The sequence below is a fragment of the Thunnus maccoyii genome, chromosome 23 (genome assembly GCF_910596095.1).
Source record: "Thunnus maccoyii chromosome 23, fThuMac1.1, whole genome shotgun sequence".
Taxonomy (NCBI): domain Eukaryota; kingdom Metazoa; phylum Chordata; class Actinopteri; order Scombriformes; family Scombridae; genus Thunnus; species Thunnus maccoyii.
The window spans coordinates 24,029,348-24,287,804 of record NC_056555.1 but is presented as its reverse complement, the minus strand read 5'-3'; the positions used below and the strand labels follow the sequence as shown (position 1 = coordinate 24,287,804).

The window sequence follows — 258,457 nt, the reverse complement described above, 5'->3', positions numbered from 1 at the left end:
CGTGTTTACTCTTTGGTAGAGGAGGTATGACGCCATCGACAGGCGACCAAATGAAACGGTCCGTTACTTTGATTAAATTACAGATTTCTCTGAGTTTGAACATTGTTGGAAACATTTGGGATAATGTAAGTACACAACTCAACAACATATATAACATAGGTCTAGTTGTTTTTACACATTTTAATGTGGAATAATTACATATTATAGCTTTAAATCCAACAAAGCATGATGGGAAATGTAGTAGCCAAACTTATAATGCAGAAGGCTCAATCTATTCACGTACAGCAGTAGTGAAACTAAAAGTGAATGAATCTGATTCATTTGGAAACAGAGTGCTGTGATGTTAGCAGGCTGTTAACATTCAGGTTGTTAGAAAATGACACGTAAAGTACAAAGTGGACAAAGTTTTCACAGAGAAGAAGAAGAAGAAGAAGATTTCTTGCTTTGTGTCTAAAAACGATACTGAAAAAGGAATCTGTAGATCATGTTGTTACTCATTTTCATAATATAGTTACCACTTGTTTTATATTCACATTGAAGAAACTTAAACTAGTATTTATTTTTTTGAACACTATTAAAATAGTTGGTGAATTTTCTTCATGGTGTGAAGTAATTTTACTGTATTTTAGCTCTAGTGGAAGCATTTCAGGAAAGTTTGATGATTATTGTGATAAAACTGTTTAACATGGTAATAAACAACCAGTAGGACTGTGTGATATGACCAATATATCATATCCTGATAACGATAAATGTCACAATATAGAACATTTTCTGTCAATTCAATGAATAAATAGTTAAATAACCACATGGAAAGGCCTACTTCTAATTACATAGCAGCAGAAGTATCCAACCAAACGACGAAAAATATATATATAGAGAGAGATTGATTTACGACACAACAAAATAAACAATAGAGGATAATATAGAACGATAGATGTTTTTCTGTCACCACATGATATATTATTGTCATATTGCTCAGCCCTACTATTTGGAACAACTAATACAGATATAATTATATTGGATGTGTTTAAAACTTGAGGATATACAACCAAAATCAAAATATTTCATGTATGTACAGTATAGTGCCATTTTAAATACCAAATGAGTTTTCTGAGTATCCCAACTTCCACTGAAAATAATAATATATGAAATGCTTTGCAGTGACTCCTGTAAATTAAGGAAATGATTGAAATCAGCTGGAAGTAAACCTGCGGTAAAACGTTAAAGTGGTCAATCGCGGCCTCCCGGTCGCTGGGCCGATCGAGTTGATGCTGCCGGTGTAATGAAGCGTGACTTGATGCTTTTTCACTCCATTTAAACACAAACTACTGCGCCAACACCTCGTTTTATAGGTCAGCTGGAGGGAGAAACACCAGATCAGAGATTTCCCTCATGGGGAGGAAATCAATGAACGTTTTTTTTTGCTTACTGTGTACTCAGTCAAGCATCTCAACAATCGTTCTGTGTGTGTGTTTCTGTTTTTACGGTCAAATGACCTCACAAACAGAGAAAACGGGGGCCTTATTTAGGGTTCGGGAACTGGGAACATGACTAGTTTCAGGGTGAAGGTGTGTGTTTGTGTTGTTTGTGCAGGTGTTCAGTGATATGACGGTGGGCGAGGGGGAGATGGTGTGCGTGGAGCTGGTGGCGAGCGACAAGAGCAACACGTTCCAGGGCGTCATCTTCCAGGGCTCCATCCGCTACGAGGCGCTGAAGAAAGTCTACGACAACCGGGTGAGAAACTGTAGCCAAAATGCAAAATGCAAACATCAAATGTTAACATGATAACAACTAATGATTATTTTCATTATTGATTAATTGTTTGATCTATAAAATGTCTAAAAATAGAACTTTTACTCAAGTTTAAAGCCTTTTGTATCACAAATTAAAGCCCAAGAAACTTCCAATTTCATCTTTACTTTGTTCCCACCAAAAACAAATGCTTTGTCAGTTCAGTTCAGATTTTTATTGTCGAAAAAAAAAAAGTGAAACATAAACACAATAAGAACACAACTCGAGGACATTAAAAGTGCCGGAACTATGCAGCATGCTAACTGTAACTGCAAGCAGCTGAACATGCTAACGTTATCAAGCACCGTCATAGTTATAATTATAACTCTGGTTCTTCTGAAAGCTTCATTATCAATATCTGACCTTCTGCTAACTAGTGTCTGTCTGCCATTCAAGATAATTAAGTACAGATTTCATATATTTTAACCCTCACACAAACCAACTCAAACAAAAAAAACAACTCAAAAATGGTAAACATGGGAATCCTCATTATCTTACTTCCTATCTTGCATGATGTGAAAGTCCAGATAATTGATTAATCGTTCAAATTACTGTAAAAATACCAAACATTTGCTGGTTCCAGGTTTTCAGATGCAATAATTTGCTGCTTTTCTTGGACTTACATGGTAGTAAATTTTATATTTTTGGGTTTTTGACTAACCTGTGCACTAGGATCATATGATCAGTATTTTTCATTGTTTCTGATGTGTTATAGACGGGATGATTTATCAGAATACAAAACCGTGTTCATCTCGTGTGGGAATAAAGCTTTTACTACATATTGATGACTGAGGTTCTGCTTGTAGGTCAGTGTTGCTGCTAAAATGGCCCAGCGGATGTCTTTTGGCTTTTACAAGTACAACAACATGGAGTTTGTGAGGATGAAGGGTCCACAGGGAAAAGGTCACGCCGAGATGGCTGTCAGCCGGGTGCCGACAGGTGACACCTCCCCCTGCGGCACCGAGGAGGACCAGGTGTCACCCATGCACGAGAGGGTGAGGACAGCACACACACACACACACACACACATAAATCACAAGACCACAAGTTCTTACCTCAGGTTAGCGACAAAACAAACAAGAACCTTCTATGCCTTTGAAATAAAGTGTTGATTTCATTTTTAAGGCATAAACAAATCAAATAAACAAAAATACCCTCACCTCTTGATGTAAAGATCCATAACATGGTGTCACTGATGTCACTTGTGATGTTGGTGTACCACAGGGCTCTATTGTAGGTCCTCTCAATTTATTTAACCAACGAAGTCTATTGAAGTACGTTACCTCTTTTACAAAGGTGACTTTGCCAACATGGCAGCATAAAATAGGCGTCATTTTATTCTCATTGCACAAAAACACGTCATTAATATACAACTGTCACATCTAACATATCAAAATAGGAACATGAGAAACACGAGAAAGATACAACTTGAAAATTTAAAACATTCGTCATGAAGCATTTTACACCATTAAACTCAGCAAAGTTAACATGGCGTTCAGTTTGTCAAAAATGCAATTATATTGATATCCAGTGATGATAGTACACCTTAAGAAGGGTTTACTAAATTAAATATTGGCATAAATAACATCAAAATCATCTTAAGCTGCTCAGTGTTGTAAAAATTTATGAAATGTCTGAAAATCATCAAAAGTGTGTTAATTTTATTTGAACACAATCATGCATTGCATCGCAAAACTGTTGTTTACCAAACACAAATAGGTTATATTTCCCTGAAAACCTGAAGTTCTTTTCTTATTTATTATGTAAGTTGAATTAAAAGAAGAATTTCTATTTTAAATTCTCAGTTTTTTTTTTTTAAATTGGTTTCAAATCTAATCCCAGTTACGCCTGTTATTCTGCAGCCTTCAGATGTCCTGATTTCACCGAACAGGAACTCTGCAGTTCCTATTTGTTCAGTCTCAGCAGTATTTTTAAGCCAGGAACCAAAGTGTGTAGGAGTCTGGTTTCAGTTCCTCCTGTTTGTCTGTTGAGCTGAAAAAAAAAAAACAGAACAGAAAAACCCCCGAAAACCTTCAGCTCACCAGGCAGAAACTGAGCAGCAGAAAGCTTCAATGAGCTCCGTACAAAAGGGAGGAAATCAGGTCACGATCAATAATAAATGCTGCTGGACTGAAATATGCATCATTTAATAGTCTGTCCTCCAGATGTGTCTCCCGGATGTGTGACGGACTCTCTGAGTTCAGGATGAAATGACACTTTTGATTGTTGATCTTAAAAGGTAACATATAAAAACACGGAACAAGCCGAGTATGTTTTTGTTTTCGTGAAATCAGGATCTGTTACTGATAATATTAAAGAAACAGTTCAACATTTGCAAGAGTGAGATGAAAAGATCAACATTTATGAGGCGTTTTTAACAGAAAAGTTTGAAAACCGTTCACACGTCTCCAATTTTAATCATCTGTTTAAAGAAACACTTCAATATTTTGGGGAAAGTGCTTATTGTCTTTTGTTCTGCGGATGATTGATATCATTCTTTAACACGTAAAGAATAAATCTGTACTGGTTTTATTTTTCCTCTTGTCAACAAATCTCACATTTCATCTTATTACATCTCATGTCACCAAACATTTATTTCACAAAATCTGTTGTAGTAACATGAAAAATATCTAATAATATAATGTGAAAAAGTTTTTACGTTCGAACCAGAAATTGAGCAAATATTTTTTTTGTTATGGTGGCAACAATACGCTGCCATTTTTGTTACATTTTGATTGTTTTTTTATGTACAAACACACCTGATGAATTGATCTATTAACAAGTATTGTGATACATCTCACTTAAGTCTATATAAACCAACATCCTGAAGATAGAATAACTACTGTAGTAAGAACGTAAAGCAAAAATTCACGGCCAGAAACATTATTATATTAAATTCTCAAGCAGGAGCTTCATTAGAGACTGTAAACGAGGTGATTTTGTTCTCGCTGTTATTAATTTACACATAATTTTTACCATTAAGTGAAAAATAACAACTCACAGGAAACGTCCAGAACTCTCAGATTTACACAAGAAACGATCACAAAGACAAAAAAACTTAAAGAAAATGTTGATATTTTTACTGACACATTATTTAAAAAGATGAATTAATCACCAAACAGTCCTTAATTTTCTGTCTCTAACCTGCCAGAACAACAACAACAACAAACGTCTCCGTCAGCGTGTCATGAATGTTACTTCCTGTGTTTACGCGTCTGACTCTTCTTCAGGTGACGTCCTTCAGCACGCCTCCGACCCCCGAGAGGAACCGACCCTCCTTCTTCTCTCCGTCTCTGAGGCGTAAGATGCCCCGAAACCGAATCGCCGAGATGAAGAAGTCTCACTCTGCCAACGACAGCGAGGAGTTCTTCAGGGAGGAGGAAGACGAAGGTAAAACCGGAGCTCAGACTGGTTAGACTGGTTAGACTGGTCTTTTACTGCAGGAGGAACATGTGTCTAATTTTAGCTCCATGTTTACTACCACAGAGTATTAAAATCTCCCAACCTAATCAATATTATTACTGTCTTTCATAAGCATTTTTTTAGTTTTCTTGTACATTTACTAGGACTTTTTCTTAAAGTATTGCCTTAATTTTTCCAGAATCTCTAATTATAGTTTTTTAACAGTGGCTCTAACACTCTGAATCCAGACAATCAGTGTTAATAAGAGTCAGATTTGATGTATTTGTGATGTTTTTTTTTTTTGTGCATCAGATCTTCACACGGCCACCAACCTGCGCTCTCGCTCTCTGTCGGGGACGGGTCGCTCTCTGGTCGGCTCGTGGCTCAAACTGAACCGAACTGAAGACTACTTCCTGCTCTACTCACACCTGACCTACGTCACGCTGCCGCTGCACCGCATCACCGCAGGTATCACTGCACGCTTGTCGAGTCTTTACACGCAGATATCGACATTTAAGGCTCAGAACGAGGCTTCAAATGTGTCGACTGAGACAAACTGGTGCATGTATGTCGGCTTTAATTTAGAGTCTGTTTATTGACTCATTAAACGATTTAATGTTAAAATGTTTAAAGCAAAAAAAAGCCAAATAGCCGCTTCAGGTTTCAGCTCCTCAAATGTGACAGTAAAGTTAATATATTTGAGTTTTTGACTGTTGGTTGGACAAAATAAGACATTTAAAGACATGACCTTTGACTCTGGAGGATTATAATTTCCTATAGGACTATATTTTCCAATGTTTTTGACATTTTGTGGATGAAATTGATTAATTGATACCTTTTTGAGACCTTTTTTTTTAAGTAGTAGCTCAGTAAGATGTTGATGGGTAATTGTTTAAATTACTGTAAAAATACCAAACATTTGCTGGTTCCAGGTTTTCAGATGCAAGAATTTGCTGCTTTTCTTGGACTTACATGATAGTAGATTTTATATTTTTGGGTTTTTGACTGTTGTTCGGATGAAACGAGACATTTGAAGTTGACGTTAACCTGTGCACTAGGATATTATGATCAGTATTTTTCATTGTTTCTGATGTGTCATAGACTGGATGATTAATCAGAATACAAAATCATGTATATCTTGTGTGGGAACAAAGCTTTTACTACATATTGATGACTGAGGTTCTGCTTGTAGGTCAGTGTTGCTGCTAAAATGGCCCAGCAGATGTCAAAAATAACAAAATGTGATTTTGTTCTTGATTATTGTGTCTAAATAAGAGACTGATCACAGCAGTCTCGTATCAGGCAGTCTGTGACCTTTCGCTGGTGGTTTCCACAATGTATAAATCCTTCAGGTCTGCTGTAACAACTAACTCAGGGTTCATATTGACAAAACACTCAGCTGGAGGGTCCATGTTGAAAATCTCTGCTCTAGACTTAAACAGCGGATGTATTTTTTATGTAGCCTTCAGGTCTGTGGAGTCCAGCAGAAGTTTGTTACTATTTCACCATGCAGTATTAGAGAGTATTACAAGATACTGTGTTACAGCCTGGTCTGGTGACTTGATGGTACAGTTGAAATCACAGATCGCTCATCTGGTACAGACTGCTATGAAAGTTATGGGGGTTAAAAAAAAAAGCACTCGTCCCTCTGAACAAGTTATGAGCAGTCTGTTATCAGACAGAAAGTTCTCCACCCAGAGTTCCAGCTCTTACCTTCTGTAGAAGACTCAGGGATAGGGATGCAAGATATTATCGGCACGTCATCGGTATCGGCTGAAATGCCGATTATGAGAGGCCGATTTGTTGCCTTCTCCTCCGCCGCATAACTGTTTCCCTCCACGGACTGTTTCATCCTGACGGTCCCGGTGCTTCATCCGCAGGCTGCACTTCACTCAGCTGCCCGTCAGACCCGCTGCTTCTTCTAGCTGTGCTAACGCTCTGCTAGCCTCTCAGCTAACGTTAGCCTCGGCTCTCCGTCTGGATCCAACCGGAGCACCGAGCCTCGGTTTGTTATTCAGGTTAAAGTGGGAAGAAGCAGCGGGTCTGACGGGCAGCTGAGTGAAGTGGAGCCTGCGGAGGAAACACCGGGACCGTCAGGGTGAAACAGTCCGCAGAGGAGCTGCTGTGTTCGGCTGCACAGATAGGAAACACCTCGGCTGACAGGATGTACCACTCTGTTTGGGGGGAAAAAAAAAATCCTCTTCTTTTTGGTTTATAACGGCGGTTGTCAACCAGCGTATCAGGTGCATTACCGCCACCTTCTGCTCCAGAGTGTAGACCAGAGATTAAATCCTGCACATTAATCCTGTCTGTCTAATAAACTCAAAGAAAACTACTGCTGCTCCCACTTGGCAGGTTCATTAAAGTTTTAATGCTGAGCTCCTGAACTCCAGTCTTCCTAAGTTCTTCCTTCATATATATATTGTCTTTCTTGATCATACTTAGTACAATCTATGATTGTACTAAGTATGATCAAGCCACAATGAGTTGGAAATATCGGCAAATCGGATATCGGCAAAAAATCCAATATCGTGCATCCCTACTCAGGGCTCCATTATAAACATTCATTCCTGTCTGTGTCCATTTAGCTTCTCAACACTAACATGTAATGTAGACGTACAGTCTAGACCTGCTCTATGTGAAAAGGGCCCTGAGATGACTTTTGTTGTGATTTAGGGCTATATAAATAAAAATTGATTGATTGATTGATTGATATCGGCCATGAGGGTTGTGCAATATGTCACCATTGTCAGTAGGTGTGTATGTGTATGGAAGCCACGTGCTGTTAAGATGTTGACGTTTTTTCTTTTACTATGCAGTATGTATGATTTTATCTCCTGCAGGACGGAGTCCAGAACAAATTTCCCTTCAGGGACATTAAAGTATATCTCATCTTTTCATGTAAATTACATAGAAATTAGATTCTGCAGGTGGAACAGTGGACGGTAAAAGGTTAAGTAACTCGAGCAAATGTATAAAACCTTAAAAACCTCTTTCTGAAACGTCTGAACTCTGATTTACTTTGTGTGTGTTTGTCTGTCAGACATCCTGGAGGTGAGGCAGAAGCCCATCCTGATGACATAGCAGAGCTCGACTCTCCTCAGAGCATCACTACCAAGTGCCTCCCTGCATCAGGCCACTGAGACGACGGCGCCCCCCGCTGTCCAGCCCGAGACCAACAACCAAACATCTGCTTCACCTGGAGACGGAGGAGAAACGTGTTCAGAGGGGACGACACACAAACCAGCCATCCAAGAAGTGCCTCTTCTTCTTCTTTTAAGTTCCCGCTGTGTCCTGCTGGCGTTATCGCAGGCGGGGGGGGGAGGTTGTCTCCACGGAAACGGGCCCAGTGTCAAGGATCACATGACCTCAGTGTGAAAAAGGCAATTGGCTGAACTCTGACCAGGAAGGATGTGAAGAATGTGTGTTTTTTTTTTTTTTTCTTCTTGTAAATATCCTGCTGCTTTACTCACTGAGACGCCTTGAAAAAAAGGTTCTGCTTTTAATGACGACGCTCCGTTCGACTCGTGGTGGAGTTTGTTTCTTCTTCATTTGTGAATCTACGGCGACGAGAGGTGGAAGGATTCTGCGTCTGACTTGTTTAAAATGAAAAGTGTTTTTGTATGAAAGAGAGAAATGTAGATGGCTTCGTTCTTATTAGCAAACGCTGAGGGGGTCAAATCCATCTCTTCATATTTATGACCGATCAATTAACAGTTATTTTCATTGATTGACTTACATAATATTCTATTTTTAATTAATCATTTAGTTTCAGACAGTAAAATGTTGCTTTTTGTGTCAGAAAAATGCTTCAAATGTGCAAAAGTATCAAAGATACGAAACACATTTGAGACCCTGTAAGTATAAATTTTGTATTTTTGCTTAATTAAATGATATAAATGATTAAATGATCATCAAAATCGTCCCTTTCTGTCACTCAGCTCACTGACAGATTAACTGTTTCAGTCGTGACTGGTCTGTGGATGAAGGTGAATCTGAGAAATAACAAAAAATCTTATCAAAACAACTGTAAACAGAGTGAAAAGGTTAAGTTTAGTAATTTGTGAGAATAGCAGACCATGTCTCCGTATCCTACAGAAAATAAAACTGATAAATCTTTTGCAGTTTTTTTTGGAGAAATAATGAACATAATGATAAACCAAAAGAACTCACAAGAATATAGTCGTACCTTTACGCTCATGAGGAAAAACTATAAACTTGCAACTTTTATCTTGTATTACGGCTTTTTACCCTTTAGAATTACAACTTTTTCTACTGTTTTTTCTCAATATTTTGGCTTTTCTCACATTATTCGTGGACATTTTGTATATATAGAAAACAATTAGTTCCTGCACTGTCAACACTCAACAATAAATTACAGTAAAAAAAAACAGCAGACGACAACAAACAGCCTTTACAGTGAAAATATCGATTGTGCTTTTCAGTGTTGAGACAATTTTCTTTTTTGATACTTAAATTTTACCAGAAAATCTTAATTCAGTCATAAAACGCATCATGACATCTATACAACAAACATTATAAATAATGGACAGTAGCTCAGTATGATTGTATGTATGATTATAATTCATAAGTGTTATCTACATTTTAACATTTTCTCTCACCTTGTATAGATTATTTTCAGTTTTTTCCATCTTTGCCAAATATCTACTGTAAGTAGATCAGTCTCTAACCTGTTACAGTAAATATGTTCACTTTCTCTTGATGTTAGATGTGAACGTTTTTGATTTACTCTGATGGATTTGACCCCTGATCTGACAGAAACAACGTTCACGATCTGATAAATGAGCCGAGCTGTGTGATGATACAAACTGTAGTCACATTTTCTTCTGTGGCTTTTCACCACTGATTTAAAAAAGACAGAAAAAAAGAAGAAAAAAAAAACAAACTAAACCCAACTTTGACTTTTTCACTGCTCTGGCTTTTTGTTTAAAAACTGCAACTCACTGGAAGAGACTTGAAAAACTCCTGAAGTAACAATGACGAAGATGGAGATGATGAAAAAAAAAAAGGGAAACTGGAGGAAAAAAAAAGCTTCAGATCTGTTTGTTTGTATTTGCAAAAACAGGAAATGAAAAAAGGAAACGGGACTAGCTGGATCGGATCCACATGTGGACAGATGTGTTTGAGTTAGTTGATGTTCTCCCTCTGTGCTCCTGAAGCCTTAAATCTGACTCTGTATGTAACTTTAACGTTTCTTCGTGTTCATTTCATCAAACTTTTGATTCTGTCAGAAACAACCAGCGGAGGCTTCCAAAGATCGGTTATTTCTCCCCCGTGCAGGAACAGAAACGGATCACTGCTGCAGCTGTTAGATTGTTTTCAACTTGTTTTCAATGAACTGTCTGTGAAAAGTCGAAAATAACAACAAATATCTTTAAGTTCCCAGAACCCAAAATCACACATTTACATTTTTAAAGCTGTAATCAGCACATTTTAGTTTTCCTTTTCAATAAATAATTTATTTTATATCATTGTAAATTATATTAAATGATTAGTTTGTTTACTGTTTTGTTTCGCTATAAATTTAATAACTTGTTAATCAAAATAATAACATCAAAATAAGATGTTAAGACATCACATCTTGGTATAATGATTAAATTAGGGGGAAGAAAAAATCTGAGATTGAGATTAAATTTGTAAAAATGAATATAGTTGAAGTTTAAAGAAATAATTTGTATTATTAAATTACCATTTTATTTAAACTTTATTCTCAATATTACATTAAGAAAATTGATTTTTACTCATAAAATTGTAACTTTTTTCTTTGTAATATTTTTCTGGAAAAAAAATACGATTTCATGTCTTGATATCCATTTTGAGACATGATGAATCGTATATATTTTGTATCAGCAGCCGTAAGACCATGTGATGTTTGGGGAATAAAGTTGTAATATTTTAGGCATAAAATAGTAACATTAAGAAAGAATTTATAACATTATCTTTATTATATTTATTCAAATAAAAACTCTATTCTCACAATATTACATACAATTTTTACACTTTGTTGTAAAAATGAGCATAAATTGTAATGTTATGAGAAAGTATGTTTTAAGAATTTATTATTAAATTGCAGTTTCATCCACAAAAACTTTATTCTCAATAATACATAAAATTATAACTGTACTCTGTGATATTTTATATATGGACTTTTCTCTCAAAATATCATGACTTTTTTTTTTTGCCCTGCATCAGTGGCTGTAATACAATGTGAAATTTTGGGAATAAAATTGTAATATTTTAAGAAAGAATTTACGACATTATTATTTATAATTATTCACACAAAAACTTTATTCTTGCAATTTTTACACTTTTCTGGGTAAAAATGAGCATAAAATCGTAATGTTATAAGAACATTAAATTACAATTTTATTCACAAAAGCATTATTTTCACATTACAAATTTTTTTCTTGTAAAACTGTAACTTCTCTCATATTATTATTATTTTTTTAAATTACTACTTTTATCTCAAAATACAAGATATCTTCAAGATTTTTTCAGATTTTGTTTCCCCTAATTCTCTGTGATTTCTTTTTTTCTCTTTTCTTCAAGTTATAGAATCAACAATTTATCAATAAAAGAATCCACAGAATAGTCGTATTTTTACTCAGTAAATTAAAGGATTTATTAATCTTTAGGTCTGGAAATTGGTATTGATCTCTCAACTCAGTTACGTACAATTCATTAAGATTAAATTAAATCTGATAAATACTAAAATTGCATGATTATGAAAGTAGTTTTCATATTTATTCTGGGAACTTACATTATTTTTGGTTGAATTGTAAATACATTACACTGTATTTACACAGTATTAATCATTGACAACAAGTAACCACCGCCAAAGATCAATTTTAAGAATTAAAATTAATTGGATGTTTTGGTTTTTTTCTTACTGAGTCCGGATGCAGAAAGATTTGTCACATTTTCATGATTTTACAGTTAAATCATCAGTCAACCTGCGAGGAGAATCGATTGATCTGATGTTAGAAACGGAATCGTTGTCGTTGGTGTTATTGATCAGATATTATCAGTGATTGATTTGCACTCAAGAGATGAAGCCATTCTCGATCAAAGTCAGTCCACAGTGTTCTCCTCCATATTGTGTTTAAATAGTGAAATATCCCACAGGGCACTTTTTCAGTTGGATGAGTTGAACGCTGCTCGTCTCTTCAGTGTTACGATGACGTAGTTTAGTTTCTGCAGCTGAATGTATCCACGCTGTCCAATAGCAAAGACTGCTTTAACTAAGAAACATTTGATATTACAGCAGAATGACAGTTTGCACTGTAAAACGCTTTTAGAACCTTTTTGAAACCTGTTTGTTAAAAACGTTTTTTTTTTTGTTGACGTGTTCTTACATCACAAACGCTCTCATCATGGCTTTTGTACACAGACACAAGTTAATGTGCATGTTGATCAGTTCATACTTCTGTCGCTTAGTTTCCAAACTGTGTGTACATTTTCCTGTATTTATTTATTGAAATACACATTACCAGAAAAACTATAGATTGTTGTTGGGTTTCTTATTTCTATATCACTTGATTTACATAAAATTTGCTGCTCCTCAGAGGAATTCAAACACATTTCCACTTTAACACAAGAAATATCAAAATCTACTCTGTGAATGTTTCTGAATAAATTATTCTTTCTTTTTCTTTTCCTCTCAAAATTGTGATTTTACTCATATTTACTTTTTTCTCAAAACGTCCAGATATCTTCAATCCCCAACACACTGTGATTGCAATTCTTCTAATTTTTTTTTTTTTTTTTTTTTTTTTACAATTTATAGACTCAACAATTTATCACAAACAAAATTGCACTGCATTAGTCATATTTTTACTCAGCAAATTACTTCAAGGATTTATTGATCATTTTAATGGCTGTCAAAAGAAAACTCATCTCCAAATTTAGTGATTCTGAAGTTTTCACATAAACTAAATGAAGTATTTCTTCTCCTTCTTAAGCTATTACATGAATCATTAGAAACCCATTGGATTAGTGGAAAAATGCATCGATACAAAGCTTTTTTTTCTTAGTTCAGGAAAAGTTGAAATTTCAGAGATACCCGGATTTTTAAAATTAAGTAAATAACCGCAATAAAATAACACAAAATACCTTTCATTTTCTTTTTTGTTAGACTTTTTGCTTTGCCTCTTTCCTCCTCACCCTGATCTGCGAGACTGCGACCTAACTGTCAATATAAAAACAATCTGTGATTATAAAGAAGGATGAAGGATCCTTCAATCAGTTACTGGTTTTAGTATGTGAAGATTATGGGTGTGTTACAGGTGCCTTTATTGATCAACCAATTTTCACTCTTGCTGTATCAGGACATGTGAGTGTGGTTTTTCTGGTATTCACACACACACAGGACAAAGTCAGCAAGAGCACATGTCCCTGGCTAAAGCTAGCTCCTCCATAGCAATAATTAGCATGTGGTAACCGCCCTGACTCAGCACTCTGTGACCAGCAGAGGGCAGCATAAGTCTTCCAGTTTCTATATTCAAGAGGCTCCCTCACACACTGGTACAAAAAAAGGTTAAAACCCATAAACTCTGACACAATTAAAACCCTGAAATGAGGACTGCAACTAACAATTATTGTCTCAATCTATTATTTAGTCTATAAGATGTGAGAAAATAGTGAAAAATTCTGTAAATTTCCACAACCCAAGGAGACATCTTTAAAACCTAAATATTCAAATTACATGAAAATACACAAAAGCAATTTGAGAAGCTGGAACCATCAAATATTTGGCATTGTTGGTCAAAAAAAACACTTACATGATTATTTAATTTTGTAAAATAGTTGGTGATTAATTTTCTGTTGATCAACTAATCATTGCAGCTCTGTTTTGAGCTTTATTCTCTTTAGTCTGCAAAATGACAGAAATACCTGTTTTTATTTCTTACAGCTCAAGCTTTCGCCTTCAATGTCTTTTTTTGTCTGATCAACAGTCCAAAAATATTCAGTTCACTGTCATATGACACAGAAAAACTTCAAATCTTCACATTTGAGAAGCAGCAATCAGAAAATGTTTGTTTTTTTTCTCCCTTAAATGACTAAAACGATTGCCGATGAATTTTCTTTCAATCGTTTCTTTTAATGGTTTGCAGCTCCACCTGAAATATTGAGACAAAATTAAGTTACTCTGTGATTTGGTTGGAGCTCCTCTTCAGCTCATTGCTGATGTTTTCAAACTAAAGTTTCCAGATATCAGCAGCGAACGAACGATATTTGTGTGATTTTGAGGACACTGCATGGTTCAACAATAAGGTTTGGCCCAGGTGAAGTAAAGCGTTACTCGCACACGCCGATGGCCAATCAAGAGTGGAGTAGGAAACAAACATCCCTCAGGATGACGTGAGCTCTGTCAAACAGAGGAATCAGTGGAACGTGTAATATTTCATAAATACTCTGGAGAACGAGAGACGTTAAAGGGGGAAATCAGGAAGCTTTGATTGGAAGAAATGAGTCTGAAAATGTATTTACCATCAGGTTCGAGAGTCTATTCCAGTATCTGAAAGCAACTGGGCTGATCAGAAGAGTTTAGTGTTCAATGTAATTTAGGAGATGGGTCATAACGCTTTCAATATGTAAGGATGTTTGTTGCTTGGCATCTATGACACTCTGTGTTCTGTTTCATTTACTTAAATAAAGATTAAACATGACGATTAACTTTAGTCTTTGTCGTTATTTGATAACCACTAATAAAACTATTTGTTATAGGAGCAAGTAAAATCCTTCGTGGAGCTGAAAGTAAAAATAAAACCACAGAAATTAAAAAGCAGCAGCCATGTTCATTTGTTTCCTTTTATTCCCCAATAAATGTCTTTACAAATGTTCTCAGACGATGACAGCAGGCCTCATCTGGAAGGCCGGACTGAAGGCCACACAAAGGACACTTGGAAAAAAAGAACAGAGTCCATGTTTACAGAAAAAATAAAATATAATAACTGGTCTGTTACACACACTTCCCTTCTACACTGTTTTTTAAGAAGCTCTTCAGGGGAAACATTCACACCAGGTTCAATCAGTGAAAGTACAAATCCTGCCGACACAATAAATAGTTTCCAGATCGAAAAAAAAAAAAAAAAACACTCAGCAGACACACTCAGAGGAAGGAAACCTCTTCATCCTCGACACTTTCATTAAAATATTAACTGTTACTGCAAGTATTTAATTTGTAAAACCAAATTGACTGGACTTTTATTTGGAGGTTTCCCCCCTCCAAAAAAAAAAAAAAAACAAAACTCAGTGGTAAGGATCGCAGATGAGAAGCTCCTCGCACAACAACTCGTCTGGATTCACACTCGACTTTCAGTCACTCGACGACCAAATTTTTTAAAAAAAATTAAAAACGCTTGAGACTGATAAGATACATCGTTCTGTTTCTCTAATACAACAGCAGCAGCAGCGTCGAACCAGAGGGAATGTAGCCGAGTCAACGAGCGACCACCTGCTTCTGATATTTGTGATTTAAAAAAAAACAACAAAAATATTTCACAGTATGACGACCAATTTATTATGAGGAACTGAGAGGGAGGCGACAAAACAGCTGAATTATCAGGTGAGTTAAGTACAAATGTGTGTGTGTGTGTGTGTGTTTGTGGGTAAAACCGGCGTGATGAGGTCGATGCGTGGTCAGGTTCGGACCGGTGGACAGCAGAGGATGACCAGGTGAAGTCTGCTAAAAGCTCTGGATTCAGCCTTTCTTCTCTTCCAGGGTCTTGTGGAGCTCGTCGGCGTCCTCTGCGGTCTTGACCCGGATGAGGAGGGGGACGGGGCTGGTGGGGTTCTTGTCGTCGACGGGCGGGTTGGGGACGCAAACCACCATCACGTTGTTCTTACCGACTCTGGAGCACGGCATGGACGCCTGCACGATGATGTTCAGCAGGATGTTTCCTAAAGATGAAGAAGAAAAACAGTTTTAATACGACTGCTTTCCCAGAACCATCATCATCAAAGTTTCTAGTTTCTAAACTCCTTTTGTAGCTTCCAACTTCAAATGAAACTTCCCCTTCAATGTGTTTAAAGGTATACTATAGGGATTCACGATATTACCGGCACGTCATCGGTATCGGCGAATTCTGCCGATTATGAGAGGCTGATATGTCGCCATCTCCTCCGCCGCCTGACTGTGCTTCCCTTGATGGACTGTTTCACCCTGACGGTCCCGGTGTTTCCTCTGCAGGCTGCTCTTCACTCAGCTGCTTCTTCCCACTTTAACCTGAATAACAAACCGGGGCTCGGTGGTCCACATAGAGAACTGGGGCTAACTTTAGCTGGGAGGCTAGCAGAGGCTAGCTGGCTGTGCTTTCCTCCGGTCATGCTGCGACTAACACTCCGCTAGCCTCCCAGCTAACGTTAGCCCCAGTTCTCTATGTGGTTTGTTATTCAGGTTAAAGTGGGAAGAAGCAGCAGGTCTGACGGGGTGAAACAGTCCATTGAGGAGCTGCACAGATAAGAAATCCTTCGGCTGACGGGATGTACCACTCTGTTTGAAAAATAACAAACTTCATCTTCTTCTTTTTGGTTTATAACGGCGGTTGGCAACCAGCGTATGAGGTGCATTACCGCCACCTTCTGCTCCGGAGTGTGGACCAGAGATTAAATCCTGCACATTAATCCTGTCTGTCTAATAAACTCAAAGAAAACTCTACTGCTGCTCCCACTTGGCAGGTTCGTTACAGTTTTAATGCTGAGCTCCTGAATCCAGTCTTCATATATTGTCTTTCTTGATCATACTTATGCTTGCATGCATAATAGTCTCCTCAGCCAGCTGAAAAAAATATGTGCATATATCGGTATCTGCCACAATGAGTTGGAAATATCGGATATCGGCAAAAATCCAATATCGTGCATCTCTAGTATACTATGTAGAGAGAGCAGCGGTGGTCAAGTGAGCTAGAGAGTGAATGAAGAGCGAGCGGCGCTAGCAAGAACAAGGCAGTGAATCAGAGAAATAAAATGTTATTTTGAAGGCTCCGCATTGCCGGATTTAGTGTGAATGCAGAGCTTCTTCCTGTCTGCTGCGGCCTCTCTGCTCTGCTCTGTGTGTAGCTCAGCTCCGCCCTCAGTCAACAGACACACAGACCTGCTGCTCTTCATACATCCATGACACAGAGAGCAGAGAGACCTCGCACCCTGTGCTGTTATTGGATGGAGACGACACACTCAAAAAGGCGCCCAGAAACGCCCCGAACACAGCGAAATAATAAGAAAATACAGGCAGCGACTCTGCAGATAAATACGCACTTCTGGTGGGTCATAAGTGATGATTGAAGGGGATTATTTTTATATGAGTCTATAAATTGTTTTTGTTAGGAAAATGCTGCATATTATAACTTTAAACTTTAGATACAACTTACTTTCCATTTCAGGATTTCCATTTTTGCACTTCAACTCCTTTCATAACTTCCACTGCAACTTCCAGTTTAGCGCTCTCTAAGGTCAGACATGCTAAACTTGCCTTAAGACCTGTGGTGACTGAGCAGCTAAAGACACACCTGTTTAGACCAGCGTATCAGCATTTCATAATGTTCATTGTTATATTGTGTGTTTTGCACTTTTTAATCTTGTGTCTTGGGTCACTTCATCTTCTATGTTTTCTTTCTTTTTAAATGTGTATTACGTCTTTGTTATTTATGTCTATAAGAGCAAAACAAATAAAACTCACTTACAACTTGATCTCATCACTATATTTAAATTGTAACAACACTTCTTATTCTTCAGTTTGACACTTCAACTCCTTTAAACACTTGAACGTCACTCATCCTAACATGACGCTTAAAGTTCAGATAAAACTTACTTTGTTTCTAAATTAATCTTGTAATGAAACTTTCAGCACTTCAACTCCTTTCATAACTTTCACTTTAACTTGACTTAAACCAATACTTCCACTTCCACTTTGTTCAGTGCTTGAAGTTTAGATACAAACAAAATTAACATTGTGATGAAATTTCTCATTTCAGGACTTTAATTTGGCACTTCAGCTCCTTTCAGAGCTTTCATTAAGCTGTTAGAAGCCTCGGCTGTTCCTGCCATAAACAATCTCCCGACATGTCGACACATTTAAACCATTTCAAATGTTTTTTTTATTGTTTTTAAATAACCTCATTTTTCATTTCGCCCATAAAATGTCAGAAACGTACGCCCCCTCTTTCTCTGATTTTCCACCAGACAGTTTTGATAACAAAACTATAAAAAAAAAAAAAAAATTCAAGACTGGTTTAACCTGAGCAGGAGCAGCGTTACCATGGCAACTACATGACTGCATTCCTGCTGGACTGCAGGAAATCTGTTTCCTTTGTTTGGTTTTTTTTTTTTTTGTTTTCCTGTCTTGAGAGACGTCTGGAGGAGAAAAACTCGTGTTTTATGTAACAGGATTGTGGAGATTACAGGTTAGAGAGACATCGAGGTCGAGCGAACACGTTTCAGAAAATATAAAACCTGATTGTTGCAGTTTAACAGCCACTGCTGAGTTAAAATACAGAGATAAACCTCTAATGATACTGGATTCAACACGTTTAAAATACTCTGAAGCCTTTAAATGAGAACCCGTGTGTGTTTGTAGCAGACGTTCAGGAACCAGCAGTTCCTGTGTTTGTCCAGCAGGAGGAGCTGTTCCATCACAGATCAGCTTCATCTGATGGAAAACAGGAAAAGGCCTCCTTTCCTCATTTGTTTTTTTTTTGGAAACGTATTTGACTTTTGAATATTAAGATGTATTTAAATTATTTGTCATCTTTCAGGTTTTCTGGGGTTTAACAAGAGGAGAATGTTTCTAGTTTTTTTATTAACTGTATGTGGGTTTTATCTTGAAGAGCTGCAACGACTAGATGATTAATTTATCAACAGGAAACTATTTTGTTAAAATCGATTTATTGTTTTCATTTTTTAAAGAAGGAAAAAGCAAAATTTCTCTGATTTCAGCTTCTTAAATGTGAATATTAGCTGGTTTCTTTGGTCCTGTGTGACAGTAAACTGAACATTTTTCACCATTTTCTGACAGTTTATAGACTAAAAAAAACGAATCAAGACAGTAATGACGTTGTTTCTGTCAGTGGTGGAGTCACAGATCATGACGACCTCTAAGACATAAAACACTTACTGACCCATCTTCTTCTACCTGATGTCAAGCATTTTACTTTACCCATGATGCCTTTCTGTGGTCCTTTAGTCTGATTGTAGAAAATAATCATCAGATGAATCGATATTCTGATGTGAACATTTACCGTCTTCCTCCAACAAAAACAAATCAAGAAGTAAAACTGTAGAAAAAGAAAAACGTCAGGCTGCAACTATAACTTCCATTATTGATTAATCTGCTGATTATTTTATCAATTAATTAATTAAAGGTTTTACCTATAAAATGTATGAAAATAGTGAGAATGGACTCTAAGTTACATCTTTAAGTGTCTTATTTTGTCCAAAAATATTATAAAGAATATAAAGAGAAGCATTAAATCGTCACATCTGAGAAGCTAAAAGCAACAAAACGTTTGAAACTAAAAAGATTATTCGATAGTTGATGATTAATTTTCTGTCATTCAACTAATTGATTAATTGACTAATCGTTGCAGCTTTAATCTGAAGTTTTCATTGAGGAACTGAGACAGATTTTACCTCCGTAACTGTTCACTGACAGTAAATTTAAGATTAATACCAACAACCAAAATAAAAAGATAAAATTAGCAAACTTTGATGATCAAACTTCAGATTAATAGACGTTTTTTTTTATCTTTTAGCTCTCCTGCATACTCTATCCATCCCTTCATCACTCGACTGTTTAATCACTTTAATTTAAAAATGTGCTTCTGTTGTGTTTTGTTTATAAATGTGCAGACAATGTAAAGCACTTTGTAAACAACCTTCTTTAAAATTGATATTTAAATATCATTATTACTGCTACTATTATTACAAAAGAGGAGTATTATTATTATTATTATTATTATTATTATTATTATTATTATTATAAGAGATTGTTTATTGAAGAATTTTAAAAACCTGTTTGTGTTTTTTTTAAATCAGTGATGATGTTAAAATGAGCCGATAATCAAACAACAAACATGTGGATGTGAAGTGTGTTTGCAGTTTCTACGTGTCCTCAGATGTTTTTACCCAGATTGGTGTCGGCGCGAATGATCATCTGAGTTTTTCCGTCCGCTGTCTGTTTGAGGTGCAGAGTTCCCACTCCTTTCTCTTTGAACTCAGACTCCTTCTTGTAGAACATTTTACACCTGACGGCAACAACAACAAAAACAACAACAACAACAACAACAAACACACAGCAAGTTAGAATATATTAAAAACGCTGAGTCATGATTCACAAACTGAGAAATAAAACGGATCCAGGTTCAGTTTTGTGATGTTTGGACGATGTTACAGCACGGCGGCTAAAATCTCATGTTTATTTAATGTCATCTTGTTAAACAAATCTGAGTTTTATTTCCCTTCAGACTATTCTGTGGTTGAAGACTCCTCTATCATTACAGTCCTCAGTGTTTCACCTCTACGCACACTCGCACACGATGAAACAGACTTTAGGTTGTACTTTACTCCAGTCGACTGCTCGCTGCTGTAAGTGCAACAACATCTGGCTTTAACCCCGGGATTCAACCAGGCGCATGTGCGCTGCGTTCCGGCTGCGACGCGGTTTTGCTCCGTCCTCTGCACGGCGCCCTATTCCACCGGGAGCGCGTCAGAAGCGGAGCGTCTTCACTGCGGGGAAGCCTTCCGCCGTTTAAAGTCAGTTGCACTCCTACTACAGTAATTACAGCAGCCTAGTCAAAGCTGATAAAGTCCCTTAAGGCTACCGTAATTACTGCAGTAGCAGGGCAACTAAACTGTCCAATTTTGTTAACTTGCTCAGCTTTCGTTGATTTGGTCATTTTCCTTGATTATTGTGCTTCTGCTGTGGTTAATTAGGCTACGTAGTTAAAGGATTTCTTTATTCATCTGTTTTAATTGCGTTTATTGTTGATATATGACCAGGAGTCTGCACAGGGTGTTTTATTTTGAAAATGGACCAGATATTCAATGCTGTTTCTGTGTTTGACTTCCTGCCCAGCTCGATCTGCTCTGTGCTGCTTGACGCGGCCTCCGTAAAAAATAGACGAGGCGCCTATCTTTAGCGCAGCAGAGCGGAAAGACGCTTCTGAAACACGCCACGGCGCGCCCGGTGGAATCGGCCACAATCAGCTCCTGCGGCCGCGTCGGAGCCGGAACGCGGTTCACACGAGCCCGGTGGAATTTAGGGGTACGGGAGGCGGTACGAATTATTTATCAAACAAGCAGAACATAAACTTAAATACGACGTCTGCAGCCGCTATGTGTTACAGCTACACGTAGCTCGTTATGCTAATAGTGAACTGTTACAAACACGCTCTGTATGTAACGAATGAGTCTAATTAGCCAACATAAACGACTCAGCCCCACTAGACGGCAGCAAACAACTGTTGGCTATGTAAAGATATAACGGCGTCCTGAGCAGAGAATGAAGTCACGCTCCCTGTTGGAGCTCATCTGTTCCTCGTTTGGACAGCCGGTCCCGCCATGCATGTTAGTGCATGTGAGCGTGCATGTGAGCGTGCATGTGAGCGTGCATGTGAGTCCTCGGCCGCGTCACAAACTTTATCATATCACAGCTAAACACTAAAATATGTTCCTGAAAGGCGACGCAGTAACAGAATCTTGATCCCTCATTGATCAGCGCTGCGTAGTTTAAGAGTTCGGTCTGAGTTTCATGAGCTGTGTGTTCAGATTCTGCTTCTGCTTCCCCCCAAACTTTATTATTTATTATTTATTTATTACGTAAACCAAGAAGTGCTGGGGCTCTAGTGCGACATCTAGCGAGGCTGAATGTTGTATACTGCACCTTTAAAATAAACTGAATTTACCAGTTAATCGTTAAAGACCTGCAGCCTTTCTATCAATAACGACCTCATGTCAGATGTTAATTAGTCTACAGATTAAAAAAAAAGGTAAACTGGTTGCAAGTTAACAATAAATAAATATATCGTTATTGTACGGAGGGTGAAAGCTGTAAACATCGGTGCTGTATTAGAAAAAAAGTCTAAATATATATTAATCATCATCTTCACAACATTTGTAATAATAAAAGTATCAGTTATTGTATCTTATCGGCCACAACAAACACATAAACATCTTGTAGATAATTAAACAAATTAAACAAACTGAAAAGACTTTGGTTGAACTCTGACATAATAAACCTGTGATGAGGTTTTATATATAAATATAGTTTTGTTTTAAGACGACAAAAGCCGGAAAATCAGTTAAAGACTCAAACAACCGACTGATTAAAAAAACCACAAATTAAAGTCAAGATGTTTTCCTGTCTGAACAACAACATGAATCAATAAAAGCTTCCTGCAGCAGGTTCAATATGTTCATTTACTGACTTCAGCTGTTTGAATAAACGTGAATAAACCATCAGACGTACTTCTTTGAGTAAAAGGCGTCGTCCTCTTGAACCTCTTTGATCTCAGGTTTCGGCGGCTCCTCCGAATCTTCGTCTCCGTTCTCGTCTAGTAAAAGAAAAACATTTTCATTGATCGATTGATCAGCTATTATAAAATGGAACAATCCAGATTCCATCTCCTTGAACATTTTCTGTTTTTCTTGTTCTTCTGTGACAGGAAATTAAATATTTTGGGGTTTTAAACTGTTGGTCGGACAAAATAAAGAGATTTTAAGATCATCCCTGAACGATACATCTGTAGATTTATTGATAATGAACGTGGCCGTCAGCTGCAGCCCTACAACGACTCTTTGATTGACAGTTTTAATAACGACACAAGACGATCAGACTCATTAACTGTCTCTGATGTCAGACGGGAAAACCTGCTTTCACCTAATTAGTTATTAATTAGGACAAATTTAAATAAGACTTAAAATCTTAAAACTTTATTATTTAACCATTAAAGGAGACCAGACACACAGTTTCACTGCTTTCATGCTGCAGTTTGTATCTAAATTCTTTCAATCTTATTTATTTAAATGTTATTTTAATCATCTGCACATTAAACCTAATAAAACGTTAATATTCTGCTGTGAAATGATTAGTCGATCGATTATTAATGATTAATTTTTCTTTTATGAAGGTAAACTGAAAATATTTGAGTTCAGTCTGAAACGTTTTAATCTGTTCATAATGAAAACAACAAACAGATTCATCAATGAGGAAAATAATAATCAATTATTTTGTTAATCCAGATTATTTCATCCACTTGTGTCGATTACAAACAGATTCATATAAATAAAATTAAAGCTCAACCTGATCATTCAAACTGATTAAAATCGGAGCTGAAACAATTAGATCAATTAATTAACAGTTGATTTTATTTTCAGAGAAAGCTTCTTGTTTTTCTTTGTCTTATATGATTGTAAACTGTAAACATTTCGGTTTAGAAACTAAACATTTTAAAGCATTTTTTTTACTTCTTTTCTGACATTTTAAGACCAAACAAACAAACAATTTGGGGCTGAAACTGTCAACAAATAAACAAACATCCAACACAACGTGACGTCCTTATAATCCAAAATATTTAATCTATTATCATATATGATAAAAAACAAGCAGCAAATATTTGTCAGTTCATTGATTCTACCTGCGATGACAGAAATGTTTATTAGTAGTTCATCAGAGTTTCTTTCAGCTTCTTGTGCTGCTGATGAAGAATTAATGTCAACTATGAATTAAGGAATGAGAGATTTGAGTCTCTCTGCTCCCTGAGTTTCAGGACATGACTGTGTTTTCTGTCTGCGTACCTGCAGGCTGAGCGTCCTCGGCTTTCTTCCCGCTGAAGGACAGCGGAGCGGCAGAGCCGGCAGCCCCGAACAGGGAGCTCTGGCTGGAGGAGGCGCTGGAGGAGAAGGAGAAGCTGGGAGGCGTCGATTTGGAGCCTAAGGAGCCCAGAGCCGAGCTGTCCACCTTCTGACCGAAGTTAAACGTGACGCCGGCGGGGATCGGAGCGGCGGCGCTTTTGTCCCGGCCTGAGTCTCCCGTCGTATCTTTGCCAAAGGAGAACAAAGCGGCGGCCGGCGCCGGAGCCGCCGAGCTGCTGCTGCTGGACGAGGAAGAAGAGGAGGAAGGAGGAGGAGGGGTGGCTGTGGTTGGCAGCATCCCTCCCTGCTTCTTCTCCTCCGAGCCTCCGTCGGCAGATCCGGCGCCGTACTGCCGCTCGATGCTGGCCAGGTGCCGCTCATAATCCCTGAAGATGGGGTTGAGGTCGCACAGAGGGTTGTCGTTCACGTGCTTGGTGATCCAGTCCCGCACCGAGCAGTTGAGCGCGGTGAGCTGCCGGCTGTACTCCTTGTTGCTGACACTGCTGCTGCTGCTGCTGCTGCTGCAGGAGCTCGAGCTTTGAGTCAGGCTCGGGGTGGAGCCATTGGTCTGCTTGCCGGTGATGTCATCGGTGGGCTTGGCGGAGGCGGGGCCGTTGAACGTCAGACCTGAGACGAGGGGGAGAGATGTTATAGTGTGATGGCAGCTGGATGAGGCTGAGAGGAGGAGAAACGTGAGAGGAGATGAGTCTCAGAGACCCTCCCTCCCCCCTCTGCAGCCCCCCCCCCCTCCTCCCCCCCCCCCTTCCTCCCCGTCCTGCCCTGCGGCGACACGACGACATGAAGGGAAAGAGCAGCCAGACACAAACACACAGACCCCCGCTGATTCAGCTCCATTACACTCTAATAGCAAACCAACAATGGAGATTTCAACTCCGTTACACGTCAACAGCGTCGCTCAGCTTTTATATAACTGAGAATTAAAATAATGTAAATCAGACAAAAGACGACGTGTTGTGAGTCTAAACTACACGTTATTGTTCTAATAAAGCAGAGATGATGCTGGACCAGTGATACCAGGAGCTTTTTATCTCTTTATACTGGTTGCCATGTTGGGGGAGGAGTCGGGTTATTAATTCACACATTTATAATGACATCATTACTTTAGGCCTCATATTGATGTTTAAGTTATATTTTTTATGTTTCTTTGTCTTTAACATCTTTGGACGATGTTTTTGTTATTGTGTCTGTAAACTATAAATAAATCATATCAACAGTCGGTATTTAAATGTTTTTGTAAACAAGAAATTTTTGTTAATAAACAAGAAATGATCTGGCATTAATTAGAAAATTACAATAATTAAATCTCCCTTTATGGACGATGAAGACTAAACGAGGGAAAATAAACTGTAAATACAAAACTTATCCACATTTTTGCAACTGCGAGATTAATAGATTAATAGTAATTATTATTATTATTATTATTATTATTATTATTATTATTATTATTATTATTATTATTATCATTATTATTATTATTATTATCGGCCCTCAAAATCCACATCGGTGCATCTCTGTCTGTCTTTTGTTTGTCATTTCTTTTAAAAGAATTTTAATTTTGGCCAAATAAACAAAATGATTCAAGAATTTTAATCTTCCAAAAAAAAGTACAAAAATAAATCTTTATATTCAATCAGAGTGTTAGTTTATAACGACACCAACAGAAAGGAGAATAATTTATTTTCACTATAAGTGACAAAGTGACAGGATGTTTGATGTTGTTAACGACCTGCTGGTCTAATAACAACCAGCGTTTTACTGGCTGCTCTTCTAACGTCGACTCTGACAGCAGGTAAAAAACTAAAATAAATATTCCAGTAGAGCAACATTTAAAACACGTTTGTTGTTTTTAGCTGATTAAAAAAAAGACTTTTAAACTTGAGATCTTACAAAGAAAAATGTGCATCAGAAACAAACATCTGCTGAATCAACCGTCTTCATATTAAATATCAGTAAATCAATATCTAAATCCATTAATTAAGGTTTTATTATGAATTTTAATATGAATGATCCGATATCGTCTCAGTAAACATCAGCGTTACTGTTGTGTGTCTGCAGTTACTCAGTTAAAGCTGCATATATTACACGGCGGCTGTAAACTGTGAGCTGATTATTGATTATTGTTTCAGTCTGTGTGTGGAAGGTTTGGGAGGAAACAACGTAGACGACAAAATTACCAACAAAGAAGAAGCTGCTGCTACTCAGCAGCTAGTTTAACACACCAGTGATCAGCATCACCATTGATCTCCCTGATCGATTCCACTCCATCGATCGATTAATGATACTTCAGTTACAAAACCGATTCTGCTTTGATATGAAAGAGATTCTCACAGATCTGATGCTGTTAGTTAGAAGCTTCTAACCAGAGCTGGGTATCTTTAAAAACATCATGATACCAGTACCGATACCAGTACGCCTCCCAGTGACACTCATACCAACAGATTATGATTATTAGATAATAGAAATGCCACCAGTCCTCCCAGTCCAAATGATTTTGAGACGGTTTGGGTTGTAGCTGCGGCCAATCACACGTCACATTAAATCAAACAACGCTCGCTCGTGATTGGCTGCGAGCAAAACCAAAAAGGATCAAACGCAGGAACTTTCAATACTATCGTTACTATTTATGTCCATCGATACGCAGCCCTTCATCTAACCTGCTGCATTAATAACAATATTAATCTTTACATTCATTGTATTTTGTATTTCATATGACCGACACACAACAGCAGTCAATACAGTGCACCTCTACACGCTAATGAGCAGATAAATAGTACCGGAGCTTTCTTCTCAACAGGCCAAACCTCCATTTTCAACATCTTTGCTCTTTTCCGTCTTCACAGTCTTTAAATCCGTGATGCGAGCAGACATCTGGCTTCAGGCTGAGGTTGGCGGCGCCTTCAGAGGAGCAGCTCCGCCATGTTTTTTTGATTTAATTGGAGGTTCACTAGTGTCTCACGAGGCCGGATCTCGTTGCACTAAGACTAACATCGTTAAGACTGATCTCAGGATTTTATGAACCGATATCAGATCATTTCAATGAAGATCGATTTGAATCAGAAAATGGATTATTGGCCCCGCCCCACAAGTGACACAGCGAAGGCGTCAAACGAGCGGAGCGACGACCCGGTCTGAACAGTGAGAGACTCTCTGACTGCTGACGGATGGACGTCGGCGGCCAAGTATGACGACAGTCATCACATTACAGTACAGCTGAGTCTGAAGTTATTCAAACTAATTACTGGTTGACTTTTCCAAGTCCTGACTCAGGATGATCAGCTGACTGACTGTCACGTCTACGAGAGGAACAGACTGAAAAAACACTAAACACTAAAGCTGTAGTCAACCAGAGAAAGTCTCGGTCGACTAAAATCGGACATAATCTTTAACTAATCGATCAGTCGCGGGGGGGGGGGGGGGGCATTTCTCTGTTCTGTATTTCTCTGTTTTGCGTCTTCAGGTTATGCTAGCCCATTGTTGCTAACTTTGGAGCTAACTCCCTTTACTTTTACTTTTCCAGCATTTGGGGAAACAACAGACGTGACTTTTTAGCATTTATTAACTGACACACTGTAGTCTGTGCTGTACATTTACTGCCAGACTGACAACTTACTACTAACCTTTTCCTCTGCTCCGCTCGCATCCACCGTCACTTCTCTGCTCCTCGCTCTTTCCCGCTCGCTACGCAAACATACTCCTTAACGGAGCCGCGCGACCAGTGGTTTCCCAGGCAACGACAGAGGTCAACTCACGTACCGGAACAGCGCTGCACAGAGACTCCCAAACGCTGTCGATGAATGGATGTTCATTCAGATATCAAATATTAAAAAATATTTTTTTGGCCTGGCGGTGGTTCTCGTTGTGTCATTATGGAGAAACATAGATTCAGTAAACGTTGAGTACAGTTAGACCCAGCAGTCTCCATCAGGTTGGGCGAGTTCACAGGTAATTTGTTAGTCTGTCCCTCCCACCGCAGGAAATAATGGATTAATCCTGGAAAGCTGCTGATGTAGCACTTTTCTCCTTATGAAAATAACACGGAGATTATTCGACCAACTAATCGACCAGCTGACTACAGCGCTACTGAACACTGATCTACCTCAGACTACGAGACGTGTGGATTCTACTTTATCAGTTTCTCTCTACCTGCCTCTAATGTGGACTTTACACTATTTTATTGTCAAGGAAACAACAGCGTTGCTCACTTGATGAATGTACGAGACTTTTAAGTTGGCGGGATGAACCGAGAAGTGTTTTATGTGATCTAACTGCGTCTCCTCACCAGGTGTAGCGGAGGACGTCGCAGCAGGAGATGAGAAACCTCCGAATGACGGAGGAGCGATGCTGTTTCCGTTGGTCAGACCTCCGAGACCTTTAAAGCCTCCGCCGTTCCCGAAACCAGAAAACAGCGTTGGAGTGGAGGCTCCGCTCGCTGCAGACGCCGGCGTCATAGAAAAGCCTTTAAAACCTTTGAAGGCTGTGCTAACTTCACCCTGAAACACAAGACACAAGACAACCTGTTGGTTTACATTTAGAATCTTTTCACCATTAAAATTATTCTCAAAATTACTTCACATGTGAGTTTTGGAGCTTTTTGTAATCTTTATAAAAGGAGTATTTGTTCAATATTTCATTCACAAGTTGATGTTAAACTATTTCTGCTTTTACCTCTGCTCCAATGTTGCGACGTTTGGCCTTCTTAATCGCCCGGTTCTTCAACACAGAGTCGCTGGCAACTGAAAACGTCCCGGCCTGATGAAGGATAACATTACTGAGTTAAGATTCATTACAGACCTGAACTCTTCAACCACGGCATCAGTTTGAATGTATTTATTTCAGATTTTATTATTATTATTAGTAACTCACCTCCTCTCCCTCCTCCTCCTGATCCCAGTTCCTGTCCGTTAGCTCTTTATCAGCGATCCTCTTCGCCATCCCCCCTGCTCTGTCACCAAAATAAAAGAAGCAGAAGTTAGCAGGCGGCCATTTATGTAGGGCTGATTAGAGGTGTAACGGTACGCGTATTCGTCCTGAACCGTCACAGCACGGATGTTACGGTTTGGTGCGTGAAGTCGTACGAAGAATACGCTTCATGACCCAAATAATTACCGTCAGAATAGTTTAATAATCCTCTAACTAACTGCAGAACCTTTTGGCAGTGCACCACTTAGCTGTAGCATGCTCATGGATGTATGCTAGCCGGCTTAGCCAAGGTATCCTGGTTACCATGGTTACCCTGTAGTGTTGCTGCCGTCAGAATGACAAACACTAACAACCGTTACAGCCTTCTTGTCGATTAATCTGTCGCTTATTTTTCTCAGTTAATTGAATATTTGTTTGGTCTATAAAATGCGACACGTCCTCAAATGTCTCGTTGTGTCCACAGGTGTGTGTGAGAGGTGTTGATGTTTTGTTATTCTGACCGCTCCGTTTATATAAAACGCCTCCAAAATTACCCTAAAGTTGAACCAACACCTCTCCGCTGTTGTATCAGTTTTAATCACGTGGACCCAATTAACTAGAAGATAAATGTGGACGTGTCGTAAAAACATTCTGGAGAGTTCATGTTAGTAGGGTCGATCCCAAAACACGTTTTAATCTATTAAAGCAGTAGGAAGAAGTACTCAAGTAAAATACTTCATTACAAGTAAAAGTCCTGCATGGATACGTAATGCTGATATATTACACAAATATGCAAAATATAAAATTAGGCACATATTGGATCAGTAAGTGAATGGTGTTTAAATGTAGGTTTCTACATATTTTGTGTAAAGTCAGATAGTTTGGAGAACATACGGAGACAAGGAACAGAATTTATGATGATAACATTTCAGCGAGTAGAGATGACCTCGATTATAAACTGTTGTGTTAAGACCGGAGACGACGCTGAGAGATCTGCAGTGATGTATTCGTTAAGACAGAACAGTGAGAGAAAGAACATGTTCGCTCCGAGCTCCTCCCGTCCGCTTCCACGAGTCACCGTCCACTAAACATGGAGCTGAACGAACGAACGAATGAAAAGAGAGCGTCTGTCTCCACAGTGAATCATCTGTTGAGTGTTTGACGGTTGTTTATTTGTGCTTTAGAACGTAAAAGCCGTGAAACAATCAGAAAATAAAGTTTTATTTCTCTCATTCACTGCTTTGTTCTCGCCACCGCCGCTCTCTCTTTTTTTTTTTTAAAAATGAGTCGGGAAGCCTAACTTTACTTTTAACATTATCAAACAAAGAGAAATGTCCTCCTCGTCCTAACGTGGACACCTGTGAGTCTTAACTTCTACTGGCTTCAGGTCATCGACCCTGATTTATGACATCATAGAGCAGCATGTTACTGTTGTAGCTCCTGGAGGTGGAGCTAGTTTACACTACTTTATATACAGTTAGCTAGTTTAGTCCAGTGGTTCCCAACCTAGGGGTCGGGGCCCCTCCAAAGGGTCAGCAGATAAATCTGAGGGGTGGTGAGATGATTAATGGGAGAGGAAAGAAGAAAAAACAAAGTTCTGATACACAAATCTGTTTTCAGTTTTTGGACTTTTTCTCTAATCTTTGATTTTTGCTGAAATATTGGATCATTTGAACATTTATTGAAATGAAAGCATGTGAGAAGTTTAGAGGGAAAAATCACTATTTGGTGGAGCTGTTAACAACTCATAGACATGTGAAATGTGACCCCGACTACACACTGCTTTTTGTAAGACGTCAAAAGCCAAAAAGGTTGGAAACCACTGGTTTCATCTTTAACAATGTGTTGTATTTTAAAAGCTTGTTATATTATCCATTGTGTCAAATCTTCATCTGAAAAGTAACTAAAGCTGTCAAATAAATGTAGTGGAGTAGAAAGTACAATATTTCCCTCTGAAATGTAGAAAGTAGCATCACATGGAAATACTCAAGTAAAGTTGTAAAGTTACTTGAGTAGATGTACTTAGTTACTTTCCAGAACTGTTAAAAGGCAGATTTGAGTTTTGTTTTGTTCATCACAGAAACACCAAACTGTCCTGAGGATCTGAGGTTAGCTAACAGTTGACCTGTCAGACTAACATTAATTTATCAAATCTACGAATATGATGAGAAACGTCCCCGTCAGATTAACAGTTAACCGGTGTAACACTTAACTAACCGAACAGACAATGAAACGGTTGCCATCATGTTCATGTTCCGGCTGTTAGCTGCTGAGCTAACCGGGCCCACACATTAGCAGCTAGCAGCTAACGCCATGTTAAACACCGCCTGGAAGCTAACATTAGCATCTCACACAGATTTCACCCTGTATTACATTTAAAGCTGTAAATGTACCTTTTTCTAGGAATGTAAATTCCAACCTCTCCCTCTGAATGATTCCCAGACAGCTGCAGGTACCGCAGACCGCTTCACTCACGTTACTTTAACACCTTCTCAGGTAAAAGACTGAACTGTGTTTTGAACGAGCCTCTCTCACGCCGCCATTTTACATAGCGGTACATCCGCGTGAGTTTGCGCGCCCCACTTTTTTGCTCATGCGCGCCAGGAAGACTTCCCATGGGAGTTGTAGTCCGTAACAAAATGGGTCAGAGAGACTACATTTATTCATTTATTCTGGTTCGATATCAATACATGTTTTATATATAATAGTAATAAATATTCTGATACAGAGTGTTGAACAGTGCTGGAAAGTAAATAAGTATATTTACTGAAGTACTGCACGTTTCAGAGGGAAATACTGAAATATTTACTGCAATACTTTAACTACATCAAGCTCATAATACTTATGTACTTTTATTGTAGTAGGATTTTCCATGCAGGACTTTTACTTGTAATGGAGTATTTTTACATCCCTGTATTGGTACTTTTACTGCAGTAAAGGATCTGAGTACTTCTTCAACCACTGGTATCCAAGTAGTAACAGTACTGTCACAGTTTTATGCTGCTGTATACTTCTTCTTCACTACATTTCAGAGAGAAATATTGTGAATTTGACTCCACTGCATTTACTTAGATCTAAAACACTGACCTTTGACCAGGAAATAAAATATACAGTTTACTCAACTGTGGAGTGTAATAATGTAATAATGTAATAATGTAATAATGTAATAATGTAATAAAAAAAAAAGTAGTTGTTTTTTTTAAAGATAAAGTGATGAATCAAAATTAATTTATGACACTATACACAAAGTAAAAACAAAAATTGTAAAAGTAAATAAATTTAATAATTATATTCTGTCTTCATATGATTAATTAATTTTTTAAAAATTAAATGTACATTTTTTTGTTCCGTTTCTTTATGTTTCTGCTTATTTATTTGGGTTTTTTTTGCTTTGACATTTTGTTTTCAGGTTGTACTTTAATTTAAAGACATCGGCTCTCTTGTGCAGTTTTGTGTTCCAATACATGTTGGTGTGGCTGTTTTATAATGTTCTACCCCACATCTATTATATATATTTACATTTAATCATCCACATTAATGCCTATAATTGGATTTTTAATTCACTTGAACAGAATTAACATTTACAAACAGTGTTTCTCACCAACATGTATCGTGTGTATCGTCTTTCTATTACCTTCATAAAACATTTGTAGAGATGATTTATTGAATAGTATATATCCCGCATTGTTTACATCCACGCTTGCTAGCTTGCAGTCTTCTTCTTCTTTATCTTTGTGGGCACATTAATGTTCAACACAAACCTGTCGATCAGTGTAATAGCTGGAAACCAGAATATGTGTCACGTTGTGTGTTTTTGTGCACCATAAAACAAACCCACCGGTATAAATATTGCTCCATAGTGCTACTAATGTCCAAAAACTCCGCAGGGCACCTTTAATTTAAAGGTTTAAAACAGTGTGTTAGCTGAAAATTAAACCAAGTCCAACCTGCAGAGCAGCAGCATGAGCTTTCAACACATAACAGCTGGCCAATTAGAGCTCTGACTTATGCTCAGTGGGTCGGATAGTGTAAAAATGTTTAAAAATGTTGTCATTGGACGTTAAAAAAAGTCACGTCTAGGTTAGAAAATGTTGTCAACTAGTAGAGGAAGAGTGTAATCTTAAAAACAGGAGATATGTTTGAGGTTTTTAAACTGTTTTCTACTTCTTAACACAGAATTTTGTGGCCTGAATTCAAACATGTTCCTCAAACGTAAACAGGTCAAACGTTATTTATGGGATAAATAACGCTTCTTAGAGTTTAAAGACGTTGCTGTTATCGTCAAGGTCAGAATAACTTACGTGATTTGACATGAAAAATGACAGTTTATCAGTCACTTCACCTGCATGGGGCAAATGGGCTCCGCTCCACATGTCATGCTTTTGATTTAACCTCCAGCTAAATGGTGATTTTGGGATTTGCCAGCCAATCCATTTCAGCCTTTACTCCACTTTTCAGTACTGCTGTGTGTTTCAGAGCTGAGAAAAAGAGAAAATCAGGATGCATGCAGCGACTCGAGGGATGGGGGGGGGGGGGGGGGGGGTAAAATGGTGCAGAGTTGGGCAGCAGATGGCTCGGCTCCAAGCTTTCAGGATCCCCGGTCGGCCTTGCCAAATAGGAACAGGTGCCGGAGAAAGTAGGAAGTGAGCTGTGGGCCCTAGCGGCAGCAGGAGACCCTTGACCAGCTGGCGAGGAGAAAATGGAAAAACTTGGCAGCAGAAAAAAGAGAAAACCTGTATAATGTGGAGAGAACAGGCCATCCAACATGTGAAGCAGGGGTTCTTTAAAGTCTTAAAATAGAGCGCTCACACGTTGCACTCTGCTTTTCCTCACCGGTTTTATCTCTATTAAGGTTTTTAAAAAAGATTTTCACTTTCCAGCAGAGTTTTATTTTTGATCTGGCAGAGAAAGTTTCTAACTAACGTTCAGAGTTTAAAGTTTATTTTACACAAATTAAAGAAGTACAAACATCGATTAATTGATTCCTCATTTTGTCCATAAAACATCAGAAAACAGTGAAAAATGCCAGTTATAAGTTAAAGTTAAAGCTGACGTCATATATGACAAAGAAAAGCATTAAATCATCACATCTGAGGAGCTGAAACCAGCACATATTTGCTATTTTTGCTTAAAAAAATGACAAAAACGATTGAATTTTCTGTTAATAGACTGATCAGTTAATAGACTGATTGTTTCAAAAGCTCTTTTAACTATTTGTCAATTAATCAATTAGTCGATTGACATTAAATTAACAACAACTTTGACAATCAAATAATCGTTTTATTCATCTTTTGGGGGGTAAATATGTTAAAAGGTTTTTCTCAAATATATTGATTTAATGCTTTTCTTTGTCATACATGTTCATATCAGAATAATGAGACATTTAAAGACCTTTGACTCTGAGACAATATAACCAGCATCTTGTTTTATAGATCAAATGATTCATCAATTAATCCAGAAAATCATTGTTAGTTGGAGCCTTAAAAACTTCAATTAAAGTTTAAACTTTTTAGAATTTATAAACAGTTAATAAACAGTTAATAAACAGTTAATAAACAGTTAATAAACAGTTAATAATCAGTTAATAAACAGTTAATAATCAGTTAATAACTCACTATAATGTCGTTATAAACTGATCTGAGGACATTTGAAGTGTTTATTAATGTTCAGACATATTTCATATTATTACAGCTGTGTTTTACTATGATGTCGTTCATTATCTGTTTATACAGCAGCAACATAACGTTATTTACATTATAACGAGTTATAAACAGTTTATTAACTGTTTACAGACTGATTGTTAATGATAAATAGTGGGACTATAAAATAGACTTGACTTGACTAAATCACTTTTATTGGACTTGTTTTGGGGTTTTTATGACACAAACAGTCGGATTTTAAAACATTTAGACACAAAAACATCAGAATCAGCCTTAAAAGCTCTGAAAACCTTTATTATCTCAGTCAGCGTCACAGTCACAACACACGTCAAGACTTTTACAAGTGAGATTTTCTGTATCTTGTGTTTTGTCTGTGCTCTTCTCACTGGTTTGAAGTGGCGTCGACAGGAAATGAATCATCAATAAATGTGATTATCGACTGAACAAAAACATCGACCGTTCTCTGCTTCCAGATTCTTAAATGTAATTTAAGATTTTCTGCTTTTCTCAGTATTTTTAACGACTGTTCACTGAATATCTTTGAGTTTTGGATTGTTGATAGAAAACAAGACATTTGAAGAACTAATGATTAATCGATTAATTAAAAAAAAAAGACCGTCGTCCTTATTTAACCTGGTAAAAATCTTGTTGAGATTAAAATTTCTCAAGAGCAGCATAAACACTGTCACAACAATAAATACAAACAACACAAACAGACAAACACAACTGTCACACACAACAAACGAGTCAACACAATCATCTGTAAGTATCTATAAAGGTCTGACAGATCAATAACAACAGGCATCAGTGTGAGTGTGAGCAGCTTTTCTCTTCAGCCTGTTGAGGATTTGTGTACCGTCACCATCACAGGCTGCCGGTTCAAACTGAATCATCTCCGTCCTGCTGTGCAGAGTGAATTACAGTGTGTTGATGAGGTGGAGGGGCCCCTCAGCTCATTATGAGGCCCCCCACCTCCCGGCAGGGGTCCTCTGAAGCCCGGAGCAGCCGGCGGGGCTCAGAACGAGTCGGTCGGGGCCCTCGGAGCTCAGCGGGGCCCGCTCGTATGGAGCCAAACTTCAGAGATGTGAGCAGAATCAAAGGTGGCGTCTCCCCGGTGAACAGCTGATAAGCTATTGATCAGCCGACGTGAAGGGATGTCGAACATCAGTGATTACTGCAAATGAGGTGACATGAAGGAGAGCTGACAACAGGTCCACACAGCAGAGGTTATTACATTAATACTAAACAAAGAGTTCTGTTGAATGCATTCATTCATTCATTCATTCACTCATTCATTCATTCACTCATTCATGGTGACATGAAGGAGAGCTGACAACAGGTCCACACAGCAGAGGTTATTACATTAATACTAAACAAAGAGTTCTGTTAAATGCATTCATTCATTCATCCAGTCATTCATTCACTCATTCATTCACTCATTCATTCATTCATTCATTCATTCATTCATTCATTCACTCATTCACTCATTCATTCATTCATTCATTCATTCATTCACTCATTCACTCATTCATTCATTCATTCATTCATTCATTCATGATGACACAAAGGAGAGCTGACAACAGGTCCACACAGCAGAGGTTATTACATTAATACTAAACAAAGAGTTCTGTTGAATGCATTCATTCATTCATCCAGTCATTCATTCACTCATTCATTCACTCATTCATTCATTCATTCATTCATTCATTCATTCATTCACTCATTCACTCATTCATTCATTCATTCATTCATTCATTCATTCATGATGACACAAAGGAGAGCTGACAACAGGTCCACACAGCAGAGGTTATTATATTAATACTAAACAAAGAGTTCTGTTGAATGCATTCATTCATTCATTCATTCACTCATTCATTCATTCATTCACTCACTCATTCATTCATTCATTCATTCAGTCCTGATGACACAAAGGAGAGCTGACAACAGGTCCACATAGCAGAGGTTATTAAATGTATACAGAAACAAAGAGTTCTGTTAAATGCATTCATTCATTCATTCATTCATTCATTCATTCAGTCCTGATGACACAAAGGAGAGCTGACAACAGGTCCACACAGCAGAGTTTATTACATTAATACTAAACAAAGAGTTCTGTTGAATGCATTCATTCATTCATTCATTCATTCATTCACTCATGATGACACGAAGGAGAGCTGACAACAGGTCCACATAGCAGAGTTTATTAAATGTATACAGAAACAAAGAGTTCTGTTAAATGCATTCATTCATTCATTCATTCACTTATCATATATTTTCACCTATATATTTTTAAGCCATTCATCTTTTCATTCATTCATTTATTTGTTTATTAATTTATTCCATACTAATATTCATCCCCTCACTTGTTTACTCATTGATTCATTCATTTACCTGTTTGTTTTTTTCCATATGTTCATTCATTCATCAGTTCATCTACCCATACATTCACTTGTTCATTTACTTTAGGTTATTCTATCCATCCACTCCCTCATTCATTCATTTATTTATTCATCTATTGGCTAATTCATTCATTGGTCCATTCCTCCATTTACATATTCATCCATTCATTCATTAGTTAATTTATCTGCTTCATTGATTCCATGTATTAATCCATTCATTTATTCACTTATCTATTCACTCATAATATAACCCATTCACTTCTATTGACTCATTCATTCATTCATTCATTCACATATTAATTAGTATATTTACCTCATGTATTTATTCATTCAAATCTGTTCACTCAACATATAATCTATAGATTCATTCATTCAGTCATTCATTTTTGATATATTTATAACTTATTCTATTTCTTTCATTCACTCACTCAATTATTTGTTAATTAATTAATTCATTCATTTTTTTTCATTCATTCATCTTATTCATTCGTTAATCCATCCACCTATTGATTCATTCATTCAGTCAGTCTCTCATTCATTTGAAAAACAAATGAGTGAATGAATGACTGAATGATTTATTCATCCTGCTTTATGTTTCTTTTATTAATTTCTATCAGTTTTTATTGATTTTGTTGGTAAATGAAGATAAAATCAAACTTTTCGAGGTGTTTTGAGGCTTTAAGGTCTTTTGTTGTTTACATTTGTGAATGAATGAATAAAAAGAAGAAGAAGAAGAGACACTTCTTCTTCTCTTACAGTAATCATCTCATCTCATTCCTGCCTCTAATTAATTATTATATTTGATTAAATCATTAAGATCTTGCCATCATTTTATTTCATGCATGCAATATTTCATGCGTCTCTCCTCTAATTGGCCGTTCAGCAGACAGGTCTACATGTCAATTAGGCTTTTGCAAATGGAGCTATAATTAGGTTGAATTAATTGACTGGCTATATGGACGGCAATTAGTACAGTGACAAATTAAAAGGAAGCAGAACTGATGTTCTTAATGATCCAAAATCTCGTCTCCATTTAAAGAAAAGTGAGAAGACGTTTTAAGCTTTTAAGCACAAAAAAAAGAGATTCTCTTGTATTTATTTTTAATGTATTTTAATATTTATTATCTTTACGTTTTACAGGAAGTAAAACAATAAAACAAACTATGAGAGAAGAAGAGGAAGAGGAGGAAAGTCTGTATGGACCACTGGGAGGAAAACAAGCTAATGCCTTCTAGTGGCTGATGATGGTACTAAAGGAAGACACATTTACAAGCTTTACTTTGAAAAACTGATTTAATTCTCATAATTTCTTCTGTCCATTAAGAGTTTAAAACAAATCAAAATGATTTTATTGGCTTTGTGTGAAAAATGAAACTCTTGAAATCCAGATTTTAATGCAACTCCTTCATTTTACTCACTGACTTCATCATTGTTAAGTTAGAAGTTAAGAATTTCCACCTCTGTTAACTTTCCACTGATGTTCATTTACTCTTTCATGTTGATGGAAACAGTTTTTATAAACACTGTTGCAGTTTCAAACAGTCAAACAGACAGTTCATCAGTCAAAGGGAACATCCATTCTTATATTTTATGATATTTATTAATTCAACTGGCAGCCTTTGACGGGTCTCGTCGTGTCGACGTGTGTCTTGTTATATTGATGTTTATGAAGTTTCATTCTAACTGTATATTTGCTGTTTTGACGACAATAAACTTGACTTGAACATGAACAGTGACGAGCATCACTGCTACCAAAATAAAACGTCCATTCATTATTTATCATTGATCGAGTCAAAAGTGTGTCATTATGACAAAAGACACTAATAACTGTGTTTCTTCTATATAACAGGAGGCTTCCAGGAGTTCAACTATCGTGATGAGCATCGGTCAGGATGAAGGAGACCATGAAAAGATATTTATTTGATCATGTGGATTGTAGAACAACACACGGGTCTATATCTGAAATAGAAGATATACAAGATTAAATGAACACAGAGAAGGAAATATTGTTTCAACAAAACTAAGGATAAACGCAAAAAATAAACTTCTTACCAAAGAATGAATGATGTGTTTAAACAGGACTAGAGCGCTCAGGGGAAATGATTCAAGATCAGTGAGAAGGAAAAGGGACGGCAGGAAGTCAGGTGATGGAAAAGGAAGTGGAGAAAATAATGCAAAACTAGTGAATCTTTACAACAGTGACAGAAAATCACTGCAACTTACATTGTTTTATTGCTGAATGTCTAAACAAACACTGTTAATATTTTACAGTTGCTGACACACTTTTCACTTCTCCAAAACTCTTCATGCAGCTTTCTTTTACCAAAATGCAGCTCAGCTCAACAGTTAAAGTCCAAACTGCACTAAATCAAACTTCATCCACATCTTCATCACATCTTCATCCCAGCCAGGAAACTTTATCACTTGTTACACACCGACAACAAAACCCAGAAGTTTTTGATTCTGGCCACACAAAAAAGGTGAAAATACCTTTATTATGATATTAATAATGTAAACAAATAACCCTGAAACATGAACATAAACTGAAAAATCGCTGCCACTAAAGCATCCACCATGTAAAAGTTTCTAATTGGAGAATGACGGTTTACTTCGGGCTGCAAATAAAACAAAATGAGATAAATAAAATGAAACGCGGAGGACAGTCAGCAGCCTGCAGTCATCCGCAGCCAGACGGGATGCAGATGCAGCAGCTATATGATGAATTGTGTCTTTGATGCTTCGCTGCTGGATGCAGCATTAACAGCACGTCGTCTGATGTTTTTTTTTGGGGGGAGTTCTCGTTTCCCCGCTGCTGCTCTCCGGATCACAGCTCATAACCGCCTGTGAAGCTGATCCTCCACCTGGGGAAATATCCATCTGATGAATGAATTTGCCCGTCAGACTCTTTAAAGCCGCTTGATTACAAACTGTCTGTTTGGTTTAATATGAAGTGGCTTGGCAAACACTAAAGGGAGTTTAGAACAATCAGACTGAGATGATTGAATTATGCTGATTAATAATTCATTCGTGTTTAATCCTCAAACTTTAGAACAAGTGAGTGGCCCGAGAGCGGCGGCGTCACCGCTGCAGTGATGTGAGATTAGAAAAAGAGGTTTTCAGATGCACTTAAAGGGAAATGAAAGGAAATGTTTAAACCTGTCAGAGCAGCATTTAACACTGAATAAAAAGCTGCCTGACAATAAACGCACTGATTTTTTTTTTTTTGTTTAAAACATAAAGCTGAGGTATAAAAGCCTGAAAAGTCTGTTCACTCACAAAAATCTACATTTTCATCTAAATATTTCATTTATGTATTTATTGGGAGCATGCACAGTGTTCAACATAAACGTTATCAGCTGATGTGCTGCACCAGAGTTAGCTTAATGCTAATTTTCATCTGCAGCCCCTTCAACAGGTCACAATTAAAACATATAAAAGCACAATAACAAACAGTACGAAGCAAAAAAACACACAGGACACATCATACAAAACACAAAACTACACACAATAACACATCACATAAACCCACAATGTCAACGAGAAACGACTAATTGTCCTCTATACACAGTAATTCAGCAATATATTGCTAAAATTTGGTTTGCTGTAAGAGTATATAGATAAAGATGAACAGATTTGCTCTTAAAGGTCCCCTCTAGACATATTTTAAAGGATATATTTCTCCTCATGTCAACAAATCTCATGTTTTGCTCCAAACCATCAATGAACTGATCTACTAACAAGTATTGTGTGTGTATCTAAAGCCTGATATATCTTATTAAAAACACGTCAGTGAGTCACATGTTCCCTCATCATGAAGAGTTTGGTCACGTGACTTGATTAAATGAGTTTTATTGTTCCAGTTTCTGTTGAAAGTAGTTTGAGAAGTCGTAGAAAGAAGCTCTTTATGGCAGCAGATTGTCTTCACTGACGAGCAGCTCTAAGTGAGGATGATAAGCCGGAGGGTCTCAGATTTGGAGGCTTTTTTCATTATTTTTCCTGAATATCTTCTGTTCTTCGCTGCAGTATAATTAAGAGCAGGTAGAAAGGCGCATCGCCTAAGAGATAAATTAACACGAGGGGGGAAAAGTCAGTGTGGCAATTTTCAAATTCAGCCATTAACCTGCTCATTATTTCACCACATTTTCCTGCTGGTAGAGAAACCTGCTTCACAGAGTCTTTTGTATCATTAATATGAACGTGTGTTGTACAAACAGCGGCGGCGAGGTTGACAGTTAAATGTGTCCTAATATCAGCAGAGACACTCCATCACTGGAGTGGTGCACTGACATTTTTATTTGCTCTTCCAAATGGATGGTTGGCAAACTGCGTCGCACCATGCAGACGGCGCAGAAGCCAAGAACGCATCCTTCACCGCTGATGAAAAGATACGCTGACATTTGTAAGGATTGTGTCTTTGGGCTTATGAGAGGTTAACATAAATGTCAGCCAAGTGCAGTCAGAGAGCTTGGCAGCAGAGACAACACAAGCATCCCCCCCCCCACCACCTACCAAACAGCATCTCTATTATTAATCCAGTAACACTTTATAGTAAGAGTGCGTTAATTATCATCACTTCATGCCTGTAACACCTCATCAACTATCAGGAATGTACAAGATTCATTCCTTAAAGGATGGGCTCACAATTCTTCAAGTCTGTCTTAAAACAACGTTCTGTTTTTCTTGCTGTAATCATTCCTCCTGTTCATACTGACCATTAGAAGATCCTTCATAATGACCTTACAATGGAAGTGATGGAGGACAAAATCCACAGTCCTCCTTCTGTGCAAAAAAAAATGTATTTAAAAGTTTATCTGAAGCTAATATGAAGCTTCAGCGTCCAAATGAGTCAAATCAAGTAGATATCTTTCAACGTTACAGTCTTTTTAGTGCCAAAGCTCCTCTTTTTGTTACTTTTGTTACAGATATCCACTTGATATGACTAACTCAGACTACTGAAGCTGAATAGAAGCTTCACACAGACTTTTAAATGACTGTGTGGACACACTGTGGATTTTTCTTCAGTCAACTGAACATCCATGTCCTTGTTTTCAGCAAGAGTGTATTTAAAAGTGTATCTGTCATATAAAGTAATTTAAAGTATATCTTCCTCAATTACAGTCTTTTGTAGTAAAAAATTCCATCTTTGTCAGCTGCGGTGGACGGATCGTAACTAAAAGAGGGAACTTGGCCCTAAAAACTTGACCCTTGACCCTAAATTCACTTGATTGGACTCATTTGGGTGACTGAAGCTCCCTGCGAGTCAAAACCTTCAACCTGCTCTGAACGTTTCGTTTGATGATTTTTTTCTACCTTGCTGACAAGCTGACGTCATCTCGTCACGCATGCCTGTAAATGGACTCGTCGCCTCTGTTGAGCCTGCAAACGTCTAGGACTTATGGGAAACGATGTTCATAAAGCCCATTAAAAAATGTAAATATTGAATAAAAGATATTAGATGGTTTTTCAGAAAACTCCCATCCTTATCTAAACATATGAAGTGAGCCACGCGACATACTGTTGAGAAAGGTTCTGTTCCAAAGCCAGGTTTTTACTAAATTACTGCAAATATAAATGGGATTTTTAGGAGGTTTTAGTACTTCGGCTCTCTATATGGGCCAAAACAACAAACATTTGCCCCTGGACCACACAGGAGATAGATTCTGCCATGAGTGTCTGCTTGGAAGGAAAGAAACACTCCAGCATCCCTAAACTACCGCTGCTGTAGTGAAAGTGTAGTATTACAGATTATTAAAGTGGTACCTGTATTATGTGGCATCTCATTCAGGCAGAGCTGTCAACTCTTTGCCAGCAACACAAACTTGACAGAATTAATTGTTGCTCTGCTGAGCCGGTGACCCAGTTCTCTCAGTCAGAGCTTCTTTCACTTCACCAATAAATAAACACAAGTTCTCCTGCGATTGGTCTCGGCTCGGCTCTGGCTACCAACCGAGCTATTCTGCAGCACAAATAAACAACACCGCTATTGAACGAGTCGTATTTCAGCAAAAATAAGTCGGCGGCAGTCCTATTCTGCTGTTGTGAATGGGAGAGAAATATATTGTTCAGCTGGAAATCGTCATGTGGAGATAATATGCTGACACAATAATGATTCGCTGTGTTTTTGTGTCAGAAACATGCGGCGCAGCAGGGAGGAGGCAGCCAGTACTGAGGGCTATCTCGTGTTTTTAAATGCTTTGTTTTTAGCTTTCTTTAAAGTAGCTGCAAAGAATCACAAAGGCAAAAAGCCTATCACAAAATACAAAATTATCTCTCACATGTAAACAAACATCAAGCAGCTTGCAAAATTTCTACATAATTAACAAACCATTAACAGGCCAACAATTATGTTTGGATTTATGTGTACTTTTACCAGCATGACAGAGAAATATTCAACTAAACAGAAACTTCAAGCTGAAAAAAGAGAGAGGTATTTGGTTTAATAACTTGAGAAACAAATATTGATTGAACAAATATTAGATTTGCAGAGCCCACATGGTGTCCAGCAGTAAACAGCAGACTGACAAAGTTAGCGACTAGCCGATGAAGGAAGTGTAAAATCTAACAACTAAAGAGTCAGATATTTTTCTTGGGAGTTGGTGGAGAACAAAGCAGAGCTCAAAGAGAGCAAGTATTGGACTTATGATCAGAAACATGACTCCAGTGGGACGATCATGCTGCTCTGCTTGATGTAGAAGCAGGCAGCTGTTTGCTACATGTTAGCTGCTTTATAAGATGAAAATGTGTCAGACGTGTTTACCAGCTTTGCTGAAAACAAGTAGACACAAAACATAATTTAAAGAAGCCTTAACCATATCGAAACTGTAAAGGATCAAGAATAGAACCCTGAGGAACCCTACAAGTAATTATTAACATTAGGTAATCATGTTGCTGTGTTTTCTGGATGTGGAAGTAGCTAGCTGTTTGCTAACATGTTAGGCACAACTACTTTTGTGTTTTAAAACTTGTTCTGTTGCATCATTGTATCAAACTTTAAACTATTTTTGTATCTCCAGTCATCAAACTGGTTTATTTCTGGTTAAAATAAACTGGCTTGTTGAAGAAAAGAGAAACTTGCACTATGCTCCAATTTATTGAGTTGCTAACTCATTAGCCAGAAAATCTCAGGGCTGTATACCCATCAACTTATTCTTCAGCTCTTCTGTCCACAAGTGGCCAAAAAATCTAAATAATGGAGCTTTCAGTCAAATCAGTAATGGACCTTAAAGGTGCAGTGTGTAGAATTTACTGGCATCTACTGGAATGGATTTGGCAGAAATGGAATATAATATTCACAAGTATTTTTAAATTAATGTATAATCACCTGAAAATAAGAATCATTGTGTTTTCATTATGCAGAATGAGTCCTTTATATCTACATAGAGAGCAGGCCCCTAAATCCTACACACTGGTCATTTAAGTTGAATCAGTTTGGCGACTTCAGTTAAAATTAAAGTTGAATGGGATGATCATGTTGATCTGTGTCTGCTGGATGTTTTAGCCATTTGCTAACATGTTAGCCATTATAATTTACATGGTGATAATATGTCAAATGTTGTGTTTTTAGCCTGTTGTTAAGCTCCTCCATGCAGCTTTAAGTAACACCCATGTTTAGGTCTAACATGTCCTCCCAGTAAAAAGTTGATGTTTTGTAACTCAGCTATGAACTTTGATGAGTTACAAAACCACATCAGTGACATTTTAGGTGTTATCATAAAACTTTGGATTTATATGGTACTGTACCTTTTGTGTAGTGCTACTTTTAGCCATGCTAACAGCTCGGCTCCATGGACACTAATGTTGGTCAGTCAGTTGGTTCACCGCTTTGGTCTAGATTAAAATATCTATCAGACTCTCAAGCAGCACCAGCAGGTCAAAGTTTCCATTATTCTGTGAAATATCTCAACATCCAGTTGATGAATTGCCAAAAAATTTGGTGCAGACATTCATGTCCCTCAGAGGATGAATCACTCTGACTTTGTTGATCCTCTGAATTTTCCTCTAGTGCCACCATGAGGTTAACCTTTGTGACTTAAAGCAAAGTTTCTGATGGATTCAAAATTTGATGAATTACAGTAAGATTTGGTTCACACATTCATCTTCCCCTCAGGATGAATTATAATAACAGTGGTGATCCTCTGACTTTCCATCTAGCACCACCATCATGTACAACTTTGAATTTCTCTAATATTTTGGTATAAATACCTGCAAAACTGATAACATTCCCACCTGTCTCAGCTATACTTTGTGTTTACGGCTTATTAGCAAATGTTAGCATGCAAACAAGCTAAACTAAGATGGTGAACATGGTGAACATGTTAGCATACTGACATTTTAGCTCAAAGCACTGCTGCAGCCTCACAGAGCTGCTAGCATGGCTGTGGATCTATAGATGGATGTTTTTTAAAAGTTGGTTTTCAATTATCTTAATTGTAAATGCAGTCAGAGGAGGACATGCAGGAACTCAGACAGATTTGATATCAGCTGGACATTAGTTTTATCTTATAGTCTACCTCAGGCCAGGCCTGGACCGGCCATCTGTCAGTACTGGCATAAGCCTCCAAAGCCTGGCCGGTCCTGGACCCAACCTGGGTCGTCACTCACAGGAAATGTTTAACAAGTCATATTTGGAAAACAAATAACGTACTGCAGGCTGCTCAACTGATCACTGAAACTGAATTACTGAACTTTATTTTGGTGGAAGATGAGGTAGGTGTTACTTTGCCCAAAAGTTGACTGAAACAGATGCACTGACACCCAACACCACCAACTGAAGCGAAACATACTATAATTATACTGAATCGTTTCTAATTTAATATAAATGTGTGTCCCCACTGTGACGCTCTGAACCAGAGGTAAGTTCATTATTTCAGCTGTTGGTAAAATCATTTAAGATGAAAGCAAAAACCTTTTTACTGGGAAAGCTTTACATTATTTCTGCTTTATAACACATTTACCCGACACCGGAGCAAGAGCTAACAGCTCTGAGGCAAACTCATGAATACTGATGAAGTCCTTACGTCAGCTTCGGTAGGTGAGATTAGTCTGATGCCTTTTGTGTTTTAAAAGGTGCTGTAATACCAAAAATTCAGCCCTGAAATGTTGCTTCATATTGGTGACTAACATCACCTACGCACAGTGTCCTGGACCAATAGTAAAGAGGCCACAGACAATAAATGGCTGCTGAGGACATGCTGACCTCATGTCCTCTGTATTGTATCTGTAAATTTTGGATGTTTGATGAGCCAAGGAGTGGTTTGTATGGGTTTTATCTTTAAATTTGACAGTTTTTAGGCAATATTATTAAATTGATAAAATATAATAGAGATGTTTAGTATATGTAAATAAGAATTATATGCTCACAGTGTGCAGAAGGTCAGTTAGGAAGCTAGTTAACTTAAAATAAGTTGTTACTCTTTATTTAAGAGACATAGTTGTACCATCAACTCCTGTTTCACAACATCATTGTATATAATATAATTACAAACCAGTGGTGGACAGTAACCAAGTATGTGTATTTAAGTACAGTTTTGAGGTACTTGTACTTTTCTTGAGTATTTCCATGTGATGCTGCTTTCTACATTTCAGAGGGAAATATTGTACTTTCTACTCCACTACATTTATTTGACAGCTTTAGTTACTTTTCAGATGAAGATTTGACACAATGGATAATAGAACAAGCTTTTAAAATACAACACATTGTTAAAGATGAAACCAGTGGTTTCCAACCTTTTTGGCTTTTGACGTCTTACAAAAAGCAGTGTGTAGTCGGGGTCACATTTCACATGTCTATGAGTTGTTAACAGCTCCACCAAATAGTGATTTTTCCCTCTAAACTTCTCACATGCTTTCATTTCAATAAATGTTCAAATGATCCAATATTTCAGCAAAAATCAAAGATTAGAGAAAAAGTCCAAAAACTGAAAACAGATTTGTGTATCAGAACTTTGTTTTTTCTTCTTTCCTCTCCCATTAATCATCTCACCACCCCTCAGATTTATCTGCTGACCCTTTGGAGGGGCCCGACCCCTAGGTTGGGAACCACTGGACTAAACTAGCTAACTGTATATAAAGTAGTGTAAACTAGCTCCACCTCCAGCAGCTACAACAGTAACATGCTGCTCTAACACTGATGCTTCACTATTAATAATCTAATGATGTCATATATAATAATATATCAGTCAGAGGGACCAAACCACTACTTTTACTGCAATACTTTAACTACATCAAGCTCATAATACTTATGTACTTTTACTGCAATACTTTAACTACATCAAGCTCATAATACTTATGTACTTTTACTGTAGTAGGATTTTTCATGCAGGACTTTTACTTGTAATGTATTGAGTAGTTTTACATTGCTGTATTGGTACTTTTACATTTTGCCCCAGGGTACAAGGTTATAGCGGCCATGCATGTGGGATGATATATCTAGAAAATGTGTATAAATACATATGAACTGTGATATCAGTGAATAAAATAATAAAATAAAAAATCTTAGGAGGTTGGCAGAAATGTAATTTCTGGCTGCAGCCCTGAAACACACAAACAAACACCAGCAGCAGTATCTAACTACTGTATATCTAAAGTCTGTGTCCATTCAGAGCGAGTGGAGCTTAAAAACTCGGAGCAGCTTGGAATCGAAAGCCACCACAGAGGAGACTTCAAGAGTTTCACCGCTGAGCCGTGAAATGAAAAGTAGCAGCTGATGTAGCAGCAGACCTGGCCGGGGTGGGGGAGGGTTTCAGCGGGCGGGCGGGAGGGAGGGAGGGAGGGGGCGCCGCGGAGGGACGGAGGAAAGCAGGGAGGGACTACTTTCTGTCAACGCTGCAATGTGCCCACAAACTTTAGTCAAAGGGTTTAATTTAGGCCTGAATGTGTGAACGGTGGTTTATGGAGACTCCGCTGGGTTTGAAGTGTTGTCTTAATAAATCAAATGGAGTGTAGCTGAAGGAAAATGAATAAATACTTCCACTGCGGCGTCGAAAGAACTGTAATGTCCGTTTGAGAGTCTCTCGAGCTGCTGCCTCTGTCCATGGTGCTACTTTCTTTTTCAGCCGTTAAAATAGCGGTTTTTATGCGAACACAAGTCATTCAAAAACACACATGTAATCGTCTTTTTCGTGTTAAAATTGAAGGAATTTGTGCTTAAAACTGTCGTGAAGTTATTCGCTCGCTTGACAATAATTCCAACTGCCATCTCTATTTCACATCAACTCTCCGATCACATACAGCCCGCGTGCAGCCCCGCCCCTCCTGATGTTCTCTTAATGCTCATTGGTTCCTCGCTCTGTCCCTCTGCGTTCGCAACTCCTGATTGGCTAGCTCTTCCCGCCCCCTCTCGCCCCTCACGCGCTGAACCAGCGGCTTTGACCAATCGCAGCCCGGTTTGAGAGTGCAAAGGGCGGGAGGAGGATGAGGAGGAGGAGGAGGAGGAGGAGGAGGAAGAGGGGGGGGGGGGGTGTGGGGGGGGGGGGGGGGGGGGGGGGGTCAGGCTGACAGAAATGGGGGAAGAGAGGCTTGTTTCTGGGAACAAACTGCCACATTTGGCCTCTTTGTGTTTGAAGAGGAAAAAACTACAACTGGGCACATTTGGTTGGAGGCTTTCATTTTACGTCGACACATTTTCTGTTTCCTAATCCTCCACATTTTCCTTTTCTGACTCAGTGAGTTATGATTGTAGCTGTGGATGATGATGCTGCTGCCATTTTTGCTCCTCTTGTTAATGCTGTAATCCAGAGTGGATGAGTAAATGTCTAATCACAACCTCTTTAGGTTATTTAGAGCTAGATTACTTCTTGAATCCTTGAAAGAATGATCTCAACTTTGATATAACTTTGTAGGTTGATAAACTGAGTCACCATCATGACACATTTTAATAATGTATTTTAACAAGCAGCAGCACACAGTAGGCATATAGTCATTACAAACTGTGTCATTACATGCTGTGCAGTTGAACATTATTCAAACCTATAGATCTCTATTTTAAATTACAGTGGTGATTCAAATGGATGAACATTGTCAAAATTGGTCTAAAAGGATGCAGAAGACATAATGTAAAATATTTACATTTGATTGACTGGTGCAACCATGTAAAACGTGGCGTCTGCAGTTTTAATATTTCACACAGTGTAAACTGGAGCAAGCTGGTACAGAACATACTGAACGTGATATCATCAGACAGCTCCCTGCGTCGAACAAAAAGGGGGGAAATCATATGTAAATAATGTTTACATGTAATTCGGTGAACTCGCTGTCGTTGTGAACTGATTAAAACACAAGACAACATCTGAAACATGAGTCAAATATATAAATAACTTACACATAACGTAAAAGTTTTAAACAACCAGCAGCTCCAGAGGTCTGTTGGAGAGTTACAGTCGAATTTTTCATTCCCCTAAAGACTAAAAGCAGATTCTCATCTACACAACAATCACGATGGAGACTGTGCAGACACAAATGCAAATCACACTCATATATTCTGGGAATGTAAGAAAATGAAAAGATTTTGGGGCTGTGTTGAAAGTGATATTAGGTATTGTATTTAGGTAACAGCACAATCTGGGGATCAATAGGCTATCTTAGAGCCCTGATAACAGCAACTAAGAACACAATTAGAAGGCAATGGAACAAAGTGGGTGCTGGAGGTTGTTCTCTTATCTTCTGTTTTTTGATTATGCACCACAACACCACAGCAAATTCTTTGTATGTGCAAACCTACTTGGCAATAAACCTGTTTCTGATTGAAGAGATTGTAAAAGATCACACAAAACCAGAGATATTGTGAGTTGTATCAGTATATTATTTACCTTACTGGCACTATACATGAGGTTCTTTTTGTATTAAAGTTATGAGAAACAACAAAATATAAGTTAAAAATGAAATGTAATGGAACAGAGGTATAAAATAGCATGAAATGGATAAGTAGCCACCTAAAACTACACTTAAGTACTTGAATAATACTTTCCACTATTTGAAAATAGTTGGACTGTTTTCCAGCCTACAGTAGATTAACGAGGGGTCACAGATTAAAAACCTTTGCTGCTCCAACCATTTCTTTCTTCTGGATTTTCTCTAAATGTTTCTGCACTATTTCTCGTGAAAAAATAGATATTATAGTTGTTAGGCCTCTCATGTCTACACTGAGGTCATAACCTGTGATGAAGGGTCATAAGTGTAGAAACTGAATTAGGAGAGACATAAAGTGTTATGGGACAAGTGTTTAAGTTGTACGATTTGAATCCCCATAAATGTGATGCACTTATTATTATTTATTTTCTTTGGGTTTTTTTGCTGTTAAGTTACTAAAGCAGTGTACTTATTGTGAAAGGAAATATGACTATTTCACTGAAAATGATAAATAAAAGGTCAAATTAGAGCTGGTATTCTGCCTCCTCATATTGAAACAAGTTGATTCACTGCTTTAGAAGAAGAAAGTCAAATTTGTTTTTTTTTACTGCCTGTTGTTTCATAAGTTTCATGATATTTTGTTCAATGACATAAAGAATACAAGTGAGTTGCTGGATATCAGTGACTCAGAGACTGAAATGGTTGTTTGAAGAAGAGACATTTAAATTGGCAAAGAAAACCTTGTACCAGTAAGAAGTGGATGATTAATCTGGATGTTTCCTATTGTTGTTATTATTACTAGTAGTGGTATGATTATTATTATTATTATATTTGCTTTGTTATGTTTTTTGTTCTTTTGCTCGTTTTTATTCTGTTGTTTTGTGGATTTAGTGTTATGAAATACTAGTAAAATATACATATATACAAAATAAAAAAGAAATACTCCTCTCTGAGCTCTAAGTAGTTGTGCTCCCCGGGCTCACTGCGCATGCTCAGTCTGTGGGGGGGGTTCTGCTCTCTCTGCTCCATCCGGGAACTTCAGAATTACCATTGACAGCCGAAGCGCAACTTTTCCCCAGGCAAAGTGAAATCAAGCCGCGGACTCGGACAAAATATAGTCCCCGTTTTTCAACTTAAAATTATCGAAAGAAAAGCCAGCCCGCTCCCCCACCGCACCCCTCGACGCTCGGCCGTAATCTGGAGAGGACCCGTCCGGGGCCTGAGCTCTTTCTGCCGGGTTTGGAGCACTTTTTTAAGACGGGCGGAAAGTGGGTGATGAGTCCTAGCCTGTAAAAAGAAGCGAGAACTTGCTTTGCAGCCTGAGTAGTTCTTCTTTCAATTGTTATTGTCGCTTTAAAAAATCTTTAATTCACTTAAACTTCGTCTCGGCCGCGTCGAAAGTGGGAGAAAAGTGCTTTTCTAGTCGGAACATGGAACTACAAGGCCTGCAAGAGGCGTTGAAAGTAGAAATCCAATGTCATCAGGTAAATGAAACATCGTGTTATTCTACGCTTATTGGTGTTGTGAGCAAGTGAGAGCAGGAGGGGAGAAAATGTGAAGGGATGAGAGGTTAAAACACTCCGACAGACAGGGGAGAACTATGCGACATGTCTGCTGGCGACACAACGTCCACTTCTGTCTGATTAAATGCACTTTTCGCTGCACTTTTTGGCTAATTGTCGTCGGTGTTTTCTCTCCGAGCAACAAGAATTTGGAGATAATGCGGCGCTGCTGCTGTGAGGCGAGCAGGACGCGACCTGAATATTTATGAGGTGCAAGAAACTGATCATCATCACCGCTTTGTTCCTCCCTTACACACCAAACTTGAGACACTTTTTTTGTAAAAATCCCATTTCGCTGCTCACATCGTTTACAAACTAGTTGCACAGATGAAGCAGGACCCACAGGTAAAAGCTTAATATTCTCCTCAAAGCTTCTCAGCTACGATCCGGGCTGTGAGGAAACTTTATCAGCATAAATCTTCTTTTTTTTAACATCACAACCAGTCATTTTCCAGCAGCTCATCGTGACTTTGCTTTTAAAAAACCCTGTTTAAATATATGATGTGAAGTTTCATTGTTGTGTCTAAAAAAAAAAAAAGAAAGAAAAGGAAAATGGTGATTTTACACTGCCAATGTTTTGTTCATTTTGTAGGATGGAGAGCTTAAGAGACAGCTGCACGACAGGCAAACAAGAATAACAGCTCTAAGCGATAAACAAGTAAGATCTAATATTAATATGTTTCATCTGTCAGGCTTTATTTAAGGGTTGTTTGGTCATTTCTGTGCCCATTGTGGAAGCTTTTCTCCTGGTACAACTCGCCATAACAACGTGCTTGGTTGAAAAGTGGACTATTATATTAACCCCCCTCCCTCCACCACCCCGGTGTATTGTGTCCTGCCAGGCCGGGCAGCTCGCTCCTTCGCCCGGCTTCACCCCGCTTCTTGTCTCGGCACTCAAAGTTGTGTAATGTTGAAAAATTTTAGCGTCCATTTTGAGTAGGTCGACATGTTTCTGGAGAGTAAACGTTAGAGGCTAATGATGGTAGCAGCTCAGCTAACTACCCGGCTCACACTTTATGAAGTTTGGTCGGTTAATTTAAACGTTAAACGACAGTTTCGAGTCGCTTTTTAACGTCTTTTCCACCCCGGTTTTGTTACTTTATACTTAGTCTGCTGGTATTATTTCTTCTCGGTCACATGACCCTCAGCGGTGCATTTGATTCGCCCACGATTACGCTTTCACTTTTCCACTATCTTCACGGCTCCTATGTGTCTTATATTAACTTTAAAAAACCAGCAGAAGACAGGTGTTTTGTTTTGTTTTGAGGCTGTGGATGTGTAGTCGGTTATCCGGGTAGCAGATGCTGGAGAGCGGCGTCGGCAGCGTTCAGCACCGCGGCCAGCTCCTCCTGCACCGCCCCGCCGGTCGGTCCCAGCCCGACAGCAGCGCACACAACTTCCCCACATTAGCAAAGAAGAAGAAGAATTCAATGAAAATAGGTCGATAATTTATTCAGCCACCCGCTGCTGTTGTGTTTTATTTGAATTGTTAGAGGCCTGTTTTCCCTCTGCTTGACTTTAATCGACCCTTTTTCCTGTGGAATGCAGTTTTTGAAGCACTTGGAGCTTGATTTTTGTTGCAGTTTAAACCGATCAAACTTGCTGTTATACGTGTGTGTGTGTATAAAGCCACATATGAGACATAGCATCATCCTCAATCTGAATCCTTGTTGTTTGTGTGTTTTTTTTTATTTATTTTTTTTTATTTTCCTCTCTCCTTCTTCTTCTTCTTCTTCTCCTGTCAGTTTGGTAGTGGAAGCTTCCATTTTGAGAGAGAAGGGGGTGGTTTCTTCCCCCCTCTAACATGGAGAGGAAAAAAAAGTCTGCAGAGTTTCGTGCAGGAGGAGGAGGAGGAGGAGGAGGAGGAGGAGGAGGGGGGGATGGGCCCCATTCATGCCTAACATTACCATTTTGATTGCTTTGATGCTGTTTTTGGTTGGAGGTTGGAGGGGGGGGAGGGGTGGCAGGGAAGAGAGAGAGAGAGAGAGAGAGAGAGAAAGCCCAGTCAGCACTGCACAGCGATGTTTTTAATCACTACACACCACTGATTTCCTTCTTTTTTAGCTGCAAAATGTGACCTTTACTTTTTCCTCCGCACATATATGAACCGCTGCTCTCCTCCTCCTTAAACGAGCCTTGAATTATATATAAACACAGGAATGATTTAATGATGATCTTAGCTAAAAAAAAAAAAAACTAAGCACACTTTAAGGCTCTGTCAACATTTACAATGCCCCCCGAAATAAACTCGGCTTGAACTTTAAGCCGCTTCAAGGCCGCACAGAGCGAGTATTTATCAGTTGGAGGCAGATATAATTAGATAAACCGCACAAGTATTTATTGAGAATATTTCTCCCTGGCTTGATTAAAGCCTGGAGGTCATTTCATGGTCACAGTTTGAAGGCCTGTAGATGGACTAACCAGCACAAGGATTCAGTTTGGAGTTGGAGCTTCAGCGTCCATGTTGTGTGTGTGTGTGTGTGTGTGTGTGTGTGTGTGTGTGTGTGTGTGAGAACACGTTTTAATAACACCCTGTTTTGCTCCAGAAAACAGCGAGTGTTTATCAGAGGAGGGGAACAGGCTGCTCTCTGGAGTTGACGGATGTAAATGCAAATGAAGAGTGATTAGAAAATAAAAATAACTGGAGAGAACATGCAGAAAAGATGGGATGGATTCTTGAGTTTGACTGCATTTTCATTCCGCTCCTCGTGTGTGTGTGTGTGTATATATATATATATATAGATTCAGTATCAATGTCTCTCCCCTTTTTAAGAAATCTAAATCAACTACCTTTATCCTCGATGGTGTTTTTGGCCCTTGAAGAAGAATGGATTCATTGATTCTTTCTCATTCTGCTCCACTTGCTCTCCGTTGCATCATGGCACCGGTTTTTACTGACTTGTCAGGTAGAGAGAAGTTGTTTTCGTTCCTTTCTAAGACAGCTCTGCTCAATTTACTGTTTCGCATTTATTTCTTACAGCAGATCATCATTGATCAGGGTGTTTTGCAGCTTCTGGACAAGAAGGACAAGTTCTTCAAATGTGTCTTAAACCAACAATCAGGAGCCTAAATGAGCATTAAAGCTGTTTTTCTTGCTGTAATCATTCCTCCTGTTCATACTGACCATTAGAAGATCCCTTCATAATGACCTCACAATGTATTTCAAAGTTTATCTGAAGCTAATATGAAGCTTCAGCGTCCAAATGAGTCAAATCAAGTAGATATCTTTCAACGTTACAGTCTTTTTAGTGCCAAAGTCCCTCTTTTTGTTACTTTTGTTACAGATATCCACTTGATATGACTAACTCAGACTGCTGAAGCTGAATAGAAGCTTCACACAGACTTTTAAATTTTGGCCTCCATCACTTCCATTGAAAGCACATTTGAAGGATCTTTTTAATATCCAGTATGAACAGGAGGAATGATTACAGACACCTGACTGCTGGTTTATAGACACACTCGTCTGCACAATCCTGAAAATGGTTGCGTTTATTTCTTTAATGGTTCGGTTGTTTCTGGTCTTGAGAAGTCTTACGTTCAACTTGAAACAGCTTCATCTACTTGACTTGAAAGGTTTCCAGCGCCAGTAGTAAAGGCAGCATCTGTAACCATGGATACCTCTGCTGCTCACACATTCACAGCGTGTAAAGCTCATTAAGGCTGTATTTAAAGTTTCACATCTAAACACGGACGGTATTATTTTAAGTAAGCGTGCACATGTGATGCGAGCAAGAGGAAGTAGCGCTCACTGATATGAGAGCGGTGATGAAGGAGAGAAGAGGAGGACACAGATGTTAGCTGACGTTAGCCGCCAGCAGCTGCTTTTTTTATGTGGGGGTTTGTTTCACCTGCTACGGCGTCTGTGATTGGATGTTGTGGAGGAAGAGGCGGGCTCAGAGACGGGGTCAGAGTTCAGAGTCTGCTCACTTCTAATGAGGGAATGTTGTGTTTGTGGACGGATCTGTTTTTTAAAGGTCATAAATTACTAATATTGTGACACACAAGAAACGAAAACATCTGTAAGTAGTGACATCACACATCTGACTTGATGATGAGATGTACCGGTTCAGGGTTGATTTATTTTTTTTAAGAAGAAAATGTCCAAATTCTCTGATTCCAGCTTCTTAAATGTGAATATTTTCTGGTTTCTTGACAGTAAACTGACGTCATGTTGGACTTTAGGAAACATCGATCCTCATTTTTCACCATTTTCACCAAACAACTAATCGATTTACAGAGAAAATAACTAACAGATTAATGCTTAATGAAAATAATAGTCAGTTGAACAGAGCGATCTGCAGCTGCTACCGATGATTATTTTCATTATCAGTTAATCTGCAGATTATTTTCTCCATTAATCGTTTATGAAGTGTAGAAGTCGTCTTCAAATGTCTCGTTTTGTGCGACCGACAGTCCAAAAACCCCAAAGATTCGGTTCACAATGATGTAAAACACAGAAACCTGTAAATCTTCTCCTCTGAGACGTTGGAACTTTCACATTTTTTGGGAATTTTTGCTTGAAAAATGTCTGAAACAACCGTTAGATTATCAAAAGTTGATTCATTTTCTGTTGATCGACTGATTAATTGTTACAACTCTAAAGTTTGTTCACGTTTGACCCAAAACAGGATGTGATGTCACGGTCCAGGCGCGGTTATAACTATTTTCACAATTGATTTGTCCTTTTTTTTTTAATAGAAATGTCCAAATTATCTGGTTCCAGCTTCTCAAACGTGAATATTTTCTGGTTTCTTTAGTACTAAAATGTCTAAAAGATATTATTCAACAGCCTTTTGAAAGAAGATACTTGATGGTTTTTTGATGAATCAGCTCGTTGTTAAGTATTTAGGAAGGTAAATACTCGTCTTTGTTTGTTCAGGTGACATTAAAGCTGCTGTAACTGGTGCAGAATCTGTTTCCAGTCCAGTTAAAAACCATTTAAAGTCTTTTTTTTTTTCTGCACTAATTTCCTTTTTTGCACAAACATTAGTCAGTGTGGGTCAACGGTCGGCCCGCGCTGCTAGAACCGCTCTGTGTTATACATCAGCTCTGCTCAGTAATTGGACATTTGAGAGGCTGGAGAAGCTGTTGGACGTCTCTGGTGGGAGGCAGGGAGGCCGGCGCTCCATCCATCCACCCATCCATCTATCCATCCATCCACCCATCCATCCATCCATCCATCCATCCATCCACCCACCCACCGCCCTCCTCCTGCTGGCCCGGGGCTACAGATTTCTGGGAGTGGTGGTCACATTCACCCCTCCGTAGGGTTTTTTTTTTTTTTCCTCACACGGAGACCGAACTTTCCCAGCAACTCCGACCAAACTCGGGCTAATCCCACGATGGCTCATTACAGGCTCCTGCAGCGCTGATTAAACCCGGGGAAGGTTTAGGGATTTCTGCTGGACTAACTCGTGGTTTTAACAGAGCGGACTGGTGTAAAGGACCGAGAGTTCCCTCCAGGCTCAACCACAGCTTCTCCTTTTCTGAGGCCGATCTATACGTTTAAACAGCTTCCTCCTGTTTTATCTTTCTTTTGTCTCTGAACACTGAAGGAAGCCTTAACTAGATAATAACCTGCACGCCGTCAGAGTTCAGCGCCAAACACTTATTCTGACGCTGAAACTATTTATAGAACAATTAATCGTCATTTTTCAAGCAAAAACACCAAATAATCTCTAGTTCCAGCCTCTAAATTGTGAGGTTTTTTTTTGTCTTTTTTTGTCTTATGTGATTGTAAAGTGAATATTTTGGGGTTTTTGAGTGATGAAATGAAGTCTACCTTCAAACTGGAAGGTGTTAAAATGATCTCACAGATCAATGATAAGGTGATCAACTTTGTTTTTCAAGCAAAGATGCCAAACAAATCTCCTTTTCCAGCTTCTAAATTGTGAGTTTTTATTGCTTTTCTTGGTCTTATGTGATTCTAAAGTGTTGGTTGGACAAATTGAGAGATCATCTTGGGCTTTTTTTGGCATTTTTCACTATTTTCTGACATTTTCTTTAGAGCATTATAGAGAAATCGCTGCCAGATTGACCCAGATCGAGATTGATGCCAGTGTTTTTTGAGTTTGTGGTACGTTCACATTGGAAATATGACAAAACAAAACGCACCTTCAACCCTGGAAAAAGTGTTAAAATGATCTCACAGTGCACCGCACAGCAGAAAGTTAAAATACTGTCGGTCTTAGAGGACTGAAACGATCTGTCGAGCAACACAACATTAATCAGCAACTATTAAGCTTCTCAAATGGGAAGCTTGGCTGCTTTTCCTTGTCTTACATCACAGTAAATAAAATATCTTTTGGGTTGTGGATTGTTGCTCAGAACAAACAAGACATTTGAAGACGTCACATTGGACTCTAGATAAAAAACCGACGAATCAACGGGCGGATTAATCGATAGTGAAACTAATCGTTAGTTGCAGCTCTGATCAAGTATAATTGAGGTACTTTTACTTGAGTATTTCCATTTTATACCATTTTATACTTCTAAATATTACAACACTCTCCAGTTGAAGTCCAGAGCTTTCCACCTCATCACATGGTCTTCATCAGCAGATAGATGCTCAGTTATCATAAAGCTGTTGACGTTCAAACTTTTGTTTTTATTCATGTTTGCTCAAAATTCAAAGCCGACACGGACGAGAATAAATGGAAAACACCACCGTTTTCCCCGCATTTGATGATGAAGACCATGCGATGTGGTTTAAAGCCCTGCGACAAGTAAATAAGGGGCCTTGAGTCTGCTGTTTTTACAACGTTGAGAATTAAATGTTAAATAGTATTTTTTTTTTTTTTTTGTGTGTGTGTGTGCTTCACTTCACGCGTCGCACTTTATTTTAAAGATGTCACCACGTAAACACTTCCTGTAGCTCTCTGATTGGTCGAACACACGTCTGACTGTAGATCATCTGCAGACAGACAGAAGTGTGTATGTTGACGCCGACTAAAAGGGCGAACACATATCAGCCTCCGAGGACTATAAATCTGCTCTCTTTTTGTCCTCCTGCACTCGAGGCTGCAGAGAGCCGTCCCGCTTTTTTTATTATTTTTTTATTTTTTTTGTTTGCAGACTGGTTTTAATCATTACTGCGAGGCACGTTCGGCTTTAATTAAGAGCAACATGGCAGGAAACCCTGCGATGACTCTTCCTGAGGGAGGGCAGCGCTGTCTGTCTGCCTGCCAGCCAGCTTCACTTTTTTTACTGTTACCACGTGCCCTCAGATCTGCTTGTTAACACCAGTGAAAATGTGTTTTTTTTTTTTTTTTTTAAAAGTTAAAAAGGTCATTCTGGCTTCAAATGAGGTTAAAACTGTTTCCAGCAGCCATGAGGAGATCACCAGGGTGTCCACATCGATGTTTTCAGTCGTATTATCTTCACTCGGTTTCCTGCAGTTTGTCTGAAAATGCCTGGAAGGAAGGAAAGGAAAGGATGGGGGTTAAAAAAAAGTAGCTTTAAAGGGACAGTCTGACATTTTAGGAAATCCTACAAGTTTGAAAATGTTTGAGGCTACTAGCATAGAGAGCCGAGGTGGAACCAGAACTTAAAGGCTCTGGTCCAGATGAAAGAAAACCTTGTTGACGTTTGTCGTAACTGACACGTGTCTCGCTTCTCGGGGGGGTTTTCTGGAAAAAAAAAAACATCTAATGTTGTTTTTAGCAGCTTCCTTTTTTAATGAACATCATTTCCCATAAGTCCTAGAGGTCTGAGGGCTGAACGTCACGGCTCGACAGAGGAGGAGCGAGTCGAGGGCGGTGGCGGCGAGTCGAGACACGTCTGTAATCATAACAGCAGCACAGATAGAAAGTCTTTCCACAGCTCAGATTACAGCTGCAAACAGCGACGGTGATGCAGGAGGAAGCACAGCGGAGGTTTATGGAAATGGAGGAAACTGAGTTTGTAGTTCTTTTGATGGGAGCTGTAGTTTTTTTGTTGTTGTTTTTTTTTTCCTGTTGTTTAACTTTGTTAAAATGTCTGACAGCGGCTGCTGTAGTGGAGCCGAGCACTCTGAGAACATGGAGAGGAACAATAACACTGCAATCTCTGACCAAACTGTCTGCTGGCTCAAGTTGCATTCTGGGTAATGTAGGTGCCAGGAAGGAACGATATCTCTGGTTCTTTTTTTTTTTTAAAAACTGTCCATCATGAGTCTTATACAGAGATACGTCTGTTAATCTATTTTAATAAGTTCAATAAGTTCCTTTAATAAAACATAATCTCTCCTTCTTCCTGTTTCTTGTCGGCTTTTAAAGTTGTGGAGTTTTAAACAAACAGAACTTGTGATTAAATTCACCAAAAGTCATAGTGTGAAACCTTGTGATCTTGATCATAAAACATCTGCAGAACTATTTTAAATCCTGCATTGTTTACATCCATGTTTACCGGCTTTCAGTCTTCTTCTTCTCTACCTTTTTGTTGGTGCTTTGCTGCGTTTCTCGGTGCGTTAACGCCACCTGTAGCTCAGAGGGACGGTGTGAAAAAACAGCAAAGTAGAAGCGGTTTTGATTCAATCAGTGAATGCCTCCTCCGTGTTTTTAATGTGTTCTTTGAGACTTTGAGACAACATCTTCTGTTATTGTTTCAACTATTTTAGGTTTATAAGACAGGAGCAGATGGCAACTTGAAAAACTGCACGTTTATTTGTTTTTTCAGTATTTTTTGGGCATTTTAAGGCTTTATTAGGGACAATAGAGAGAAAGTCTCAGGCTGGAATTGTCCCATAAGCCAAAGAGGCTCTCAGCACATTTAGTTTTGATCATATGTTTATATGCAGAGCAACTTTTTGGGGTTTTTTCTAAGAAGAACCCTGCGTAGGTGAACAGGTTGCAGAGCTGAAACCTGGCGTTCCTCCTGCTAACCAGGTCCCGGTGGTTTGTATCCTCCCTCCTGCAGTCGTGGATCTGTGTGTGTGTGTGTGTGTGTGTGTGTGTGTGTGTGTGTGACGGCTCCTTATTACCGAACAGCAAACAGCCATTTCCAGGGAGCCACAGAAAAAGTGCTGATGTAGCTCGGCTGGCAGGCAGAGGGACCTGCGATGAATTAACCCGTGTTGACTGCCGCTGCCGCCGCCGCCGCCGCCGCTGCTGTTTCTCTCTCCGAAGCACTCGCTCATCTTTCTTCACGCAGCAACAGGAAGAAAGTCATAATTCAGCTTCGACAGAACGAGTCAGAACATAAATCACACATTTATCAAAAAAAGATTTACATATAATGTCTATTTTTCATATAATTGTGCGTCAGTGTGTCCTCACACTTGTTTAGCACATCCTCTAGTAGCACTGCAACTAATGATTACTCCACTATTGATTAATCTGCTGGTGAAAATAGTGAACGTTACATCTTCTTGACATGTTTTTTATCGCGGAGCAACAGTCTAACTCAAAAAATAAAGTCAATATTTTGAAATAAAGTTGTAATTTTATTGGGAAAAAAAAAGAATAAAGTACTTTCTGAGAAGTTATGACATGAAAATAAATGAAAGTATCTTGAATAAACTTCAACACTGGCTCTAAAAATACAGTCTGAAACTGGACAAACATTTAGATTTGAGAGGAATCAACATTTAATTAACAGACATTTGTAAAGTAAATATGTTGCAGGTGGTGTCTCTTCTTCTCTAATCCCCTGTGGTCACCTGAGTGTGACTGGCAGCTACAGTACAGAAGCCCCGAAGGGACAAAAATAAAGTACAAACTGTACATAAAACACAACAGAGTATCTTCATGTGCTCAGTGTGAACAGTGAGTCTCTGCCGCAGTCACACTACGGATCACTTCCCTCATATCGATTTCACCAACTTTCATTCTTCACTCCACAAAAACCAGTTTTCCCAAAACCAAACTCTCTCGCTCATTATTATTTCCTCTGGGATCAGCTCCAAACTCCACAAATAAAGCGAGTGCTGTTGTGGAACAGGAGGAAGTGATGAAATTTAATGACTTTTCCTTCTTTTTGTGTACCTGCTGCTGTTTGCAGGGACTGTAACTCTGCTGCTGAACGAGCCGGAGGGAAGACTCCTGATTACCTCCCATCTCATGATCTCTGTCATCCATCTGCTTCCAAACAATGAAGCTACAGCTAACAGCGTAGCAGACACACCAACACTGCATGATGGGATACGTAGTTACTGTAGTGACATTAATAAGCATCCATACTTCTGCTCTGGGTGGTAAAATCTGAGCAACTCGTCATCTTAACAAATATTGAATAATTTAGAGTCTGTTTATCTGCATCAAAGGTACAGGAATAAGCCATGACATGTACGATGATGTCATGACATGAAATGTTACAGTAAAAGCAGGTTTTATTAACAGGAGATTAATTAGAAGCTGAAATTCTAAACTGAAAACAGATTTGTGTATCAGAACTTTGTTTTTTCTTCTTTCCTCTCCCATTAATCATCTCACCACCCCTCAGATTTATCTGCTGACCCTTTTAGAGGGGCCCGACCCCTAGGTTGGGAACCACTGGACTAAACTAGCTAACTGTATATAAAGTAGTGTAAACTAGCTCCACCTCCAGCAGCTACAACAGTAACATGCTGCTCTAACACTGATGCTTCACTATTAATAATCTAATGATGTCACTTGTAAAACATTATTCTTATTATTACTTAATATTATTATTCTTATATTATTACATATATTACTTACACTTTATATATCACAACTTAATTCTCTTAAGTGGCTTTTGTCTTGTAATATTTTCATTTGTAAAATTATGTTGTAATTTGACTTTTTTCTAGTAATATAACTTTTTGAAATTACGACTGTATTGACATTGTGACTTTATGATACTACAACTTTTTCTTGTAAAACTCAAAAAATACTACTTTTTTTCTCATATTTACGTTTTTCTCGTAAGTGATTACTGTTTTTTGGTAATATTAATACATATTCTCAATATATTATGACTTAATTCTCATGAATTTTGCTTTTCTGTTGTACAATTATGTCTTTTATCTCGTAATTTGACTGAAATTACGACTGTATTGACATTGTGACTTTATGATATTACAACTTTTTCATGTAAAACTGAAAAAATACTACTTTTTTCCCTTCATATTTCTCACTGTTTTTTGGGAATATTAACACTTATTCTCAATATATTATGACTTAATTCCCATGAATTTTGCTTTTCTATTGTACAATTATGTCTTTTATCTTGTAATTTGACTTTGACTCTATTTTTCTAGAAATTACGACTGTATTACTCTCAAAACCTCAGATGTTTTTTTTCTGTAATACTCCGTCACAGTTGTAGCGATGCTTATTTTTCATACAGTAGTGATTATATGCAGGATAATTATAACAAACATTCTCAGAAGCAGCAGCAGCAGCATGACATCAGGTGTAGAAGTAAAGGCGACGACATGCCCTCCGTGTTTAGGATGTGACTTCATTAGGAACATTTCCTCTTTCTTGTGCTGAGAGTGTCGGAGGTGGCAGGTGGAAACATCCTTCAGCTCAGTCAGACTGTCTTGTTTTCCCTTCAGGGAATGAGAGAGTCATGTACCAGAGTGCTGCAGAGCTCGGATTATCCTACTCAAAAAGCCGTGAAAATTGCTGTAATAATTCAAAAATTGCCTCCCTGCATCTTGCACAGAGCCTCTTCTTCTTCTTCTTCCTCCTCTTCTTTTTTTTTCTGTAAGATTTGTTTGTGTAGCGCAGACAAAGTGCTACTGTGGCTGAGTAATTTGCATGTTTTGTTTGTGAGTGCAATCTCCTGCCCTTTATGGCCATGGTATTTTCAGCACAAGTCCATATCATTGCTCAATTTCACACAGACCTGAAGTTAATTGTCGCAGTTTCACGGACATCAATGTGTTTTCACTGTCAGTAGACGCAGCACCCCGTTTCCTCTTGCACTCAAATACCATCCACACGCTGCTTTAGGGGGAGGAAAGTTGAAGTCAATTATATTGGCAAATTTGGTATTTGCAAAGTTCAACCTGATGCTAGTCTGTGAAAGTATCTCAGTATCACGGATGTATCTTCTGATATTTATTGAGGTGTGAGGTCCACTGGATGTACAGATATAACAGATATCTGAGCTGCAGGCTGTGATGCTAACTGATCAGATCACACAAGACGGTTTAATTTTGACAAAAGTAATGAAACAATCTTCCTCTAATAATTGAAAAGTTGAATTCATGAGCAATTAAACACAGTTTTACTTGGTCTGGTATGACCAGTATCTTTATGGTGGCTAATGTTAGCAACCTTAAAGGGCACATATTCAGCTTTTTGTGGTTTTCTGATTTATATCCTGTTCTGATGTCGGATGTTAAACATGATCAAAGTTCCAAAACTTGAGGTGAACGTACGTAGAAATGCTGCCTGCAAGTCAGAAGTCAGGGCTTCAACCTGCTGTGAACGCTTCGTTTGCAAAGTTACCTCTACTTCCTCCTTGTGATGACGTCAGATTGTTGCACATGCCCACAAACGGCCATCTGTCCTGTAGCCTTGGTTGCTAAGGTGGTTGCTAAGGTGTTTCCATGTGTCGTTCACGTTGTCTAACATGTACGGATGGATTTGAGAAGTTGACATTTGGAGTAAAGTTTGTTTACGTAGCCTCCGGAGCCGGAGGAAGCTTCCTGAAAGCTGACCAATCAGAACAGAGTGGGCTCATCAGGAGGGCGGGGCTTAAAGAGACAGGAGCTAAAACAGCCTGTTTCAGACAGAGGCTGAACTGAGGGGCTGCATAAAGGACCAGTAGAAGATAAATAAGGAGTTTATAACTGGAAATCATGCAAAGATATTCCAGTAGAGCCCCAGAATATGAATATAGAGCTGGAGATGTGCAGAATACTTCCTCTTTAGCAGATAAAGCCAACAACTCCTCTATACTTGTGCCACCGTTACATTACATTTTCATGTTTTTCCATTTATCTCTCTCGTTGCAGCTCTGTGTGCAGCACTTTGTATTGTGGGACGTCATGAATGTTTCGCAATGTGCAAGTAAATCTTCTTCTTTTTAGTTGAATTATGAGGTTTGTATTATTTAATGAAGTCGAGCAGGAGATGAACAAACGTATCTCTCTGTATAAACAGTCAGGAGCAGCAGCAGCACATGGCGGCCTGTGCGAGGTCGCTTCATCTCTGCTGTCACATCTGAATGGCTTCAGTCTGTCGGCTGCACAGCCGGCGGAGTGATGAGCTGGAGGGACAAAAGCTGCTCTGATTCGTTTTCTCAGTCTTCCTCATTCACAAGCCTCACCCTTAATGAACTTCCTCACATTTTGTCACCTCGGTATCGTAGCAACACGTTTTATCACAGTCCAGTCACCTGGCTGTTCATCTTCTTCTATTCTTGTAAGGAGCCAGTCACTGTCTTCCTCTCTGACCTTCAGAGGAACATAACAGGAGAACGTCGGCTTCTGTTGAGGATTCTCTGTTTTTTATCTGATGATATAATGTTTGGGAAAGTTGTGTCGAGGGTTAAAAGATAAATCCAGTAAGACAAATGTGTGTTTGTTGTCATTTATACGGTTCACATTCAGTCATTTCCTGCTTCTTTCCACCCACTCGTATCGTCCACGTCTCCACCGTCCAGCTGACTGACACGATGAGTAAACGTCTTTTCCGACGAGGCGAACGATGAGACACGAGTGAATTCCTTGACACGGAAGCGAGTTGTGTACGCGAGCGCTTTCATGCATAACAGATTACAGTTCGGCTCAGGTGTGAGTCACCACTTATCTGTCAATCAGGAGACAACAGCGGACGGAGCTTTTCCTGTTTTTATCCAAGTCGTTGGGTCTTATTAACCTCTTAAAGTCACATATTTCTGCTTTGTATGTATTTTTTTTAAGGCTGCATCATTTTGGACAGTTTTCCTCCAAAATTCAGCCATATTTAGTATCTTTTAAGTTAGATTAAGGCGTGAATCTGATTTAACAAACAAACAATACAGATAATATTTGATTTGTCCTTCTTCACACAATGTCAGTGAGTATATTTATTGGTAAATTGTGGCTGTAGTTCAAAGTTTTTGAGCAAAATAGTTATAAACATTGCCAATGAGAGTAATAGAACCTGACCTATATTCAATATTCTCTGAATTTTAGGTTAATACAGATATATTGACGTCAGCACATTATGTTGGTTAATAAAAAGAAACTGCAGTTCAAAACCGCTGTAAGAAAACGGATTAAGAATTTAAAATGTAACATTGTGTTAGTCAACGGTAACAGGAAATGTAACTGTCAACGTATCGCTCATAAATCAGGAACACATCACGTTGTTTATGTTTATCATAGTTCTGATTTTTAAACAAAAGTGTAATCGTTTGCATTTTTAGACATTTTTGGTCTTTTTATTTCAGTTTTAGTTTTATAAATTTAATGTGTAGTATTGTTATAGTTGATATTTGCTGTTTACAGTTGTTTTTACAGTATCTGCTGCAATATTTCAATCATAATTTTAATAATCTTTCCTTATCGGTTGATACTAGAGTTGCAATGATTAGTTGATCAACTAATGAAAATGAATCAGCAGCAATTTAGATCATCAGTTGATCATTTAAGACGTTTCCTTTGAATTCACTGGTTCCAGCTTCACAGATGTGAATATGTGTCGGTTTCTTTTATGATGAATAAACTGTTTGCAAGTCGAGACAAAACAAGCAAATTGAAAATATCAGTATTTTGTGACATTTTATGGACCAAACCGTTAATCTGTTCATTGAGATAATACTCTGTGAATTAATCAATGATGTATAATAAACTGTTAAATAGATGTTTTTTTGTATCAAAAATCAAGTATTATCTGGACTATTAATGAGGAGAAATAACTGAAATGGAAACTCTAAACTAAATGTTCTGTTTCAGATTTGACAACCAGCATCTAAATCATAACCATGTTGTTCCTGCAGACGTTTAATAATAAATATCATATTTTGTCACATACATCCACTGAGACCAGCTGGTAGAGTCTTGCAGTTTTGGTCCAGTAAGGCCTCCGTACTTCTTGAAGCAGCAGTTGATCACAAATGTTCTTTCTAAATGTTAAATTCCATCAGTTTTCTTGCTGAATTAAAGAAAAAACCCAGCAGAGGAAGGCTGTAATTTTAAGGACAGTTCAGACTCTGTGCAGAGATTAGAATCAGGTCCTTGTTGAATCATTTTTCTTTCCTGTAAAGGGCGCGGCGTTAGGAAAGGCGGCCGTATTGACTTTTCCTTTGATAAGGTTTTCCAGCTCGTCTCTGTGTTGATAACCGAGTCGAGCGGCCGGCCGGGGCTTCGGTCAGCAGCTTACCGGCTGACAACACCGCTGTGCACAGTCAGCAGCGAGACCCGGCCACAAGACCCACTTTATCATCAAACGCTGAGCCGCAACATCTCAACCCCGCTTTATGGCAGATTATTTTGACAGTTACCATGACAGCAACGTCTGAAATGTCTTCATGTGAGATTTCAAGAAGGAGATGTCCTTAAAACTTAAGATGAGTGACAAAACTTTTCATTTTATGGAAGATTTTTTTACATAAAAATGGAGCCTCTAATCTGCCTGAACTGGAAAATTGGAGATTTATTGTAAGTCATTGATGAATCATTTTATCTTCAAAAATAGTGAAAAATGCCAATTTATAATATCAATTAACCCAAGATAATGTATTCAAATTGGTAATTTTATTCAGCCAACAGTCCAAAACACAGATATTCAGTTTATTATCATATATAAGAAAGAAAATCATAAAATCCTCACATTTAAAATGACATTTTCTGTTGATCGTTGCAGCTCGAATCAAGTATTTTGGATGTTTTTTTTTCCTTTTTTCTGTGGTCAACATGATTCACTTTGTGCATTATATTAATGTCAAGTACAAGTGGAGATTTTGGCCTGATGGTGGCAGATAAAAGTCTAAGATGAGTCACCAAAATGAGAAGGAATCATCCCTTAAAGACGGGAAATATCTACAATAAAACTGATGGAAATCCAGCCAGTAGATGTTGAGATTTATTCCTATTAATGAAGCGTTGGACGGACGCTTTCACACTTTCCTGCGTTATTCACATTTTAATGAGGTGTTTAATGAGGTGAAGTTGAGTGATTTATCGTTTTGTAACCTCATAGTTTGAAGCAGATTATCTAGATTATTTCATGGCTACTTTCCAAATAGTAAATAATTGTAACTCTCATATTTTGAGGTGTATCTTTGGTAACCTTTTTATTTAGGTTTTATTTTGAAATTTTCAACACTAGTCACAATATGATACCTGAGTTTCTTAATGTCACCTTCTTTTAATAACTACAACTACTTTATGGTATTTTTATGCACTTCCAGACAGTCGTTTCTTACTTTAATTAAAAACAAACAAAAACAAAACCCTTCTGTCTTCCTCGTTGCACGTTTACCTGCTCAGCTAATTCAGAATTTGTCTTCTAAATCGTGATCGTCTGACCTCGCTTTGGATAAAAGGTTCAAAATGTAAACTACAAAACATATTAAATGTTTGTAACACAAGCTGACCCAATACAACTTTGGTTTAAATCAGTAAATATCTGATAAAATAAACAAGTTTTAAGTTTTTGTAGTTTTCAGTACTTGTTGCTACGGACACATTTCAGACGGTATTAAAAAAAAAAAAAAAAAGTTTGATACACAAAACTCCAACAAGCTGGAGACAAACTACAACTTTCAACAGACTCGATGCTGATTTCTTCTTTTAAACACACAAACTGTCCAAATTAAATCTACATATTAATCCCAATCTCTTCTGCTTTGCTGTTTTTTCTATCCTGAAACACTTCCTGTGTGAGTCTTTAATGTCTACAGGAAGTGTTTAAGACGTTTCCTTTTTAAACAAAAATGCCCCAAATGAAGTTTTTGTAGTCTTTTATGATGAATAAACTGAATATGTTTGGATGTCTGACATCTGTCAGCAGTTAGTGACTTTTATGAACCAAATGATTAATTGGTTACACACACATACTGTCTAAATTAAATGTATGAATTAATCCCAATCTCTTCTTGCTGAATGCAACACTTCCTGCATATGTTTCAAATTAAAAGTCAGCCAGATAAGGGAGGGATTATGCCATTTTGAGCTGCTGGAGGGATTTTAATTTGAAACATCTCTACAGGAAGTGTTTCATTGACGGATGCTTAACAACGATAGAAAAAACAGCAAAGTAGAAACGACTGGAGATAATTAGTGAATGAGATCAGACATGTTGTACTGATTGAGTTGCTTATGTACATTCAGTATAATAAGTCCAACACATGAATAGAATAAAATAGAACTCAGTGTTTGTACTTGTCACATTAAACCATCACATAATGACTCAACGACGCATTTTAAACTCTAGAAACTTTTAAGATAATCGTCCGACCATCTGAACCCGAGCTTGACCTTCAGTCTTCGTCTCCTCTACGCTTCCCGCCGAGCAAACAGGAAGTGAGGTCGTTGGTGTTTGTGGCGAGCGTCTCTGGTGTTGTGCAGCTCTTTGATCAGTTAAAGGGAAGCGTGTACGGACGGACGGACGGACGGGGGGGGACGGAGGGACGGACGCCCCGCTCACATCTGATTCAATTAACTCACAGACTGACAGGATGATGGGCTGTAGCAGCATGCTGCTCCCGTAACCCACTTCACCTCCATCTGTCAGCCGGAGAGACGGAGAGTTTAATGTACATGCAGCTCTGCCAGAACACAGAAGCTTCACCGCCTCGTCCTGACGGTGTTGCATTGAATTTTCATCATGTTCCTGCAGCCGCTTCTCCAAAACAGAAGCAAGCAGAACGACGCTTCTTACCTCGATGACGTGTCGGGAGGGTTTTACAGGAAGTTTCGCCTGCAGCTTTTTCATCCAACGTTCACACTGTAAATGTGTTTCCCATCCAGCTGTTTTTATTCACGTTTTCACTTAAAAACATCTGAGTGGAAACACTGGAATACCTGAAGAAAAGTCAAACTATTGTAGAATAATAAAGGACAGAACTGGTCGGTCGCAGGAACATATAAGGTGAAAATCAAAATGAACCACCTCCGCACGCTGTAATGACTTTACTGTGACTTTATTAAGAGCGAACAACACGTTCTGCCTGTAGCTTCTTCAGGTTCGCTCAGTACAGCTGCTGAGTACTCACAGCTGTGATTAATACATCTGAGTCACATGACTCATTATCACAGTGAACATTTTACAAAGGGCACGACAATGAAAATATACATATTACAAAAAACATGACGTGATTAATGTTTAAACAAAGTTACAAGAATTACACCGTTTTATATAATTAAACTGCATTACATCCCGTTAATAACTGAACAGGATGAGCAGAATGTCCCTTTACATCACTAAATGGGAAGGGTGAGTTAATATTTAGTTAATATTTACATATCTGAGAGAAAAACTCAAATCCTGTGTAGAATTGTAGAATAGTGTTTGTTGTTCGAAGAGTTTCTCTGTGTTGACGTGTGATTGGTTGGAGGCCTTGAATAACAGTGTATTATTTCTAACTTAGAAAACGGTCCGGGTATCATCGGATAATTCGTAATTCGTTTGTAATTCAAAAACCAAAAAACAGTAAATCTGTTATTTGTTTTCAAAACAAAAAACAAAAAAAATTGATTCATGATTCATCCTGTTTACGCACGCGCGCGGCTGTCGCTGGCGTCTTCACCATAGCAACGGTCGCTGAGGATCATGGGTAGGCTAACGTAGCCGCTTCCGCTATCGTACAAAACTGACTAAAATACTTGACTTCTAAACCAAACTTGAACGGTCTTGAATTTTGGTTTTTTGGATTTTCGTCCGGAAACAAAAAAAGGAATAGATCACGTGATTTTTTGTTTCGCGTTTTTGGTTTAAAATGAAAAAACGAATTGGAAAAAAAGGAATAACGATAAAACGAATCGGCAGAAACCAACAACAGACCGGGTTTGATTGGTTTTTCGTTATTTGATTCTGACACCAAAAACGTTTTTTTTGTTTTGAAACAAATAACAGATTTACTGTTTTTTGGTTTTTGAATTATAAATGAATTAAGAATTATCCGATGATACCCGGACCCAGATGGTTTTTTTTCTTTTTTTCATTTTAAATCAAAAATGAAATCACGTGATCAATTTTTTTTTTTTTTTTTGGTTTAGAAATCAAGTATTTTTGTCAGTTTTGTACGATAGCGGAAGCGGCTACATTAGCCTACCCATGATCCTCAGCAACCGTTGCTATGGTGAAGACGCCAGCGACAGCATATAGTCAGTATAACATTATTATTATCCGATGATACCTGGACCGAAAATGAGCCAAACTGCTCCAAAGAACAAAAAAAAACTTGCTGAAAATAATCGTTAGTTGCAGCAATAATCTTCACCTGAACGACGTCTGATAAACGTGGGAATGATTGTCTGTTTCTGAAAGTTTCAAATAGTCGTTGGAGTCTTTTTGTGGTCAGTTGTTTGATTGTTGGGCATCGTTTAGCTCTCAGACTGCTTTGAAACTACTGAGACAATATTGTTAAGTGTTATAAAATTCGGCTTTATAGCTTCTTCATAACTGTCTTCATCAGCAAATCGAGCGTCGTAACGAGATCAGGAGACGCAGAATCATGAGATCTCTTGTTTTAGTTTGTCCGGTCCGATGAAAAGTGATGAGTTTTAGTATCAGACTGGATCTCGCTGCAGTGCTGAAGTTTCATAAAGCTGTTATTGTCGGCGAGGAGGAGAGTCAACAGCTCCGACTGGCTCTGCAGGCCTGCAGAAGTCGGAGTTGAAAGTGAGTTTCTGAGCTCCCCAGTCTGCTGCTTTTGTATTAACTGGGCTCCGCTTTAATCTTTTATTTATCCTCTGAACTAAAGAGGTCATCCTGATTAAACATTGAGCGGGAGCGCTAGAGTTTGGGGAGTTTACAGCTTCAAAAAAAAAAAAAAGGAAGAAGAAGAAGAAGTGGTGTCAGACTGACAGGAGCAGAAAGTCATTTTGTTGTTGCTGCTGTTTTGACTCCTGTCATCATTTCCTCCGTTTCTCTGGGATCAACTCTGCCGACTCATCACACCATCCCTTTATAAAAAAAACAACAAACCAATAAAGATTTTAAAGTGTTCAGATATTTTACCAGCAGTGGAAGAAATAATCAGATCCTTTAGTGCAGTAAAAGTACTAATACAGCGATGCAAAAATACTCCATTACAAGTAAAAGTCCTGCATGAAAAATCCGTCTACAGTAAAAGTACATAAGTATTATGAGCTTGATGTAGTTAAAGTATTGCAGTAAAAGTACATAAGTATTATGAGCTTGATGTAGTTAAAGTATTGCAGTAAAAGTACATAAGTATTATGAGCTTGATGTAGTTAAAGTATTGCAGTAAAAGTACATAAGTATTATGAGCTTGATGTAGTTAAAGTATTGCAGTAAAAGTACATAAGTATTATGAGCTTGATGTAGTTAAAGTATTGCAGTAAAAGTACATAAGTATTATGAGCTTGATGTAGTTAAAGTATTGCAGTAAAAGTAGTGGTTTGGTCCCTCTGACTGATATATTATTATATATGACATCATTAGATTATTAATAGTGAAGCATCAGTGTTAGAGCAGCATGTTACTGTTGTAGCTGCTGGAGGTGGAGCTAGTTTACACTACTTTATATACAGTTAGCTAGTTTAGTCCAGTGGTTCCCAACCTAGGGGTCGGGCCCCTCCAAAGGGTCAGCAGATAAATCTGAGGGGTGGTGAGATGATTAATGGGAGAGGAAAGAAGAAAAAACAAAGTTCTGATACACAAATCTGTTTTCAGTTTTTGGACTTTTTCTCTAATCTTTGATTTTTGCTGAAATATTGGATCATTTGAACATTTATTGAAATGAAAGCATGTGAGAAGTTTAGAGGGAAAAATCACTATTTGGTGGAGCTGTTAACAACTCATAGACATGTGAAATGTGACCCCGACTACACACTGCTTTTTGTAAGACGTCAAAAGCCAAAAAGGTTGGAAACCACTGGTTTCATCTTTAACAATGTGTTGTATTTTAAAAGCTTGTTATATTATCCATTGTGTCAAATCTTCATCTGAAAAGTAACTAAAGCTGTCAAATAAATGTAGTGGAGTAGAAAGTACAATATTTCCCTCTGAAATGTAGTGGAGTGGAAGTATAAAGTAGTGTTTGAGTAAATGTACTTAGTTACTTTCCACCTCTGGATTTTAGAGAAAACAAACAATGAGAAGAAGAAGAAGAAGAAGAAGAAGAAGAAGGCTGTCGGTGTAATTAAAGCTCAGCTTATTAATACCTCCACCAACACAGGCCTGTCAGCCAGCCAGCGTGGGCTCCGTCTCCGTCTGCAGAGCTGCTGAATCAGCCCCTCCTCAGCATCCTGACCCCCGATTGGCTCAGATGTCTCTGTTAAACGAGTAATAATGGAGAGGCCGGGGTGTGCTGTACCATGAATAATGCTAAATGACCGCTCGCTGCAAATTATTAATTGTTTTTACTTGATCTGCTGAACTCGTGCGGACTGACTCGCAGCGGATCAATTACCGTGTTGTTCTGAGTGTTTGCAGCTCGTACTGTAACATACTTCAGTTCTGGACGTGATGGAGTGACGGCGTTAATATTTTACAGATATTGCGATACTTGAAGCTTCCAGTTCAGCCAGTTTTGCATCATTTAGCTTCATATTATTATATTTATCATTGACTGATTAAAAACCTCCAAGTTTCTCTTGACATCTGCGTCCACAGACCAGTTAAAGATCATAGTTTACTTTCCAGTTTTAAGAAAATGCAACAACAGAACAAAAAAAACAAAAGTTTGAAAAGTTCTGTGATTGTAGATCAATGAAACGTCTGATCAAAGAGGAAATAAACAAGAATCTGATCAGACATTCAGAGCATACATGACACCTCCCAACTCTCGATGCTACAACACACATTTTAATCAGAAAGTGTTTCCTGTATCTGAGCTAAGATGCTAACAAACGTTTTAAATAAACCTCTTTTTTTTTTTTTTTTATTCTGGCACCAAATTTTTACTTCGCTGAGTATAAACATGCAGAGAAGCTGCAGGAAGAAGATGTGAAGATGTGGAGTTTCGGCGTTTTGTCGTCGGAGGTCTTTGTCTCTGTGAGAAAGCGAGCGGAGAGAGAAAAGAAGAGGAATGTTATTGTCTTTCCCACCACAGCAGCTGGTTCCTTCTCAGCCCCTGCTGTCCAGGCCTCATTCACTGCTCTCTGATTAGCTTTTTGTTGCCTTTCCCTCAGTCTCCTGCCTCCACACACACACACATATATATATAAAAATATATATATATATATGTGTATATATGTGTGTGTGTGTGTGTGGGTGAGGAAGGAAGTGGTTCATTCGTCAAGGCTTTTTTTTTTTTTTAAGGAACAAACAATGGACTCACTCAGCCAGCTAAACAGACATCACCAGAAAGAGGTCAATTATCAAAAAAAAAAAAAAAAAGACTAACAAAGAGGAGAAAAAAATCTCAATGTTAGTCTGATTAGTCTTTGTTATGGAAACCATTTCGTACTGCGGCTCGGAGAGAAATTGGACTCCTACTGTCGACATCAGGCCCTGATTGTACGTCTTGACATCTATGAAAATTTGAAATGCAGCAGCTCTTTTCTTTGCACTCTTGCAGCTTCGTGTGATGGAGGAAAAAAAAAAAAAAGAGAGAGAACATTGTGTCCCGTTCTCCTCCAGCAGGGTCCAAACCCCCAAAAAAACTACCAAAAAAAACAAAAAAAAACCCTTGTGAATCTGCTGAAATGTTGTTTTATTTTCTGTTTGTAAGTCAGAAGAGTGTGGGAGTGGCTTGTGTTTTTTGGCCTCCTCTGCCAGCGTTGATTTACATACTCTCTTCTAGGCCAACATCCCACAATGCCCTGCTTTTTTATGCATTATTGAGTCTCCTAGTGGCATCTGTAAAAAGGGGAAAAGAGGCCTCGCCATAAAAGGAAGTAGGACTCCGTATTCAACAAGGGTGACTTCAAAGACCCTTTGAAAAATTGATCAGATGGTTTGTAGCTAAAGTAGATCTCAGGCTGAGGCCTTTTCATCAGGTTAACATCACAAAACACAACCAGCAACAAGATTTATGTGCATGAAAGAGAACTTAAACTCGTAAAAAGGTCAAATATTTCTTGTTTTGTGAGTTTTCTGCTGAAGTAGCTCCAGAGATGTTTATTTTTCATGACCTAGTCTTTATACTTTAAGGATGCGTTCATGGGAATATAGTAAAGTTGCCATGGTGATGCCATTTAAAGCTCAGGTTAATCATCAAATCTTGATTGCTGCTGTTTTTTTTTTTATGGTGCAATCATTTAAAAACGAGAGAGGAAGAAAGGAGCCAAACAGGAGACAAGAAAAGTAAACGTGAGATAAAAAGTTTTCTGTTTCCAAATACTTTGGTACTTTTTGGGGCTTATTAGATATTAAACAATAGTGATGGTTGATACAGACGCATTAAGTGATGTGTTATTTTGTGTCCGTTTCTCGTTATAACTTGTTTAAACAGGATCCTTTTCATGTTATAATGACATTTATTTGTTATCACTAGCAAGAAACATTTCTTGGTTTAGCAACATATCACTTGTTTCACAAAATATGTCATAATAACATGAAAAATACGATGTTATGTGAAAGTTTTCATGTTATAACGAGACTCTGAGCAAATATTTTCTGTCGTGGCAGCAAAATGCTGCACAAATTTAAAATGTGCATAAAAACATAATTTGTAAATTTCTTTTTCTTCAGACATCAGGAAACACTTTTTACAGATATTTCAACTTATTATTATTATTATTATTATTAAATGCACACAAACAAAGGAGAATATTTTCTTTAACTTTAATGCAGCCGTCCGCAGGTGATGAAACACACCTCATATTGTTTTGTAATACACTTAATAGCACCATGGTTCCAGTCCTCGCTGTCTAACCGTCGGCACAGGTATCTGTGACCTTCACATTTTATGGTGGGGCAGCTCAACAAGCGGCAGCAGTCGACTCCTGTAACGCCCAGTCTGAGAGTCTCTTCAGCACCAGTGAAGTCCCAGCTGTGTCATCAGTCCCATTGTTGTCGCCCTCAGCCTCCATGTGTATCTGAGCGACACCCCACGCCCGAGGTCGCGCTGCGTATGGCTCTTCGACGCCTCCTCTCAGACGCTGCCTTTCTCTGTGGAAGGTCACGGGGTCGTTCATCACATTACATCACCCGGATGATAATAAAGACCGCACTAAACGTCACGTGCTGCATCGCAGTAGTGGCCGGGTCCGCCAATAAATAACCTGGAAGCATTGATGTTCCCTGCAGGGATCTGCAGTCACTCCATTATTTACTGATGTGCCCTTCATTATGTCATTATATGTAAAAATGTTCAAAATAATGTTGTGTGACAACAAAATGTTTCAAATCTTAGTTTAAAAAATGCTTTGATGGTTAAAAACAACTTAAAATAACAATTTATGTTAAAATATGATTTAAAAATTCAACAATCTGCCACCAAATCTTAAATTTTGACTTCTTGTGCACAACTGATGTTTAAAACTCACCAGTGTTGGTAGATTTGGGGATTTCTGGGTTCTATTAGGAGTTGTGGATTGTTAGTTGTCTTCATGATGCTAGTCCAGCGAGTTCCTTCATGTCCGTTTTTGTCTTTAAGTTTAGTTTAACCTCGTTAAAGTTTCTGATGTTTTGTCGCTGATGAGTGAAATTGAATTGAAAGAGTCTCCTGATGTGTTTCCAACAGAAATGTCAGGAACTGGGAGGAATCACCCAGAGCGTCACTAAAAAAGAGAAAAGACTTTTCCCAGCAGGACTCGTCTGATAAAATATCTTCAAATAGACTTTTCCCAAAAGTTGCTGTTGGAGAAAGGAGGTCGTTTTTAATTCAGGTTGATACAGACGTTAATTAATGCAGGAATCAGTTAAAGAAGGTTTACCTGATCTCATCCTTTTGTTCTGTTTTTATTCCTTCAATACTTCTATAATCTTTGTAGATTCATTCACATCGTTGCGAGTGTCAGAAAGTTTGTCCTCTTGCTGTATTGCTGTGTAAAGTTTGGTTCTGGTGACCCTGTGAGGTTTTATCTTCCTACAAATTTTCCCTTCGAGTAACACTTTGGTCCATGACAAGATATCTCCAAGACTAATGGCAGCCTGTAGAAGCCCTGTAGCTACAGAACAAGACATGAAGTAGTTTAAACATTCCCAGAGTCCAAAATGGAGCCAGTTCATCCTCTGGAGAGAATGAATGTCATCAGCAATTGTTAATAAATATATATTTTTGGTCTTATTTTGTCCAATCAACAGTCTGAATACCAAAGATTCAGTTTACAGGGAAACAGATGCAGCAAAATAGAGCTGCAATGATACGATTCTGACAGAAAATTAATCTGCAACTATTTTGATAGTTTTTAAGGAAAAATGCCAAATGTTTGCTGCTTTTAATATTTGACACTTTGTCATAAATGATCATTAACTGAATATCTTTGTGTTTTGGACTGTTGATCAGACAAAACAAGACATTTGAAGATATCCCCACCTCTGACATTTTATGAACAAAACAATTAATCAAAAAAATAATTGGCAGATTTATCAATAATGAAAATAATTGTTAGTTGCAGCCCTGCAGCACAACTTAGAATTTTTGCTTAAAAAATGACTGAAATCATTATTCAGTTATCAAAATAGTTGCTGATTAACTTTCTGTTGATCAATTTATCGTTGCAGCTCTTCCTCTGTAAAACTGGACATTTCTACTATTTGTTGAGAGACGATGCTGTTGGGAGGCTTCAAACTCCAAAACCAAAAGCTGACTTTTAGTCAGTAAATCAAACTGGATTCAGGTGTGTTTGAGAGGTCACACAAAACATCTGCTAATGCCGTCGGGGACATACGAGGTCATTTGTATCCCTGATGAACTCCAGATGTGACCCGAGCGATCGGACACGAGCTGAAAAAGTTTCCTGTTTAAAAGTTCAGCATCCTCGCTGGCAGGGTGGATCTGGATCCGCGGTCCACGTATATGGAGGATACAGGCATGCGGGTGCCGTCTTGGGGATCATGCCTCTGTTAAGCTGTGATGAGCTGTCAGGTCTACGCCTCTGTATGTCTAATCCTGCCATCCCTCCCAAATCTGATCTCATCCACAGATCTCCAGCATAGCTCAAGGCATCGCTGCTTTAATACTGATAATGCCTTTCTAGTTTGTGGGGATATAATCTTTGAAAATCCTCTTAATCAAAGCAGCAGCGACACAAACATTGCCTTGGAAAATGGCCGAGTAAAGACTTAATACAGTGGAATACTACGGGGAGTTTCCACTCGTTTCCTGTTGTTCATATGTGACGTTCAGCAGCTAAATTCACTCGTTCTGTTGAGGAAGTGAAACATTTATCACTGAAGGTTCGTGCTGTGAGTAGATATCAGGTATCGGCGAGCATCTTCTGAGTCAACATGATGAAGATTCTCTTGAGTTTTAATTTCAATTCAATCTGGTACTTAACACCCCGATATTATTTACATATCAATTTGAGAAGAGTTAATAAAGCCGTCTGTACAGTACAACTTCTAAACTGTTTGGAAATAATTAGCATTGCCAAAGGCTTATTTAGATATAAAGTGAATCTTCATGAACAGATGTAAACCTCCACAGAGAGGTGAAATAAAAGCCAAAGAATATAAACATGTTTCCTCTCTGATAGTCTGTTGTGTAATCGTTGCTGGAATTTAATCATTTAAAGGATTATTGTTGTGTTTTGAACTTACAGAATGCGTCAAAAAGTCTTTGAAACTTATCAATCTGGATCAAATAAAGTCTATTATTAAACAAACCCAACTCAAGGTCCAGTTTAGAGTTGAAACGGTCTTTTAATTGAACTAATCAACTGCAATAGAGCTGCAACAATTGGTTGATTAATCAATTAATCAGTCTTTTTTTTCTGAGCAAAAATTCTCTGGTTTCAGCTTCCCAAATGTGAATATTTTTTGGGTTTATGAAATTAATAAAAATAATGAAAATAATGTCAATTTTTCAAGCCAAAAAGCTAAAAAAACAACCTAAGTCCAGCTTCTTAGGTGTGAAATTTGCTGCTTTTCTTTTCTTATGTCATCACAAATGGAATATTTTGGGGTTTTTTTGAATATTTGGACAAAATAAGACATTCAACAAAGTTAATTTTTAACATTGGAAACAATATTTTGACCAAACAGTCCCAACTCAAAGCTAGTTTATGGACCTTGAGCTGTTAGAAGCTGCTGGTGTCAGGACATCTTCACCAACTGCTGTTTCTAGAAAAATAATCTTTATAGCCACCAGAATGCGACGTATTGAAACACCTTCAGGAGCAGGTGGTGATTATTAAAGACCTGTCATTGATTACTGAGGATGTGGCAGATAAAGATACATGAGACTTCCTATAACCTGAACTTTTCATGACCTTAAAAGTTCCTTCTTGTGTTTTTCCTGTATTTTACGTCATGTTTATCTGCAAACTATTTGTCTTTTGCAGTTTATAGTCAGTATGAATAAAACTGGATGTTGACACAGCTAAATATTTTCTGTTTGGTCAAAGCTCAACACTGTCGAGACTGTTTCGCCACAGATGACGCAAAAGATTTGGACTGTTTTTCTTTTCAGTCCGGTTGTGCAGAGTTGATTTGGTTGTAGTGGACATTTTGGTCTAATGGTGACACTGAAGGGAAGTTCAGGCTCATGACTTTACAGTTTTTAAGATCTGTCGGGTTAGTTGTCCACATATTTTACTCCATAAGTCAGTTTTTTTTTACCCAGCAGTCTCTGCTGTTGTCATTGTGTCCAGTTTGAACGTGGATGTAAAAAGTGAAATCTCAGATGTAGAAGGCACTGGTTGCACTGCGGCAGCAGAAGCAGTGAAGATAGTGAGTTGCCACCACGGAGGAGCGGCGGTGCTTTGATGTGAAGTGTGTTTTCTTTGTTGCGGTAGTGGAGGAGCCTCTAGGGAGGCTCTCAGCCTTCATCCAGACCCCTCCCACTGTCAGACGCCGCTCGCCAGCCTCCCTGATCAACTTCAAAGTTGGGGACATTTCTGCCTCAAGTCTTTCTGCTTTGAAGTGAATCAGGAATCGGGGCACATTCACAAAGGTACATTCATGTAACTGTAAAACTGACTGCGCTCTGTAATTCTGCGTTGATATCCAGATTTGTTATTGGCGCTCAGGGCCCAGAGGTTTGCCGTAGTAATGAGCCAGAAGATGAACTAACAATGACGGAGTGTCCTGACTGTGAAAATGCTCTCTGAAAGCAAAATGAATCTGCTGGGTGTCTGCAGGCAGTTATAAAGTCAGGTATCATTACTGAAGTCCTTTTAAAAACTATTTAAATGTCCAGCAGATCAACTCTGTATTTCCATAACAACAGAAACACTGTGAATCAGTCCGACAGACGCCGCTGCTGTCGTCGATGGCAACGAGCGAAACATTCAGCTCAGAAATGACACGTTATAAATGAATCTAAAGTCATCATTTAAAATGTATTTATTCTTTCTGTAAATTGACTAAACTAATTGTTTTTAAATGATATATAACGTTTGGTGAAGGACACATAATGACTTGAAACACCTTTACAGATTGGATTAGACCTGGTCCTGATTCAGATCCGACTCTGGACTTGATTCAGGACTTCATCACAAGACTTGAGACTTGTTTGTCCCACTTTGCTTTCTGTTCAAACTTCCAGTGGTGACATGTTGGATTATCTGGAAGTCTGGGAGTCTTTATGTATTTTTCCCATAATTTCTACCAGTAATAATAAACACTGAGTGCAGCAGTAAATATTTTAATATCTACATTTGGGTTTCAGGCTTTAATTCCATTCAGCTTTCATCCTATAACACATTGTTCGTCTCTTTGTTTTGTTTTTATTCTCACTTTCACTTCATACAGATTCATCTACACTATTATGTAACAACTTCTAGGACGGACAGCAGGACAAAATGAACCTGAAACCTCCTTTGATGCTGCTTATTTTTAAGATTCAAGCTCATCAAAACTGATTAATCAGGTGTGAAAATGTCGTCTTTTTTTTTCTCTACAGATCTTAATAAGATTCCTGCTTCACATAGCGCTCGGTGTTGAATACTTTTACCACCTACATGTATGGATTAGCATCTAATTCTAGCTCACGGCGTTTCAAAGATCTGAACGTCTGCCGTCATCATATGTGACACTTCCATTTTCTGCCTTATTTTCCTCTTTTTTTGAAGTAAAATAAGAGTAGAGAAAAAGTGCTGTTTTCTTCTTTTTTGTGCAGGTAGTGATAGAAATGTGAGTTAATTTTAATTTCACTGCTAATTTTTGATGGAGCTATTTCCAGCTGAGTGTTGAGGGCAGCGGAAGGATAGGTCTGGATGTGTTTCAGATAATGAAAACACACCATCCAGCGGCGAACGGGCCCCTTTTTTTTTATCCCGCTGCAAATCCTCCCCCTTGTTAGCTCATTACTGCTCAAGCACTCTGTTAAGACATTAAGTCAGGAAGTGAAAGCGTCGAAGAAAAAAAGAGAGAGAGAGAGAGAGAGAGAGATGTGTGTCTGTGTGAGTCACTCACCTAAAAATATCAGCTATACTCCTCCTGTTCTCTCCGCCGGGTTACGCTGACCTGTGAGTCAGAGCTTCAGCTGGAAAGGGTTTTGGAAGCAGCAGCCGGCGTTTCAGTGGAGGGGGGGTGGAGGGGGGGGGTGGGGGGGGGACCTGGTGATCTGACCGGGAAGAAGAGGAGGATGTTTGTCAGGGGAGCGACGGGAGCAGACGGAGGGCAAAGCGATATGATTTTTTTTTTTTTTTTTTAGAGTTAAAGGACGAGAGAGGAGAGGAAAAGATGGACAACAAACAACAACAAAGCTGAGAGAGTGAAAGCAACTTCAAAACAAAATGGCTGCTTTACAGAAGCTGAGAGCAAATAAAGTGTCTGCTAATCATTTGTTAACTTGACGTCATACAGAACCTCAAAATATAATCACATCTGCATACGAGTCAGGCTGCAACTGACGATCATTTTCATTATCGATTAATCTGTTGATTATTGTCTCAACAAGTCGATTGTTAATGAAATATAATTAAAAAAAACTGAAAAAGTCGCGGTGAGGTCTTCACAGTCTAAAATGTTAAAATATTCCATTAACTTTCATATATGAAAAGGAGAAACATCTGGATTTTTTCTTAGATCAACTAATTGATTAAATCGTCACGGCTCTATGAACGAGATATGGATAAAATATCTTTTGGTCATAGATCTAATTGATGTGCACAGATTATAAACATTTATCTTGAATATGATGGTTTTGTGCAGACAATAATAATCTTTTGCAACGTTGGGAGCTCCGTTAGACGGATATTTCTTTTCTTCTGCTCAGTTTTTTAATCAAATCTGTTTATATTCTGATTATAATCTCGAGATAAACACTTCAGTAAATAAATACTTTTCTGTTTTCCTCTCTGATGCCTCTTTACGTCCGAGAGAAATGACTCCATTAATAAAAAAAAAAACTTAAAATGTGTAGAACAAGGATAAAACTCACCGGTTATCCTGAGATAAGAGTGTTTTTTATTTTGTTTGACATTTTGATATAACACTATAATTAAATCTGTATCTATTTATCAAATCAGTTCTTGTTGTGGCGTCTCTGGCTCGTCTGATATAATGAAAACAATCGACTGTGGTGGGAAGCCGGTGAGGGATCATGTCTTTTGTTGCGCTTTCACCGGTCGGGGAAATAATCACCTGTAGGGCTGCGTATTGTTAATTTATTTGTGATTATTGTTGTACGATACCTGAGTTTCGGTACAGATATCAGCTATTAACCAAGCGGCAACCTCCGGGGCTGTAAAATGAAGCCAAGAACTGCAGTTCCTTGAACGACCACTTGAGGCTCCAAAAGCGAGTCAATCCTCATAGACCTCCATGTTAAAATGCCCAACTTTACAGCAGAAATAAACATGTTTACAGTCTGGTACAAACAACGGTTTTGGTCTCTGTAGCTAATTTCCTCTTTCATGACAACTGTACGGGGGGTGAATTTTTTTATAACTCGCCCGTTTAAATTTTATTAAACCGTAAAGTTATGCATAATGAAGGACATGGCTGCTTTGAGTGACAGGTCCGCCAGCCGCTAGGTGGCTTGTTTCAGCCATTCGGCCCGCCTCTTTGCCCATTTTTGATTGGCTGGGAGTTAGGCAGCGTCACGCACTGCCAAGATGGCGACGGCCGAAGCGGCTGACTTTGAGCTTCAAAACCGCTCTTCAGAAACCAACGAGTGACGTCACGGTGACTACGTCCATATTTTTATACAGTCTATGCTATTAACATAAAAAACTTTGTACTGCAGTTCTCTGAGAAATATACGATTTACTACAAAGTCCAGAGGTTGTGATTTGTAGCACAACAAGCTAATGAAGCTGTAAACAGAACCGTGTTTCTGCACATGCTCAGTAGCGTCTGCCTTACACAGAACTACTCTCTAGAGACTGAAAACATGATCGGATAGGATAGCGTCTGGTTACTATGGAGACGACTGAAACCTTTCCCTTTAAATTTCTCTTTAATTTCTGTTGAGTGACACTTATCGAAAGTGTTTAATCAGCCTTTACACAGAACTACTCTCTGGAGACTGAAAACATGATGCTGTTATTAGTCTGTGGAGCCGTTTCTAAACAAACTAACGTGACCAAACTCTTGATGATGAAGGAACGTGTCACCCAGTGCAGCGGCGTGACTCAACAACGGAGGAATAAGATATATCAGACTTTAGATACACACACGATACTTGTTAGTAGATCAGTTCATTGTTGGTTTGGATCCAAACATGAAGAAGGAAAATATAGAGAATGGTCAGAATGATCCTTTTTAAAATGAGTTTTCAGGAGGACGTGTGGTTGAGTAAGATGCACCTGGAGCGCAGTGACACATTTCTATGTCGTGTTTCTGGTTTCTTATCGTCTGTGAGCAGCAGTATTTGTTTCCACGTCCACACCGAGCTGGATGTCGACAGTGATTTGTTGTTTTTTCTCTCTCTCTCTCTCTCTCTCCATCTCTCCATGTTCAGCCTCTCTTCTCTCTGCTGCAGCCAGAAGATGGCATGGTTCGTATGCAGTCTCCTCTCACACTACAGATCAGGGCCGCCACGCTATTAATAGCCCTGCCATGCTTTTTTAAATGTGTGTGTGTGAGTCTGTAAATAAACTGCTGCTCGCTCGCTCGCTGGGAGGGAACACAACTGGACGAGCCGGGCCCTCTCGCTCTGCACACAAATGCAAACGTGCACATAAAGCAACGTGACAGTTTATTGCCGTGTAAGTGGCTTGATGACTGTGATTAAAACTGAAAAGGGATTTCCTGGTTTGAGCTGAGATTTAGGGAGCGAAGCTGCAAATGTGTCACCTTTCTTGACAGATTTCCTCGGCTACAGGGCACCTTTTTTTTTTTTTTTTAATCTCACCCTGGTTTTTTTTTATCGCCGGGTAGCACGGTTGGTCTTCGGGACAACGGCGCCAGTCACTCTGCGTTTCTGCAAAAAAAAGGCGACGACACGCTCCGACTGGATAAAGAGCTTCATGTGAGGAACGGAAAGCGAGCGAGCAGAGAGACAAACAGGCCTGGAATGAAACGTGTTTCATCAGGGGCCTTCAGAGGGGAGAATAATGTGTTTGCTTAATCACGTCTCACTTAAAATGTGCAGCCAAGTTGCCTGGTAACTAAACTGGAGAGGAAATAGTTGACTTAAGAATCATAATTTAACAAAAGCAGGAGGGGGGGGGGCGGTGTCTTTGAATATCCATTTTCAAGGCCTCAAAAACATCCCTGAAGCAGCTCCGTGCTGCAGCGGAGTCGTGAGTTCAGGGTTTTTTACAGTCTGTTTCGTATTTACATGTTGAGACTTTAACCTTATTGTTTGTTTATGGAGTTACAGCTGGAGTTTAAATCAGGAATTCAGTGTTGAAGTTTGTTCCCTGTAGGACTAAATGTTCATTTATGTACGTAAATAACACTTGATGCTATTTTTGTTTTTTGTCAACAAATCCCACAAAAAGACTCACAAAAAGGGCTGTGGCTGTATTTAGCTTCATTTAGCTTTATTTAGCTTCATTTAGCTTTATTTAGCTTCATTTAGCTTTATTTAGCTTTATTTAGCTTCATTTAGCTTTATTTAGCCTTATTTAGCCTTATTTAGCTTCATTTAGCCTCATTAGCTGTATTTAGCTTTATTTAGCTTCATTTAGCCTTATTTAGCTTTATTTAAGTTTATTTAGCTTTATTTAGCCTTATTTAGCTTTATTTAAGTTTATTTAGCTTTATTTAGCCTTATTTAGCTTTATTTAAGTTTATTTAGCCTTATTTAGCTTTATTTAGCTTTATTTAGCTCACAAATGTTTAGTTTTTTAACCGCTGTTATGTGTAAGCACTTTTTCTCTAAAATAAGAGCACAGTTATTCAAGATAACTTAATCCAAGATTAACAAATCAAACTAACTGTTCAAAGAGTTAGACAGATTAGAAGTAACAGGATCATGTTAGTCTGGATTGGTGACGACACATTTGAAGAACAGGACCTTCAATAATTACTAAAGCATCAAATGTGGATTCAATTATAGCTGAAAATAATTTGTTTTAAACTGCAGAGAACATGAAATTAGTTTTAGGAAGTTTCTGAACCTTTTCTAAAGAGATTAAACTTAAATGTATTAAACATTTACTTTTAGACATATAACTTACTTGTAATTCATGAAAGTGACATAAAATTTCATACATTTCTATTTAAATGATGCCTTCATCATAGAACTTTTAGTTATTCCTTTAAGTTTGAGTTTATTTATAATATTTTATAACACATTATAACATAACACTGTTTACATTATGTGTGTATATATATATATATATATATATATATATATATATATATATAAACACCAGAGATTTCTCAGTATTTTCCATGTTCTCATCTAAATCATAATTATAGCAACATTTTTCTGTTGTTGCTTCTTAGAAAAACAGTCATTTATGTCTGAAATTCACCTTTTTAGTGTAAAGTAACATTAAAACTACAGTAAACTTGTACAACAACAGTTCAGGATAAAGTTTAATAAAGACTCAACTCATCAACAGTCAAATGAAGCTGAAGTAAAGAACAACACCACACCTGTTCTTTAATCTAATGAGTCACTGTGAGACAGGAAGTAGTTCAGGTTGAAAGATCTGAACATTTATGAGGTTTGTTTTCGGTGAATCGGAGGATAACCTTCACATGAAGGGCGTCTTGGTGGAAAAGTGCTCTTGAAGCACGTCCGCTCTGTTCAAGAATGAACTCCTGAATGAAAAATGACCGTTTTGATTTATTCATCTCGCGGCGTGCGTGTGTGTGTGTGAGAGCGACGGTGACGAGGATTTACAACCAGAGATGATCTGTGTGTCAAAACAGAAGAGAAGAGAGCGGCGTTAGTTTGTCTTCTGTTAGACAGCAGGATAAAACCACCAACAGCTAAATAAAAGCTGAATAATGTGTACAGAGTGTTTTTGGGGTGTTTGGGGTTTAAATTTAGCCCATGGAGGGGGAGGGGGGGGGGGGGGGGGGGGGGGGGGGGGCGTCCTTGTGCCGTCAGTCAGGCGCTCAGGCGCTAAAAAAAGAGCGCAGCATAATAAATGGGGCTTCAATTTGTTTTTCCTTGACAAGGTCGCTGTGAGTGAAAGACAGCGATGGGATGTAGTGGTGGAGTGGTGATGGTGTTGGGAGTGTTGGATTGGTAGTGGTGGTGATGGTGGTGGATTGGTGGTGTTGGGAGAAGTTGGAGTGGAGGTAGTGTTAGATTGGTAGTGGTGGTGGTAGTGGTAGTAGTGATGGTGTTGAAAGTGGTAGTGGTGGGAGTGGTGGTAGTAGTGGTGGAGTGGTGGTAGTAGTGGTGGAGTGGTAGTAGTGGTGGTGGTGGTGGTGGTGGTGGTGGAGTGGTAGTACTGGTGGTGGTGGTGGAGTGGTAGTAGTGGTGGTGGTGGTGGAGTGGTAGTACTGGTGGTGGTGGTGGAGTGGTAGTAGTGGTGGTGGTGGTGGAGTGGTAGTACTGGTGGTAGTGGTGGAGTGGTAGTAGTGGTGGTGGTGGTGGAGTGGTAGTACTGGTGGTAGTGGTGGAGTGGTAGTACTGGTGGTGGTGGTGGTGGTGGTGGAGTGGTAGTACTGGTGGTGGTGGTGGGGCCTGAATTTACTCAAATGTGTTTGTGGTGAACAAAAACTGCTAAATCCGAAAGCTAATTCTGCTTAGAGAAGTAATTTTTCAGATTTTTCGCGACTGCACGTGAACGCATCAAAACAGAAGGACCTCTGAGATGCTTTGTAATCTCCATGGCAACAGGAGATGCTGCTTTCGGGTGTTGTAGTATTTAGAGACGTCTGACGAACCAAACGTCAGGTAAAAAGCTGTGATGAGTTGCGTGATGAAACGACAGGCGTGCGGGAGGTTTATAAGACTAGTGTATTGATACGCAAGATGGCCAAAAGTATGTAGACACCCCTGTTAGTTCCACCAGACTGACTTTTCTCTAAAAACTATTCAAATGAAAGAATCTGAGAGGTTTTAATGGACCATGAGGAGGATAAATGATGTGTTTTAGAGCTGCAACAATTAAATAATTGCGATAATTTGAATCTGTGTTTTTGCAGGATGTGTAAAACATCTACACGGTGAATATTTTGTTATTTTTTTTGTCATGATTAGTCCTTCTCATCCTGTGAAGTCAGTTTTATATCTTCCTCTGTGGGTTTGGAGCAGCTTTGTCATGTCTGATAATAATAACGCTGATGATGTCACAGTGATGTCATAACCAGGGTTATCTTAGTTTGGGCTTGATGATTATAAATTTATAGCGTAATGGAAATTCCTGCGTTACAAACTACAGTGTGTTTGAATGATGTGGTTGTTTTACCCTGCAGGGAGGGGTCTGATAAAGAGATGCTGTTGAGATGCATTATGGGAAATGTAGGCCCCTGTTCTTTTTTTGCCCAGACTATGAACTTAAAGTTAGGATATTTCCACCTCTGCTGCTCGACTATTCTTCTCTTAATCTTTCTCTTGCAAGCCTTCATGGAAATTAACAGAATTAAACATGAGACTGAAAAGTGTCTCAAGTTGAAGAGAAACCCTCCAGAAACACAGCAGAGGTCAAACGCCACCAGCGAGGAAAAAAAACCACGGGGGGGGGATAAACGTTCACTGTCCTCCTCCTCAGAGCTGATAACAGGCGGCGGGGAGCCGCAGAAAAAAAAAGGAGGGTAAAATAAACCCTGCATCCTGTCTGTCAGGGGTTTAAAAAGTGTTTGTGACTGCAGGCGAGCAGCTTCATTTGAATCACAGCGAGCTGAACGCCATCAGAAAGTCTGAGATCAGGCCCGCAGCCCTCGCCTCACGTCTGTGTGCGTCTGTATTTTTATGCGAGCATTGAGCCTGTTATATTTGGCATGTTGCTACGGAAACTAGCCTTCATTTAAGAACTATTGTTACCTCTTCCCCCTGTGGAGGGCAGAACAAATTGTGCCGAGGCTTTTTCTTTTCATTTCTGAAGTATCCCTTTGACATGGAGCTCAGGTACAGCGGAGGCTAATGCCACACAAGAAAAAAAGCTCTGTGGAAAGCCAGTCATTATTTTTCATTAAGCAAAGCCGCACAGTAATCACTCTGCCTTCCCAGGCACAGATTCAGCTGACCGTTGAGTAATGTGCAGCGAACACACACACACACACACACACACACACACACACACACACAGAGAAACAGAAACACTCGTAGCCAGAAGCGGCGCGGAGACAATATGGATATACAGTCCTCAGAAATAACTCGGCCCCTGCAGGCTGCAGCGCCACTTCAGCTCGCTCCAAATAATTGGGTTAATTTAGCCGTTTAGTGCGATGACGCCTCAGGACGGCGCCCAAAAAAAAAAAAAAAAAAAAGTCCACAACAGTTGTGACAAAAATAAAAGCAGCAGCAGCAGCAGCAGCAGCTCACAGCCTCCACACTCCGCTCCTGCCTTTATCTTTCTCTGGGGCTCTTCTGTCCAAACCCCCATTTATTTTTAATTGCTTTCCAGCGTTTGTCCGCATCTTTGTTTACGTCTCTGTGGCCTCCGATAAGCGAGGCAATAATGGGAAATTAATTTGAACACATCCACAGAGGTAGCTAAAATGTCAAAACTCATGGCCGCAGAGTGCAGCCATTCTTCTTCTTCTTCTTCTTCTTCTTCTTCTGCTGCTGCTGCTGCTTTCATTAGTTTCCTGTGCCCATGTTTAGATTTCCATACGTGTGCTAACAAAGCAGCTGGCGTCCCCGGCAGGCGACATGTAAACACAATGTGTGTCAGAGGGCAAAGAAGACGCTTCACAGCCGTCTGGACGGAGGGTTTAAACCCCGCAGAGGCTGCACAACACGTCACCCGCGAGCACCAATAAAGTCATTATCAGCCATGTTTCAAACGACCTTTTGAACTTGACAAAAACAAACATGGCCGCCTGCTTCTCTTGTCAGGTTCAACAGTAACATGAGTGATAAAGGATGTTCAGGAATGACATCATCATGTATATTTACTGGTAATTCAAGATCTGCAGTGATTTTTAGAGTTGCAGATACTGGAGCATCTTTTATTTGTTGTTGTTGTTGTTGTTTACTATTTAACCAGCAGCCAGATGTGTTTATGTCTTCTAGTAGTAATGAGTGACAGCTGACAGTTATTTTAATACTCAGTTGGCTAAAAATGACTCGGATACAAATATATGTTGTGTTGCTCTTCAGTCATGGTTCACTGAAAGTGTTGTTGTTGTTGTTGTTGTTGTTGTCGCCTTAAACGGCATCAACACACTGTTTCTATTCAACTATTGAAAAATAAACTTGTTCTGGTTAAATGAGCTCAAGTTGTGGAATAAAAACAGTCTTTTGAATTCACACATTTAATTGTAGTTTAATTTCTGCTCCTGTAGAGACAACAAACAAACAAACAACCAGCTGTTTATTTTGTTACCTGCAGTAAGTTTGTGGAGAATTATATAAAAGTTTTGATGCAAATAATTAAAGTCAAAACTTTTGTCAGCGGGCCAAATATATTTTCTGGAGGGACGGATTTGGCCCACGAGCCGCTGTTTGCCCACCGCTGGTCTATGGTTTGACATCAGGGGCTCAGTGATACAATCACATATAATAATAATAATAAAACAAATGTTCTAATCAGGGGTTAAAGTAACAATTATTTTTAAATGATCAATTAAACAGAATGTTGTTTTCTTGATTAAATGATTAATAAGTTATAAGTTGACACATCCACACCGTTAAAAACCTCCGCATTCATTCTGCAGCTGCTAATATTTCACGTTAAAGGTGCTGCTATAAGAGTAGCGTAGCTCCTTCAGGGCAGCGTGTGATTGGACGAGAAGAAAAGGTTAACAGGAAGTCGTCATCCTGGCAGTTAATAAACGCTGCAGCTTCTCAAGACCAAGAAAAGACTCGTCTGTCGCTGCTAGGAGGGGGGTTAGCCCTGAGGTTAGCAACGACGACGGGTTAGCCTGACCTGACCACGCTCACTTAAGGTGGACTGATCTTTTTAAGGTGGACCAGCTGTTCTAGTTTTAGTGTCTCCTAAACAGAAACGTGTGGCTGCTCATCTTTTAATATACCCCCCATCAACAAAATAAATCTCTTAATTGGCTCTGATACGGATCATTTTTGTTGTTTTTTAATTTGAAACATTAAATTAAAACAACCAACAAGTCGGTTTATGAAGATGAAAATGTCATCACTCGTATGCTGTTACTCTGCCGGTTACCTGATTGCAGGTTTGACCTTTCGACAGCCGTTTCTGCACCTGTTTAATGTCACCGAGCGCCTTTTTAATTAATGCTAAAATTAGAGAAGGCTGCTGCTGCAGTACCTGCTTCATGTAACCCAGGACTGTATCTTTCAACCCGCCGCTGAGTCGGGAGGTTTTTCGAGCTCCCGACAAGAAAATTCTCTGAAAGACAAATCAAAAAAGACCGGAGACCGATTGGGGAGAAAATTGCTTCTCCGGTAGAAACGAGTGTTCGCAAACATGCAGTGAAAATTGGAAGCCTGTGGAACATTATGTGCTGGAACATTACACGGAAATGATCAAAGCCTGAAGGAATTACTCTTATTAGAAAACTGAACGTGGAGCACACAGAGGCCTGATTTTTAGAGAGAGAGAGAGAGAGAGAGAGAGAGAGAGACTCTGGAGGGAAAAATACTCACCATAAAACACTTGAACAGGTTTTAAAAACAGCTGCAGATGATTCCAGGAAGTGTTGAGGTTGTTTTCTGGTGGAGTATTTTTCAGGAGTGAATCATCACACATAGTGAAGAGGTAACAGTTTCTGATGTAACGCAAGGAAAATACTGTAAGACTGAGAAATACATGTATACATTCCTGTTAATATAAAAGAGTAAAGTATGTTGACTGGTGATGTACAGTATAAATGTCTACAGCTACACAAGGCTGTAATACTCATTACAGTTTCTATTCTCAGAGTTTGAACACTGGTGGGACAGGAAACATAGTTTAAAGGTTTTTGCTGCTTTTACACGTTATGGCAGGAAAGTAAAAGCTCCTGTTATTTAAATATCACCATTTAACTCTTTCATGCATGAATTATGATAACCTCAGTCAGGAAGTGTTTTTATTCCTCTTTAGGCATGAAAAGATAGTTTATCACATGTCCACTCAGGACAGCATGCGTTTGACTTTCAACTGAAGGAATATGTATTCAACAAACCAATGAATACAATTATACATCATTTGAAAACTATAAAATAATATATATTTTCAAAGCTGTTAAACTAATGTTTTAACATATTTTAATATATTCTAATACTGTTCAATGGAAAACATCCTCAGCCCCCTTAAAACTGCAAGTTACACTCTAATAACATAAATCAGTTGATTTACAGTTACAGTTACTGCAGATGAAATAATAGTATAAATATATTCAGTGATGCATGATGTCAAACTTAGTGGACAGATGATTAATCGTCATTTTCTTCCAACATAAAATCAATACTTGGAAATTTTAACAGTTGTATCACTCCTTAGTTGTTACTTGATGTTACAACATTTTATTACTATAGAAGGATCGGCGAGATGTTCCCGAGCTGCTGAGCGTTTACGGCCGGCTGGCGGCCATCTTGGTTTTGAGAAATTTGTGTTGCACTTACAAAGGCCGGCCAATGAATGGCAGCGTCTGGGACGACGCACTAGAGTCCACTGTGTTGGCTGATGTGCAACTATACCATTAAAACCTCATGCATGTGTAAGAAAACGGCTTTTAAACAGCTGTCCGCTGTAGTGACCGCTACGCATGAAAGGGTTAAAAAATGATTTGTTTTCAGGAAGAAAATAAAACATAAAGAATAACAGCGTTACATCTTCGTCTATGGATGTATAAATAGCTGTATGTTTGTGGGTCTGACAGAGTTGAGCTTTGGCTGAGTGGTTCAGTGCAGATTGAGGTTCGAGACCCGGTGTCAGAACCCGACTGTACAAAATGATTTATTGAAGAACTTTTATTTTAACACTTTTTATAATCCTAAAATTAAAAGTATAATAAAAACAAAATCAAGATCGTTACGTCTATTTCCACTTTTATTCGTATACAAATACAAATAGTATCTCTGCCTCAACAAATACAAACACTGAGCACATCCCTGGTCACCTGACACCGTGATACTTCCACCGCCAAGACGCCCTCAGCGAGACACTGAGCTATTATCTGATTCATTTATTCATCAGTTTATACAGTTACACTAATTCACACATCAAACATTCAATCTACATGACAGATAATAACATATTTACAACCTTCAGACAACCAAAACAAATCAAACTCTTATATTCAGCAGGTTGTCGCTGCCATAAACAATTATCATAAAGGTTTGTTGTATGTTTTTTTTTCTTTCTTTGCACAACGACAGCCCAGTTTTCCTCTGGAATAATAAGACATTTACTCTATAATCTATAAATGAGTTATTCTGTGATTCTTTCTGGTAAAAAGGTCCGAAAAATAGTTGATTTGTTGTCGGTTTTCTGCCTGCAGCTGATAATAAACATCAACGTACATGGAAGCGCAGTAGCAGGTTTAAAAGTTGTTTTTTTCTTTTTAGGAATCAAAAAGCATATTTCTGAACAAATAACTGGTTCTTATGTACGTGGATCTTCTGGCGTCAGTGCAGAAACACTTTTGAATAACCTGCTGTGTTCATGATACAGAACAACAGAGTCATTAAACATCCAGAACAGCAGAAGTTCATAGTAATCGATTAATCGTTTACAGTCGTTCTTTCAGCTGATTCCAGCTGCTTAAATGTGAATATTTGCTGATTACTTTAGTCTCTATGACATTTGAAGACGTTTCTGACATTTTATAGACCAAATGACTAATTGATTAATTGGGAAAATAATGGACAGATTGATATATAATGAAGATGATGATTAGTTGCAGCCCTAAAGTGAGTGTGACAGGTGTTTCTTCCTTTTAACAGCGCGTCGGTCAGCAGGGTTTCCCTCCTCCTGGCTGATGTTCGCTTCAGTCTGTCGAGTCTGTAATGGATTCTGTGTCCGAACATGAATGACTTCTCTCTCACATGCAGCAGCAGCAGCAGCAGCAGCAGCAGCAGACAAAAGACAATTTCATTTACCTGCATCTAATGAAAAGGCAATTTGTTGTGTGATAGCATGGAGATGGAGCGGGACGCTGACTGACACGCAGACACACCGGAGGATGCAGAGCAGAAATGGATGACGCTGTGTCTGTTGTCTGTTGCAGCTCCCAGAGGCGAAGCGAGCGGCCTCGACACGTCTGCGGCGCCGTAAACTCAATCATTTTCTCCACAGTGACCCGTTAGAGGTCTGTGTTGAAACCTGGACGAATCAGAAAGCTGTACTGTAGATAATGAAAACAAAGAAAGGTATTTTTAAAACCAGCATATTCACGAACTGCATGGCCTCTTTATTGCGTTAAATTTACTCAAAGACAGATGTTTGGGCTTCAGGTTGGATTCAGCGTTTTTCAGATGAGCTGCTATGTTTTTATTGTTTGAAAAGTGGCTTGTTTGTTGTTTGTCCAGTCAGGTGCGAGGTGAGAGTAGTCAAACCTGCTGGAAATAAAAACAAGGATACGTTTTCCTAAGTCATGTCTGGATACAGATTCTCTGTTTTTAAGATAGTTTTATGAGGAGTTTGTTGCTGATTTGAAGTGGCTGTTAAAGTTTAGCTATAAGTCCATGATTGCTTCCAGATCTGACACGTTTTTATGTCAGACAGTCAATAAGTGTTACCTCTCAGCTTTTCAATTTTTCAAAAAAAATTACTCTTTCAGGTTTGTCTGAAGGAAGTGGAGCACACTCGATCACTGATTTGATTGATTACTCGCAAAGAAAACATATGCAAGCTAAGGGAGTTGTGGACGGTTGTGTTGTATAGTTGGTTTTGTTGTTCTGAATAATTTGGCCTAATGGAAGCATTTTAATACAAAAAAGAGGCCAAGAACTGAGCCTTGGGGAACTCCCAACAGCTATAAACGCCTTATTAATGGAGGATAGATTATCAAACATTTGGGCCAGGCCAAAAAATCTGTTTAAATCCCCTTTCAAGACACTTGCATTGTCTTTGTAGCTAGCTAGCTCTTAAGTTGATCTGGAAGATCAGTTACTTTGAGAAAACACATGACCTGGAATACTGACAGTAACATTTATAACTGCAAATATGTTCAAAGTCTTTCTGGAAGAGATTAAACTCCTGGCAAAACTTTTTTTTTTTTTTGTCATTAATAACTGAACTCAACTCTGTATCCATGGCATGGAGTTCCACAAGGCTCAATCCTTGGGCCTCTTTTATTCTCATTATTATAAGATTTACATGTTTCCACTAAAATATTTGGCCAAATTATGCAACAGGATTTTCTAAACCTAAAACCTAAAGGTTGTTCTTATGAACATATTATAACTGAGGTATACAATAACTTATTAACCATTAATAAAGCCATTAGTTAAAAACGTTTATACAGTATATGATGTGTGGAGTTCCTCAAGGCTCAATGTTTGAGCTTCTTTTATCATTTTTATCATGTTTCCATTATGTTAATATTACCACCTGGAAACCCCAAAGTTGTAATTGTTTGTAACTAACCTAAAGCATTAATAAGTTATGTATTAATGATTTATAAACCCCTCTGTAAAGGACGTCTTATTCAAACTGTCACTAGAACTTGAAACAGCTGTGAGTGGAGAATCCTGCTCGGTCAAAAAGCAGTACTGCTGTTAAGATAAATGTTTTTTCTCTAAAAAAATGACAGAACAGCTGGTAAATTAAGCTTCCAAGAGCTTCTTTTAATTAACATGTAGAAACAGTATCCATGGGCGTCCTAAATGATGCTCCAACAGTCATTTTCACTGTAACTAAGTGGCTGTTTCTCCTGCTGGAGCTGTGAATATGTGAGAGCCACACCTCTAATTGAACACTGGCATGTCGGAGCATGTTTCAGCCCCACGCTGCCATCAGCTGCTGACACACCAGGGACCAGGCCTCCCCTTCCTCCTCCTCCTCCTCCTCCTGCTCCACCATGCAACCTCCTCACACCTCCTCCTGTCCCCTGTGAATGATGTGAAGTCTGCTGTGGATATTCAAGGTCTCCAGAAGATGATATTCGTCATCCTCAGCGACCTTTCCTGTAGTGCCACCATTAAGCCAAAAAACCTCCACTTGATCAACGTTTTGGTCGAGATATTTCAAAAACTATAGAAATGATAACTTCATATCTTTCTGTGTATGTTCATGTAGCCCAGAGGATGGTTCCTAAAAAATGTTGGTGATACATGACCTTTGCTATAGCTCCAACCACATGACAAGAGATCAAAGTATTTACTGGATTTCTACGTAATCTGCTGCAGACGTTGATGCTCCTCAGAGGATGAACCTTAGTGAGTTTTTATGACCTTTTTCCTTTTCTTCTAGTGCCTCTATCAGGCCAAATTTACTAGCATTACAGCATTAATGATTAACCATAGACTGTAAAGAATAATGGACGTCATCCATTGGTTTGTGGACTCCTGTTTTGGAGCCTTGACCGTCGCCATCTTGGATTTTTGGAGCTAGAAGTGATCACATTTGGATGAGAGAGGAGTGACCCTAATGTTAGCTGCTAGCTTGGTTAATTAGCCTTAATTATACAAAAGTTATATAAAAATTCACCCTGTACAGTTGTCATGAAAACTGTTTCTTGTACCAGGCTGTTAACATGTTTATTTCTGCTGTAAAGTTGGGCATCTTAACGTGGGGGTTTATGGGGATTGACTCACCTTCGCAGCCTCAAGTGGCCGTTCAAGGAACTGCAGTTTTTGGCACTTCCGCGTTGGCTTCATTTTTCAGCCGTGGAGGTTGCTGCTTGTGATTAAATTGATAGTTACTGCGCTAAAACTATTTATCAAGTTGTGGGAAAGTGAAATAATATATAAAACATAATACAAAAAGCCTAAATCTTCACCCAACCCCTCCTACAACAGCACCCAAAACTTGGTGTAATGTATTTGAAGTATTTTTATTATATGTGTACAGCGTCTTGAGCTACAACTACTGTATAAAAACTAAATAAACTTACCTTGATGGTAACCAAGGCGACGTACAAATTTAAAGCCACGTAGCGTTTCATACATGGTCCGGCCATGTATGATGTTTTGACCTAGTCTTGTTTCAAGGTGATCTCAGTTGTCGTGTTGCCATATTGGACTTTTATTAGTTCTATTTTCAGTCTTGTTGGATTTAAATCTAATTTTTCGACAACCTTCGACCATGACCTTCAGACATAATCATCTTGAGAAGTTAGCAGCTACTTTTGCCAGTTTCTCCTTGTTGATTAAACTACCAAAGACAAATTTTTACAGGCATTTATTTGGCGGGTGTTAAATTTTGGGAGCAGAAGAAGTGTTGGGAGGAATGGCGACGGCGGAGGCAGCTGGGCAGGTGGCCGCCGGCTCCCACGAGGCTCCACGGTTGCAGCTTTTTGAGAGATGAAGCCCGTCAGAGTTAGCCAAACAGCGCTAATGCTCTCCCCAGAAAGGCTCCCCGTCCAAATGCTAACAAGAAAGCAGAAGCCGGCTGTGTTTGTGTGCATTTTGAACAGATGCTCTGGCTGTAAATATGGGGGGGGGGGATGCCATTTGTTTTCATTTTGTTGCATTCAGGGGAAGGGGGAGGATTATGTTGTGAGAGAAAACAGTCATTCAGATGCAGCAAACTCAGTCCATCCTTTACTCTGAGTGAGCCGATCTTTATCTTGTGTCCTGCAAACCAAATATTTGTATTTTAGGGATGAAGGACAAATGCCAGCACACACACACAGAGAGAGAGAGAGTACCTGCTCTGGTTTTCTGTTTTGTTTTGGACTTTCATAGAGAGAAATTGCACCTAAAATAGCTGCTCAGTTTTTATGAAGCAGAAGCTGAAGGCTGGTCGGTAAACAGAAGTAGCAAAAACCAATCACTTCTCCTCCTTTTGCAGGGTTTTATAAGCTCTTGAATAGTAATAGTCTAATTTTATTCAAACTGTGCTCACTTATTATTGAAAAATTAGCTGCATTCAATCAGTATTTTCCTCTGAACAGGGAAATGTTTTGTTTGCAACACTGAAAAGATTTGTCTGGGAATTTTTGTATTTGTCGTCTGTAAAACTTCACACAGGATGGCGTTAAGCTGTTTAATTAAGATTAAAATGACCAGTGGAGCTCTAGAGAGGGAACTGGACAGCTAACGGAAGTCCTTCAGAGCTGTTGGAGAATATAGGAGTTTATAACCTCAACTCTAAAACTATTAACAAAACACAAACATCTTTCAGCCATCAGGAATGTGTTTCATGTCTAACAAACAGAAGGAAGTTTGCACTTGTGTCCAGTTTACTTTACGTATAAACCACAGACTGTATGTAGACGTAGCGAGGTGTCATGTGGTTGTCTTTCACGCTCACTGCGAAACACGCCTTAATAGCTAAATTGTGCTAACAGGGCAGGTGTCGTAATCAAGTAAAACTTATTGTGACAACAGTCCGACTCAGTGTGAGTCCCAGAGCCGACTGTCAATCACAGCTGTCAATCAACGCCAACACAGCAGACATCAGAGCTACTATAATATTATTAACGGAGCAATAATTTCCAAAAGGACCACCAGCACACTTATTAGAGGGTCTGAATTTACAGATTGAGACCAGAATGACTCAGTCGGGTGAGGGTCAGTCGGAGCAGCTGATGGAGCCACTTTTTGACATAATTTGACCTGGCGGTGTTGGATATTAGCTAACCTCTTTTACATCTTCATATTTGGTATTTTTAGTTTCTGTGCGTGTGCGTTTGCCTCAGATTGTCCCTTTTTTTTTGAGGAATGAATAAAGTTGAATTGAAATCGGCGCAGGTTTCAGGATGAGCTGTGAATATCTGCTGCACTGTTGCTGCTGCTGCTGCTGCTGCTGTAGTATTTAGAGGTCAGACCGACTGAAAATCCTCTGCAGCAGTAACACTGAACCGTCTGAACTCACACACAGAGAGTAGTAACAGCGAATGAGTCGACAGTAAAACGTCAAACACGGTGTAGACGTTGTAAAATGGTTCGGGGGGGGGGGGGCTTTTGCAGTTGCGGTAATCTCTCTCTGATGCAACGGCGCTCAGCTCCCGAGTGAAACTGATTTGGAAACTATCAGCACTCTGCTTATAAATTTCCCCTGTGTGAAAAGCAATGCATACAGAATGAATCCGCCTCTATTTATCTATCTGACAATCCACACACACACACACACTCTCCTCTCACTCCTATCCTAACCACCTACACTGCTGGAGGGACAAAAAAAAAAGGAGAAGAAGAAGAAGAGATTCCCAACTCGGCTTCAGTTTTTCTGTTCCGGTCCCCAGACGTTTCTACATGTATCCATTAGATTACAGATGACAAATAGACGCAGATCTCTCACTGCCGGCTTGGGAAACGGCCTCAGCTGTGATAGCACGACGACGACGGCGTTTCTGCCTCCAGAGGGTTCACTTGTTGTTTGTTTTAGTGTTTGTTAAAGTGCAGGGTGGGCGAGGAAGAGGAGGAGGATTCACTGCAGCATAAAGTGGATCAGACACGGGAACGACGGGGAAAGTTGTGCAGCGTAAACGAGGGGAAATGAGCTGCAGGGCAGAGTTTCTCAAGCTGGAAGCATTTTAAGTTCAGTGTTTTAACGTTTGTAGATTAGTACAGCTGAGGGTTCACAGGTGTCTGTAATCATTCCTCCGGTTCAGACTGGATGTTAAAAGATCCTTCAAATGTGCTTTCAATGGAAGTGATGGAGTGGAAGTACGGTAACAAAAAGCTTCTATTCAGCTTCAGCAGTCTGAGTTAGTCATATCAAGTGGATATCTGACACATTTACAGTCTTTTTAGCATCAAATTCCCTCTTTGTGTTTCCTCGGACAGTGTTTCCCTGTTGAGCTGCAGGTGGAAGTATAGTAACAAAAAGAGGAACTTTGGCACTAAAAAGACTGTAACGTTGAAAGATATCTACTTGATTTGACTCATTTGGACGCTGAAGCTTCATATTAGCTCAAGGACTAATCCATTGATCGACTAATTGTTGCAGCTCCGGTAAGGTTACGTTCCAAGGCTGTATTTTAGTTATTTACTGGAAGGTTTGAAAGAGCTTCTCTTACTTGTGGAAGAAAAGCTGCAAGTTCTGGTTTCACTTCAGCTCTCTATATGCACACTGAACAGTTAGAGATGCAATTAAAAGTCTAAATATGAAAACAGTCTTTGCACAATTCTGAAGAAATTGCACGTGATTACTGAAAGCTGAAAATGATTGTGTTGCATTGCTGAAAGCTGAATAGTACTAACTAGCTACGAAGCTACTTCCAAGACAAATGTTGACATGTTGTCAATCAACTTGTTTTACAGCCTTAAAATATTCGTCTTTAAAAGTCGTTAGGTTGTCTGCTGGTGCATTTATAATGTTAAAATGTCTGAATGTTTTTACTTAATTTAGTTTCTTTCTCTTTGCAGAATCAGACGTTGTGCAAAGGCCTCAATGAACTCCAGAACGGACAGGTACGCACATGTTCTCTGCTTCTGTTTCTACCACGTTAAGTGTCTGTTTACATGGATGCAATCACAAAAGTTTACAATATCCAACTGCTGACCTGAGTATTTGTCTTTAAAAAAAAGGAAACCAGTATCACTGTAGGAACTTGTATGAAACGAGTCTGTGGTTGTGTTTCTGTTTCTTTCCTCTCTGGAGCTTTTAATCTAGAAACTATTAGTCTGTCTCGATATGTGCTGACGGCGTGTTTGTTGAAGTACTGCAGTAAAAGTACATAAGTATTATGAGCTTGATGTAGTTAAAGTATTACAGTAAAAGTACATAAGTATTATGAGCTTGATGTAGTTAAAGTATTGCAGTAAAAGTAGTGGTTTGGTCCCTCTGACTGATATATTATTATATATGACATCATTAGATTATTAATAGTGAAGCATCAGTGTTAGAGCAGCATGTTACTGTTGTAGCTGCTGGAGGTGGAGCTAGTTTACACTACTTTATATACAGTTAGCTAGTTTAGTCCAGTGGTTCCCAACCTAGGGGTCGGGCCCCTCCAAAGGGTCAGCAGATAAATCTGAGGGGTGGTGAGATGATTAATGGGAGAGGAAAGAAGAAAAAACAAAGTTCTGATACACAAATCTGTTTTCAGTTTTTGGACTTTTTCTCTAATCTTTGATTTTTGCTGAAATATTGGATCATTTGAACATTTATTGAAATGAAAGCATGTGAGAAGTTTAGAGGGAAAAATCACTATTTGGTGGAGCTGTTAACAACTCATAGACATGTGAAATGTGACCCGACTACACACTGCTTTTTGTAAGACGTCAAAAGCCAAAAAGGTTGGAAACCACTGGTTTCATCTTTAACAATGTGTTGTATTTTAAAAGCTTGTTATATTATCCATTGTGTCAAATCTTCATCTGAAAAGTAACTAAAGCTGTCAAATAAATGTAGTGGAGTAGAAAGTACAATATTTCCCTCTGAAATGTAGAAAGTAGCATCACATGGAAATACTCAAGTAAAGTACAAGTACCTCTAAACTGTACTTAAATACTTGAGTGAATGTATTTAGTTACTTTACACCGCTGACTTACAGAATACGTGATAATTGTTTTGTTTAGCAGTGAAATAAGGAGTTTTTAGTTGTAAATCATGCAGATATTCCAGTAGAGCCCTGATGCAGCTTCCTGTTTACTTTTTATTTGTAATCTTACAAATGTGGCAAAAAAAAAACATTTTTTTTTTTTTATCACTGAAAATGATAAAATTGAGTCGACTCAGCTGTAATCTGACAAACTTTCTGTAAAGTTGTGACTCTTTGACTCTGTGCCACAGAAGCTGCTCGTTCTCTAACCAAATCTCCACCTCGTCTGCTCTTACACGGATTTAGAAAAGCGTGGTGGGCAGTTTTCCTTTTGTGCCCCACAGTTCATCTCTGTCCCCTTTTTTTCTAAAAGTGACAGTAAGCATTTGTGACTGCAGCAAAGTGCTGAAGAATGTAAATGGGCCTCTTCTTCTTCTTCTTCTTTTGGCTTCTTTCAAAAAGCAGAGACAAAAGAGAAGAGTAAAGAAAAAAAAACTACACACACAGCCGGAGATTCATTACATGTCAGTTTCATTTCAGAGCTGCGATTCATTACTGAGTGGAAGTCGATTTCGCTTCACATTGTGGCAGCTTTGCTTTCTTCAGGCTCCCTGCATATATTTCTCCTCCTCGCAAGGCATTTAAAAAAAAAAAAAAGAAACCTAATTAAAATGAACTTTGCGCTCTGTGATGGGTGGCTAATTGTTGCGAGGCATCGGCGTGTGTAATTGAGGCTGGATTTGTTTTACAGGTTTACCTTGTAAAAACGGGCACATTTGCATTTTTTGTTTCCAGAAGCCGTTTTTTTTTTTTTTGAACGGCGTCCAATCGTTTTTTTTTTTTCAACACAGCATGACAGTCGTATTGTAGAAGATGTTTTTATCAGCGTACTTTTTATTCCTGTCGCCGTTAACTAAAGGAGGTAATTAAACTGCTTCTTGAGCATCTAACAGCTGTCATTTCAATAACGCTTCTCTAAAAGTTATGAGGGCTTGTTCTCAGGACGACGTCACCGCCACCTCCCACCTCCATGGCGTTGAAGCCATCGGTGAGATAAACACCACAGAGTCTTCCTCTGTTTTTTTTTTTTTTTTTGTGGCTTAAGACTCACTCAGTCGTTGCCAAGGTCTTCCTCCAAGCCAAGTAATGAAGAGTACGCTGTGCAACACCTTCCTTTGTTACCTCCCTGAGGCATAATTAGACCCAGCTGGAGAGGAAGATCAATTCTGAACATCATCATACGACATGGAGTGAAGCTGTTAAATGATTCTCGGGAGACTTTTTTCGGAAGGTTCTGCGGTGTTTAACAGCCAGTCAACATCAAGAAGGGGGGAGGCAGGATCCCGTCTTAATTCCCTAAACACAGTCTTTCAGGATTCAACACGCTCCTCTGACCCCTCCCTCGTCACCAGTCACCCACATTTTTTTGTCTCTGCACACACACACACTCCTCCTCGGGCTCTGCTGGAGGGAGGTAGGAGTATCCCAGCATGCACTGCGACACGCTGATGGACGGATGTAGAGTTCAGCAGCAGCGACTAAACGCAAACACACAATCACATTAAGGACAATTTAGAGGCTCTGAGAGGTTCGTAGCTCCTGAATTTGATATTCAAATGTCATCAAATATAGTAAAAAACAAGCTGTGACAAATTTATTTTAAACATTAAACTTTCTGACTAAATAAGCAACAGTCACTGTGTAATGTGTTGGCCCCAAAATATTATTATGTTATGTTTAACTATTATTATCATATCGGACAAGGAGATAAAACCAAAGAATATTTGGCTTTTTAGCTTGAAAAGTGTCTGTAATGTAGCTATAAGCAGATATATGTGTTTATTAATGTCAACAATTATAATTTATATATACAGCCTTCACTTATTGGTACATTATAGTGTTTTATAAATGCTAAAAAGGGGCTGAAAGTATGTTAATTACAGTGGAAATTCAATGTAAAATGACAAAAAAAAAAGGCAAAATGATTTCTTGTAAAAATCTGATTGTACTTGGTGAAATTGTCAGACACAATCCTGTAAATCAGACCGTCACTTCCTGTCTTCTGTCACAGTCAATGACGTCGTCGTTCTTCATGTGAAGGACGCAGTCTTCCTGAATGGCGGCCTGTGGCCGGGCGTCCACCGCGTCTCTGACTATAAATCACCACCTGCTATGAGCAAATTAAATATTGACTCCTCGTATTGACTTGTAGATCTAATTTGAAGTGATTGCGGATGAGCAATAATGGTGTAGAAAAAAAAAAAGAGTGGTGGGGGCCGCTTTAACGGCGAGCTGTCGGCCACTTGTTAAGAGCGCCGTAATTGGCTGGATGGAGCGAATCATTGAGTTGGAGAGGCGACTAGTTTAGGGTGGAAGTCAAGGTCACTTTGTGTGTATTTTATTGTTCAATCAGAGCTGGACGTGTTTGAAGGAAAAAGGACAAAGTGAGAAGACGTGATCGTGAAGGTTTGTACTGGTGAGTTAATGGCTGCAGGTGTCCAGAGGGGCAATAAATGGAAGAAAATGTCTTGTGTCGACGGGAGGCCCCGTGCCGCCGTCCCAATATCCTCCATCCTCCATCCGCTGAGCCCCCGCCGAGAAGCAGAACTTCTCCTCCGAGCGGCGGGTAGAAACTCATCTCAGAAATGAAGCGTCTCTCATTCAGATCCACTCCGTCAATATTTGCCCGCCGGCCACAAACCAAATACACTGATATTGAAAGTTGTCACACTCTGCGAGGCGAGGAGGAGGAGGCAGTCAGATAAAGAGAGAGAGAGAGAGAGGAGTGACGCTTCCAGTAGGCCAGCAGTTAAAGGAGCAGTCCCACATTTTGAGGAGGATCTTCATCAGAGATGCAGAGAATCCAGGACATGTTTAGCGTAGCTTAGCACAAAGACTGGAAACAGGTGGAAACTAATAGCATCGCTCCATCAGAAGAGAAGAAAATCCAACAACTCAAAAGGCCATGAACTGGATAAGAAGGTTGTGATTCTTTTGTTTGGTTTAGTCAGCAAAGCAGCAAATCTTCATGTTGGAAAAGACTGTTTTTAGTATTCTTGCTTTAAAATGGACTGAAAGGAGAAATGAGCTTTGTGGATCAATTCAACAACAGCAGACCTTGAGTGTCCTAAACATGATTTGATTAGATTTTTTTTTATTTATACACATATCTGGATTTTATTCTGGTGTACAACAGAAATAAAACATGTGACAGGAGAGGTGAAGACGACAAAAGTAACACAAAATGAACAGAATCAGCTGACAATCCTATAAAAACTAAATATTCAGTATGAGAGAAAATACAATAAGTTAACAGCCAATGGGGAAACTCCAACACTGGGCCGACTGGTAGGGCTGGTCCGTGGCCAGTTCAGCCAGAAAACAAATAAAAAACCATCAACTAATATATTATCAGGCTTTTTAAACATCCAAATATCGATATCATTATTTCCCTACAACAGGATACAGTTCAAACATCACATTTGTTGTTATTATCACCATATTATGTATTTTATTCTGAAAATTACATCTGAAAAAGTGGAGGAAGAGACATTTACATGTTCAGATCTTTTTGAATAGAGAAAGTACCTACAGAGAGTAATGCATTATGGGTTGTTTTTAGCATTAATGTTGCTAGGCTAGCGAGTTTCTTCAGTCAGCACTGAAAGAGTTTGATGAGCTCAGTTTACCCTTAATGAAGGCTCGTTTAACGTGACTGATACACTAATGTGGGATTTATGTTCTGCTTTAATGGAAGAATTTTACAAGGATGAAGAGTCTCTTCCTCAGGGATTAATAGTATCTCAGGGAAACTTTCCCAACAGGACGAGTGTGAACGTTGTGTCTTCAAAAAGTCTAAAACATCTGTTGGAAAAACTTGTTTCATCGTATAGACCGTTTCCTTCCTTCAAAGTGCCATTCAAGTGAATTATACAGTTACTAGGAGAAAGGAAAGGAGTCTTCATGGCTCAGCGGGCAGCGAGGTCTTCTTGTTCATGTCCGGTCCAGGTCTCGTCTCCTCTGTGATACTGAGCTTAATTACACACCATATGCCAAGTCTGGCTCCGACATTTGGTTAACCGCAGCTTCTCTGTTCAGACAAAACGCTTCATTTGCATCCAGCGTTCAGGTTTTAAACAGGCAAGCCGGCCCCGCCGTCAGCTGGACTATCTGTCCTCAGCACGTCCTGGCACGCGGCGCGTCAGTCAGGCATCACTGAGGTTATTGTATGCCGTGGTCCAGTAAATAGGAAACAAAGGTGATGACAGGCTGCATAAATAAATCTTTAAAGGAACATGGAGCACACCGCCTCAGACGGCTCTCACTGAACATGGAGAAAGAAAAGAAAACCTCAGTTATTATATTTTTAAACAAATATTTGCAGTTTCTGACCAAGATGAAGAATTAATCTCTAGATCATGATTGAATTATCTTATCTCAAAATACAAAAAAACCCAGTTTTCCTGTTGTTACAACTTAGTTTTGTAATTCCAAGATTTAAAAAAAAAGTTCTTTTCATCCCAAAATAATGATTTATATGCCTCGAGATGACAAACGTCTGCACTTCATGTTCATTCTAGATAACAGAGGAAAGAGATAATGAAGAGATAACGGTGTGATTGACCTTAACATGAGATAATGTGAGTTTGTCTTGATAATAATATGAACACTACAAAAAAACATGTATTTTTATTTTGAAAATCTTGGATTGTGGCAATAAAGTACTTGTAAAACACGTTAAAAGCATTAAATATCACTATCGGAGCTGTAAATCGTTGTTTAACTAAAACCAGCTGCTGTAGTGGAGCCGATGTGTCTTCAGGAACTTCAGGAACACGTTTCAGAGAAAAGAATGAAAATCTTTAGGATTTAAACTTCTATATATAAAAAGCTCCTTTGACAGCCTGGAGGAAGATTGTTGGTTTGTCAGAGGGTCGTCTGGATGCAGGACTTTCCTGGTTCAGGAACAGACTGCCTCTGTTTCTTCTTCATCACATCTTCAACCAGCAATGACAAACCGCAGCATCATCGTCCTCCCTGTGACATCACTACCCGCGGAGGCCCCTCCCCCCCCCGGCCGAATGTGTTGGGATGTTTCCTGTCTTGCCTCAGGCTGCGTCGCCCCTCACTACGGGGGGGGGGGGGGGGGGACAGAAAAACCTTCTTTTGTTCCCCTCGGAGTCTCCTGGGTGACTGCAGGAAGTTCTCAGATGTCTCTGAAGAGATGCAGCGCGGCTCAGTTGACAGCAGATGTTCACTCATTCCACTGATGACGACGCTGCTGGTTTTAGTCAAACAAAACTTTATTAGCAGAAGGTAGATAAACATATACAGTATATCTATATATATGCAAAGGAAATGTGAGATTCTAGCCTGTTTCTACTGCAGGAACTTTCCCAGAAACCTTTATTTTGAAACTACCTGCTCTTCCTCCACCAGAATCAGGGTTTAATTTAGTTCCTCTAACCCCCGAACCGAACCCGAACCCGAACCCTGTCAGAGGAAATGATTAAAACTAACTAACCCTGATGTGACTCTGTTGTTTTCTCATGTGTTTAAAAAAAGAGCAGCTAACAGCAGCTGTTCTGTTTTAATCCATCATTAAGTGCACACGTTAATATCCCAGTTATGATATTATTTATATCCCTTTTATACAGGATCATTCACAGTTTCCAGGTTTCTGATTGTTCTCTGTTGTTTAAGAAAAGAGGCTGAAATGTTGAGGAATCAAAACCAAATTTGTTGAAAGATTGAGAAAATCAACTAAGAAGCAACTAAAACCAGGAAATAAAGCTCCTTTTCTATCAAATAATGACCAAATAATTCAGGAACTTTAAGTTGCTTTTGAGCTTTGCTTTTGTCTGAAGACAAAGATAAACTAGCTCATAACCAGGATGCTGCTGCTCATGTAAACGCACTCATCGGGTCTAATTTGTGTCATTTTTATGGTTGAAACTCAAATGGCGAAGCTCTGGAGCGACTTAAAAGTTCCTGATGTGGGTCTTTATAATAAGGAGCTTTATTTTATTATAATTCTCATCAAGTAGTTTGAAAAAGGAAGAATTCATCAGTCAAAACGTGGATGAAGCTGCGTTTGAATGAAAGAGAGTCAAATCACCATGACTGAAGGTGAAAGGTTAGAAAACCTGTCAATCAAACTAACAGATGTTCTTTACAAAATATCTTATGAATTGAAGCTTTCTGACTCACTTTTGATCTTATTCTGTCATGAAACAATATATATACATAAATACAAATATAGTATATAAAAGTTTGAGGCACTATAAGTAAAGTGAGGATGATTTAAATAGTTTTTATTCATCAGTTAACTTGATAGAAAGTCGAGTAAACAGCTGAAACCTTAAAGTGAATCAGTCTTTAAACCAGCAGCGGTTCTCCTCAGTGTTTCAGGTCTGTTGTTCCTGCGTCTTGGAGAAGTCGCCACAGTTCTTCTTCTGTCTCTTCATGTTAATCCCAGACTGACTCCATGATGTTGAGATCAGAGACCATCTGCTGCAGGACTCCTTGTTCTTCTGTTTGATGAAGATAGATCTGTACGACTCTGGATGGATGTTTGTTGTCCTGCTGCAGACGATCAGACGCCTCCTGATGCTGCTGCATGATGGAGAAGAATCTAAACAACTAAAGGGACTAAAACTTTTACTTTTTTTAAAACTATATATATATATATATATATATATGCATAATACAAAATATACACAATACAAAACCTAAAACAAAGAACTCAGATTCAGTAGAGTATTAGCTTTGTATATTTAAACATAAAGAGCTTTAAACACAAACAAGACATTATAGATACACAGATGAAGTGTCAGCTGCTCAACATAAATCACAAAAACAAAAGCGAGGTTGGTAAAAAGTCTAAATTATACACAATAACTAAGTAAGGTGAGTTTATTTGTATAGCACATGTCGACAACAAGGTGATTCAAAGTGCTTTACATGCAGCATAAAAGACATTAAAACAGAATATAAATGCAACACAAGTAAAAAGACGTATAAAAACAATTAAAAAGTGTTAAATTTGGGAATGAAAAGAAGCTAAAAAGGGAATAAGACAGATAAAACAAGAGAATAAAAGTAACAGTGCAGTGTAAAATATTTGGTTTAATGAAAGGCGGCAAACAGGAAAGTCTTGTCTAGTTGCAGACTAACTGTGTACGTCAGCGCAGGTCAGACGGACACTGCTGAGGTCGGTTCAGCTTCTCTTCGCCGCGGCTTCAGGACGTCTCAGTGTTCAGATTTTGGAGATTTTGGAGGTTTTCTGTCTTTGTGCGTTGAAGTGTGCGTCAGTGTTGAGTGTGTGTGTGGTATCTGCTCTTTGTGGCTGCATCTGTCTGCCTCTATTGTTTACAGGGGTCCATCTGCTGGCCTTCAGCTCGGCCCCTCCTCCCCTCCTCAGACTTCCCCCCTGATCAGGCAACAAACACCTCCTCCTCCTCCTCCTCCTCCTCCCGTCCCCTCTCGCTGTCTCTTTCCCTCTCTAGGAAGGCCAGCTGTCCCCTTCTTCCTCCCCGTCTCTCCATCACTGAGGTTTAATGTTCAGAAACATCAGAGTCCAGTTTTAGTTTTACTTTCCAAACCTTCACAACAGAATAAACTTTATTGAAACGTCAACACGCGCAGGCTTGGTGAGCTGTAAGTTACATTTATTTCATTTATTTCTTTTGTTTTCAACAGATTCATACATGTTTGAACGTCATACATAATTACATATGTGCATATATATATGTGGGAAGAAGGAGACTTAAATAGATTTAATCTTCGCAGTTATGAAATGTTTTCATCAAAGCCAGACAAGTCTAGAGCTAAAATAATTAATAATCGATTAATTGACTGACAATAAAAGGAACTTGGCAACTATTTTGATGATTGATTATTAGTTAATTACATTTTTCAGGTGAAGGAATCCAAACATTTTCTAGTTTTAGCTTCTTACTTGTGATTTTTTGTCTTTTCTTTATCTTAATTGATAGTAAAATTAATATTTTTAGGTATTTGACTGAAGACGTCATGTTAAAAGAAAAACATGTATTGTTGTTATTATTAGAACAATTATTGATAGAATAAGTGGCAGATTGATCAATAAGTATTATTTTATCAGAGTGATGCTCAGAGCTGGTTTATGTTGATTTTCACTCTGGACAAATACAGATCATGAAACGTGATAAAGGTTCTACATTCAAACATCACTGGGTTATAAATACCTCGTGTAACGTATTGACTGCTGATCAATAGTTTCAAATGACAACCGTGAGTATTGATCAGTGAAGGCAGAGCTGGAAAAAGTCATCAAATCAAGTGAAAATGACTCAGTTAATTCAAAATGTATAACGAGTCGCGGATCAGTGTTCAGTTCGTAACTGTTGTTATTGTAATTATGGAAGTCCAAGAGTGACTTAATGTCGTGATATATAATTACTTTATCCCATAAGTTTTATTACTGTGCTGTTGTAATATAATGTGTTTTTTGTGTGTAGCTTTGTCTAATTTTGTGTACAGTTGTGAGCTTTAATACAAGTTTTCTTATTGTTCGACAAAAACTTAAACATTTTTAGCATTTTTCTATCTTTTATCAAGAAACATTTTTTTACACAATTTTTATTAAATTTCTTTTGAACATATAGGAAAATTAATTATTTCTTACATAATTAAAAATAATATATACATGAAACTTGTAATACATAAAATAGAGCATTTTTTTTTATAACTGATGATTTCTTTGATTAATTGATCACTTTTCTGGCCTTTATAACATCAGAAAACACTTAAAAATGCTCATCACAACTTCCTACAGCCCAAGGTGACGTCATCAAATATATATTTTGTCCAACCAACAGTCCAAAACCCCAAAATATTTGTTTAATTATAAGGTTAAGACAAATAAAAGCAGCATATTTTAACATTTGAGAACTATTACTTTAATGATTATTCATTCGAAATAGTTGCTAATTTAATTTAAATGTAATTTTCAATCGTTGCCTCTCTAACATAGAACATTCCATAATTTACAAAAGATGCTCGAAAGATAAGCGGCAAATGTTTCTATTTTTGCGTCTCACTTTTTGTCTTCTTGAGTACATTCTCAAAAACGACTCCCGAGTAACTAAAACAAGTAACAGAAAACATGAAAAATGTATTTAATACTAATTTACTCTTGTGAATTTCATACCATCAACATTTGCTAAATGTGCTAAAGGTGTAGTAAATTAAACCAGTAGTTAAGTCGTGTGTGAGGGATTTAATAAAATTCTTAACAAATAATAAAATATCGTCAGCGTAGATATTAATATTAGGAAGTAAAATGGGATCACGAGTAGTCGACTGGTGGATTGATTGGCGTCAGTTAAGTTTTCCTTAAGATATCCTTTTTAATAGAGCTTCTTTTTACAGGAAAATATCAAAAAAGGTTGTTTTCTCAGTTAAAATCAAGATTAAAGTAGAAAGTTTTAACCAGTGACCAAGCAAAAAGGGATAAAACAAAGCACTCTCAAGATAAAATAAAGGAATATTTGCACTTTAATGTACTTTATCGGAAGTAAAAGTACTCTCAGTGTGGGTTAAATGACGCGTTGGTGTTCTCAGATAAACGTACTGGAGTAAAAAGTACTGAAATAATTCCTGAATTAAATATTTTGTAGTAGAAATTTAAAGCTTCAAAGCTACTTGGAGGAGCTCAGCCTCCTTCAACTGTAATATTTCCCTCCTAGTGACATCCGGACTTTGACTTTTAAAGTCTCGTACCTCCCGGTTCCTTCTTTGCCATCGCAGCAGGGAAGATAAAACCAACAGAAGCGTCTCATTTTGCTCAACAGATGTCCTTAATCCCGGCTAATCCAACATGTTAAACGGTTGTTTTCTCTGCAGCGAGTGCGGGGCGCCGACCCTGGCACTGAAGCTCCCCGCAGGCCAGTTGGACTCCGTCAGACCCCCTCTGGTCCTGGTCTAGTGCTCTCAGCTCTCCGCCACACTGCCAAGTAGAAGCTGAATTAATAAAGTGTCTGTTTCCGCGGCCATATGTGAGGCTATTTATGACAGCGACAGGGAATGTGAGCAGGCAGGATGTCATAGTTTTCAACAACACTTCAGTAAGCAAACCTTCTCCTCTGACTTTCTCTGCTCATTTTTTTTTTTTTTTTGTTTTTCAGTACAGCCTGTAACATAATCCATCTTTCTGTTGTCATGGCGACTGCACCGATATAAAATAGTGCTTTGCTGCTCAAGAATGACCGTTTTAAGCATTTATGACCTTCGATAAAATCCCTGTTTTATACTCATGAAGTCATCTGACAACAACTGAACCGAGCCGGCGATAAATCATTCCTTTAAATTAGTCATTTGTCCTCTAAAAATTCCCAATCATTCCCTTTTAAATAACTTTTTTTATTCGCTCCAGTTTAGTGATTCATACGCTGAAATGACTCAATTCCTTCCCTCAAATGAATAATTTGTGGCCTCAGATGACTTTTGTTTGCCTCCTTCCTTCCTTCTCTCGGTGTGTTTCATACATGAGATCTACGACCTGAAAGCTCCGTTTTTATGAACTTTTAAAACATCCACAGTATCATCAAAGACGTTTTTACAATGAAACAGTCTGTCGGCCTATAAAATATGTTCAAGAGATGTTTAAGATGTGTTAAAGGAACAGAGACAACCTGATGCTTTTAATTTCAGTTATGTAACGGACCAAAAAAAGTCATTTAAAGGTACAAACTGCTAAACTGATGAAGTTAATTTAGCACATAAACTAAACTAAACTTAACTAAAAGAGGATGTTTATGCTAATAAGCTAAAAATGTTTTCTAAATAACTGAATTTAATGAGTTACATAAACAGTCTGTTGGACATTTAGTCAACTGGACTCATGCTACCTAATCACACTGAGTTAATTATAGAGGAAAAGTTGCTTTAATGTAAGTTATTAGGAGATTTTAGCTCACAAGAACAGAAGAACAGAATCACAGATCAGAATGAAGCTTGATTTGCTGGCAGTCAGGTTTCTAAAGCCTAATAACTTGAAATTGTTATTAAACTCAAAGTTCTTTGTGTTTTTACAGTGCAGGAGTTTGGGGAAGCCTGAGAGACAAAACTCAGGGTAAAAAAAGCCCATTAAAAGCTTTCTGCTGCTGCTGAAGCAACGTCTTAGATTAGCATGTTGTCACTTTCAAGATATTTAAAGGAGACATTTTATGTTTTGTGGTTTTCTGTTATTTACATCCTGTTCTGATGTCGGATGTTAAAACATGAGTGAGAATGAAAGTTTGTGAAATCGCTGCCTGCAAGTCAAAAGTCAGGGCTTCAACCTGCCCTTCACACTTTGTTTGTGACGTTTATTTCTACCTTGCTGACGAGCGGATGTCAGATTGTTTGAACATGCCCATAAATGGTCGGAAGCTTCCTGAAGCTGACCAATCAGAACAGAGTGGGTTCATCAGGAGGCGGGGCCTTAAAGAGACAGGAGCTAAAACGGCCTGTTTCAGACAGAGGCTGAACTGAGGGGCTGCATAAAGGACCAGGAGAAGATAAATAAGGAGTTTTTAACTGGAAATCATGCAAAGATATTCCAGTAGAGCCCCAGAATATAAATATAGAGCTGGAAATGTGTCTGCGCGTCTGAGTCTTGTAGCAGTTTCGTTCGGCTGAAGTTTCCTGGTTTGCTGTTAAAATGATGCTTCAACATCTTGTTTCAACATGTTATATAAGGAGGTCATTTCATTGTCTGAAAGCAGCAGCATCTCATATGTGTCTTTCACGCTGTTTGACGCGTGAAAACAGCAAATGAAAACTCGTCTTCGGTGTGAACGTAGCCGACAGATCAGGCGTCGTTTCAGCCATTTAATCACCACCGATAACTTCTATCGCTGCTCTTTCTGCCATCTTTCAATCCTCTTATTATCTCCGATTAGGAGAGGAGAGTTCAGATGATCAGTGGACGACGCAGCAGCAGCTCTATAATTTCTGCTCCGCTCTTCACTTAATATAGAGTTTGACCTTTCAGCGCTTTGTGATTGTTGCCACCGCTGGTCAATATTCTCAGCTCTCGCTGGAGGTGTGAGCCCCTTTCGTTCGGCAAATAAATGTCTTCATTACAGCGACGGCCCCCGAGGCACATTCCTCTCCATGATGTTCAGATCATTTCTGCTTTAGCAGGTGATTTGGTTCGGCCTCAGATAAACGACGAGGGAACGCGGCCGTGTTTCTCACACCGGGAGGAGATTAAAGGTTTCACAGGTGAACGAACTCTAAGAAGCTCAGAGTGATGGAAGTTAAAAACCAAACTAAACAGATTCACCAAACTTTAACTCTGAGTCGACAAAACAGCACATCAGTCAGAAAGGTTTGGTCCCTTTTCTCTCATGAAAGGGACTTACCATGACTTTTCTTTTCCACATTTCTGGGAAGATATTTTTATGATCTGTATTGTTTCACGTATGTAACAAGAGAGTACACACCAGAACGATCAAGTTATCAATCGATCAAAAGAAAATTCATCTGCAACTATTTTGAGAGTCGATTAAATGTTTTCAAGTCATTTTTCAAGCAAAAAATTATAAAGAATTTGATGGTTTCAGGTTCTTTAATGTGAGAATTTGCTGCTTTTCTTGGTCTGAGGTTTATATTTAATGGAATGTTTTTGGGTTTTGGGGGTCATTTTTCGTTGCAGCTTCTCTTTTAGTGTCGACTTTTCCTCCTCAGACGAATATAAAAACAATTTTTAATCTAAAAGCATTTCCTTTTAGATTAAATCCAAATCCAGGACGTGCTGCTGCGGTTAGATGTCGACGTTTCCCCCTTCAACAACACAAAACAGATAAAAACCTGATTGTGCATCTGTCAGACAGGAGAACTTCATCCTCCTTCAGTATGAAAACGTCACCTGCTGCTGCTGCTCTCCTGCTGGGCCTCGTCCTCGCCGGCGGCAGCAAGGTGAATCCCCGCCTCTCCCTGAGGCTGATGGGAAGTGACAGGGTCTCCATAATGAAACGAGTGTTCACACACACACACACATATGAAGATGATGCTACAACACAAACTGAGCTGAGGGCCTTTACCCAACACCCCCCCCCCTCCTCCTCCTGAGAGGATTCAAATCAAGCATCTTCTTCACTTGTTTTCTTCTTCTCTTGTTGTTGTTTGCGTTTACATACCGGCTCTCCAGCTGTGTGGGGCTGCGAGCTGCAACTGTGATCGAGTGACAAGTCTCTATAGCAACATTTCTCTGTGAGCTTGTGATGCTGCGGACGTGCTCTCTCTCTCTCTCTCTCTCTCTCTCTCTCGCCGGTGCTTTTAGCCTCTGAACAAACATGGCTTCAGTCTGAAATCACAGAGACAGACATGAGCCGAGCTGACACGCTATTTAACTTATAATAAAAGCAGAAGAGGAAGAGGAGGAGGGGGAGGGGGAGGGGGAGGGGGGGGGGTCGCTCTGCCAATAGCGAGCGTGAGACTTGATCATTTATTTTTTATTGAGAGGATACTGCGGTGAGAACAGCAGGCAGTGTCGGCGTGTCACAACAGCCTCGATTACATTTCAGTCTTTTTCCACAAAGCGACACGTCCTCACTCTGCGACTCAAACAGGCTGAAGATGTAGAAGAAGAAGAAGATCCCAGACTCACACATCTTTTATCAACTTCCATTCATCTGTGCGGCGGCAGTGGCTCTGTCACTTCTAAAAAAAAAAAAAAAAAAAAAAAAAACCCAATTAGCATAGATTGGCGATTGAAATCTGGATGACGATGACGATGATAGCCGGGAAGTCGCGGCGGGCCTTGGCTCTGAAGCCGGATGATTCGGTTTCTGTTTTGGGCGTTCAGGCGGTGAAATATCTTCTGGGCGCTTTGCAGAGAAAAAGCTAGAGAAGTTAATTGAGATGATAAACAAACCAGAGTTTTTGAAGCTGCTGCTGTGATTTCATGTTGTTCTCTCCTCCCAAAAAAAAAAAAAAAAAAAAGAGAGAAATCAAAGTACCTGAAGGCAGCAGGCCTGCAGAAAAACAAACTGATTATGGTCGGTGCTATTGATCCATTGAAGATGCTTTGTTACTAATTCTGTTTTTGTAATTATAGTCTCTATTTACTAAGTCAGCAGAGCTCCTCTTTATTATCTGTTTGTGCAACTAAACAACTATTGACTGATCATTAGGATGAAACTACCCATTATTTTACTTTTTTAGAAAATAACTCAGATGTTTGTCCAAAGTCAAACCAAAGTCTGTTTGTCCTCTTGTATCTTTCATGTCATTTCTCTCTTTGACCATTTTCTTCTATAAATTTCCAACTTAAGGTTCCAAACCGATGTCTTAAAATGGTCAATTCTCAAATAAATACTGATATTCAGATACAAATATAATCAGTTTCCTGTATTATTATACTTCACATCTAAATTCAGAATGTAAAATGAACATTTCCACGGAGCTACTTCATCATCCGTCGTTTCTCTCTTTAACACAAACTTGTTAGGGCCTGAGCCCCAAAGAGGCGAAGACCCTGTTGTTTTTCATGTGTTTGTTTCTTTCTTATTATTCTTTCTTTATTATTACGCCACTTCAACCCTAAATTTGACCCCCTAAACATGCTCAAAAACTCACCAACTTTGGCACGCACATCAGGTCAGGTGAAAAACTTGATAAAATGTAAAAATTAACCCCCAAAGTGCCAAAATGTGCTCTATAGCGCCACCTATGTAACTAATATGGCTGCCACGGCCCGTAGGAATGTCGTAGAGAGATCGAACCAAAACTCAATCATTTGTCTCATCAAGACCTACAAATCATGACACCCCTGAACTATATCCAACAGGAAGTCCGCAATATGCCCATCAAAGTACGACTTTGCCCAAATTTTAGACCCCCCAAGAAACGCTATCTCCTCCGAGGGCGTTAATGGTATCAGCTTCAAACTTGAATACATGACTTATCACACTGTGCTGAACAAAAGTTATTAAAACTTTGTAATAACTCGAACGGTTTAGATATTATAAGCCCATAAGGGTGCGAGGCTCGTTCAAATACAAATGCAGCTTTAATTTTTTTATGAACTAATTATTTCCGATCACTTCCACGTTACCGACCACAGTTAAGATGCTTTTATATTTTTCACAATCGACTAGAAGTGAATCATTGGATGAAAACATGAACTATTTTCAGCAGATTATGACATTATTTTGTTATTGTACTGACAGAGTTAGTAGAGTTTATATCAACAGTAAATTACAACAGGAGCAGATCAGATAACATGGAGGCCTCTTATTAAAATATGATCAAATATACAAAATATAAAACAGAAGATAAGGAATAAAGTTTCAAATAAAAGTAGAAAATTAACATTAAACAACAGCTGTAATATTAAACAAAAAAAGTATTTGTTACATTTAAGCATCTGTAACCATCTACTTTTTGTTGTTAAACATCTGTAAAATCAGATTTATCATCGATCAGCTGATCAATAAATGTATTGATCGTTTCAGTGCTGGTTGTGAATATTTCCTGCTGTCGGTTCATTACAGCGACCACCAACGTGTGTCACATTCCAATGAATTCAGTTTCATATGAGTAAAATTTGACTCGGGGCGTGTTTGATTTGCATTTAAATGGATTTATTGTCCGCTGACGGTGTGACGGGCGGAGACTGACCACATGATCAGATTGGTTTTTTTTCTCTCAGAGGAAATTATTAGTTGTAGTTTAATTCTGCTGCATGAATGAAACACTGAGGGATCAAAGTTTGAACGGACGCCGTCGTCTGTTTGTTTGTTTGGCTGCGTAATGAACAATTTAATGTTGATTGTTATCTGCTGAAAGGAGCAAATAAGCAGTGATATTAACAATCAGCACTGTTTAATATGGAGAAGAAACGACACTGGTCATCTCATAGCATCGAGAGTTATTGATTATCTGTCATTTCTGAAAGACAGATGCACAAAACCAAAGAGTTCATATATTGATTTTTTTCTTTTCTTTACATAAAAATGCCTCCTGTGGTTAAAAGAGCAACTGTTCTACCACTATAATCCTGCAACAAAGTGCCTGTTGTTTCTTTATTTCATGTGAAACTGCACATAAAGTAATTATTAAAGGGCTGTTAGCCTTGTAGGGCTGCGATTATTTTCATAATTGATTAATCTGTTAATTGTTTGCTCAATCAGTTTGGTTGTTTGTTCTATAAAATGTCAAAAAAAGTGAAAAATGATCACTGTTTGCAACCTAAAGTGTAGAGCTGCAACATTTAGTCGATTAATCAATTAGTTCCCAACTATTGAATTAATCACCAACTATTTTAATAATCATTTAATTGTTTTGAGTCATTTTTTTAAAGAAGAAAATGCACAAATTCTCTGATTCCAGCTTCTTAAATGTGACGGTAAAGTGAAGATCTTTGAGTTGTGGACAAAACAAAACATTTGAAGACGTCGTCTTTTGGGAAACACTGATTCACATTTTATGAACCAAACAGCTGATTTAATTAATCAAGAAAATTGCAGTAGAAGCACTGAAGGGAGCTGGAGGTGGAGCTGACCGTTCTGCTGTACTTGAAGCATAAAACTCAAACTACAAGATTTCAAAAACTATAAACGATAAACGGTTAAAGTTCAGAGCCTGAAGTCTGTAGCTTTAAGGATCCTGAAGTGGTTGAGACTCTCATTTGTGTTGCTCAGACCTACAGAACTTTGTCTTGTGAGTTATTTTTTCCACTTCCTGATATGCAACATTTAAGAAAACACTGATAACAGCCAGCTGTGTTAGTGAATCATTCATCAGGTCAAACCTAATCTGAGCTCCGGAGACTTCAGGACATGAATCTCACTTTATCAGACGTGTCTTCCTGCGCTCGTCTCCGTCCTGGGAGACGCTCCGTCAACTCGATCTGAGTTAGATGACGAACCTGCGCCGTCTCACTATTACATCCCATCCTGATGGACACAACAGCGCAGGTTTTGTCGTACTGACACCATGCGACAGTTGATCAGTGCCCCCCCCCCCCCCCCCCCCTCCCTGCTGGGTGGCAGCCATTGGTCCCGCTGCTGTTCCAACAAACACCTCCACATTCAGGGCCTCGGTCTCCCTGATGCCCCCCTTTGCCAAACTATAGGCGAAGGGCCAGACTCTGTCCTGTGTGCCCCTGTTGATAAGCTGTTCCTCTGCCAGAGGGGTGGGGGGGGTGGGGGTGGGGGCGATGGGGAGGTTTGCTTCTCTACAAAATCAGTCACCAACAACAGCAGCCGGTCTGACTCCATGTACAGTTTACAGCTTCTGGTGCTTCAGTGTTTCCCTGTTTCTGAGACGTGATACTTTCTGTTTATGTTGAAGATTTGATGTGCAGTTCGAGACAAGTTTGACTGTTGTCGGGTCAAAATAGGATCGTTTGAGGTCCTTTACACAAAAATTTAAATTTATTTCAGTCTGAAATTAATAACAGTTAATTAGGTCATTTACTGTATATCCATATCCACTAGGGATGTGCAGAGGACCTAGTATTTGTATCTGTATTTGTTGAGACAGCAGAATTATTTGTATTCGAATAAAAGTGGAAAGAGGCTTAAAAATCCTGTTTTTGTTTTTATTGCGCTTATACTTTTAGAAAATTAAAGATGAAAATTAAATTGATGTCCAAATTAAGAAATATGCGTCATGCAGCAGGTGGATGTGACTCCCCTCATTGAGACCTGCTGATAGACGTAACAGCGGAGCAGAGGAGAGGCGCTGAGATAGCGACTATAACTGACCTGCTCGCTGGTATTTGACATGTTTTGTTTTTTTCTTCCCAAAAACAAATAATTTTAAAAATATTTGTATGAAACAAATATTCATAAAAAAAAAAAAACACTATTTTTGCTTTGCCGAATAATGTATTTGTATTCGGGCACACCCCTAATATCCACACACATAAAAAGGAAGTTACTCAAAAACCATGGTTGGAAACAACACAATAACACAGTTCACGTTGTTATTTTAATTATTGATTAACTGATTAGTTGTTTGGTCCATAAAATGCCCAAGATGACGTCTTCAAATGTCTTGTTTTTTCCACAAAGATATTCAGTTTACTGTCGTTGAGGACTAAAGAAACCAGAAAACATTCACATTCAAAAAAAATGACACAACTATTAATTGATTATCAATATAGTTGGCAATTAATTTAATAGTTTGCAACAGCCAGAGAGAGAGTGACTGAAGAGAGGGAGCGGCGGTAGGGAGAACAAAGCCGGTGGATGAGAGCAATAAAACATTATTTTCAGATTGTTTCAGGTTGTTACTTTCTAAAGCAGAAATAAATAATCATCAAACACTCAGTAGATGTTTACCGTGGAAACAGACCAACTCATGCAGCAGTGAATACAAAAAACAACAGGAAAAATTTTTCCTCATGTGTGAATGCTACGTTTCAACCGCCGCCGTCGTTTTTAGGGTCTAATTTGCTCTAATCTACCTGGTTCCTTAGATGTGGTGGAAACAGGATGCACTACAGGGACGTTTAGTTCCAGTTTTAATTCCTGAGATTATTTCCTTTTATTAATTGTGCTTCAGCTGTTCCATAAATTCACCTCTTCAACTAAAACACAGATTTTTATAGTAGTCGTCACAATTTGTCTTCTAAACATGCTAATTCTTCTGAAACTTCATTTAAAAGTCGACCAAATCTTAAGATCGTTAGGGCTACAACTTCTAGATATTTAAGTGTTGGGATTGAACGTTAATTCTTGACCTTGGAAACAGTAGCTGACAAAACATTCTCACCACGACAGTCCATTTAGTAGCTGCTCTGGAGCTTTCAGGTGTATCAAATGATCTTCCTGAGCAGATGGAGTTTTCCATCGGTGTCATATTGATTTCACGTGAACGACAGGCCTGAAAAATTGACCAAAAAAATGGAAATTTGAACACTTACAACTTCATGACAACTGGTGTGTGGAGGAAGGTCATGTGATTGTTTTGAAAGCTTCAGAACAGCCACTAAATGGACCTTGTTTCACTCTACTTCTACTTTGAATACTTGAGTACATTTCTCTGCTATTTCTCTACTACTGCTGTGAGTATTTTTCTGTCGTTACTGAAGTGAAGGCTTGTGTTGCTCCGTCTCTCTGGGAGGGAAAAGGACAGACTGCAGCCGTCCGTTTCCTCAGCACCTTTCAGGACTGAAGGGCCTCGCTGGTAAATGGGAGTGTAAACAAAGAAAACGTCTGGCAGCTGCACTGATGGAAATCTGAACAGCTACTAATGCGTTTTTCAGCAGCCCTGTTATCTCAAAGGCACACTATCAAAACAGAGTACATAATGAGTGTTGGATAATCCTGCCCGCGCGCTGGATCTGCAGTAAACAGCGCAGCTCTGACGGCTGACCTTAACCGTGGCCGTCGAGCGACAGCGGCGTTCTCAATTAAATCCTGCCAGCCGAGTGACGGAGCAGCGTGTTCACAGATTCTGTGATATCTGCTCAACTCAAACTGAATAAGAGATTATGAAGCGGAATATTTATACAGTTAACAAAGAAAAAAAAGTGCTGAGTAGTGCTGTTTGTGTGAAGCATCTAGAGATTTCTCTCAATGCGCTTTTTATCCCTTAAATTCCCTGTGTAGTATGTTTAAAGATGCATTTCCTAACTTTGTTATAGTGCCCCAAATCCTCTGATTTCCTGAATATGAAGCGCTGTAAGGAGTTGAAGCGGCAGTTGAGACAGAAACACTGAAATACATTTAAGCGGAAGATAAAATTTAAGCACTGAGAGAAGTTGAGGAATAATTTGCAAAGACAGATTTTTTTTTACCCATGCATTTCCCCTACAGTGGGTTTGAATTTACACCTTGGAGCTTTGTTTTGTGACCCAAATCCCCAATTTTCCTCTATTTTTTTGAAAATGGACAAAGTTAATGGTGAAGTTTGACAGGAAATGAGGAGCTGTGATATTTCAAAAACTGCAGCAGATATCAAAAAGATGAACGGAAGTGTAATAGTTGTTGTGCCTCGTTTACAGTCGAAATGACGTCTGTGGCTGAATGTCTGCTGAAGTAGTTTGTCGTTTAAAGTTTAGTAGGTTTGAAACTTGTTGTAAAAAGGTTTGTAGTATTTCAAAAAAATGATGAAAGATATAAAAACGGTGGAATTGTTTTGTAAATAAAATCTTCCTGAAGTACAGCAGTCAGATAAAAAGAGCTTTATGTTTGTGTGTCTATTTATGTTTTATTTGTTTTAACCAGAGAGGAGAATACATGCAGGAGATTTAACTTATATAATATCATGTTTCTTCTTCTCACAACATGAAAAAATACTGGAACTTGTTCTTAGTTACCTCCCTCCCCTGGTTATCAGCCACGTCACATGGACCCACTTTCGTCTTCCTATCAGCTGACGCCGTGCAGCTGTTTCTGAGCTCTGCCAGCTCCTGGAGAGATGACCGGCTCTCCGGTTCCAGCTGACTCGTCTATCTCCACCACTTTCAACGGGAGCGCTCCCAAAGTTTCAATTAACGAACTCCCTCAGCCAGCAAACAGCAAACAGCACTGGTGATCTGTGTGGAGAGGAGGAGGGCAGGATCTGCTATCTGTGTGACACACTGTATGGAAGCTGTTTAGTGACCAAACTACTGAGCAAGCACAAAGAAAATCCGAGCTGTCGTCAATCTGTAAATTCAAACCTGAGAACATCCAGGGATAGATTTGTAAGCTCAAAACGAGATTTTTACAATGAAGAACAGAATAATGTGATTGATCACATGTCAAAGCAGTGAATTAAATTGAAGTGAAATTTCATTCATTTAAAGCCAAAATTCTGTTTACTTCAGTGTCTGCAGCCTATAAAAAAATTTCTTCAATTCAATCAATTTACAACTATAAATTCTTCAGAGCTGCCGAGTAAAAATTATGTGTATCAACAGATTTCGAAGTTCCCAGTTTCTTAAAATTTAATATCAAGCCTTTAAAATTAAACATTTTGAATTCACAAGGTCTTCATTTCCAACATTAACATTTTATCTGATTTTTGTTCCTCTTTTTCTGAGTATCGGTGTCTTGAGCAGCAAAGTCAAGAATTTTAAAGCCAATAAAACTCATTTACTCCTGTTTTGTACCTTTCCTGACCCTTAAAACTCAAACTTCATACTTACCTGCTTCACTTATCTGTTGGGTAAAAGCCTATTTTAGAAATCCAAACTCCCTTTATTCTTGATTTTCCTCTATATCTGGTTTGAGGCAGATTTCTGTTTGGGATTGATTGTATTTTGTTTTGCTCCAAATGATCATTAGTAAGGGCTACATCATTTTCAATACGGCAACTAAGTACTGCTAGACTGAATAAATATGTTGATAGTTGGATTTTGGGTCGTCCGAGACAAAAGTTGACAGTCGTGAGAGAAACATGGTAAAATCTTTGGTTGTCAACCCAAAATGGTGCTTCTAGATCTCACTGTGAGACTCGTCCACCATCAGCCGATTTGAAGCTTCGGCGACCAAAAACAAAAGTCAAAAATTTAGGACCAAATACGACTCACGTCCACTAACCAACCAATCAGAATCACATTTCCTAAGTGTTGTTTTTTACCACAATTTTGTGCCTTATTTTTTGTCGGTTGTTTCTCCAACAGCTGTTAATGTCAACAACACCAAAGTTATTTGAATTAATGAATAAATGTGAGATGTGGGTGTAAATTCAAAGGTCTGGAATCAGATGACTGTATATCAAACAAACTACTGAACAATCATTTAGTAAAACCCCAAACAACCACTCTAAACACCCTGGAAACATCGACTTACCTTAAACACCCTGTAGAAACGACCTATTAATGAGCAAAAACACCCTAGCAACCACCTAGCAACATCATAGCAACCCCACACAAAACTTTTAGTTAGATATTAAACACGCAAAGATTTTTAAAAAAGAAAATGTTGCTTTTGCGTGTATAAATTTCTATTCTGGACTAAAATATCTGTGAGCTGAAGTCTGCCTCGACGTACAGATACAGCTTTCAAGCCGACAGTTGGTGGTGATTTGCACCACTTTGATGTGCACCAGCTCGCAGACGGAGAACACGCCGAAGTGAATCACCAGCTCTCAGAGGCCAGTTAACGAGTGTAGCTGCAGAAAATTGGGCATGCATCAGAAAGCCCATTTCCCCCCATCATCATGGTGTCCAGCCGTCATTAGAGCAGCTCTGTGTGGATGAAAGGTGAGTGGCGAGCGGACGCTGATGAAAGCCGCGGCGTCTAATTTAACTCGGCCAGATATGTGCAGAAAAATGGCTCGTTAACAATGTCATTAACATTTCCTCACACAAACTGTTTCCTATCAGGTGGAGCTGTCTGCCGGGGGGGTCGATGTGCCACCCAAAATGCACCTCTTCCACTGTGATCCACCAATGAGGAAGCTGTGTAGCTTCATATTGACTGATTTATAGACACGTGTGCACAAGAATCTCCAGAACTCTCCTGTATGGAACAATTAGAGGCTCTCTTTTTATCTCGGCTGTGTTTTCTTTTGCACCCTGCGTACATCAGCGAGACCTCTTCATTCTGAAAATCCATACCTGAAGGCCTGTAATGGCGTGACATGTGCAATCAACTCCTCCCTTAGAGGCACTTGTGAGACTCTGTGGCGGTGACGGGAACGACACCGTTTGGCAGCCGGCCCGAATGTCAACAAAAAAACCACTGAAGTAGAGCACAGCGGTTCTTGCAAATGCATAAATCTGTCAATGCAGTTCAGTCTCACAAAGACCTTCAGTGCTCGGTCTGAGAATCTGAAGTCTCAAAAGGATGTTTGTTGTCGGAGGAAAGTTTGTTTACCAGCCTGTCGGAGAGGAAATGCCACCTCACATCCTCCATCTGAATCTTTTTCGAGGATGTTGACCAGAGGAAAGAATTGAAAGGAGTTGGTTCAACATCTATAGTGAATCTCTTATGCATTTTACCCAGAGTCAGAGTTTTGTCTCTTTGAACAACCCAGGTTGTTTACCAACAGATCTTTTTTAAAGGTATTTTCAGGCGAAGACTTTTCTAAACATCTGGATTAAAAATATTCCCTCTGACATATAATAAAAGTTCACAAGTTGCGACTCTTTCTTGAATCCAGAGTAAGACAGTAGAAGGAGAAAATATTTTTTCAAACACAGTATTGTGTATGAAACAATAACATTATGGAAAACAGTATTATTGGAACCAACAGAACTGATAAAAGGTTATTTTTATTTATATTCTGCAAACTTTGCAGCAAGATATGTCTGGTAGAGCGCGACCAATTCTGGATTATTATTTTTTTAATCTCGACTGATATTTGTTTTTGATATAAACACATAACGTAACCTTTTTTTTGAGTAGGATCCCTCACATTTGAATGTTTGTGACTGGGGATGTGCTGGTAAGTTTCACAATAAAATTATCGTAGGTAAAAATATCACAGTAAACGGTATTATCACAATATTAGTGCTAAAATACAGTTAAATGACTTCACACCATGATTTTATTCACTGAGCAGTGGTCTGTATGTTGCAGCTTTGTTGGACCCTTCATAGGAAATCACACTGAAAACAGTTTAAACATTGTGAGCAAAAGTAGAGTGTCGTCTGCATAATAACAGATAGAACCATTGAGGAAGGAAACCTGCGATCTTGATCAGTCAGGTAAAGTTCAGTTCTCTCTAATACTGAAGTTAGTTTGTCACGCTTCAGTGGGTTGATGGCTAATGTTAATATAGAAAGTCCTGCCCAGAGTAGCTGGAGCTGGACTGACTGGTTCTTTGGTTATTCTGCCTCTCTGTGACCAGTTGGAAGCTTCGTCCTTATGGTCAAACATAATCAAACTGCTAATGAAGGCAGGAGAGCTGCTCTGTGTTCTACGGTGTCACAGTAATGGAAATGGTCGCCAGTAAAAAACGATGTGGAAGCACATCTCTATTTGCGAGCGGGACATTTTACACTGTAAAAATAAACTTGTCAGGACTCACTGGTGGATAATCTGTGTAATTATTTCTAAATGACGTCAAACAATTATTATTTCTGTTACTATACTGATATATCTGCGCTAAGGTAATATTCACAGAGATATCAACCCAGCTGATTTATCATTCGGATGCTAAAGAACATAAATATAGAAAATTATAACTGATAAAACTTTTAAATTTTGTCGTACAAATTGAGCAACAAGTCATTTCTGGCTGCGATCTTATAGACCAGGGATGTGAGTGAAGATGTTTTTATCCAGATGGACAGAAGAGTCTTTGAGGATTATGGGGATACCTTCCAAACATGAATAGATTAAATGTTTTTTTTAAAGGGTAAATGTCCTTTATGACTTACCAAATATTCACCTCGAGGCTCTTTTAAGGTATAAATCAATCGATGGCTTTCATGCTGCTGTATGTGCACCTTAAAAATGCAGAAAACCCATAAGCCCGTCAATTAGTCCATTAATTATCCTCTGAAGATGAAATAGCTTAATGACATCATTATTAGTAGGTAAATTAATGGTATTTCAGTGACAGTGACAAATGTCTCCATATTTGGTGCTCGTAGTTGTTTCTGTGATCAGTAGAGCTGCATCTTTATTGTTTGGACTCTTTGTAGATGTTGGTTTTATTCTTCTTCTTTGGCTGTTTATCGTTGTTGCTGCTGGTGATAACTTCCTCAGTGAAAGGCGTCTTTGTGGGAAGGAAAAAGCTGCGTAGCACATATTAGCATAGTTTATTTCTTTCTGATTAAAAATCCTTCTTTAATCGGGTCGCAGGTGGTTTTTAAAAAGGTCTCGGAGCATCTTGAACGTGGCTCTCTGATACCTGCTGACATCACGTTCTCTATTTTCCCTTCATTCACTTTCTCCTCGGCTCTCTCCGGGAGGGACGAGTCTGTGCTCTCCAGCCTGGAGAGGCTTTAAATGAGTGACCTTTGAGACAATCAGAGGTGCCCCGTCTCGAACAAATGCTGAATGCTGAACGGCGACCCCCGGGTCCTGGTGCAGGCGGCTGCCCGGGCTGCCTGTGGATTACATTGATCCCCTGAAACAATGGGGCCCACCACGCTCATTGTTGAGGAGGAATTAATAAATAACAACATGTGAATAAATGCAGGGGGGCTTTCTGGAGAGTCGGGGTTTAATACTGTACGCTGCGGAGGCCTCGACTGTGAAATCATTTATTATAAAAGACTTTTCTCTCCTTTTGTCACTGAAGCCATGACAGCGAGTTATTTTACTTCTAACACAGTCAGCAGGTTTATAGAGAAAAAACACTTAATTTCACTTTTATACAACTACTGATCTGAGTCATGGTGTCCTGTTCAGTTAAATGTCATTTATCTAAAAAATAATCCCTCATAAAGTCCAGATGAGGCATGTGTGATATGCAAATTTGATACACAGTAATATCTTACAAATGACTGAAATTAAATGAAACTAGAGATATATACTTATCAGCATAAAATAACCTGTTAACAATATATCAGACAATAGTTGCTTTTGTACATAAACACATTAGTTGATTAGTGTCAGCAGAATTTTACATCTATTTTGATAATCAGTCAATTGTTTAAGTAAAAATGCCAAATATACTTTGGTTCCAGCTTCTGAAATGGAAACATTTCTACATCTTTTTGTATTATCGTACACTAGTATTAACACTTTAAGTAACATGGAATTGAAGTACTAGTAGTATTAGTACCGCTAGTAGTATTGGTAGTAGTTGTTATAATAGTTGTAGTAGTTACAGTTGAAGTACTACTGTAGAGGTATTAGCAGTAGTAAAAGTTGTACTTGTTGTTAGCAGTTATTATTGTAACAGCAGTAGAAATAAAAGTAGCAGCTGTTTATTTGTCATAAGACACCAAATTTACAACATTAAAACACAAACGCAGAAGTTTGTCTCCTCTATTAAACTCTATGAATGAAATCTGCCACTAAAAGCCTCTTTAATCAAACACAGCTCGTTTTTTAATTAATCATCCAATCAGGAGAAGCTTTGTTAATAGTTAAATCTCAGCAAAGATCAATGAAACATGAAGTGGAGGTTCAGCTAATGTAGCTCGAAGCTACATTAGCTGCTACAAGCACAACACACCTGATTGTATACAAGTGGAGGAAAGGGAGTTGGGTTGCATTGTGGGAAATGTAGACACCAGTGTCTCCTGTGTGAGGACTCTGTGATGGACATTTTCACTGTTTTTACAAAACCATTTATAAATAAATCAAGAAAATAATGAGCAGAATGATCAATGATTAAAAATAATTGTCAGTAGTCCAAATTTATTTAAGAACAATTTAAAGATCGGTCACTGAAACTCAAATAAAAATGAAAATATGACTCATGGTATTGACAAAATAATTACATTTTTGTGAAATTAGTTTCTTCTCATAGTCATAACATGTCTAGAAAGATAAAATAAGTTCCTCAGCTTTAAATTTACGACTGTGAAGCTGTAGTAAAACAAAAATGATTACTCATTGTGACTTCTTCAAAAAAGGAGCTTACAGTTATTCAAGATGATTCCACCCAGGATCAACAAATCAAACGTCTTACTGTGAGAATTAACAGGATAAAGTTAGCTAGATAACTTCACATTAGCCTGGATTATTTAAAGGCGGAGAAAGTGATAACAGGGCCCCTGGACGTGCTGATTAGAGCAGATTTGAACACAAAAGCAGGAGACTGAAGCTCCTAAAGAAACTCTACCTCCTCAGTCTCTTGTTAACTCTTTAACAAGCTAACACATCAGCTCCGTCTTAAGGCGGCAGGCCTCTCGCTTCTGTTTTAAGGAGGACTTCCTGATTAGGAATGCAGCGTCTCAGGCAGCAGTGGGACCCTAAATGAGCCTGTTTCCTCCACTTCTTCCCCCTCATCCCCCACAGCACTCTGCCTGGATAATAGAGAGCTCTGATGGGAGCTTTTTTAGGGGGGCAGATGGGGGATGGATGTTTTTTCACTCAAGGAAGAAGAAAAGAAAAAAAAAAAGGATTCAATCTAGAAACTTTGGGTAAATTTTCTGTGTAATTTGCAGGTATTTAACGGTAATTTCACAGAGGCGGTGGTAAGAGTTAAGTTGGTTTAGTTAAATTAATTAATAAATTACAATTTACAATTAATTATTTACAATTCTTTAACTGACTGTGTAGTTTTGTGTGTCTAATGCTGTATAAGCAAATTACATTTCTTCAATAATTTCCTAAAAGTAAACACTAAAAAACAAAGTATTTTCTGTCAGTTAAAGATTGTAATTTATTTAACTACATACGAACCCAAATATAATGTATCGGCACTCACAAATTTTCTGTTTTTTCTCATAATTTGTACCAAATTGCACCACTTTCTCTGTGAAATGTCCTAAAAATGAAATGTTAAATACCTGCAAATTACCCAGAAATTTTCCAGGAAGCTAGTATAAAACTAAAGGAGCTGTAAAATAAAGCTTAACCAACTTTCTTGTGAGGACGGGGTGAAAACTGTAGGGTTGTTTTCTTCAAATATGTATATATTTATATGTATGCTACTTGTTCTTTGGCATTTGATGTTGTTTATCAGAGCGCCTGCCTCTCTGCTGATGTATTTACAGGGTAATTACTGCAGAGAGCAAGGACACTCAGGTCTGAAAGTGCTTTCAAACTGTAAGCCATGTTGCCTGCACAGAAATCTTTTTTATTTTTCTTAACAGCGGCTGCTCAAACTGCCAGAAAAAAAAAGAAATCCCCCTCCCCTCACCCACAAACCACTGTAGTCCATAGAAAAGCATAAAAAAAGCAGCGGCGGGATGAGAAGGGGCAGCGGGATGGAATATAAAATATTTAGAGAGCCTCTTCTTTTCAGTAGTGTGAGGGTGAAGCGGAGGGGAAAGCGAGATGTACTTATCTCTGCTTTGGAAGATGTATTTTTCTTTTGCAGGCAGGAGGAGGAGGAGGAGGAGGAGGAGGAGGTGGCGGTGGACGGGTGGGGGATGGGTGAGGGTGTGTGTGATGATGATGATGATGATGATGATGAGGCCAGTCTGGTGGGTAGGACTGTGAGGAGCAGCAGCAGAGTGTCTGACGCTATGTGGACGAGGCCTCTTTCTGCTGCTTTCTGTTCACATTAGAGTCTGAAATGAAGACACAGTAGAGCTGTTGGCTCTGTTTCTATTGGCTCCTGCTTCAGTAACTGATTGATAGTAACTGACAGTAACAGACTGACAGTTACAGACAGTAACAGACTGACAGTAATAGACTGACAGAAACTGACAGTAACTGACTGACAGAAACTGACTGACAGTAACAGACTGACAGTAACAGACTGACAGTAACTGACAGTAACTGACAGTAACAAACAGTAACTGACTGACAGTAACAGACTGACAGTAACAAACAGTAACTGACAGCAACAGACTGTAACTGACTGACAGTAACAGACTGACAGCAACAGACTGACAGTAACTGACAGTAACTGACAGTAACAAACAGTAACTGACTGACAGTAACAGACTGACAGTAACAGACTGACAGTAACAGACTGACAGTAACTGACAGTAACTGACAGTAACAAACAGTAACTGACTGACAGTAACTGACAGTAACTGACAGTAACAAACAGTAACTGACTGACAGTAACAGACTGACAGTAACAGACTGACAGCAACAGACTGACAGTAACTGACAGTAACTGACAGTAACAAACAGTAACTGACTGACAGTAACTGACTGACAGTAACAGACTGACAGTAACTGACAGTAACAGACTGACAGTAACAGACTGACAGTAACTGACAGTAACAGACAGTAACTGACAGTAACTGACAGTAACAGACAGTAACAGACCGACAGTAACAGACTGACAGTAACAGACAGTAACTGACTGTAACTGACTGACTGTAACTGACTGACAGTAACAGACAGTAACAGACTGACAGTAACTGACAGTAACAGACAGTAACAGACTGACAGTAACAGACTGACAGTAACTGACAGTAACTGACAGTTACTGACAGTAACTGACTGACAGTAACTGACAGTAACTGACTGACAGTAACAGAAAGTAACAGACTGACAGTAACTGACAGTAACAGACAGTAACAGACTGACAGTAACTGACAGTAACTGACAGTTACTGACTGTAACTGACTGACAGTAACAGACAGTAACAGACTGACAGTAACAGACAGTAACAGACTGACAGTAACAGACTGACAGTAACTGACAGTAACTGACAGTTACTGACAGTAACTGACAGTAACAGACAGTAACAGACAGTAACAGACCGACAGTAACAGACTGACAGTAACAGACAGTAACTGACTGTAACTGACTGACTGTAACAGACCGACAGTAACTGACAGTAACAGACAGTAACAGTCAGTAATATTTTTACTCAACAACAGTAGTACTAGTAACAGTAGTAGTACTAGTAACAGCAGTAGTACTAGTAACAGTAGTAGTATTAGTAACAGCAGTAGTACTAGTAACAGTAGTAGTACTAGTAACAGCAGTGGTACTAGTAACAGTAGTAGTATTAGTAACAGCAGTAGTACTAGTAACAGTAGTAGTACTAGTAACAGCAGTAGTACTAGTAACAGTAGTAGTACTAGTAACAGTAGTAGTACTAGTAACAGTAGTAGTACTAGTAACAGCAGTAGTACTAGTAACAGCAGTAGTACTAGTAACAGTAGTAGTATTAGTAACAGCAGTAGTACTAGTAACAGTAGAAGTACTAGTAACAGTAGTAGTATTAGTAACAGTAGTAGTACTAGTAACAGCAGTAGTACTAGTAACAGCAGTAGTACTAGTAACAGTAGTAGTATTAGTAACAGCAGTAGTACTAGTAACAGTAGAAGTACTAGTAACAGTAGAAGTACTAGTAGCAGCAGTGGTACTAGTAGCAGCAGTAGTACTAGTAACAGTAGAAGTACTAGTAACAGCAGTGGTACTAGTAGCAGCAGTAGTACTAGTAACAGTAGAAGTACTAGTAACAGCAGTGGTACTAGTAGCAGCAGTAGTACTAGTAACAGTAGAAGTACTAGTAACAGCAGTGGTACTAGTAGCAGCAGTAGTATCAGGATCAGTGGTAGCAACAGCAGAAGTAGTAACACAAGTAGTTGTAGCAGGAACAATGAGTAGTAGTGGTAACAGCAGTAGTATCAGTATTAGTGTCACTAGTAGATGTAGTTTTATTTGGAAGCAGTAGTAACAGCAGTAGTAGTAGTAGTATTAGCAGTAGTAGTGGCGACAGCAATAGTAACACCAGCATAAATATTTGCTGCAGGAGTAGTACTAACAATGGGAGTAGGAGTAACACTTTGAAGTAATTAAAGTAGTTGTGTTTGCAGTAGTAAAACTGAAAATACTTGTAGTGGTATTAGTAATAGTGGCAGTAATATTAGCTATAGTAGTACTTGTTATAGTAGCACTAGTTCAAGTAGTAGTAGTAGTAGAAGAAGTACCTGAAGTAGAATTTGTTATACTAGTAGTAGTAATGAAATAGTAGTTGTAGTTGCTGTAGCAGTTGTAGCCAATGTAGTAACTTAAGTATTTGTAATAGAGGTAGAAGTACTTGTAGTATTATTATTTTTGCAGTATTAGTACTTGCAACGGTTCATTCTGTCGGTCACTGAATCAAACTTTTCGTTTTCTGCTCACATCAGTCCGGTTGTTTGTGTGAAACAGGATGAAAATACTTGCTGTAGTACTCGTAAAGTAAAACCACTGTGTACCGTCTCAGGTGTTTGTAGTACTCTTAGTATTCTTAGTAGTACTCTCAGTGTTGCAGCGCTGACAGTAACTGTAGAGAGAAGCTGTTTGTGTTTCTCTCACAGTGGAAACAGCAGTGAAGTGTGATCTGTGTACAAATACTCTGAAAGTACCTGCAGTGACATCACGCCTGTCTGTCTGTCTGTCTGTCTCTATAACTTCCTGTCTCTCTCTCTAACTTCCTGTCTGTCTGTCTGTCTCTGTCTGTATAACTTCCTGTCTGTCTCTCTAACTTCCTGTCTGTCTCTCTAACTTCCTGTCTGTCTCTCTAACTTCCTGTCTGTCTGTCTGTCTGTCTCTCTAACTTCCTGTCTGTCTCTCTAACTTCCTGTCTGTCTCTCTAACTTCCTCTCTGTCTGTCTGTCTGTCTCTCTAACTTCCTGTCTGGCTGTCTGTCTCTCTAACTTCCTGTCTGTCTGTCTGACTGATGAACCATCCTGTCTCTCTCTCTGTCTGTCTGTCTGTCTGTCTCTCTTTCTAATATCCTGTCTGTCTCTCTAATGTCCTGTCTGTCTGTCTGACTGGTGAACCGTCCTGTCTCTCTCTGTCTGTCTGTCTGTCTGTCTCTCTAATGTCCTGTCTGTCTGGCTGTCTGTCTCTCTAACTTCCTGTCTGGCTGTCTGTCTCTCTAACTTCCTGTCTGGCTGTCTGTCTCTCTAACTTCCTGTCTGTCTGTCTGTCTCTCTAATGTCCTGTCTGTCTGTCTGACTGATGAACCATCCTGTCTCTCTCTGTCTGTCTGTCTGTCTCTCTGTCTCTCTTTCTAATATCCTGTCTGTCTCTCTAATGTCCTGTCTGTCTGTCTGTCTGACTGATGAACCGTCCTGTCTGTCTCTCTGTACAGAAGCTGGCAGTCAGAAGTTGTCCTGTAGGGTCGACCAAGCCCTTGTCTCTCATCAAGCCTCCCAGCCAGGGCATCGCCATCTCCGTGGTGCCGGCCAAGGCTCCCGTTTCCATGGTGACCGCACACATTAACGGACAGAAGGCGGCGAGCTCGGAGCCGTTGCAGACGTCCCCCATCAACCTCCAGACGGGCGGCAGGGTGGCGGCCGCCGGTGTCCACCCGTTCAGCAGCAGGAGAGCCGGAGAGCTGCCTCCCTCTCAGGTAAAAACACACCTGCACATGTGTGGAGTGATGTCATCGGGGTCATCTCACAAAGTTTTAACAACAAACTGGAGGCGTGGAGTCGACAGAAAGGGAGGTTTTAGTGAAAAGACACCATCCAGTTGCATTATGGGAAATGTAGGATCCAGTGCTAAAGACTGAGACACTGTAGAGACTCTTCAGCTTTGACTTCTTCTTCTTCTTTCAAATAATTGACAGATTAATCAATGAGAGGAGGAGAAAAGGATTGTCACGAGTCAGTTTTTATTGTTTATTGTTTAATGGGCAGTGAAGAGACGGAGAGGTGGGTGTGACATGCAACAAAGACTCTGTTTACACTTGGTTTTAAATGCATCATGGGTAATCGGATCACAAGTGGAAACGACCACCAGGACGCATTGTGATCCGATCGCTCAAACCGCTCGCCGAGGTAGTCTGGGACTCATCTGACCACAAATCTTTTGTAGTGTAAACACTAATGTGTCCTGAAAATATGTCATCAACAGGAAAATACGTCATCAGTGCAGGACGTGGTGGTTGTTTTGGCGACGCCAACGCCAAACTGCCAACAGTGGGAACAGCCCGTACATGTATATTAGTTCTTGAAACATCTTTGTTGTCTTAGCAGCCTGCGTGAAATAAATCTGACGTAATAACTGCGTGGAAGTGATGTAGGCGGTGACGACATCTGAACACAAGTGGTCATCTGGACGCCTTGGAGACGCCTGATAGACACAGGTGTGAACGGCGACATGTAAATACATTTTAAAACCAAGTGTAAACATGCTCAAAGGTTCCTGGCTGGAATCAAACCTAGGGACATCGTGGTCACATGACATGTGCTGCAACCAATCAGCTACCGCGGCTTTGTTCCCTAATTTATCGCAAATTTAATTGAATTTCCATAAACAGTAGGTGGCGCTAATCCTCCAGTCGCTGCCATTAAACCGTCGCAGAAGAAGAAGAAGAGACACAACGAGACGACGTCATTAAAAGCTCAAACGATGGAAAACATGATGGAAATATGACGTTTGTGTTAGTTTCGTGTATCACAGATCTGATGTTTTCAGCTCTTCAGTCACATGATTCATGGACGTCATCGTTTATCCACACAGCTGCTGTTACACCTCAGACAACAGGAAACTCAGCAAATTTGAAAATGCAAATAAAAAGCAGGTGGATGGAAACACACCTGCTGGGATTCGTTCCCACAGTTGTAGAATCTGGATCTGCTGCTCAGACTCTCTGAACCGCCAACAAACCAACAAACCAACAAACCAACAAACCAGCCTGCGTTTGTTTTTTAGATGCAGGGTTGTTTTTGGTGTGTTATCTGACGGTAGACGGAGAGGAAGCTGTGTGTAGTTTTTATTTCCACCTGCTGGTGCAGCTTGAGATCACTGTTACAGATTCTCCTCTCCAGAAAGGAAAATAATATATTTTTTTTAATCTTTTTGACCTGTTAAACACATATCACGGTTTATAAAATTGTCCGACACGGAGAAAAAGGTTTTTTTTTTTTTTTGTGATGCATCAGAGAATCAGAGATGCTGTTTTTTTTCCCTCCAACCTCTGAGTGGCTGTTAGGATTCAGGCCACAGCGTCTCGTCTCCTCCGCACTCTGTATTCAGCACCATCACCTCCATCAGCACACACAGCCTGGATCAGAGCTTCACGCTCCACACTATTACAGTAAACGCACGGCACCATAGAGAGAGAGAGAGAGAGAGAGAGGAGGAAGAGGAGGGCCGAGCCTCGCGGGGCCTCGGGCTGCCGCTTTATGATCCCCGCTGTCTCCGTCCATCACACGTCTTATGTAAGATGGAGCACGTCTGTTATCATTAAACCTTAAAAATAGGTTTGCAGGAAGGCCGAACGCGACCTTTTTAGAGGTGCACGAAGACAGAAAAACAAAACAACTAAGCGGCGCAGAGTTCATTCTTCATTTAATATGTCGTGTTGTGAGTGTGAGTGATGACGGATCTGTTTCTGCCTGAAACAGTTCAATTCCAAAGAGGAAAAATCAGGTAATTTAAGTTTCAGATATGGACTTAAATGAGTTATTTGAAATATAAAAACAATATAAATTCTTAATTACGGCTGTAACAGTTGTTTTCATTATCAGTTGATAATTTTTTTTAAATGAATTATGTAAATATCTTGTTATATTTGACCAACAGTACCAAAACCAAAGATATTTTAGAGTTTACCATGATATAAAGAAGATGGAGGCTGGAAATCTTCACATTTAAGCAGCTGGAATGAGAAGATAATTAGTATTTTTGCTTAATAATTATTGTAAATTATTAATTGACTGTTGCTGAACAAACTACTCGAATAGTCGACAGCTCTAATCTTTATTCTCCTGTTTTATGGACTAACTGTTTTTTTTTTTTTTTTGCAGCTTATCAATAATCAGTTTCACAATTTTAAAAGGATCCATGAGAGCGGTGTACTCAGTAGGGAGCCATCTGATTGGCCGTCTTAAAACGAACCTTTTCCTGCATCTGATTGGATGAACTTGAGTCAGTTTTACTCTTATAGATCAGTTTCAGAAGTCTTTAAACCCGTCACTCACGAGTTAAAAACTGCAGAAACATGGCGACTGAGCTGATGATGTCACCGATGATGTCACTGATGATGTCACTTGAGTCAGCAGACCTCTGCTGGAGGCTAGCGGCTCCAGGCTACATTAGCCGCTACTAGCATAGCACAGCACCATCTGTGCAGTTGCATTATGGGTAATGTAGGCGACAGGTTTTGACAAGGAAAAGCAGTATGTCTGGTTCTGTTGCATCGATTTAGATCCTTTTTGAAATCAAACTGTCTATTGTGAGTTTGATAATGTTAGAGGCGTGAAATGCTAAATCTGTGGAGGTCGTACAGAATCTGACTGTATTTCAGAGCTGCAACAATTAGTTGATTAGTTGCCAACGTAAAATGTGAATATTTTCTGGTTTCTTTAGTCTCTATGACAGTAAACTGAATATCTTTGTGTTGTGGACAAAACAAGACATTTGAGGACGTCGTCTTGGACTTTGGCATTTAAATGGGCCAAATAACTAATCCATTAATTGAGAAAATATTAAAAATGATCTGTAAATGCATTCAAACCTAGACTGGAACCTCCACTCAACTATAAATATGCCCTCAGACGTTGTAAACTACTAGTAGCTACAGTTTAGCTACTCTAAATTACAGCTACAAACTGTCCAGACTGCTGACAGTTGATTTCTGTGTTGACGTGTCGCGATGAAGGTGAAGAAATACTAGATTTACTCAGGAAAACGCAAATAACTGTTATTATAAAGAACACTACAGACTGGGATCAATTCACAGTATAATACAGTATAATTTACTAACTCAGAAAAAAAGTGGATTTAGTTATTCAGACAGTTCAGAAGTTTTGACGAGTCACATATTTATTTATTTGTTTGCACATATATAAAAAAATACAACAGTATGATTTGATTTGTACATAAGGACATCTACATATTATAAAAACACACTTCTATATACATATACTCAACTATATATGAATTCAAACATAAGAAGTTAAAAGCTGAAACAAGCCTCCAAACTCTCCTCAGAGTTGTTCTGCAGTAAAAGTACATAAGTATTATGAGCTTGATGTAGTTAAAGTATTGCAGTAAAAGTACATAAGTATTATGAGCTTGATGTAGTTAAAGTATTGCAGTAAAAGTACATAAGTATTATGAGCTTGATGTAGTTAAAGTATTGCAGTAAAAGTACATAAGTATTCTGAGCTTGATGTAGTTAAAGTATTGCAGTAAAAGTACATAAGTATTCTGAGCTTGATGTAGTTAAAGTATTGCAGTAAAAGTAGTGGTTTGGTCCCTCTGACTGATATATTATTATATATGACATCATTAGATTATTAATAGTGAAGCATCAGTGTTAGAGCAGCATGTTACTGTTGTAGCTGCTGGAGGTGGAGCTAGTTTACACTACTTTATATACAGTTAGCTAGTTTAGTCCAGTGGTTCCCAACCTAGGGGTCGGGCCCCTCTAAAGGGTCAGCAGATAAATCTGAGGGGTGGTGAGATGATTAATGGGAGAGGAAAGAAGAAAAAACAAAGTTCTGATACACAAATCTGTTTTCAGTTTCTGGACTTTTCTCTAATCTTTGATTTTTGCTGAAATATTGGATCATTTGAACATTTATTGAAATGAAAGCATGTGAGAAGTTTAGAGGGAAAAATCACTATTTGGTGGAGCTGTTAACAACTCATAGACATGTGAAATGTGACCCCGACTACACACTGCTTTTTGTAAGACGTCAAAAGACAAAAAGGTTGGAAACCACTGGTTTCATCTTTAACAATGTGTTGTATTTTAAAAGCTTGTTATATTATCCATTGTGTCAAATCTTCATCCGAAAAGTAACTAAAGCTGTCAAATAAATGTAGTGGAGTAGAAAGTACAATATTTCCCTCTGAAATGTAGAAAGTAGCATCACATGGAAATACTCAAGTAAAGTACAAATACCTCTAAACTGTACTTAAATAAATGTATTTAGTTACTTTCTTCCTCTGGATGTGTCATGTCTGCTCCGACACAAACGCAGACATTTCCTGCGATAAAGCCGCTGCGTTTCATCAATGTGTCACTCCTCCTCCTCCTCCTCCTCAGCCTCCCCGTCGGGTTGTCGGGTGCTGGAGGTGAACAGGTCAGGCGACGGGATTGTCTCCTCGCTCTTTATGGCTGTATTGTTGGGAGGGAGTGGGCGCTCTTCACCCAGCTGCCTGCCTGCGAGCACCAGGCAATAAAGAGGAAAAAAAAAACCCTTGCAGGCCTCCACGCTGTTCTCGCCTTCATCATCAATCGAGAGTCATAAAGGCTCGACCAATCAGAGGCCGTGCTGGCTGGTGTGTGGACTGAGGAGAGGAGGTGGGGGGGGGGGAGGAGGAGGTCCCTCACACCACCTGGCCACTAATTTGGAGATCAATAATGAGGTGTAATGGGACTGCTGCTCTGCATGAGTGCACACATTATAGCTGCATTGTTTCAGTAACACAGTGAACTCTGAGCGACACACTGCAGGAACAAAACCATCATGTGTTTGACAGATTTAAAGTCCAGACGTCTCTCAAACTTCTCCCAGACTAAATATTTCCAGGTGGAACTAATGCACAGAAAAAACACAAAATACTAGAGCTGCAACGATTAATCGATCAACAAAATGGACCAGTTGTCATGTGGGCAATTTGGTTTTGAGCACAAATGTTAAAAGTTTACTGGTTCCAGCTTCAAAAATGTGAATATTTTCTTTTTTAAATACTATTCTATGATGATAAACTGATTATTTTTGGGTTTTGGACATTTTTAAAAGTAACTGTGGACTTTGGGAACCTTTAATAGACATTTAGTTGCCCTACAATACACCTCAAAGCACTGAACCAATAAAATCAGACTCTCACTGTAAACTGCATGAATGTCTCCTGCTATGCAGAGAGAAATAAAACAAAGTCGGACTGACCTACGTTGTGTTTTTTATCAGTATCAGGTCAGGTACGTCCACCGTATTCATTATGACCTCTTTCACTTAATAGCTGTAAATATTTAGAAGTTTATTTGTGCAGCACAAATTCAAAAGTGCTTTATATAGAACATAAAAGCAACACAAGGCAGAATATAAAAAAGACACTGAATTACAATTAAAGTATTAAATTGGAAATAAAAAGGAAAAAAGCTAAAATAGAGGAAGACCGATAAAACATCTCATCTGTACATAACAACTAAATCAAGTGATGTGTAAATCTCCACTTAGTAAACTCTCAGGGCTGTTTTGCAGCATTTAATCATAAATCAATCACTTTCTTAAGTTATTAATAACCACTAACTAGTTTAAAACTTCCTAAATGAGGTTCCACCATTAAAACTTAAGAAATGTCTCATCTAGTGAACATGTAAATCTATTAAAACATCTGCACTGTTTACAACCAGTTTACCCACGACTGAAGTGCCCTGAGATGATGTTTGTTGTGATTTGGCACTATATAAATAAAAATTGATTGATCGATTGATTGATTACTCACAAAGACATTTCTTAAGTTTCAATGGTGAAACCAGATTTAGGAAATCAGTAGTTTGAAACTAATTAGTAAAAGACTTCACACACAAACTTAGTGATGGATTTATTTATATCAGCTGCTGCAACACAGACCTGTTTGTTTGTTTGTTTGTTTGTTTGTTTGTTTGTTTGTTGGTCATGAATCATTTAATTTTATAGTTGCATGTCTGGCGGTTTAATGATGGTATTTTGGGTTTCAGTTCTTGTGTCTGTTGTGTTAGCTATCAGTTATCTTGATGGTCAGAGGTCAGTTTCATTTTTATTTCTTCACAAATCAAAAATAATAATGGAAAGTCGTGTGCAGACGGAGGTTTAAGAGTTAAATTAACACAAGAAACTGAAATAGAATGTCACACACTGCACTGGTTTGTTATAACTAGCAGATAAAATAATCATTAATATTCTTCAGCACACCGGTTGTTGTGGACTGAATGTGTTCGTCTACAGTTCAGGGCCGTTTTGTTCCAGTGTTCGTCTTTCACAGCTCTGAGTGGGAAAGCGGCCACTTGAAGGGGCCATCCACCTTCCTCCGGCTTTGACGAGACTCGGAGGCGGATGGCAGAGAGATGACCTTGGCTGCTGTTTTAAAGAGGATAAAGATGTCTTTAGAAGGCGGCGAGATGGAGAGCCATGAAAGAGAAGCAGGATCTTTCAAAAAAGATCTCGCCTCCTTGTAGCCTCTCTCTTAGTTCCTCTGCGTCAAGCTAACAGGCGCTTAACAGAACCGCAAACATCTCCCATCCTTATGTCTATAAGGTGCCCAGTCTCTCAAAATACACTTTGATTTTAGCTCTGAACTAAAGTTATGTGCAGGAGTGTCTCTATAGATATATATAGATCAATAAGATAAGGAATTTCAGTGAAGCCTTGTTTTGAAGGCACTTTCATTTTTAAATTTTCTGTGTAATTTACAGGAATTTAATGGCTGATTTATAGGACATTTTACAGAAAGGGGGTGCAATTTATTACAAATTATAAGAAAAAGAGAAAAAAGTGTTGAGTTGGTTTAGTTGGTGCGTTTCCACTCATAGTAAGTAATTAAGTAAGTTTTTGTTATGTAACTTACTATGTAAGTTACTTATTTACATAGTAAGTAAAGATGTACATTAAAAGCAAACATAGTAACAACAATATAAAGAGGTACAAAATAAAATAATATCAACAAAAACAAAACAGAAAAACATACATTTATTGTTTTTTTTATTTGTGTTCATATTTAGTTGTTAATTTGCAAAAAAATCTTAAATTCTTGATAATTCTTTAAAAGACAGAAAAAAGTCTAGTTTTCTGTGTCCAATAATGTGTTAATATTCCACAGTCATTTAAAGGTAATTTTTTCAATAATTTCCCAACAGTAGTTGCCATTTAACTGTTAATTCTTAGCACATTTCTTTGAAAGAGTCATGCCATTTGGTAGTTTATGGAAAATATGATCATTATAGAGTTTTCTAGAGTATTTTCTGTCAATTAAAGAATCAAATTTATTAAGAATTTCTTTAAATTAACAACTACATATAAAGTCAAATCCTGTGTAGTGAGTGGGAACTTGCAAACTAAACCAGCTTTTCTGTTTTTCTTATAATTTGTACTAAATTGCACCACCTTTTCGGTAAAATGTCCTTAAATTTAACTGTTAAATACCTGCAAATTACACTGAAAATGACCAAGAAAATAGTATCAAATGAAAGGAACTGTAAAATTTCTAATTTGATAAAAATTAATTGTATTTATTATTTTAAAATAACGTAAACCTCCAGTTTTTAATGTTATAAAATATAAATATACAGTAGATTCTGGTGAGATTGCAGGGATTTAGTGGTTATGGAGGTTTTGGGAGTTCTTGTCAAACTTCCAGTCGATTTGAGAAGGTTTCAAGGATCGTTCTTGAGGTTGTAGGAGTCCTTGATCCAGTTCAACGCCTCCTGGAAGAGGTTTTAGATTCAAGGTTCGTTGTAGGGATCTTGGATGTTTTTCCAGGAGTTATTGAAGATGTTGTGGAGAAAGGTCGTGGAGGCGGTTCTGGCGTCCTCGAGGAGGTTTGAGGAGGATTTTGAGTTTATTCCAGGGATCAGTGAGGAGGATTGTAGATTTGATGGATCTGATGAGGAACAGCGTTGCCGTGGTAACTGTATTGTATTCCTGCTCGGACTGGGATCAGTGGAGTAGATGTAATGAATTTCTCACTTGCACAGACTGAACATTGACACCGAGCTTAAAACCATCAGCTGATCGATTGATTAGTCGATCGACAGAAATGTTTATTAAAGATTATCCAGCTACAGATTCTGCCCGTGTTATAAATCATAATTTCTTTTTCATTTTTGGACAAAATAAGCTGTTTCAGGGCATCACAGTGGAGTTTAAACTCTTGTAATGTTGCTTTTGTTGGCTTATTTTTTCTTTGAAATAAGTTTATAAGTAATTTCCATTCGCTTAAGATGTTTGCGGGAAAGGATTACATGTCGTTATGTACTAATTATGATTAAACTTGATAAGAAAATAACAAGGAACAGATTTAATTAATTTATTTGATATTCAAAGAAAAAGCAGATAAATTAGTAGTTAAATGGTGAATGGTAGATGTCAGGTTGGTGGAGTTTAAAAGAAACTTTGAATTTAAAAAAAAATTCACATCATTGAGCTCATAACATTTTGTATTTTCGGTAGAAATAATTTCCCTTTTTTCTTAGAAATTCATATAATCAGGAGGCACTTAATGGCTGTTCTTTCCCCCACTTTCACTTTAATTAAAGTGTAATCACATACTGTAAACTGACTTTCTGGGACATTATTAGGAAATGAAGGAAACATGTTTTTTGTTCTTTTTTCTATTTGAACTTCTGTTTTTAAAATGTCAGCATCTTATACAGGTGCGGTACAATTTCAATACTTTTTCACTGGAGGTGCAGAATTAGTTGTTTAATTGATTAGTTGCCAACTATTCTCTGATTCCAGCTTGTTAAATGTGAATATTTTCTGGTTTCTTTAGTCTCTATGACAGTAAACTGAATATCTTTGGGTTTATGGACAAAACAAGACATTTGAGGACGTCATCTTTGGCTTTGGGAAATATTAGTCAACATTTTTCACAATTTTCTGACATTTAATGGACCAAACTACTAACCGATTAATTAATAATGAAGATAATCGTTAGTTACACCCCTAATTTCCACTTTTAAACATGTCAGTTTCCAGCCGCCTTCATATTCTCTAAGCTATAAAAAATAAGCTATAGAAAATGTAAGTAGATATAAAGTATGTCAGTAGTAGCAGGATGAGTTATTGTTGTCTCATAAAGTTCACAAACATTTATAATCCCATATGTTGTATGAGGGAAGGTCAGGTTTCACCATAATTGTAACGCACTTAATAAAACTGGTTCTTATGGTTTATGGGGACGTTGAAAGCATCATTATTAGAAAAGAGTGTTTGCATGTGTCACAGTTCATCTCTCTCTCAGCTCAGAGAGCGTGAATGAAATGAAAAGCTTCTTCATGATGAAGATGGAGAGTAGTGAGGAGGAGAGTCCAGAGAGAGAGAGAGCGGACGTGACCTCAGACGGCGCCCTCTGCTGGCAGCTGGAGGAACTACAGGTGCAGAACTGTTTGATCTGCACCAATGTATCTGTTCGGTCAAATCATTTCATGTATAATAACAGTATAGAGCTTGTAAAAATACCATCCACAACAGAAGAAAAAAAAATCTACAATATTTCACCTTAAATTTCCTTTTAATCGTTTTTAAGCATCGTTTTTTTGGAGGACAAAACGATCTCCACTAGAATCTAAAAAAAGTCAAGTCCCCCCTATTTAGCATTTATATGTCAGTATTTATAACACACTATAATGTAGTCATAAGCAGATACAAAGACATTTTAAGTGTTAATTAATGTACAGTATTCTCCTATAAATACAATTTTTATATAGTTTGTAAAGCAGCAACACAGGAGGAGACACTTACATCTGCTAACAACCACATTATAGTATGTTATAAACTATTTATTAACAGTTTATAGATTATTAATGATGAGTTGGTTCTGTTTTGAGCTACTGGAGGGTTTTTTTTAAATCTTCATGAGGTGTAAATGTTTTTCTTCCTTTTTTTTTCTTTCTTGAAAATAAAACCTTTAATTAGTTTTTAGCATCACAAATTTCACTAATATACTTGTGATCATTGACTCTTTTTATTATAGTCCATTTATTTTATTTTGTTTATTTATTTATTAAAAAAAAAAGAAAAGTACAAACATCAAAAAATTTTCAGTGTATTTCAGTCATTTTTTGCTTGTGAACTGTGACCGACGTGAGCCGAGTCGAGTATTCGTCGTCTATTTTGAGCCACGAAGCTCCGAACGTCGTCTCGCTTTGCTGCTGAGTTCACGTTTTTCAGGAGGATATGATGATGATGATGATGAAGATGATGATGATGGTGGTGCAGTCAGCGTCTGGTCCCCGGAGACAGAAAGCAAAGACTTCCTCACAGATGATACGTGTCGTCTCTTCTCTGTCGTCTCGTTTTTGTCCTCGATTGCTGCGTGTGCACTTCCTCCTCCTCCTCCTCCCTCCTCCTCCTCCTCCTCCTCCTCTTCCTCCTCCCGCTGTGATGACAGGCCGATGGCAAACTCAGAACTTCAGCCCACCTTCAAATGACGACTTCATAACTACTTTCTCTATAATCCCTCCATCTCCTCTCTCTCTCTGTGTCCTCGGCTCACCACCTTATCTCTTCTCTCCTTTTTCCAAATAATTGTGTTTCCCAGTAAACATTCGATTTCTGAGAAAACTGTTTTCTGAAAAGCGTTGCACTCAATGATCTGGAGTTTTTTTTTTTTACTGATGTTGATGTGATTATAGAGTTAATGCTAAAAGTGCTGTTTCCTCAGCTTATTGTCATTATCTTAATCTTGTTTCAGAGGTTATTTTTAGCCATCTGGCAGTTTATAAAACTCACTGTAGTGGTAGTCGACCTAGAATACCAACATTTTGGGAAATCCACTTTAGTCTCATCTCTGTGGGTAAAAAAAGGACTAAATTTGGTGATAATGTTCAGTAGTGGAAAGTAACTAAGTGCATTTACTCAAGGGAACATCTGCAGCTGAGTTACATAATACTAATTACATTCTTCTGATTAAATTACCTTTTGTACAAGTTTACCATCCCAGCTGTAGTTTGTATGAAGCTTTTTGGATGTTTAATGTGGAGTAATTATGGTGGATGATCATTGCGGTATTTATTGTGTTTCTGCATCTTTAGTCTTCTTAAAGCAGCTATAATTGATACTTTTTAATCATAACTGTGTCTGATGTGTCAGTGTGTAATGTGTTGGTGAGAATTATCAGTGTATAGTGAGTTTCAGCTCATTGTTTATCTGTCCGGCTGCAACTTTTACTGTTCTGGTTCACTCTCAGCGTCTCATAGCGTCGTTTTCAGAGAAAAAGTTGTAAAAAGCATAGACTGTATAAAAATATGGACGTAGTTACCGTGACGTCACCCGTTGGTTTCTGAAGAAGTGAGCCGCTCCGGCCGTCGCCATCTTGGCTGTGCGTGATGCTGCCTAACTCCCAGCCAATCAAAAATGGGCAAAGAGGCGGGCCGAATGGCTGAAACAAGCCACCTAGCGGCTGGCGGACCTGTCACTCAAAGCAGCCATGTCCTTCATTATGCCTAACTTTACAGCTTAATAAAACTTAATAAAACGGGTGAGTTATAAAAAAATTCACCCCCCGTACAGTTGTCATGAAAGAGGAAATTAGCTACAGAGACCAAAGCTGTTTTTTGTACCAGGCTGTAAACATGTTTATTTCTGCTGTAAAGTTGGGCATTTTAACATGGGGGTCTATGGGGATTGACTTGTTTTGGAGCCTCAAGTGGTCGTTCAAGGAACGGCAGTTTTTGGCACTTCCATATTGGCTTCATTTTACAGCCCCGGAGGTTGCTCCTTGGTAAAAAGCCGCTGTACACTACCTGCAAACAGACAGTTAGCTGTAGACTAGCTGGTGAACATAGTGGAGCATTTAGCAGCTAAAGAGCCAGATATTTCCCTCAGGAGTTGGTGGAGAGCAAAAACAGAGCTAAAAGAGAGTGAATATTGGACTTACATTCACCAGGTGGACAGAAACACGACTCCAAATGAATGATAATGTTGCTCCATAACTGCTGGATTTGGAAATAAACAACTGTTTGCTAACTAGTTCAACATATCAACTTAAAAGCTGATGATGTGTGTTAGTGTTTGTACTTGTTTCTGATGGAAACTCGTGTTAATGCAGGTTTAAAGACAAGTCTAGACTTCCTGTTCAGGATGTTTAGTCTAGATTAGCAAAAAAAGACTGGAAGCAGGGGGAAACTGCTAGCCTGGCTGTAGCATATATTTTCAGATATTGACACCCCCCCCCCGCCCCCCCCCCTCCGTCTGGTTTATCACAGCAGGTTTGTCAGATTTGGGGGAGGGAGGAGGATGGAGGAGGGCTGTCAGTGTTCACTGCAGAGCTGTCATCTGTCTCACAGACGGGATTGACTTTGCTATTTGGAGGAAAAAATAAAAGAAGAAGAAAATTCATTTAGAGAAACAGGAAATCACTGGTCCAAGGTTGTGTTCGGCTCTTGAGAGGAAGAGGAGGACGAGGACAAGGAGGCCCCCTAAAGCGAAGGTGCTTAGGTTTGGAGAAAAGAGGCAGCAATTACGAAAATGAAAGCCCTTGCACTGCAAGAATTTTCATCTCGGCAGTTTCCATGGGAACAGGCCTCGGCCGCCTCCTCCCCCCTCCTCCTCCTCCTCCTCTTCCTCGCCGAGCCGTTCTGCAGCACAATACAATGGAACGAAGGGATTTTCACAGAAGAAGAAAGGAGGGGGGGGGGGGGGAGGAGGAGAAAACTTTCCTCTTTTCTGTTTCTCATCTGACGGCTGTAAATGTCTTTAATTCATTTTACTGTTCAGGTTCAGTTTGACAGGAAGTGTCAGCCAATCACAGCGCAGTAATCACAGACAGCACAGTAACCTTTCTGTGTTTGTTTTTATTAACATTTAGTTTCTATCTGGATTTATAAGGAATTTATTGTTTGAGCTTCCTGTTTTCTAAAAGAAGAGAATCTCTAAAGTAAATACAAACATGTTTTTGTGATTAATAAAAAGATTGTAGAGCTGATTAATGTCAGTTCAATTAATCTAATATTCTCTCTATAGATTGTTTAATCTTCTTGTCTACAAAATATGAGAAAATAGTAAAAAAAAAAAATGCCTGTTTTTATTTCTTATATTGTTTATTCATTATAATATAGACATATACTATATACATATATAGACAAATACAATTTAGAACATAAAATGAACACATCAGAAAAAACAGTTCACTCGTCTCTCACATCTCGACTTTTAGAGTTTTTGTGGAGTTTTTTTTTTATCCGAATCAAATCGTTTTAAAGCTCTTGGAGGAAAATGGTTGGAATAAAGATCGTAATCATAGAGCACGGTATCATCTTCAGGTCACTAAACTCCCCCAAAATCCCCAAAAAATATTACAGAGCTCATGACCTCAGCGTCCTCGCTTCCTGCAAGGTTTTATTTCATTCTTTCCTTTGTGACATTCAAAAAAAAGTCAAAAAAACATTGATAGAAAGAAGGTTTGTATTCTGTTTTTGTAAAAATTTAAAGATATATGTGATGATACTGGATTGACTGCAGTCAAATCAGGACCAAAACTAACAAAAACACAACAATACACATGAATGTTATAATCAACATCATAGAGTTATGATGTATTTTGAAGCCTGGTCACTTACTTTCCTACAGTCACATGAAATTGTAATAATAATCACATTAATTACATCATCTCAGTCCTTCTGAACTCAGTCTGATGAGTTTTCTGTTGTTTGTCCTCTACGCTCCACCGTATTTTATGTGTCGGTCAGCCGTAAACGTCAGCGCCGGTTTGACCTTGACTGAAGCTGCGGTCGATGTCAGCTGATCTACAGTCTGAACCTCGGCGCAGGAAATGATGTCATCACGTAGTGAAACAGCCAGAAACCTTCATCAGTATCTGCAGCTCCAACAGACGAAGCCTCCTGGAAACCATAAACGACACAAACTACCTTAAAACTAAGAATAATAACAAATAAACTAACAAACACAAAAACTAAAATACACTCTGTTCCTGCGAGGTTCAACTCTGGAGTCAAAGCATAAAGAAAAAGAAAAATCGTTTACTAAAAATTAAAATTTCATTTCACAGTTGAGGTGTTTATATGATGTGTATTAACGAGTTATAATGAGAAAATACTTCAGATTAAAAGTCCAGTTTAGGTTGTGAAATGTCTGTTTAATAAAAAGTCAGTTTTACATTTCATTACTATGATATGTTATACTTGTGGAATAATTACAGACGTTGAAGAGTTTTTAATGTAATTTGTGAATTAAACGTTAAAAAAAAAAGTATGAATCAGATACTCAAAGATGGCTCCAAATAATAATAATAATAATAATAATAATAATAATAAGTCTTAATAAGAGTCACAAAATATCACAAATACAATCTGTAAATGTTAAAGCAGGAAATAAATTTGAAATTTTACATATTTTTACATGTAATATCACAGCAGACACATTAATAAATGGAACAACAAATCGCTAATTTTTATTTTGCGATTCCATTTTAAAACACAAATGTTTATTCATAATTTAAAGACAGAATAAGGAAGAATTATTATTAATGGAAGTAATATTTTTTATCTGTATTTTTTCTTACTTATAGAATATATATTTAAACCAAAGATTACAAAGTGCTTTACAAAAACACAGAATACATTTGTTATTAATTTAATATAATTAAACAATGTGTATATTATTAGTGGTTATGTATCTTTAAACATTAAATAGTTTTTTTTAAAATTTTGTCACTTATCATGTGCACATAAAATTTGAGAAATTGATAAAATTATTTGATTTGAATATTGTCGTCCCTGAACTTCCATACATGATTTCATGGCAGTTTTAAAATTCATCTTTTGGGTTTAAATTTTTCATTAAATGTTTTGTTAATGCAGCAGTTTTTAATACCAGTCTGCTGACTCTTCTTTCAGGCTTTTTGTTTGATTTGGTGAAAAGTTTCTCAGCAGCAGGAAGTTTGTTGTGAAAAACAAGCTGCTGGTGACAGATTTCAGCAAAAAAAAAAAAAAACCCTCCTCGTTAGTTTGGAGAGAGAAGCTGCTTTTCTTTTATTTTTAATGCCGGGCAACAACAAGAGAAACAGAAACAGCCATGGAGAATGTTCTCTGACTAACGAGAGGTTTGGGAGGATTTTCTTCCATGTGAGGTTTAATTAAATCATGAGAGCTGAAACCAGACAAACAGCGTCCAACCGAGGTGAATTAAAGCTGCGTTAATGTCGTTTGGTTTCATCTGTGTTGAACCGGCTGACGCTGATTTAATGCAGGAAGACAAATGAAAGGTGAAGAACGCTGATTCTCATTACGGTGCTGTTAAACTGTTATTCTTGGATATGAATCGCTGGCTGTTTGTCTTCCTGCTGCAGTCGGTTTAACAGTCAGATGAACAGTTTTAACAAGAGTCTCATGTTCAGGCTGAAACACAGTAGTGTGATGTGTAGTTAGAGCTCCCCGTGTGGACGTTTCTGGTTGCTGCAACTGGAGCTGCAATGATTGAACGAAGCAGAAAATGTCAAATATAAGCTGGTTTCAGCTTTTTTTAGATGTGAGGATTGTGAAGCGTTTGTGTGTCATACATGAAAATAAACTGAATATCTTTGGATTTGTGACTGTTGATCAGACAAAACTAGACGTTTGAAGACATTAGAAAGGACATATTTCACTATTTTGTGACATTTAATAGGCAAAATGTCAGATGAATCCATAGTGAAAATGTTGTTTTTGTTGTTTTAACTGGTGATTGATGGTTTCCACTCTGAAACAACATCAAACACAGATACGGAAGATGAATCTGTGAGCGACATGAACGTGTTTCCTGGTGTGAATTCGTTAAACTTCAACACTAACGAATCTCTTATAAAACCTTTGATCTCGCTGTTCATTAACAAAGATCAACATGAAACACGTGTTCATGTCTCTGCTTTAAATAAAGTTAGTGTGTTCTCTGCAGAGTGTTTATATCATATTATTTTATGTTTCCTTTATGTCCTGTTGTGTAAAAAGTATGTTTTGGTTTGTTTGTTGTATGTTTATTTGTATTTTATTTTATTTTTTTGCAATTTTTAAAATTATTTTTTGCAAGTTTTGGTGTAGAAATAAAGATTCCTAAAAAATCTGCTGCTCATAAAGAGCTCAACTTATCAACTTATCAATACTCATACGGTGTTTTGTCAATACTTTACTGTAATGAAATGTGTGTGAGTGGAGACTGATCAGCTGATTGATCAACGTGTGAATCAGGAGCAGCTGTTAACAGAAACATTGATGAAGCTGATCAGACGTATTTGAACCTTTTAGTTGCTGCAAATGTTGAAATGTAAAACTAATAAGATCCGACATTTTTCTCTGTATTTGATAAATGTCAGTAAGTGATGCGTTCGTGTGTCTTTCAGATGCTGGGAACTCTCACTGCTGTGCCCATCAAGGTGCCTCAAGTCAGCTCGCTGCACCGGCTGGCAGGACAAGCAGCCACTGTGCTACCTCAGGTAACACACACACACACACCTGTAACACACCTGTACACACACACACCTGTACACACACACACACACCTGTACACACACCTGTACACACACCTGTACACACACACACACACACACACACCTGTACACACACACACACACCTGTACACACACCTGTACACACACCTGTACACACACCTGTACACACACACACACACACACACCTGTACACACACACACACACACACACACCTGTACACACACACACACACCTGTACACACACCTGTATACACACCTGTAACACACACACACCTGTACACACACCTGTAACACACACACACCTGTACACACACCTGTATACACACCTGTAACACACACACACCTGTAACACACACACCTGTATACACACCTGTACACACACACACACACACCTGTACACACACCTGTAACACACACACCTGTACACACACCTGTAACACACACACCTGTACACACACCTGTACACACACCTGTAACACACACACCTGTAACACACACACCTGTACACACACCTGTACACACACCTGTACACACACACACACACCTGTACACACACCTGCACACACACACACACACCTGTACACACACCTGTACACACTGTGATCACATGATACCAGTGTGTGTTTGTCCAGGAATGATGAAGGGAAACGACGACGCTTCAAAGCCAAGTTGATATTTTTACTTGATGAAGACTGAATGTTTTTTCGAAGCTTCATTTTACTCTTAAATATTGAATCTCATGTCAGAATAATGTTTTCTGCTGAAACAACACAAGTAAACGTGCAGTAATAGTGAGCAGAGGCTCAGATTGATTCTCTCTCCCGTCTGTTCGATCGATATGAAGCTACAGCCGGTAGCCCGTTAGCTTAGCTTAGCATAAAGACTGGAAACGGGTGGAAACTGCTAGCCTGACCCTCCTACCGGCTGTTTTATCTGGTTTGTTTAATGACCATCGACTGTTTTTTACGGAGACGTTTCTGTATGCGGCGACTTTACAGATCAATCTGTTAAAGTTGCTAATTCAGCTGTAAAAGCAGACAAGTTGATCACATGACTGACAGAGACGAACCTGATTGGAGAGAAGTCGGATCCGTCCATCCATTGAATTTCACTGATGCAACTTAAGCAACTTGGTTCATTTGTTTAAAAAGACTGAAATTCTTCCATCTTATCTGATATTTTCATACAAAGATCTAAAACACTCAAAACTCTAAAAAGAATCTGAACATGATTTAAAGTCATAAAGACTGTTTGGTTGCAGTTTAACAGACGTCCAGCAGGCGGCAGCACAAACCACAACAACACATCAGCTGCTCTCACCGACTCCTCAGAAGAAACCGAGTCAAAGCTCATCTGGCGCTTTTATAGTTTGAACTTTTGACTCAAATCTCTCTGAACTTTGTTCTTTTAGTTTCCAGACAACAAGGTTCAAAATGAGCTTTAAAAGCTTTTTAATTATCTTAACGAGCAGCTGAGTTTTACCTTTCAAATGTCATCTACAGTATGTTTAGATTGACTAATAACACTCACAATGAACATCAATTAAAGAATGATTTTACATGTATAGTTATAGTTATATATGTGTTCATATTCTGACTGAAACCAAACTTTGATTGGAGTTTTTCACTTAATCAACTTAGATTGTTTTAATCAATCAGCCAGTCGATTGATTGGTTCTCTCACATCAGTGTTTTAATCTTTAATAAACAGAAACAGAAGACGCCAGTTAACATAAACTTTTAAGTGAGCAGATTAAAATGTGCCTAAAAGGCCACCGTACAGAAGATGAACTTCTTAGATTTATGTAACAACATGATGTTAAAGCCTGCAGCAGCCTCCGGGGGGCGGCGGTGAGGCCGTAGTTTCCTGCTAAACGTCGTCATCACGCCGCAGACGGGGACGTCTCCTCTACTGTTCAGATCCAGATCATTCAGTCTGAAAACAGTCGTGTGTGAAGCAACTCAAGCAGCTGTTGGTGCAGACGGTGAAATATGATCCAGCGTCCGGTCGCAGTGACAGATTATTGGGTTCAAAGGCTGATCAGGAAGTAACTGCACAGCGTCAGTACTCGTGTTTACTAGTAGGAACATGGACTTTAACTCTCGTCCTCCTGCAGGTCAGGCCAAAGACCCAGATCCCCGACAGCCTTCCCCACAGTCCCTGCCAGGAGCTGCAGCCGCTCAGCCTGCAGAGGGCCACCGCTGTGGTCAGCCCCAAGAGCCAGGGCCCCACCCTGCCCACCGCCAACAGCACCTTCAGCCCCGACCACCAGCCCAACGGCCAGAGCGACGCCTCTCCGCCCCCGCCGCCTCCGCCGCCGCTTCCCCACAGCCTGTCCGGAGGCCCCGAGTCCAGCAGCCCCGCCCAGCACGCGTCGGCGGGGACCGGCGTGGCGTACGCCATCATCGCCGCCTCCCCGGCCACCGGGAACGGGGTGTCCGCCGTCAGCGAGGCCGTCAAGGTGCAGCCACTGCTCTTCAGCGCTGACAACAAGGCTGGTGTCTCCACAAACACCAACGACTCAGATCTGATGTTCACTAAGATTAAACACACTGACAGTCGTTATGATTATTATTATTATTATGATTATTTCATTATCGATCAGTTTCTTGATTAATCATTTAGTCAACGGAACCTAAAATATTATTCACAGTTTCAGTCCATCAGGATGTTTTCACTTTGCTTGTTTTGATTAACAGTTAAAAACTTTAAGATATTAAAACATTTTTGTCTCATATGAAAGACAAACTGCAGTTTGTCGACTAATCAATAAATTGACTGATTGTTGCAGCTTCATCAAGTCAATAAACTTAAACAAGACAAAAATCAAATGATAATCAGTGTTTAATAAATGAGTTTAATGATGAAAATCTCATCTGACGTCTGTCATGTTGGTGTTTTCAGGTAATAATAATCCAGCCTCAGGCCCCCAGCAGCACCGAGGGGTCCCCGGGGGCCCAGGCTGACCTGCCGTCACAGGAGGCCCCGCCCGCTCTGACGTCCCCCTCCCCGAAGAAAGACGAAGACCCCGAGGTGAGACCACAAACCTGATCGGACGGCTGAAGAGTCTGATCGTTCGAAAAAAGTTTGACTTTATTTATTTAGTTATTTATCAGGATAAACGATGTTAAAGGACCAGTTCACCGTTTTTAAACAACAGACATCATCATGTCATCATTCCTCCTGTTCACACTGACCATTAGAAGATCCCTTCATAATGACCTTACAATGTATTTCAAAGTTTATCTGAAGCTAATATGAAGCTTCAGCGTCCAAATGAGTCAAATCAAGTAGATATCTTTCAACGTTACAGTCTTTTTAGTGCCAAAGTTCCTCTTTTTGTTACTATACTTCCACCTGCAGCTCAACAGGGAAACACTGTCCGAGGAAACACAAAGAGGGAATTTGATGCTAAAAAGACTGTAAATGTGTCAGATATCCACTTGATATGACTAACTCAGACTGATGAAGCTGAATAGAAGCTTCACAGAGACTTTTAAATGACTGTGTGGACACACTGTGGATTTTGGTCTCCATCACTTCCATTGAAAGCACATTTGAAGGATCTTTTAATATCCAGTATGAACAGGAGGAATGATTACAGCGAGGTTCATATGGACACCTGAAACTTGTCTTTTAAAGTTTGACAAGATAATAATAATAATATTTCACTGAAATAAATAAGATTTAAAAGAAACAAACAAATAAACATAAATAAAAAGGAACTAAATCTTTAATAGAAAAAGTTTTGTCTCATACGAGAATGAACTTCTGAACTTTAATGTTGAATTGAAGTAAAACTGATATAAAAAGTGTGAAATGTAATTTTCTGATAAATGAGCTGCTGCTGATCTGATGTTGAACTGACAGACTGTAAATCAAAGTGTTTGATATCACAGACGATGATAAAGTGTAAAGCAGCAGATTCTCTTTATTACAGTGAAGAGACGATAACTTCAGTCCCATCACGTCACCTCGTTAACGTCCTCGTTAACGTCTCTCTCTCTCTCCTACAGAAAATTGCCTTCATGGTCGCCCTCGGCCTCGTCACCACAGAACATCTGGAAGGTGAGTTTACGACAGTATGAACCCAAACATCAGCTAGTTAATCACAGATCAATAAAAACTAAACTGGGAATTCATTGATTGATCATCTAAACATCTTTTAAGCAAAATTTGCCCCAAAATTCTGTGATTTCAGCTTCCGAAAGGTGAATATTTGTTGTTTAGTCTGTGATGGTGACGTGAAGTTTTAGACTTCAGGAAGATTTGATGAAGATGAATAAAAGTGTGAGTGTATAACGTGTGTGTGTGTGTGTGTGTGTGTGTGTGTGTGTGTGTGTGTGTGTGTGTGTCAGTAGAAGACTGAAAACTGTTTTCTGACCTTTTATGAATCAAAGGAATAAACGGCAGATGAACTGATGATGTAATCAGTTGAAGTCTTGTTCAGATACAGATGTGGAGTTTTGTTTTTCTTCTGAACAGAAATCCAGACGAAGAGACAGGAGAGGAAGAGGAGAAGCACCGCCAACCCGGCCTACAGCGGCCTGTTTGAACCAGAGGTCTGAACGCCACTAAAAAAATAAAAGTATTATTAATAAAAGTAACTTGTGAAAGACGACGACATGAAGATTAGAAATGAAACTTGTTTTATGGTCTTTGTCGTTGCAGCGTAAACGTCTGGCGTCACATTATCTCAACAGTTCGCTCTTCCTGTCGGCACGAGGTAAAACTTCTGTCGGTTTGTTTCTTCATGTTTGTATAAAATGTGCCTTATTATTATTATTATTATTATTATTATTATCATTATTATTATTATTATTACATTACAGTCAGTCAGTTTATTCCCAGAGCAGCATGACGAGTGAACTCTGGTTGATTTCTAGTTTGCACATTTAAATCCTTAAAAACATTCAAACATGAAACAGAGTTTGTATTTTTTCAGCTTTGTGTGTTTTCGCAGCAGAGAATCATTTATTTAGAGAATTATTCTAGTTATGAATGTAAATGTTTGCATGTGGCTGATGATTGTTTCTGAACTCTAACCTTCATCTTCTTCTGCTGCTGCTGCTGCTGCTTGACCTTTAACCCGTCGTCCGTCTGTGTGCGTCTGCCGCCACTAACCTCTGCTCTGCTTCCATCCACATGCTAGACTCTGAGGATTTCTGCTGGAAGGTAGGTCACATGACTGATGATGTCACACCTGTGCTTCTGAAATAGTCGACAACTTCTGAAATCATTCTAGTGAAACATCAATGAGTGTCGAGTGGTTCAAGGAGACTCTGCTTCATTTTATAGGCCACATTTCTGTTATTTACTTGTTCTGATGTCAGATGTTAAACGTGGTTAAAGTTATTTAAAAAATGCTGCCTGCAAGTCAAAACTCAGGGCTTCAACCTGCTCTGAACGCTTCGTTTTTTTTTTATCTTGCTAACGAGCTGACGTCGGCTCATCGCGCCCATAAACAGCTGTGAAATCCTGCTACTATAGTTTGTTTACGTAGCCTCCAGAGCTTCCTGAAGCTGACCAATCAGAACAGAGTGGGCTCATCAGGAGGCGGGGCCTTAAAGAGACAGGAGCTAAAACGACCTGTTTCAGACAGAGGCTGAACTGAGGGGCTGCATAAAGGACCAGTAGAAGATAAATAAGGAGTTTTTAACTGGAAATCATGCAAAGATATTCCAGTAGATCATCTTAAATCTGGGCCAAATATGAAAAGAAAACCAGTGTTTGTTTCTATCAACAACATCGTCTCATTTCACTGCTGCTTCTCATCTAACACAACTTACATGTTTCTGCCACAAAGTCTAAGTTTTTTTGTTTTTTTTGGTCCATTTCACTTGAAATTAAACATTAATGATATTATGTGATTTAATTTATGGATTACGGGGACGACGTGCTAAAGTGATTAAACCCCAAAAACAAAACGTCCATAAAACACAAATGAAAACTAAAATTACATCACCAGAAATTAAGTAAAAAACACACAAAAAAAGGTTAATTTGATGGCTTATTAATCTGAGCGCCTCTTGATTTTAACAACTGCTTCATTTTAGCAAAGTTTCAGGAAGATTTGTTAGTTCTGCAAAGACAAAACAAAGTTTTATCTAGAAAATTAACATTTGAAAATAGTTGAAAAGCAACATCAGTGACGACTGTGCTGCTGTTTGAATCTGTTTTTAAACTGAACCCTTTGTGTTAACAGGAGGACTTGGAGCATGACGACCACTGTGCCATCTGTAAGGAGGACGGCGAGCTGCAGCCCTGCCACAACTGCCCCCGAGCCTTCCACCCCAACTGCCTCCACCCGCCGCTCAAAACCCCGCCCAGAGGCCCCTGGTACTGCCCCAAGTGTCAGAAGAAGGTAACGAGGCCACGAGATGAACGGCGGCATTTTTTGCGCGGTTGTAGTTACTCTTTAAGACGTTTTGCAAAAATACTCTGATTATAAAGACTTGAAGCAGCTAGAAACAGCTGGCCAAGTTAAAAAATACACCTACTAACAACTATAACATAGTTCATAATAATAAAAATTGATTTTAAGTGTCTTTAATGTAACCCAAGGACACTTAACATGCAGAAAAAACAAGCAAAAATTAAAGCTGCAAGCGTTGGTCGGGACACAGAAAAATACTCATATATTTGAATGGAGAGTGTGAGCGAACCCACACCTTTTTGAACATTTACTGCTTCCACATAGTTTTAAATACAAACTTCATTTGAACTTTAAATGAGTCACGAGACTTTGACCTACAAATCTTGAATTTACATGTTTTTTCTATCTTTTATTGTTTTTGAGATATTAGAGTGTGAGTTTTAAAGTCTTTTCTTGCTCCTCCTGTGATTTTATAATGAGTGTGTATTGCAGAATGTTTCACAGCACTGAGGGAGTGACATCACTAGGAGCAGTTGGAGAGGAGGATTTTAGAGTACGCTTCTTGTGAAATCTAAATCCCATGACTTTGGCCAAATCTTACATTAAAAATCATATTATAGTTGGAAATTTCGTTGAGAATCCATTGATACAGGTTTGAAAGTGGTCAGACTTATAGTTCAGACGTAAGAAGCCTCTGTTTGACACAAAGTTCATGCCTCCCCATTGTTTTACATTGTAAGATGTGATGTGGCACTGCAAATTTCAGGGCTTATAAAATCCAAACCGTTCAAGTTATTACAAAGTTTTTAAGAACTTTCTTTCAGCCCAGTGTCATAAGTCATCTATTAAAGTGTGAAGCCGATACCATTAACGCCTTCGGAAGAGATAGCGTTTGTTTGGTGGCCAAAATCTTATTTTGAAAGGCTAATTGTGGACTTCCTGTTGGATTTAGATCAGGGGTGTCAGTGTGTGATTTGTAGGTCTTTATGAGTCGAATAATTGAGTTTTGATCTCTCTACGACATTCCTACGGGCTGTGGTGGCCATTTTAGTTACATAGGTGGCGCTAGAGAGCACATTTTGGCACTTTGGGGGTTAATTTTTACATTTTATCAAATTTTTCACCAAACCTGATGTGCGTGCCAAATTTGGTGAGTTTTTGAGCATGTTTAGGGGGTCAAATTAAGGGTTTAAGTGGCGTAATAATAAAGAAACAAACACATGAAAAACAACAGGGTGGTTACAGTAGTGTCGTGGCTAATGTTTTACAGTAGTCCTCTGCCTTTTGGGCTTGGTCCCTAAAAAGACGAGTCTTCAGTCTGGATCTCCGACATTTTATTAAGCAGCTTTTGTTTGTATTAATGTTTCAGTGTTCACATCTGTACGTCACATTTAATATAAACGCACCGTTAGTGTTGTTAACGTTCAACAGTTTAATTTAAACATCATGCTGCGTTCATGTCCTATCAAAATTTATTGTAATTACAAGTTTTCCACTCGTAAATAGCGTTCACATCAACCTCCGAGCTGCAATTACGACGGGGAAACTGATTCCCCAAACAAACATGGACGCCTCATGTTGGCCAAAGACTGTTGTTCAGTATAATTAACCCCAAATTTAATGGATTTAATGTAGTTTTGTCAACACGCCTTCAAACCTCAATTATCATTCAACCTTCTGGAGTTCTCAGATGAATGTTTCTCTTTTTTATTAGAGCCAAATGACAGAACAACAGAGAACAGAAACAACATTCAATGATATAAAAACATTAAAAACACAACAAAGAATATAACATGAAATTGTGACTAAGCTGAAGTTGACAGAGGGATTTAAGAACCAGTCTAACCAGTCAATGAGTCAACGGACTAACAGACTAAGCTGGAGGTGGAGGTGTGGCTGTAACGTACGGTATTAATCTGTGTTTTGTTGCATGTTTTCCTGCTTTAAGTAATAAAAACTAAATGTTTGTTCTTCAGGTTCTGAACAAGGAGAACATGTCATGGCCACAGAACTTTGTTCAGTCCTACGTTACACACAAGACGGGTAAGAACAAGTTGAACTGTGTACGAGACGAGAGTGTGTGTCGACATGTCCACACATGTACTGATGAAGCGTGTGTGTGTGTGTGTGTGTGTGTTTGAGCAGTGAGGCAGGAGGAGAAGCGACGGCTGCTGAGACGAAACAACGAGCTGAAGAAAGAGTGCGCTCATCTGGAAGAAGAAGACCAGAAGCTCAAGATGACGCTCAAAGTAAAAACACACACAAACACGTTTTCAGCTCACGTCCTGATGATGACAGATATTAAAGCGTTCTGTGACTTATTATTATTATTATTACTGTCAGTATAGCTGGATTTCCTAATAAGTGACCAGAATACAGCATTATCTTGTAATTATGAGATAAATCTTCAAGTTTGTGTTTTATTTGTGAAAGTAATGAGCTTCTGTAGTTTGGTTCAGATGACAAAAAACAAAAGAAATTGGAATTAAATACCTTAAATATAAGATAAAAACAATAAAAACAAGAGTAGTAATGAGACGTACGTCCTTGTGTCTAAATCTGACCTCTCTTAACGTTTTTGGACTCACGATGGTTTAAAATCAAAGACGTCATCGTCTTTTATTCTGCCTACATTACCCACAATGCAACTCACCTGCCAGCAGTTCAACCAGAGGTCGAGGTGTGTTTATTCAAGTAGCAGTTTGATGGCAGCAGAGACTGTTGAAAGTAAAAATAACATGAAGCAAGCTGAAGAAGTTCAGAGCTGCAACAATTAATCGATAAAACCGATTGCTGGAAATTCATTTTGCGATGTTGTAATGCGCATCGTAAAATGCAGACAGACCTCTAACTAACAAATATTTTTAAAAATATTTGTATGAAACAACGTAAAAAAAAAACCAAACATTATTTGTGCTTTGCTGAATAATGTATTTGTATTGGGGCACACCCCTAGTTCCTACATTACCCACAATGCAACTCACCTGCCAATAGTTCAATCAGAGGTTGAGGTGTGTTTACGCTGGTAGCAGTTTGATGGCAGCAGAGACTGTTGAAAGTAAAAATAACATGAAGTAAGTTGAAGTTCAGATTAATCGATTGCTGGAAGTTCCTTTTGCGATGTTGTAACGCGTATCGTAAAATGGCGAGGACTGCCGAAAGCTTTAAGACAGGCGTGAATCACTGCAACCACGAGAGGTCGTTGATCATACAGTCCAGTAGCAGGCGAGATTAGCTTCAGACAGACACATGTGACCAACAGACGAGATAAAAACGTCTCGGCGCTCCTTCCAGCCGACAGGAAGTTGACTGTGCTGTTTCCTGTCTCCGCAGCAGTGTACGGACCTGAGAGAGAGACTGCTGGGGCAGCAGAGAGACACTCAGGCGTCGCTGGAACGCCTCAAAGCTCTCATCAGGCTGATCCAGCGCGACCAGGTCATCCAGGTCACCATGACGACCACCGCCACCATCACCGCCTCCTTGCTCTCCCAGTCCTGGATCAAACCCACCAGCACCGCGGCCCCGGGCCCCTCGGCCACGCCCCTGCAGAAGAGCCACGCCCACAGCCAGGATGACATCAACAACTAGCTCCGACGTTTTTAACCCCCAAACAAACAAACATCGAGGGCAGTGAAGATGTTTTTGTTTTTGTTTTTTTTGTCTGAATAATATCTAACCATCTTTTCTCCGAGAGCTGTTGTGGAACGAAAAAAAAAAAGCGACAAAAAACTGAAAAAAGAGCCTCTATCCTCCACTCGATTCAAGTATTTTTTAAAACCCAACACCTACAGTGCTTACGAGATTTCTTTTTTTAAGTTATTTTCTATTTATTAATGTTCTTGGCCTTAATGTATTTATTACAAAAAGTTAGATTACAGTGCTGCCGCAGGAACACAAAGGAGTTTTTTTTCTGCGCGGTCCAAAAGATATTTCCCTTTTTTAAAAACACAGGTATAATTATTGTTCTGCATATAGTGAGAGAGAACATTAGAGTTTAGTCGTAGTTACAAAGAAAACGATGGAAGTTGAAGGACTGTACATTGATATATCTGAGTAGGTGTTTGTTCTCATTCTCCTATGAACAATGTTTTTTGCCATAATAATTCAGGAAAAATGTTTTCATCGTGTATGTGAACGCATACGAGCCTTCAAACAAAAAACAGAGAATAACTTTTTTTCAGTATTAATAGAGTTAAAGTCAAAGAAAAAAGTATTTAAGATAAAACTACAGAAATTAGCATTTCTAGTGGAGATTTTAGTATTTTCATGCTGATGCCTGTTGATAAGTGTAAGTTTGGAGTATTCAAGGGGATCACTGTACATACGTTGTATTATTATCATCATCATCATCATCATCATCATCAGCGCAGGTTTTTTTTTTTGTTTTTTATTGGTTTTCAAACTTTTAGTGGAGTCACACATCAGCTGGTTTCTGTTCGACAGCAACAAAAACAACAACATGACGGGATTTTTTCATAAAGATGCAGAAACAATAATATTTTGAGATCACATGTCCTTGTTGAATTTAAAGTGATGATTTTCATACATATTTTATTTATACATTTACATAAATAATGAAACGACAAAAGGAAGTTAAACGACGACTGAGCAGATTTAAGTCCAAATTATTGCTGTTTGAAATGTTGTTCTGATCAATCCCAAAAAAAGGTAAAAAAAAAATAAAATAAAGAATTTGACTTTTTAACGTAGAAAGAAGAAATTTCACTGATTTACCTGATCAGAGGGCTGAACTACGAAGCGAGATTAGTGAGTTAGCGAGGTATGTTGAGCCTGCAGGGTTTTCAATGTCACGAATGTGGCTCTCTTTTAACCTGCTACATCACCATGGTAACTCTTTTAACCTAGCTACATCACCATGGTAACTCTTTTAACCTGCTACATCACCATGGTAACTCTTTTAACCTGCTACATCACCATGGCAACTCTTTTAACCTAGCTACATCACCATGGTAACTCTTTTAACCTAGCTACATCACCATGGTAACTCTTTTAACCTGCTACATCACCATGGTAACTCTTTTAACCTAGCTTCATCACCATGGTAACTCTTTTAACCTGCTACATCACCATGGTAACTCTTTTAACCTAGCTACATCACCATGGTAACTCTTTTAACCTAGCTACATCACCATGGCAACTCTTTTAACCTAGCTACATCACCATGGCAACTCTTTTAACCTAGCTACATCACCATGGCAACTCTTTTAACCTAGCTACATCACCATGGCAACTCTTTTAACCTGCTACATCACCATGGCAACTCTTTTAACCTAGCTACATCACCATGGTAACTCTTTTAACCTAGCTACATCACCACGGCAACTCTTTTAACCTAGCTACATCACCATGGTAACTGATGCTGCAAACCTAACCTGGTCCGGAGCAGGTTATGTTCCGAGTTTCAGGTTAAATCAGCAATAAAAAGCGCCGTCCTTTCACCACCTGATCTGCTACTGCAGCTATTAGACACTGATTAGAATATTGATTAGTCTTCTATCATACATACCATTGATTTGATGTCATATTGTAAATTTGTAATGGTGCGAGAGGTTTGGGTTTCTGTGGGATTTTGTTACAAAATATCAAACTGTATTTCAAATTTAAAAATAAAAACTAATGAAGAAATACTTTGAACAAAAAAAAAGATGAATCTATAGGTATTTATCACAGATAATATTCAATCTATAATATTAATTTCAATTTGATTTGAGCAGAATCTAAAGTGATTTCCACTGATCCTTCATTATGGGACACAATCAGACTGTATAATGTTTAAAAGCTCTGGATGTGGGAGGCATTGAGTGGTAAAATAAGTATATAAACTAATTACGTAATTAATAAATTAATGAATTTGTTTTTTAATGAACAAATTTACACGATCAGCAATTTTCTACCAGTGTTCCTCTCTCGCCTTATTTGCAGCAACAGCGTTGCTTTTTGCTGTGATAATGTGTTTATATTCTTCATATCTCTCCGTTATAATGACCTGTCCCTCCTGACTGAAGTAGGCGACACGTGATTGGTCCATTTTGTGCGGAAAAAAGAGTCAAATGACGCCAAACGCCCCCCTTCATGGGGACGGACACAGAAAGCCTGAGTTAACAAAGAAAGTTCATAACCTCCGTCGTGATACCACTAATCTGTGATGGTGAGTTTAGGGTTTGTTGAACTTGCTTCGTAGTTCGACTCCTCTGTTCAGGTTGATCTGCATCACAACACATAAAATGAGGTAAAATCATCTATCAGGATATTTTAAGCTTAATAATCAAGTCTTGTCTTCATATTATTATGATTAACTTAAAAAATCTGAAATAATAAAGATATATTTTGGTTTTAGGATCTTAAAACAAACAGATTCAGTTATTTTTTTTTTGTTTCTGCATCTCTGGGGGGAAACTAAAAACTAAAAACTAGAAGTCATGTTGTTGTTTGAGCTGCTGAGCTCAAAGTGTTTGTTCTCAGCTGCACTTCAACACGTCCAAGAAGTCGATGTGTGATGCATCCATTCAGTCCCTTTTCCCCTTAAACCAGTATAGAAAATATGCCAAAAACTCTTTGTTTTTGTACTGGGATCGCTCATCTATTAATAATGTCTATATAGTGTTTGTTTGGTTTGTTTTTTTTTCTCCCTGCCTATTTTATATTTTTGGCTTTTTTACTCGTGTTTTATGACTGAACATTTAACGGTGACTAGCCTGTTAATCTGACAGATGAACACTGCCTCAAGTACAAATCGTTTTAAAATCCAGGGGTTTTTCGTCTTTCTTTGTTTTGCGTCATTTTATAGACACCAGTCAATCAGAAACGGGACAACTCCGTCAAACTGCAACAACACGTTCTGACTACCGGGAGGACGGCGGTGACGTCCTCCTGGTTTGACGTCGTTAACCCCCCCCTCCCTCCCAAAACAAACAAACAGTTGAGAATCAAACCAGGACGGCGCCATCGTCTCCGGCTCGGCCCGTTTGTCTCGCTAGTCTTCCTGCTGGTCCAGAGAGGGTCCGTTTAAGTGTTAAAAACATTTTAGATTTAGTCCATTTTTTTTTTTTATTTCTCATACTGTACTGACCACACAGTCGAGGTGCAGCTCTCTGCTACCTGCTGATGCACAAACATGAACAAATGGTTTAAAGAATTCAGAGAAAAAAAAAAATGCCTTTATCGGGATTAAAAAAATAAACAAATAAATAAATAAGGGGGATTTGTGAGGTTAGAAGTGAGAAGAAGGTGATTTTTATTTTATTCCAGTCATATCCAGGTCACCTGCGTTCGGTCTGTTAAGTATCAAAGATAACGAAGAGATTCTTACTGTTGAAGCATCAACTGCACGAAACTAAACATGTCAAACGTCCGCGGCCGAAAAAACGACGAGCAATACGAAGACTAAACCGTCCCGGAAGTTTAATTAAAGTCCGAAGCTTCAACCATCATATGAAGCGAAGCGAGTCTTTAACGTCGGAGGGTTTTTGCAGCATTTTGTCCAAAGAATTTTCTATTTTCAATAAAAGCTGCCAGAAAACAAGACATTTAAATATTTTGTTCTGTAAAAACTAAATATTTCACATCTTTAGCAGCTGGAAAACATCAAGATTAAAACTAGATTCACATCCAGTAAATCTACAATCAGAGATCAAAATAAGAAACATCAACAGTCTTTGCACATCGAGTCCGTTTTTTTTAATCCGTCACCCGACAAAAATCGTTACGCACAGAAACCTCGCACACTGAGTCCGATGCCTTTTATTACTATATTCTTTGCGAAAATCCGCAATACGAGGCGAAACGGAGTCGTCAAGCAGTGAGGATGATTTTGTGGTAAATTCTTGAAAGAAAAAGAAAGAACCACACAGTAAAAAGAAGAAGAACACCGATATCCAGGATCCGATTGATCCTGAACCTGATCACAGGTGATCGACTGGATCCGCAGCCTCGAAACGCTGCAACATACAGACCAGATCCTGATCAATAGTCGTCCTGTGATCAGCTGATAGTATCAGTGTTTCCAGGCTGTGTTGTTTGCGTGTACGGTGGCTCTGAGTGGTCAAACAACTCTGTAAAGGCTCGAACCTGCTCCGAAAACTTTAACGACGGACGAAACGAGTCGTATTTATTTTTTTAACGTGCGGACGAAAAAAAACGGACTCGGTGCGCAAAGACCTGAAGGCTGAAACTAACGTTAATCTGATGAATCGTCTGCTCAGAGAATAATGAATATCAGCTGTTACACTTTGCTAAAGTTGACGGTGACGTCTTTAAATGTCTTATTTTATCTGATTTATACAAAACACAAATATAAAGTTTAGAAAGATTTAAAACAGAGAAGCTGGAAACAGATTTGTTGTTGTTTTTTGCTTGAAAAATGACAAAACTATGAATGAACTAGTGATCGATGAGTTCAGCTCAGATATATAATTATATATAATTATATATAATTATATATAATTAACGCTGTGACTTTATGAGTTTCAGTAAATTGTGTTAAAATAGAAAATACTTTGGACACAAATATCAAACTTGTTCACAGATCAGAAACTTTTAAGATTTGAACCAAACAGTTAAATATTTTCCCGCCGTCAGTCGGCGCCGAGCCGAATGCAAAGGTTATATGTTTAAAAAAAAAAAAGAAACACTCATCAGAATACAGAGCCTGCTGTGAGTCTGGGGAGAGAAACTTTTGATAAATTATTCCCTGAAATTAAAAATAATCCTCTCATGTTTCTAATTTCTGCTCCATAAATACTGAATTTAAATTCCAGAAACCAACTCGGCTGCTATCAGAAGAAATTATCACACTTGTATGAAATAAAACATTCACCTGCAGGATGATTCACATTTCACAAAGAAAATAAATGTAATGAGTTAGTTTATTGTTTAAGATGTTAAAATGTTGTCTGAGGTAAACAAAACCATAAAATTAACAAAATAATTCAAACGACTTCAGTGATATGAAACAGCTTCTCTGCTCTTCTTCCCTGAAGGACGTTTTATTTCATAAAAGTGTTTTAATTCTTTATAATACTGCAGAGGTGGTTTTATATCGAGGAGAAGAACATTTAAACACAGTAAAAACTTTTAAAGGCCTCATGAAATGAAAAAAATACATTTTAATTTCCATCAAAGCACCCAGACGACATTCATCCAATCAAACGTGACTTTGGTTGAGTAGCAGCTACATCGCTCATATAAAACTACACTTCCATCAGAGTTATATGGAGACAGACAGGAAGTGGATGCTGAGGTCTGATTCATTCATGCCTAAGCTCCGCCCACTTTTAGCAGTCCAATCAAATGTGAAGGATTTGATTTAAATCCCTCTTGTACCTGAACATCACTCAAATGTTGTTTCATGAGGCTTTTAACAGTTCAAACAGTTTTACCGTCATCGGCTCCCCGACGCGCTGCAGGTTCTGCATCTGTGAGACAAACAGCAGATATGCATTAACATTGTACCTCGCTTGCCTTTATAAATGAATAAATCATGATCAGAGCGGAGTTGGTTCACATCAAATCTCACACTTGGGTTGAGTGAAGAAGCTCCTGATGTCAGAATGTACCATGTGATGCATATCCAACGCTCACCTGAGAGCTGCAGGACCGCCACGAGACTCCAGGTGGGGGAAAAAAACAAAACAAAATGGAAACCATATCAGCGCTCCGTGTCGCGTCGATGCTCCACCCTTCAGTCCCCACGTCACCCGTCCGTCCGTCCATCCGTCCGTCCGTCCGTCCCCGTCGCCCCCCGAAAAAAAACCTTCGTCATCCGTTTCTAGAAAATCTTCTCCGGGAGAAACTGTGCAGTGCTTAAACAGATCTATTTTAATACATGACACAACATTTGAACAAATAAGAAAAAAAAAAAAGTTAGAACATTTTTATATTCTTTTATCAAGGAGCAAAAAAAAAAAAAAGAAAAGAGAACATTGGGATTTTCTATTGTTTGCCAGTTCTGCATTCTGACTTCTAGCTTGCAACGTTTGATGTATTATTTTGCCATGAGGAGGCGGCGACGACACGAAAGGTGTTTAGATGGAAATGAAAATGTCTGTTGGCTGTTGAAGTAGAAGTTTTTTCTTTGTCATTAATAAGGGGACTGTCCAGTGGATAGTGTGTATAGGAAAAGTGTTTGTTTTAAATATGCCAATGTAGTTTTTTCTTCTTTATGATGCATTAAAAAGTTGATCGATGGAAGTTGGTAAATGGTTAAAGAGTAGTCTCACTTTTTTGTACCAAGTTCTTACGAAAAATGGAATCATTAATAAACAAAATTCAAGAACAAAAGATTTGATTCGTGTCTGTTTTCATGTTTGAATATTTTCATTTAGTGCAAACGATACAAAATTAGAACAATATGGAGAATATGTAGTTTACTGACCACACAGTAAAATATAAAAAACATAAAAAACACAAGTAAATACAATCGATTAGTTGAAGATTATGTACGATTTTAGTCAACCAAGATTTTCTTTGGTTGACTACAACCCTACATATGTTGGCGTTGAGCAACAGAGAAACTTTTACATTTTGTATGATGTGGTAAATTTTCTGAAAATGAGCTGAAAAAACTGACAAAATATCCAGATGTGAACGTTGGATTTGGGTTCATCCAGCGATTTAAATATCAAACAAATGAATCAGACCTTCTCATCATTTATAAAATTGCCCCCAATGATTTAATACAGTGGTTTGTATCAAGTTAATTGATAAATAAAAACTATTCATGGCATTATTTTTGGAAACACTCCACTTTTAGTGCCTAAAACTTTAGCACAGTGTGTCACGGTTTACTTAAAATGCTCTTAATTTGGGAACTGCTGGTTTAATACAATCAGAACCATTAAAGAGAAGGAGAAACAGTCTTTTGATAGATGTCCTCATATTTGTTGACATTCTGTCCTGAAGGTGGCGCCACAAGAAAACTCAAAGTGTCCAAAATGGAAATGGTTCATCCTCTGGGAGGCAGGAATGTGCTCAGGCTTTGATATTTTTGATATGTTCTGGGCAGAAACAGGCGTTTTGTCCAGATGGTGGCGCTAAAAAGAGTCAGGAGTTCATTAGGATTCATCCTCTGAGGACCACGAATGTTTTAATGTTATGGAAGCTTGTTCAGTAGTTGTTGAAATATCTCATTGAGCCAAAGTGTCCAAAAAATAATCTTTAAAAATTAAAAAAAAACATAAATTCCTCTGGAGCCAGATGTGGTTTGTTGATCTGCCGGTTCAGGGTGTTACCTGTGCAGGTGGGCAGCGGGAGCCGAACACGCTGTGGAAATGTTCGATGAGGATCTCGGTGAAGATGTTGATGGGGGTCAGAGCGGTCAGAGAGATCGAACCCTGACGAGGCCAAACCAGGTTCACCCCGAACACACAGGCCAGGTTAGACGCACTCATCTTGTTGACGATGCTCTCCAGAGACACCTGAGGACGTCAGACACCCGTTACTCTAACGTTTCTGTTTCTACTGTATTCTAACGTTTAACTATTTGTTTAAACATGTTTTTCTTTGTTATTTGATGTAACTTCAAGCTAGATATTATGCATAAAAGATTTATTATTCTGATTATTGATAACAAGCTAGTACCCACCATCCTACCTTCTTATCTACCAGTTGTCCACCATTGTACCTACAGTCCTACCAACCTCGCCATCAACTCCGCTACCATCCTATCTGCCGACCTTCTGTCCTACCGACTTAACTTCTGTCCCATCACTCCACTGACATACCTACAGTCCTACCATCCTTCCAACCTCACTACCATCCTACATACAATCCTACCATCCTTCCAACCTCACTACCATCCTACCTACAGTCCTACCATCCTTCCAACCTCACTACCATCCTACATACAATCCTACCATCCTTCCAACCTCACTACCATCCTACCAACAGTCCTACCATCCTTCCAACCTCACTACCATCCTACATACAGTCCTTCTATTGGATCTACACTCACCTGTGTCCTACTTTTTGATCATCATTCCTACCAACCTTCTGTCCTATTTACTTACTGTCCAACCAACCACCCGACAACTGTCCTACTGTCTGTCTACTAACCTTCAGTCCTACCAATCTACTGTCCTACTCACCCACCCTACAGACTAACATACCTACTTCCTACCTTCCTACGATCATTCCTACCAACCTTCGTTGCGTCCTACCTACACCACCTACCATCCTTCCTACTTTTAATGAAGCTTTCACCTGTTTCACACTGAATCACTGAGTCTGGTTACAGTTATTTTAAATCTGTCAGTGTGAAGAGTTTTAGCTGCATCGCATGTATTAACATCATTCTGAACACTAAAGCTGAACATCTGTGTTACATGTGTTTGTTCAGGTTTCAGCGGTGAACCGTCTAAACAGTCCTTCAGTGTAAATACAACGTAAACACATCAACATATGAGAGAGCAGATTCACCATGTGGAGGAAACACAGCAGATACTTCGTCACGATGAAGTTATGTTCAGGAAGACTTTCAACGATCTGCTTACACCTCGACACCCGCAGAGAGCTCTCCACATCTGAAACACACAACAAATCCACGTCTCTACACTGATATGTTCCTGATGTTCATGTGTTAATACCATCATCATCATCATCATCATCATCATCATCCTCCTCCTCCTCCTGTACTCACTGAGGATGTCCTGAACCTGGTTGTAGACTCTGAAGGTCAGCAGAGGTTCAGGAAGCTCTCTGAGAAACGTCTTCAGGATCACAGCGGGAACGTGGACGTCGTCGTACAGCTCAAAGTTTACAGGCTTCCCTGAACCGGTTCAAATAATTATAATAATACATTTTATTTACAGATACTCAACAAAATAAACTACAAACACACTAAAAGAACGAGACATTCATCACACATGAGAAGCAGTTCTGAAAAGGTGAGTTTTGATTAACGTTCTGAACACAGATTTATTTAAAAAGCACTTCTCTAAATGCACAATGATAATGCTAACATGCTAACATGCTAACATGCTGAGGTTTAGCAGGTTTAAAAATCTTAATAAATGAAGTCAGAAGATGACAGTTGAGAAATTGTAATTTTCTGATGTTTTACAGACAACAATTAATCAGTTGAAAAAAAAATATATAGATGTTGAGTTTGAGACAAACTGCTAATCGTGTTTTTGGTGTAAATGTGATACTTTAGAACATATTGAGCTGCAAAGTTGGCAAAGTTTCTATGAAAGTTTATCAAGAATGTTTCTAACTTGTGATTCTCAGCTGACAGCAGCAACAACCAACAACAGACTGATACTCAGACGACGGGTTCGATATTCCTGTAAAGTTTAATCTTAATCAGCAGTGGCCATTCAGTGTTTTTATCTTTTGTAATTTCCTTTCTGTGTCGTAGTTTCAGAGTCTGGATTCAAACTGACGACGTACAACACCAGTTTGTTTGGCTTCCCTGTCAACAGACGCACCAGCTGCTCTTCTGTTTATTAAACTACATGCAGTTAAAACCAGTGACCTCAGGTGTCAAAAACCACATCAACCAGGACTTTAAAAGCTGTTAAAATTCTTTCTAGAGTCCTTAGAAAACTGGATTCAGATGATCAGACTGATCCACAACGGTCCGGGTATCATCGGATAATTCGTAATTCATTTGTAATTCAGAAGCCAAAAAAACGTATATCTGTTATTTATTTCAAAACAGAAAACAAAAAAATCGTTTTTGGTGTCAGAATCAAATAACGAAAAACCAATCAAACCCGGTCTGTTGTTGGTTTTTGCCGATTCGTTTTATCGTTATTCCTTTTTAGATTGAATATCCAGCAGGTCTGCGGACATTCAGCCGATTGGTTTTTGCGTTTGAAACCAAATACGGAAGTCACATGTTTTTTTTCCTTTTTCATTTTAAACCAAAAACAAAAAATGAAATCACGTGATCTATTCCTTTTTTGTTTACCAACGAAAATCCAGAAAACCAAATTCAACAGACCGTTCAATTTTGGTTTAGTTTTGTACGATAGCGGAAGCGGCTACATTAGCCTACCCATGATCCTCAGCGACCGTTGCTATGGTGAAGGAGGAGAAGATGATTTAGGCAAAAAAAATCATTTTTGTCAAAAAATGACTTGGGCCATTATTTTAGGAAGGTGACGATATTAATATTGATGATTCATTGACTAAACAATCAGTCAATTAATCGAGAAATAATCAGCAAATTAATAAGAAATAAAAAACAATCATTAGTTTCTTTTCTGACTGTTTTACTTTAACCAGAGCTGATGATCAGTAAACACTTTCATCATCATTTAACTGATATTTTGTGTCAAAAATGCCAAATTTTTACTAGTTTCATGGTTTAAATGAGCTGCTTTCTTTGTCTTCTATGCTAATAAACTGAATTTCTTGGTGTTTTGAATCGACGGAATGACATAAGAAGCAATTTAATCACATCGAGCTTCAGGAAACTGCGGACGGAATATTTCATTAATTTCTGAAATTTTACAGAGCAAACGATTAATCAATTAACGGTGAAACTAATCGTTAGTTGCAGCTCTGACTGCTGGACGACTTCCTGTCCTGCTCTGAAGTCTAATGAAGTGGAAAGTCACACACACACACACACACACACACACACACACACACACACACACACACACACACACACACACACACACACACACGTATTGATCTGCGCTTCCTGGTGGACAGAGATAAAGTCACTCACTCACCCAGGTTATAGAGTTTCTGAACATCCTTGATGAGCTGAACTCGAGCCGAGCGCCTGAAGATGCCCTCCGTCCTGACGCCTGCAGACACACACAGACCTTTGTCATCATCATCATCATCATCATCACTCACTGAGCGAAGAAAAGGCCACGAAGAAGAAAAATACCAAGAAAACTGACTTCATTGTTTTTCTGCTGATTATTTTTTTTAGTCTCTGATCAGATTCACAGAATCAAACATGACGACTTTAAAGTTATAAACATAAAAAACAGAAAAACATTTGAGAGAAAGTTTAGTGGGTTTTTTTAAATTAATGAATAATAAATGAATATTAATTTAATGGCTGAAGATCTTCACACATGAACAGATTTGTGTTGTTGATCAGAATAAAAGAGGCAAAGTTTACACGTCACTATAAGCTGAGGGACAGGTGTCATTAATAATAATAATAATAATAATAATAATAATAATAATAATAATAATAATAATAATGTTTATTTTTATAGCACTTATCTGGGGTTGCAAAGTGATTTACAAGGACAAAATAAAAGAGCAAAAAACAAGTGTTTCAAAACTGAATAAGAACATAAAGTAAAAAAATATATATATTAAAGATAACAAGACATTTTTAAATAAAATATTTAAAAGACATTAAAGGAGATTATACAAAAGCCTTTTGAGCGATTTGAAAGACGATATTAGATATTATAATTATTATTATCATTATTAATAATAATCATAATTAAAATCTATCAGGCTGAATTATTCATCAGTTCATCAGAAAGCAGATAAAACGGCTCTCTGATCAAATTAAAGCTCATATGATCATTTTGTGGTTATTTTATTTTCAACACGTCAAACAGTCACATCTGACGTTTTAGCATCTCTGCTGGAAAACTGACTCAAACTTTTTCATAGTTTAATTTCTACTTTACACTAAAACACCTCATTAATTTATCAAATAATCGTTTTAATCACTTTTTTAAGCAAAAACGCTGAAAGATTTGAAGCTTTTCTTTGTCAAACGTGACGATAAAATTACTCGAGATAATAATCTGTAGATTAATTGATATTATTAATTGATATTAATCGTTAGCTGCATCAGACCAACAATAACTTTTTATTAAAGCTGCCACGATTAGTCGATTAATTGATTAGTTGATCCATCAATCTGTTTTCTGTTGCTTATTCAGGACCAGTGACGGATACAAGCAGCCGAAATGATTCGTTGAAAAATAATCACCAACTATTTAAATAATTGAATTTAAATTTAAAGAAAAAAAAGCCAAAATTCTCTGATTCAGCTTCTTAAATATGAACATTTTCTGGTTTCTTTCGTCTCTCTGACAGCAAACTGAAGATATTTGAGTTGTGGACAAAAAACGAGACATTTGAGGACGTCGTCTTGGACTTTTGGAAACATCGATCAACATTTTTCACCATTTTCTGACATTTTATGGACCAAACAACTAAGTGATTAATCAATAAAGTTGCAGCTTTACATGTATATTTAAGTTAAAGTTGGACTGAAGTCTTAAATCAACGTTAACGGAGACGCTCACCTTTCTCCTTCAGGTAGACGACAGTCTGACTCATGACAGGCGGGATTATCGCCGCCCTGTTCTTCTCTCTGAGGCTGTTCAGAAAACATCGATTGATTGATTGATTGATTGATAAATGATTGACGATGTTTAAATTGATGAAGAGTTTGGTAAACACTCACTACTGCAGACTGACACCAAACTGCTGCGTGGGCAGCGGGGGTCGAGGCGGGGGGGTCTTCACTGAGGGAGGGGGGCCGCCCGTCTGATCAGCTCGTAACTTCTCATCATGTCTGAGAAAACAAAACATGTTACATTCAAAAAGATCAACGGAGAATCTATCAGGTGTCGATTTATTGATTAGAAGATTGTCAGAAAATTACTTCAGTAATATTTAAAGCAAAAAAATGTCAAAAATTTGATGGTTTCAGATTCTTAAATGTGAGAATTTGCTGCTTTTTTTTAGTCTCACATGACAGTAAAGTGAATAGTTTTGGTGTCTGATGATGTCATGATGGTCATGTTTCACTATTTTCTGATTATTAAACACCAAACAAGTCGATTAATCGAGAATATGATCGACAGATTAATTGATAATTAAAATGATTGTTAGTTGCAGCCTTAATAGTTTAATTTTAGACACTTTTGACTGAAATTTGAGAAATGTGTATCAGAAAACCTCATTTTATGGCAATAAATGAAGCTTTTAGTCAAATCGATCAATATTCTGTTTGTTTGTTTGTTTGTGTCTCTACAGTACCTGAGAACGTCAGGAGGGATGATGAGCTGCTCGTAGTTCAGGTGATCTCTGAGCTCGTCCAGGTAGTTCACGTACGTCAACTTCTTCCCGAACTTGTGACTGAAGGAAAACGAGAAGAAGAAACTTTTAGTGCGACTGACGACGGTTCGAGTCTCTCAGCTGAATCAGACGTTTGTTTACCTGATCAAAGGTTTGAAAATGTTCCAGACGATTCGGATAAAGTTTGTAGGATGAACGACGTACAAAGTCTTCAGGTTCTTCTTGTATCTGGAACAAGAAGAAGTTTAAGATGAGTCTTTATCAATATCAAAAGCAGGATCAAGACAGTGGACTTAAAATAAATATATATAAACTTAGCACAAAAAGTAAGGAAATTTGTGTTTGGTAGATTATTTCTTTGTTGTAACAATGCTTCTTGCCAATAAACCTTATACCGTTGGAAAGCCTGTTTATTTCCCTTTCAAATGCTGAGTATGTGGGTTGCGCCCATGAAAAATTTGCCAAATCTTCTCCGCCAATGCCAAACAGCTTATTCTATCATTGACTCTTGTTTGGTGTTTGGTGGATTGGATGATTGAAGTTTGAAGAAACAAGACATATTCGCAATTTAACAATTTATTCATTTAACAAACAGGAGCCTCAGTAGCATGTGGAAGAACCACACACAGCCACAACAGCCTGGCACCTCCTCCTCATGCTGGTCACACTCTGCTGTTTCCAGGCTTTCCAACGGTGTAAGATTTATTGTTAAGAAGCATTGTTACAACAAAGAAATAATCTACCAAACACAAATTTCCTTACTTTTTGTGCTAAGTTTATAAAATACAATCTCTGTTTGAGCTGCAACAACTAATTTATCGTTTTGTTTATAAAATGTCAGAAAATAGTACAAAAAGGCCGTAACATCTTGTGTTATTTGATCAAAAGTCACAAATACAAAGATACACAGAAAAGCTTCCAATCATCACGTCAGAGAAACTGAAAACAGCAATTTTGTTGATAATTTGGCTTAAAAAAAAAAAAAGACTAAAACGATTGTTTGATTAATTTTCTGTCAATCGACTGATCGTTGCAGCTTCAGTCTTTATATTTTAGGTTTAAAATATTCCATTTATATTTGTACAAACTTGTTCAAATGTTTGTTTTTGCAGGTTTTTTTTAACTTTAGTGACACATAAACAAACTAATACAAACACAAACATGCTAGAAAACCTGCAAAAACTGAGACTGAAAATGAAAAAACACTTTTTATGAGACGCTGTTTCACCGTTAATCACTTTTAACAAAAATGGTGAAAACAAAAACACTTAAATCCATGTTTTAGTCGTATAATAAAGGACTAGTTGTGTGTTTGTGACGTACTTCCTGTCGAACTCGCTGTAAGCTTCTCGTAACCATCGCAGCGACGGCTTGTTGCTGCTCTTCAGACCGTAGTGGAAGTAAACCAGTATGTAGTCCATCTCCACATACTGGTCCAACGTGAACTTCAGGTACCTGCAGCAGGAAAACAACCAGACAAATAAACATCTGAAGTCAAACTTTATTTGTACAAGTCAGATGTAAACAAATAACGGTAATAAAAAGATAAAATAGAAAAAAGACAAACTGCATCAATAAGAGCAAATAAAACATTTAAAAACATGAATAAAATAAATAATGATCATCTGTCCGCAGTATAAAAACTAAACTTCATGTTGTCAAAGTAAAGCTGCACTTTATTTACTTTTTCTAATAATCTGATGATTATTTTCTTATTTAATTGTTGAAAAAGTAGAAAAAGCATCAAACTGTCACATCTGACAGTGAAATTTTGGCATTTTTGCCAGAAAAATGATAAACAATTATCATTATTATTATTATTATTATTAATCAATTATTATTCAATTATTAAATAGCTGTTCATTAATTTTCTTATAATCAATGAATCTTTTAATTATTTGAGCTCTATGCTGCTGTAAGACCATGAAGAACATCACAGCAAGACTTTTTATACTTTATAGAGCTGCAACGATCAGTTGAACTATTATGAGAATTAAATCATCGTTTTAGACATTTTTTAAGCAAAAATGCAAAATATTTACTGGAAGCTTCTCAAATATGAGAATTTGAGGTTTTTCTGTGACAATAAACTGAATATATTTGGATTTTTAACTGTTGATCAGATGATTATAACAGATATTTTTCACTGCTGTCTGACATTTTATAGACAGAATGATGAATGGAGAACATAACGAGCAGCTCTGGTTTTATTGTGGACGTACTCCAGCAGCCGGCGGTGGTTGAGCTGGTGTGATGGAGGCAGACAGCAGCTGCTGAAGATGATCAACTTCCTGCCGTAGTTGTCGTCTCCTGAAGAGGAAACAAACGAGTATAAACTCAGTGATTCCTGCTGATCAACACACATCTCAACACTGAAGTTTAATGTTTAAACCTGCATTAACTGATGTTTTGTCCGCTGGTCTTATTCAGAAACAAGTAGTGAACACAACTCATATCATCAGCTTTCCAGTTGATATGTTGAACTTGTTAGCAAACGGTTGCTTATTTCCACATCCAGCAGTTAAAACATGATCATCACATTGATGATGTCAATAATTACTTGTGGGGTTCCTCAGGGTTCTATTCTTAATCTTTTGTAGTTTCAATCTAGTTAAAGCTGCTTGAAATTATGTTTTCTGTCCACTTGTTTTCAGCACAATAGTCTCTAAACATGACTTCTGTCATATTATCAGCTTATAGAGCAGTTGTGGCTAACATGTTAGCAAACAGTTGTTTATTTCCACATCCAGCAGTTACAGAGCAACATTATCATTCATGTGGAGTCGTGTTTCTGTCCACCTGGTGAATGTGAGTCCAATATTCACTCTCTTTTAGCTCTGTTTTTGTTCTCTACCAACTCCTGAGGGAAATATCTGACTCTTTAGCTGCTAAATGCTCCACTATGTTCACCAGCTAGTCTACAGCTAACTGAGCAGGTAGTGTACAGTGGTTTTTGACAGCTTTTTCTCTAAAAAACGACGCTATGAGACGCTGAGAGTGAACCAGAACAGTAAAGTTTCAGCCGGACAGATAAACAATGAGCTGAAACTCACTATAAAGCTCCGTAAAGCCGAGAGGAGCTGCAGAGTCACTGATAATTCTCTGTAGGTTCATCACCAACACATTACACACATAGATCAGACTGTGCAGTTATAGGTCATATTGATTAAAGCTGCTTTAAGGATGTGAATGAAGCCTGCAGACAAAACAGCAGCAGAATCTTTATCTGAGAGTTTGAGAGGAAAACATGTGATCAGAGAGAAATATGAACCAACATTCAGACTAATGAAGTCATTTAGATGTTTGACACGAGGAATCACAGCTTTCACACTTTTATATATTATACTATCATAATAAATTCTCTTCCATCATTATATATGAATCTATTAAATATCTCTTCCATCATAATATGTCAGAGATGCAACGATATGAAATTTCAGAGCCAAAGCTGATACAGATACAATAATAATAATATAACAATATTATTACAAATGTAAAAATGTGACGATATCAATAAATAAAAATATTATTTTATCATCATTATTAATATTTTGTCCTCATAGTGAACAAAATATTAGAAACATCTTTCAATATATGACATCACCACCTACTATGAGCTTTATAATAATACAAATAATAAATATAATACTAATAATATCATAATAAACATAAAGTAGAATTAAAGTTATATTTATAAGCTTTGCTAAAGTAGAATCACAGGATTAGATGTGAAGCTGCAACGATCGGTTGATTAATTAGTGTGATAATTATTGTTTTAGTGGTTTTTTTAAGCTTTTCTGTGTCATTCATGATATAAACTGAATATATTTATGTTTCTGACTGTTGATCAGATGAAACAAGACACTTAAAGACGTTTCCTTCATTTTCTAGCCGATTAATGGAGAATATCATCGTTAGTTGCAGCTCTAATTAGGCGTTTTCCTGATTAAGTGAGAATATAGAATATATATATTGATCTCAGCCGTATGTTTCCATGGTTACAGTCAGACTGACCGGAGACCTGGATGATGCCGTGTCGAGCCACGTCGTAGTACGGATGTGATGAATCGGGTCTGAACGTGCCGCCGGGAGGAGGTGACGGACGGTCTGAGACACCCTCCTCATCCTCGTCTTCCTCCCTCTGAAGCTCTGCAACAGTTACAGGAAAACAAACAAACATTTTACACATGAAGTTCAGTTTCAATCTGAAGCGCAGAGCACAGATTCCCGCTACTGTGTGTGGGGGGCGCCACCTACCAGTTAACGACATCATGTTCTTATCTGTTCCTAAAGAACACAGATTACGAGTCGGGAGCAGAGCCAGACGACTGGCTGGAAACTATCACCACCATCGCTGCTCTGCTGGGGATGTTTATTCTGCGGCGCTGCGGGAAGCTTTTAGTAAACACACAGTCATCGGTCTGATAGCAGACAGGAAATGATCTGCTCTGACTGAACGGACCAATTTAGCTCAGAGAGGCAGGAGAAGAAGAAGAAAGAGAAAGTCTCTGCTGCGACTTTATTCACAGTGAAAGAAGAAGAAACTGAAACTCAGTATTGATCTCTATCAGACATGAAGGTGAAGGAAACACCTGGAAATCACCAACACTGTCAGCAGCAGAACTACACTTCCCAGAAGGCTTTTGGGGGATGAAAACAGGAGGTCTAACTCTGCTAAACTGAGGGCTACGACTTCAGTTATTTTAAGCTTATATTTCTTTACATTTTGTCAAAAAACAATATGCTGAATTATTCAAAGTATCAGCGGATACTGAGGAGGTTCTGCAGGTCTAAGGAGCATCTTCTTTATTTTATTTCTATGCAGATTTACAAACATTTATTCATGAGACAATAATATCTTCACAAAGTCACAATGAATCTAAAAATATGTTTCATGCCTGTGAGTTGTGACTCTGAGGATGAGGAGGAGGAAGATGTTTGAAGCAAACTGAGACTAAAAGGTTTAAAGGTGAATTAATCCTCCATCAGCTGAGTGTGTGTGTGTGTGTGTGTGTGTGTGTGTGTGTGTGTGTGGTGTTTTTAGCTTATATTTGTTTACATTTAGTCTCCATTTATGGAGGTTTATTAGTGGTAGATGTCAGAGATAATGATATCTTCAGGAAGTGTGTCACTGTTTCTGTAATTTGCGTCGAAACTCATCAAATCTGAACGCAGACATGATGTCAGTGTGACTCACACTTTACTAGTTATTGGTAAACAACAACTTGTTAGTAGATCATGAGAATAAGAAGAGTATATAATAATAATAATAATAATAATAATAATAATAATAATAATAATAATAATGATCCTTCAGGGGTCTTTAAGGGCCAAACACACACAGTAATTATAAAGAACCTGTGACTGAAAATAAGAGTCATATATCTGATACTGTCCAGATAAATATGAAATATATCATTTTATCAAAGATTGAGAAACATGTTTAATATTTTAAAATGTTATCAGACAGAAAACTAAAAAAAAAAAATCATGTTTTGTCTCTTTTATGTAAATTAAACTTCAAGATTTCTCAATTTATCGACTTTGAATGTCTCATCTGAGCTTATTTATTATTTAATCACAGGTTATTCCACCAGGTGTTGTATTTGTACCTGTGAGAGTGACGGACCTCCTTATTAATCAATAAACCTCCACACGCTGTGGTCTTAATGGGAAGTCTGAGACTGTTACTGGAAACACTGTGTGTCACATGAGCGGACACTTGATAACTTGCACGTAGTGAAACTGTGGATGAAGTTTCTCCTGATCATCATCATCATTACATTCATAACGTGTCTGTTTGCTGATTCTATGTTATTGTTATATGTCATCTTGTCTTGTGTGTTTTAAACTCACCAACTTGTGCCAGCTGCTCCAGATCAGCTGTTGAAGTCATTATTGATGGAAAGTCTGAACATGAAGAAAAAGGACAAAAATAGAGATTAATAACCATGATTGAACCCTGTTGGCTCCTAAAACACACAAAAACTGATATTTAAATGAATGTTAGTATTGTAGAAATGATATAAAACCTTCAGAGAGTCATAAAATCTGAATTTCAGTGAACGAATTATCAGCAGAACAAAACCATCAAAGACTCGAGATGTTATCTGAGCTTGAAAATACAGTTTGAAGACTCGATAAGGTTAAAGAGCAGAATAACACACAGACTGACACAGCGAACCTAATGATCAACACCTCAGACACACCTGAGCTGCTTCATTAAAGCCAAAAAAACTGAGTTTAACAGCGAAACACGACATTAACACGATGAACCTTCTTATCTTTTCATCTTCCGGCGCTTAATGTGACACTTTAACATCGTCAGTGAGAAGATATGAAGCAGTAAGAAACCGTCAAACACTCACCTGTAACAGTAGAGAAGCTAATATTAAGAAATCCTCCACATCACGCAGGTAGAAAGTTGATCCAAACTTCCTCAAGGTGCAACCGCATGTAGGCTGAGCTACTGCGCATGCTCAGTAGAAAAAGAAAGTCTTGTGTCAGTGGTGGAAAGTAATTAAGTACATTCACTCAAGTACTGTAATTAAGTACAGTTTTGAAGTACTTGTACTACTTTATACTTCCACTCCACTACATTTCAGAGGGAAATATTGTACTTTCTACTCCACTACATTTATTTGACAGCTTTAGTTACTTTTCAGATGAAGATTTGACACAATGGATAATATAACAAGCTTTTAAAATACAACACATTGTTAAAGATGAAACCAGTGGTTTCCAACCTTTTTGTCTTTTGACGTCTTACAAAAAGCAGTGTGTAGTCGGGGTCACATTTCACATGTCTATGAGTTGTTAACAGCTCCACCAAATAGTGATTTTTCCCTCTAAACTTCTCACATGCTTTCATTTCAATAAATGTTCAAATGATCCAATATTTCAGCAAAAATCAAAGATTAGAGAAAAAGTCCAAAAACTGAAAACAGATTTGTGTATCAGAACTTTGTTTTTTCTTCTTTCCTCTCCCATTAATCATCTCACCACCCCTCAGATTTATCTGCTGACCCTTTGGAGGGGCCCGAGCCCTAGGTTGGGAACCACTGGACTAAACTAGCTAACTGTATATAAAGTAGTGTAAACTAGCTCCACCTCCAGCAGCTACAACAGTAACATGCTGCTCTAACACTGATGCTTCACTATTAATAATCTAATGATGTCATATATAATAATATATCAGTCAGAGGGACCAAACCACTACTTTTACTGCAATACTTTAACTACATCAAGCTCATAATACTTATGTACTTTTACTGCAATACTTTAACTACATCAAGCTCATAATACTTATGTACTTTTACTGCAATACTTTAACTACATCAAGCTCATAATACTTATGTACTTTTACTGTAGGAGGATTTTTAATGCAGGAATTTTACCTTTAATGAAGTATTATTACATTGTTGTATTTGTACTTTTACTGCAGTAAAGGATCTGAATACTGCTGATGTTATCTACCAGAAAATGTGATAAAACAAAAGAAAGAAAAAGTGCAACAAAGCGCGGCCGGATTAACCCGTTCGGGGTTCCTGGAGCCAGAATTTCCTGTTGACCCCCACCATCACCACCACCCACCTCTCAGCCTTTGTGCATTGTGTTTGTAACCTGCAGCCTCCAGAAACCAACCAGCAGTCATATGCTAGTTTAACAGGGTCGGTCCAGTGTGTTTCCACCTGCCACATATTCATCAGTGCTTCTCTCTGGTACTGGATTTACAGTTTATGTATCATGACAATTATCCTGTGAAAGGTTAATGTGTGATTTATTAGTTTAATGAGACATAGTTGTAATAATATAAAATATGTCTTCATTGTAGAAGTTATAAATATTGACAAATACTGTACATTAACACTTTAACCTGCTTATAATGACATTACAGTGTTTATAAACTGTTTATTAAATTAAAAAGTAAAGTGTTTGACTTTGTCCGGAACATATGGACGACACAGATGGTGTGACAGACTCAAATATTAATCATCTCCTGCTCCGACCGAGCTGCCTGATGAATGTCTGGCATGTTTTCTTCGGCTTCTTGGACTCAGTTTTATTTATGTGTCAGTCGAATGTGTCTCAGGTTTTATTATTCCGAGCGAGTCTCACCTGCAGCGACTGACTGGCGGCTCTGTGAAGCATCACTTCATCTGAATATGAGTCCGTCAGTCAACAGCAGACCTGAGACTTCCAGATGGAGAATGCTGAAATTTATTAAAACTGACTATTTCTTTATAATTTGAGTTATTTTCCCCACACATGTGTATATCTAACATTCACATAAATTAATACATATGTATACAAATGGGGAAAATATAAGAAAATAAGATATAAACAAGAAAACAAACAACCTTATTCACCTTATTCCTTATATTACATATTATATACTTTAAAAAAAAAAGTCTTGCTTTTTTAACTGATGTTTGCTGTTTGTGAATTGATTTTGTTGTTTTTGTTGAAATAATTTTCTAGCTTTTGACAAACTACATTAACCCTTTCATGCATGGTGTCCACTACAGTGAGCAGGTATTTGGAAGCCATCTTGAACCATTTAAGTTGTAGCACCATGTCCCAACTACCAGGTGTTGAACCCCCAAAGTGTCGTCTACAGTTCCATCTGAATATCATTTTTGACTCTCTGTGATATTGTGATATTGAATCATAAATAAAAAATGGCGGAAATGCACCAAGTAGCTCAGGAATATCTGTTAAATACTTTTATTCTCAGAGAAAAAAACAGGTAAAAAGTATATTTTTCAACTAAATAAGATGTTTGAAATACTTTTATCAAGTTTTTAATAATATTTTTCTTGTACATTATTTTCTGTGAATGAAAATACATCGGACGTCATGCAGCAAACGGTACCTTCTGTCTATTGGACCTCGGTCTTGTTTATCAAATATCGTCTCTATTGTTGTTGTTATCTAATGTTCCAATGTGTATTCATACCCTTGGCTCTTAGTAATAAAATAATATATAAATAAACATATATACATATTTTACCTATATTGATTTCCATAAATCACTTTTTACTCCATTGATACAAAATTCAATATATTACAAAAAAGTTACTGACATGATTTTTCACTTGTTTAAGAGTAAAAATAAACAATAAAAAAAATTACTCTGTGATTTAATAATTCATGCATGACAGGGTTAATAAATCTTTATTTATATTTTTATATTTAGGTTGTGCTGATTTTAGGGATATAAAATACTTGATGGTAACATATGAAATATGACAAAAATAGCAAAAAACAAAGAAATAACATATAGAAACAGTGATTTATGGTCATTGTTTTCCATCACTCAACATGTTTGGTATATTAATTTTCACAATCCTGTCACTCATTGATGTATGAATTTATTAACTAACTTCTGCAATGGTCCGAGTTCTCCTTTAAAACCCTTCAAATTTAACCTGACTGTCAAGATAAGAAATCCTGCCATCAGCCATTCAAGGATTTATATTTTCTTTATAGTCAGCAGGAAACAGGATTATAAGAACAAAATCAAAAGTTGCAGGTTCAGTTTATTTGATCAGCTTTAGCTCGAGGCAGAAAATAAATCTCTGCTCACATCACACATGTGCTTTTATCTTCAGAAGAAGTTGTTGTGATGTCAGAGGAAATACAATCATCATCAGCTGTGATCAGATTGGTGTAAAGTTGTGAAAGGCTGACATCTGCTGGACAGAGATGAAGCACTGCAGAAGCACCACAGCTTCATCTCTAGTTTTGTGTGTCTCGCTCAAAAATTCAAAATGACCATAATCAGATAAAGTAAAGCGTTCAGAGCAGCTTGAAGCCCTGGATTTTAACTTTCAGGCAGCATTTCTGTTTAACATCCAGCATCATAACAGCATATAAATAACAGAAAATCACAAAAAGCCCTTTAAAGACTTCTTGTTGATACAGACTTAAAAGTTGAGGTTCAGCATTGACTTTAACAGCAATTAAGAAAACAATCTCACTACTATAAAAAAAAAAGAAACAAGCAAATAAAGAAAATAAAGAGACTATGATTCCTGTCTTAAATTGTGTATGTGTTTATTTAAAAATCTGGCTTTTAAGGGACTTTATAATGTGAACATGTATCTTTAAATGACATATAGTAAACGCATAGTGATAAATAATCACAATAACAAGAAGAAACATGCACATGAACTTTTCCTGAACCTGAAAAACTTTTGTGGTCAGATATATTCACATGTGCATTTTCATCATTCATATATTTGTATTGTGAATCTCTGAAAAAACAAATGTTTTTTTTTTTTGATGGGGACACAAATCTGAAGCGTCTCCGGCTTCACTCACTCTGAAGTCTCCTGCAAAAAGAAATCCTGGAGGGAAGGATTTTATCACAAACAAATTTATATGCAAAGCTGCCATAAACTCTGCGGGGAGAAATTTCTCAGAAAGAGTCTTTTGCCCCAGAGCCCTCGGCGTCACCGAGACAAAACCCAACAAAGAGGGAGTTACATGAGATGGAAGGGACCAGAATAAAGACATCAATAACACCAAAATCAGAGCAGAGTCAAACAATATAATGTCAGAGGGATTTCCATTGTTAATAAAGGAGGTAATTAAGAGGCAATTAGGCTGTCTTCAACGCTGGGTTTCTAAAACTTCAGGCTGCTGCAGCCTCTTTTAGTTCTGTTATTTTATTATCTCAACATGTCAAACTGTTGTGATCATAACATCTTGAGATAACAAACACTGCTCATATTCAACTCTTTAGGTCCTCCCTAATGTTATCCCAAGACATCAAATATTGTTTTTGGTGTGCCTCAGGGTACAATACTGGGCCCACTGCTGTTTCCCAGTATTGCGTCAGCGTTAGCCTGAGGCAGAGGCAGCCTGCTGCTGGTGGCTAAATCATTAGCACGTCCTGACCCCTGAAAAGACAAAACATCTGTAGTGTGTTGTGTGTGTTAAGATACAAGAAAATATTGCAAGAAATGTCAAGAAACAACAGATGCTCCTCGCTTGTCTTTGTGTTTTGTGGTGGCAATAAGAAATATGTGAGACTTCTCTAAAGCTACAAATAAATTAATACAAGTCTAAAGCTGTGTTTATACTTGTTTCAAGGGTTTAATGAGAATCACACTTTTGAGATGAACAGTGTGGGATTTGATTTACAGTTAAAAGTTCAGCTATATCACCACTGCAACGTTAGATGGATTTATCATATGCGTTCAGTCCATTTGGCTTGAAAGCGTGTTTGAAAAGAAGAAAAGACAAATTCTTCCTCTAGCAAACAAAAAGTTGAGTCCAGAAGCAATAAAATAACCCTTTGCTCAATTCACTACAGTCAGCCTTGTCTCATCTGGTGTGACCAGTAACATAATGCTAGCTTATGTTAGCTAATTTGAGCAAACTTTAGAAAGATTTTGCTGTGTTACTGATATTTATAAGTCCGTTAGCTGACTTTGTGACATTCATTCCTTTTATCTGATTATGTTAAATGGTTAAACTGTAACTGACTGTAATCGTCACTTGTGGACAAAGTTTATAGTCTTGTTTAATTATTCTCTCCAAAGTAACTGTTTACTTTTATTTAACTTATCCTCTTTTGTCTCTTGTCATTACTGAACATGAGATTGTTTCAGTCTTTTATTCACTGTGATGGAGAACAGCGATCACGTTGAGCAGAAGGTTTACAGATGTCTTTATTAAATTTTGAAAGTAAAATAGATAACTGAGTTGTTCTTCAACTTCCTTCATCTTGACTTCGCCCTCTCCAATCTCAACCGGCTTTAGAAAGGAGAAAACACAAACATCCCAAGCCGACCAATCACAGTTTTGTGGTCTGTACACGGTGCCCCTGTAGCCAACGTAACCCTGATGTGCACTAATGTTTTTGAGAAGACGCACATCAGCTGTGATGTAGCTACAAAGCCTAAAGCACTGTTGTAACCCCTTAAGACACTTAGACAATTATAACTCCTCAACAAACTTCTATAACCACTTTAGCAGCTCTGTGAGGCTGCACTGTACTGGTACAATGGTGCTTTGAGCTAAATGCTAACATCAGAATGCTAACATACTCACGATAACGATGTTTAGCAGGTAAAGTGCTTTCTGTGAAGCACATTATATATTGTGTTTTGAAAGTATTATATAAATAAGGTTCGCTTCCTTACTTGATAATGTTTACCATGGTCACCATCTTATTTCAGAGTGTTAGCATGCTAATATTTGCTAATCAGCACTAAACATAAAGTCCAGAGGCAGACGGGAATGAGAGTTATTACAATTCATACTATAGGGAACATGAATGTGGGAACCAAAATTCATGGTAAGTTGTTAAGATATTTCACTAAAATGATCCTCATGGTGGCGCAAAAGTCAGAGGTTCACCAAAGTCTTTAATTCAATTATTATTGTTTTTATTGTGTAAAGCACTTTGTGTTTATTTGTATGAAAAGTGCTATACAAATAAAGTCTAATTGATTGATTACAAGCTATTAGGTTACATTTGAAAAGCTAACAAGTAACAAGGCCACTACCATGACCACAGTCCCTCGGTTGGCTACAACAGTCATAATCTGAAGGGCACAATTCAGCAAAGCAGTTTTTAAAAATATAAAATCTAAATTTGCAGAAGAGATAAAATTGTTTAAAATGTCTTATTAGAGAGGGATTTTACACTGAGAGGAATCATGTTAAAGAATGTGTGCTGGGTCAAGTCCCTGCTATGGCTCACTGTATGTATTCATGATGATAAACGCTTCACATAGAGGCTGTACAACACTGGGGAAATGATGAAAACACAGCTTCAAAATCTGCTCTTATCTGCTCCACACGACCAGCAAATACACACAACCACAATATATCTGCAAGCATGTAAAAAAAGAGGGGTTTTGATATGGTATTCTGTGATTATGCAAATTAAGAGTGTACATAGGGACTATGTGACCCAAATATGGAAGAGAATAATGATGAGCTTAATCACTGGCAGCAGATACTTGACACCTCCACATGCTGTATGACTGGGAATATACTGTAACTGGGAGACGGATTATAAATATTCTCCTAATCTAAATATAGTAAGAGGAAAAAGATTTACACAATGAACTGACTGTCATAAGAGCCGAGGATTCACCTTTACATTTAAGTGTACAAAAATTACACTGTGAATTTATTACACCTGAACTTTAACATTTGCATTTCATTATTTTATGTTTCCCTTTAAATTTTCAAGTATACATAATTTTGTTTTTTCATTGTTGTCAGTGAGTTTTTGCCTTATCTGTAGAAACCACAAGTTCAGCTTAATCTTTTGGTATACTGCACTTGTTTGTATTGGATAAAAACTTTTAAAAGGACAAACCACATCAGAATCCTTTACCGTAACCTGCCTCCCCAAAACCTGAACGGAAAAATAGATTTGCAAGCAATTTAAAACATAAACCTGGTTGCAATAATTTCATGTTTCTCCATTGCTAAGACACATTTCTTGAAATGATGCTCCATTTCCCAAAACTCTAACCACAATTGCGTAACTGCACACTCATCTTCACAAACTTAGAACTCTCCACTTAAAACCATATAATCTTACATCTAAACCAAACTTTGCCTTTAGACACCACACAAAAAAACACACCACATAACAGCCGTTCAAAACACTACTGTAAAAACCTGATACTGTGATGATAAACGGTGCTCTTTACATGTTGAACACAATATAAAGACACAACACATGTATACATTTTCAACATTTTTAATTCCTCGATAAACTGTTGTAAATTAAATGGAAATTGAGTGGAAAAGTAATTGTACTGTAAAAATATGCAACTTATTAAGAACATAGAATAAAGTAATTTACATGTATTTACCAATAAACCAATGAAAAAAAACAGTTTATACATAAAGAAGTAAATCATCCATCATTCAAAAACAAGTGAACTGACTCATGATCCTGTTATCTGTCTATCCAGAGCTTCTGATTGGTGTGTGAACAATTTAGACTCTTAGTGTTTCCACCTGTTGTGTGTTAATTGGGTTCCAGTTGTGATGACTTGAGCTGATGATATTGAATGCCAGTGTTTCCTAAATGAGGTTTTGGGAAATGAGTCTGTCTTTTGGTAGATGGTGTCATGATTTTGGATGTTTAGGCCCAGTTATGGTGTGTAAGCAATCAAGAAAAACTGTAATAGAGCTTTTTAGCCTGTTTTAGCTCTTAGTTTTGGTTTCAGCATGATTTTATACAAAGTCAATGGCAATACGAAAATTTGTCTGGGTGGTGCGAATTGTTATCAAAAAAATAAAAAAAAAATCCCATTGATCTTCAGGAAGCTGTGATGGACACTTTCACTGTCTTCTGATGTTTTATAGACCAAACATGTTTAATCAAGAAATAATTTGGCAGATTAATCGATAATAACAAATAATTGTTAGTTGCAGCCCTACTCATGGCAGTCTGTACTGTTGGGGCCATTTTCGTATTGCATTCATCAGCATATGTGTATACAGTATGAACTAATATATGTTCATCTACCCTTTTTTGCACAGCAGTTGGTATGTGGAGTATGAGGATGGTACAAACAGGTGAGGCAGTGATCACAGAGCAGGTATGTTGTTTACCGGCAGAGGTTCACAGTTTTTTGACCGTACAGCTATCACGTAGCATTGAGTCATTAGTTTGTCTGCACAAAAATTATTAATTGATATTAAATGTGTGTGGATCGCTGTCTACACTGGGGATGAATGTGTATGGCTATATGGACATTTGCAAATTGAATTATTAAACCCACATGCTACACAAAGGTGATCCCTCAATTAGGCAAGTACCGATAAAGCGGCCCCTCAGTGGCTTGTAGGTTTCTTGTTTTTCTCAAATCACTATATGTGCGTTAGTTTTTGTTTTTTGTGTACAAATGGAAATGTTGTCCTGAGGGGGGGCACTAGAGAAAGGGTCACCAATCATCCTTTAAGGACTATAAATATCTGCAGAAAACTTGGTGGAAATCTGACCTGTAGTTGTTGAGATATGTGTTTAAATATTGCTGCTATCAATTTACATTTTTGTAGTCCATACACATGATAGGACCATGAAACCCTTGAGTCCATGTCATCCCATGTTGCACAGAGGGCTAATTTTTTGTCATTTCTGTTCTGTATTTACAGTACGCTTTTGTATTCTGTTACTGCATGTCAGTATGTCGATACAAACAAAGGGTTTTATATTTGACGTTATCTAAGTAGAAATTCTCATATTTTCTCTACATATCTTTTGTTTTTTTTGGATCAGAGAGCTGCGGAGGAGGAGAGACAGTCAGTGACAGGGAGCTGGGATTCCTGTTCATTACTATGTGTTTCCACCAGGCTCTATAAATAGAGAGAGAAGGGGGGGATGAGGGGAGGCTGGTGGGGGCAGGGAGGGAAAACAAAACTGAATCTGAGTGAGTGAAACGCTTCGAGACGCTGCAGGCGACGTTCAGACTGAAGGATGGAGATTTTCTGTCGACCATTCGTATGACGTCATGAAGAGAACACATGAAGACATCCAACTATTTATTCATCCATCCATCCATCCATAGAACCATTCAACCATAGTTATCCACTCAACCTTCCAACCGTTGAACCAACTATCTGTCTATTCAAACAAAGAACCATTCATGCATCCATCTAGTCATCTGACCATAGATCCACCCATCCAACCACAGAACCATCTTCCATCCATCAATCCATCCATCCTTACAACCATTGATTGATCCATCCATCTGTCCAACTATTGAACCATTTCATCCATAAAACCATCAATTCATCCATCCGTCTAACCTTAGAACCATCCATCTATTCATCTGTCCAGCCAAAGAACCATCCATCCAAACATGGAGCAGCACTAAAATAAAAAAAAGAAAACAACAACAAAAATACAGTCATAAAAAAAACAAGTTATTGAATAATATGTACAATAAAACTTTATTGTCAACACTGAAATTCATTTCGCAGTTCTGTTTAAAAGGTTGACACATAGATTAAATAAACAGTTACACATATGACATATAACACATCAAACAGCCATGACAATCATACATATCACATCATATCCTCTGGATTCAGATCTCAATTAGCAGCACAATGATCCTGGTTAAGCAACTGGACAGACAGTATAGTAAGACATTATAAAGGGATTCTACCAACATACACAGTCATATTTACACATAAGCACACACACAGATCCATTTATAGCACAACTTTAATTGTAATTGTAATTTCTGACATACAATAAAACCTGGGACAGGAAGTATTCCAGTACAAGAGTACTGTTTTTTAATGGAAACTTGGTGGAGCCCAACAGCAAATTTTTGCTCCTGAGCCCCCAGAGAGGTTTATCAGGCGCTGGTTAAGATATCTATTATATATTCTGGGGCCAGTCTGAGTCGTGTTTTAAAAGTGAGAAATGTAACTTTTAAATTTATTCTAACATGAGCAGGAAGCTGGTGCAGTGATGCAAGAACAGATGTGGTGTGGTCTGTTTTTGATGCCCATTAAAAGTCTGGCGGCTGAACTCTGAACCAGTAGTAGGGAAGATCAGAAAGTAAATGATCTATTGATCTCCATGACACTAATCACATGCTGCTGAAGTTTTCCCAGATCTAAACCATTACGATCAAAGTACAGGTGGAAAAAAAACTCCCATTTAATCGATCGTGTGTGATTGTGACATGAATTTTCTATCACAGACACAGCAGAAGCTCATTGCACTGATATTTTCCCCCTTTTCTGGTTGGAGTTTGTTTATTCTGTGGCATACTCTCACTGAAAATGTTTGGTTTGAACTGGGAACCTGCAGCTTCCTGGTTTCAGACCTGTCACACTGTCTTGTGCTGCAGCGCTGCAGCCAGCAGATGTCAACGTTGCAGCAGACGGTCCTGGTTGTATCACTTCAAGCAGCAGCTCCCACTGAGGCAGATAAATCCAAGCCTGAGGCCATTTGAAACACTGTGATGTGTGTGGTGATGTATAGACGACTGAACGATACTTTATCTGTTTCTATTCAGAGCACGAGCAGCTACTCCAGCTCTTAATGCTCCAGCAGCACGATCCAGCTGCACAGCATGCAGCCAAAAAAACCCTGAGGACAGCTCTGGGTGTCCAAATGTTGCCAATATTACATTTTAATGCACCATACTGCAGGATTAGCATGCTGCATTCATTGGTTTTAGTATTTAAAGAAAGTACTTATAAATCACAAAGTATAAAGGCAGACCAAATCAAACTTTGACGACAAAAAATAAGTGAAATTATTTCATATATAAAAGTGTAAAAATAATACAAATTATACATAAAAATAAAGAAATAAAGAGCAGAAACACAAATCGTCTCTGTAAGTTTCTACTACATTGCAGTGATATAGCAGAGGGCAGCACAGCTCTCCGTGCAGTGATCACTCGCAATCAGTTGTCCTGTTGTTTGGTGTTAAATGTTTGGAGAGCGCCGCTGACCTCTGCCAGGGACAATCAGCTGAAGAGTCGAGCAGCTGGCCCCCTCGGCTCCAGCAGCCAATTTCAGGCTGTGAGCGGCAGCGGCTCCCCGGCCTGCCGCTCCGCATTACAGACCCTAATTGATTTTCCGTTGTAATCTCAAGGTCCTGATGACATTCTGGATGGAGACACAGCAGCTCTGCGTGAATATGCACGCTCTCTCCGTGCCAATTAGCACATGTTTCTATCTGCGACAACAGGCTCGGTGGTTGGTGTTGTCATCTCATAGCAGAAAGGTTGAGGGTTTGAATCCTCCACAAGTGCGTTTACATACACAGTAGTGTTGCAGTTATGATTGTGTTTCTTTTGTGTGTTTACATTCGAAGGCTTTGGACTTGAAATTGACCTTCTTGCACCCAACGTTCATAAATTATTTCTTGTAAAAGAAACAGACAGAGCAGCGAAAGATTTCAATTAAAGTTCTAAATGAAATGTGTTTATTAATGGTCTCCAGCTGTTAAATTGTATTTATAATTGTGTCCATCCGTTTCTCAATACAATAATTTTACTCTCTTGGTGTATTCTGTGCACACAAATATCAATTTCCTGTCTGTCCATCCCTCTTCTGTTGCTTCTCCTGAGCTTTCTTCCATTTATTTCCCCATTTAAGTATTTTTTGGGGAGTTTTTCCAACAGTCTGAGGACAGAAGATGCTGTATTGCTGAACAGATTGCAAAGCCCACTGAGGCTAATTTATTTATGATTTGTGACATTGGGCTAGACAAATAAAAATTGACTTGACTTGAAATTGTAATGATTTACACTTTCACTTGGAAAAATCTAAATGTGACAAGCTGACTAGACTCAGTTGACCAGATTTTGCACCAAAATCAGTAGAAAAGAAGAAAAGTATCTAAATAATGCAGATTTTTAGAAAACATCTGCTTTGTGGCTTCAGGGACGTCAAGGTTCATCCATCACTTTGGTTCAGACTGAAATGTCTCAACAACTATTGGATGGATTGTCATTAAATTTAATTCAGACATTCATGTGCCCCCCAGGACAACCTGTAATAACTCTGGTGATCCTCTGACTTTTCTATAAAATTTGAAAATTTGTTCAATACTTTGGTTTATGACCAAATACCCTCAAAACTAAAGTCATTCCCATCAGCCTCAGCTGTACTTTAGAGCTAATTGGCAAATGTTAGCATGCTAACATGCTAAACTAAGATGGTGAAGATTACACCAAAAACACCAAAACACTGCTGTGACAAAGTACAGCCTTACTGAGCTGCTAGCATGACAAACCTGACAAACACAATGATCCAAATCAATACAGGAGAACCAGTGATATCATTTTTTTTTTTTTAAATTCCTCTCATTCCTCTTCCTTGTCAAAAATGGGTGCCTACATTTTCCACAATGCAACTGGATTTGATTCAGTTGACTGTACAGATTGAGGTGTGCTATGCTAGTAGCGGCTAATGTAGCCTCCAGCAGAGACGAGGAGCTACAGAGGTCTGCTAACCTCATGTCTTTCTCTCTGCTTCAGACTTGACGTCTTCAGCCTCAACTGACGCCTGAACTCTTCAACCTGCTTTTTTAAGTTTTCATTTTACCAAAGGATAAACACAAGTGTTTATATTATTACCTAATTATGATGGTGAAGAAACTCAAGTTCATGTTTGCGGTGAATTGTACATGTTCAGCCATGACAAGTCTCATGATTGTTTGTGCAAACTCCACCCTGATAGTCCTGCCATAAAATTACTCACAGTACAAGTGTTGGTTCAAGCCGACACGATACCCAAATATTATTTATCTAAGTCGCAGTAAAAGAGTCAATCTTTGTGCACCATGCAGCCCTTTATCTACTGTAACACCAACAGCTGTCTTTCTGTATTTGCACACTAACAAGTAGCCATTCATGATGTTCACTAACACTGGCTGCTTTGCTAAATGAGCTAAATTAAACTGAATTAGGTTGGAACAGCAGTTTGTTCAGGTTCACAGTGTTTTAGAGCAGAGACTAAACATACAAGACCATCAATGTGGACTTTTCTTGTTAACAACTCACTAAAACACATCAGCTGTGTCTGAAATCATTCGACATTTATTATATTTTGGACTATTTTTACTGTTACTGTTTACTGTCCTTCATTTTATTTGAGTGTCTGAATCCTGAGTGTAAATTTATGCTCTATAAAATGCCCCAAAACGGAACGACGAAAGTAGAGTCTTGTACACAACTTACTGCTAACAAACCCACAATGCAATGTGTTGCAGTTTATAGAAGCAAAAACTAACAGTCGTGCAACACTTGACCTTTCAGAGACGACACGGTGTGATGATGATTCAAAAGTGACAAAAATCTCAATTTACTGCTTATTACAGAGTAAACTACAGCGTTTTTTTTATTTAGTCTTTCACTCAGTGGTTCCCATGTTTATGTTTACAGTAACAAATAGGTTAGTTTAACCAAAATTATATTGTCAAGAAAATGAAAAACATGTTTCTTTCACACATTTCTGTGTAGTTCTGTCAAAAGTATTTCCCTGACGAGCATCATAAAGTTTGATTTCCTCTGTTAAAACTTCGTCCATCTTGTACTTTACATGTCAGTTTGATGTCTAAATACATTAAGCTTTTTTTAAAAAAAAATCTTGTGGTTAAATTTTCTAATTTAGAAACATATCTACATAGTCTGAATATTCAAGTGCACAAGGAAAATTCTTCGTTTGTACAATGTCAGATTGTTACTCAAAATGCAGAGTTAGTAATGATGAAAAGTAGCTGCTGCAGCCACAGTGCAGGGCAGCAGGAGGTCATCAGATAGAGGCTTATTTCTGTGGGCAGCAGGAGGATTAGTTAAGCTCAACAAGATCTCAAATGACAGAGAGAACTTTAACTGTTGGTCAGGGAACGCGGTGTAAAGTCAAGTCAATGAATCCTTCAGTCAATGTCACTCCAAACAGGTTTAATCATGTAAATATTTAATGTGTGTCCTGAAGAAGAAGAGCTCTCACAGAGAAGGGGATCGATGTGAAACACAACACTCGCTGTTCTGAATCTGATCGTCATTGATCTGATGTGAAGTCCTCCAGTCTGTGATGTAATCATGTGTGTTGTGTCTTCACTGATTGGTTAACCAGACCGTCAAGGAAGCCGGCAGTGACATGAGTAGATTTAGGGTGTAATTGTAAAAAAAACAAAAATGTTGTTGTGTTTTCCTGTCAGCACCTAAAGTACAATAATAAAGAATAAGGAGATAATTAATAAGTACAAATTATGACTGAAGTCAAATTTAAACTCAGTCAAATGTATGATGTTAAATCAGAGAAAGTAAGTTATGACTTTTACTTATCTTATAATTATGACTTAATACCGCTTAATTTTGACAATCAATCATTGATTTGCTATCTTATAACTATATCTTGTCATTTTAAATTAGAGGTCAAAAATGGAGACTGTCCTCTCACAAAAAAACACTGAATCAGCTGTTTCATCACTTGCTTCCAAAGCGACATCTGTTTACATTTAAGTGACAGCGGTCATAGTAGTGCCAAAGGGGGAAAATAGGTGATGTAATTATAGTGCGTCAAAGTCTATGTAGGAGGAAGGTTTTATGAGATAAAATGTCTAAATTAAATTTTTCAAACTTTAAGTGAAATGAGATTAGATCAGAGAGCGTAAATCAAACTGTTGAGTTATCACGTAATTTTGACTAAAAGTCAAATTATTACTTTTTTTAAATGACAGGTGATGTTTTTATAGTGCGACAATGTGTGAAGTTGAGAGGTTTTATAAGATTTTACTAAGTAAAAATTATGACAGAAGTCCGTATTTCAACTCAAATTTACAACATTTAGTCAAATGTATGATATTAAATTAGAGTAAATATGTCAAAATGTTGACTTATTATCACATCATTTTGACTTAAGTAACATTTCTACTTACAATAAAAACTCAATACCTTTTGTGGTTCAGATCGATGATTCACTGGTTAGTTGTAGAGCGTCTGTAGCTGTCGCCTGAGGTCTCAAATCACCAACTGCAGTATTAGAACGTCAGGATGTAGCTGTTTCTCAACAGCCAATCAGGAAACAGCACAGACAAGTTGGAAACATGGCGCACTTCTGCACAGAGTAGAGGGAGCCTGTTCCAGGGGGTTTGGCTGGTCTTTATAGCTAATTTCCTCTTTCATGACAACTGTACGGGGGATGAATTTTTTTAAAACTCACCTGTTTAAATTTTATTAAGCCATAAAGTTCTGCATAATGAAGGACATGGCTGCTTTGAGTGACAGGTCCGCCAGCCGCTAGGTGGCTTGTTCCAGCCATTCGGCCCGCCTCTTTGCCCATTTTTGATTGGCTGGGAGTTAGGCAGCATTACGCACTGCCAAGATGGCGACGGCCGGGTGACGTCACGGTAACTACGTCCATATTTATATAGTCTATGCTTTCATAGGAGTGAACGGGCCCCGCCTCCAACGCTGTATCCAGTTCTCTTTATACATCCGTGTGACCAGCTCATCCAACTGTTTGCATTCACAACGTTCACTTTACGATTGCAGCTCAAAAAACGTACTCCAATAAAATAAACCACAACAACACCCTTTGCTTGATCGTGTCTGGTCTTGTTCTTTTTCATTTACGTTAAGCTAACGTTGTGAGTTAAGTTAGCTAACGTTAACAAACTAAACACCGTTCACCAGTCAAACGGTGGTAACATTCAATCTGTTCATAGACAGTAACGTAGCTTGTAGGCTATCAAAACAAACAGAAATCTGCTAATCCACTAATACAACGTACCGATACAGAAGTAGTGGAGTATGCTGGTGCGTCATCTGTGTCTGTGTGCGTTGCTTTGACCTGAACGGCCCAGTTTTAGAACATTTACGATCAGAGTTTCATCCAGTGTCGTTGCAAATCATCGATCTGAACTGGACTTTAATTTTGACCCAGAAAGCCCACAAAGGATACCGAATTAGCTATTAGCACTTCCTGTTTGCAGTGTAGATGCATGTATCCGTGGATGTACAGAAAAATGAACTGAAGAAAAATATGATGATTCTCAGGAAAGTTCTGGGCACAACGGGGCTCTGGAGGCTTCTGATTGGTGTTTTTACTATTTACAGCCATTCTGTAGCCCGAATGATTCATCTGTTAATTGAGAAAATAGTTGGCAGATTAATTGATAATGAAAATAATCCTTCCCTGGCTAGTTATGGAAAAGCAACAAAGAGGACAGAATAATAAAACAAACTAATACATCACAGGAGCTCCATAATAACTCATAGAGGTTATCTTGATACAGTATAAGCTGATTTTCTACAAACACAGGTAAAGCAGGCGGCTAGAAAAGGAAATGAGTGTTTAAAAAAAAAGCCCAGAGAACAACAGAAGTATGTACAGTATTTGCTTTTATCTGCAGCTTGCATATGGTCATTCCTCTTGTAGAGAGAGAGCGATGGTAATCCAGAGGCCTGCTGGGAGAATGTTTTCCATAAATCATAGCGACACCTTTAAATAGACGAGGGCCATTATCTCAATAAAAACAACAGTAGTGGTTTCCTTTTTTTTCCAGCCTCTGGTACCCGCAGGGAAGGTGGTGATGAATCAGTGTGTGTGTGTGTGTGTGTGTGTGTGTGTGTGTGTGTGTGTGTGTGTGTGGTGACATGCTGGTGAATGTGAATGTAGATGGAGGTTTGGTTAAATGTCTGTGGTGACATTAGCTGCCTGCCGGGCTGATTGATTCTCTCTTCACTCATGTTTTACTCAATCTCGAACGCTTTTATGGTTTGAATCTCTTCCCGTCTTCACTGTATGAAGAAATCATGTCATACAGTCAATGGCTTTTCCATTTAAAACGGCCTTTTGTACACACGATTGGCTCCAACATGTTTAAAGGAACAGTTCAACATTTTTGGAAAATCCTTCCGATAAGAACATCAGCGAGTAGCAGACCGACAGTATCTTGATTCTGGTTCTTGTTGGAGTTTTTTTTTTTGCAGATTTAGTCCAACATAAACAGTCTTCAGTCTTAAGTAATTATGTTTTTTGAGATTGGAAAACTAAAAACATATATTTGAAACATATTTTACTATCTGCAAGGCAAACCAGGCAGCTCAAATCTATAAACACATTTTCATTTATTTAAATATATGCAAAAAACCCCTAAAAATATAATTTATATTACATACTGTATCGCTATGCATAATATTTATTGATTTACATTTATGTCTTTACTTAAAAAGACTGACACAAAGTGATAAAACTGATGTTTGTCTTCTTATTTGACTCTGAGGAATAACAATACTAATATTAATACTAATACTAATAACAACAACAATAGTAATGTGTCATTATAGGTGCTACAGGAAGTGCAAAAAATGATTCAAGTAAAAGATCAGGTACAGTAAGAATAAAACACGATCACAAAAAATAATCACATTGTAAGAATAAAATAAAATACAGAAAATATGAGAAAAAACAAAATATCAAAGCACATAAAATACTTTAAATAATAAAAAAGTCTGTTTGTTCAGCCTTTACCCCCCCTCAGAGAAATCAAGCTTCAGTTTTATTGTCACATGATTAAACAGTGAAAAGCAGTTTCAGCCTCTGACCTGCACACAGAAACAATATACAAACAAATATTAAAACATCTGATGCAGAGCTCCTCACAGCAGGTCTCCTGTTCCTCCACATGGACTAAAGTCACTTAACGTCACATGTTCCATCATCATTAGAGCAGCGTAGAGACGTCGTTAGCTTGAGCCTTAAGTTCTTTGCACATCAAGTCTGTTTTTTTCGTCCAAAATTGTCAAAAATAAATACGACGTCACGTTGTGTTAATCACGTTTACACACCGACTCCGAAAGTTTCGTCCATCGTTAAAGTTTTCGGAGCAGGTTCGAGTTTTTTTTTTCATCCTTTACAGAGTTGTTTGACCACTCAGGGCCACCGTACATGCAAACAACCCAGCCTGGAAACACTGATACCACAAAATCATCCTCACTGCTTGACAACTCTATTTTGCCTTGTATTGCGAATTTTCGCAACGAATATGGTAATAAAACGCATCAGATGACGGATTAAAAAAACGCACACGAAAAAAAAAACGGACTTGGTGTCCAAAGACCTTTAGTTTCATCTCTACGTTGGCTGTAAAAGGTGTGATGAGTGTTTCAAACTCACTTTCAGATTCAGATTTCATAACTTACTGTATCCAATTGATTAATTTTCTTTTATATTTGTTTGTATTTTTTCTGTGAGCAGGTGGAGGCTACGCATATGTGCAAAATCGATGTAATATGCGAGTGATAGTGCAAAAAACCCTTGAAGGATACAGTCATTAATGCACTGATTGGAAGGTTATTAAATGTGTATATGTGCATGAAATAGATGGAAAGGAAAACCGAGACAATGGAACTAATTTATGCATCAATGTGTTCTTTTCTTCTGCTGTTCACTGTGTTTGCTGCTTGTTATGTGTTCAACATGCGTCACGCTCTCAAGCCATCCGTGTCCTTGATAAATGGAAGTCAGCAGCCTCTTGTCGAGGAAAAGGACGGACGGGCAGCCATCGCCGCTTATCTTTCCTCCACAGCCTCCCCCTCCACCAACAATTCAGCATCTTAAAAGCCCGACATCTGACCGAACCGAAACCTCACCACCACCACCACCACCACGACCTACCAACATCTCAGCACAGCTCCTTCCTCTCCGCCTGCCTCTTCCTCAGGATTATCCTCAGATTAACTGCAATATTGTCTTGCCATCAGTCTGCTGCTGCTGCTGCGTGTTTTGGCTCTTTTCCCAGGTCAGATTTGTTCTCCTGGTGTGACCGTCTGAATGCTAATGAGGCGGTGGATTGACCGTTACCATGGTGATTAAATATCCTGGATGCTTTTGATTATTTATACCATCTTTAAGAGGCATATTTCTACTTCAGTTACATTTCTGATTGATTCTACCCTAAAACACAATTTTCTCTTTTAGACATATGAGCCTCTGTACGTTTTCTGACACATTCAGAGCAGATAGATCGAAATTAATACAAAAAGTACTGAAAAATAACCCCTGCAATAAACATTTTTCTTTCCTACATCAAGACCTTCCATCACAGGTAAAAATAACACACTGCTGCCAGCTGCAGTGGCCTGAATCAGGAGGAATGTATTCATGCGGAAAGATGATTCATGGTTTAATAATCAAACATTTAACCTTTGACCAGACTGTCTGGTGGACAGCTATGGAGCCCTGAAACTGACAAAATGTAGACAAGTCAAAATATAACTGAATGTGTGAATAAATAATAATTTTAGTCAAATAATTAAAAAAGGAGTCTGAAAAGAAATGTAAAGCTTTATAATTAAAGGGGACATATTCAGCTTTTTGTGATTTTCTGTTATTTATATCCTGTTCTGATGTCGGATGTTAAACATGGTCAAAGAGTAAAGAAGGAGAAAAAGAAGTGAAATCCTGCTACTATAGTTTGTTTACGTAGCCTCCGGAGCCGGAGGAAGCTTCCTGAAGCTGACCAATCAGAACAGAGTGGGCTCATCGGGAGGGCGGGGCCTTAAAGAGACAGGAGCTAAAACGGCCTGTTTCAGACAGAGGCTGAACTGAGGGGCTGCATAAAGGACCAGTAGAAGATAAATAAGGAGTTTTTAACTGGAAATCATGCAAAGATATTCCAGTAGAATATATTCCCGGAATATAAATATAGAGGCTGGAAATGTGCAGAATATGTTCTCTTTAAACACAAAACAAATACAAAAACAAAAGCATAAACAGTAATGTTCTTTACTCCAAATGTCAACTTCTCAAATCCATCCGTACATGTTGGAGCTGAATCACATCTGAAATATGAGTGGACAACACATGGAAACACCTTAGCAACCACCTTAGCAACCAAGGCTACTGAGTAGATAGCTGTTTATGGGCATACATGACAGGCAGCATTTCTACATGTGTTCACCTCAAGTTTTTGAACTTTGACCATGTTTGACATCCGACATCATAACAGGATATAAATAACAGAAAACCAGAAAAAGCTGAATATGTGCCCTTTTAGGAAATGTGCTCTAAATCCAAAAAAATGTATAAACTGTAAAACACATACAAAAGTTTAAATACAAACATTTTGAGAGATGCAACAAATACTTCGGTGTTCAGTGAACGTTCAAATTTGTTGAAATTTGACCCAAGCAGACCTTTGTAGACACAGACAATTGCTTGAACTGAAATATGGACAAAGAAAACCAATCGCTTGTGTTTCTTAATTTCCTGAACTGTAGATTCAGCCACCAGTTTGTTACAAAAACACAGTTTGAGTCTCTGAAGCGTATCAATCTACTGCTAGCAACATTAGCATTGTAGCTTGTAGGTTTTTACAAAAGTCAGTTGACCTTATCAAGACAAAATTCTTGCAAAAAAAACCCCATAAAAATAAACATCTAGAGGTCAGATTGGATGTTTAAAGAGGTCCATGTTCTGTCTGGTTGATAGGGTTGGCAAGAATCTCATTCCAGCTCCAGAACACGCTTTGTCTCCAGTCTTTTCAGGCCCTCACAGACACATGAAAGTGTGTTTAGGTGACGTCTGTTGAGAAAAGAACAACACAATCTGACAGGACAGAGACAGAGAGGCTGCGGTGTCAGCTCTCCGTCAGTGTTTTTTTGGATGAGGGAAGCCGAAGAAACAGATCTCGTCCCCGAGGGCAGATCTGTCCCTTTCACCTTTCGTCAAAGAGTTTCTCTCTAAAGTGCAGAGAAGTTTCCACCTCGGCAAGGATGCAAACAAAACCAGAGGAAATTTGGCAAGGAAGTCTGTGTGTGTGTGGGTTTGGATACTTCTACTCACAATACCAGAATGACCTTTACTGAAGTTGACACTGACGAAGGAAACCTCAACCTGCAACATTAAAAATATTCAATTAAAAAAAAAAGGTTGAAAAATTTGTTTTTTGTTTGCTCCATTTTCTGTTTTTGTCTCTTGTCTCCTTGTAGCAGCCGATAGAAAATGAGAAAATCTCACGAGAGAAATAATAATAATAATAATAATAATAAGACTTATTTAATTTATTTTACTTTATTTTGCATTTTATAAGCCATTTCAAAAATACTGTAACTTGTAATTTTTACATTTTTTTTAAACTCTAAAGAAGTTGAACAAAACCAACTGGCCAACAACAAATGAGGAATGAATAAATGAATCAATCAAGTAATTATATCAGTGACAGACTATCATATGTTTAAATAACATCGAAAAACATCTGCTTAGGAAGATTATTTATAAGGCATTTTTGCTTTATAAGACAGGTACAGTGGAGAGAGACAGGATGGATGGGATGTAGAGAGGGGACGACATGCAGCAAAGGATCTGGGTTGAAAGTGAACTCAGGCTGCTGTAAGGACTCAGACTAACACTACGTGAACTAACCAACATTTAATGTTAGACATGAAGGAAACGAGCCCACATAAGCAACTACACTTTAGAAACAAGACCGAAAAACTGCAACCTGTAACTACTGATGTTTGTGAGTGACGTTACAGTAAAAAAACAGCTCAAAGTTGCTTATAATAGTTCTGATCAGTTCAACTTTACATTTCTCAAACTTAGCAACATATATCCATCTTCATGAGGAGATTAAGTGACTTGATACCAACGAATTACTGCACATATAGAATTAAAAAGATGATCTTAAGTGCAAACTTACGTTATCTTCAACTGACGTTAGCTTACTTTGTGTCATAGCTGCAGATGTTTCCATCATCAACATTTTCAGGAGCATTAATGCATACATGTTTTTAAACCTGCATTAACACTAGTTTCTATCAGAAACAAGCAGTGAACATTAACTCTGACACATCATCAGCTTTTAAGTTGATATGTTGAACATGTTAGCAAACAGTTGTTTATTTCCACATCCAGCAGTCACGGAGCAACATTATCATTCATGTGGAGTCGTGTTTCTGTCCACCTGGTGAATGTGAGTCCAATATTCTCTCTCTTTTAGCTCTGTTTTTGTTCTCTACCAACTCCTGAGGGAAATATCTGGCTCTTTAGCTGCTAAATGCTCCACTATGTTCACCAGCTAGTCTACAGCTAACTGTGTCTGTTTGCAGGTAGTGTACAGCGGCTTTTTACAGCTTTTTCTCTGAAAACGACACTATGAGAGCGCTGAGAGTGGGTTCTCTGAGGTGAACAATGTTTATTTTGTGTTGCTTACAGTATTTAAAGAGCGTTTCAAACATCAGCAGCAGCATCTCTTTCCAGAGTGAGCTGGGAAACATAAAGTAGATACAATAGCTGTGTTTAAGGGTGATATTTCTTCTTCTACTACACCGTCACCACTAAATAAACACCGAACATTTCTGGCTGCCTTCCTACATATTTGTGCTTCTTGGAGTTGTTTCAGCAGCTTCTTGTGTCTGCAGGTCTGTGCACGATTGTTAGACCTGACATAAACTGAGATGTAACGCTCTCAAAACAAAGCGTGACAGCCTGCCGAGAGCTGTCGACCCAACAATGTGGGAAAGAAATACAGTACGAGGGTGAAGATATTTCTGACTGACGGATGGATTTCCTCTCTCTGGGTCAGACCAGCCGGCAGGAATCCTCCTGGAGCGTCGCTCTTTTCTTTCCCTCCTCGCTGTTCAAACACGATATCCAGGACACTAAATGTACGAGGTGGCCTACATACCTCTTCATAACGCAGTCAAAACTCAGATATGTAATGTGTTTTCCTGTTACATTTGATATTACCTCTGCTTTTATCTGATAGTTTTTATCTAATACACAGTTTTTATCAAGTAACAGATATATTGCTCAGAATGCTTAACAACACATTACGTTCACAATTATGATTAATAAATCACTAAAAATCCAGCTTTGGAACATAACTGTGGTTTAAAAAACAATAATATGTTTTTCTAAGAAATATTTCAGCTTTTGGCAGCTTTTTTACATAGTTTGTGGCTGGTTGAAGCTTAACGAGGACCTTGGCTTAACTCGTGCATTTTAGCTTGAGGAGGAAAAATTTCCACAGGACTCCGATGTAAAAAATGATAAAACAAGTATTTATTCCACAGTTTGTAGTATCTTCTTACAGGAGTATTCAAAGCCAAGTTCTCCTAATCAGTAAACTGTACTACGGTAAGAAAACCATGTGGCTCGGTCTTTACTAGAGCCTGAATCCTTCGAAACCACAGGTTCACCCTGGCAAAACACAAGGGGCCGATATCTCTTAAAGTGACAGTAACCTACTTCACTGTTTTAACAGAAAGTCTAATTAATGGTGCCTTACATCAACATCAATTAAATCAAATAATTATTAGCTGAGCTTTAACAAATTACTATTAATTAACTTATTCAATAACTTATTTGTACTTTCAATTTACATGAATTGTTTAACAAAATGTAGACTCCACTTATTTACTGAACTAAACATACATAAACGTAACTTGGCTCCCACATAGTTTAAATTTATTATTGAGTTATTATTCTTTTATCTGTCTTTTATATTTCTGTTTTTTTATTATTGTTATTACTGTTATTTTCTTTTTTTTAAATTCTCTTTTACATTACTGGAAATGTTTTTTTTAAAAATCTGTTTTATCATGAAATCCAATCATTTCATAATAATGATATAAATGAAGATTATTATTAGTGTTATTATAAAAATAGGTTTAGGGGTCTTATGATCGTTTGGAAATTTTAGCAAGTAGCCCTTTAGCTTCCATTTAATGCTTTCAAAAAGCAATTTGCTAATTTTGCTTTGGTAAAAGTGTCTGACAAATGAGAAAAAGGATGTAAATTTAACAGTAAACTAATGGCAGAATCTCATAAAGACAGTTTGACTTTGTTTCTGTGGTGACTTTTCAAGCGATTTCACTGTCGCAGACAAATTTCCAATGTTGGAATAAAATCATGAGAGTTTTGCCAGAGTTGCTCCGGTCATCTCGATCGTTTGGTGTAAACTGGTCAAAAAACTCCGATCTGTCTTTTTCTCATTTTGATATCCTGATAAAATCAAACCTGTTTAATATTATCGGCTGTTTTTAGTCTTGGCTCATGTAAACAGTTAAGGTCAATGATGTGAACATTGTCAACAACCAATAGGTGCTATCTCTCCAGCAACAAACAGGAAGCAGCAAACCGGGCAGATGAACCCGGTGTAGAACGTGAACAAGTCTCGGTTCTCTCAGACTGTGGAAAAGGAGGCGAAACTGGAGGAGTTGTGGAGTGAACAAGAGTGAATCTTTGACATTTGTACCCCGACGGAGTGGAAAAGGAAAAAGAGGTGGACAGTAATTGCTGCAGGGGTCGTGTCCATGCTCTGCGGCGTCTCCTGGTTTTTCAGAATAAACCGCTTCACACACACACAAGAGCAGCTGAGGCCAAAAGCTGCTTCTGTTTCTGCTCCATTATTCAAGTTTCTCTTCTTGTTAAATTTCCACCAGGAGCAGGATGGGAAATAATCTCAAAAGGAATCTATAGTTGTCATCTTGCAAACAGTGACCCTGTAAGATCCACAGTCTTCAAAATGAAGACACATTGTCTTCAGATGTGAGAAGCTGTCAGACTTTAGTCTTTTAAAAGTTTTCTCAAAGTCTTTTTCAAAGTCGTGTGAATAAAAAGCAAAAAGACTGAGTGAATAAACGATGACGTACATGAATCATGTGACTTAAACGTCACTGAAATAATAATAATAATAATAATAATAATAATAATAAATTAGATTTATATAGCGCCTTTCAAAACACGCTGTACAAAAAAGGAGAAAAAGAAAACTAAGCCAAACTTAAATAATGCTGCCACGCTCTGTCTCCGAAATTGCGTCAGCTGGTGCGGGGGGGGGGGGGGGGGGGACGGAGAGCAGCCCCGAGTCCGAGGACCGCAGGCTTCGGGAAGAGGTGTGTTGGTGGAGGAGGTCTGAAAGGTACTGGGTATTTCACAGGGAGCCAGTGTGGGTGAATGAGAGTGGAGGTTGAGTTCTGGACATATTGTAGCCCGTCCAGGGTTTTACTGGGAACCCCGAACAGGACTCCATTGCAGTAGTCCAGACGATTTGAGATGAAGCCATGGATCAAGGTCTCAGCAACGGTGTTTGAGAGTGACGGCCGGAGTCGGGAGATGTTCTTGAGATGGAAAAAAGCGGATTTGGTGACGGGTTTGATATGTGACTGTAGAGTCCAGGATGACGCCCACTCTACCCTGTCCTTCCAGTCACACATCAAATACGTCCACTTACACGTCGCTGAAGAGCTGAAAACATCACATCTGTGTGGAGCGATGATGAGGAGACTGTAACCTTCCTCAGATTTCCAGAAAACCATCAAAAGAAAATGTAGTGAATGTTTGTTTCCATCCACTGCTGTTGTGTGAATATCAGCAGATAAACAGCAGGTGGCGCTGATTCTCCAGTCGGTGCCGTTAAACCGTCGCAGAAGAAGAAGAACACAACGAGATGACGTCATTAAAAGAGCGACAGTCAAAGCTCAAACGATGGAAAACATGATGGAAATATGACATTTCTGTTAGTTTCATGTGTTCATGTGAGGAAGGTTACAGTCTCCTCATCATCGCTCCACACAGATCTGATGTTTTCAGCTCTTCGGTGACGTCTAAGTCTGTTTTTTGCTTTTTATACAAACAAATATACTTTTTATGTGCAAATTGAAAATGCGAATATAAAAACAGCGACCACCTTTCTCTGCTCGAACTGTTGGAATCTGCTGCAATAAACTAAATGTCAGGAAGTCGCTGCGAAAACGGAAACAGTATACACCGTTTCTTCTTCGCTGGTTTTCTGTGGTTGACTTGCTTGTTGTGTGTTCATGTGGACGAAGGTTTTTGCAGAAACAAGCTGAAACTCCTGCTGTGGTTTTGTTATTTTTGCTCAAAAACGTCCTTTTAGAATTAAGCGGCTTCATATAGATGAAGACATACTTACACAGTGTGTGACTATATGACTATAGTTCCTTACAGATTGCTTTCTGGATAAAAACACATATACATGAGCGTAACGGTCCTTCTTATCCCCAGCCTCTATAATAGTTCTTATACTGTTTAAATTATATGGATGTTATTTATGCTTTGCCATTGTACATCCTTCATCTGTGACCATTTGGTGCCATTTGGAGATAGATATCATGTTTAATATGTGATAATATTACAAAGTTTTTGATAAATTAACACTTTTTTTTGATAGCATTGGTTTATTATGGTTTTTGACCACACTGTAAGATTTCTATCAGTACTTTTGCTCTTAATTCACTTGTTATTTTCTATTCTTGACCTTTGGAGAGTTTTGTGGTTATTTGTATTTTTCTAGTCTTTCTGAAGCTTTTTTAGTGCCTCTGTTCTGGCGACAGCTGTGACCGGAGGCTTTGTGTTTTCGGGTTGTCCGTCCGTCATGTTCGGAACGCTTGGAGGGAATTTCTTCAAATTTGGCACGAACGTCCACTTGGACTCAAGGATGAAACACAAAACATGTTCTTGGCCATAACTCAATTAAATAATGAAATTTTATATCCAAAAGTTCAAAGGTCAACTTCACTATAACATTATAAAGTTCACTTTTCTAGCTGTTATTTGACGCCATAACTCAGGAACAGAGGGGTAGACTGACTGTATTTCACGTTTGGTCGGATACTGAACTGGTGACACTAATCTTCAAACTGGTGATTGTTTAGATCTTCTGTGCTGCTGGTTGAAGATGTGTGTGAAGCAGCAACATCCATATCTGAAGCATCGTCTACTGTCATCGCTACAACTTTGTGTTCTATCAGAATCAGATTTACTGGCCAAACATGTGATATACAATACATTTATTAAATTCCTTCAAATATTATGAGTCTGGACAGACATGGATGTAAACTGACTTCAGTAGATCTCTGATTGGATGACTGAGGCAGCTCCTTTGTACATATATATATATATACTGTATATGGAGGTGTTGTGATGCTGCCTGTGTGTTGCAGTTAATACTCATTTAAAAACTACTTATTATGAGTATCAGCATCTTTACTTTACTTGATAAATGAACCATGATGTCTTGGATCTAGTTGAATGTCTTCAGTATAAGTTGAGGTTGTTGCAGACACTAAATATAAAGCTTCATGTGGGTTGTTGCAGCTCGTTGAACCTGCTTTTCTTGTGGGTTTTTAATGTTTGGACGTTTGCCCGAGTCGGTGAAACACGTCCAACTGTTCTTCATCCAAACACACAACAAAAAAAAACAAGACTGAAAAAACAAACTGAGACATCACGCTCAATTTACTGTTTCTCAGAGAGCTTCTTCTTCTGCCAGCGTTTCCTGATCTCTCTTCTTCTCTGGCACTTATATTTGCTGTTAAGCCGTTTCAGTGAGAGAGACATCACAGCTGAGCGCCGCAGCGGCTTCCTGCAGAGCCGCACTGACTCTAATCTGCCTCTTTACACTTCTTACACAGCAGTGAAGGGAAAAACCTCCAGACTCGACAGCACACGCGTGTCTGCTGGACTCCTTCACTGTCGCTTTTTATACAAACTCAAAACACACCAAGAGCACAAACTCAGTGACGACAGCAGGAAACGGATGTAGAAATAATAAACATGTAATATGAAGAAATACAAATGAATCTAAAACAGTAGAAGCCTCGTGTCATATTTCCATTTCACTGCATTAGGAGCTTTATTGATAATTATGACGTCCATATCTCACAACATCTTTATCTTGTGATTATAAGATGCTAAATTATAATCCTGAGCTACAAAAACCCTAATTATGGGAAAATATGATGATTTTTTTTTTTTTTTTTTTTTTTAAAAAGCAGCTATAATGAATATTTTTAATAATGACTTCAGTAGCTTAGAATTATAAATACAATATGTTGTATTTATAATTTAGCATCTTATAATTACCAGACCCATATCTCATAATTACCATGTCATAATTATGAAAAAGAAATCCCATAATTACAAATATTACCTCATAATTCAGGCCTGACTGGAAAGCTGCGTTACTGAGCTGCATCTTCATCCCGTTTTCAGTAGAGAGTTGAAGATATGATGATCAGTCCTTCTGTCGGTTGGTCTTTTTCCTTCAAGCAGCCGACGGACTGGAAACGTCGGAGCGGCTCGGCTGATTCTTCTCAGCTGAAACCTCCAGAGGATCCACGTGTGGTGGAGGAGAGTCGGAGGAGGAGGTCTGACCTCTGACCTGCTCATCCTGTATGTGGGCGAACTGTTTGTGTAAGTAAGTTACAAACTGACGCAAATCAGGAAGAATTTATGACATCCCAAATTTATTTTGAGTATTTTCACCATGAGTTTTGTACATTTATTCTTCTTGTTGCTGTTTCTCTTTGCTTCTTACTCACATCCTCATTGTCTAAGTTTTGTGTATCGTAGCAACACTTTTAATGTCTGTTACTGTCTTGTTTTTATTGTGTTTATGTTTTCATGGTGTTTGTGTTGTTTTTTTTTTGCCTGTGGCAGACAGGAAACATACCTGGTTGGGATTGAACCAGTAACCTTTCAGCTACTAAAGCGCTTCATGGTTTTATGTTTTTATGCTGCAGTAAGAATTTCCTCTTGTGGGACAATAAAGATCTGAACTGAACTGATTGTATTTATTTATTTGTTGGATATTTTAGTTCATCAGCCTTAGAAATTATAAATATCCATAAAAAGTTGTATGAATAATGTATTTGTGATGGTTCTGATAGCTGGTTCCATTTTGGATCCAATACAATACTCAGATATGTTAAATTCAGACAAATCTCTTGTTAAATCTTTTATCTTTCGCTACTCTTTTTTATTGGCAAAGATGAATAGTAAACATAAAGGTAGGCTTCAATCATTTGTTCTACATTTCCATGTTTACGCTGTCTGGACTGTAGTTACAGCAGACTGGTTCAAATAGTAAATTAACTGCACTTATATAGAACTTTTCAGTGGACAAAGTGCTCTACAGCTGTTTTTCCAGTGGTTAAGATGGTCTGAAGAGTGGGCAAAAAAACCCCACAGCTAATACTACATGAATATTGACGGAGGAAAAGCTGACAAACTAACAAAACACCAAATTTTCACTGTTTTAGATTTTATGAACGAAGCGGCTCGCTCATCCACCAAGTGGGCAAAGTGACTCCGATGCCGAGATTCTATATTCTTCTTCCTGTCAACAAATCTCATGTTTGGATCCAAACCAACGATGAACTGATGCACTAACAACAAGTAGTGTGTTTGTATCAAAGCCTGATATATCTGATTCCTTCATGCCCTCTCTGCCTTACACAGAACTACTCTCCAGAGACTGAAAACGTGATGCTGTTATTAGTCTTTGGAGCCGTTTCTAAACAAACTAACGTGACCAAACTCTTCATGATGAAGTAAAATGTCACCCAGTGCAGCGGTGTGGCTCACTGATGTGTTTTTAATAGTTTAGTACAATAAGAAAAATACAGAAATTCACCAGTGGTAAACTTTAAAATACATTTTTCACAACTGATTTTCTGCATAACAGATGAAGACTGAGATATTAACTGTATTTAAGTCACACTAGAAGGTGTGAGAAGATGTTTTTGTGCTGCTGGTCTTCAGTCCAGACTTCTGTTTTAAGTGTTTCAGGAATGTTTCAGGTCCGACCTTGTAAGATTACTGTTGTAACTTCTCCGTTAAAGTGACTTGTGTGCTTCTTCATTCGTACATCTGGCGTCAGATTAATATAAAGGGATGCTGCTGGTCTGAAAGGGGCTTTTTGTTCACGTTTCTAAATAATGTGGCTGAGTTTGAATTGATTGATTTCACCCCTCATATTAAATTGAGGACGCCAGAAAATACTTGTGTGTGTTTCGGTAAAATAAACACTCCTCCGAGGAAATTTGCATAACAGCCGCATCCGCAGTTCAACTCCGATTCGACTCTCTCACTCATTGGATTGTAAAGAGGCTGCTTTAACACGGGAAACACTGACAGGGCCACTTCATTTAAAGATGCATCACCCTGATCCCCGCAGGTTAATGCACCTCCTGAGTATTGAATATGAAGTCCATGACATCACCTTATCGATCAGGAACATTTAACATCAATCCTGCCGGCGTCCTCGTCCCCTGCAGAGGCTCAATAAAGCTTCTCTACTCATCTCATCGCTGACAACACATGATAGGACTGTGAGCGACTCCGCCGTGATGGATCGTATGTCCCGAGTCCTGACATGTAAACGCAGCAGCGGATGTTCCTGAAGTGAAGGACGCCGGACAGAACGGCCTCCGAAGGTCAAACGACGGATGATTTATCAAAGTCATGGAGGGACTTTCCCTCTCACTCAGTGACATAAATCACTCTGAGAGCACAGCAAGTATCAGAAGAAGCTTTTACTCAAAATCACTTCAGTGCAGCAAATACAGCCTACATGAGGTTTTGTCTTTCATATTGTTATTATATATATATATATTAGGGGTGTGCTCGAATACAAATACAAATAATTTTGCTGCCTCAACAAATACAGATACAAATACAAATACTGGGCTGATTTCAGTTCAGTTAGAAAAATTTAAAAAATAAACACTCGCTGCTGTTTTGAAGATGCTACGTGATCATATGTAACCAGAGTAAACAGGCTAACTTAGCTAAGCCAGCTAGCATACGTCCATGAGCATGCTACAGCTAAATGGTGCGCTGCCAAAACATTCCAGGTAGAAACTGCTCTCTAGAATTATTGTTCCAACGTCAGAGTTAGTGGATTATTAAATTATTCTGACAGTAATTGTTTGGAGCATCCTATACTGAACATCCTTTGCCCAACGGTTTGAGACGAATAGACGTACCGTTACACCTCTACTGCAGACCCGAAATAATGTTCCTGCTAAATCATATATTCTGTATATTTGTTTTTCTTTGGAACGTGAATGTCAGTCTCCACAAGTTATTTATATGTTGTATTATTGTCAATCCCATGTAAGATTATGGGACCTATTTAACAGTATGAAAATTCATTCACTCACACATATTTATATATATATATACGTATATAGAAACATATTTCCACCTGTAACTTTAGTTTCCTGCTACAACTTGAATCACTGAAGTTTACAATAAACAACTTTCTCTCTATTTCTCTATACATCAATGATATGAGCCAAAAGAAAGACTCAGTATTTAACTGCAAGCATTTAAGTTTTAATGACAAATCTGTAATTTAATTTAGTGATTTCCAGATATTGTGTCCATTGGTTTAAAATAAGATGTTCTGGCACTTCTAGAGAAAGAGCGCCTTGGTGCAAAACCTAATGTTAAGCTGTGTCTCAAATCACATACTGTTAGTACACTTTCATGTAGTACACTATGTACTTACTGGCGTAGTGCGCAAATTTCTACAGGGTAGTGTTGTCTCAAATCAAACACAGCCGTTGTGCACTTAACCGGAAATGACTTACCGCAAATTAGCATTAGCTAGCGTTAGCATTAGCTAGCGTTAGCATTAGCTAGCGTTAGCATTCATGTTATCATTAGCGCTACCAAATCATTACAGACTGCTAAATTAACCCAAAAAACATACTGATGGCTTATATCCAACAACAGTATAGTGGTGCTTAGTGCTAAAAAACACATGTATAACTTAAATTTGTATAATGTGGTGATGTTCACTGTAGTTACAACGTACCCGGCTGCCATTTCTAGTTTGGAAAGTGGTCCCTCCCCTTCTGCTATGTAGCCAAGATGGCGACCATTGAGGGCGAGAAGTGTCCATAGTTCCACACTCAACTTTTTGACTGTTTTGAGTGCACCATCCGGGTTCTCTCAGTGCATTTTTCCATACTTCTCAGTGTGAACGCAGAAGTGTAAGTACAGAGCACAGCATTAGTTTTCAAATATGGGAGATTTTTTTCAGCGGGTGGATAAAATATGTTCAGATGAGACAGTCTTCAGTAATGTGCAGCCGTATCTTTATAATCCAACACACAACAGAGGTTTGTGATACTGATGGTGAATCGAAGGAAGTCTGTGTTTCATACATACGGTGTGAAAGATCCAATAAATGGAAACTGTTCAGTGTGAATCAGGTTGTGGTGACAGATGGGTTGAAATTGTATGTAGTGTGTAGTTTGTGTTTGATAGAGGATCTGGCAACTTGAGTAACGTCAGACAAACATACATAACTTACGGATCCGTGTATGACGATTATTCATAATAAAGTTTGAGGGCCGAGCAAATGACTGGAGTTTCTGAGGAGAAACAACAAAACAGGAGGACGCTGGGAGATGACCTTGACAGATGGGAGAAATGGGAGTGTTGGCAGGTGGAGACAAACATTTCTTACTGTGGAGTCTTTGTTGTTAACCTGGATTACTGGAAAACTATAGCAGAGACTATGGCTGGACACCAGTACGCCACTTTCCCTCTACATCAGTTAAAGCCTCACTGATAAATTGGCTGATATTAGTTTATCACATATATAACACTGTATATGTTAGTAATATAATAGTTTAGAAATATCAGACGTGTTTAAGGTCATGTAGTGAATGATCCTCGTGTGATCCTCACAGCTCAACTTCACTGTGAGCCAGAGATTAAAAAAAAAATAGCCTCATGGTTAATCTATAAGAGCACCAAAATCAATCAGAGGTTAATTTAGGAAACAAAACACAAGTTGAGGTGGAGGTCTGCTGGATTCTTAATGAAATCAGCCTGTTTGATGAGGAGTTAAAACGCCACAACAAGCAGGAAACCAGTGTGATTAAGGAGAGGACGGAGTGACTGATGGAACCCAGATTACACACCATCATCCACCAGTTAGACTATCGATCTGTGTTTAGCTAACCGTCGCTCCGGCTGCGGTCTGTGAGCTCAGGTGCTCACACGCACGCACGCACGCCACGCAGGGATCAGGGAGGCCGAGCCAAGCCCTGGAGGCCCCTCCGGTGCGCCGCCTCCTGTCCTCCTGTCCTCCTGTCCTCCTGTCCTTCCCCCCCTCCGCCCCCCCTCAGGCCATCCTCAACCCCTGCCACGCAGGATGACAGATGGCCGGCTTCCCACAACAACATGCAGCGCTGTAGCAAAATGCCAAGCCTCCTGCACGGCCTTATCAGAGCTTTATAGACGGAGCAGAAGAGTCCCGAGGCGCTCCGGGTTTTTAGGTTAACGCGCAAGAAGGGAGCAGTGATGAGAAAACAGCTCACACGAGGCGCTGCGGTCAGCAGGTTCAGGTAGAAAACTGGTGCAACATGGGTAAATATATCTATAACACAGTAACTATGGCCTGATTGAGATTTGATATGAATATTCAGAATCCTGGAAGGAAGATTCATGATAATGTTGATGATTGATGCTGACATGGTATCACAGAAAGTAGTGAAAGTCATGACATTTGTTGTAAATATTCACAATCTCTTGAAGATAAAGTTTTTTTTAAAGCTTTAACACCAGAAAATCTTGACCTCTAGTTGTCTGAAGTTCTCTTTTTTCTTTCACCAAACCTTCAACCAGAAGAGATCAGTTTTCTGCTTGAAGTTACTCTTTAACAGCAAGTCTAGTTTATTAATAATAATAATAAAACTTTATTTATATAGAACATTTCAAACAAAAAGATGCAAATCAAATGTGCTTCACAAAACATGACACAACAAACATGAAATGAAGACTATGAACCGCTGACAGCTGGATGCTGGTCGCCCTTTAGGTCCAGTCACCAACTCTGGATCAGGCCTCCTCCTCTTCCTCTTCCTCTTCCTCTTCCTCCTCCTCTTCCTCCTCCAGGCTTTTACACAGACAGAAGGTTTGGAAGTCATCACCTGTAGGAACTGTTCACATCAACATTCAAGGCTTCATTTTCTTCCATTGCTGCAGAAAAGAGTCTTTCATCCATTTCTTGATCCCTGAAGAATGTCTGTATTATAACTCTGATATTAAATTATTTTTCCACCTCCGGCAGTTTATCACTTACCTTTGTACCATTAAAGGTTATTTAAAGGTTATTCACTGGACTTGAACTGCTTAAATTTCAATAAAAACCGAAAAACTGACGGGTAGTGTAATAAATTGAATGGATATTGCACAATAAATCAGAACATCATAAATAGTAAATTTAAGTGTCTGTTTCTGTTTTGTTCTGTTGGGAAATGAGGCTTTAACAAAAAAAAGAAAAAAAAATGTTGTTTGGAGGTTTGATTTTGTGATTCTTCACACCAAAATACGGCTAAGAGACAAAAGATGTGGATACTGAAATGTTTAGCAGAAACATCAGCACTATGAAACTGTTTAGACAAACACACACACACACACACACACACACACACACACACACACACACGGTGGTAGATTATGCACATGAAGCCTCGGGGGAGCTGGACTGTTGCTGAGCTGAGAGGCTTATTCCTGAGACGAGGACAGAAAGAGAAAACAGAGAAGACAGAGAACGAAGGACACTGCTGCTGCTGAAAAACACAAATACTGCACACACACACATACACACACACACACACACACACACACACACACACACAACACAAATAAATGAACTCAAAGACACTCAGACAGTAACGTGGTTGTCTGGCTGTAACCAGGTGCTACACAACAACAAAACAAAACCGTTCGTGTCTGAATTATTAAAAGGTTGTTGATATTTGGATTCAAGGTTCAAATTAACCCAAATTACAAATGTAACTGTGTTCTCACTTCCCTCCAGTGGTGTCTGTCAGTGATCTTTTTTTTTTTTTTTTGTCTAAAAAAAAAAAACGGTTCTTAAAACTCAACAGGAACAGTGTCTCCTTTACTCCGGATAATCCACTGAACACACTGTCAGCAGCTTTTTTAGAGACTGTTTCTGTGGTAAAATTCAATAATTTGTGCTCTCAGTTTAATATACACACTAGGGGATGTGCAGAAAGCCCAGTATTTGTATTTGTATCTGTGTTTGTTGAGGCAGTAAAATTATTTGTATTTGTATTCGAATAAAAGTGAAAAGAAGCTTAAAAATCCTGTTTTTGTTTTTATGACACTTTTAATTTTAGAAAATTAAAGTGTAACAAGACAGACCTCTACCTATTTATACACCCATAACACAGAGACAACACAGCGTGTAACGCGTAGAGAAGAACTTTAAAGGTAACTATTGCTTTGCATTTTTCATTTATTGCCTATTTTTTACAACCTAACTTTGTGGAAACGAGAAGAGGAACAACAGGTTATGGAGAGTCTCTTGGGAGCACTTTGCTTGTGTCAGTAGCTCAGCTTTATCTCTGGGGAACACCCCCAACGCTAGCTAACGTTAGCATTCGTGTTATCGTTCACACTATCAAATCATTACAGGCTGCTAAATTAACCCAAAAAACATACTGATGGCTTAAATCCGACAACAGTATAGTGGTGCTTAGTGCTAAAAAACACATGTATAACTCACATTTATATAATGTGGTGATGTTCACCGTAGTTACGATGTACCCGTCTGCCATTTCCAGTTTGAAAAGTGGTCCCTCCCCTTCCGCTACGTAGCCAAGATGGCGACCACTGAGGGCGATAAGTGTCCATAGTTCCACACTCAACTTTTTGGCTGTTTTGAGTTGCACCATCCGGGTTCTCTCAGTGCATTTTTCCATACTTCTCAGCTTAAAAATCCTGTTTTTGTGTAACAAGACAGACCTCTACCTATTTATACACCCATAACACAGAGACAACACAGCGTGTAACGCGTAGAGAAGAACTTTAAAGGTAATTATTGCTTTGCATTTTTCATTTATTGTCTATTTTTTACAACCTAACTTTGTGGAAAGGAGAAGAGGAACAACAGCTTCTCAGTGTGAACGCACTTATGCGCTCAAAATGTGAAGCGTAAGTACAGAAGTTTGTGATTTGAGACACTGAATGTGTCATTCTGCTGCAGTGAATTTCAGCGTGGGCAGTTTTTGTTGGACGCTATTGCCGACGCCGACCTGCGGTTGGGTGTCAGAAGCTCTCGCGCAATGCATGCCGGTACATGTAGGCTCCGTGAGCAAGAAGACTCAGTTTTCTCGGTCAATATAGCACGCACTGATGGATTTACTGCTTCCAGTGACTACATTTACCATCAACACTGGTTGGACAGCCACATAAAACGTGGTGAAATTTCCCTCTAATAGTCTCTTCTCTAATAAAAGACAACCCCGCTTTTTCAAACATTATTTCCAGAATAAATATCATCTTATATTCAGGACAATATGGTATTTAATGTGTAAAGAGGAGCTCAGTTTTTATGCACCAAACTCTTTTAAATCCAGGCTGAAGACTTCTCTGTTCTGTTTTTCATATCTCACACTGCACTGTCATCTTCATTCTCCCATTTAATCTATTTCATTCTATTTTACCTTATTTTATCTTCTAATCTTAAAAAATCCTATTTTTTCTGTGTCATTGTGGTTCTTGTCTTAGAGTCTTTTATGTTTTATGTAAAGCACTCTGAATGTTGAAAGGTGCTTTACAGATAAACTTACCTCACAGGTTCAGGCTGTGCAGAAAGGCAGATTAAATAAATTAATACAATTTACAAGATTTATAAAAAAAACACTTGGCTTTACACAGCGGACAGTAAAAACTGACAGAGAGCAGCGAGGTGAAGAGAAGAAGAAATAATGTCAAATATGTGCAGGAAAACATCAAAGTAGCACATGTTGTACTTCAAAGAGTGGCGGTATTTGCATATTCTCTCACTGGAGTCTCTTATTAACGTCTGAGCTGAGCGCCATCTGATGAAGAGCATGTCAGTGTGTCAGAGGAGGGCAGCGTATTGATTACAGGCTGCTGCTGCTGCTGCTGCTGAATCCGCTCTGTGTGAGTTTCACTCAGAGGATGTTTTGGCTCTTTTTTTTTCAATTTCCTTAATTTACAGGCTCATGGCAGAGTCATTAAATGTGTCACCAGACTGACACAAGGACAAGCTGTTCAGAAATGCATCATTTTACATGTGAGATACAACCTCATCTCCTGCACTGCCTTTACATACTCTCATCGCTTTTATATCTCTGTTACTTCTGTAATGTATTTAAGTATTGAACTGTATTGTATTGTAATACTTGTTGAAGCAACGCATTGATAACATTAAGTCACTAATTCGTAATAATCTGTCGAGGGACTACGGATGAAAATGAGCTCATTAGCGAATTCGGGCACATTTACATTGATGTGGAAACTGAAACGTTGCAACTCAACATAATACAGAACAGAAACCTGCAGAGACACAGAGGCAGCTGCATGGATGTATAATAAGAGCTGGATAGGGCGCCGCCGCTCAGCCTTGCAGCCAATTTTTCCCAGTGGCCACTCGCGGTATTGCAGCGAAAAATCCCCCTGTGGCCCAAAAAGGATTTTCCCCCATAGACCACCACTGTAAAAGAGACGTTGACAGGACGCCTCGCACTGCAAACAACATCAATTATGACTCTTTCTATTATGAACTTTTGATTTATGTTTGTCAAACTGTCCTCGAGCCGAGAAAAGCGACTTAAAAATCTGTGATGTCATCACAATGTAAAGTCTATGGGCTGAGCGGGAGCTCGTGGGCGGGGCCAGCGGGGGAAACACCACTGCGCATATTCAGTGGGTCGCACAATGCGGAAGCAAACCTGGAAGCTAGAAACTTTTTTTGGCGTATGCGCCAGGCGAGCAATTCCTATTGGACTGAATGGGCGCCATTTTTAGTCCAGTATCCAGCTCTTATCATACATCCATGAGCAGCTGTCGCACTGAGAGAAGGTTCCATGTAGAAGCTGCTGCGCCAAAATATGCCAATAAAAATCATACAATCTACAAACCATTTTAAATAAATTGGCAGCCGTGATGATGATTACATGATTAACAGTATAAATTTTACATTGTTTGTTTTACTTACATATTTTTTGTTAATTTCGTCATTAATTCAGATTAAGGCATTATAATTATTAAACTTAGACTACGACAGTACCTCAGAGAAAGTTCTTAAATCGCACAGTGAACTCACATTTCTCCGTTTTGCCTCTTCAGGTTAGGCTAACATATTGTTGCTAATTTTGGAGCTAACCTCCTTTACTTTTCCAGCATTTGGGGAAACAACAGACGTGACTTTTTAGCATTTATTAACTGACACACTGTAGTCTGTGCTGTACATTTACTGCCAGACTGACAACTTACTACTAACCTTTTCCTCTGCTCCGCTCGCATCCACCGTCACTTTCCTGCCCCTCGCTGTTTCCCGCTCGCTACGCAAACATACTAAGTACTGTCCTATTCCTAAACGGAGTTACACAACTGATATTTAGCGTTATTTTTGGTATTAAAAAAATATCTTTTGGCCTGGCGGGGATTCGTTGATATTATTACAGGAGAAACGCTGATTCAATAAACATTCAGTAAACCTTCAGTAAACGTTGAGTACAGTTAGACCCAGCAGTCTCCGTTAGGCGAGTTCAAAGTTGTGAAAACAACGGGGGTGTTTTGAATACACCCCCGTTGTTTTCACATGTAATTTGTTAGTCTGTCCCTCCCGCCGCAGGAAATAATGGATTAATCCTGGAAAGCTGTTGATGTAGCACTTTTCTCCTTATGAAAGTAATTTGGAGATTATTCGACCAATGAGAATTTAGTCGGACGAGAACATATCGACCAACTAATCGACCAGTCGACCAGCAGACTGCAGCCCTACCAGTCACTCCACTCATGCATACACGCTGGATAAACAGCCTGCCCTGCCCTTCCTGTTCCTCCCCTCTCCCCAGATACACCTGGTGGAGATCTGCACTGTTGTAGTTCAGATATGCAACACTTGTGTCAGCAGGACGTTACACTTGCTCAAAGGAAACATCTCTAATCACACACTAAGAGAAACAAACCTGCTGTTTTGGTGTCTCTCTGGAGTATTAGCGTGAAGCGTGTCGTGCATAATCCTCAAGTTTTCCTTAATTTTCACCGCGGTTCACACTTCAAAGAGAGCTCAACCCCTTACATCCAGTAAACTTAATCCCTCCCACACAAACAGCTGTCTGTCAGCGGAGGATCCTCAACCTCTCTGACACGTGACTCACTAAAAACTTCTCAGCAGCTTAGTCAGCTAATTTCCACCAGGAAGCTAATGGGGGGAAAATGTAAACTGAGAGCTTCACCCTCTCTGTTCTGGGTTCAGCGGTTACACTTTGTCTCAGGTTTCATGTCTTAGATTTATTTTTTGCTCCTGTGAAACCTGAATATGATGATCAGTGATGTAACGGTATTTATTGACCTTTTTGTTTGGTTTTAATAATAGATTGAACAATATCCTTTTACATAATGCTAATTTATTCATGCTATTTGTTTTTTTTTTTCTACATACCTGCCAGGTTCTGTGCAAAAACAGAATTGTAAGGTTTTACAATTTTAAAATAGAGTCTTTTTTATTTCATTTTATTAATTATATTTCACATAACTTGACTACTGTAAGGTGGTTTTCTCATTTTCATAAACCAATCCTGGTCACCAGCTGAAAGCACCACATTCACTGCATCTCAATCTGCTTTTACTCATTTAATCAATTTGTTTGGGAATTTGAATCACTAAAAGTACAATATCAACTAAAGCGGCTCCTGTGTTATGACCTCATTTGGTGGCGACCACTGATTTGTATCCCAGCGTAGGAGAGAAAGTTGCACTGGACTTACTGGGAACTTGAAGGGACCAGTATATGGCAACAGCCCAACAGCAAGTTTGTGAACCAGAGTCTAAAAGGTTAATCTGGCAATGCATATAACCATTATTGCAACAGTATTTTATCACAAGATTTTAGTTAAATAGGTCCTGAATGCTCACTGAAATATTTAGATCATCTGTAACAGACTTTAAAGCTGCAACCAACTATTTTGAGTCTTTTTTAAAAAAAAAAAAAAAAAGTCCAAATTCTCTGATAACAGCTTCTAAAATGTGAATATTTTCTGTTTTTTTAGTCCTATATGACGGTAAACTGAATATCTTTGGGTTGTGGACATTTTGATCTTCATTTTTCACCGTTTTCTGACATTTTATGGACCAAACAACTAGTTGATTGATCGGCGATGAAAATAATTGTTAGTTTTAGCCCTAATAGACACTCAAAGAACTTATATTTTCAATCAAGTGTGTAGTCCAGCTTTAACACCCTAGACATATTTTGACCTACAGATTAAAAATATGCTCCTCAAAAATGATAAACATGTTTTAATCTTGAATACAGAAGAGGTTCAGTCAAATTCAAAGTTATTACAAACTAGCATTTTAGAAATACAGAAGACACTGAGATTATAAATCCTCCAACAGAACCATCAACCAAACTTATTCATTCAACTTTTCAATCATGTTTTCTGTAAATGTTATCTTCCTACATTATGGTCTCATAACTCTGGTGGAGAATACAACATTTGTTTGTCTAAAACCAGTCAGAATGTGTTTATGTGTGCAGTAGGAGTGTAACAGTACCAGATAAACTCTTTATAATTCACCCAAATTGTCGTAAATATCACCAAGGACATCGGTGTCCTCTATAATGAAATGTGTCCTGAGTGCAGCTTGAAACTTTCATTTTTAGGCTCACCTAATTGCTGACGGTAAATATACTGCAGGGTGTGTCCGACCTGGTGTTGTTTACTTAGGAAAAGGGACGCTGTCGGAAAGCAGCCACTTGTCTGCTTGTGTAAGGAAATAACAGCGGAGCCATGTTTGTCCTGTGTGTCTGCGTACATGCAGCGTTCCTCTGCTTATTTATGCTCATTATGTTTTTTCCATGCCGGTCTGAGGGTGGCTGTAGTCCTGCTGTCTTCCTGCCAAATGTGTGCCCTAGTTGCAGTTGGCAGCACTTCTCAGGCCGCAGTCCAATGTACACAGTGCACCTGTCAGCTCTGACGGGGACAGTACAGCCTTGTTTTCTACCTGTACTGCCGTGTCGGCTTCAAGACAGATACTTCACTCATCTAAACCATCAGCTGGAACAGGATTCATGGGTCATGAGTGTCACTGAAACTGTAGCTGAGCCTGTTATGACTCATAAAATGACAAACCAAAGCAAATATGTTGGTGGTGAGAAGTTTACACGGTCGGTGCATCAGTGTTGAAAATCTGTGTAAACAGAAAGCAGAAATAAAAACTTGAGCTGCTGCTGGTGTCTGCAGCTCTACAGCAGATTTTATATTTCTTTTAAAATGAAGCGTTTCGTAATCCAGCGCCACTACCAACAAGGACTTCCTTATTTACATTATGTAATGATTGATGAACATGATAAGAGAGCAGTGGTAGACCAACAGCAACAGAATCTTCTATCCTTCTCTGATCCATTACAATGAGATTTACAGATAGACATTCAATAATCACCATTTTTCATTACTTTATTTGATGCTTGCACTAATTTTTTGTAATTTCTTTTCATATTATTTCATAATCACATCCTTTCATAGAACATATAATCATGTAATTCTACTTTATAGATAACAAATAGACTCACACATCACACTGTGGTTGGCTCAGTCAGTATCTCAATTAAGAGGATAATTAACATAACATACATTTTTCATTTTATAATCTCTGAGTCTGAACACAGTGTGGAAACGGAGGAGACAAAAGGCATTAATGCTGCAGCAGGGATTGTTTGTATATCACCAAGTTCCCTCAGTATTACTGTACTGCACTGCAGTGTGGTGAGCCAGTGGCCTGTTATCCCTGGTTGATAACATCTGATGGTCTGCTGTCTGTTGGTTAGCTCTGTTAGCTCCAGCAACAGACTGGCAGAACAGCAGCTCTGCCTGCAGGCCGACCCAGTCAGTTTATATAATGCATATGTATGTGTGTGTATATATATATATATATATATATATATATATATTTAAGAACTGCATTTTAATAGGGAACAATATCGACTAAGTTCTTGCAGACAATAAAGTTGTGGCCGGTGAATCGGACTTTCTTGACTGACAAGGAACCAAAGTATCCTGCAAACTCCTCAGATGTTCATCGGGTGAAAAGAGGTTTGAGAACCAAATAAACAGGCTAAATGATATCAAACAGCAGTTTCAGCATCGGACTGGAACAGGCGTCAGATGAATGCCACATTGCTGTCATCATTTCAACAGAAAAATACCTTTCTCCAGAGAGACATTTGAGGAGTAATTCTTAAAATAACTGCACTCTGGTCTGATAAGGAGTCACTCCTTTTGGCAAAGCAGTCATTTCCCGCCGCTGTTTGCTGTTCATACTCATACATACTCATAGAACCTAAGAGGACAAAGAGATAGAATATCAATCTTGTGTAAAAGGGGTCTTAGATATGTGATCACACCTGAAGAAGACGGCCGTCTCTGTTCATGTGCAGCCAATTAAACCATATCCCTAAGTTGTAAACATGTGATTCGCTGTTACTGACCCCAAACCTGATCTTTCCATGGAGCTATTACTCATGGGTTTGTCTGAAAGGTTGCTGTAATTAAGAAGGTTCCTGGCAGAGAGTCGACCTCGAGGAATCTAAGTGGCAGTGATGATTGCTCTTGTCAAATCTGTGTTTTCTTTCCAGCCTCCTCTAACCTTGGAAACACAGGACCATCCTTCATTTAAGAGGACATATTCTGCACATTTCCTGGGGCTCTACTGGAATATCTTTGCATGATTTCCAGTTAAAAACTCCTTATTTATCTTCTACTGGTCCTTTATGCAGCCCCTCAGTTCAGCCTAGGTCTGAAACAGGCCGTTTTAGCTCCTGTCTCTTTAAGGCCCGCCTCCCGATGAGCCCACTCTGTTCTGATTGGTCAGCTTCAGGAAGCTTCCTCCGGCTCCGGAGGCTACGTAAACAAACTATAGTAGCAGGATTTCACTTCTTTTTCTCCGTCTTTACTCCAAATGTCAACTTCTCAAATCCATCCGTACATGTTGGAGCTAAATCACATCTGAGATATGTGGACAACACATGAAAACACCTTAGCAACCACCTTAGCAACCACCTTAGACAGCAAACAAAGACTACCAATGGTCGGCTGTTTGTGGGAATGTACGAACAATCTGATGTCATCACGAGGAGGAAGTAGAGGTAACTTTGCAAACTAATTATTTTGGACTGAGTGAAATGTATCCGTAGGGTACCAGACGTTAGGATTGAATGTCTGGTTAGATTCTTGTTGACTCATACTTTACATGGAGTTGTCAGTAATTTTAATCAAGGTAATGGTCCGATTCATTTCGTCACCTGTCAATGGCGTCATACCCCCTCTACCAAATAGTATACACATAATAGATAGATAGATAGTACGTCAGCGTTGTGGTTGTCTGTCGGAAACTGTCATAAATGGAGTTTTTTATTCAGTTTTAAGCCACATTTTTATGATAAACTTTTTAGATCTTGGTCGTTTTTAACTATATCTTTTAACTGGATGAAGGATTTTAGTGATTGGACATCTAGATCTTAAGTTATCAGAGAAACAAGCTGAGCAAACGTTAGCAGCGGCTCAGCTAACACCACCTACCGGACGTCCTGTGTCCGCCGAACAGCATCGGAGAAACACTTGATTTTTTATGTGAGACAACTTTTATTTATTTATAACATTTATTGTTTTGACTGAGAGACCCCTACTGGCAGAAATGACATATTGTGTGTTTAAGATCTGCGTGGAGTTCATGCAGTGATTTGGCTCCTCTGTCTCTTATATACTCTGCAGGGATTTATCCTGACAGCTGACCTCAAGTGAAATCCATTTACAGGAGGCAGCAGTTTGGTTTTAATCTCATTGATCAGTGTGGAGCTGAGGAAGCGGCAGATATGTTCAATTTACCAGATTAGAACCCGACACTGGAGGGTTTAAAGTCACAGAGCTGAGCTATTAGCCCCTAAACTGCTGACACTCCAGTGTGCCTCCAGGAAACCGTCATATAATAATAATAATAATAATCATAATAATTGGTGTTGACTATGCTCTAAAGCTTGTAAATTCATAGAGATTCTAAACTTTGAATCCAAGTTTAGAATTAGTTTCTACGAACATGGATCACTTCCTCTATTCCCATTATTATGATCCTGACAGGGATAACTGGATTAAAAAGAACAATTACAACTAGAAATTAAAAATGAATGAAGCTACCAAGCTCTTTTTGAAATGTAAATATAGTTTTTGCCAACTGATATCACTCTGCTAGCTGCTACAACACACAAGCTAACGGTCAAGTACAGTTTTTGTTTGATTGGAGACAGCTGGTCATTCCCAAACCATGTGATTAATTGGGTAAATGTTTAAGAAGAGAGACATTTTTATTAATTTTACTTAAATTTATTTCACTGGGTCTTAAATTGTTTATTATATGTTAGCTACCTACCCCAGCAAGCTAGCTAACGTTAGCATGATAATCTTAGCTGGCCACAAAAGAAAATGTCAGAAAACTAAAAGCAAATTATGCTTTAGTATTTATTGGAACATATTTCTAAGCAGATAGCTGTCCAAGTAGCTGTTTGAGAGCAGAAAGAGTGCTGACTGTAAACAGGCGACAGTAAACATTTTAAAAGTATGCTACTGTCGCAGTGTTGGGTAAACAGTTCAGATTTTTAAAATGGCAGCTGTTATGTGGACAGCCCAAAACTGTCAGGTGAAAAATAAAGGAAAAATAAATCACTGCTGGAGGTTTGTGTTTTATTCTCTTGTTACATGAAAGTGTCTGTTTCTCTGATGAGCTGTCATATATCTAAACCTCATAATCTCTGGACTGGTGTGAAATCCTTTTCATCTTCAACACAATACAAACACATCAACTCGTGTGCCATGAAAATAAAATTATCATATCAAAGAGCTACAGTAAGTGATGATTAACATATCAAATCCAACAACACAGTTATTAGATGTTAATCTACATTTCTAAAACAGAAAAACACACTTTGAAATGCATGATGAGAGTATATTACTTTTCTTTTACTGGATAAAAAAAACACATTTGAATATACAGTCTATTATTTAGGAGAACAGAGGTTTGGAATAGCTTGATGCACACTCCTGCTTCCCTCATCTGTTTCGGATCTTGTCTATTTTGAATTTAAGTCCTAAAACTTTTCAAAGAGCATTTTAGTTCATTCATACCTTCACTTCTAATCCCTTGTACCATCAGATCTTTGATGAATCACGACCTCCTGAAAGCTCTCTCAAAAACTGTGCAAGAAAGTGTTTTTATTTTCCATCTGCACTTTGGCTAAACCATATTTACTCCAAAGCTCCACCTGGCAATTTGAAAGGGGACAACCTCAGTGACCGCTCATTTTGTAATTACACAACGTCCTCCAGCAGCTGAACTGAATACACACAACACACACTGATTCGGTTTTTCCTTTGAGGTAATGACTCCCACTTACAGCACTTAAAAAGGCACTAAAGATGTTTTTGTCATAATTTAGAGCTCCATTACTCAAAGTTTTATATTAACAACGGATTAAAGGTGTCTCTTCAGCACTTTTCAGCCTCTTTTAGCTCCCAGTTGTGTTTCAGTCTCAGTCTTCCCAGCAGTTAACTACTAGCTGGTGAAGAAAGTGGAACATCTAGCAGCTGAAGAGTGATTTTAGTAATTAAGAAAGTAGTTAAAAAAGTACATTCCCTCATTTTATTATAGCATCTAATAACTAGGGCAATGCATAAATGTTGAAACTGCTATTTTGTACTGACAAATGGAGATTCAACCTTTTTCACTAATTCATAGGTTAGGGTTAAATTGTTTTTTTGTAAAAAAAAAAAAAAAACATTTGCAAAGATGTTTTTTGATGTGTCTTATGTGGGGATGTAAGTCACAATTTTTATTTGTCAATTAATCGTTTTAGTCTATAAAATGTCAAGATGAAGACTTTACATTTTGTCCTGCAAAACCCAAAGATATTCAGCTTACAATGAAATAAAGACAGAGACAAGCACTACATCATCTGGAGAAGCTGGAACCAAAACATTTTAAATATTTTTTCTTAAAGAAATGAAATAATTATATTGTTTATAATTATTTTCAATCATTTTTCTATCAATTCTATAAAAAACTTTTCACTGGGTCTTAAAGAGTTTATCATATGTTAGCTACCTACACTAGTAAGCTAGCTTAGTTAAAGTTGTACTACTAACACAGAAGCTAAAAGATGTTAGCATGCTAACATTAGCTTGCCACAAAAACACCAGAAACCTAAAACCAAAAAAAACCAAAAAGCTTCAACTGAACAATTTTCCGAACAGATTGGATGTTTGAGAGCAGTTAGACAGAGAAAAACAGGAAATCATCACACAAAAGAAGCTGCAACCAGATTTTTTTTTAACATTTTGCTTCATGAATGAAATTAGATAGTTCGCAGTTATTTTCTATAATAAATTATTCTTTTAAGAACTACTTGCCTGTGTAACTTCTATTTCTAATTGGTAATTTGTATATTAACAAACCAGAAGCAACTTCATATTACCAACACTGATGAAAGCTCCTTTACTCTGATGCCAATTATGGTCTGCAGGATTATCCATTCAATATATTTACATTCTGTAATTATTTCTCCAGGCTGGATCTATATTGCCTTCACACACATGAGGGATTCACAGGAAACGATGAAGCATGTAATCCAGCGTTACTGTTTGTAATTTGATCTCATTGATATCAGCTTGTAATAACTGATTCTTACTATTATTAAAAAAAAAGTAGATTATAGCTGCTTTAAGGTTATTGTATTTTTTCTTTACTCTAGCTGATCATCAAGGTTCACCTCTCTCTGTCCTGTAAAGCTCAGGTAAACCTTCCACCCCAAGTCCAACTTTGACAGCAACATGGAACTTTTTTTTTTTATTTCCCCCCCCCCGACCATATTTCTCTACATGGGTTGGGCCTGGTGATAAAAATAGCCACACTGACCATTGATGTTGGTGCCAACCGTCGCTTACCACCTACCAGCAGAAGTCCTCAGCACCTGCTCGTCTCTCCAGTTTGTGAGTCTGTGTTGCCTGGAAACCAGCATTCCCCCCCCGTCAGAGGAGCCGAATGCTTCGATATGAAAGGACGAGGCGAGGCGAGGCGAGGGGGGGGGGGGCGTAGAGGGCATCAGCAGCAACATCAGATGTTTTCTCCAAACACCGACTTCCAAAACTGCCTCGTTAACATTAAGTTCATAAACAGTTTAACTATGGAAACACAGCTGCTCCTCGACATTTTGGAGCCCTAGGAGAGACGTCGACTAGTGAGAGGCAACTGATCTTTTCATTGTAATATATTATATATTATATTTTATATTTATTTCACCCCTCAGTTTTCACTGGAACCAGTTAGTTTTGGTGACCTTAAATGTGTCAGTACATTCATGTGTATTACATCATTTGGGTTTTAACTTCAAGGCAGAAAAGAACGACACTGAACAAGCAACAGTTGGTAAATCTAAAAATCTGGCTCGTAGAGAAAACAAACCCCAACAGATGGATTATCATCACCTGTGCAGGAAACATGTTGAGAGTCGTGCGGTGACCCAGAAACACAGACGGGCCTCGTCAGCTCAAACAGGAAACACTGTGAGGAGATGAAGACCGACAAGCAGAAACATGAGCGCTAAACTTCTGACCTGCAGAGAAAAAAAGATGACGCTAAAAGTCAGCAGACATGAACTGGCCTGCAGTATTTTAAAGGACCAGTGTTCAGGATTTAGTGGCATCTTAGCAGTCGGGTTGCAACCAGCTGAATATCCCATAATAATCAACACGACCTACAGTGGCCATGAAACTCTTGAAAAAGTGAAAGGCTCCCTCTAGAGCCAGTGTTTGGTTTGTCCATTCTGGGCTACTGTAGAGACATGGCGGTGCAACATGGTGGGCTGTAGATGTAGATATAAAGGGCTCATTCTCATTCTAAAGTATCAAAAACACAATGATATATGCCAATAGATCCCCTTAAATCTTACAGACCGGTCCCTTAAGAGAAAAATGATTCCAGTTGAAGATCAGTTGAATTCTCTCAGCTCTATTTCAAAGACATTTGTGGTGAATATTCATTATCCCCTGAGGATGAATATTATTGGTGACCCCATTTACGTTCTGTAGCTCCACTACAAAAGGAGGAGAAAAATCATCAGGATATTTTGTTTTTACTGTCCAGAACTCTAATTTTTGGGGCTGTAGTCATTTACAAAAAGGAACAGTGGAGATACAAAGCTCTGCTGGTTTTTAGTGTCAGCACACCAAAACTGAAATATTTAACAACTTTGTCTAGTTGACACTTTGATGGGTATGAATGTTTTCACCGAGGCGGCAGCTCTAACATCTTTCGCAGATAGATAAAAATCACATATTGGACGGATTTACATTAAAACACAGTTGATCCAAAGTAGTTTTCGGCACACACAGAGACAAAACACAAACATAGAAAAAGAGAAATAAAATGGCACAAGGTCACTCAACGCACATACAGTAGAGACAACAGAGACCTACAGAGGCTTCAGAGGAAATTAGGTCAGCAGTGGTGGAAAGTAATTAAGTACATTTACTCAAGTACTTAAGTACAGTTTTGAGGTACTTGTACTTTACTTGAGTATTTCCATGTGATGCTACTTTCTACATTTCAGAGGGAAATATTGTACTTTCTACTCCACTACATTTATTTGACAGCTTTAGTTACTTTTCAGATGAAGATTTGACACAATGGATAATATAACAAGCTTTTAAAATACAACACATTGCTAAAGATGAAACCAGTGGTTTCCAACCTTTTTGGCTTTTGACGTCTTACAAAAAGCAGTGTGTAGTCGGGGTCACATTTCACATGTCTATGAGTTGTTAACAGCTCCACCAAATAGTGATTTTTCCCTCTAAACTTCTCACATGCTTTCATTTCAATAAATGTTCAAATGATCCAATATTTCAGCAAAAATCAAAGATTGGAGAAAAAGTCCAAAAACTGAAAACAGATTTGTGTATCAGAACTTTGTTTTTTCTTCTTTCCTCTCCCATTAATCATCTCACCACCCCTCAGATTTATCTGCTGACCCTTTGGAGGGGCCCGACCCCTAGGTTGGGAACCACTGGACTAAACTAGCTAACTGTATATAAAGTAGTGTAAACTAGCTCCACCTCCAGCAGCTACAACAGTAACATGCTGCTCTAACACTGATGCTTCACTATTAATAATCTAATGATGTCATATATAATAATATATCAGTCAGAGGGACCAAACCACTACTTTTACTGCAATACTTTAACTACATCAAGCTCATAATACTTATGTACTTTTACTGCAATACTTTAACTACATCAAGCTCATAATACTTATGTACTTTTACTGCAATACTTTAACTACATCAAGCTCATAATACTTATGTACTTTTACTGTAGGAGTATTTTTCATGCAGGACTTTTACTTGTAATGGAGTATTTTTACATTGTTGTATTGGTACTTTTACTGCAGTAAAGGATCTGAGTACCTCTTCCACCACTGTAGGCACAGTTCAAGGCTAACGAGTACAAGTGAGTTTTAAGATGACATGAAAATCTCAATAAATCTCAAATGACTCATGTAGGCTGGAGAAGAAATCCATAGTTTTGGAGCAGCAGCACAGAAGCTGATTGTGAACTTTCATTCATCCTGTTACTGAGAAGAAAACATTCTTGCACTTAAGCAGAGCAAGGAGAGAAGTTGTTGGGCATGTTGCTAAAACGCCGACCTATTTCAACCTCACAGGGTTTTTATCAACTCTTAGCTCAAACTTTGAGCATGTAGGAGGACTCCATGTGGTAAGATGAGATGCTTTTTGTGCCCCTGAAGTAAACTTACTGTACGTAAGTTGACAGGGGTGTCCATGTACTTTTGGCCGGATGTGTACGCTAACTGCATTCTGAGCCTTGCTTCTTCTTCAAGATATTAAAACTGTTGTTTATGTTTTAGTGTTTTTATTGGAGTCAGATTGAAATAGTCTCATCCAGCTGCAGATATATCCACTTGTTTTAAGCTTTAGGACTCTAATAGACAGAATAAATGTTGAGATGGGGATGTTTAGCAATGTATTTCTGCCTGGTGGACAGTGTTCAGTGGACCATCAGATGCTAATCAACATTGTTTGAGCAGGAATACTGAAAAAATATGCATATTAGCCCGATATTAGACTCATGTATTACTCATCTTAGGGGGATTTTCAGCTCAGCTAATTACTTCCAGACGTGTTTCCTCCTGTTCAGCACGAGTGGGCCTCTAGAATCACCTCGAGAGCTCAGTTTCCTCCTCCAGCTTTTATTTCTGAGACCTCAAAGAGACAGAAAAGACTGAGAGTCGCTACCAAAAGCTGTTCCCCATGCAGACGAGCTTTCCTCTCGCTGCTTTGATGAGGATTCACACGATGCTGTGGACTAAACAAGGAGGAAAGATGGAGGAGGGGAAGAGATAAGTGTGTGTATGAATGTTTTTGGAAACCTTAATTTAACCACACTGTGTGTAATGGGACTTTTCCATGCTTCACTTTTGCCCCAGTGCTCCACACAACCCAACCACAGGAAGTGCAAACAGGGGACACCACAGATTATTAGAATTTAATATTTAATTTAACTCAGTTTAATAGAAAATACACTTCATTACACCAAAATGAAAGCAGTGGAGGTTCACACAAAGACAGAAATATGCACATGCACTCTTTCCATCAGATTTATAAAGCCGTTAATACACATGGTTCTGTTTTATAAATCATTGTGGAACTGGGCGCACGTGCACGAGCCTCATTTCCACTTCAGTTAGCCATACATGGATGAAGACATTTTACCACACCTGTCTGTACACCTGTCAACGAAACACTGGTGAGATTCTCCAGCACATTTGAAGGGCGTCTGTTAATAACCAGTATGAAGAGGAGGAATGATTACAGCAATAAAAAAACAGTTTCAGTGTTCATTTGGACGCCCCATCCTTTAATTGACTCCCTAAACATTTACTACGTTTAACCGTAAGAGTCTCCTGTTGACTTTCCGGCGGCAGTGTGAGGTGAATCCTGACGGGTAGCTGATTTATAGAGGATCATTTATTTACCTAAAAGAGTGTGCGTGGGTGTGTTAGCGTGCCTCAGTGTTGTCTTAAGGACGTGGTTGGTTAGAGGAACAGATAACAGTGTGTGATTCCAAGACAGCACACAGTCAGTGTGTCCACACACACCCAAAGATGACGTCCTCAAACGTCCTGATTTGCAACCCAGTCGCCAGAAGAAAACATTGGCATTGAACGTTTCTGCAAACCACAGAAACGATGAATATATACGTTTCAACATGTGTAATACGTAGCATATCAACGTTTCTACCCGTTGAATAATGATGTTTTATGGTGTGACAATGCTGTGGTTAAGGTCTGGTTAGGTTCAGGCACAGAGACCACTTGGTTAGGGTTAGGGGAAAGATCATGGTTTGGGTTAAAATAAAAATAAAAAATAAAATAAAAACGGCTGCAAATGTCCCGACGTCTCGCTAAAAACACCCGCTTTTGTCGGTTGAAACGGGAAGCGGACATTGGTTTCGGTTTCGAGGTGGTCTCGAACCGTGTTCGATGCTGATTTCCAACAAATTCCAACAAATTTTCCAACAAACTTACAAACCATCCACCTGCAGCTCCTCCTCCTATATAGGAAAGATCAACTCATATAGATCACATGTGAACTACGTCACTTTAGAAATGTTGAGATGATACGTATTTTGGATGTTTGGTTGACATTTTCATATGATAACTTCTGTAGAAATGTTAATATGCTACGTATTTCACGTGTTGAAACGTAGATATTCAACGTTCCTGTGGTTTGCAGAAACGTACAATGCCAACGTTTTATTCTGGCGACCAAGCTGTGATTTGTCCCGACCAACAGATATTCAGTTTACTGTCATCGACGAGTAAAAAAAACAGAAAATCAAAATCTGGCGGCCTCAGAGCAGCAGTGAAAACATCTCCAGGAAATAAGTTAAAGGATAAATTCACACTTTTTAAAGTCTGTCATAAACAGTGTTGAGCAGTAACTAATTAATTAATCAGGTTTCTTCAGTAACAATAGTGTAAGGGATTCCCAGTAACGCTCACGTTTACACTTGGGGGTTGGCGTGCTCGCTGTCTTACCGGGACTAATGGAGGGTTGATATCAGTATGGTAAGGTATTGTCTTAATGTTAATGTTAATGTTAATGTTAGCCACAGGTCACCTGATGCTACGCTAACGCTAGCCGTCGGATGGTCAGTAAATCCTTCCAAACTGTTTCCTTCCTGCGTCTCATTTTCTATTTCTACATGTGTCATGAGTGATATAACACGTTACTGGATACCAAAAACAGGTATCCAAGCTGTTGATGAGACTAAACATTTCAAAACCACGTTCATAAGGGCTGAATGTTTGCCTGGATCAATATCCCAACAATAAAAAATATAAGACAATAACAAGGGAGTGCCCCGGAGCGCCTGACTCAGTGCTGTACAACTACAGGGAAAAATAAAGCGTGCTAATTATTGACCAGACCTGTTAATGTTTTTTTAAAAGAGGAGGAAATAAAAACCATCTCCTGTCAATAAAACCGGCACTTCAATCAGATGTTAGTGTTTACAGAGCAAACAGGCAGCGGTTGGACGCTCATCCATCACTGGTAACCTGCTGTCAGCCAATGACAGAGTCACGATCAGACACAGTGAATCCTTCACCTGCAGCACAAAACAAACTCACCTGACGAGGTCGAGAGCTTTTACACTGTTTCATTTGGATTATTTTCTTTGTGAATAACAGATACTCTTGAAATAAAGGTCAAACTTGAAGTGTTGCTGTTGTGACTTTTATTTTGAAGTATCTTGAGTGTCAAGTGAGACATGACATCAAAATAGAAACTTTAAAGGGGCGAGAGTGATGGACAGCATGATAAGCTTTTTTACTCTGTAAAGTGCAATAGATCACAAGAAATTTGTGAAAAATTTTAAAGCTGTTATCTTTATCTTGTAAATCCTTACATTTGCTATTTACATTTAAAATTTACATGTACGGTAGATGTAAAGAAAAATACCAGCTCTGGACTAAAACAAATCCATTTTCACTATTAAATCCCCCAAAATACCCTCAATTATTACTTAACTTATCCAATAAATCATAAATTAACTAAATTTTAAGATGTGCACCACTTTGCACTTCACGTTCATGTGAAATATTTTAATTTTTTAAATGTTATATATGTGGGAATGTACATATATGTACATATATGTATGTTTGGTATTTTATTTTGTCCTTATTGTAATCGCTGATTTTATTATGTGCTATATAAATTAATATTATTATTATTATAAAGTTGTTGTTTTTTAAGTCCATAAAAAATCAATTTCATGTGTTATCAAAGTCGAGGGATTTTGGTTTATGTTAGTGGTCTGATGTACTTTTAACTGTAAATTGATGATATTTTAAAGGATTATTATTCAGTATTCAAGTATTCAATAGGTTTACTCCATATTTAGGATTATCAATTATTACAGTACAATGTGATTTTAATTGGTTTCCTGCATAGATTAAAGGGATGAAAACACCTTAATTTCAAAATCCTGTAATTAACAAATGAACTAGATTTTAAGATGTATTTGATGATTGCTTTTGGGAATGTGTGTGTATATATATATATATATATATATATATATATATATATATATATATATATATATATATATATATGTGTGTGTGTGTTTGTGTATTTTATTTTGTCCTTTGTTCTTTTGATATTATCATTATTATTATTACATCCATTAACTATCAGTTTAAGGCCTTGTTAACATAAAGGGATTATGGTTTATGTAAGTGGTCTGAGATATTTCCAGCTGCAAGTGATTTTTAAAGGGTTTGTTATTCAGTATTCAGATTTTTTGATGGGTTTACTCCACATTTTGGGTAATCAGTCGTTATAATAAGGTGGTTTCTTCATGGATTAAGGCGTTTTCAAGGGATACAAATTGAGAAATTGTACATAACATTTAATAACCATTATAGAATTACAGGTTTTACTCTACAGATTAATGGGTTATAATATATTAAGGAGTTTATAATGGTGGAAATCCCCATAAAATCGACCAGATATTAAGGAAACCATCCCTAAATTCTTCCCTTAATTGACAGATGAAGTGATGGCTTTCATGTCATGTGGTCAGTTAGATTTTTTTTTTTTTACCCTGCACAGGTAATCCATTAATTAACCCCTAACTAATTACATCACTGTTAATGGATAAATTAGTGGAATTAGGATTCAGCTGGTGTTTCCCCTTTTCATGACTTTCATGACTTTACTGGCCACCAAATTTAATTTAAAACTGTTGAAAGATTTTCTGCTTAATAACAAACAAAGGATGTAAACAGCCCGCAGAGGTAACAAACACCGAACTGGTGAAAACAAACAGGCCTGTTTGTATAAAAGATTGTGTTTTAAATTAGAAAACATCCTTTCAGTCCACCTTATCAGCATTCTGGGAGCATGAACGTCTGCGGGCTTCGCTGCAGCCAACCGTCATCCAGAATCAGGCCATTCGTTCAGATTTGCACCATTTGCCGTTATATTTTGTGGTAAATTAACTCTGACTGCAGAGCGGAGCCCAGAAGAGCCGAGCCATGCCGCTCTGTGTTGTGTTATCCCTCCCTCCCTCCCTCCCCGAGACTGCGATCATGAAGTCAGAGGCTGCATGTCAGGAAATAAACCGGCTGCAGAGAGACAAGGACGAGCCCTCCTCAACGCTCCGCTGCATAACAGCAATCACACTCAGGCTGCGAGTGTGTGTGTGTGCTCATCTGTGTGCTCATGTGCATGTGTGTGCTCTGTGAAAGCAGGAGTGCAGCGGGGTCTCACTTTCAATCTAAATGCCCATAAATCATGTCATGAACCACAGTTCTCCCCCTCGCTGCACCGCAGATCAATAACACCAAAGAGCGACTTATTAAAGATAAACAGGCCGCGCTTATTCACGAGCTCTCTGAGGTCTCTGCTTTTTAATGTGTTTACTCTGGTGAACCAAAACAACCGCAGCGAGACCCTTTAGAGGAGGTGGTCTCGGCCCAGTCCCAAACGGTTTGTTTGTGGTTGGAACGTGATCCGACCCGATCTGACCTGACTACTAGGTGTACTCCGCAAGTTTGAGCGAAACGGCTCCCGTAGCCAGGTGAGCTTTGCATTGTGGGATGCAGATGAGTGAATTTAACAGTTGGACTATAGCATAATCCAGTGTGTTTCCTTCAGGACCTACTTCCTGTGTTTTTGTTCTGGACACATCTGACCAATGAGTGACGAGAATGTTGCTGCATTTTGGCTCGCTTGGATTTTTCTCTGTGTGAAAAGAAACCAAACAAAAAGGAAAATGCACCAAGTTCACCAACTCATCAACTGATTCACACCAGAGCAAACGAACTACAGGTGTGAAAACACTTATGATTATTATAACTCATGTTTTATCCATGAAGACTTTTCCTGCTGGTGATTTGTTCAGCTTATGATCAGTTAGTTCAAAACAAATTAACATTATCATATTTAACGCAGGTGTTGATGAGTAATTACACAAGAGAGGAAACACTGAAACAGCAGCTTCCCTCAATGGATCAGATACTAATAAATACACTAATAAATACACTCTGCTGATTCAGACTTAAAAAAGGAACCATATTTTATTTTAAATGGAAGTTTGCTGGTTAATTATAATAGTTGTTAATCAATAAACTCTGACCTGTTAATAAGACTGATGAGATGAATAAATTACTCAACTTTCCAGCAAAATAACTGATGTTAACATGTAAATATTTGACTAAACACTCGACAACTTCTTAAAAGTCTTTGAAGATTTTTGAAAATACCTTCGTTGTTAAATCACAGAATGAACCATTTCAGACATAAATGCATATTAATTCATAACGTTTAAGTATGTTGGACCCATAACCAAATAGAAAAGAAACTGTGCTTTGATGCTAATGCTAACAAAGCATGATATACTGACATTAGCATGCTAACATGCTAGTGGCCAAACGATGGTGATGATGTCATGACTAGTTAAGACAACGTCTACATGAAGCTGCTAAATTCTAAATTACCGTTTTCATGCAAAACCAACAGCAGAAGTTTCAGCTCGTTTCTGCTAAAACCTCCGTCCACATTAAACGCACAATATGTAATTTCAGCCGCTAGGCGTCTCAATCAAAACAATAACAAAAGACGGAGTGTGATGACGGTGTGAAGTAGCAAGGGATCATGGGAGTTGTTGTCTTCGTTGTTAAATAACCAGCTTCACTGGGATAGGATTACTCCAGTGTTCATCATCCAGGATGTTTTTACCCGCAGAGGTCTCCTCCTCTCCAAAAACAAACGTACACACAGATTAAAATCATTAAAATACTAATTAAAGCTGTTTTACCTAAAAAAATCAATATTTCTCTGACGATGTTTGGTGACCACCGGACTTCCTGGAGGGGCTGTTAGCCGAGCTGCTGCTAACGTTTGTCCAGTTTATTTCTCTGATAACTTAAGATCCAGACGTCCAATGACTAAAATCCTTCTTCCGGCTAAAAGATATAGTTAAAAACCACCTAAATTTATCATGAAAATGTGACTTAAAACTGAATAAAAGTCCATTTATAACAGTTTGTGTGGAACAACCACAACGCCGATGTATTATCTTGTATGTGTGTAAGTTACTCTTTGGTAGACGCCATTGTAGCGGACAAACACAGCGCCGCCGTATGCATCTTGTGCGTGTTTACTCTTTGGTAGAGGAGGTATGACGCCATCGACAGGCGACCAAATGAAACGGTCCGTTACTTTGATTAAATTACAGATTTCTCTGGGTTTGAACATTGTTGGAAACATTTGGGATAATGTAAGTACACAACTCAACAACATATATAACATAGGTCTAGTTGTTTTTTAGACATTTTAATGTGGAATAATTATATATTATAGCTTTAAAAATGCCAAAATGTGTAATTCTCCTCCTACTGAGCATGTGCGGAGGACAGATGAGTTGGTGCAGTTGAATCATGGCTGATTGTTTGCTGCAGCGTGCACTGACTCCAGTCAAACTTTAAAGAAGCTAAAGTACTGTTGCTGAAATGCCGAATCAATGAGAGTCTGATAGTTAACTGTAGAGATGAGACGTTCACAACGGAGCTGAATCAGCTCTTTTAAGAGCTGCCAACTTTTTTTTTTTTTATTGACAGAATTTTTCAATTCTGCTTGAGAATATCAAAAAAAAAAAGTTTTTAAGAAACTGTTAAAACGGTATAAAGTATACTGTATACTACTGGTTTGCTTGTTGAATTGGGACACAGCTTCTGTCTTTACTGTGCTTTTTACTCTGAAAGCTGAACTCCAGTGAACCGTCCACACAAGAGACTTCAGGTCCAATCAAAGGTTTAACCAGGTGTTTACCTCAGCAGGTGTGTGTGTGTGTGTGTGCTGCAGCCAATTACACTGACGAACTGCTGAGAGCTGCTAACTTCAATTTCAGCTGTGTGTGTTAAGTCCTGACACGAGGAGAGACTGAACCCGGAGCTCACACTTACTGTAAAGCTATTCACTAATGAGTGTGTGTGTGTGCAGCACATATAGGGACTGTGCTTGTTACACATGATGCAGGTTACAACTGCAGTTTAAATTTATGACTGTTGTGGCAACAAATATAAATCATATAATCATAGTGAAGCATACAAATACTATACAGAAACTGCATCACCAAAGCGAACAAAGCCAGTCCTTTGCCTGATAGATTCAAGTGCCATAAAATAAATGGCCACAATAAAAAGGAGCAACAACGTACAGAACTCCTTCTGTCCACTCACAAGACGTGCAAGCATAAGAATATTGCACAAAACAATCAATAACTGCAGGTATTAAAGTCTGTTCCTACTTTTAAAACATCTTCCTCCTGGTTTTATGTTTTTTTGGCAAAGTCCTTGATTAGAGCATTAAAGTCCAGAGTTCTAATAATGTCACTCTCCAAAGACATGTTCAGTCATTTTAATTTAACTCGACGTTCAAACTTCCTGCTTCAAACAGCCGCTGGACAGTTTCCGTTTTCGGAGCAGAGAAACTAAACAAAGTCCAGACACCACAAATGTAGAAAAACCAGGCAGGAGTTTTAAAACATTAAAACAGCTTTGATACTGATTTCGCCAAATTCCCGTGAGTGCTGCAGAGGAAGGAGGAGAAACTCTGGACCTCCATCAGTCACATGGAGAGCTCACCTCTTACTGTGATTATAATTTGTATTATTTCATGTGTACAGGAGTTTCCTCTCGCTTGTTGTATGTTATAAATCTTGACCAGTGTTCTGTATGCAGGAAGGTTCATGTCTGTCTAAGTCAGCAGTTCTCTTAAGAAGATGTGACACACTCAGCTCTAAAAATCATGACTGAGGTTTGTTCTCCCATCAAACGTCACATCATCTAAACAAACTTTGCCACTTGCTGTTCATGATAATCAACACAATTGATTTCACACTTTGTTCTACATTATACATTGCTCAAAGAACTTCTTGTGATATGTAGCACAACAAGCTAGTAGTGTGCCTGAATACAAATACATTAATCGGCAAAGCACAAATAGTGGGTTTTATACGAATATTTGTTTCATACAAATATTTTAAAAATTATTTATTTTTGAGAAGAAAATAAAAAAACATGTCAAATACCAGTTTGTTAGTCGGTTACATCGTTCTCTCCTCTGCTCCGCTGTGACGTCTATCAGGGGTAAGTACGAACGGACTCTCCATAACCTGTTGTTCCTCTTCTCCTTTCCACAAAGTTAGGTTGTAAAAAATAGGCAATAAATGAAAAGTACAAAGCAAGAATCACCTTTGAAGTTCTTCTACATGTTACACGCTGTGCTGTCTCTGTGTTATGGGTGTATAAATAGGTAGAGGTCTGTCTGCAATGAGTCGATGAGTAAAGTTTTAGTTCAGTAATCAGCGCAGTCGTCTATGATCTGGGAGACTCGGGAGACTAAAATTAAAAGCGTAATAAAAACAAAAACAGGATTTTCAAGCCTCTTTCCATTTTTATTCGAATACAAATACAAATAATTATGCTGCCTCAACAAATACAGATACAAATACAAATACTGGGATCTCTGCACATCCCTACAAGCTAGCGAAGCTGTAAAACAGAACCGTGTTCCTGCACATGCTCAGTAGCGTCTGCCGTACACAGAACTACTCTCTAGAGACTGAAAACTGAAAACTGTTATTAGTCTTTGGAGCCGTTTCTAAACAAACTAACGTGACCAAACTCTTGATGATGAAGGAACATGTGACCCAGTGCAGCGGCGTGACTCAACAACTGAGGAATAAGATATATCAGGCTTTGATACACACACGATACTTGTTAGTAGATCAGTTCATTGTTGGTTTGGATCCAAACATGAGATTTGTTGACAAGAAGAAAACTATAGAAAAGGCAGAACTTGTTCAAATTAAATGTAAAAAGTGATAAAAACAATTACTAATGGAACTCAAGGCTCCACTGACTGTTGTCCAGCTGCCTCAGTGGGCATCATTAGCTGTTTGCATGACGACGGCAGTGACAAGTGAGTGGAGGATGGATTCTTTTTGGAAGGAGGGGAAGGGGTCACATGGAGGAGGAAAGAGCTGCAGAGTGAGAGATGTGATGTGGAGCTTTTGGCGGCGTGACAGCGGGAGGCCTTTCATCGTCCGTCATCTGAGCTGCTGTATTGTTATCCCCGCGGTGAGAGGCGCGGCAGGAATGCTCGGCTGGTGGTGCTTTCTATACTTAGAGGATTGACTACATGCTGCACCTGTCCCCCGCCCGTCAGCACGCCGCTCACGCCTCAGAGCGGGCCCAGAGAGGACGACTCCACGGCCCCGGGAACAAAAAACTGCTGAAGCCGTTTTTTCCTTCACAGAACTGTAAATCCTGTTGAGAGGCGGCAAAGACACGGCCGCTGACACGGCGGCATACGAGATGTGACACCGGCCTTTTATCGACTGTTACATCCTTAAAATATACAACCCACATGTTCACATGAAGGAGTGTAAATTCAATCTCAGCGCTGCCAGTGTAACACACACAGAACTGGTCTTAACAGGCGGCTTTACTGAAGGGTCATACATGCTAATCTAGAGCTGACAGAAATATAATTAGCAACAATTTTGGTAATTAATTGTTTACAGATCCCCTCCAGACATGTTTGAAATGTATATAAAATACTCCACTTTGAATATTAAATTATGTATAATATGGTTTTTCTACAAAAAAAAGTTCAATTATCTCATTAAAATCTCCTCCTTCTCCCTCATTAATTTCAGAATCTATGAATATGTAAATATTGTTCATTTCTTAAAGTTTTCCTGCTGGACACCAGATGTGTCCTCCTTCACTGTAAAGTTCATCTCAGTGTTTGTGCAACTGGAGGCTTCAAGTTTCCACATCAGGCTTTGAGTTGAACACTGGACCAGGATTGTCTTCCAGACTTTATCATCGTTCATAGACTCGCTTTTTTAAACTAACTTAATGAGCTCAGAGAAACTTTCCACTTTTCAGCAGATGAATGTGAAAACAAACTCTGCACAGAGATCCAACTGAAGGAACAAGAAGAGAAACATGTTTTTGAGTGAAAGGGACTTTAAGTTATTTTTTTTAACTGCAAAAATGCCAAAAAAAAATCAGTCGTACCAGCTTCTTACATGTGAACATCTACAGATATTACTGTCATGGAGAATTAACTCAACATCTTTGGGTTTTTTGTTGTCACTTGGGCTTCAGGTAAGAATGATTATTATGATGATATGTATATATATATAATAATATAATGGTATTTTTCACTATTTTCTGACATTTTATACACTAAAGCACAACAAATATATATACTAAAACAGTTCAGATCTTAAAACTTTATATTTTGACCCTCTTCAGCATCAGGACCACAGGATCCAGCCTTCTTGAAACAACTATTAGTTTGACTGAGAGGATTTCATATTGATTAGTAAATCAGAGTAATTAATGAGTGCTCTGAAGGATGTGATGGAAGATAACTGTTGGGCTAAAAGCTTCCCATCAGTGGTCTCTGCTGCTAGTTAACCCCTCGACTGTCTGATGCTCAGTCGGGCTCGTCTCTGTGAATTCCTGCAGCAGCGGCGGGTCTGTAAACGCCTCGTGGCGGCCGGTACCTGCGTGATGACTTCAGATCCCTCCGTACCTGCCTACACACCTGCAGCCTCGTCCAACAGGAACACGTGCAGACAAAAAGAGATGATCTGTACATGCCACCTGCGGCTTCTTGAGACTGTTTTAGACACGAGATTGATCACATTCAGATATTTTAACCTGGATCCGATGGATGCAGAATCACAGATAGAAAAGATTTTATAAGGGAGTCTAGAGTTGGATGATGAGATGATATATATACCATGAGATGATGGAAATGAGTTTTTCCTGCATTGTTACATCTGTTATATCTCTGGTTGCATTTAGTTGTAGCAATGTAGGAAATTGATGAGCAAGTTATTCATTGATGACTTATTTTAATTTAAAAGTAATGAGCCCTCCTAGTGTGTCCAACCAACTGTCTGTGTCCTTAAAGAGGAATTTCACCGCTATAAATAGGATGATTTCTAAAAACTAGGTCACCTATGTAGAAGAAATGTGCAATTATTTTCTAAATTGTGGCCCTATGAGTAGAGAAAACTAAGAAAAAGGCTGTAGAAGTCGTCCTTTAACCTCCAACATGCACCTCTTAAATTCTTCTTGTCAAAGTGTCACAAATATGACAGTCTGTCCATCAACAAACAAGACTAAGTGTTTTTAAACCTTTATCTGGTCTTAATAATAAGTTGGTTCAGTTTTGTTCCAGCTGTGTTTATTTGCATATAAAAAACCTGAATAGAAACGTTGGAAACTCGAAAGAAAAATCACAAAATATCACAAAAAAGGTGTAAAAGTAGTTGTGTGGATACAAAGCAAATGTAAACAGACTTAAGCCACAGACTCCAGAACAGACGTGTACACGGACATCTGCAGACACCACAGACACGTAGTAGTGCTGTTTATACAACTTTCTGGAAGATGCAATCCGCACACGTGCAGTAGATCAGCGTTAACAGGAAGACGGCGTAGTGACCACGCAGACTGTCGATGAAATTTAAACCAAGCGGACCCTCGTGTACTCACAGATGCGCAAAGTATAATTACGGCTTTAATGAATAAATGATGACTTAAACGTCACTGAAGAGCTGAAAACATCAGATCTGTGTGGAGCGATGATGAGGAGACTGTAACCTTCCTCACATCAATACATGAAACTAACAGAAACGTCATATGTCCATCATGTTTTCCATCGTTTGAACTTTGACTGTTTTAATGGCGTCATCTCGTTGTGTCTTCTTCTTCTGCGACGGTTTAATGGCACCGACTGGAGAATTAGCGCCACCTGCTGTTTATCTGCTAACATTAACTGCAGTGGATGGAAACAAACATTAAACCTTTGTGTCCAGATATTTCACTGGATGTGTTCAAACTTTGACCTGCTGGTGGCGCTAGAGGATCACCAAGTCATTTGGGATTCATCATCTGAGGAACATGAATGTTTGTACAACATTTCATTGCAACCCATTTGATAATTGTTGAGATATTTCAGTTTGGACCAAAGCGGTGGACTGACTGGCTGGCTGACACTTCTGTTGGGACACTGAGCTCAACGAGGGATTTTTGGGAACTGCAGAGCAACAACAACAGGGCTGATTAATGGAAGAAAGAAACACAGTTTGTCATTGTCACCAAACTGTTCAAACATTCATCTAAATGAAGGTTTAAAGTGCTGCTGGGCAGGTTTTAAACACGCATTTGAGATGGAAACTGGTATTAAAAAGCAAAACAGCGAGCTGTCACACCGGATCGATTCAGGAAATAAGAATATGAGAGGTCTGTGTGTTACTCTCCCCCCTCCTATCCATGCCTGCTGCAGGTAATTAGGTCCTTGACAAGGACACGGACCCCCACCACCACCACCACCACCACCTCCATCCCCTCCCCTACCCTTCACTTTGCCTACGTGACAATAAAAGCCTCCACACACCAGCAGCCTTCTCCTCCTCCGTCTCCGTTTGTAGAAACATAAACCCTCAGTGTTTGTTAGGAAACAGACTCGAGTGTGACAGTTTATTACGAACCATCTATCACATCTGTCACATCTGTCAGCTCCTCCTGCTGCAGCACAGGAAGAGGTGTGGTCAGCTGTCAGTCACCAGCAGCTAATTTAAAAAGGAAAATCCATCCGGTACATTAAATGACAGAGTAACATCTCACCAGGAGAAGCTCGCTGCAGTGCAGGAGATGTCTGGTGATGACGTATACTCTCTTAGTTTAACCTCTTCTGCAGACTTCCTTCTCTGCTTCCACTTCAGGCTATGTTTGACTACGTTACCCAGAATGCCTTTCAAAAGAAACTGTTACCTCTGATCAAATGGAATGGATTATTGTAATTACGAGATTCCCACTTGTGAATTGTCAACATCCGAGTCACAATTATGACTAATGAGATATATTACAGAAACGTCTTTAAATCAAGCAAATACAAGTCAGTCATTTGAGGAGATTAAACCCACATTTACTGGATACAGAGTTGTGCAGTTGTGTATTGTACAGTCAATGCACAGTATTTTTAACCCTAAGTCGACCAACTCTAATCTTACAAACATCTTGAGCCTTTGCATGTGTCAGTAGTTCAGCTTCATCTCTGGGGAACACCCCCAACTCCGGGAGTGATGTCCAAATTAGGAAATGTGCGTCATGTAGCAGGTGGATGTGACTCCCCTTGTTGAGACCTGCTGATAGACGTCACAGCGGAGCAGAGGAGAGACACTGAGATAGTGATGTAACCGACCTGCACGCTGGTATTTAACATGGGCTTTTTTTTTCTTCCCGAAAACAAATAATTTTAAAAATATTTGTACGAAATAAAGCACTATTTGTGTTTTGCCAAATATTTGTATTTCCTAGTAAATGTGATCTTTCCCATCCTTACCATGCATCCCATATGATGTGAAAACATGACTAGCAGCCATATAGACATTCAAAGTGAGAACCATGGTTCCAAGTAAATTATTTACAACAAATTAGTAAACCTCATTTTATATTTGTTTAAGTGATTTTAGCGTTATTTAAGGGCTTTTAACTGTATAAGTAGTAATATTTTGATTATATCACATTGTCTGTGCTGCTGCTCAACTTCCAACATTTCAACATGCAAATAAAATTTGAAATGTGGCAAAATAGAAAATAATTAGCATAGTTTTTGACGCCCCTAAAATAGATTTTGAGGTATTTTGTGAGGACACATTGTCTAAATTTATATAACTGATTCTAAGCAGTAAAGTAAATTCAGTGTGTTCCTGCTCCTCTGCAGTGAGCTGCAGCAGGATGAGCGCTGTTTGTTAATGGGGGTCCTCACATATTTGTCTGAGCTATTTTAAGACGAGGGAAACCCAAACCTCATGCAGACTGAAACTGTTGAGTAAGAGGAGTCGGAGGTCGGGGCGTCTCCGGGGTCGACGGGGCTTCACCTCCAGCCAACACTCAACACGTTCACTGGCAGCTTCTGACATCCAGAAAATGACATAACTCATGAGTGACAGCCAACATCTCCACCCGGCTCTGACACCTTCTGTCAGCCTCACTTCTGATTTATCCCCCTTTCTTATTCCTCCTCTTTGCTCTGCTCTGCTCTCTGTAAAGACTCGGGGCAGCTGATCAGCTGCAGATAATTATCATCCTCTGGACAGGAAGATCCAACCCCAGCTGCTTAATTGTTAGCTTCAGCTCGCCCTTTTGCTTCCCCCTCATCACTGCTGCTGTTACACAGGAAAACACTCGGAGGGAAACTTGGATTTACGGAGGCTGGAAGGTAAAGAGGCCGAACAAGACATGCAAATCTCTGTTTCCTAAATGCAACGTTCAACTTCATCGGCGTCTTCACAGCTTATTTTAGAGTGTAAACATCAAACATCAGTGATTTTTAATTAAACACAGACTCCTAACGGCAATATTAAAGGTTTCTATCACAAGTAGCAACATTTTTAAGAGTGGGTGAGGATTCATAAGCTCTGCCAATATGATGCACATTCCTGCTGAAGGTTGCACGCTCCTCTGCTGATCGACAGTTGCCATCGGTAACGTAGCAACACGTCACCAAAGACCTCCAGCTATTAAACGTGGATGTAAATAATAACTGATTTGAAATAATCAGAAAACTGAGTCTGCAAGTGTTTTAAAAGGAGAGAAAATGTATTCAACATGTTTGTTAGACCTGAAGGACACACATAATCAACACTGACGTGGATAAAACTGTTTGTGTTTTCAGGAAAACTCCACAGGGCACCATTAAGAGCTTTGGGAGCACATGTTCGTCAGGGTTTTTATATTTCGTGTGTTTCCAGGCAGACTTTATGGCCTGATGACGTTGCTTGATGAAAGGCCAGAGTATTTATCCTCTGGAGACCATGAATGCAGCAAATTTCAAAGAATTCTGTCGAGGCGTCTCACTCTGCACAACAATCTTTGGCATCCTTAACCTTTCGACCCCTTTCAAGGACGCTATTTCTAAACTAAATTCCTACCATTCATATGTGAAACCAAGACGCACAGACTTCAGACACACACTGTAAAACCCAGCAGAACCTTCCCTTTACAAAGATGTGTGTTTCTCTGTGATAAGCATCAGGTTTAGTCAATCTTTTTACAGCTATATAGTTTATATTTTGTTGGTTTGGCTCTATCAGTACGTTTAGACGTTACCAAGGCCCAGAATGTCCCATCAACATGGACAATCTCCTCTATCTGTTCACAGATGGATATTTGAGCTGAATTGAAAAGTTCTGGACATAAAGAAATAAAAATTACAAAACATCAATTTACATTTTTGTTTTTTTTCCCCATAAAAAGTCTCCTAGATGATGTTTAGTACTACTCACATGCAAAATGATGGAATGTCTGAACTTGACTCTACCATGAGCGTCTAAATGAAGTAGTCTGAGCAGATAGATAGATTGATATTTAGATTCTTTATTGTCCCTCAAGGAAGTTTGTTGCCACAGTCTGTACAGAGCCTCACACGAATGCATAGATACATGAAATAATAATAATAATAATCCGCCAATTATTTCCTCAATTAATCATTGTTTACTCTATGAAACGTCAAAAAGAAACGAACACAAAGTGATGTCCTTGAATTGCTCATTTTATCCAACAAACGGTCCAAAAACAAAAAAATATTTCATTTACTTTCAGATTTGAGAAGCTGGAACCAGCAAATATTTGGCTTTTTTTCTTGAAAAATGACTGAAACGATTATCACTGCTGACTGATTTTCTTTCTATTGACTATTTGATTAACTGACTAATTATTGCATCCTTGAAATTAAATCCACACAAATTATTATCAGTGTAAGGCTTCCTGTAGAAGTTCTAAAACAAACTTCTGAGGGAGAGATGCTGAAAGACGCTCGGACGTCTCGGTGTGGAGGTGAAACTCGGGTTCAGATGGTGACCGAGCTGTTGGAGAGAGAGAGAGAGGACAGAGGGCTCCGGTTTCAGCTCGTATCCTGCTGGAGACCACAGCGAGGACACGAGGAAGGAGGTGAAAGACAAACCTGAGACAGAGAACGTCTGAGAGTCGGAGAGCAGAGAAGAAGACGGGGACGAGTTGTTTCCTCTGCTCGGTGACCTCTGCGGCGCAGCCACTTGATGCAGAGAGATCCGTTCGATACGTTATCTCTGAACCACTTGATGAACTGTAATCAGGATACGGAGGATATTTGTGGAGCAATCAGTCGTTCTGCTCCGACTGTTTCCTCCCTTAAAGACCTTGGACTTGATGTACTGAACCTCCACATGCTGCATGATGATTTTACATTTCCACATGTGAAGATCGAGGTCACAGTTTACAAAAAAAACATACTCTCATGTGTTAAAACCAAGCGACAACCTCCGGGGCTTTAAAATGAAGCCAATGCAGAAGTGCCAAAATCTGCAGTTCCTTGAATGGCCACTTGAGGCTCCTAAAGCGAGTCAATCCCCATAGACCCCCATGTTAAAATGCCCAACTTTACAGCAGAAATAAACATGTTTACAGTCTGGTATAAAAAACGGTTTTGGTCTCTGTAGCTAATTTCCTCTTTCATGACAACTGTACGGGGGGTGAATTTTTTTATAACTCACTCGTTTAAATTTTATGAAGCCGTAAAGTTCTGCATAATGAAGGACATGGCTGCTTTGAGTGACAGGTCCGTCAGCCGCTAGGTGGCTTGTTTCTGCCATTTGGCCCGCCTCTTTGCCCATTTTTGATTGGCTGGGAGTTAGGCAGAGTCACGCACTGCCAAGATGGTGACGGCCGGAGCGGCTCGCTTTGAGCTTCAAAACCGCTCTTCAGAAACCAACGAGTGACGTCACGGTGACTACGTCCATATTTTTATACAGTCTATGGTTAAAATCTGATGTTTTGTTGACCCATCCGTCTCGTCTTGTTGTCTTATGTATATTTTGATCTTTGTCTGGAAAAGTTTGCGTTCAAAGTTGATTTTTGATCTTGGAAATAGTTGTTGGAAAATCAACCTCAGCACAAAGTTAGTTTGAGTAGCTGCTCTGGAGTGTTTTAGACATCCGTCAGTTGTCTATCTGATGTAAATCAACACTACAGTCTCCTAGAAATTATGCTTATATGTTACTAAACCGTTTCCCCGATTATGTCGCATCGTCAAACGTAATTGCTAAGCAGCTATAATCAATATTTCTATAACTCCACTGTATTCACTGTCGGTGTGTAACGTGGTGGTCGTGGCTCGTAGTGATGAACCTACAGTGACTCTGCAGCTCCTCTCGGCTTTACGGAGCTTTATAGTGAGTTTCAGCTCATTGTTTATCTGTCCGGCTGCAACTTTACTGTTCTGGTTCACTCTCAGTGCTCTCATAGCGTCGTTTTCAGAGAAAAAAGCCGCTGTACACTACCTGCTCAGCACCAAACAGCAAACACACAGTTAGCTGTAGACTAGCTGGTGAACATGGTGGAGCTCTTTGGTCCCCACTTTTATATCATCAGTGGTCAACAACCAGAACATCAGCAGACTATTGGATAATATTGGCTTGCGTTGCACAATACAATTCTTAAAACTCTAACAATATCAGATATTTGAACATTTCCAAGACTTCACAGTTAAAGGTCAAGGATGTAAAGTGTCTGTCAGGTGCAGAAACCAGAAACCTGCTGATCTAAGCTAAGCTAAGCTAAGCTAACTTGCACAAAATTTTAGTTACAAACACACACACTGACCAAAAATTTCCATCATGTGTTAGTCAATCGTCAATTTTCATTGAGTCTTTGCAGAGAATTATTTTAGAGGTCGGTTTGGGTGGAGTGTGTCTCGGGCATCCTGTGGTGAAACCTTTAATAATGTGACAAAAGAAGCCACATTTGTCAGATGTTAAATGTTATTTAAACAAAAGCATCCATCTGTATAAAATTAAGACTAAACTTGGCAAAATTATGATGTAAATCAATAAGAATCTGATCAATTAATAAGACAAAGAAACAACAAGAACAAGAATTCGACAAGATTTTCGGTGCCAACTTCCAGAACTTGACGGTCTGATCCCCTGAACATGTTCCAGTTGGCACAAAAAACAAAACATTCACAATATAACAAATATCTTTATGAGTTTAAACTTCAGCTCTCACATCAACAGATCTGTGCCGTTTCAAAAACTAAAACTCATCCTTTGTGTCGGGTGAAGGTGACATGTGTAAGCAGGTATGTTTGGAATTTAATTAAAGATTTTTTCCATCTGTAAGAACGGAACAAAATGTCGCTCCAGCCTGCGTTCAACAGTGAAGACAGAACAAACCTGCCTGAACTGTTCTGCAGTTTATTGATTTGTTTCGAGGCTCCACAGAAAAGAGTTTGTCTTATCTTTCGGTACAGCTGCTCCTCGTACAACTCAGCATGTCCTTCTTTACATACATCAGCCCACAGTATGAACTCATCCACTCTGTCTCCCACTCTTTCACATACACATACCTGAGCACGCAATGCCCTTGAGAGAACAAAGCACACACAAACACACACGTGGATCTTGTTCATACCAAACAAAAAGCTGGATAAAGACTCACAGGGAGCACAGAGGAGCTGATGCTGCAGCCTTCAGGAGTTCACAGTTATCAAGTTCAATCTTTTTACTTTCCCGCTGTGCTCTGGTTGGTTGCTAGGGGTGTTCTGGACTTGAATACAACTGCTAAAGTACTACATCAACATATCTGCTCTTTAAATCACTTGTCCTGTGTTCTTTGTTTGAGAAAAACAGAGAAAGCCCCTTAGTTTTACAGTATTTTGATTGAATATCATTCCATCATCCCCTTACGTAGCTGGAGTCCTTATTTCCATAAAGCAAATTAAATCTTTGCATAAAGTGATAACGTGTCGTTGTGTCACAGTCAGAGCAGACGGTCACACCGAGCCTGATTGCATCCCGTTACACAAGAGATAACAACCCGCATTAGCTTCCCTGCTAAAGTGTCCTTCTTATCTAACTTACAAACATGAACACACATCTCAACCCGCAGCTTGTTGAATGAGCCACCAAACAAACATTCACCAGGGAAAGGTGTACCACTAACATCAGTTAGCTCATTAGCTGCTCAGCTGCAGCACATTAAACATCAGGTAAACATACCTGCAAATGTCACTTCAGACCTGTTAGATGCTGGTTTGGTCGTTGCTCTTCAAAATCCCTGTTAGCGTCACGCTGTCTGTCTATGACTTGTAGCTACAGCAGCTCTTTTATTTTGTATCTGTTCATACGGTGAAACACCGGCAGCCTGCCAGCTGCTGTCAATCAAACACAGACACCGACACTCCCTCCTACCGGCTGAGACAAAAAGGAGCATTTCTGATATTTTTCTTCATTCTAATAATACAAAACTATTAACAAATCATGTAAAAAAACATGTTAATATTATTTTCCAATATTTTTGCAAAGAGGAATGATTAGATGTGATTTCAGGTGGTCTTTAAAGAAAAACTAGAGTCTATTTGTTACCAGCTCATATCTTAAGATTCTTCAAATTAAATATAATTTTTGTATTGATGATGATGATGATGATGATGGAGCCTCCAGTCTGCAAAGGTGTGTATTCACACACAAACATCACTGATAAATTCAAAAACACACATGAACAAAACAAGTTGTTGGTTTGGTCTTTGTGGCTGATAAAAAGATGAATCAAGTTCCCAAACTGACTGATTATACCTTCAACAACGCTGGACTGAAACAAATGATATAAAACTGTATGAGTGTGTGTGTGAGTGTGCAGGTTGGGGGGTACAGGAGAAGACAAATCATAAAACTTCCAGAAAATAGATCTCTAGTCATCATCGATCATCGAGCGGTCGCCGCTGTCAGAGCGTTTTGGAACTGAGATGGAGCTGCTGATGTTTGCTGGTCTGCAGGAGAAAACTCAGAGATGTACACTGTATATATACAGTATATGTACTGTATATACATGTGAATATATGTATATGCAGTACATATACTGTATATACAGGTTGTAGCGGTCCGTCAAGTCTCCCATCTGAAAAGCTCTGGGGTTATTTTGCTGAAATCTAACAAATTTGTTGAAAATTTACACCTTTAACATTTAAATGGAACCATTACTAACGTTTTGAGTGTTTTGCGTTTTGATTATGATTTTATTTTAACCTGTTTTCTCTTTTTTTCTCTGAATTCTGACCTCAGCTCATCAATGCTTCTCTTGTATCGTCATGATGGGATCCTGGGGCTGTTTTGTAGTCTCTGTTCTGTGGCGTGTTTTCAGTCCCGTGTGGAAACCACAAATATGTGTTTCATGTGTTCATCACCTCAGTGCAGCCTGGAGTGCTTTTCCTCTCAGCAGAAGTGGAATCATTATTACCTCGCAGCCCTCGGCGTCACCTTCCTTCCCTCTGTGACAGAGTCTGTAACCTCAACATGACTGCTAAAGTGTGCATTTGTTTCGTCACATGGGATGAGGTTACTGCAGCAGTAGCCACTCATTTCAGACAGATGATATGAGCTGGTAATGAACCCGGTGTGTGATGGGTAATAGAAGCTATAACAGCCTGTCGGCGGCGACCTCCTGTGATTGATGTGGCACTCTCGGACACGTAAGAGCAGATCTCAGGTCTGTGATACTCCTGAAACAATGACAGGAGGGTCAGAAATTGAAGTCAGAGGTCGATGGTCTATCAGCAGAGTGAAGCGAGGAGGCTGTAATAGAATGTCTCGACTTAAAATGCAGCATATAGTGCCTCGTTCTCAATGAATGTGACGGCTTCTTTACCTCACAGCTGCTGAATGAAGAATCAAACTTAAAACTGTGTTTTTAAAACTCTTAGTTGCGTTCAGAAGCAAAGATTCAATGTTCACCATGTTTGACTGCAAAAGACAGCTGGATCTTCTAACCAAGACCCTGAACTTTAACCCTGAGTATTTTTATTTCTCTCAAAGGGGCCACATTCTGCGTTTTTTTTTTTTTGTGTGTGTCATATTTGCTGTGTACCACTCTACAATTGAATTAAGTCAATATGCTTTCTTGGCATGAAACATCATTTAAATAATATTACACAATATTATTACACTTTTATTTTATTACTACTATTTTTGTCTTGTACTTTTTTTTATTTGCATTAAAAAAAGACGACGCTTTATTTTGATCAGAAAAGAATGAAATGTTTCACAGATCTAAACTTGAAAACGGGTCAAATTTGACCCGAACACAAGAGGAGGATTAAATGAACCAAGGTCCTGTTCTTCCTACGTAGCGTTCATAGAGAGTGTTGTTAGACCAATAAATCCTTAAAGGATCATTCTGGTGATTTTCTATATTTTTCTTCTTGTCAGCACATCTCATCTGGATTCAAACCAACAATGAACTGATCTACTAACAAGTATTGTGTGTGTATCAAAGCCTGATATATCTTATTCCTCCGTTGTTGTTCCAGAAACTATTAGAAACACGTCAGCGAGTCACACCGCTGCACTGGGTGACATGTTCCTTCATCATCAAGAGTTTGGTCACGTTAGTTTGTTTAGAAACGGCTCCAAAGACTAATAACAGCATCACGTTTTCAGTCTCTGGAGAGTAGTTCTGTGTAAAGGCTGATTTACGGCAGGTCATTCAACACTTTCGATAAGTGTCCCTCAACAGAAATTAAAGAGAAATTTAAAGGGAAAGGTTTCAGTTGTCTCCATAGTAACCAGATGCCATTCTATCCGATCATGTTTTCAGTCTCCAGAGAGTAGTTCTGTGTAAGGCAGACGCTACTGAGCATGTGCAGGATTGTGGCTCCGTTTACAGCTTCATTAGCTTGTTGTGCTTCATATCACAACCTCTGGACTTTGTACTGAAGTTCTCTGAGAAATTTACAATATAGTATGAAGTCAAGTAGCCCAACAAGCTAACTGTAGCTAACAGAACCATGTTCTTCTAAAGTTACAGAGTCAGTCTACAGCTGAACATTTCAGTGGCTCCATCGCCACATTAAAAACTGCTGCATCATCTCTGTTTGTTTGCAGTTGTTGGTCGCCATGGGCGGATTGAAAGCCTGACCTTTGACCTCTGGCCCAGAGAGAGCTGTTAACGATGCCAGAGAAAGTTACTGCTCTATCAGTGTGAGACATCTGACACTGCACCGAGAGGAGCGGGTGGAGAGAGAGAGAGAGCGAAAGAGAGAGAGAGAGAGCTAACAGCCAATCATCTGTCGAGAAGGATCATTGTGTCCTGAATCATCCAGTGAAAACAGAGTCTGAGCAAATGCACTTTGACAGAAACAGTGATACAGTTCATTCTGTGATATTTTCCTGTCTGGTTCACTGCTGTGGTCCAGACTGGAACAGCTTGACAAAAATTGGATGAATTGGCACAAAATTTGGTCCAGATATCCATGTTCCCAGTGGATGAACTGTAATAACTTTGTTGATCATTTAACTTTTCATCTTGTTCCATCATCTGGTCAAAATGTATGTTCAGAAAAGTGAGTTTTAGAGGTGGTGCGAATGCATTCAAAGTCAACGAAAAGGTGATAATTCATGCAGATTCCTGCTTATTCCAAGACTTTATGAATCCACTACATAAATCCACAAGAAGTGGAGGGGAAATATCAGAAAGAAGGAGTTTCTGGTGAGTTCTGAGTTCAGTCAGTTTGAGCTGAACACAAACACACAGAAACAGTCTGTTGCTGTTTGTGCAGATGGTAAATTAGCTGTTTGGGGTGAATAAACCCAAAAGGCAAAAATCTGTTTCTGAAGCAAGATGCAGAGGTGGCGCAATAGCATTCAAAGCCAATGGAAGGATGTGATTAGACGCGTCCATGCCAGAAAATGAAAATGTTTCAACTTGAGTGAAAAATTCGGGATAGCTAGCTTACAGCTTACACACAGCTGGTGAATTGGCTGTTTGAGGCATATAAACCCAAAACAGACCAGCAGTCAATTCTTGTCTTGTTTTTTGCCGTCTTCTCATCAAAACGTCCACTTGGACATATAAAATATATTAATCTAACAGGCAGTGATTGAATAAACTTCCATGACATTTCCATGTCAAGTCAGTTTCACAACAGAAGTCATCTCAGGGCACTTTTAGCCTCGACTGGACTCTTTAATTTACAGAGACCCAACATTCCTCCATGAGCAGCGACAAGGAAAAACTCCCCTTTAACAGGAAGAAACCTCAAGCAGAACTGGACTCTAGGTGGACGCCATCTGCCTCGACTGATGGAGGTCTTTACGATCTGTACATACAACACCTTCTATCTTTATCCCATTTTATCATAAATACCAGTTTCTGACTTGTAAACAGTGTTCATGTCAAAAATGCAACTGGGAAAGTCAGAGTCAAAAACCAACCAAACATCGATGCCCAACGGCAGTCAACTGCATCGTTAAAGATAATTAAACCCACATTTTCCGGATAAAGTGTTATATTAAACAAAGAGGTAGTTGTGTGCACATCCTGTCCTTCATTCAGGACAAAAGATTCAATGAAAGGATTTTTAAAAAAATGTATTTTCTGAGACACAGTAAGGTTGAAATGTGGTTGAAATACAGTGTTTTCTGCAGATAAAATCCAGGGTTTGGACACAATACTTGCTTTTTTAAACATTATAGTGTCAGTGTACTGTATTTGTAACTGCAGTCATAAAACTGTCTTGTGTTGTCTGGTGATGTGAAGATACTCAGCCTTTAAATGCTGAGTGTAAAAATATCTGATGCTGTTGCTGTGATGTGATTTTTAAAACTCTTCTCCTCTTCATGGCATTAAAATTTCAGTTTTATAAGTCTGGCACCTCATTATAATTGCCTCTCCTGAATGGCTTGATTGGGGTCATCTCACTGCGGGTAATTGCAATAATTGTATTCTCCCCCTGCTCATTATGCAAAGCAGAGAGGCTGCAACCATCACAGTGAAGTGAGAGACCAACCTTCAGCAGAGTAAGAAGAAAGAAAAGACCAACGAATATGTTTTCGTTGGTCATTTAATCTTCCTGCAGGATACTGAAATTAAAGAACTCTGTTAGTTTTTTGTTTTGTGGCATTTATTAGATTTAAAGGAATAAAGATTATATAATTGTGTGGTTTTAAAAATTAAAAATGACTCTATACAATGTCCAAAGCTCATATGTTGAATATTTTATTTAAAGCTCTAATATGTAATTATTCCACATTAAAATGTCTAAAAACAACTAGACCTATGTTATATATGTTGTTGAGTTGTGTGCTTACATTATCCCAAATGTTTCCAACAATGTTCAAACCCAGAGAAATCTGTCATTTAATCAAAGTAACGGACCATTTCATTTGGTCGCCTGTCGATGGCGTCATACCTCCTCTACCAAAGAGTAAACACGCACCAGATGCATACGGCGGCGCTGTGTTTGTCCGCTACAATGGCGTCTACCAAAGAGTAACTTACACACATACAAGATAATACATCGGCGTTGTGGTTGTTCCACACATACTGTTATAAATGGACTTTTATTCAGTTTTAAGCCACATTTTCATGATAAATTTAGGTGGTTTTTAACTATATCTTTTAGCTGGAAGAAGGATTTTAGTCATTGGACGTCTGGATCTTAAGTTATCAGAGAAATAAACTGGACAAACGTTAGCAGCAGCTCGGCTAACAGCCCCTCCAGGAAGTCCGGTGGTCACCAAACATCGTCAGAGAAATATTGATTTTTTAATTAGTATCGTTAAAATACTTTAATTATGATGTATGTGGCAAATTTGTTTTGAATCTCAGTTTAACACGTGAACCTACGAGCAGGATTTATGACATCACAACTGGTTTGGAGCCAATCGTGGTCCAGTATGCAACTTACTTGAAGCACTGAGAATGAACTTTACAGTGAGGGAGGAAACATTTGGTATCCAGCAGTTAAAACTTTAGAAATCAACAATATTAACAGATTCACAGATTTGGAGGAAGGAAGGAAGGAACTTTATCGTCCAAACTGTGGAAAATTATCTTTGGATTCATTACGAAGCGCTTAAAAACAACACAAAACAGGTAAAGTTGACCAAACAGGATCCTGGATCTTTACATGAAGGAGAAGGAGGAGATGATGTTTTAAGAACTTTTAACTATGTAATCGCTACGTTTTTTTTTGTGGGAAACCGTATTACCTACATCACTAAAAAAAGGTTTTACTTTACTGCATTTAGAAAGAGTATTTTTTATGGCTTTTTTAATTTGTGTATAAAAAAACATGAGTAGAAATTTGAAAAAAGTTGAAATATGTTTTTTTAATATTGGATCAGGTGGAAAAGTTAACGTATGGAAACAGATTTAGCGAATAAATGATGATGTACAGGAAGCATGTGACTTTATGCTGTGAAACAGAGTAAGTGCAGGTAAAATATGACACCTCCAAATAATAACACACAAGGTCACCTTGAACCGCCTCCGTCTGAATACTAAACAGGCAAAAACCTGGTGAAGCTGAACTGCTGCGAAAATGTTCATGTTGGTCAAATCAGATCCAACAAATAGACTGTTTGAGTGTGATGTCACTTTAAATACTCTAAGTGAGCAAAAACATCTTTACTTATTATTCATGGAGAGTTTAACTCAACTTGAGCCTCAACACCACCATTATTTTTTAATATTTTGAATTAAATGTTGATAAATCCTGATTGGTACACAGAAAATTGTGACATCACCTTTTTTCTAATTGAATCCCGCCCACTTCAAACAATAAATAACAAACACACAAAAATCTCTCTTGTGAAATAACTAAAACTTTGTCAGAAAACTTTGTGTGAAGCTGATTGAGAAAATCTGTTTTCGGGGCCTTTAAATGTTCGTATTCATGTGTAGATGCGTGAGGATCTATATCAGTCTGCTACACGTTATGACTTTATGTTCTCTAAAGTTCTGATATCACGGGACGACTTACTGTGACATTAATTAATGAACGGATAATGAAATCTTCCGCTATATCTCAGAGTAAAGCTGAAAAGATTTTAAAGTTCTTGCTTCTGCAAACTCAATGTCTTGTCTCTACTATTAAGGTTCGGCAGACGCCACTGAGCATGTGCAGGAACACACAGATGTAGCGCAACAAGCTAGCATAGCTGTAAACAGAACCGCACATGCTCAGTGGCGTCTGTCTCAAGGCTGATTTATGGCAGGTCGCTCGACAGAAATGACGTATTTTGGACAGAAAAAAAGTGACGTTCGACACTTTCTGCTCATTTTGCGCACCAGGACGATTTTGTTATGTCGTGGACACCATATTTGGTCACGCAATGTGATTGGGTAGTGTTACTAATGTTGCCATGGAGATTGTATTTTTCACTGAGCTTCCTTATTGATGTTTTAGATAACTTGTAACATCTTTGTTTAATTAATCCTGGTCGGGATGATGTAATATAACTAAACAAGCTGGCTGGAGGATAGCGTCTGGTTACCATGGAGACGACCGAAACCTTTCCCTTTTAATTTCTCTTTAATTTCTGTTGAGCGACACTTATCGAAAGTGTCGAGTGACCTTTGTTGACAATCAGAAAAATATAGAAAATTGCCAGAATGATCCTTTACAGACATTTGAGATGAACAGTGTAAATGAGGCCTGAAATACAGAGATGAGGTAATAAAACAGGACCTGCCTATGTTGATATTCTACGCTTGCAATTAATCAAATTAAGTACAACCAAACGTCTAAATAAACTGCTTTATTAATAAGCAGAATTGACACACTTGTGCATTGAAGTCAATTATTTCTAGTGATTTAGTGTTTTTCTCTCTTCCTCCTTCCACCTCCTCGTTTTGTTTTCATGGTATCATGTTTGTGTTTGTGTTGACCGCGGATGCTCTCTGAGGCTGAGAGCAGAAACATCCTGAGCGCTGCATGAATGTATTCTGTGTGTGATGGGATGTGACAGGTCAATCTCCGCAGAGAGGACAGTCCCAGGTTGCCACGGCTACCGACAGTCTGGCACGGCAGGTAAAGCTTCCCTCCAACCCCCCGAGGGAGAGACGCTGTGAATTAATTCTGCTTTAGACCTTGTTTCTTCTTCTTCCTCCACGGCGGCTGGAGATGGAGGCGATAAGGAGCCCGCAGTTATCCGTTCTGACACAATGCAGAGCTGGAATCACATTTTAAAACATGCCGGGACTGTGCAAGGGTGGATGTTTGGCTCAGTTTAACAGCCCTGTTAAGGTTCAAGCTCAGTCATTACTCGGTGGTATATGAGGCGAGGAGGAGGAGGAGGAGGAGGAGGGAGCTGCGGTGTCAAGCCTGACTGACAGCAGAGCTCTAACCTCCAGCCATGACCGCTGCGGTGAGTAACGGCTGCACCGAGCGTCAGAAGAGCTTTATGTGTGTACGTGACTTTAATTCACCTCACCTAGCGGCATCCTGAACCGCATGCAGATAAAACAGGGACACTCAGTGATAGGAAGCACCTGAACACTAATATCATCCACCTGCAGAGCTGCAACACACCTGCAGCTCCACTTTAAAATGTAACACCGACGGGCAACAACAGTGACGGCAGCAGCAGACGTAACGACAACTCGACACGATTCATCTATTTTGAATGTTACCTTCTTGCAGACGGCACCAAACGCATCCAATCAGCCGAAGAAGACGTTTCCCTTAAACATCGGTTACTTCTTAATGTGCTGACGATGGTAAATGAAGAGCAAATAAAACTTGTTTGACTTGTTTGCAAGCTAACCTGAGCTGGATGACATCTGCAGGAGTAGGAACGTTTTTAAAGTATATCCACATATCAATTATTGTCCAAAATCCAAATAAATCCAAATAAAGTGATCCATAGTGAGGATGTCTGCAGGACGAGATGATGGCATAGGGGATAGAGGAGTAAAAAGAACAATACTGATGGATTTATGAATTGTAGTGAAGTAGAAGTATCATTCAAACCTACATACTCAAGTAAAATACAAGTACTTTGCATTGTGCTTACATGGAGTATTTGAGTAAATGTACTGTACTGACCGCAGGCAGATTGTTGCAGTGGAGGCCTCAGACTCGGTGTTGGTGGTGATTACATCATGGCTGATCTGGCAGACGGCTGCAGGCCCGTGCCAGCTCCAGGCCATGTGGTGAGGACGGGCCAGTCTGCACAGGAAGTGACTGAGGAGGGACGATGACTGCTGATTCAGGACTGACTCAGTTCACCTCCTCAAACTGAGTCTGTTGTTCATCAGACCGGCCAAGACATTTCAATGGAAAATATTTTGGATGCACTAAGACTTGTAATACTCTCTTACTCTGACTCTCGGAGGTAAACAAGATTGTTTGAGTGATGGTGGAAGGTTATTTTTGCATCTTAACAGTGTCCCCAAAGCTAATTTTTGCTCTGCGGAGCACCAACAGGTTAAAGGAACAGTTTGACATTTTGAGAAATAAGATTTCGTGCAGAGATGTTCGATAAAAAGGTTGATACCACTCGAATATAACTCCAGATATGAAGCTACAACCAGCACCCAGTTAGCAAAGCATGAAAAGACATAGAGCAAGATTTTTACATTTCATTTTTTGTAAACAAATGAGATATAATGTGTTAATTAGAGAGTTTAAGAGGTTCTAGCACAGTAGAGCTAGGCTAGCTGTTTCTTTATGTTGTCTTTATGCTAATCTACAGGCTGCTTGCTGTAGCTTCATAGTTATCGTAACGACACAAGAGTGGTGTCAATCATCTCATCTTACTCTCGACACTCCCAACATATCAAACCTTTGCTTTACTCTGGCCGTGCTGACCAAACTTCCTTAATTATTATACATATTACATCTATTGTCGTATTTGATATTTTCATAGACTGTATAAAAATATGGACGTAGTTACCGTGACGTCACCCGTTGGTTTCTGAAGAGCGGTTTTGAAGCTCAAAGCGAGCCGCTCCGGCCATCGCCATCTTGGCAGTACATGACTCTGCCTAACTCCCAGCCAATCAAAAATGGGCAAAGAGGCGGGGCCCA

At 38.6% G+C, this 258,457-nt stretch overlaps 4 protein-coding genes and 3 long non-coding RNA genes across 15 annotated transcripts in view; 3 read left to right on the top strand and 4 right to left on the bottom strand.

Annotated features, from left to right (window-relative positions):
* The window catches only part of kiaa0930 (KIAA0930 ortholog), a 33,453-nt gene extending 24,352 nt beyond the window's left edge, over positions 1 to 9,101 (top strand). Inside the window, exons 7-11 of the mRNA XM_042403153.1 lie at positions 1,594 to 1,734; positions 2,598 to 2,786; positions 5,022 to 5,181; positions 5,506 to 5,661; positions 8,237 to 9,101. Coding sequence (XP_042259087.1) covers positions 1,594 to 1,734; positions 2,598 to 2,786; positions 5,022 to 5,181; positions 5,506 to 5,661; positions 8,237 to 8,277 — 687 coding nt within the window. The 3' untranslated portion in view covers positions 8,278 to 9,101. The remainder of the gene's footprint in view (positions 1 to 1,593; positions 1,735 to 2,597; positions 2,787 to 5,021; positions 5,182 to 5,505; positions 5,662 to 8,236) is intronic.
* Positions 9,102 to 15,010: 5,909 nt separating this feature from the next.
* nup50 (nucleoporin 50) lies at positions 15,011 to 31,559 on the bottom strand. Its single transcript, XM_042403867.1, has 8 exons — positions 31,374 to 31,559; positions 28,945 to 29,023; positions 28,747 to 28,830; positions 28,361 to 28,571; positions 24,004 to 24,687; positions 22,676 to 22,760; positions 20,335 to 20,453; positions 15,011 to 16,116 (listed from the first exon to the last, which is right to left on the bottom strand). The coding sequence occupies exons 2-8, from the start codon at positions 29,011 to 29,013 to the stop codon at positions 15,917 to 15,919; spliced, it is 1,452 nt and encodes a 483-aa protein (XP_042259801.1). The 5' UTR covers positions 29,014 to 29,023; positions 31,374 to 31,559; the 3' UTR covers positions 15,011 to 15,916.
* A 19,346-nt stretch (positions 31,560 to 50,905) lies between these two features.
* phf21b (PHD finger protein 21B) lies at positions 50,906 to 160,402 on the top strand. 6 transcript variants are annotated; one of them, XM_042403501.1, is made up of 15 exons: positions 50,906 to 51,369; positions 52,040 to 52,105; positions 99,481 to 99,525; positions 132,141 to 132,401; positions 149,048 to 149,140; positions 151,273 to 151,650; positions 152,061 to 152,189; positions 153,173 to 153,224; positions 153,642 to 153,718; positions 153,828 to 153,882; positions 154,309 to 154,331; positions 155,362 to 155,520; positions 157,509 to 157,575; positions 157,678 to 157,781; positions 158,869 to 160,402. In XM_042403501.1, exons 1-15 carry the CDS (start codon positions 51,316 to 51,318, stop codon positions 159,118 to 159,120), a joined length of 1,815 nt encoding a protein of 604 aa, XP_042259435.1. In that variant the 5' UTR covers positions 50,906 to 51,315; the 3' UTR covers positions 159,121 to 160,402. The 6 variants fall into 6 exon arrangements, with proteins under 6 accessions (XP_042259435.1, XP_042259439.1, XP_042259438.1 ...); XM_042403500.1 differs by having other exon boundaries at positions 50,908 to 51,369; positions 158,866 to 160,402; XM_042403502.1 differs by having other exon boundaries at positions 50,909 to 51,369; positions 151,273 to 151,617; positions 158,866 to 160,402.
* LOC121890884 (rho GTPase-activating protein 8-like) lies at positions 145,830 to 179,048 on the bottom strand. 4 transcript variants are annotated; one of them, XM_042403509.1, is made up of 14 exons: positions 178,941 to 179,041; positions 178,429 to 178,482; positions 176,587 to 176,721; positions 174,795 to 174,882; positions 173,896 to 174,027; positions 172,714 to 172,800; positions 172,534 to 172,632; positions 171,956 to 172,066; positions 171,795 to 171,868; positions 170,235 to 170,312; positions 168,188 to 168,316; positions 167,968 to 168,071; positions 166,782 to 166,967; positions 145,830 to 146,555 (listed from the first exon to the last, which is right to left on the bottom strand). In XM_042403509.1, exons 2-14 carry the CDS (start codon positions 178,466 to 178,468, stop codon positions 146,460 to 146,462), a joined length of 1,359 nt encoding a protein of 452 aa, XP_042259443.1. In that variant the 5' UTR covers positions 178,469 to 178,482; positions 178,941 to 179,041; the 3' UTR covers positions 145,830 to 146,459. The 4 variants fall into 4 exon arrangements, with proteins under 4 accessions (XP_042259443.1, XP_042259440.1, XP_042259442.1 ...); XM_042403506.1 differs by lacking the exon at positions 145,830 to 146,555 and adding an exon at positions 162,642 to 166,583 and having other exon boundaries at positions 178,941 to 179,048; XM_042403508.1 differs by lacking the exons at positions 145,830 to 146,555; positions 178,941 to 179,041 and adding exons at positions 162,642 to 166,583; positions 178,782 to 178,883.
* A 13,946-nt stretch (positions 179,049 to 192,994) lies between these two features.
* Positions 192,995 to 194,241, bottom strand: LOC121890886. Its single transcript, XR_006093960.1, has 2 exons — positions 193,992 to 194,241; positions 192,995 to 193,258 (listed from the first exon to the last, which is right to left on the bottom strand). It is a non-coding gene; the product is annotated as an uncharacterized LOC121890886 (long non-coding RNA).
* Positions 194,242 to 219,165: 24,924 nt separating this feature from the next.
* Positions 219,166 to 221,203, bottom strand: LOC121890887. Its single transcript, XR_006093962.1, has 2 exons — positions 221,090 to 221,203; positions 219,166 to 220,074 (listed from the first exon to the last, which is right to left on the bottom strand). It is a non-coding gene; the product is annotated as an uncharacterized LOC121890887 (long non-coding RNA).
* Positions 221,204 to 256,007: 34,804 nt separating this feature from the next.
* Positions 256,008 to 258,457, top strand: part of LOC121890393 — a 3,831-nt gene continuing 1,381 nt past the window's right edge. Inside the window, exons 1-2 of the long non-coding RNA XR_006093773.1 lie at positions 256,008 to 257,145; positions 257,479 to 257,762. This is a non-coding gene — a long non-coding RNA (uncharacterized LOC121890393). The remainder of the gene's footprint in view (positions 257,146 to 257,478; positions 257,763 to 258,457) is intronic.

Excerpts from the sequence above, each read along its gene's own strand:
- phf21b (XM_042403500.1), top strand. The coding sequence starts at position 51,316 with ATGGAACTACAAGGCCTGCAAGAGGCGTTGAAAGTAGAAATCCAATGT. Across the intron at positions 51,370-52,039 it reads TAGAAATCCAATGTCATCAG|GATGGAGAGCTTAAGAGACA; the intron begins GTAAATGAAACA and ends TTCATTTTGTAG. Across the intron at positions 157,782-158,865 it reads AGCTCAAGATGACGCTCAAA|CAGTGTACGGACCTGAGAGA; the intron begins GTAAAAACACAC and ends CTGTCTCCGCAG.
- nup50 (XM_042403867.1), bottom strand. The coding sequence starts at position 29,013 with ATGGCGAAGAGGATCGCTGATAAAGAGCTAACGGACAGGAACTGGGAT. Across the intron at positions 22,761-24,003 it reads CGAGGACGCTCAGCCTGCAG|ACGAGAACGGAGACGAAGAT; the intron begins GTACGCAGACAG and ends TTCTTTTACTAG. Across the intron at positions 16,117-20,334 it reads TCGCGCCGACACCAATCTGG|GAAACATCCTGCTGAACATC; the intron begins GTAAAAACATCT and ends CTTCATCTTTAG.
- LOC121890884 (XM_042403506.1), bottom strand. The coding sequence starts at position 178,468 with ATGACTTCAACAGCTGATCTGGAGCAGCTGGCACAAGTTG. Across the intron at positions 176,722-178,428 it reads GGAGCAGCTGGCACAAGTTG|AGCTTCAGAGGGAGGAAGAC; the intron begins GTGAGTTTAAAA and ends TAACTGTTGCAG. Across the intron at positions 166,584-166,781 it reads CCCGCTGCCCACCTGCACAG|CGCCACCATCTGGACAAAAC; the intron begins GTAACACCCTGA and ends GACTCTTTTTAG.